This window comes from Patella vulgata, chromosome 8 (assembly GCF_932274485.2).
Source record: "Patella vulgata chromosome 8, xgPatVulg1.2, whole genome shotgun sequence".
Lineage (NCBI taxonomy): Eukaryota > Metazoa > Mollusca > Gastropoda > Patellidae > Patella > Patella vulgata.
This window is the reverse complement of record NC_065886.2, coordinates 47,631,101-47,852,485: the sequence shown is the minus strand read 5'-3', so window position 1 is coordinate 47,852,485 and position 221,385 is coordinate 47,631,101. Positions and strand designations below refer to the sequence as shown.

The 221,385-nt window shown below is 35.2% G+C and overlaps 1 protein-coding gene and 1 long non-coding RNA gene across 8 annotated transcripts; both read left to right on the top strand.

Annotated features, from left to right (window-relative positions):
- Positions 1–12,805: 12,805 nt before the first annotated feature.
- LOC130014153 (uncharacterized) lies at positions 12,806–14,690 on the top strand. The gene is made up of 2 exons (XR_008789171.1): positions 12,806–12,937; positions 13,756–14,690. It is a non-coding gene; the product is annotated as an uncharacterized LOC130014153 (long non-coding RNA).
- A 65,131-nt stretch (positions 14,691–79,821) lies between these two features.
- Positions 79,822–220,107, top strand: LOC126829637 (TBC1 domain family member 19). Of its 7 annotated transcripts, none has more exons than XM_050559628.1 (18): positions 79,822–79,955; positions 97,470–97,574; positions 109,079–109,151; positions 109,840–109,958; positions 116,212–116,286; positions 125,954–126,017; positions 138,090–138,186; positions 145,048–145,105; positions 146,952–147,063; positions 159,508–159,620; positions 165,393–165,467; positions 168,864–168,926; positions 177,144–177,309; positions 185,239–185,348; positions 192,261–192,352; positions 203,678–203,793; positions 209,722–209,792; positions 218,584–220,107. In XM_050559628.1, exons 2-18 carry the CDS (start codon positions 97,473–97,475, stop codon positions 218,650–218,652), a joined length of 1,575 nt encoding a protein of 524 aa, XP_050415585.1. In that variant the 5' UTR covers positions 79,822–79,955; positions 97,470–97,472; the 3' UTR covers positions 218,653–220,107. The 7 variants fall into 7 exon arrangements, with proteins under 7 accessions (XP_050415585.1, XP_050415586.1, XP_050415584.1 ...); XM_050559629.1 differs by having other exon boundaries at positions 97,452–97,574; XM_050559627.2 differs by lacking the exon at positions 79,822–79,955 and adding an exon at positions 82,372–82,900.
- Positions 220,108–221,385: the final 1,278 nt, after the last annotated feature.

Here is a 221,385-nt window from a genome sequence, read left to right as displayed (position 1 = left end):
ATTATTTATATATTTGAAAAGAACAAAGAACGTGATTTCTACTGACATGTAGCAGATATCTGGAATTTCGTATTAGATAAGATAGATAAGATAAGATTTTATTGTATCATTGCATCCACCAAGGACAGCATACACAGTTTAAACAAAAGCTGATCATACAATTGTAACATAACATCTGGGGAGATTCTTTATGGATGTACAATGTGATATAACAAGTCTATAAGTATAAGCATTAAAAGATGGTCGGTATAATGAGAATTAGTATAGAGCTAAAACGAAAATTATCTAAACTAGCCTGAAAAATAAACAAACTATTTCTACCGTAAGTATTAGTATAATAAACATATTATATTGAACTGGGGTGTTGGTTAACAGGTAACTCTGGTGCTCTTTCTTGGAGACACTTATATATATATGAAGCAACCTGACTGGCAATTTCGTTTGGGGGATTTAAAACATTAATCATATTGCACGAGATGTGCGGATTGCTTTTGAAAATTGGCGTAAATTTTGAATTTCTAAGATTGTTATATTTATTACAGTCAAATATGAAATGATATTCGTCTTCTATTTCATTATTATTACATTGATTACATAAACGTGCATGTGGCGGAATATTTTTATACCGACCACGCTCTATCTCGAGATGGTGTGTGCTAAGCCTAATCGAAGTCAACGCAATTTTATGGGCCTTCGATTTGACGAAGTGCAGATAGAACGGTATCGCATAAAAATCTGGCTTAATTTTTCCATACGTCCGAAGTTTATGGATCGATTGCGAATTTTCTTGTTGATCAGTAACTATTAGGAAAAGATCGACAAATTTCTTTTCGGTGGCAGATTTTATGTCACTATTTTTTAGGTCATTTTGTATAAGTTCAAAATATCTGGTTAAAATCCCTATGCTATGACAAAATGATTTTCTTGAACCAGCAGTTTTACAAGAAAGTTCATGATCCGCTACAAATGACGTGTCTAGGAGTTTGTTTTTATTATCCGATAATAATCTTTTGAAGTAAAGAAGCATACGCTGATATATCCAGAGATAGTGGATGGATACCACATTCAGCTAGACATCCCATGTTACTAGCACGCTGAGGCATATTGAGAATGGATTTACAAATGTTGATCGTACTTCTGTTTTCTTCAAATTTATCCCATCTGTCAATCTTAATTATGTTTTTGTTTTTGATAACGTATGAACCCCAAATCTCTGCCCCATAAAGGGCTATCTGCTTAACAATAGAATGATAAAGTTTTATCATTACTGTAGAGGGCAGGGATTCAGTACAGCATAGTTTCTGTCTTATCGCATACCACGCTCGTCGGGCTTTTTTCATTTGGTCACAAAATGCGGTTTTAAAGCTAGAATTATTAGTAATCGTTAATCCAAGATAATTGTACGTTTCGGTATTTTGGAGTTCAAATTCTTCAAAATAAAATTTATATATATAATTTTGCTTTTTACTTATTTTAGAATTAAGAAACGTCATTATTTTTGTTTTATTTGGATTAAGTTTCAGTTGCCAATCGGAACAGAACTCGGATAAATTATTTAATTGATTCTGTAGATCAGCCTCATTAGAGGACAATAAAACTAAATCATCCGCAAACATAAGATGGGATAACGGTTGACCATTAAGCAGCGGGGTGCTAGCTGATTTTTTAAGGTAGTTTTGTAGATCGTTAACATATATATTAAACAGGGTTGGACTCATGTTACAACCCTGCTTGACACCAACCGTCGAAGAAATTACCTCGGATAATTTATCATTAGATTTAATCTTATAAGTTGTTTTATGATACATCGGTTGTATAATATTATATACATTACCGTTGATATTATGTTTAACTAATTTGTAGAGAAGTCCAGCTCGCCATACTGAATCAAATGCTTTTTTGAAATCGACAAAACATAGATACAAATTTTTCTTTTCGTATAATTTTCGGTTAATAATAGTCTTTAATATAAATAAATTATCTATTGTTCTTTTTCCTGGTCTAAATCCTCCTTGTGATTTATCAAGAATGTTATTGTTTTCTAGGTACTCGGAGAGTCGTTGATTAATAATTGCCAAAAACGTTTTGCCTAAACAGCTAGCTAACGCAATTCCTCTGTAATTATTAACATTATTAATGTCTCCCTTCTTATAGACAGGTATTAAATATGACTCTGTCCATTTGTCCGGAAAATGTCCAGACGAGAGAATGAGATTAAAGAACTTGAGGTAGTGGTCAATAAGAATACTAGAGGAATGTTTAATCATTTCATTAATTATCAAGTCTGGTCCGCTGGATTTGTTGTTCTTTAGATTTCTTACGGTTGTTTTAAATCCAAATGCGGAGATGGGCTTATTTATCTTATGGTTTATATTTTTAGTTTCTAAAAGAGTTTCAGTTCTTATTCTGATCTCCCTGTGGAGTGGTAAACTAGGGTCTTCATCCGTCGCTAATATTTAAGAAAAATGCTGTTCCCATTCACTGCAGGAAATATTTGGATCTTCATTAGACTTTTTATTTTCAAGTATTTTATTCACAAGCTTCCAATATTCCCTTGGGTTATTGGTTTCTAATGCATTAATTTTATCTAAAATTTTATTTTTTACTTCTCGAGATTTAAATTTGGTTATCTTTTTATAGGCCCTACGTCTGTCCGAATATATTTTCAATAAACTTTTATCATTTGGATATTTTTGAAGTTGCCATTTGGCTTTAATCATATCGGTCTGATGGCGTTTACAATCCTTATCAAACCATTCGTTCTTCTTTTGATTTCTTTTCTTTTTATGTTTCATTAGTTTAAGACTGGTCTTGGCCGCACTTATAAGGATATCACTAAACATTTCCGTAGCATTATTTATCCCGTTTAATGATCTGTCGAAGTTTGAAAGGAGAAAAGTGTTTGAGCGTTTTACCGAGTCTAATTGTTTTAGACAGAATTTAAACGCCTCGTCAGAGCCCGGTGCCCAAACAAAGTTAGCAGCATGCAAGTTGTTGTCTTTATTAATTGGCGTTACTGATATGTTATCGCGTGTTGACCTTCTGAATTTATCTCTTTGAGTGTAGGGACTGTTTTGGCCTGGACTAAACTCGCAATATATGAGACAGTGATCAGAAAATTCGTTGATCGGAAGTATATGAAATGAAGTTATTTCATTAAATATGGAATGTTGAACTAAAATATAATCGACGGTACTACAACCGTTATAGTGATAGCATGTCGGAGAACCCAAAACATCACCTAAAGTCCGGCCATTTAAAATACACATGTCCGTATTAGTACACATATTAATTAGATCTTTTCCGAAAGTATTAACAATGGTATCATTGTTGTTTCGTTTGATTGGTAAATTATCAATAAATGAATTATGTGAAGTAAAATAGGGTTCTTCGGTATGAAATATATCATCCAGTGATCCAGTTCGAGCATTGAAGTCCCCGCCTATAATTACTTTACCTAGTTTTTGGTGATTCATTATATCGGTTTCAAGGGCTGCGTATGGATCGTAATTCTTTCTATGCCAAATTTTTGAATTTTTAGGTGGTATATAAACAATTCCAATATATACGTCGTCCTTAATACTGAGGATGGATTTGTTTATTTTACACCAAACTATGTCACCGTCAAGGTTGCTTTTAAAAGTTATGGAATTTGAAAGTGCTAATAGATGTGATTTGATGTATATTGCAACTCCACCTCTTGCATACGTATGGTCAGAGGTGCAGCTATTTCTTGCATATAGAAAACCTGTATAATTTGACAAAGAATATTTATAACAATCTAAATCTACTTGCTCTTGGGTAACCCAAGTCTCCTCAAAACAAACAACATCTAAATTATTTACAATTTGTTCTATTCTACCTCTACTAGCTACATCGTTAAACTTCGTTGGGAGCCCATTGATGTTCCAAAAACCTATTTTCAAGCTTTGCGTCATATTTGATATGGCTGACGAAGTAAAAAGTCGCATACAATACCTATGGATAAAAAGCTAAAGTACAATTATTGACTATATTTAAGCAGGCGTATATTTTCGACCTTAAATTGCATATTTACTGTAATTGTATTATAAAATAAAGATGAAACAATTCACGTAATACTGAGTTAAATACATAGGGGAACGGCATGACTAGATTAAATAACACTGTATTAATCAAAGGACATTGACTGTCTATGGTCAACGTCTTGCACAAAACAAACATTACTTTTATCATTATCTATTGACTTCGTTTTCACGTGTCGAATGATGCGGGGTGTCATGTGCACTAATGTCTCTTGGCTCATTTAGATAATTACTTTTCACCCTGGACTGATAATAATGAGATGTTTCATCTAGGTTTGACCACAGAGATATATGGCATTTTATAACACGTACTAAAATAGCTGTACCGTATACGTTTATATGAACTGGATCTTCGTACAATCCCTTTTTAATGTAACATCGGTTATAATCATAGAATTTTTCCCTCACATCTATTAATACGCACGAATACAAATTAGTAACATCCTTCAATATTCTGTTGATGATATTTAATTTACCATTTTCAGCAACACTATCTCTTGGCAGTAGCGTTAAAAACTTGATCTTGGCGTTCGGAAATGTTGCCTTGGTGTCCTGTATCAGTTGAATATAATCATGTCTGCAGTGTTCAACTGTTCTAAGACTAGAATCATTAGATCCAACAAGAAAAACAACATTTAACACATTATCATTATACGCACAGTTATTAATATAGTGTGACACATCACGTATTTTCGCACCTCTTAATGTTTTGGTAAATGTTGATCCCGAGGGATCCAATCTTCTTGGGATGATTTATTTAATTATTGAAGATCCAATTACCACATTTCTTTTATTAATTATATGATGAGGTTCCATGGAAGGGTATTTATATACTATTCAAAAAAAGTAGGGGATATTTGATTTTTAAGTGTTATTTAAGTCACCTAATGAAACTGACGAAGAAACAAATGACAAAATGAAATGAAGTTCACATTCATCGATTTATTCCAAATGATCGTTAGACAAAGTAAGGCACAGACTGACCATTATAAGGGTAAAATGATACAACAGCATCACAACCAAGTCAGTAACGGGTAAATCCTCCTCTGTTTGCCAAACAAGCATTGATCCGACGTGGCATACTCCTAATGAGACGTCTAAGGTCATTTTGGTCCAGATTATCCCATTCCTGTTGCAACGCAGCAGCAAGTTCTTGGACATTGGCAGGACGCGGGACTCAGTGCTGGCCAAGGTAATGTGGTGATGTTCTGTTGTTGGAGGTAACCTGTAACGATCCTGGCCCTGTGACATCTTGCGTTGTCATCCTGGAAGATGAAACGGCGGCCATGACGTCGTGCGAACGGCACAACATGGACTGCCAAGATGTTGTCCCGGTAGTACTGGCCTGTAACACGCCCTGCAACAACATGTAAAGCCGTTCTTCCAGCAACAGTGATGCCTCCCCACACCATAACAGAACCACCCCCAAATCGATCATGTCTGATGACGTTAACGTCTTGGAAGCGCTCGTTTCGACGACGCCACACCCTCCTACGTCTGTCCAAAAAATCAACAGTGAACCTTGACTCATCTGAAAACATCACATTGCTCCAGCGTCGATTATCCCAGTGTTGACGATCCCTACACCAACGACGTCTTGCCTGAATGTGATGATTTCTCAAACAAGGGATCACGCGAGGACGTCGGGCGCGAAGGTGACCCCTATGCAGTCGATTCCGAATCGTCTGGCCACTCACTCTCACACCAGTGTCTGTTTGAAGACGAGCGCTGATCTGATTTGCTGTGATGACACGATTTCTCAAGGCCAAGGTACGGATAAATCGATCCTGGGCTTGAGTTGTCGCCCTTGGTCGACCTGAGCGTGGTCTGTCCTGTACAGATTGTGTATCACGGTATCTGGACCATAGCCTGCTTATGACAGACTGGGAAACATTCATCGTCCGCGCCACAACCGCCTGTGTTGTGCCGATCTGTAGCATGCCAAGGGCACGTAACCTTTCATTTTGGGTAAGCCGACGCATATCAAAATTTGTTTTCTGGTCACTAAAACAATTAAACTGATGTTTCCACCCTGGAATTCAATGCCACAATGACTGTAACATTCAAAGTCAGAGTCGTGCAAATCTTGGGTTGGACCCCCATGATGATCCCAAGCATCACCTGCATTCCATGCGGTAGCTATTGGTGCGTTTGGGCGTCACATGTAACTGGAAATGTTTCTTCTGTTAGGTTCTATAGTGACTTTTTTCGTAGTCATTTGCATATTTTAGTATTATGCCCCCAAAATCAAATATCCCCTATTTTTTTTTCAATAGTATAGTATTCTGTATGTTTACGGTTGTTTTCATCTGATGGGGTTGCAAATCTGTTGATAGTTGAAATGGTTGACTGGTTTGCTTGGTATCTACTTTTTTACCTTTCCTACATTCTGAAGATTTTGATTCATTTCTGGCGGTCGTGGGTTGTGGTTTTACGTTGGGCTTCATATCTTTTAGTTCATTGCCCTGTTCCTTAATTTTTTGTTTCATAAGACCCTTATTTTTACTTTAAATCACCCCCCCCTTCATTTAATAGATTTTTGTACCGTTCGTATTTGATCACCTCTCAAGACAAGTAAATATGAATGTGCCAGAAAATTATTTATATATTTGAAAAGACCAATGTACGTGCTTTCTACTGATATGTAGCATGATATCTGGAATTTCGTATTAAGACCCGTAATTAGACATTGAATACCACCCACCCCCACGTAATTACTTAATAGAGTTCAATATTATCCAACTTTGATAGTTTGTCAAGGTAAGTAAATACTAATGTGCCAGAAAAAATTTTATATATTTGAAAAGAGAAATGAATTTGCTTTTCAGTGATATGTAACATGATATCTGGAATTTCGTATTAAGACCCGTATTTGCAGGACGGACGGCCTGACAAGGACAGCTGTCGTTCGGATGGGACATACATTGGCGTGCACGGAAGGATCCCTCGGCAGTTGGAATTCTATATAGCCTAAGCAAGAGTAGGCCATAGTGCCACTATCCGCGCAAAATTTCCCTCAATGCACACTGTATGGCGTATGCCCGTCTTCATTAGCCCAGTCGGAGAAGAACAGTAGGACGTTAAACCCCAGCAGTACCGGTAGCTACAAGAACGTACTAGAAACGTTGAGTTATACTGACGTACGTTTTTAGCTACGATTGGCTGCTTTAAATAGTTCCAAGTGAAAAACTCAATTTCTTTATTAATGCATGTAACATCTTAAAAATAAGATAGTTTTATACTATTATGACTAAGTTAAATTTACAGAGGCTAATGTAGTGGCAAAACTATCGTCTAACTCCAAATATTCGGGTTTAAATTAATGAAGCGTTGTTTTTATCCGACATACACCGTCACCGAAGTCCATTCATAGTTACTGTGCTTTAGACATGCGCAAACCCTACACGCCCCTATAACCATTTATAAAACATCCTTCTTGCCATTTATTATGCATGTCGGCATGATTCTTTCTAACCTTACATATGAATTACCTGAAAACTGTCAATGCGCTGATAATGTTTTTTGTGAGTATGGTCTTTGACAAGATGTCAGCGGACACCGGGCATCTTAGCTCAGCATCCAGGACATACTCAACAGACTATTACATTGTTGTCGTTGCTTACATCATGTAGGTTAAGTAATGGTGGTGCATATTTTTTAAGATCTCTAAATGCACTGAAACACCAACTATGGTATCTAGTTGGGGGAATGATTCCACTATTACTGTTCAGTGATGAATTAACAATTAATGATAAAGAACTTGTATCTAAAAAGTTGAAGAGCATCAAACCCGATTTTCCTATTGCAAGCGTTGTGAATCGCTTCGGAACTGGCTATGGGAAGCCTGTTTTTCCAAGCGCTGTCACCAAGTCTTCCAAACTTAGGGATTTGGTGACTGTAGACTCCAGGTTCGTATTCAGGGTATTTGAACGACACAACGACTTTCTCTCTCATGGTCCTGATTCGTGGCCTGACAATGACGTGTATCAAATTTCTTCTTGTTCTAATAATAAGTGTAGTAAATGATGCAGCTGAGAGGGCTGTGCAACTTTGTATTGAATGCTTGTCCAGTACTAAAGATGAAGAGCATTATCAAAATGTGGTCCAAGTGGTAGAAAAAACAGGAAGGATAGACCAAACTTGCAAAAGTCTTCGCCATAATTATGTGCATTACTATATTGATGTTGTAACAACTGATAAATGATGTAGTCACATACTAAAGTTTTCCTATGGCATTTTTTTCACTAGTTGTTGTGAAACTAACCGAGTCAATGTCTGATTTATAATGATTTTAAGAAATATCAAGGAAATGTCAATTTGTCTAGAATTGCATTGATAATTCTCAACTTTAAAAACGATCGTACTGCTCAATTGGTTGCCCCTTGTAATATTTTGCACATGTTGAATAAGTTGATTATTTGATGAGAAATACTTATAAAGAGTTTTATTTTCATGTAAATAATTTGACTTAATAATTTTTGTCAAAATTTCAAATTTTGAAGTGGACAGTTGCCCCCCCCCCCCCTAAACATACTTTGATTCTTTTATTTTTTTACATATTAAGTGTACTTTTATAATGAAACACTCTGGACAATCTACAAGAAAATCGGTCGAAAATTTAAAAATCATGAGGCAACGTGTGCACCCAAACATTCGTTATTGTTTGTATTTTAGAGGAGAGCCGAAAAAGCTCCCCTTAATCAACAAATTGAAAAAATCGCTCCCATAAAAAAGCTCTCTGAATTTCGATAAGAAGAGTGGTTTAGAAATTAAGGAGAGTAATTTAAAAATTAAGGAAAGTGATCTGATATTAAGGAGAGTGATTAGTTGTGTGTATGGGAAATGGTTCTGAAGAACAATAACTGCATGTTAGGTGGTCATTCCTGGATTCATAAATGACAATAAGCCCCCCCATGACTTCGTAAAGGACAGCGATTTTTAGTGTTAAGAAGAGGGGGAAAAAACCTCCCCTCGGTCGACATTCATTAAAAAACAATGATTGTAGTTATAAGTAAGCTTATAAGTAAGCTGTTGTTAGAAGCATTGTCTTCATTGTGTGTGGGGGGGGGGGGGGTCATTTTTCAGAATGTATTTATCATTTCTTACTGTATACATATATTTACCATACATATTGAGGCCTAAGTAAATTCTTAATTATTTCTGTCAACTTCTTTTACCGCCGTCTATTTGCAGAGTCTTTTGTACCTTGACACCCCTCAATGTTCCAAAAACCGCTTAACCATTTTATCAAGAAATAACAACCACTCCCTCAATTAAGCTGGCACACAATAAGCTGGCAGATAACAGTCGGGTTGCCAGTTAGTGATACCCTGACAATTTTGCCCAGTGCTTGCTCCATGGGTGTTTTTCGGGTAATCCAGTATTTTTCTAGTAAGATTGGGTGTCTATACTTTCCATATATACCAAATTTGACATACTTTTATTGGAAAGTACCACCCGATAAATACTTTTCTGGGAAAGTATCTTTAAGTTGTTTTTTAAAAGAATATAGAGATGTATACTAAATGGAAGATTATTCCATAAAACAGGCGCTTGAAAACTAAAAGAGTCCCGACCATAAGAGACGAGTTGAACCGGTTTGACCTTTAAAAGCAGTTTATCTGATGTATGAATATTCGGCCCAGCAGAATTTTTCGTCAGAAAATAGCCATCACAGCAGAATTTGTTTTCAGATTGGTTCCCACAACATGATTTTCTATAGATTAGTCCCACCAGCAGGGTTTTTCTTTAGTTCCCTTTACAGCCCCACAAATAGTGCGTAAGGCGTCAAGTTGAAGGTGTTCTAGTTGGTTTGCTAGGTGATCAGTGCAATTGTTCCAAATAATGTCGACGTAGTCGAAATGCAGTAGTATATAAGAATTGTAAATCATGAAAAGAGATTTTCTATTTAGCCTGTACTTTAGGGATCTTAAACAATTGATTAATTTTGATACTTTATTACAAATATTATTTATGTAGCTATCCCATTTAAGTTTGTGTTGCAAGAAAAGACCCATCATTTATTTTAACAGTGTCTATAAAATGTGGTGATATGTTATTGTGTGGTTTGATAGATATTGTTAGTGATTCTGTTTTTGTGGGGTTGAAGGAAATCAGCCATTTTTTGGACCAGACGTTGATTTCTCGATATCCGAATTCATTATTTTCGCCCTTTCCGACGGATCTTTTATTAGTAAGTAGACAGACGTGTCATCAGCAAACAATTTGATATTTGATTGAATATTTTCAATGATGTCATTAATGTAGATTAAAAATAGAAGCGGACCGAGAACGGAGCCCTGTGGAACACCGGAAGTGACGAATGATGACTCCGAGGCGACATTGTCCATAACACACTGTGATCGACCAGCTATATAACTTTTAAACCAACTACACAATGTGCCTCAAACCCCGACAGCATCAAGCTTAAGACGGAGTCCAGCATGCCAAACTCTATGGAATGCTTTGCTGATGTCACAGTACACCGTTCTCGTATAATAACCCTTATCGGTTGCATTACAATAAAAATCATTTAAGTCTAGAAGTTGATAGATAGTCGAGTCTCCTTTCATAAAACCACTTTGGAATTTTGTAAGTGTGTTGTTGTCTAGAAGGAAGCTCAAGTTATGCTTATAAATACAACGTTCAAGATTTTTCTTATTATTGAGAGTAATAATATCGGGCGATAGGTGGAACATATATCCTTATTTCCTTAGCATGTTTCCAAATCAAAGGGAAGGTAGCACGCCTAAGGAAAGATTAAACAGAGTACATAATGGGTTAGAAATTCCTTTGGATATAGATTTTAATAATAATCCGCTAATATGATCAGGGCCAGAGGATTTAGCAGTATCGATAGAGTCAAGCATGTCTTTAACTTCATTCGGCTGTAGAATAATATTGGTTATACTGTTGGTATTTCAGTTAATAAATGGCAGTGGGTGATTAAGATCTTTAATAGAGTGGCCCACAGACTCAATTATCTGTACTATATAAACTGACCTGTTTTAACAGCATGTTGTCACGCGGATCAAAACTTCGTTTATGAGAAAAGTGCTCTCACGGGCTCGCTCGTGCACTGTAGGCAGCAAACAGTCGCCCAAAATAGACATTCACGTGACAATATTCACTCACTTATTTATCAATGAAGCCATGTAAAAAATTTATATTTACTCGTTGGACTTTTAAAAATAAGTAGTTACGAACTAGATTAAAATTTTGGCTAAAACTCGGCGATTTAATTTCTAAGTTAGTTGATTATAACCAATGACGTATATATTGTAACGGTTCTCAGTTCAGAGTCAATTAATGTAGTTTCGCCCTTTTTCTATCTTTTAAATCCACTCTCGTGGCAACATACCGACACTGCAAGACTGTGAAAGTTACTTTTATTTAACCGTAAAACTCTGTTGTTAGTGGGCGCTTTAGTTACTTTAGAAGTTACATTGTCGCTAGCTCTAAATACGCAGAAAAAATTTGAGACTGTGCCAGTATTTGTTGTTATAGGAGGTATGTCATGGTTCGATGAACCCGTAGTTTTTATAAATGAGTTGACTACCTGCCACCAGGACTTTGATCCAAGGTAATTGACATCGTTAATTTTATTATCTAAACTTTTTTGATATTCACTTTTACATTTCCGAATTAAAGATCTATATTGATTTCTTGTCTTACGAAATAGTATCCAGTGGTCTGCCAAATCTGACTACTTAGCTTTTTTGTCGATTTTATTTTTCAATTTTCTTAACTTCCTTATGCTATTATTCATCCACGGCATATCTCTTGGTCTAATGGTTACTAATTTATTTGGAATATATTTACATGACTCATCGACCGTATAGTGAGGAGTGTGTCCCAGTCAGTACTGTGGATTTCTTGTTGAAGTGCATCAGTATTCATTTTCCCATAATCCCGAATTAGTCGTTTAAAGGATCGTTTTTGTGGACTATGAAATGAAAGTTGACAGTACACAGGGCAGTGGTCGCTACAGAAGTTATTGAAGCATTCAGCTTTGGAGACATAATCGGGATTTCTCTTGAGATTATCCATGACAGCAAGAATTTTCATTAGATTATCCATCTTATCGGGAATTATCCATCACAGCAGAATAATTCGGCAGAATCGCCACCACAACAGAATTTTTCGTCAGAATACATGTAGCTATCACAGCAGAATTTTCTATAGATTGGTCCCAACAGCAGGATTATTCATCAGAGCATTATTCATCTTTAGATCATTGTTTAGAGCAGAACTTTTTGTCAAAATAGCCACCGCCGCAGAATTTGTTTATAGATTGAAACCCCAAAATTATGGCAGACGAAATTCTTTTAAGCTATTTGTCAATGATTTTGAATTTGTATCTTCTTTCGATTCGCGAAACTTTTATTTGTATCATAAACGTATAATACGTTTCTGTTTTCATTTGTTGTTTTATAATTATCCCACCGTTATATATATTTTAGTATGTCTGATATTACATATTAAATGTATTATTGGCAGTTAGTGTTGAATAGATGGTTCAAATGTGATTGAATTATATGATCAGATATCCCCTATTTAATTGGCCTAAGCTATTAAATTGTGAGCTTATTACTCAATTTTATTTTAACTTATCATTAGAAATATAAGTCTTTTGCATAAAAATAAATCTTGTCTGCCAAAAAGCTAATTATGATCAGTAATTTAGAGAGGTCACAGCCAACTTGAAAGAAAAATATAACACTAGAAAATGCTTTATTTTACAGGCACATACAGAATCGTTTCACAGTTTCAATTAATGTATACCAGTAAAAGACAAAAGTTACAGGTAATTTCGGATAATACAGACCTCCACCCACTGATCCCCTGCAAGTGTCTGAAAATTATGACCCATAGTAAGTAACATGTTGGCTTTTTAACAAGGAACTATATATCTAGTTGTTGGGATAGGACAAAAAGAAAACAGGGGTCCTGTGTACATGTCAGTGACCAACATGCACAAAAAGAATCCTAGAAAGATCGTATTTCGTTGACTGCTGTTCGCGCATTAACCAGCTTGGGTGGTCGAGTGGTATATGGTCGTCACTGAGTTGAGATGGGTGGTTTCAATCTATATATCTAATTGTTGGGATGGGATAAAAAGAAAACGTCAGTCACCAACATGCACAAAAAGAATCCTAGAAAGATGGGATTCGAAATAAGATGAGTGGGTTGACTGCTGTCCGCGCATTAACCGTCATTGAGTCAAATGACATGGTTTTGATTCCTCGTTTGTACATGACAAGGAGTAGACTCGCCTGTATAACCTGGTGGGCTTTCTCTGGGTACTCCCCCCCCCCCCCCCACACTGCTAAAGACCGAATTAAGGAAATTGAACCACATGTTAGTCTCGAAATGATTTGGTTTGTGTTGAGTGGACATGAAACACATTTTTACTCTATAACAGAAGGGTTACAGAAGAACTTTACTATTTTTCAGCCCAGTTCCACTATTTTTGAGTAACTCATTTTGAACTGACGAAAGTGTACATACAAAGGTCCAATATTATCACATATATCAGTGTTAATTATAAGACTGTATGTATTAGTCCCAAAAGATCCAGTTGATGTATTCATAGTTATATATGTAAAAATTATATCATAGTATATCTTCAACAGTACTATATTAATAGTAAGAATATAGTTTAATTAGTGTATATATTATCTATTTTCAGATGGTCAAGTTTCAGGCTACCGTATCAGTAGAATGTTGACAACAAATTCCACCAAAATTTAAAAAAAAATTAACTATTCTTAACAATGGACATTTTAGGTCTAAGACGGAGTTCTGTGATGTTTCTTTACCAACGTTGCCAATTTTTGCTGAAGTGTTCTTTGAATTCAGATCAAATAAAAGCTGCAGAAGCAGCTTCTCTGAAAGAACATTCACATGAAAAAATGTGAAATTGCTGCTTATAACGGATACTTATTGAGTGCAATTAATGATATAAGATTTGAAATTAAAGATCTACAGTTGTCTTCCTCCACAGAAGAACTTATATGTGTGGAAAAATACATTATTTATCAACACATCTTATCTTTATAGATTAACTAGACAATATATTAAGTCAAAAAAATTATTTAAATGTGCTGGAATATAACATAATTCTACTTCAGATTTGAATGATTTGATACTGTGCTATGTCCGACCTGAAAAAACCTGTGTCATCAGAGGAATTAATAGATACAATAAAAGATATACAAAGATGTGAATTAGAATTTGATGAGAGTGACGTTGGTGAAGCGAGTAGTGATAGTCCCTGGCATGGATGGAATAAGCCCGTAAACTTTTTCCCGATGCCATCGGACCTTGCCACGCCAGTTTTAAAATATATGGGTAAAAAATTGAAACAGAAACTTTGTCAGGTGCAGCATACAAAATCTTTTCTTTTTTTATCTTTGAGATATCTCGATCTTTCCAAAACATGATCTTTTTGGTGGCAAACAGCACATGTCTTAAAAGTAACATGAAAGTACATTATTTATTCATATGTGGATCTTTCAGTGTAAAATTAATAATTATCAGATTCATATATCACCATGTACATGTACAATAGTATAGGTTGTTATTAATTAAGTAAACTGTCCTATAGATCAACGGTCATTCCCACCAATGTTTATTGAATCATTTACCATTGGACAGTTGACAATAAACAGCTGACATTTGAGACATCACCAATTACTGAACCACTCACTAGTAAACCGTTGACAGCAATACTTAGCAACAGACTATTGACCAGGGGCGTACATAACGATTTTGTTTGGGGGGGTGTTTAGCCAAAATGCGACCGACTGATGTCCATACCCCTAGTACGAGTGACGCAGTCAGGAGCCGAGCACCACAGGTGCGAGTTTTGTGGGGGCCATGTGCAGTAGCGGATCTAGATAGGGGTGGGGGGGTCCAAATCTAGGGCGCCACCCCAGCCACAATCCCACCCCACAATGAATGTCAACAAAATACTGCAGGCTATAACATTAAGCGCCCCGGTAGAACATAGATGGTATTTTATAATTATATAATGTCATATATGATTGTGCCTATAACACTGAGCAATCTGAGAAAATTTTGAAAAATTGAGTCAATATCTTGGCATTTGAGGTCATTGCTGGGAGAAATTTTTGTGGACGAGAGGACCAGAAATGTGAGTCAATTAGACAAAATCTCAAGATCCGTCTCTGTCAATTCCGCCTGTTTTGCAAGAGCTGACAGAACTTTTGTATAGTCTGACGCCCCACGACCCACACACCAGTGCTAGTGGTACTACTAACATAACTAGGCAGTTCAGTATAACCGTGAATATGATAGTGCTGAGACAGTATAAGACAACAGGGGAGTGGAAGAATGATGTTATAATGAAATCGAGCGCCGCAGGCGCGAAAAAATTTCAGATGTGTAACCGAGCTTTAAATTTTTGGGACTGGGCCTGACAATTTTAGTCAATGTCATGGCAAATGGATCCAAATTCTCGTTAACGAGGGGATAAGAAATGGGACAGAATCTTGAGGCCTATTTGTCAATGTCGTCTGTTTTGTGAGAGTAGAACTAACAATTCTACTGTCTTTTGACCCACGACTCACTCACTAGTGGTACTACTAACTGGGCGATTCACTGTAACTGTGAATATGATAGTGATGAGATAGTATAAGACAGAGAAGGAGTTGAAGAATGATGGCATAATGGAATTGAGCGCCGATATGTAACTGAGCTTTTAATTTTTGAGGACTGGGCCTGAGGGCACTTTACCTCAATGGGGCGCTTACTTGGTCTCTGAAATGCCCTGGACTGTGGGGAGAGATTTTGCAGAATTCTGATGGTCAGAAAACACCCCATTAATTCATTTAGTCTGGAACCGACTGCGGTGAGCACTTTTTTTTTGAGACCGACTATTTTTTTGCCATTGGGTGAAAAACATTTTTTTCAAACATGATAAGTCGACAAGGTTATTTTATACTAAAGTTTTGCGTGAGTAGAGTGACGTGTGCTGTGAGCACTTATTTTGATACCGACTGCTCATATCTTACGACCGACTGCACTGATCTTGCGACCGACTAGTATTTGGGATCTATTCTGGCATTATTTGTTTACCTCCTTAATTCATTAAGACGGCAATGCATAATTTTGAGACCGACTGCAGTGACTGCTCTTATTTTGAGACCGACTATTTTTCTCCCTGGGGGAAATTTTGTTCTTAGACCTACATACTCACAACAGAATAATAGTGAAACACATCATTTTTTCAAACATGATAAGTTGACAAGGTTATTTTATACTAAAGTTTTGCGTGAGTAGCGTGACGTGTGCAGTGAGTACTTATTTTCATACCGACTGCTCTTATTTTGCGACCGACTGCACTGATTTTGCGACCGACTATTTTTTTTCCTGGGGGGTGTACCCCCCCCCCCACATTTACGCCCCTGGCAAAAGGTACAACTATTGTAGGTTATGTTCATAAAGTTTCATAAAGATACCATAAACGGTTTATGAGATATGCTTTGTAAACGAAATCTGGACGGACAGACCCCATAATACGTTCGAACGGGATAATAAAAGTTTTACCTTATTGTTTACAATGTTAAATCCAAAGCCCGTTTTTTACTTTTCTCTTCCCGAAATATATTGCAAGATTAAATGTTAACGATTGTTATTGTCAATATTATATACATGAAATAAACTTAAATGGGTTTTAATGTCCAATAGGTGCTAAAGAAAACCGATATATGCCATGCATTGAGCTACGAGGGAAATTTTGCCTGGACAGGGGCGCTATTGCCTACTCTTACATCGAATTCCAACTGTCAAGGGTTCTTAATGTGCATCCGAACGACTTTGCCATGCCCTGCGTCCTACACCACTGACAAGGGGGGATCACCCCGGAAGATCCATGTAAACTTTCTCAGCCAATGCAGCAGCCAACAGTTTACTGACTGAGACATTGTGGGCTCCCAATTATAGAAATGAAATGGGTATAACCAAAAACCTTGAAAAGTGACTTGTAGAAAATCGTCTATTTCTCTGCAACCATACAAGTTAGAAACTATTTTGTGGTATCTGCATGATCGTAGGGGTTCATAAATAAAATATCTGTTTTTAAGAATAAAAAGAGAATTTTGCAAAAATGACGTAATTTCCGGCGACAGTGAATATGTCAAATTGGTTTGACCTAGTGAAAATTGGCATTAGGCATCAAATGGTAAGAAAATTTGAAAATCGAATGATAATTGACTCTTTTACAGGCAAAATAACGTAATAAAAATAACGCATGCTCGTATTACAAACTAATTTCCACATACAGTCTCTTCGTATGGATTATTGCTACGAGTTTATGAAGGCTACGAAGAAATATAATGGGTTGTAAATAGGTTAATTTTACACGTTTTTTCATCTTTTAATCCAGTGATTCTCAACCAGTGATCTTCCTAAGCAGTGTGCCGCGAAATGTTGAACGGCACACTAAGAAAATGTGAAAACCACGTGATCCCAATTGACAATTGAGTATTCGCTGGTGTCTACTGATAAGTTCATATCTGTGTTATTTTTTATTTAGTATGAGTCATACTATGTGTATATGACTAGTCTGTGTTTACGGTCGTATGTCGTCTATGATTTGCCATGTTTTTATTTTACAAAATCAAAATATTTTTCATATATAATTAGCCAAGTGTGCCGCTATTTTTTTTATGTGTTCCAAAGTGTGTCGTTGGCAAAAAAGGTTGAGAACCACTGTTTTTTAATTGAAATAGCCCGAAAACGAAATCGAAATTAAAAAAAATATATATCTCGATGTTTAGTGCACACCCTATCAGTTATACCAGATTTGAAAAAAAATAATATTTGTTTTCAAAAAGTGGCACCGAAGTGTCAAAAATGTAGTTTTTGGTAAAATTATGTCACTTTCGGTGCCGACAGGTAACTTTATCGGTAACAAAACAAGAACATCGCTAACGCTGCAATTTACGTCCACATTCCAGCATTGATTGATATGGTACTTTTTAAAATGAAGAGAATGAAATATGAAATGGCTGTAATATGATAACAGGCAAACAAGGCTAGGCGTTGGGTTTGTTTTGCCAAATTTACAGACAAAATACTAACAAAAAAGTGGGTGTGACACTGCCACAGGAGGTCGGGGCAAGCACCAAAACAAATAGTTACTGTCTTTACGGTATAAGGAATAAATATGCCAAGTTCCAAGATGATCCATTCAGAATTGCAGCCTGTAGACGATAAATACAAAAAATGAGTGTGGCTCTGCCCCTGGGTGTTGGATATGGAACAATATAAATAGGTACCACACTGTTATTGAAATGACAACATCAATAGTTGCCGTCCTTAGGGTATAAGGAATAAGTATTCAAAGTTTCAAGATAATCCATTCAGAATTGTGGCCTTCGGGCCCTAAAGGCAAAAATTGGGCGTGGCTCTGCCCCTGGGGGTCGGGGCATTTACCAAAATCAATAGTTGACGCCCTTAGGCTATAAGGAATACATATGCCAAGTACAAAGTTGATCCATTCAGAAGGCCGGTCTGTAAACGATAAACACAAAAATTGGGCGTGGCTCTGCCCCTGGAGGTCGGGACATGCAGTTGTCGTCCTTAGGCTATAAGGAATACATATCCCACGTTCAAAGACAATCCATTAGGAATCGTGGCCTGTAGGCAACTCACAGAGACACAAAGAACAAATGGGTGTGGCTCTGCCCCTGGGGGTTGGGCAATCACCAAAAAAAGGGGGCATCCTTAGGGTATAAGGAATAGGTATGCAAAGTTTCAAAATGATCTGTTAAGAATTGTGGCCTGTAGATGACAAACAAATAAATACAAGAAATGGGCGTGGCTATGTTCCAAGGGGTCGGGCATGCACCAAAAACAATAGGGATCATCCTTAGGGTATAGGAATTCATACAAAATTTTTCAAGACGATCGATTAAGAATTGTGGCCTTTTGTTATTATTATTACTATTCGTTCTTTGTCTGAAATGTTTCATTCTGTTATGTTTATTATTATTGAACTTAAACTTGGCAATTTGATTCACAATAAATTCGTCTACAATATCAGGTGGGCGTAAGACTCCGCGAACGAACGATTCTCAATAAAACTTTTGAACCTACATATTGATATAATATTATATAATTTGTTGTTAATAAATACGTATGAGAATAATTTGGACTTCTCTCATTTAGGCTAACTCCTAGCCTTGTCCGTTGAGAGTTACTTCCCTTTGACAACTTCCTTTTCAATTAATTATTGATGGGATTGGTTGATAAAAATAGCACAACCATCAAGGGCGGATAACTTGAAAACTTGTCTCCTCCATAGATTAACCCAGGGGTTAGTGGAGTAAAACGGAATGAAACCGCTGGGGATACCGAGGATGGAAAGTACCGTTTATTGGCAACTTGCATTGTAGCTCAAATCATAACTACAGCTTGAAATAGTAGCTTGTATGCACTCAATTTCAAAATATGTAAATTACTTCTAGTACTATAAATGTATGCAAGTGCCACATGCATGGATTGTCAGATGGCATATCAATAAAATGCACTGCATCTAGCAAGTGATTTTATGAACTGGCCCATACCCTATGTCACATGTGCATGTATATCATTCAATAAGAATGCAGATGTGTTGACATTATAGTAGATACTTGTGTGTCTGTGATTAAAAAATCCTCCTGTACAAGGCACATGTGTACATGGTACCTACTATAACTCCTTTTCATTTATTAACTGTTAGTGGGGACTATAGAGACATGATAGTTATGACATATATATCTTTAATATTTGTTTATTATTTCTCCACACTCGAAATTTGTAGGTATTTTGCGTTGTATTTAACTTTCTTACATGTCGTTATTTTGCTCCTTGCTTTTTTTAAATATATTTTTGTTCCCTTATTATTAGAATTTTTCTAAGATAGAAACACTCCCTTGTCATCGTTTTGAACTTGATTGGGTATTGTTGTTACCTGCATGTATGTGTATAGAAAACAAATTTAACTAATCAACCAGGTATTTAATCATACTACTGGTAACAATATATACATTATTAATTTGTATGTCCATTATGAATCTGAAACTGGGATTCTGGAACATAAATGGGTTGTCTTCCAAAATAGACACAAGTATTGGGCATCTTCAAAAAGCTACATAACACTTAGATATTATATGCTTTCTTGAGACATGGACGAACAACTGTAGCACTATGGCCCTTGAGACAATTTTGGCTCTTTATAAAATTGTCTCTTCAATTTGGTCTATAAAGTCAAATCATAAGTACTAAATGAACGTGGTTATAGTTGTTCGTAAAAAACAGTGATGTTTTAGTTAAATTATAATCATTGTCAAAATAGTCATCAAATTCTAGCTGTTTATTGACCTATGGTCGGTTGACCAAAAATAGGTAATGTTGCCTGTCTTGTTTGTGGGAAATATAGAGTTTTATTCCTTATATGGCGTGGAAATTCACGTCAAGGTTATTGAAGACCTGGAAAAAGTAGGGGGTATAAATTAGGGTGTAGAGGAGAGCTAGATTAGAGCTCACCCAGAAATTCTTACCAGTCATTATATATTTGAGAACGAGGAACCTGCAAAGTTATTTCCAGTTTACTAATAAAGCTGTGAAATCATTGTTGCTGTAGTATTATTTACGATCACAAGGAACACAACAAATAAAGAAGTCCCGTAGTACTACAGTATTCATTTGGTGCTGTGATTCCAGAGGCAGATAGAATTAGACAAATTATTATTGTGAGTATCTCTTTTTCGATTTTTCACTAATTTCTATCTGTAATAATGGCTGAGGAATTTTATAGAAATTTAGGTGCCCAGTTGATAGGCTTGTCTTCCTCTATTTCCACAAATTCGGTAGCGAATATAATTGAACCATATAAAGGGGATCCCAAACTATTTAAGGAATGGATCAAAAATATCGAAAAATACTGTGTTCTTGCCACAGTGACTGAAGACCGGGTAAAGTTAGTTGCATTTCAATCTAGTAGGGGGGTTGTGAGTCATTTTATTCAAAGAAAAATGATAGCAGACGAGAATGTTACGTGGGCTGCTTTAAAACAAGATTTAATTGGTACTTTTTCGGAAATTACGGATACACAACAAGCATTGGCAATATTAACAAAAATCAAACAGAAATCCGAGGAAAACGTGCAAGTTTTTGTTGAAAAAATTCTATCGCTAGCCGCTGACGCATTCCCGGGATATGCCGGACAGCGGGAATTTGACAGGCAACTAATTAAGTTCTTTGTAGATGGACTTCAGCACGAAAATCTCATAACAAAAATTTTACGGGACGACCCGCAGACGTTCACCGCAGCCGTAGATTTGGCCAGTGCCGAACAAAATATTAGGAAAAGATTTGCGTTAAGATTAGGCGGGCAAGACGCACATGTATATACAAATAGCGCACATAAACCCATGGATGTCGATTATGTAAGAAACCGCACGTGTGGAATATGTTTTCGTCGTGGTCATGTAAGTCGTGAATGTCGACAAAGACGAGGCGTAAACGAGGTTAAGGCGAGTTTTCAGAGAAATTTGACTTGTTGGTTTTGTGGCATAGAAGGACATTTTAAACGTGACTGTAAGGAATTTGCTGACTATCTTAAATCAAATCCAAAATTTAAACGACGAGATACATCAGTTAAGCCTAAAACACTACGAAAACGGGAAAACTAAGATACTCTTTTCGGGCGGCCTACGGAAGGAGTAGATATCAAAGGCCTTTGTCTGGTGTAAATGTTTCTGGCTCTTCTAGTTCGTGTTTGATTAAAATAGAAAAACGAAATTTTCGATCATTAGTTGACACTGGGGCTCAAGTTTCTTTAATTAGTAAGCAGGTGTATGATTCTTTAAAATATAAACCAAAACTGGACAAAAGTAAAATCATATTGCAGTCAGTAAATGGTATTGAACTCAAATTGGTAGGTTCTGCACACTTGGAATTTAAAATTAAAGGTAAAAATTTAAGACATGTGTTTCATGTTGTTTCCAATATGAATAGAAATGTAATTTTAGGTCGAGATTTTCTTGTTTCGCATGGCTGTAGGCTTTTCTTTGATTTAGGATGTATGAAAATAGGTAAATGTATGTTTCCTTGGATAAAGAGAGAGAGAGAGAAATGGGGTTTAACGTCCACTCGACACAAACTAGGTCATTTCGGGACTAACATATGGTTTAATTTTATTTACATAATTCGCTTGCGCGTAGGGGTCTTTAGCAGTGGGAGGAAACCGGAGGACCCGGAGAAAACCCACTAGGTTGGACAGGCGACCCTACTCCTTGCCACGTACAACCGGGGATTCGAAACCACGCCAGTCGACTCAATGACAGACTTTATGATACAGCGCGCGCACGCTAACCATTCAGCCATCCAACCCCCCTTCCTTGGATAATGACGCAGTGATATCTTCTGTTTTGCGAGTAGCAAACGAGGTAATTTTAAAACCTCAGACAAGGTATGTCATTAATGTCAAATTGAAGAAACATAGTTACGATAGTGGGCAAGATTTATTCATGGTTGAACAAGCAAGTAAAGGGTTTGTGAGTAGTGAACCAGGACTTATGGTCAGCAATTCATTGTTCAGCATGAAACGTGCTAAAAGTTTAGGCAGAAGAATCCCAGTTTTTATTGTAAATGGTACGAACAAAACTTTTCGACTAAAAAGCGGGTGTGTTATTGGTCGCGCTGTCGAGGCGATTGACAGTACGATAGCCTCGGTAGATGAGGTTTTACGGGGAACTTCGGGGTGTACTGATGCTAATTTAAATGAAAAATTTGCTAAGATTAATGTGCCAGATACGGAACGCGTTAAGTTATTTAATCTTTTGAGGAAAAATCATGATTTATTTGCTGTAAGTGACTTAGAGTTAGGACATACAGATACTGTAAAAATGACTATTGACACGGGTCACCATTTCCCCATCAAACAACGGGCATATCGTACTCCGTTAACGTCTAGACCTATTGTTGATACTGCAATTGATGAGATGTTACGTAATAATATAATAAAAGAGAGTAATAGTCCTTGGTCGTTTCCTATTGTCTTAGTAGATAAGAAAGATGGAACAAAAAGATTTTGTGTTGATTTTCGGAAGCTTAATAAAATCACTAAAACTGTTAGTTGGCCCCTTCCATTGATTGAGGACATGTTAGGGAGATTAGATAAGTCGGAATACTTCAAAACTCTGGATATGAAATCAGGGTATTGGCAAGTTTTGGTAGATGAAAAAGATAAGGAAAAGACAGCGTTCGTATGCCATAGAGGTTTGTTTGAATTTAATGTAATGCCATTTGGAATTAATAATTGTCCCAGCATTTTCTCAAATTTAATGGCACGCGTTCTTAAAGGACTCGAAGATTTTGCAATAGCATATATTGACGATATACTAATTTATTCTCGTTCGAAGCGAGAACATTATGAACATATTAAACTTGTATTTGATAGGTTGAGACAACATGGATTGAAATTAAAACCCTCTAAATGTAATTTTTTTCAACAAGAAACTAAATATTTAGGCTTTGTAATCACTCCTAAAGGAATTAAAACAGATCAGGATAAAGTTCGTGCTATTAAGGGTATGGATCAACCTCGTACGGTAAAAGAAGTTAGGAGTTTTATGGGAATGTGTAGTTATTATAGACGCTTTATTCCGAATTTTTCTAACATTGCGGAACCTCTAATCAAATTAACGAAAAAATATGCAAAATTTAATTGGTCATCCGAATGTCAAACTGCTTTTGAATTTTTAAAGGAAAGTTTAACGACGGTTCCGTTATTGGCTTACGCAGATCCTAATTTACCGTATATACTTTATACTGATCTAAGTGATACATCTATAGGCGCAGCGTTAGTGCAGGTACATGAAGATGAAAATGGAGAAAAAGTCGAACGACCAATTTACTTTTTGTCACACAAGTTGTCAAAGTCACAGGTGAAATGGAGTGTGGTAGAGCGTGAGGCTTATGCAATCCATTATGCGTTACAAAAATTGGATTATTATTTACATAATGCCAAATTTACGATTCGAACTGATCATAAACCTTTGCAATATCTTTTGGAATCGCCAATACAAAATAAGAAAATACAGCTATGGGCATTGGGAATTTCGGGATTTAATCGTACGATCGAATATGTACCAGGAAAACAAAATTCTGTAGCTGATCTTCTCTCTAGAGTTCCGTCAAAACAAGTGGAAAATGATAATAACGTTTCCGGTGAAACAATCGGACCACGCGCAAGTGATAATATGTTTTAGATTAGTGCATTCAATTCAAATGAATTTGATCCACATAATTATGCGAAATGTACTGTTCCGGATAAAGATTTGCCGGATAAAATAGATTTGAATGTGGATAATTTTGACATAGAAAAAGAACAAAATGACGATCCGGAAATTGTAACTATTGTTAAACATTTAAAGTCAAATACAGGTGGTAATAAGGCAAAAAATAGATTTCTTCTCATAGACAAAGTATTATATTTTATCTCAACTCCTGATGATGATCCGACACTGAGGTTATACATCCCTCAACACCTTCAAAATACGGTTATAAAACAATATCATGATGATAACGGACATTTAGGCGTAGATAAAACACATGATACCATCAAAAGACATTATTATTTCCCAATCATGTATGTCCGTATCCATAATTACGTAAATGAATGTGTGTTATGTCAATCGAGGTCTTTAACTAAACAGAGACCTCCTATGCAGTTCTATGATGTACCACCTTATGCTTTTGCGAAGATAGGATTAGATCTATCGGGGCCGTATCCCACAACTTTGTCCGGGAACAAATATATAATTAGTTTTGTTTGTCATTTTTCTGGTTTTGGAGAGGCATTTCCAGTGAAAAGTAAATCTGCCGAGAATGTCGCCCACTTGGGATTTATACTTAAACCAAACTTTGGCTGCTATTCGATTTAATGTCAATGAATCTACAAAATTATCCCCTTTTTACTTGTTGTATAATCGCGATCCCGTGTTGCCTTTGGACAACATTTTAAAACCTCGACGGAAATATTTGGGGACCGATCCTCACGAAATAGCATTGCAAAATGAGCATCCGGCTTTTCTTTTAGTTCACAAGAGGTTAAGGAAAATGCAGCGTAAAAACGCTGAATATGTTAACAAAAAGGCAACAGATACCCTTTTTAAGGTGGGTGACCCAGTGTATTATAAAAACCATCTTCGAAAACATAAATTACAGGAAAGGTGGACCCCATATTATCGGATAATTGAACAAACGTCGCCCGTTTCTTTTATAATCCATAATCAATTAACAGGCCGAACTACAAAGTCGAATGCACAAGATCTGCGTTTAGCAAAATTTGATAATTGGCAAATTCCGGAGAAACAATCCGATAAGGACAAGTTACTGCGAAAAGCACAATATGTAGAAGATCCATCGAGCTCCGATTCTAGCTCAGAAAACGAAACCAGGGAGCCCGATGAGGATGTACCATTGGCACAACTGGCTACCAGATTTAGGAGGGAAAGATCGGATAGCGCGTCGGACGAGGAAGATGTTCCGTTAATGGAATTATCCAAGCGTCTGAAGTCTCGTGATGATCAAGATACTGAAAATGTAAAGGACACGAATAGTTTACCATCAAGTAGAAGTGATACCTCTGATGATGAACGTGACATGCATGTCGATGTCCTTGAATGCGATATAAAAAGCGATGGTAAATTAAAATCTGAAAAATCGCCCAACAAAAAGACCAAACAGTTGTTAAAACTTATTGCCAGTATGCTATAGTACTTGATTTTCTAATGTTAATGACTAATTAACCGAGGCGATTTTAGTTAAAAATGCCAAAAACAGTTGTGTTACTTCGCGGCTTACCAGACTCACGATTTCCCCTGATTAAAGTGTTTCTTCGATGTGTAGACTGTATTTTCTTTTCATAAAACTATCAAATCATTCAAAAAAGCTTTAGACACTCTTTGGGAAGCTCTACACATGGCTATCAGTAATTATACCCTTACTAAATTACCAACAAAATTAGAACATTTAAGGGAAATTTCTATGGAAAGTTTAATTTATGAGTTACATAATTTGGGGCAGTTAGAGAAAGACAAGGCCTGGCCATTTTTTATATATTTATAATTATTGGTTCAACACTGGTAATTCTTATTGGCTTTATATGTTGCTATAAACGCAACTCAAAATTTAAAAATTTCTTAAGTCATTGTTTTGGAATGAAATATTGTGGAAATCGTCCTGAGATCAGTGCAAAAGATGAAATGGTTCTATCAAGAAGGGGCGAGTTAACAACTAATGGAGTTGAATTAGAAACCACAGAAACACACTCTGGTATTCTCCAATCAACGCCCGTGCCTGGTACACCCGATCCGACATCAAGCACAGCTGTTCCTGCCGCTACTGGTAATAGAATTCCAAAGGAAAGGAAACTAGAACTGCGAAGCAGTAATGACGGGTTTCACCGGTGCCACGTTACCCTTGAACTTATGTCACTTCCGGTACCAATGAAACCGTTAAACAGGTTTCCACATAAGCATTGCACACATGAAATAAAATGGACGCAGAAACAACCAAATCCAGAATCAATTCATTTGCTACATGTCAGTGATCCTGTCAAAATTACATTACTTCCGGTGATAATGAAAATGTTAAATTGGTTTATGAAATCAGAAATAGCATCATCACATGTTGAAAATTTTATGTAAATCCTATAATAATTGCCACCTTTATAGACCAAAAACCTTGAAAAATGACTTGTAGAAAATCGCCTATTTCTCTGCAACCGTACAAGTTAGAAACCATTTTGAGGTATCTGTATGATCGAATGAGTTCATTCTATTTGTTGATTGGAATCAAATATCATAATTTTAAAAACATTACAAATCTGATTCATTTGAATAAAATATCTGTTTTGAAGGCTAAAAATACAGTTTTTGCCAAAATGACGTTACTTCCGGTGATAATGAAAATCTTAAATTACTTGTATGATATCGTAAATGGCATTATGTATCACACAGTGAAAATTTCATGAAAATCGAATAATAATTGACACTTTTATTGACAAAAAAACCTTAAAAAGTGACCTGTTGAAAATTGCCTATTTCTCCGCAACTGAACAAGTTAGAAACCATTTTGTGATATCTATATGATCGTAAGGGTTCATTGTATTAGTTGATTTGAATCAAATATCAAAATTTTAAACAAATAACAAATATGACTCATTTGAATAAATTACTGGTTTCGAAGGCTATAAATACAATTTTTGCCCAAATTACGTCATTTCCGGTGATATTGAAAATGTTAAATTGGTTTGACCTAGTTAAAATTGACATTACACATCAAATGGTGTCACTTTTATGAAAATCGAATAATAATTGACTCTTTTACAGGCAAACTAGCGTAAAAAGTGACTCATGCAAAATTGCCCATTTCTCGGCAACTGCGCATATTACAAATTAATTTTCACATACATTCTCTCCGTATAGATTATTGCTACGAGTTTATGAAAGTTACGAAGTAATATTTTAAAATATGAAAACGCTGAATGGGTTGTAAATAGCTTAATTTTACACCTTTTTTCACCTTTTAATCGAAATAGCCCGAAAACGGAATCGAAATTAAAAAAAATGGTTCCAACATTTTGTGCGCCTTTAAAGGGCGCACAATTTCAGTTATACCAGATTTGAAAAAAATAATATTTGCTTTCGAAAAATGGTACCTAACTGTCAAAATTGTAGTTTTTTGTCAATTTACGCCACTTCCGGTGCCGACAGATAACACTATTGGTAACAAAAAAAATGACAATTGAGACAACGGGGCATATGAACTTTGTTTTATACAAATCGAACAATAAATAATTAATCTAGGACTGAAAAACTGAATTAGCCAATGGGGGCCAAGGAAAATTACCGAGACAAAAAATTTTCACATTTTTGCCCAAGTCAGAGGACTCGTTATATTTGTGTAAAACACGATTAAAAAATATTCATAAATAAAAAAGTTTTTTGTAAAAATTTAAATTTTCTAAATTTAGCGCCTAATATCTGCGAAGATTTGCCGAAAATCAAAAATCAAAAGTAGCGTAGCTATGTGCCCCGTCTCCGGCTATGCCAAAATGCATCGAAAGTTAAAATCCAATGATTATTGTTAAAATTACTGCAATATTTCTAAAAACGATAGCTTCGGTGATTTCGGACATTTCGCATTGTCGCAGAACGTTCAAAATAGCTTTATCCTCTAAGTCACACCCACTTTTCCGATAAAACCGAAGAAATCGTAACGATCCGACAATCAGTTGCTGAGATCTACTCAAAACAAAAGAATAATAATAATAATAAGAACTAGAACTGCGATGCAGTAATGACGGGTTTCACCGGTGCCACTTTACCCTAAACATGTTACTTCCCGTACCAATGAAACCATTAAACAGGTTTCCACATAAGCATTGCACACATCAAATAAAATGGACGCCGAATCAACAAAATCCAGCAATATCAATTCATTTTATACATTTGTTACATGTAAGTGTACTGTACTTCCGGTGATAATGAAAATGTTCAATTACTTTTATGAAATCAGAAATGACATAGGGCATCACATGGTGAAAATTGTATGTAAATCGAATAACAATTGCCACTTTTATAGACCAAAAACCTTGAAAAGTGACTTGTAGAAAATCGCCTATTTCTCTGCAACCGTACAAGTTAGAAACCATTTTCTGGTATCTGTATGATCGTATGGGTTCAATCTATTTGCTGATTGGAATCAAATATCATAATTTTAAAAACAATACAAATAAGACTCATTTGAAAAAAATATCTGTTTTGAAGGCTAAAAATACAGTTTTTGCCAAAATGACGTTACTTCCGGTGATAATGAAAATGTTAAATTAGTTCTATGAAATCATAAATGACACAAGATATCATATGGTGAAAATTTTATGAAAATCGAATAATAACTGACACTTTTATAGACCAAAAACCTTGAAAAGTGACTTAAGGAAAATCGCCCATTTCTCTGCAACCGTACAAGTTAGAAACCATTTTGTGGTATCTGTATGATCGTATGGGTTCAATCTATTTGATCAATAGAATCAAATATCATAATTTGAAAAAAATAACAAATACGAATCATTTGAATAAAATATTGTTTTTTGAAGGCTAAAATTTAAGTTTTGAGCAAATGACGTCATTTCCGGTGGCAGCGCAAGGGGTAAAATGGTTTGACATAGTCCACTATGGCATTAGGCATCCAATGGCGAAAGAAAATTGAAAATCGAATAATAATTGATTCTTTTACAGCCAAAATTACGTGAAAAGTGACTCATGCAAAATTGCCTATTTCTCGGCAACTGCTTATATTACAAACCAATTTTCACATACATTCTCTTCGTATGGATTATAGCTACAAGTTTATAAAAGTTACGTAAAAATATTTTAAAATCTGAAAAGCCTGAATGAGTTGTAAATAGGTCAATTTTACGCCTTTTTTCACCTCTTAATCCAATTTGCTAGAAAATGAAAAAGAAATTAAAAAAACTGCTTCCGACATTTTTTGCGCCTTTAAAGGACACACTCTTTGAGTCATATAATTTTTCAAAAAAATAATATTTGTTTTCAAAAAATGGTACCTAACTGTCAAAATTGTAGTTTTTGGTAAAATTATGCCACTTCCGGTGCCGACAGATAACACTTTTGGTAATAAAAAAAATGACAATTGAGACAACGAAGCATATGAACTTTGTTTTATACAAATCGAACAATAAAAAATTAAGCTAGGACTGAAAAACTGAATTAGCCAATGGAGGCCAAGGAAAATTACTGAGACAAAAAATTTTAACATTTTTGCGCAAGTCAGATGACTCTTTAATTCTGTGCACAACACGAGTAAAAAATATTCATCAATAAAAAAGTTTTTTGTAAAATTTTAAATTTCCGAAATTTGGCGCCTAATATCTTCGAATTTTTGCTGAAAATCAAAAATCGAAAGTAGCGCAGCTATGTGCCCTGTCTCCAGCTATGCCAAAATGTATCGAAAGTTAAAATCCCATGATTATTGTTAAAATTACCGCAATATTTGTAAAAACGATAACTTCGGTGATTTCGGACATTTCGCATTGTCGCAGAACGTTCAAAATAGCTTTATCCTCTAAGTCACACCCACTTTCCCAGTAAAACCGAAGAAATCGTAACGATGCGACAAGTAGTTGCTGAGATCTACTCAAAACAAAAGAAGAATAATAATAATAATAAGAACTAGAACTGCGAAGCAGTAATGACGGGTTTCACCGGTGCCACGTTACCCTTGAACTTATGTCACTTCCGGTACCAATGAAACCGTTAAACAGGTTTCCACATAAGCATTGCACACATGAAATAAAATGGACGCAGAAACAACCAAATCCAGCAATCAATTCATTTGCTACATGTCAGTGATCCTGTCAAAATTACATTACTTCCGGTGATAATGAAAATGTTAAATTGGTTTATGAAATCAGAAATAGCATCATCACATGTTGAAAATTTTATGTAAATCCTATAATAATTGCCACCTTTATAGACCAAAAACCTTGAAAAATGACTTGTAGAAAATCGCCTATTTCTCTGCAACCGTACAAGTTAGAAACCATTTTGAGGTATCTGTATGATCGAATGAGTTCATTCTATTTGTTGATTGGAATCAAATATCATAATTTTAAAAACATTACAAATCTGATTCATTTGAATAAAATATCTGTTTTGAAGGCTAAAAATACAGTTTTTGCCAAAATGACGTTACTTCCGGTGATAATGAAAATCTTAAATTACTTGTATGATATCGTAAATGGCATTATGTATCACACAGTGAAAATTTCATGAAAATCGAATAATAATTGACACTTTTATTGACAAAAAAACCTTAAAAAGTGACCTGTTGAAAATTGCCTATTTCTCCGCAACTGAACAAGTTAGAAACCATTTTGTGATATCTATATGATCGTAAGGGTTCATTGTATTAGTTGATTTGAATCAAATATCAAAATTTTAAACAAATAACAAATATGACTCATTTGAATAAATTACTGGTTTCGAAGGCTATAAATACAATTTTTGCCCAAATTACGTCATTTCCGGTGATATTGAAAATGTTAAATTGGTTTGACCTAGTTAAAATTGACATTACACATCAAATGGTGTCACTTTTATGAAAATCGAATAATAATTGACTCTTTTACAGGCAAACTAGCGTAAAAAGTGACTCATGCAAAATTGCCCATTTCTCGGCAACTGCGCATATTACAAATTAATTTTCACATACATTCTCTCCGTATAGATTATTGCTACGAGTTTATGAAAGTTACGAAGTAATATTTTAAAATATGAAAACGCTGGATGGGTTGTAAATAGCTTAATTTTACACCTTTTTTCACCTTTTAATCGAAATAGCCCGAAAACGGAATCGAAATTAAAAAAAATGGTCCCAACATTTTGTGCGCCTTTAAAGGGCGCACAATTTCAGTTATACCAGATTTGAAAAAAATAATATTTGCTTTCGAAAAATGGTACCTAACTGTCAAAATTGTAGTTTTTTGTCAATTTACGCCACTTCCGGTGCCGACAGATAACACTATTGGTAACAAAAAAAATGACAATTGAGACAACGGGGCATATGAACTTTGTTTTATACAAATCGAACAATAAATAATTAATCTAGGACTGAAAAACTGAATTAGCCAATGGGGGCCAAGGAAAATTACCGAGACAAAAAATTTTCACATTTTTGCCCAAGTCAGAGGACTCGTTATATTTGTGTAAAACACGATTAAAAAATATTCATAAATAAAAAAGTTTTTTGTAAAAATTTAAATTTTCTAAATTTAGCGCCTAATATCTGCGAAGATTTGCCGAAAATCAAAAATCAAAAGTAGCGTAGCTATGTGCCCCGTCTCCGGCTATGCCAAAATGCATCGAAAGTTAAAATCCAATGATTATTGTTAAAATTACTGCAATATTTCTAAAAACGATAGCTTCGGTGATTTCGGACATTTCGCATTGTCGCAGAACGTTCAAAATAGCTTTATCCTCTAAGTCACACCCACTTTTCCGATAAAACCGAAGAAATCCTAACGATCCGACAATCAGTTGCTGAGATCTACTCAAAACAAAAGAAGAACTAGAACTGCGAAGCAGTAATGACGGGTTTCACCGGTGTCACGTTACCCTTGAACTTATGTCACTTCCGGTACCAATGAAACCGTTAAACAGGTTTCCACATAAGCATTGCACACATGAAATAAAATGGACGCAGAAACAACCAAATCCAGCAATCAATTCATTTGCTACATGTCAGTGATCCTGTCAAAATTACATTACTTCCGGTGATAATGAAAATGTTAAATTGGTTTATGAAATCAGAAATAGCATCATCACATGGTGAAAATTTTATGTAAATCCTATAATAGTTGCCACCTTTATAGACCAAAAACCTTGAAAAATGACTTGTAGAAAATCGCCTATTTCTCTGCAACCGTACAAGTTAGAAACCATTTTGAGGTATCTGTATGATCGAATGAGTTTATTCTATTTGTTGATTGGAATCAAATATCATAATTTTAAAAACATTACAAATCTGATTCATTTGAATAAAATATCTGTTTTGAAGGCTAAAAATACAGTTTTTGCCAAAATGACGTTACTTCCGGTGATAATGAAAATCTTAAATTACTTGTATGAAATCGTAAATGGCATTAGGTATCACACAATGAAAATTTCATGAAAATCGAATAATAATTGACACTTTTATTGACAAAAAACCTTAAAAAGTGACCTGTTGAAAATTGCCTATTTCTCCGCAACTGAACAAGTTAGAAACCATTTTGTGATATCTATATGATCGTAAGGGTTCATTGTATTAGTTCATTTGAATCAAATATCAAAATTTTAAACAAATAACAAATATGACTCATTTGAATAAATTACTGGTTTCGAAGGCTATAAATACAATTTTTGCCCAAATTACGTCATTTCCGGTGATATTGAAAATGTTAAATTGGTTTGACCTAGTTAAAATTGACATTACACATCAAATGGTGTCACTTTTATGAAAATCGAATAATAATTGACTCTTTTACAGGCAAACTAGCGTAAAAAGTGACTCATGCAAAATTGCCCATTTCTCGGCAACTGCGCATATTACAAATTAATTTTCACATACATTCTCTCCGTATAGATTATTGCTACGAGTTTATGAAAGTTACGAAGTAATATTTTAAAATATGAAAACGCTGGATGGGTTGTAAATAGCTTAATTTTACACCTTTTTTCACCTTTTAATCGAAATAGCCCGAAAACGGAATCGAAATTAAAAAAACTGGTTCCAACATTTTGTGCGCCTTTGAAGGGCGCACAATTTCAGTTATACCAGATTTGAAAAAAATAATATTTGCTTTCGAAAAATGGTACCTAACTGTCAAAATTGTAGTTTTTTGTCAATTTACGCCACTTCCGGTGCCGACAGATAACACTATTGGTAACAAAAAAAATGACAATTGAGACAACGGAGCATATGAACTTTGTTTTATACAAATCGAACAATAAATAATTAATCTAGGACTGAAAAACTGAATTAGCCAATTGGGGCCAAGGAAAATTACCGAGACAAAAAATTTTCACATTTTTGCCCAAGTCAGAGGACTCGTTATATTTGTGTAAAACACGACTAAAAAATATTCATAAATAAAAAAGTTTTTTGTAAAAATTTAAATTTTCTAAATTTAGCGCCTAATATCTGCGAAGATTTGCCGAAAATCAAAAATCAAAAGTAGCGTAGCTATGTGCCCCGTCTCCGGCTATGCCAAAATGCATCGAAAGTTAAAATCCAATGATTATTGTTAAAATTACTGCAATATTTCTAAAAACGATAGCTTCGGTGATTTCGGACATTTCGCATTGTCGCAGAACGTTCAAAATAGCTTTATCCTCTAAGTCACACCCACTTTTTCAGTAAAACTGAAGAAATCGTAACGATCCGACAATCAGTTGCTGAGATCTACTCAAAACAAAAGAAGAATAATAATAATAATAAGAACTAGAACTGCGATGCAGTAATGACGGGTTTCACCGGTGCCACTTTACCCTAAACATGTTACTTCCCGTACCAATGAAACCATTAAACAGGTTTCCACATAAGCATTGCACACATCAAATAAAATGGACGCCGAATCAACAAAATCCAGCAATATCAATTCATTTTATACATTTGTTACATGTAAGTGTACTGTACTTCCGGTGATAATGAAAATGTTCAATTACTTTTATGAAATCAGAAATGACATAGGGCATCACATGGTGAAAATTGTATGTAAATCGAATAACAATTGCCACTTTTATAGACCAAAAACCTTGAAAAGTGACTTGTAGAAAATCGCCTATTTCTCTGCAACCGTACAAGTTAGAAACCATTTTCTGGTATCTGTATGATCGTATGGGTTCAATCTATTTGCTGATTGGAATCAAATATCATAATTTTAAAAACAATACAAATAAGACTCATTTGAAAAAAATATCTGTTTTGAAGGCTAAAAATACAGTTTTTGCCAAAATGACGTTACTTCCGGTGATAATGAAAATGTTAAATTAGTTCTATGAAATCATAAATGACACAAGATATCATATGGTGAAAATTTTATGAAAATCGAATAATAACTGACACTTTTATAGACCAAAAACCTTGAAAAGTGACTTAAGGAAAATCGCCCATTTCTCTGCAACCGTACAAGTTAGAAACCATTTTGTGGTATCTGTATGATCGTATGGGTTCAATCTATTTGATCAATAGAATCAAATATCATAATTTGAAAAAAATAACAAATACGAATCATTTGAATAAAATATTGTTTTTTGAAGGCTAAAATTTAAGTTTTGAGCAAATGACGTCATTTCCGGTGGCAGCGCAAGGGGTAAAATGGTTTGACATAGTCCACTATGGCATTAGGCATCCAATGGCGAAAGAAAATTGAAAATCGAATAATAATTGATTCTTTTACAGCCAAAATTACGTGAAAAGTGACTCATGCAAAATTGCCTATTTCTCGGCAACTGCTTATATTACAAACTAATTTTCACATACATTCTCTTCGTATGGATTATAGCTACAAGTTTATAAAAGTTACGTAAAAATATTTTAAAATCTGAAAAGCCTGAATGAGTTGTAAATAGGTCAATTTTACGCCTTTTTTCACCTCTTAATCCAATTTGCTAGAAAATGAAAAAGAAATTAAAAAAACTGCTTCCGACATTTTTTGCGCCTTTAAAGGACACACTCTTTGAGTCATATAATTTTTCAAAAAAATAATATTTGTTTTCAAAAAATGGTACCTAACTGTCAAAATTGTAGTTTTTGGTAAAATTATGCCACTTCCGGTGCCGACAGATAACACTTTTGGTAATAAAAAAAATGACAATTGAGACAACGAAGCATATGAACTTTGTTTTATACAAATCGAACAATAAAAAATTAAGCTAGGACTGAAAAACTGAATTAGCCAATGGAGGCCAAGGAAAATTACTGAGACAAAAAATTTTAACATTTTTGCGCAAGTCAGATGACTCTTTAATTCTGTGCACAACACGAGTAAAAAATATTCATCAATAAAAAAGTTTTTTGTAAAATTTTAAATTTCCGAAATTTGGCGCCTAATATCTTCGAATTTTTGCTGAAAATCAAAAATCGAAAGTAGCGCAGCTATGTGCCCTGTCTCCAGCTATGCCAAAATGTATCGAAAGTTAAAATCCCATGATTATTGTTAAAATTACCGCAATATTTGTAAAAACGATAACTTCGGTGATTTCGGACATTTCGCATTGTCGCAGAACGTTCAAAATAGCTTTATCCTCTAAGTCACACCCACTTTCCCAGTAAAACCGAAGAAATCGTAACGATGCGACAAGTAGTTGCTGAGATCTACTCAAAACAAAAGAAGAATAATAATAATAAGAACTAGAACTGCGAAGCAGTAATGACGGGTTTCACTGGTGCCACGTTACCCTTGAACTTATGTCACTTCCGGTACCAATGAAACCGTTAAACAGGTTTCCACATAAGCATTGCACACATGAAATAAAATGGACGCAGAAACAACCAAATCCAGCAATCAATTCATTTGCTACATGTCAGTGATCCTGTCAAAATTACATTACTTCCGGTGATAATGAAAATGTTAAATTGGTTTATGAAATCAGAAATAGCATCATCACATGTTGAAAATTTTATGTAAATCCTATAATAATTGCCACCTTTATAGACCAAAAACCTTGAAAAATGACTTGTAGAAAATCGCCTATTTCTCTGCAACCGTACAAGTTAGAAACCATTTTGAGGTATCTGTATGATCGAATGAGTTCATTCTATTTGTTGATTGCAATCAAATATCATAATTTTAAAAACATTACAAATCTGATTCATTTGAATAAAATATCTGTTTTGAAGGCTAAAAATACAGTTTTTGCCAAAATGTCGTTACTTCCGGTGATAATGAAAATCTTAAATTACTTGTATGATATCGTAAATGGCATTATGTATCACACAGTGAAAATTTCATGAAAATCGAATAATAATTGACACTTTTTTTGACAAAAAAACCTTAAAAAGTGACCTGTTGAAAATTGCCTATTTCTCCGCAACTGAACAAGTTAGAAACCATTTTGTGATATCTATATGATCGTAAGGGTTCATTGTATTAGTTGATTTGAATCAAATATCAAAATTTTAAACAAATAACAAATATGACTCATTTGAATAAATTACTGGTTTCGAAGGCTATAAATACAATTTTTGCCCAAATTACGTCATTTCCGGTGATATTGAAAATGTTAAATTGGTTTGACCTAGTTAAAATTGACATTACACATCAAATGGTGTCACTTTTATGAAAATCGAATAATAATTGACTCTTTTACAGGCAAACTAGCGTAAAAAGTGACTCATGCAAAATTGCCCATTTCTCGGCAACTGCGCATATTACAAATTAATTTTCACATACATTCTCTCCGTATAGATTATTGCTACGAGTTTATGAAAGTTACGAAGTAATATTTTAAAATATGAAAACGCTGAATGGGTTGTAAATAGCTTAATTTTACACCTTTTTTCACCTTTTAATCGAAATAGCCCGAAAACGGAATCGAAATTAAAAAAAATGGTCCCAACATTTTGTGCGCCTTTAAAGGGCGCACAATTTCAGTTATACCAGATTTGAAAAAAATAATATTTGCTTTCGAAAAATGGTACCTAACTGTCAAAATTGTAGTTTTTTGTCAATTTACGCCACTTCCGGTGCCGACAGATAACACTATTGGTAACAAAAAAAATGACAATTGAGACAACGGGGCATATGAACTTTGTTTTATACAAATCGAACAATAAATAATTAATCTAGGACTGAAAAACTGAATTAGCCAATGGGGGCCAAGGAAAATTACCAAGACAAAAAATTTTCACATTTTTGCCCAAGTCAGAGGACTCGTTATATTTGTGTAAAACACGATTAAAAAATATTCATAAATAAAAAAGTTTTTTGTAAAAATTTAAATTTTCTAAATTTAGCGCCTAATATCTGCGAAGATTTGCCGAAAATCAAAAATCAAAAGTAGCGTAGCTATGTGCCCCGTCTCCGGCTATGCCAAAATGCATCGAAAGTTAAAATCCAATGATTATTGTTAAAATTACTGCAATATTTCTAAAAACGATAGCTTCGGTGATTTCGGACATTTCGCATTGTCGCAGAACGTTCAAAATAGCTTTATCCTCTAAGTCACACCCACTTTTTCAGTAAAACTGAAGAAATCGTAACGATCCGACAATCAGTTGCTGAGATCTACTCAAAACAAAAGAAGAATAATAATAATAATAAGAATAACTAGAACTGCGAAGCAGTAATGACGGGTTTCACCGGTGCCACGTTACCCTTGAACTTATGTCGCTTCCGGTACCAATGAAACCGTTAAACAGGTTTCCACATAAGCATTGCACACATGAAATAAAATGGACACAGAAACAACCAAATCCAGCAACCAATTCATTTGCTACATGTCAGTGATCCTGTCAAAATTACATTACTTCCGGTGATAATGAAAATGTTAAATTGGTTTATGAAATCAGAAATAGCATCATCACATGTTGAAAATTTTATGTAAATCCTATAATAATTGCCACCTTTATAGACCAAAAACCTTGAAAAATGACTTGTAGAAAATCGCCTATTTCTCTGCAACCGTACAAGTTAGAAACCATTTTGAGGTATCTGTATGATCGAATGAGTTCATTCTATTTGTTGATTGGAATCAAATATCATAATTTTAAAAACATTACAAATCTGATTCATTTGAATAAAATATCTGTTTTGAAGGCTAAAAATACAGTTTTTGCCAAAATGACGTTACTTCCGGTGATAATGAAAATCTTAAATTACTTGTATGAAATCGTAAATGGCATTATGTATCACACAGTGAAAATTTCATGAAAATCGAATAATAATTGACACTTTTATTGACAAAAAAACCTTAAAAAGTGACCTGTTGAAAATTGCCTATTTCTCCGCAACTGAACAAGTTAGAAACCATTTTGTGATATCTATATGATCGTAAGGGTTCATTGTATTAGTTGATTTGAATCAAATATCAAAATTTTAAACAAATAACAAATATGACTCATTTGAATAAATTACTGGTTTCGAAGGCTATAAATACAATTTTTGCCCAAATTACGTCATTTCCGGTGATATTGAAAATGTTAAATTGGTTTGACCTAGTTAAAATTGACATTACACATCAAATGGTGTCACTTTTATGAAAATCGAATAATAATTGACTCTTTTACAGGCAAACTAGCGTAAAAAGTGACTCATGCAAAATTGCCCATTTCTCGGCAACTGCGCATATTACAAATTAATTTTCACATACATTCTCTCCGTATAGATTATTGCTACGAGTTTATGAAAGTTACGAAGTAATATTTTAAAATATGAAAACGCTGGATGGGTTGTAAATAGCTTAATTTTACACCTTTTTTCACCTTTTAATCGAAATAGCCCGAAAACGGAATCGAAATTAAAAAACATGGTCCCAACATTTTGTGCGCCTTTAAAAGGCGCACAATTTCAGTTATACCAGATTTGAAAAAAATAATATTTGCTTTCGAAAAATGGTACCTAACTGTCAAAATTGTAGTTTTTTGTCAATTTACGCCACTTCCGGTGCCGACAGATAACACTATTGGTAACAAAAAAAATGACAATTGAGACAACGGGGCATATGAACTTTGTTTTATACAAATCGAACAATAAATAATTAATCTAGGACTGAAAAACTGAATTAGCCAATGGGGGCCAAGGAAAATTACCGAGACAAAAATTTTTCACATTTTTGCCCAAGTCAGAGGACTCGTTATATTTGTGTAAAACACGATTAAAAAATATTCATAAATAAAAAAGTTTTTTGTAAAAATTAAAATTTTCTAAATTTAGCGCCTAATATCTGCGAAGATTTGCCGAAAATCAAAAATCAAAAGTAGCGTAGCTATGTGCCCCGTCTCCGGCTATGCCAAAATGCATCGAAAGTTAAAATCCAATGATTATTGTTAAAATTACTGCAATATTTCTAAAAACGATAGCTTCGGTGATTTCGGACATTTCGCATTGTCGCAGAACGTTCAAAATAGCTTTATCCTCTAAGTCACACCCACTTTTCAGATAAAACCGAAGAAATCGTAACGATCCGACAATCAGTTGCTGAGATCTACTCAAAACAAAAGAAGAATAATAATAATAAGAACTAGAACTGCGAAGCAGTAATGACGGGTTTCACCGGTGCCACGTTACCCTTGAACTTATGTCACTTCCGGTACCAATGAAACCGTTAAACAGGTTTCCACATAAGCATTGCACACATGAAATAAAATGGACGCAGAAACAACATTACTTTACTTCCGGTGATAATGAAAATGTTAAATTGGTTTATGAAATCAGAAATAGCATCATCACATGGTGAAAATTTTATGTAAATCCTATAATAATTGCCACCTTTATAGACCAAAAACCTTGAAAAATGACTTGTAGAAAATCGCCTATTTCTCTGCAACCGTACAAGTTAGAAACCATTTTGAGGTATCTGTATGATCGAATGAGTTCATTCTATTTGTTGATTGGAATCAAATATCATAATTTTAAAAACATTACAAATCTGATTCATTTGAATAAAATATCTGTTTTGAAGGCTAAAAATACAGTTTTTGTCAAAATGACGTTACTTCCGGTGATAATGAAAATCTTAAATTACTGGTATGAAATCGTAAATGGCATTATGTATCACACAGTGAAAATTTCATGAAAATCGAATAATAATTGACACTTTTATTGACAAAAAACCTTAAAAAGTGACCTGTTGAAAATTGCCTATTTCTCCGCAACTGAACAAGTTAGAAACCATTTTGTGATATCTATATGATCGTAAGGGTTCATTGTATTAGTTGATTTGAATCAAATATCAAAATTTTAAACAAATAACAAATATGACTCATTTGAATAAATTACTGGTTTCGAAGGCTATAAATACAATTTTTGCCCAAATTACGTCATTTCCGGTGATATTGAAAATGTTAAATTGGTTTGACCTAGTTAAAATTGACATTACACATCAAATGGTGTCACTTTTATGAAAATCGAATAATAATTGACTCTTTTACAGGCAAACTAGCGTAAAAAGTGACTCATGCAAAATTGCCCATTTCTCGGCAACTGCGCATATTACAAATTAATTTTCACATACATTCTCTCCGTATAGATTATTGCTACGAGTTTATGAAAGTTACGAAGTAATATTTTAAAATATGAAAACGCTGGATGGGTTGTAAATAGCTTAATTTTACACCTTTTTTCACCTTTTAATCGAAATAGCCCGAAAACGGAATCGAAATTAAAAAAACTGGTCCCAACATTTTGTGCGCCTTTAAAGGGCGCACAATTTCAGTTATACCAGATTTGAAAAAAATAATATTTGCTTTCGAAAAATGGTACCTAACTGTCAAAATTGTAGTTTTTTGTCAATTTACGCCACTTCCGGTGCCGACAGATAACACTATTGGTAACAAAAAAAATGACAATTGAGACAACGGAGCATATGAACTTTGTTTTATACAAATCGAACAATAAATAATTAATCTAGGACTGAAAAACTGAATTAGCCAATGGGGGCCAAGGAAAATTACCAAGACAAAAATATTTCACATTTTTGCCCAAGTCAGAGGACTCGTTATATTTGTGAAAAACACGACTAAAAAATATTCATAAATAAAAAAGTTTTTTGTAAAAATTTAAATTTTCTAAATTTAGCGCCTAATATCTGCGAAGATTTGCCGAAAATCAAAAATCAAAAGTAGCGTAGCTATGTGCCCCGTCTCCGGCTATGCCAAAATGCATCGAAAGTTAAAATCCAATGATTATTGTTAAAATTACTGCAATATTTCTAAAAACGATAGCTTCGGTGATTTCGGACATTTCGCATTGTCGCAGAACGTTCAAAATAGCTTTATCCTCTAAGTCACACCCACTTTTCCGATAAAACCGAAGAAATCGTAACGATCCGACAATCAGTTGCTGAGATCTACTCAAAACAAAAGAAGAATAATAATAATAAGAACTAGAACTGCGAAGCAGTAATGACGGGTTTCACCGGTGCCACGTTACCCTTGAACTTATGTCACTTCCGGTACCAAAATTACATTACTTCCGGTGATAATGAAAATGTTAAATTGGTTTATGAAATCAGAAATAGCATCATCACATGGTGAAAATTTTATGTAAATCCTATAATAGTTGCCACCTTTATAGACCAAAAACCTTGAAAAATGACTTGTAGAAAATCGCCTATTTCTCTGCAACCGTACAAGTTAGAAACCATTTTGAGGTATCTGTATGATCGAATGAGTTCATTCTATTTGTTGATTGGAATCAAATATCATAATTTTAAAAACATTACAAATCTGATTCATTTGAATAAAATATCTGTTTTGAAGGCTAAAAATACAGTTTTTGCCAAAATGACGTTACTTCCGGTGATAATGAAAATCTTAAATTACTTGTATGAAATCGTAAATGGCATTAGGTATCACACAATGAAAATTTCATGAAAATCGAATAATAATTGACACTTTTATTGACAAAAAACCTTAAAAAGTGACCTGTTGAAAATTGCCTATTTCTCCGCAACTGAACAAGTTAGAAACCATTTTGTGATATCTATATGATCGTAAGGGTTCATTGTATTAGTTCATTTGAATCAAATATCAAAATTTTAAACAAATAACAAATATGACTCATTTGAATAAATTACTGGTTTCGAAGGCTATAAATACAATTTTTGCCCAAATTACGTCATTTCCGGTGATATTGAAAATGTTAAATTGGTTTGACCTAGTTAAAATTGACATTACACATCAAATGGTGTCACTTTTATGAAAATCGAATAATAATTGACTCTTTTACAGGCAAACTAGCGTAAAAAGTGACTCATGCAAAATTGCCCATTTCTCGGCAACTGCGCATATTACAAATTAATTTTCACATACATTCTCTCCGTATAGATTATTGCTACGAGTTTATGAAAGTTACGAAGTAATATTTTAAAATATGAAAACGCTGGATGGGTTGTAAATAGCTTAATTTTACACCTTTTTTCACCTTTTAATCGAAATAGCCCGAAAACGGAATCGAAATTAAAAAAACTGGTCCCAACATTTTGTGCGCCTTTAAAGGGCGCACAATTTCAGTTATACCAGATTTGAAAAAAATAATATTTGCTTTCGAAAAATGGTACCTAACTGTCAAAATTGTAGTTTTTTGTCAATTTACGCCACTTCCGGTGCCGACAGATAACACTATTGGTAACAAAAAAAATGACAATTGAGACAACGGAGCATATGAACTTTGTTTTATACAAATCGAACAATAAATAATTAATCTAGGACTGAAAAACTGAATTAGCCAATTGGGGCCAAGGAAAATTACCGAGACAAAAATTTTTCACATTTTTGCCCAAGTCAGAGGACTCGTTATATTTGTGTAAAACACGACTAAAAAATATTCATAAATAAAAAAGTTTTTTGTAAAAATTTAAATTTTCTAAATTTAGCGCCTAATATCTGCGAAGATTTGCCGAAAATCAAAAATCAAAAGTAGCGTAGCTATGTGCCCCGTCTCCGGCTATGCCAAAATGCATCGAAAGTTAAAATCCAATGATTATTGTTAAAATTACTGCAATATTTCTAAAAACGATAGCTTCGGTGATTTCGGACATTTCGCATTGTCGCAGAACGTTCAAAATAGCTTTATCCTCTAAGTCACACCCACTTTTTCAGTAAAACTGAAGAAATCGTAACGATCCGACAATCAGTTGCTGAGATCTACTCAAAACAAAAGAAGAATAATAATAATAATAAGAACTAGAACTGCGAAGCAGTAATGACGGGTTTCACCGGTGCCACGTTACCCTTGAACTTATGTCACTTCCGGTACCAATGAAACCGTTAAACAGGTTTCCACATAAGCATTGCACACATGAAATAAAATGGACGCAGAAACAACCAAATCCAGCAATCAATTCATTTGCTACATGTCAGTGATCCTGTCAAAATTACATTACTTCCGGTGATAATGAAAATGTTAAATTGGTTTATGAAATCAGAAATAGCATGATCACATGGTGAAAATTTTATGTAAATCCTATAATAATTGCCACCTTTATAGACCAAAAACCTTGAAAAATGACTTGTAGAAAATCGCCTATTTCTCTGCAACCGTACAAGTTAGAAACCATTTTGAGGTATCTGTATGATCGAAGGAGTTCATTCTATTTGTTGATTGGAATCAAATATCATAATTTTAAAAACATTACAAATCTGATTCATTTGAATAAAATATCTGTTTTGAAGGCTAAAAATACAGTTTTTGCCAAAATGACGTTACTTCCGGTGATAATGAAAATCTGAAATTACTTGTATGAAATCGTAAATGGCATTATGTATCACACAGTGAAAATTTCATGAAAATCGAATAATAATTGAGACTTTTATTGACAAAAAACCTTAAAAAGTGACCTGTTGAAAATTGCTTATTTCTCCGCAACTGAACAAGTTAGAAACCATTTTGTGATATCTATATGATCGTAAGGGGTCATTGTATTAGTTGATTTGAATCAAATATCAAAATTTTAAACAAATAACAAATATGACTCATTTGAATAAATTACTGGTTTCGAAGGCTATAAATACAATTTTTGCCCAAATTACGTCATTTCCGGTGATATTGAAAGGGTTAATTTGGTTTGACCTAGTTAAAATTGACATTACACATCAAATGGTGTCACTTTTATGAAAATCGAATAATAATTGACTCTTTTACAGGCAAACTAGCGTAAAAAGTGACTCATGCAAAATTGCCCATTTCTCGGCAACTGCGCATATTACAAATTAATTTTCACATACATTCTCTCCGTATAGATTATTGCTACGAGTTTATGAAAGTTACGAAGTAATATTTTAAAATATGAAAACGCTGGATGGGTTGTAAATAGCTTAATTTTACACCTTTTTTCACCTTTTAATCGAAATAGCCCGAAAACGGAATCGAAATTAAAAAAACTGGTCCCAACATTTTGTGCGCCTTTAAAGGGCGCACAATTTCAGTTATACCAGATTTGAAAACAATAATATTTGCTTTCGAAAAATGGTACCTAACTGTCAAAATTGTAGTTTTTTGTCAATTTACGCCACTTCCGGTGCCGACAGATAACACTATTGGTAACAAAAAAAATGACAATTGAGACAACGGAGCATATGAACTTTGTTTTATACAAATCGAACAATAAATAATTAATTTAGGACTGAAAAACTGAATTAGCCAATGGGGGCCAAGGAAAATTACCGAGACAAAAATTTTTCACATTTTTGCCCAAGTCAGAGGGCTCGTTATATTTGTGTAAAACACGACTAAAAAATATTCATAAATAAAAAAGTTTTTTGTAAAAATTTAAATTTTCTAAATTTAGCGCCTAATATCTGCGAAGATTTGCCGAAAATCAAAAATCAAAAGTAGCGCAGCTATGTGCCCTGTCTCCAGCTATGCCAAAATGTATCGAAAGTTAAAATCCCATGATTATTGTTAAAATTACCGCAATATTTGTAAAAACGATAACTTCGGTGATTTCGGACATTTCGCATTGTCGCAGAACGTTCAAAATAGCTTTATCCTCTAAGTCACACCCACTTTCCCAGTAAAACCGAAAAAATCGTAACGATGCGACAAGTAGTTGCTGAGATCTACTCAAAACAAAAGAAGAATAATAATAATAATAAGAATAATAATTTTAACAAAAACAATAGTGTTTCACACAAGCTTCGCAGTGTGAAACCCTAATAATAATTTTAACAAAAACAATAGTGTTTCACACAAGCTACGCAGTGTGAAACCCTAATAATAATTTTAACAAAAACAATAGTGTTTCACACAAGCTACGCAGTGTGAAACCCTAATAATTTTAACAAAAACAATAGTGTTTCACACAAGCTACGCAGTGTGAAACCCTAATAATAATTTTAACAAAAACAATAGTGTTTCACACAAGCTACGCAGTGTGAAACCCTAATAATAATAATAAGAATAACTAGAACTGCGAAGCAGTAATGACGGGTTTCACCGGTGCCACGTTACCCTTGAACTTATGTCACTTCCGGTACCAAAATTACATTACTTCCGGTGATAATGAAAATGTTAAATTGGTTTATGAAATCAGAAATAGCATCATCACATGGTGAAAATTTTATGTAAATCCTATAATAGTTGCCACCTTTATAGACCAAAAACCTTGAAAAATGACTTGTAGAAAATCGCCTATTTCTCTGCAACCGTACAAGTTAGAAACCATTTTGAGGTATCTGTATGATCGAATGAGTTCATTCTATTTGTTGATTGGAATCAAATATCATAATTTTAAAAACATTACAAATCTGATTCATTTGAATAAAATATCTGTTTTGAAGGCTAAAAATACAGTTTTTTGCCAAAATGACGTTACTTCCGGTGATAATGAAAATCTTAAATTACTTGTATGAAATCGTAAATGGCATTAGGTATCACACAATGAAAATTTCATGAAAATCGAATAATAATTGACACTTTTATTGACAAAAAACCTTAAAAAGTGACCTGTTGAAAATTGCCTATTTCTCCGCAACTGAACAAGTTAGAAACCATTTTGTGATATCTATATGATCGTAAGGGTTCATTGTATTAGTTCATTTGAATCAAATATCAAAATTTTAAACAAATAACAAATATGACTCATTTGAATAAATTACTGGTTTCGAAGGCTATAAATACAATTTTTGCCCAAATTACGTCATTTCCGGTGATATTGAAAATGTTAAATTGGTTTGACCTAGTTAAAATTGACATTACACATCAAATGGTGTCACTTTTATGAAAATCGAATAATAATTGACTCTTTTACAGGCAAACTAGCGTAAAAAGTGACTCATGCAAAATTGCCCATTTCTCGGCAACTGCGCATATTACAAATTAATTTTCACATACATTCTCTCCGTATAGATTATTGCTACGAGTTTATGAAAGTTACGAAGTAATATTTTAAAATATGAAAACGCTGGATGGGTTGTAAATAGCTTAATTTTACACCTTTTTTCACCTTTTAATCGAAATAGCCCGAAAACGGAATCGAAATTAAAAAAACTGGTTCCAACATTTTGTGCGCCTTTAAAGGGCGCACAATTTCAGTTATACCAGATTTGAAAAAAATAATATTTGCTTTCGAAAAATGGTACCTAACTGTCAAAATTGTAGTTTTTTGTCAATTTACGCCACTTCCGGTGCCGACAGATAACACTATTGGTAACAAAAAAAATGACAATTGAGACAACGGAGCATATGAACTTTGTTTTATACAAATCGAACAATAAATAATTAATCTAGGACTGAAAAACTGAATTAGCCAATTGGGGCCAAGGAAAATTACCGAGACAAAAATTTTTCACATTTTTGCCCAAGTCAGAGGACTCGTTATATTTGTGTAAAACACGACTAAAAAATATTCATAAATAAAAAAGTTTTTTGTAAAAATTTAAATTTTCTAAATTTAGCGCCTAATATCTGCGAAGATTTGCCGAAAATCAAAAATCAAAAGTAGCGTAGCTATGTGCCCCGTCTCCGGCTATGCCAAAATGCATCGAAAGTTAAAATCCAATGATTATTGTTAAAATTACTGCAATATTTCTAAAAACGATAGCTTCGGTGATTTCGGACATTTCGCATTGTCGCAGAACGTTCAAAATAGCTTTATCCTCTAAGTCACACCCACTTTTTCAGTAAAACTGAAGAAATCGTAACGATCCGACAATCAGTTGCTGAGATCTACTCAAAACAAAAGAAGAACTAGAACTGCGAAGCAGTAATGACGGGTTTCACCGGTGCCACGTTACCCTTGAACTTATGTCACTTCCGGTACCAATGAAACCGTTAAACAGGTTTCCACATAACATTGCACACATGAAATAAAATGGACGCAGAAACAACCAAATCCAGCAATCAATTCATTTGCTACATGTCAGTGATCCTGTCAAAATTACATTACTTCCGGTGATAATGAAAATGTTAAATTGGTTTATGAAATCAGAAATAGCATCATCACATGTTGAAAATTTTATGTAAATCCTATAATAATTGCCACCTTTATAGACCAAAAACCTTGAAAAATGACTTGTAGAAAATCGCCTATTTCTCTGCAACCGTACAAGTTAGAAACCATTTTGAGGTATCTGTATGATCGAATGAGTTCATTCTATTTGTTGATTGGAATCAAATATCATAATTTTAAAAACATTACAAATCTGATTCATTTGAATAAAATATCTGTTTTGAAGGCTAAAAATACAGTTTTTGCCAAAATGACGTTACTTCCGGTGATAATGAAAATCTTAAATTACTTGTATGATATCGTAAATGGCATTATGTATCACACAGTGAAAATTTCATGAAAATCGAATAATAATTGACACTTTTTTTGACAAAAAAACCTTAAAAAGTGACCTGTTGAAAATTGCCTATTTCTCCGCAACTGAACAAGTTAGAAACTATTTTGTGATATCTATATGATCGTAAGGGTTCATTGTATTAGTTGATTTGAATCAAATATCAAAATTTTAAACAAATAACAAATATGACTCATTTGAATAAATTACTGGTTTCGAAGGCTATAAATACAATTTTTTCCCAAATTACGTCATTTCCGGTGATATTGAAAATGTTAAATTGGTTTGACCTAGTTAAAATTGACATTACACATCAAATGGTGTCACTTTTATGAAAATCGAATAATAATTGACTCTTTTACAGGCAAACTAGCGTAAAAAGTGACTCATGCATAATTGCCCATTTCTCGGCAACTGCGCATATAACAAATTAATTTTCACATACATTCTCTCCGTATAGATTATTGCTAGGAGTTTATGAAAGTTACGAAGTAATATTTTAAAATATGAAAACGCTGGATGGGTTGTAAATAGCTTAATTTTACACCTTTTTTCACCTTTTAATCGAAATAGCCCGAAAACGGAATCGAAATTAAAAAAACTGGTCCCAACATTTTGTACGCCTTTAAAGGGCGCACAATTTCAGTTATACCAGATTTGAAAAAAATAATATTTGCTTTCGAAAAATGGTACCTAACTGTCAAAATTGTAGTTTTTTGTCAATTTACGCCACTTCCGGTGCCGACAGATAACACTATTGGTAACAAAAAAAAAGACAATTGAGACAACGGAGCATATGAACTTTGTTTTATACAAATTGAACAATAAATAATTAATCTAGGACTGAAAAACTGAATTAGCAAATGGGGGCCAAGGAAAATTACAGAGACAAATTTTTTTCACATTTTTGCCCAAGTCAGAGGACTCGTTATATTTGTGTAAAACACGACTAAAAAATATTCATAAATAAAAAAGTTTTTTGTAAAAATTTAAATTTTCTAAATTTAGCGCCTAATATCTGCGAAGATTTGCCGAAAATCAAAAATCAAAAGTAGCGTAGCTATGTGCCCCGTCTCCGGCTATGCCAAAATGCATCGAAAGTTAAAATCCAATGATTATTGTTAAAATTACTGCAATATTTCTAAAAACGATAGCTTCGGTGATTTCGGACATTTCGCATTGTCGCAGAACGTTCAAAATAGCTTTATCCTCTAAGTCACACCCACTTTTCCGATAAAACCGAAGAAATCGTAACGATCCGACAATCAGTTGCTGAGATCTACTCAAAACAAAAGAAGAATAATAATAATAAGAATAACTAGAACTGCGAAGCAGTAATGACGGGTTTCACCGGTGCCACGTTACCCTTGAACTTATGTCACTTCCGGTACCAATGAAACCGTTAAACAGGTTTCCACATAAGCATTGCACACATGAAATAAAATGGAAGCAGAAACAACCAAATCCAGCAATCAATTCATTTGCTACATGTCAGTGATCCTGTCAAAATTACATTACTTCCGGTGATAATGAAAATGTTAAATTGGTTTATGAAATCAGAAATAGCATCATCACATGGTGAAAATTTTATGTAAATCCTATAATAATTGCCACCTTTATAGACCAAAAACCTTGAAAAATGACTTGTAGAAAATCGCCTATTTCTCTGCAACCGTACAAGTTAGAAACCATTTTGAGGTATCTGTATGATCGAATTAGTTCATTCTATTTGTTGATTGGAATCAAATATCATAATTTTAAAAACATTATAAATCTGTTTCATTTGAATAAAATATCTGTTTTGAAGGCTTAAAATACAGTTTTTGCCAAAATGACGTTACTTCCGGTGATAATGAAAATCTTAAATTACTTGTATGATATCGTAAATGGCATTATGTATCACACAGTGAAAATTTCATGAAAATCGAATAATAATTGACACTTTTATTGACAAAAAAACCTTAAAAAGTGACCTGTTGAAAATTGCCTATTTCTCCGCAACTGAACAAGTTAGAAACCATTTTGTGATATCTATATGATCGTAAGGGTTCATTGTATTAGTTGATTTGAATCAAATATCAAAATTTTAAACAAAAAACAAATATGACTCATTTGAATAAATTACTGGTTTCGAAGGCTATAAATACAATTTTTGCCCAAATTACGTCATTTCCGGTGATATTGAAAGGGTTAATTTGGTTTGACCTAGTTAAAATTGACATTACACATCAAATGGTGTCACTTTTATGAAAATCGAATAATAATTGACTCTTTTACAGGCAAACTAGCGTAAAAAGTGACTCATGCAAAATTGCCCATTTCTCGGCAACTGCGCATATTACAAATTAATTTTCACATACATTCTCTCCGTATAGATTATTGCTAGGAGTTTATGAAAGTTACGAAGTAATATTTTAAAATATGAAAACGCTGGATGGGTTGTAAATAGCTTAATTTTACACCTTTTTTCACCTTTTAATCGAAATAGCCCGAAAACGGAATCGAAATTAAAAAAACTGGTCCCAACATTTTGTACGCCTTTAAAGGGCGCACAATTTCAGTTATACCAGATTTGAAAAAAATAATATTTGCTTTCGAAAAATGGTACCTAACTGTCAAAATTGTAGTTTTTTGTCAATTTACGCCACTTCCGGTGCCGACAGATAACACTATTGGTAACAAAAAAAATGACAATTGAGACAACGGAGCATATGAACTTTGTTTTATACAAATCGAACAATAAATAATTAATCTAGGACTGAAAAACTGAATTAGCCAATGGGGGCCAAGGAAAATTACCGAGACAAAAAATTTTCACATTTTTGCCCAAGTCAGAGGGCTCGTTATATTTGTGTAAAACACGACTAAAAAATATTCATAAATAAAAAAGTTTTTTGTAAAAATTTAAATTTTCTAAATTTAGCGCCTAATATCTGCGAAGATTTGCCGAAAATCAAAAATCAAAAGTAGCGCAGCTATGTGCCCTGTCTCCAGCTATGCCAAAATGTATCGAAAGTTAAAATCCCATGATTATTGTTAAAATTACCGCAATATTTGTAAAAACGATAACTTCGGTGATTTCGGACATTTCGCATTGTCGCAGAACGTTCAAAATAGCTTTATCCTCTAAGTCACACCCACTTTCCCAGTAAAACCGAAGAAATCGTAACGATGCGACACGTAGTTGCTGAGATCTACTCAAAACAAAAGAAGAATAATAATAATAACTAGAACTGCGAAGCAGTAATGACGGGTTTCACCGGTGCCACGTTACCCTTGAACTTATGTCACTTCCGGTACCAATGAAACCGTTAAACAGGTTTCCACATAAGCATTGCACACATGAAATAAAATGGACGCAGAAACAACCAAATCCAGCAATCAATTCATTTGCTACATGTCAGTGATCCTGTCAAAATTACATTACTTCCGGTGATAATGAAAATGTTAAATTGGTTTATGAAATCAGAAATAGCATCATCACATGGTGAAAATTTTATGTAAATCCTATAATAATTGCCACCTTTATAGACCAAAAACCTTGAAAATGACTTGTAGAAAATCGCCTATTTCTCTGCAACCGTACAAGTTAGAAACCATTTTGAGGTATCTGTATGATCGAATGAGTTCATTCTATTTGTTGATTGGAATCAAATATCATAATTTTAAAAACATTACAAATCTGATTCATTTGAATAAAATATCTGTTTTGAAGGCTAAAAATACAGTTTTTGCCAAAATGACGTTACTTCCGGTGATAATGAAAATCTTAAATTACTTGTATGAAATCGTAAATGGCATTATGTATCACACAGTGAAAATTTCGTGAAAATCGAATAATAATTGACACTTTTATTGACAAAAAACATTAAAAAGTGACCTGTTGAAAATTGCCTATTTCTCCGCAACTGAACAAGTTAGAAACCATTTTGTGATATCTATATGATCGTAAGGGTTCATTGTATTAGTTGATTTGAATCAAATATCAAAATTTTAAACAAATAACAAATATGACTCATTTGAATAAATTACTGGTTTCGAAGGCTATAAATACAATTTTTGCCCAAATTACGTCATTTCTGGTGATATTGAAAATGTTAAATTGGTTTGACCTAGTTAAAATTGACATTACACATCAAATGGTGTCACTTTTATGAAAATCGAATAATAATTGACTCTTTTACAGGCAAACTAGCGTAAAAAGTGACTCATGCAAAATTGCCCATTTCTCGGCAACTGCGCATATTACAAATTAATTTTCACATACATTCTCTCCGTATAGATTATTGCTACGAGTTTATGAAAGTTACGAAGTAATATTTTAAAATATGAAAACGCTGGATGGGTTGTAAATAGCTTAATTTTACACCTTTTTTCACCTTTTAATCGAAATAGCCCGAAAACGGAATCGTAATTAAAAAAACTGGTCCCAACATTTTGTGCGCCTTTAAAGGGCGCACAATTTCAATTATACCAGATTTGAAAAAAATAATATTTGCTTTCGAAAAATGGTACCTAACTGTCAAAATTGTAGTTTTTTGTCAATTTACGCCACTTCCGGTGCCGACAGATAACACTATTGGTAACAAAAAAAATGACAATTGAGACAACGGAGCATATGAACTTTGTTTTATACAAATCGAACAATAAATAATTAATCTAGGACTGAAAAACTGAATTAGCCAATGGGGGCCAAGGAAAATTACCGAGAGAAAAAATTTTCACATTTTTGCCCAAGTCAGAGGACTCGTTATATTTGTGTAAAACACGACTAAAAAAATATTCATAAATAAAAAAGTTTTTTGTAAAAATTTAAATTTTCTAAATTTAGCGCCTAATATCTGCGAAGATTTGCTGAAAATCAAAAATCAAAAGTAGCGTAGCTATGTGCCCCGTCTCCGGCTATGCCAAAATGCATCGAAAGTTAAAATCCAATGATTATTGTTAAAATTACTGCAATATTTCTAAAAACGATAGCTTCGGTGATTTCGGACATTTCGCATTGTCGCAGAACGTTCAAAATAGCTTTATCCTCTAAGTCACACCCACTTTTCCGATAAAACCGAAGAAATCGTAACGATCCGACAATCAGTTGCTGAGATCTACTCAAAACAAAAGAAGAATAATAATAATAAGAACTAGAACTGCGAAGCAGTAATGACGGGTTTCACCGGTGCCACGTTACCCTTGAACTTATGTCACTTCCGGTACCAAAATTACATTACTTCCGGTGATAATGAAAATGTTAAATTGGTTTATGAAATCAGAAATAGCATCATCACATGGTGAAAATTTTATGTAAATCCTATAATAGTTGCCACCTTTATAGACCAAAAACCTTGAAAAATGACTTGTAGAAAATCGCCTATTTCTCTGCAACCGTACAAGTTAGAAACCATTTTGAGGTATCTGTATGATCGAATGAGTTCATTCTATTTGTTGATTGGAATCAAATATCATAATTTTAAAAACATTACAAATCTGATTCATTTGAATAAAATATCTGTTTTGAAGGCTAAAAATACAGTTTTTGCCAAAATGACGTTACTTCCGGTGATAATGAAAATCTTAAATTACTTGTATGAAATCGTAAATGGCATTAGGTATCACACAATGAAAATTTCATGAAAATCGAATAATAATTGACACTTTTATTGACAAAAAACCTTAAAAAGTGACCTGTTGAAAATTGCCTATTTCTCCGCAACTGAACAAGTTAGAAACCATTTTGTGATATCTATATGATCGTAAGGGTTCATTGTATTAGTTCATTTGAATCAAATATCAAAATTTTAAACAAATAACAAATATGACTCATTTGAATAAATTACTGGTTTCGAAGGCTATAAATACAATTTTTGCCCAAATTACGTCATTTCCGGTGATATTGAAAATGTTAAATTGGTTTGACCTAGTTAAAATTGACATTACACATCAAATGGTGTCACTTTTATGAAAATCGAATAATAATTGACTCTTTTACAGGCAAACTAGCGTAAAAAGTGACTCATGCAAAATTGCCCATTTCTCGGCAACTGCGCATATTACAAATTAATTTTCACATACATTCTCTCCGTATAGATTATTGCTACGAGTTTATGAAAGTTACGAAGTAATATTTTAAAATATGAAAACGCTGGATGGGTTGTAAATAGCTTAATTTTACACCTTTTTTCACCTTTTAATCGAAATAGCCCGAAAACGGAATCGAAATTAAAAAAACTGGTTCCAACATTTTGTGCGCCTTTAAAGGGCGCACAATTTCAGTTATACCAGATTTGAAAAAAATAATATTTGCTTTCGAAAAATGGTACCTAACTGTCAAAATTGTAGTTTTTTGTCAATTTACGCCACTTCCGGTGCCGACAGATAACACTATTGGTAACAAAAAAAATGACAATTGAGACAACGGAGCATATGAACTTTGTTTTATACAAATCGAACAATAAATAATTAATCTAGGACTGAAAAACTGAATTAGCCAATTGGGGCCAAGGAAAATTACCGAGACAAAAATTTTTCACATTTTTGCCCAAGTCAGAGGACTCGTTATATTTGTGTAAAACACGACTAAAAAATATTCATAAATAAAAAAGTTTTTTGTAAAAATTTAAATTTTCTAAATTTAGCGCCTAATATCTGCGAAGATTTGCCGAAAATCAAAAATCAAAAGTAGCGTAGCTATGTGCCCCGTCTCCGGCTATGCCAAAATGCATCGAAAGTTAAAATCCAATGATTATTGTTAAAATTACTGCAATATTTCTAAAAACGATAGCTTCGGTGATTTCGGACATTTCGCATTGTCGCAGAACGTTCAAAATAGCTTTATCCTCTAAGTCACACCCACTTTTTCAGTAAAACTGAAGAAATCGTAACGATCCGACAATCAGTTGCTGAGATCTACTCAAAACAAAAGAAGAATAATAATAATAATAAGAACTAGAACTGCGAAGCAGTAATGACGGGTTTCACCGGTGCCACGTTACCCTTGAACTTATGTCACTTCCGGTACCAATGAAACCGTTAAACAGGTTTCCACATAAGCATTGCACACATGAAATAAAATGGACGCAGAAACAACCAAATCCAGCAATCAATTCATTTGCTACATGTCAGTGATCCTGTCAAAATTACATTACTTCCGGTGATAATGAAAATGTTAAATTGGTTTATGAAATCAGAAATAGCATGATCACATGGTGAAAATTTTATGTAAATCCTATAATAATTGCCACCTTTATAGACCAAAAACCTTGAAAAATGACTTGTAGAAAATCGCCTATTTCTCTGCAACCGTACAAGTTAGAAACCATTTTGAGGTATCTGTATGATCGAAGGAGTTCATTCTATTTGTTGATTGGAATCAAATATCATAATTTTAAAAACATTACAAATCTGATTCATTTGAATAAAATATCTGTTTTGAAGGCTAAAAATACAGTTTTTGCCAAAATGACGTTACTTCCGGTGATAATGAAAATCTTAAATTACTTGTATGAAATCGTAAATGGCATTATGTATCACACAGTGAAAATTTCATGAAAATCGAATAATAATTGAGACTTTTATTGACAAAAAACCTTAAAAAGTGACCTGTTGAAAATTGCTTATTTCTCCGCAACTGAACAAGTTAGAAACCATTTTGTGATATCTATATGATCGTAAGGGGTCATTGTATTAGTTGATTTGAATCAAATATCAAAATTTTAAACAAATAACAAATATGACTCATTTGAATAAATTACTGGTTTCGAAGGCTATAAATACAATTTTTGCCCAAATTACGTCATTTCCGGTGATATTGAAAGGGTTAATTTGGTTTGACCTAGTTAAAATTGACATTACACATCAAATGGTGTCACTTTTATGAAAATCGAATAATAATTGACTCTTTTACAGGCAAACTAGCGTAAAAAGTGACTCATGCAAAATTGCCCATTTCTCGGCAACTGCGCATATTACAAATTAATTTTCACATACATTCTCTCCGTATAGATTATTGCTACGAGTTTATGAAAGTTACGAAGTAATATTTTAAAATATGAAAACGCTGGATGGGTTGTAAATAGCTTAATTTTACACCTTTTTTCACCTTTTAATCGAAATAGCCCGAAAACGGAATCGAAATTAAAAAAACTGGTCCCAACATTTTGTGCGCCTTTAAAGGGCGCACAATTTCAGTTATACCAGATTTGAAAACAATAATATTTGCTTTCGAAAAATGGTACCTAACTGTCAAAATTGTAGTTTTTTGTCAATTTACGCCACTTCCGGTGCCGACAGATAACACTATTGGTAACAAAAAAAATGACAATTGAGACAACGGAGCATATGAACTTTGTTTTATACAAATCGAACAATAAATAATTAATCTAGGACTGAAAAACTGAATTAGCCAATGGGGGCCAAGGAAAATTACCGAGACAAAAAATTTTCACATTTTTGCCCAAGTCAGAGGGCTCGTTATATTTGTGTAAAACACGACTAAAAAATATTCATAAATAAAAAAGTTTTTTGTAAAAATTTAAATTTTCTAAATTTAGCGCCTAATATCTGCGAAGATTTGCCGAAAATCAAAAATCAAAAGTAGCGCAGCTATGTGCCCTGTCTCCAGCTATGCCAAAATGTATCGAAAGTTAAAATCCCATGATTATTGTTAAAATTACCGCAATATTTGTAAAAACGATAACTTCGGTGATTTCGGACATTTCGCATTGTCGCAGAACGTTCAAAATAGCTTTATCCTCTAAGTCACACCCACTTTCCCAGTAAAACCGAAGAAATCGTAACGATGCGACAAGTAGTTGCTGAGATCTACTCAAAACAAAAGAAGAATAATAATAATAATAAGAACTAGAACTGCGATGCAGTAATGACGGGTTTCACCGGTGCCACTTTACCCTAAACATGTTACTTCCCGTACCAATGAAACCATTAAACAGGTTTCCACATAAGCATTGCACACATCAAATAAAATGGACGCCGAATCAACAAAATCCAGCAATATCAATTCATTTTATACATTTGTTACATGTAAGTGTACTGTACTTCCGGTGATAATGAAAATGTTCAATTACTTTTATGAAATCAGAAATGACATAGGGCATCACATGGTGAAAATTGTATGTAAATCGAATAACAATTGCCACTTTTATAGACCAAAAACCTTGAAAAGTGACTTGTAGAAAATCGCCTATTTCTCTGCAACCGTACAAGTTAGAAACCATTTTCTGGTATCTGTATGATCGTATGGGTTCAATCTATTTGCTGATTGGAATCAAATATCATAATTTTAAAAACAATACAAATAAGACTCATTTGAAAAAAATATCTGTTTTGAAGGCTAAAAATACAGTTTTTGCCAAAATGACGTTACTTCCGGTGATAATGAAAATGTTAAATTAGTTCTATGAAATCATAAATGACACAAGATATCATATGGTGAAAATTTTATGAAAATCGAATAATAACTGACACTTTTATAGACCAAAAACCTTGAAAAGTGACTTAAGGAAAATCGCCCATTTCTCTGCAACCGTACAAGTTAGAAACCATTTTGTGGTATCTGTATGATCGTATGGGTTCAATCTATTTGATCAATAGAATCAAATATCATAATTTGAAAAAAATAACAAATACGAATCATTTGAATAAAATATTGTTTTTTGAAGGCTAAAATTTAAGTTTTGAGCAAATGACGTCATTTCCGGTGGCAGCGCAAGGGGTAAAATGGTTTGACATAGTCCACTATGGCATTAGGCATCCAATGGCGAAAGAAAATTGAAAATCGAATAATAATTGATTCTTTTACAGCCAAAATTACGTGAAAAGTGACTCATGCAAAATTGCCTATTTCTCGGCAACTGCTTATATTACAAACTAATTTTCACATACATTCTCTTCGTATGGATTATAGCTACAAGTTTATAAAAGTTACGTAAAAATATTTTAAAATCTGAAAAGCCTGAATGAGTTGTAAATAGGTCAATTTTACGCCTTTTTTCACCTCTTAATCCAATTTGCTAGAAAATGAAAAAGAAATTAAAAAAACTGCTTCCGACATTTTTTGCGCCTTTAAAGGACACACTCTTTGAGTCATATAATTTTTCAAAAAAATAATATTTGTTTTCAAAAAATGGTACCTAACTGTCAAAATTGTAGTTTTTGGTAAAATTATGCCACTTCCGGTGCCGACAGATAACACTTTTGGTAATAAAAAAAATGACAATTGAGACAACGAAGCATATGAACTTTGTTTTATACAAATCGAACAATGAAAAATTAAGCTAGGACTGAAAAACTGAATTAGCCAATGGAGGCCAAGGAAAATTACTGAGACAAAAAAATTTAACATTTTTGCGCAAGTCAGATGACTCTTTAATTCTGTGCACAACACGAGTAAAAAATATTCATCAATAAAAAAGTTTTTTGTAAAATTTTAAATTTCCGAAATTTGGCGCCTAATATCTTCGAATTTTTGCTGAAAATCAAAAATCGAAAGTAGCGCAGCTATGTGCCCTGTCTCCAGCTATGCCAAAATGTATCGAAAGTTAAAATCCCATGATTATTGTTAAAATTACCGCAATATTTGTAAAAACGATAACTTCGGTGATTTCGGACATTTCGCATTGTCGCAGAACGTTCAAAATAGCTTTATCCTCTAAGTCACACCCACTTTCCCAGTAAAACCGAAGAAATCGTAACGATGCGACAAGTAGTTGCTGAGATCTACTCAAAACAAAAGAAGAATAATAATAATAATAAGAACTAGAACTGCGAAGCAGTAATGACGGGTTTCACCGGTGCCACGTTACCCTTGAACTTATGTCACTTCCGGTACCAATGAAACCGTTAAACAGGTTTCCACATAAGCATTGCACACATGAAATAAAATGGACGCAGAAACAACCAAATCCAGCAATCAATTCATTTGCTACATGTCAGTGATCCTGTCAAAATTACATTACTTCCGGTGATAATGAAAATGTTAAATTGGTTTATGAAATCAGAAATAGCATCATCACATGTTGAAAATTTTATGTAAATCCTATAATAATTGCCACCTTTATAGACCAAAAACCTTGAAAAATGACTTGTAGAAAATCGCCTATTTCTCTGCAACCGTACAAGTTAGAAACCATTTTGAGGTATCTGTATGATCGAATGAGTTCATTCTATTTGTTGATTGGAATCAAATATCATAATTTTAAAAACATTACAAATCTGATTCATTTGAATAAAATATCTGTTTTGAAGGCTAAAAATACAGTTTTTGCCAAAATGACGTTACTTCCGGTGATAATGAAAATCTTAAATTACTTGTATGATATCGTAAATGGCATTATGTATCACACAGTGAAAATTTCATGAAAATCGAATAATAATTGACACTTTTTTTGACAAAAAAACCTTAAAAAGTGACCTGTTGAAAATTGCCTATTTCTCCGCAACTGAACAAGTTAGAAACCATTTTGTGATATCTATATGATCGTAAGGGTTCATTGTATTAGTTGATTTGAATCAAATATCAAAATTTTAAACAAATAACAAATATGACTCATTTGAATAAATTACTGGTTTCGAAGGCTATAAATACAATTTTTGCCCAAATTACGTCATTTCCGGTGATATTGAAAATGTTAAATTGGTTTGACCTAGTTAAAATTGACATTACACATCAAATGGTGTCACTTTTATGAAAATCGAATAATAATTGACTCTTTTACAGGCAAACTAGCGTAAAAAGTGACTCATGCAAAATTGCCCATTTCTCGGCAACTGCGCATATTACAAATTAATTTTCACATACATTCTCTCCGTATAGATTATTGCTACGAGTTTATGAAAGTTACGAAGTAATATTTTAAAATATGAAAACGCTGAATGGGTTGTAAATAGCTTAATTTTACACCTTTTTTCACCTTTTAATCGAAATAGCCCGAAAACGGAATCGAAATTAAAAAAAATGGTCCCAACATTTTGTTCGCCTTTAAAGGGCGCACAATTTCAGTTATACCAGATTTGAACAAAATAATATTTGCTTTCGAAAAATGGTACCTAACTGTCAAAATTGTAGTTTTTTGTCAATTTACGCCACTTCCGGTGCCGACAGATAACACTATTGGTAACAAAAAAAATGACAATTGAGACAACGGGGCATATGAACTTTGTTTTATACAAATCGAACAATAAATAATTAATCTAGGACTGAAAAACTGAATTAGCCAATGGGGGCCAAGGAAAATTACCGAGACAAAAAATTTTCACATTTTTGCCCAAGTCAGAGGACTCGTTATATTTGTGTAAAACACGATTAAAAAATATTCATAAATAAAAAAGTTTTTTGTAAAAATTTAAATTTTCTAAATTTAGCGCCTAATATCTGCGAAGATTTGCCGAAAATCAAAAATCAAAAGTAGCGTAGCTATGTGCCCCGTCTCCGGCTATGCCAAAATGCATCGAAAGTTAAAATCCAATGATTATTGTTAAAATTACTGCAATATTTCTAAAAACGATAGCTTCGGTGATTTCGGACATTTCGCATTGTCGCAGAACGTTCAAAATAGCTTTATCCTCTAAGTCACACCCACTTTTCCGATAAAACCGAAGAAATCGTAACGATCCGACAATCAGTTGCTGATATCTACTCAAAACAAAAGAAGAATAATAATAATAAGAACTAGAACTGCGAAGCAGTAATGACGGGTTTCACCGGTGCCACGTTACCCTTGAACTTATGTCACTTCCGGTACCAATGAAACCGTTAAACAGGTTTCCACATAAGCATTGCACACATGAAATAAAATGGACGCAGAAACAACCAAATCCAGCAATCAATTCATTTGCTACATGTCAGTGATCCTGTCAAAATTACATTACTTCCGGTGATAATGAAAATGTTAAATTGGTTTATGAAATCAGAAATAGCATCATCACATGGTGAAAATTTTATGTAAATCCTATAATAATTGCCACCTTTATAGACCAAAAACCTTGAAAAATGACTTGTAGAAAATCGCCTATTTCTCTGCAACCGTACAAGTTAGAAACCATTTTGAGGTATCTGTATGATCGAATGAGTTCATTCTATTTGTTGATTGGAATCAAATATCATAATTTTAAAAACATTACAAATCTGATTCATTTGAATAAAATATCTGTTTTGAAGGCTAAAAATACAGTTTTTGCCAAAATGACGTTACTTCCGGTGATAATGAAAATCTGAAATTACTTGTATGAAATCGTAAATGGCATTATGTATCACACAGTGAAAATTTCATGAAAATCGAATAATAATTGAGACTTTTATTGACAAAAAACCTTAAAAAGTGACCTGTTGAAAATTGCTTATTTCTCCGCAACTGAACAAGTTAGAAACCATTTTGTGATATCTATATGATCGTAAGGGGTCATTGTATTAGTTGATTTGAATCAAATATCAAAATTTTAAACAAATAACAAATATGACTCATTTGAATAAATTACTGGTTTCGAAGGCTATAAATACAATTTTTGCCCAAATTACGTCATTTCCGGTGATATTGAAAGGGTTAATTTGGTTTGACCTAGTTAAAATTGACATTACACATCAAATGGTGTCACTTTTATGAAAATCGAATAATAATTGACTCTTTTACAGGCAAACTAGCGTAAAAAGTGACTCATGCAAAATTGCCCATTTCTCGGCAACTGCGCATATTACAAATTAATTTTCACATACATTCTCTCCGTATAGATTATTGCTACGAGTTTATGAAAGTTACGAAGTAATATTTTAAAATATGAAAACGCTGGATGGGTTGTAAATAGCTTAATTTTACACCTTTTTTCACCTTTTAATCGAAATAGCCCGAAAACGGAATCGAAATTAAAAAAACTGGTCCCAACATTTTGTGCGCCTTTAAAGGGCGCACAATTTCAGTTATACCAGATTTGAAAACAATAATATTTGCTTTCGAAAAATGGTACCTAACTGTCAAAATTGTAGTTTTTTGTCAATTTACGCCACTTCCGGTGCCGACAGATAACACTATTGGTAACAAAAAAAATGACAATTGAGACAACGGAGCATATGAACTTTGTTTTATACAAATCGAACAATAAATAATTAATCTAGGACTGAAAAACTGAATTAGCCAATGGGGGCCAAGGAAAATTACCGAGACAAAAAATTTTCACATTTTTGCCCAAGTCAGAGGGCTCGTTATATTTGTGTAAAACACGACTAAAAAATATTCATAAATAAAAAAGTTTTTTGTAAAAATTTAAATTTTCTAAATTTAGCGCCTAATATCTGCGAAGATTTGCCGAAAATCAAAAATCAAAAGTAGCGCAGCTATGTGCCCTGTCTCCAGCTATGCCAAAATGTATCGAAAGTTAAAATCCCATGATTATTGTTAAAATTACCGCAATATTTGTAAAAACGATAACTTCGGTGATTTCGGACATTTCGCATTGTCGCAGAACGTTCAAAATAGCTTTATCCTCTAAGTCACACCCACTTTCCCAGTAAAACCGAAGAAATCGTAACGATGCGACAAGTAGTTGCTGAGATCTACTCAAAACAAAAGAAGAATAATAATAATAATAAGAATAATAATTTTAACAAAAACAATAGTGTTTCACACAAGCTTCGCAGTGTGAAACCCTAATAATAATTTTAACAAAAACAATAGTGTTTCACACAAGCTACGCAGTGTGAAACCCTAATAATAATTTTAACAAAAACAATAGTGTTTCACACAAGCTACGCAGTGTGAAACCCTAATAATAATTTTAACAAAAACAATAGTGTTTCACACAAGCTTCGCAGTGTGAAACCCTAATAAGAATAATAATTTTAACAAAAACAATAGTGTTTCACACAAGCTTCGCAGTGTGAAACCCTAATAATAATAATAATAAGAACTAGAACTGCGAAGCAGTAATGACGGGTTTCACCGGTGCCACGTTACCCTTGAACTTATGTCACTTCCGGTACCAATGAAACCGTTAAACAGGTTTCCACATAAGCATTGCACACATGAAATAAAATGGACGCAGAAACAACCAAATCCAGCAATCAATTCATTTGCTACATGTCAGTGATCCTGTCAAAATTACATTACTTCCGGTGATAATGAAAATGTTAAATTGGTTTATGAAATCAGAAATAGCATCATCACATGGTGAAAATTTTATGTAAATCCTATAATAATTGCCACCTTTATAGACCAAAAACCTTGAAAAATGACTTGTAGAAAATCGCCTATTTCTCTGCAACCGTACAAGTTAGAAACCATTTTGAGGTATCTGTATGATCGAATTAGTTCATTCTATTTGTTGATTGGAATCAAATATCATAATTTTAAAAACATTATAAATCTGTTTCATTTGAATAAAATATCTGTTTTGAAGGCTTAAAATACAGTTTTTGCCAAAATGACGTTACTTCCGGTGATAATGAAAATCTTAAATTACTTGTATGATATCGTAAATGGCATTATGTATCACACAGTGAAAATTTCATGAAAATCGAATAATAATTGACACTTTTATTGACAAAAAAACCTTAAAAAGTGACCTGTTGAAAATTGCCTATTTCTCCGCAACTGAACAAGTTAGAAACCATTTTGTGATATCTATATGATCGTAAGGGTTCATTGTATTAGTTGATTTGAATCAAATATCAAAATTTTAAACAAAAAACAAATATGACTCATTTGAATAAATTACTGGTTTCGAAGGCTATAAATACAATTTTTGCCCAAATTACGTCATTTCCGGTGATATTGAAAATGTTAAATTGGTTTGATCTAGTTAAAATTGACATTACACATCAAATGGTGTCACTTTTATGAAAATCGAATAATAATTGACTCTTTTACAGGCAAACTAGCGTAAAAAGTGACTCATGCAAAATTGCCCATTTCTCGGCAACTGCGCATATTACAAATTAATTTTCACATACATTCTCTCCGTATAGATTATTGCTACGAGTTTATGAAAGTTACGAAGTAATATTTTAAAATATGAAAACGCTGGATGGGTTGTAAATAGCTTAATTTCACACCTTTTTTCACCTTTTAATCGAAATAGCCCGAAAACGGAATCGAAATTAAAAAAAATGGTCCCAACATTTTGTGCGCCTTTAAAGGGCGCACAATTTCAGTTATACCAGATTTGAAAAAAATAATATTTGCTTTCGAAAAATGGTACCTAACTGTCAAAATTGTAGTTTTTTGTCAATTTACGCCACTTCCGGTGCCGACAGATAACACTATTGGTAACAAAAAAAATGACAATTGAGACAACAGGGCATATGAACTTGGTTTTATACAAATCGAACAATAAATAATTAATCTAGGACTGAAAAACTGAATTAGCCAATGGGGACCAAGGAAAATTACCGAGACAAAAAATTTTCACATTTTTGCCCAAGTCAGAGGACTCGTTATATTTGTGTAAAACACGACTAAAAAATATTCATAAATAAAAAAGTTTTTTGTAAAAATTTAAATTTTCTAAATTTAGCGCCTAATATCTGCGAAGATTTGCCGAAAATCAAAAATCAAAAGTAGCGTAGCTATGTGCCCCGTCTCCGGCTATGCCAAAATGCATCGAAAGTTAAAATCCAATGATTATTGTTAAAATTACTGCAATATTTCTAAAAACGATAGCTTCGGTGATTTCGGACATTTCGCATTGTCGCAGAACGTTCAAAATAGCTTTATCCTCTAAGTCACACCCACTTTTCCGATAAAACCGAAGAAATCGTAACGATCCGACAATCAGTTGCTGAGATCTACTCAAAACAAAAGAAGAATAATAATAATAAGAACTAGAACTGCGATGCAGTAATGACGGGTTTCACCGGTGCCACTTTACCCTAAACATGTTACTTCCCGTACCAATGAAACCATTAAACAGGTTTCCACATAAGCATTGCACACATCAAATAAAATGGACGCCGAATCAACAAAATCCAGCAATATCAATTCATTTTATACATTTGTTACATGTAAGTGTACTGTACTTCCGGTGATAATGAAAATGTTCAATTACTTTTATGAAATCAGAAATGACATAGGGCATCACATGGTGAAAATTGTATGTAAATCGAATAACAATTGCCACTTTTATAAACCAAAAACCTTGAAAAGTGACTTGTAGAAAATCGCCTATTTCTCTGCAACCGTACAAGTTAGAAACCATTTTCTGGTATCTGTATGATCGTATGGGTTCAATCTATTTGCTGATTGGAATCAAATATCATAATTTTAAAAACAATACAAATAAGACTCATTTGAAAAAAATATCTGTTTTGAAGGCTAAAAATACAGTTTTTGCCAAAATGACGTTACTTCCGGTGATAATGAAAATGTTAAATTAGTTCTATGAAATCATAAATGACACAAGATATCATATGGTGAAAATTTTATGAAAATCGAATAATAACTGACACTTTTATAGACCAAAAACCTTGAAAAGTGACTTAAGGAAAATCGCCCATTTCTCTGCAACCGTACAAGTTAGAAACCATTTTGTGGTATCTGTATGATCGTATGGGTTCAATCTATTTGATCAATAGAATCAAATATCATAATTTGAAAAAAATAACAAATACGAATCATTTGAATAAAATATTGTTTTTTGAAGGCTAAAATTTAAGTTTTGAGCAAATGACGTCATTTCCGGTGGCAGCGCAAGGGGTAAAATGGTTTGACATAGTCCACTATGGCATTAGGCATCCAATGGCGAAAGAAAATTGAAAATCGAATAATAATTGATTCTTTTACAGCCAAAATTACGTGAAAAGTGACTCATGCAAAATTGCCTATTTCTCGGCAACTGCTTATATTACAAACTAATTTTCACATACATTCTCTTCGTATGGATTATAGCTACAAGTTTATAAAAGTTACGTAAAAATATTTTAAAATCTGAAAAGCCTGAATGAGTTGTAAATAGGTCAATTTTACGCCTTTTTTCACCTCTTAATCCAATTTGCTAGAAAATGAAAAAGAAATTAAAAAAACTGCTTCCGACATTTTTTGCGCCTTTAAAGGACACACTCTTTGAGTCATATAATTTTTCAAAAAAATAATATTTGTTTTCAAAAAATGGTACCTAACTGTCAAAATTGTAGTTTTTGGTAAAATTATGCCACTTCCGGTGCCGACAGATAACACTTTTGGTAATAAAAAAAATGACAATTGAGACAACGAAGCATATGAACTTTGTTTTATACAAATCGAACAATAAAAAATTAAGCTAGGACTGAAAAACTGAATTAGCCAATGGAGGCCAAGGAAAATTACTGAGACAAAAAATTTTAACATTTTTGCGCAAGTCAGATGACTCTTTAATTCTGTGCACAACACGAGTAAAAAATATTCATCAATAAAAAAGTTTTTTGTAAAATTTTAAATTTCCGAAATTTGGCGCCTAATATCTTCGAATTTTTGCTGAAAATCAAAAATCGAAAGTAGCGCAGCTATGTGCCCTGTCTCCAGCTATGCCAAAATGTATCGAAAGTTAAAATCCCATGATTATTGTTAAAATTACCGCAATATTTGTAAAAACGATAACTTCGGTGATTTCGGACATTTCGCATTGTCGCAGAACGTTCAAAATAGCTTTATCCTCTAAGTCACACCCACTTTCCCAGTAAAACCGAAGAAATCGTAACGATGCGACAAGTAGTTGCTGAGATCTACTCAAAACAAAAGAAGAATAATAATAATAATAAGAACTAGAACTGCGATGCAGTAATGACGGGTTTCACCGGTGCCACTTTACCCTAAACATGTTACTTCCCGTACCAATGAAACCATTAAACAGGTTTCCACATAAGCATTGCACACATCAAATAAAATGGACGCCGAATCAACAAAATCCAGCAATATCAATTCATTTTATACATTTGTTACATGTAAGTGTACTGTACTTCCGGTGATAATGAAAATGTTCAATTACTTTTATGAAATCAGAAATGACATAGGGCATCACATGGTGAAAATTGTATGTAAATCGAATAACAATTGCCACTTTTATAGACCAAAAACCTTGAAAAGTGACTTGTAGAAAATCGCCTATTTCTCTGCAACCGTACAAGTTAGAAACCATTTTCTGGTATCTGTATGATCGTATGGGTTCAATCTATTTGCTGATTGGAATCAAATATCATAATTTTAAAAACAATACAAATAAGACTCATTTGAAAAAAATATCTGTTTTGAAGGCTAAAAATACAGTTTTTGCCAAAATGACGTTACTTCCGGTGATAATGAAAATGTTAAATTAGTTCTATGAAATCATAAATGACACAAGATATCATATGGTGAAAATTTTATGAAAATCGAATAATAACTGACACTTTTATAGACCAAAAACCTTGAAAAGTGACTTAAGGAAAATCGCCCATTTCTCTGCAACCGTACAAGTTAGAAACCATTTTGTGGTATCTGTATGATCGTATGGGTTCAATCTATTTGATCAATAGAATCAAATATCATAATTTGAAAAAAATAACAAATACGAATCATTTGAATAAAATATTGTTTTTTGAAGGCTAAAATTTAAGTTTTGAGCAAATGACGTCATTTCCGGTGGCAGCGCAAGGGGTAAAATGGTTTGACATAGTCCACTATGGCATTAGGCATCCAATGGCGAAAGAAAATTGAAAATCGAATAATAATTGATTCTTTTACAGCCAAATTTACGTGAAAAGTGACTCATGCAAAATTGCCTATTTCTCGGCAACTGCTTATATTACAAACTAATTTTCACATACATTCTCTTCGTATGGATTATAGCTACAAGTTTATAAAAGTTACGTAAAAATATTTTAAAATCTGAAAAGCCTGAATGAGTTGTAAATAGGTCAATTTTACGCCTTTTTTCACCTCTTAATCCAATTTGCTAGAAAATGAAAAAGAAATTAAAAAAACTGCTTCCGACATTTTTTGCGCCTTTAAAGGACACACTCTTTGAGTCATATAATTTTTCAAAAAAATAATATTTGTTTTCAAAAAATGGTACCTAACTGTCAAAATTGTAGTTTTTGGTAAAATTATGCCACTTCCGGTGCCGACAGATAACACTTTTGGTAATAAAAAAAATGACAATTGAGACAACGAAGCATATGAACTTTGTTTTATACAAATCGAACAATAAAAAATTAAGCTAGGACTGAAAAACTGAATTAGCCAATGGAGGCCAAGGAAAATTACTGAGACAAAAAATTTTAACATTTTTGCGCAAGTCAGATGACTCTTTAATTCTGTGCACAACACGAGTAAAAAATATTCATCAATAAAAAAGTTTTTTGTAAAATTTTAAATTTCCGAAATTTGGCGCCTAATATCTTCGAATTTTTGCTGAAAATCAAAAATCGAAAGTAGCGCAGCTATGTGCCCTGTCTCCAGCTATGCCAAAATGTATCGAAAGTTAAAATCCCATGATTATTGTTAAAATTACCGCAATATTTGTAAAAACGATAACTTCGGTGATTTCGGACATTTCGCATTGTCGCAGAACGTTCAAAATAGCTTTATCCTCTAAGTCACACCCACTTTCCCAGTAAAACCGAAGAAATCGTAACGATGCGACAAGTAGTTGCTGAGATCTACTCAAAACAAAAGAAGAATAATAATAATAATAAGAACTAGAACTGCGAAGCAGTAATGACGGGTTTCACCGGTGCCACGTTACCCTTGAACTTATGTCACTTCCGGTACCAATGAAACCGTTAAACAGGTTTCCACATAAGCATTGCACACATGAAATAAAATGGACGCAGAAACAACCAAATCCAGCAATCAATTCATTTGCTACATGTCAGTGATCCTGTCAAAATTACATTACTTCCGGTGATAATGAAAATGTTAAATTGGTTTATGAAATCAGAAATAGCATCATCACATGTTGAAAATTTTATGTAAATCCTATAATAATTGCCACCTTTATAGACCAAAAACCTTGAAAAATGACTTGTAGAAAATCGCCTATTTCTCTGCAACCGTACAAGTTAGAAACCATTTTGAGGTATCTGTATGATCGAATGAGTTCATTCTATTTGTTGATTGGAATCAAATATCATAATTTTAAAAACATTACAAATCTGATTCATTTGAATAAAATATCTGTTTTGAAGGCTAAAAATACAGTTTTTGCCAAAATGTCGTTACTTCCGGTGATAATGAAAATCTTAAATTACTTGTATGATATCGTAAATGGCATTATGTATCACACAGTGAAAATTTCATGAAAATCGAATAATAATTGACACTTTTTTTGACAAAAAAACCTTAAAAAGTGACCTGTTGAAAATTGCCTATTTCTCCGCAACTGAACAAGTTAGAAACCATTTTGTGATATCTATATGATCGTAAGGGTTCATTGTATTAGTTGATTTGAATCAAATATCAAAATTTTAAACAAATAACAAATATGACTCATTTGAATAAATTACTGGTTTCGAAGGCTATAAATACAATTTTTGCCCAAATTACGTCATTTCCGGTGATATTGAAAATGTTAAATTGGTTTGACCTAGTTAAAATTGACATTACACATCAAATGGTGTCACTTTTATGAAAATCGAATAATAATTGACTCTTTTACAGGCAAACTAGCGTAAAAAGTGACTCATGCAAAATTGCCCATTTCTCGGCAACTGCGCATATTACAAATTAATTTTCACATACATTCTCTCCGTATAGATTATTGCTACGAGTTTATGAAAGTTACGAAGTAATATTTTAAAATATGAAAACGCTGAATGGGTTGTAAATAGCTTAATTTTACACCTTTTTTCACCTTTTAATCGAAATAGCCCGAAAACGGAATCGAAATTAAAAAAAATGGTCCCAACATTTTGTGCGCCTTTAAAGGGCGCACAATTTCAGTTATACCAGATTTGAAAAAAATAATATTTGCTTTCGAAAAATGGTACCTAACTGTCAAAATTGTAGTTTTTTGTCAATTTACGCCACTTCCGGTGCCGACAGATAACACTATTGGTAACAAAAAAAATGACAATTGAGACAACGGGGCATATGAACTTTGTTTTATACAAATCGAACAATAAATAATTAATCTAGGACTGAAAAACTGAATTAGCCAATGGGGGCCAAGGAAAATTACCGAGACAAAAAATTTTCACATTTTTGCCCAAGTCAGAGGACTCGTTATATTTGTGTAAAACACGATTAAAAAATATTCATAAATAAAAAAGTTTTTTGTAAAAATTTAAATTTTCTAAATTTAGCGCCTAATATCTGCGAAGATTTGCCGAAAATCAAAAATCAAAAGTAGCGTAGCTATGTGCCCCGTCTCCGGCTATGCCAAAATGCATCGAAAGTTAAAATCCAATGATTATTGTTAAAATTACTGCAATATTTCTAAAAACGATAGCTTCGGTGATTTCGGACATTTCGCATTGTCGCAGAACGTTCAAAATAGCTTTATCCTCTAAGTCACACCCACTTTTCCGATAAAACCGAAGAAATCGTAACGATCCGACAATCAGTTGCTGAGATCTACTCAAAACAAAAGAAGAATAATAATAATAAGAACTAGAACTGCGAAGCAGTAATGACGGGTTTCACCGGTGCCACGTTACCCTTGAACTTATGTCACTTCCGGTACCAATGAAACCGTTAAACAGGTTTCCACATAAGCATTGCACACATGAAATAAAATGGACGCAGAAACAACCAAATCCAGCAATCAATTCATTTGCTACATGTCAGTGATCCTGTCAAAATTACATTACTTCCGGTGATAATGAAAATGTTAAATTGGTTTATGAAATCAGAAATAGCATCATCACATGTTGAAAATTTTATGTAAATCCTATAATAATTGCCACCTTTATAGACCAAAAACCTTGAAAAATGACTTGTAGAAAATCGCCTATTTCTCTGCAACCGTACAAGTTAGAAACCATTTTGAGGTATCTGTATGATCGAATGAGTTCATTCTATTTGTTGATTGGAATCAAATATCATAATTTTAAAAACATTACAAATCTGATTCATTTGAATAAAATATCTGTTTTGAAGGCTAAAAATACAGTTTTTGCCAAAATGACGTTACTTCCGGTGATAATGAAAATCTTAAATTACTTGTATGATATCGTAAATGGCATTATGTATCACACAGTGAAAATTTCATGAAAATCGAATAATAATTGACACTTTTATTGACAAAAAAACCTTAAAAAGTGACCTGTTGAAAATTGCCTATTTCTCCGCAACTGAACAAGTTAGAAACCATTTTGTGATATCTATATGATCGTAAGGGTTCATTGTATTAGTTGATTTGAATCAAATATCAAAATTTTAAACAAATAACAAATATGACTCATTTGAATAAATTACTGGTTTCGAAGGCTATAAATACAATTTTTGCCCAAATTACGTCATTTCCGGTGATATTGAAAATGTTAAATTGGTTTGACCTAGTTAAAATTGACATTACACATCAAATGGTGTCACTTTTATGAAAATCGAATAATAATTGACTCTTTTACAGGCAAACTAGCGTAAAAAGTGACTCATGCAAAATTGCCCATTTCTCGGCAACTGCGCATATTACAAATTAATTTTCACATACATTCTCTCCGTATAGATTATTGCTACGAGTTTATGAAAGTTACGAAGTAATATTTTAAAATATGAAAACGCTGGATGGGTTGTAAATAGCTTAATTTTACACCTTTTTTCACCTTTTAATCGAAATAGCCCGAAAACGGAATCGAAATTAAAAAAAATGGTCCCAACATTTTGTGCGCCTTTAAAGGGCGCACAATTTCAGTTATACCAGATTTGAAAAAAATAATATTTGCTTTCGAAAAATGGTACCTAACTGTCAAAATTGTAGTTTTTTGTCAATTTACGCCACTTCCGGTGCCGACAGATAACACTATTGGTAACAAAAAAAATGACAATTGAGACAACGGGGCATATGAACTTTGTTTTATACAAATCGAACAATAAATAATTAATCTAGGACTGAAAAACTGAATTAGCCAATGGGGGCCAAGGAAAATTACCGAGACAAAAAATTTTCACATTTTTGCCCAAGTCAGAGGACTCGTTATATTTGTGTAAAACACGATTAAAAAATATTCATAAATAAAAAAGTTTTTTGTAAAAATTTAAATTTTCTAAATTTAGCGCCTAATATCTGCGAAGATTTGCCGAAAATCAAAAATCAAAAGTAGCGTAGCTATGTGCCCCGTCTCCGGCTATGCCAAAATGCATCGAAAGTTAAAATCCAATGATTATTGTTAAAATTACTGCAATATTTCTAAAAACAATAGCTTCGGTGATTTCGGACATTTCGCATTGTCGCAGAACGTTCAAAATAGCTTTATCCTCTAAGTCACACCCACTTTTCCGATAAAACCGAAGAAATCGTAACGATCCGACAATCAGTTGCTGAGATCTACTCAAAACAAAAGAAGAATAATAATAATAAGAATAATAATTTTAACAAAAACAATAGTGTTTCACACAAGCTACGCAGTGTGAAACCCTAATAATAATTTTAACAAAAACAATAGTGTTTCACACAAGCTACGCAGTGTGAAACCCTAATAATAATTTTAACAAAAACAATAGTGTTTCACACAAGCTTCGCAGTGTGAAACCCTAATAATAATTTTAACAAAAACAATAGTGTTTCACACAAGCTTCGCAGTGTGAAACCCTAATAATAATTTTAACAAAAACAATAGTGTTTCACACAAGCTACGCAGTGTGAAACCCTAATAATTTTAACAAAAACAATAGTGTTTCACACAAGCTACGCAGTGTGAAACCCTAATAATAATTTTAACAAAAACAATAGTGTTTCACACAAGCTACGCAGTGTGAAACCCTAATTAACGGAAAAGTTATCACACGACTTTGTTGTACCTGAATTAAGGGAGATGTTCCGTGTGACTTCATAAGAAGTGTTGTGTTAACAACAGTCACCCACTGAATGTGTGTATGTGTATTGTATACAACTATTGTGTTATGGGTGAATATTTTAACCCACTAATCAGTGACTGTTAGTGCGCCTATGTCGACAGAGTTTATATACTATTTTGCTTATATATTATATACTCATTATGCTTATATCTATATAGACATATCTATTGAGAATGTTATCGGTGTCCAGTTCCAGTTATTTTTAGTACACACGCGTAAGTCTACTGTAGGGTGACCCACCATAAATAAATATCTCCATATATCTCGACAATTTCGCCACAATATTTATATATATGCCAAGCCTCAAATCAGTTTCACACAATTATAGTCACTAAATAAACGATCATGTTGTACTTAATAAGCTATGACCATTAATCATCTATAAATAATAGTAGGGTGGCCCATGCACCTACAGAAATACAGTCAACCGCTGATAGTTCGAGACTACCACTGAAGCGTGCACATTCGCCGTGTCGAGGTCAACTTTCTGACAGTATGATACTATAAATAGCCATATGGCACGTGCAATTCTCTACAAATCTATCAACTATTACAGCCGTAAAAAAATTATTGTTGACGATTTTGAATAGCAGTAAAATTAAGCTTCTTGGTTATTACAGCAGATTTAGAAATTACGTTCGTTTCATTTTTTAAATCGCTTTATCATTAACTGTACCGTTAAGAGCGGCATCTTTTGGTTTAGTACAAATACTATCTCTGAAACACTCGGGTTAGACAGGAACATGATACCAACAGTAGTTTCATTTTACTTTTACAAGCTTCTTAAAACAATTGTTGAGCTAGCTAACGTGCTCATTTCTTAATTCAATTTCTTGTTCTAGCTTTCTGTTATGTTTCGTAAAAAAGTAGTCTTGATTATCCCGACCTGTCAATCAGCCTTAGAATGGTCGATAGACTGGTTAAGCGACTCTAATTTCAAAACAAGGGCACGTAACCTATCTGTATTTCTGTAGGTGCATGGGCCACCCTACAAGTTGAACGGTAGCTGTGTTGACTGTCAAACTGTCATTAACAATTGAACATGATGTAACCTTTCACCTTTTTTGTGGTAACCAGAAGTCAAATATGTGACCCTACACGCGTGAATTGAGTTTATATTATCAAACAAACTATGGAGAGTAAACTCATTAGGCCACAAGCTGTTGAATGACATGTGCTATAAGAGAGAGAGAGAAATGGGGTTTAACGTCCACTCGACACAAACCAGGTCATTTCGGGACTAACATATGGTTTAATTTTATTTACATAATTCGCTTGCGCGTAGGGGTCTTTAGCAGTGGGAGGAAACCGGAGGACCCGGAGAAAACCCACGAGGTTGGACATGCGACCCTACTCCTTGCCACGTACAACCGGGGATTCGAAACCACGCCAGTCGACTCAATGACAGACTGTATGATACAGCGCGCGCGCGGACATGTGCTATAACAGAACTTTTATTTCATAATCATTATCTATCTCAAAAAGAACGATTGTTAGTTTCTGGATTGTGCATAGGATTGAACGAACGTTTAACAACATGTTTTGTGTTTGTGTTTTACCATAGGAGTGTGAATCGTTATCGAGATTGACAGTAGGACACTTCAAGAATCAAAAACTTTGAATTTGACTTAAAGTTTTTTTTATTATAGTCAAATTAAAGTGAACTTAGGACTTTGTAAGATAGTGCGGAATTTTTATCATGTGGAAATATTTTATGCATGCCATTTTTATTATATGTATGTAATTTTATTTCTTTTGCAAGGTTTCCTCGTTCTCCAGTTTTCATTCACTCCCCCTAACACATATATTTTTTTTGCCATGCTGTTACTATGTACCATCATGTCTTAGCGATGGGAGGTATGTAGCATTATGGCCCTTGAGACAATTTTGGCTCTTTATAAAATTGTCTCTTCAATTTGGTGTATAAAGTCAAATCATAAGTACTAAATGAACATGGTTATAGTTGTTCGTAAAAAACAGTGATGTTTTAGTTAAATTATAATCATTGTCAAAATAGTCATCAAATTCTAGCTGTTTATTGACCTATGGTCGGTTGACCAAAAATAGGTAATGTTGCCTGTCTTGTTTGTGGGAATTATAATTTTATTCCTTATATGGCGTGGAAATTTACGTCAAGGTTATTGAATACCTGGAAAAAGTAGGGGGTATAAATTAGGGTGTAGAGGAGAGCTAGATTAGAGCTCACCCAGAAATTCTTACCAGTCATTATATATTTGAGAACGAGGAACCTGCAAAGTTATTTCCAGTTTACTAATAAAGCTGTGAAATCATTGTTGCTGTAGTATTATTTACGATCACAAGGAACACAACAAATAAAGAAGTCCGGTAGTACTACAGTATGAGCAAACGAATATCAAACAATATGGGTATAGCATGTAGTAGAGCGGGTGAAAAAATGAAATTAAAAATGGCATAAGGTGGTAAAAACGAATGACAGTGATATTATCTGGTTTAAGATACTTCAATCAGTAACTCAATTACCATATAATCTATTTGTTGCAGCAGTCTATATCCCCCCCCACCCCCTAAAAAAACAAAAAATCTCTCTTTTCACACATTCGATGCACTCGAAAATGATATCCTTACGATTAACAAATTGGGAAGGATTAACTTAGGTGGGGACTTTAATCCGCGTACACATAATTTGTCAGATACACTATCATCAAAAATAAGGTGGTAAAAACGAATGACAGTGATATTATCTGGTTTAAGATACTTCAATCAGTAACTCAATTACCATATAATCTATTTGTTGCAGCAGTCTATATCCCCCCCCACCCCCTAAAAAAACAAAAAATCTCTCTTTTCACACATTCGATGCACTCGAAAATGATATCCTTACGATTAACAAATTGGGAAGGATTAACTTAGGTGGGGACTTTAATCCGCGTACACATAATTTGTCAGATACACTATCATCAAAAATAACAAGCCAACAGTGAGGCTGATGTCCTCCGCCGAAATCCCAAAATAAATCGATGACACTTATTAATTAATCGCACATTTATTTTGTTCAAAAGTATCGAGCAATCACCATCTATCAGATAGAATCAAGATTATCTTGTCCCAAAGCATCGACCAATGAAATTGATTAGCTCTGCTTAACTTCAGCTCGAAATGTTAATCATTGAACTCAGTCAAGACATTCACCTAATGAACATCTACATGAATTTTAAACATGCTACCTCAATTAAAAACAGTTTAAACATTCTACCTCTATTAAAAGCAGAGTTGTTATGTTCTTGACCAATCAAATTGCTTATTGCTCCTTAGCCTAAGCAGACAATTCTCACCATCGATATAATGAATCTATATTCGGAGTTTCATGGCTCTCACTTCATTATAACCAAAGTTATGGTGCCCCAAAGCATCAACCAATGCGGTTGCCTATCTCTGCTTACCCTAAGCAGAAAATTCTCATCTTCGAACTCCATCACGGCATTCACCTAATTGACACTTACACCAAGTTTGAACATTCTAGCTCAATTAGAAGGAGAGTTAGTGTGTTCCAAAGACTTGCCCAATCAAACTGATTATCGCCCTGCTTACCCTGAGCAGAAAATGCTCATTATTGAACTTAGTCAAGGTATTGATGTAATGAAACTATAGACCAAGTTTCATCACTCTCACTTAATTAGAACTAAAGTTATCGTGTCCCAAAGTATCAACCAATCAAATTGTTTATCTCTGCTTACTCTAAGCAGAAAATGCTCATCTTCGAACCCCATCAAGGCATTTACCTCAAAGGCGTTTTATAGCCGAGGCGCTGGAGGCGCCAGCCTCCTCGCGAAAAAAATCAAAGAAGTTGAAAAAATAAAACGGGAGAAAAATCCTAAAACCGATGAGAAAAATGAAAATGTACCAAGGGAAAGGGCCCCTGAGTCCGAGTCAATCATTTTCTATACTGTAACTGTCGAATCCACTACTGAATGAGAATGCAGTCATTGCATTGGCATGAAAATCATCAATCAAGAAATCACCTTTTCTGAAAACCTACCAATAAGCTATTCAGGAAAGAGATGGCTAGGCCGCCCAGACAGACGGACGAACCCATTTTAATAGTCCCCTGCTTTCAGGGGCGTACATAAAGATTTTGTTTGGTGGGTGTTTAGCAAAAATGCGACCGATTGATGCACATGTCCCTAATACGACTGACGCAGTCAGGGGCCTAGCACCACATATGATAGTTTTCTAGGGGCCAGTAGCTGATCTGGAAGCTGGGAATAGGGGAATGGGGTGGGGCGGTTCCAAATCTAGGGCGCCATCCACAATCACACCCCACAACGAATGTCAATAAAATGAAATGAAATGAAATGGGGTTTAACGTCCCACTGTTCTGCTCTTAACCTGGGCTAATGAAGACGGACATACGCCATACAGTGTGCTATGAGGGAAATTTTGCCCGGGCAGCGGCGCTACGGCCTACTCTTATATCGAATTCCAACTGCCAAGGGATCTACAAATACTGGCTATAACACGTGCTGGGCGTCCTGGTAGAACATAGATCGTATTGCCTATAGCTTTTATCCGATCGTTTTCTCGTCGGTAAGCAGTTTTATTCAAGTTGACATAAAGTATATGTCATATAATATGATGATTGTTATTGATTTTGTAATTAAATTTATTTGAACCTTAAAGGCAGTGGCTATAACACTGAGCAACCTGAGAAAATTTTGAAAAATTGAATCCTGGCATTTGCAAGTGGTCATTGGTGGGAGCAAATTCTTGTGAACAAGAGAACCAGAAATAGCAGTCAATGGGACAGAATCTCGAAATCTGCCCCTGTCAATTCCGCCTGTTTTGCAAGAGTTGTCAGAACATTTGTACAACCTGACGCCGCACGACCCACGCACCAGCGGTACTACTAGATGGGCAGTTCACTATAACCGGGAATATGACAGTGCCGGGGCAGTATAAGACAACTGAGGAGTGAAAGAATTATGCATAATGGAATCTAGCGGCGCAGGCGCAAGAAAAATTTCAGATATGTTACTGACCTTTTAATTTTTGGAGACTGTGCCTGAAAAATTATAGTCAATGTCATGACAAATGGGATCAAATTTCGCATGTTTTGTGAGAGTAGAAATAACAATTCTACAGTCTGTCGTCCTACTCACTAGTGGTACTACTAACTGGGCGATTCACTGTAACTGAATATGATAGTGATGAGATTGTATAAGACAGAGGAGTTGAAGAATAATGACACAATAGAATTGAGCGCCGTAGGCGCGAAAAGATTTAGATTATGTAACTGAGCTTTAAATTTGTTGGGACTGGGCCTGAGGGTACTTTGTCTCACGGGGGGCGCTTACTTGGTCTCTGAAACGTCATTTACTGGACTTTGGGATCTGGGGAAAGGTTTTACAGAATTCTGATGGTCAGAAAATACTTACAACATGAGTAAAATACGTTTTAATTTCTACTGGGATTAAATATGCAATAAGTAAAAATTCTTAAGTTCAATAATCACCTTAACATTTCATAATTTAAAGATTTTTTTACCTATTTCTGAAATAAACTATGCTTCCGATAACTTCTTACCAACTGTTCGACTAATGTTATTTGTATGACAATCAATAATATAATTTAAGCTATCAAAGTCTTCGTAACAAACTAGGTTATTTTATCCTATACCGTTGCAATTTAGGTGCACACATTCACACAAAATTTGTCCTTTCTATTTTGGCATTGTTTACCTCATTAATTCATTTATTCTGAGACCGACTGCAGTGAGCACTTATTTTGAGACCGACTATGTGACGCAAGAAATTTAGGTGCATATATTAAGTATTTGAGGTTTTCCCCTTCTATTCTGGCATTATTTGTTTACCTGATTAATTCATAGTCGCCGATGCATAATTTTGAGACCGACTGCAGTGACTGCACTTATTATGAGACCCACTATTTTTCTCCCTGGGGGAATTTTTTTTACTTAGACCAATTCACAACAGAATAAGGGTAAAAAACATTTTTTCAATGACAAGTTGACAAGATTATTTTATACTAAAGTTTTGGGTGAGTAGCGTAATGTATGCAATTTAGGTGCACGGGTTCACGCAAATACATCAAATTTTGGATTTTTCCTTCTATTTTGGCATTGTTTGTATTAATTCAGTGAGCACTTATTTTGAGATCGACTGCACTTATTTTGCGACCGACTGCATTTATTTTGCGACCGACTATTTTTCTCCCTGGTGGAATTTTTTTACTTAGACCAACTCACAGAATAAGGGTAAAAAACATTTTTTCAATAAGTTGACAAGGATATTTTATACTAAGGTTTTGGGTGAGTAGCGTGACATGCAATTTAGGTGCACGGATTCACGCAAATAGGGACTACATAAAATTTGGGTTTTTTCCTTCTATTTTGGCATTGTTTGTATTAATTCAGTGAGCACTTATTTTGAGATAGACTGCACTTATTTTGCGACCGACTGCATCTGTTTCGCGACCGACTATTTTTTTCGCTGGGGGGTGTACACCCCCCCCCCCACACACACACACATTTACGCTCCTTCCTGCTTTCTTCGAAAGGCGGGGGACAATAAAAATCTGCACCATGTGGCCTCTGAAGAGCGACATTCTGCAATCATTCATTGAGATCATGTCAAGGCGAAGTAAATGGTATGCTTTTTATGCCCTGAGGGCCAATGATAAGCTCCGCCCCTTTTCCGTACACAGAGGTGGTCAATATAGCGCCCACCGCAACAGAGTAAACTACAAATAATAATAAGTTTAGCCATAGATAATACGTTATTATCTATGGTTTAGCTTTAAATAGGCATAGAACTAAGAATTTGGAAGATCTTCGGCGGTAGGTACCTGTAAACAAACGATTTTTTTAATGTCAGTGATGGGTTATATTAGGACTATTAGTATTACGAGACTCCGACTAGCCTATTCTGTAGACCAATGACTGAGACAGTTGCGAGCGAGTCATTAATTATTAGTTATTATTAGTAGGCCTAGTATTAGTATTATACTAATTATGTCTATTGCCTGTAGTCGTTTTTATGAAGTTCACCTGGCACAAAAAACGGCGCCATTTCTTAGATTTTAGATAATTAGCAAAATCAGGGTTTATTATGAGTGGTGTAGTAAAATTGCCCAGTCTCCCTTGTTGTTCTTGTTTGTGTTTCACTGACACTGTTTGGACTGCAGGGCCAGTTTTAAAGCTACAATTTCATATTTAGGGTTTCACACTGCGAAGCTTGTGTGAAACACTATTGTTTTTGTTAAAATTATTATTCTTATTATTATTATTATTCTTCTTTTGTTTTGAGTAGATCTCAGCAACTACTTGTCGCATCGTTACGATTTCTTCGGTTTTACTGGGAAAGTGGGTGTGACTTAGAGGATAAAGCTATTTTGAACGTTCTGCGACAATGCGAAATGTCCGAAATCACCGAAGTTATCGTTTTTACAAATATTGCGGTAATTTTAACAATAATCATGGGATTTTAACTTTCGATACATTTTGGCATAGCTTGAGACAGGGCACATAGCTGCGCTACTTTCGATTTTTGATTTTCAGCAAAAATTCGAAGATATTAGGCGCCAAATTTCGGAAATTTAAAATTTTACAAAAAACTTTTTTATTGATGAATATTTTTTACTCGTGTTGTGCACAGAATTAAAGAGTCATCTGACTTGCGCAAAAATGTTAAAATTTTTTGTCTCAGTAATTTTCCTTGGCCTCCATTGGCTAATTCAGTTTTTCAGTCCTAGCTTAATTTTTTATTGTTCGATTTGTATAAAACAAAGTTCATATGCTTCGTTGTCTCAATTGTCATTTTTTTTATTACCAAAAGTGTTATCTGTCGGCACCGGAAGTGGCATAATTTTACCAAAAACTACAATTTTGACAGTTAGGTACCATTTTTTGAAAACAAATATTATTTTTTTGAAAAATTATATGACTCAAAGAGTGTGTCCTTTAAAGGCGCAAAAAATGTCGGAAGCAGTTTTTTTAATTTCTTTTTCATTTTCTAGCAAATTGGATTAAGAGGTGAAAAAAGGCGTAAAATTGACCTATTTACAACTCATTCAGGCTTTTCAGATTTTAAAATATTTTTACGTAACTTTTATAAACTTGTAGCTATAATCCATACGAAGAGAATGTATGTGAAAATTAGTTTGTAATATAAGCAGTTGCCGAGAAATAGGCAATTTTGCATGAGTCACTTTTCACGTAATTTTGGCTGTAAAAGAATCAATTATTATTCGATTTTCAATTTTCTTTCGCCATTGGATGCCTAATGCCATAGTGGACTATGTCAAACCATTTTACCCCTTGCGCTGCCACCGGAAATGACGTCATTTGCTCAAAACTTAAATTTTAGCCTTCAAAAAACAATATTTTATTCAAATGATTCGTATTTGTTATTTTTTTCAAATTATGATATTTGATTCTATTGATCAAATAGATTGAACCCATACGATCATACAGATACCACAAAATGGTTTCTAACTTGTACGGTTGCAGAGAAATGGGCGATTTTCCTTAAGTCACTTTTCAAGGTTTTTGGTCTATAAAAGTGTCAGTCATTATTCGATTTTCATAAAATTTTCACCATATGATATCTTGTGTCATTTATGATTTCATAGAACTAATTTAACATTTTCATTATCACCGGAAGTAACGTCATTTTGGCAAAAACTGTATTTTTAGCCTTCAAAACAGATATTTTTTTCAAATGAGTCTTATTTGTATTGTTTTTAAAATTATGATATTTGATTCCAATCAGCAAATAGAGTGAACCCATACGATCATACAGATACCAGAAAATGGTTTCTAACTTGTACGGTTGCAGAGAAATAGGCGATTTTCTACAAGTCACTTTTCAAGGTTTTTGGTCTATAAAAGTGGCAATTGTTATTCGATTTACATACAATTTTCACCATGTGATGCCCTATGTCATTTCTGATTTCATAAAAGTAATTGAACATTTTCATTATCACCGGAAGTACAGTACACTTACATGTAACAAATGTATAAAATGAATTGATATTGCTGGATTTTGTTGATTCGGCGTCCATTTTATTTGATGTGTGCAATGCTTATGTGGAAACCTGTTTAATGGTTTCATTGGTACGGGAAGTAACATGTTTAGGGTAAAGTGGCACCGGTGAAACCCGTCATTACTGCATCGCAGTTCTAGTTTTAAGTTATAATTGATATATTTTTAAAATTTATTAAAATAAAGCCTTAAAATAGATGGTATCCATAAACAGTCCTACCTTGTTAAAGAATAATCCTATTAATCCTATAATTCACTATTGCCAGCTGAGAAATTGGCAAAAATATCATTTTCAACTTCAAATTCAAACATTTGAACATAGCTATTCCATGGAGGTAATAAGAAAACAAGGGAGGTAATTGTGTTATTATTTCCTGTGTCAATGATTTTTAAGGGTGGGAAATAATGCCCATGATCGTATAATAGTGAGTTGATAACCTATAAATTGAGCAAAAGACATAGAAATAATTATGTTTTGACTTTCTTAGAAAATATGAAATTCTCGCTTTAAGAAATGGACTTGGCCAATGAATGTGTTTTGATCGGATATAAAAAGGGTCAAACTCATGTTTGGGATGGCCTAGTGGTCTAGAGCGCCGTGCTTCAACCTCTAGCTGGCCGGTCACTTCTGGCTTGCGGTTGTGGTTTCGATCCCTGGTGTGAGGATATGTGGTTTGGAGATATAGGGGTGCCTTCTCAACCTCGTGGGTTTACTCCGGTTTCCTCCCACAGGACAGAGGTGAGTGTGCTAAGATAATAAAGATGAAAATTAGAACTTGTCTGCGATATCACCTTCGGTGGAAGCGGAAGTGTGTGCTCTCACAAGATCAGATTGTCCTGTGTTGAGTTGGATGATTTGGTGTTGTGGTTTAAAGGAGCTAAATTGCTAATATTTGGGACCTAGAAATTGACAGAAATGGGTAGCAATGCATATAATAATGTAATAGTAATAATAACTAGCTGCGATGCAGTAATGATGGGTTTCACAGGTGCCACATTACCCTTGAACTTATGTCACTTCCGGTGCCATTTACCCAGCAATATTAATTTCATTTATACATCTGTTACCATGTGTTACATATGTCAAAAAAGTGATCCTTAGAAAATTTGTTATTAACTTACCGCTGACTTTTTAATGGGAAATTTCTCGACAAGGGAAGATGCTAGAAGCAATTTTTGAACCTCTATATGATCGTATTGATCCAATCTATATGTCCATTGGAATCAAATATCATAATGTTAAACGAATGATAAATATAACTCACTTCAAAACAATTTGAAGGCTAATAATACAGTTTTTGCCAAAATTACATTACTTCCGGTGATAATAAAAATTTTACATTAATTCTATGAAAATATAAATGGCATAAGGCCTCACATGGTGAAAATTTTATGATAATCGACTAATAATTGACACTTTTATAGACCAAAACCTATATCTCTGCAACCGAACAAATTAGAAACCATTTTGTGATATCTGTATGGTCGTATGGGTTTTTGCCCAAATGTCATCATTTTCAGTGACAGTGAAAATGTTAAATTGGATTGACCTAGTCAAAGGTGGCATGAGGCATCACATGGTAACAAAAATTGAAAATCGAACGATAATTGACTCCTTTACATGCAAAATAACGTGAAATGTGACGCATGCAAAATTGCCTATTTCTTTGCAACTGCGCATATTACAATCTAATTTTGACATACATTGTCCTTGTATGGATTAATGCTACAAAATTATGAAAGTTGCGTAGAAACAATTTAAAATATGAAGACGATGAATGGGTTGTAAATAGCTGATTTTTACTCCTTTTTTCAACCTTAAATCCAAATGGCGCAAATACAAAACTGATATAAAAAAACCCAAAAAAACTAAGCCCGACATATTTTATGCCTGTAGTAGGAGCATTCATCTTCATTGATAAGATTTGTAGAAATTTAGATTTTTCCTTAGGAAAAGACCTCCCGACCCGTCAAAATTTAAATTTTAGGCAAAATTACGTCACTTCCGGTGCCGACAGAAAACTTTATAGGTAGAAACAAATTGAGAATTTGCACCAATGAGTATATGAGCTTTTGTTTTATACAAATCAGGCAATAAATAATTAATTTAGAACCCATAAACTGTAATAAAAATGCGAAAAAGTCTTAAAAATTGATCCTGACGAAATTGGTTATTTCTTTGCAAGAGAAGATGCTAGAAGCTATTTTTTGACATATTTATGATCGTATTGATCCAATCTATATTATCATTGGAATGAAATATCATAATGGTAAACGAATACTAAAATACAGTTTTTGCTAAAATGACATTACTTCCGGTGATAATGAAAATGTTAAATTAGTTTTATGAAATCTGAAATGGCATAAGGCATCACATGGTGAAAATTTTATAAAAATCGAATAATATTTAACACTGTTATAGACCAAAAGCCGTGAAAAGTGACTGGTAGAAAATCGTCTATTTCTCTGAAACCTTACAAGTTAGAACCCATTTTGTGGTATCTATATGGTCGTATGGGTTCAGTCCATTTGTTGATTGAAATTAAATATCATACTTTTAAACAAATAACATATATGACTCATTTGAAAAAAATATCGGTTTTGAAGGCTAAAATTCAGTTTTTGCCCAAATGACGTCACTTCAGGTGACAGTAAAGGTGTTAAAATGGTTTAATCTAGTCAAACGTGGCATTCGGCATCAAATGGTGAAAGAAAATTGAAAATTGAATACAGGTAATAATTGATTCTTGTACCGGCAAAATAGCACGAAATGTGACTCATGCAAAATTGCCTATTTCTCGACAACTGCTGATATTACAAACTAATTTTGACATACATTCTCTTTGTATGGGTTATTGCTACAAGGTTATGAAAGTTACGATGAAATATTTTAAAATATGAAGATGGTGGATGGGTTGTAAGTATCTTAATTTTACACCTTTTTTCACCTTTTAATCGAAATAGCCCGAAATCGAAATTAAAAAAACTGAGTCCGATGATTTGTGCGCCTTTGCATGGCGTATACTTTTGGTAATATCAAATTTTGAGAAATAATATTTGCTTTCAAAAAGTTGTACCGAACTGTCAAAATCTGTCAAAATTGTAGTTTTTGCTGATTTTACTTCACTTCCAGTGCCGACACAAATCTTTAGCGGTAACAAAAAAAATGACATTTTGGACCACGCAGCATATGAACTTTCTTTTGTACAAATCGAATAATAAATAATTAATCTAGGACTGAAAAACTATATTAGCCAATGGCGGCCAAGGAAAATTACGGACACAAAAAATGTTGACATTTTTAGTCAAATCGGATAACTCTTCAACCCTGGTTAAAATGCCATATAAAAATATTTATAAATAAAAAAGTTTTTTGTAAAATTTTAAATTTTCGAAATTTCGCATTGTCACAGAATGCCCAAAATAGCTTTAATCTCTAAGTCACACCCACTTTCCCAATAAAACCGAAGAAATCGTATCGATCCGACATGTAGTTTCTGAGATACAATCAAATTGGAAAAAAAATAATAATAATAATAATAAGAATAATCTTAACAAAAACAATAGTGTTTCACACAAGCTTCGCAGTGTGAAACCCTAATAATAACTAGAACTGCGATGCAGTAATGACGGGTTTCACCGGTGCAAGCTAGGTTACCCTTCAACTTATGTCACCTCCGGTGCCAGGTTACCCTTCAACTTATGTCACTTCCGGTACCAATGAAACCGTTCAACAGATTTCCACATAAGCATTGCACATGTGTTGTAAAATAGTTACAGACTCAACCAAATCCAGCAATATTAATACCATTCATACATTTGTTATGTGTTACATGTAAAAAAAATGATCCTGACAAAATTTGTTACGAACTTACCGCTAAGTTAGCTGACTTTCTAATGAGAAATTAAAATGTGCAAAAAATCGTTAAAAGTGAACCTGACAAAATTGATTATTTCTCGACAAGGGAAGATGCTAGAAGCAATTTTTGGAAATATATATGATCGTATTGATCCAATCTATATGCCCATTGAAATCAAATATCATAATATTAATTGAATAATAAAGATAACTCATTACAACAAAATATTTGTTTTGAAGGCTAAAAATACAGCTTTTGCCAAAATGACATTACTTCTGGTAATAATGAAAATGTTAGATCTGTTGTCATGTTCGTTTTACTTCCGAGACGGGATGTCAGTGACGTAATATTCAAATTTTGATTATTTTCAAGCTGTTAATGGGAATTTTTCAGTCATAAACAGCTTTGTTGGTACGAAAGCCGTCAAAGGCGAATTTTGAAATATTGAAACACCAAAAATTCGACCATGAGCCAGGCAATCCAGAAATGTATTAATTTAAGAAATACTAGACAAATTGAACAAACTACAGCCTATTGTGTTTATTTACAAGCCTGTTAATGTACCCTTTTCGCCGTTTTCCATCTTCAATTCAAAATGGTGACCATCAGTTGACTTAAATCAAAATTCTGCTTGGAACATTTTTTTCACGTTTCAAGATGGTGGCACTTCCGGTTCGATCTACAAACTCCATATTTTGTGTACTCATCCATAATTACTTAAAGATACATTATGGGAGATTTTTATAAGGAGTTAGCCATTCTTTCTATAACAGTTCAAAAATAGATGATGATAGAAGAATATATTGAAAATTTCAGTCAAATTACTTTATTCTGAACATAGTTATCACCAATGTAATTTTTGACTAGAAATCGGATTGAATTCCATCTTCACCGATTCTTAGTATGTCCGATCATTTGATTGACAGGCGTTAACTCCACCTACATAATCTCTGCTGTCTTTTGTCTGCTGTCATATCCGAATTTGTGTTTTACCTTTTTGGATTTTTATAACAATTGGACAAAATGAGTGAGAGGGTAAATTTTCATGCTTACTTGTATTTTGGGCATGCATTAAATCAATTGAATATAGGAAATAATATTATATACTATTCAAAAAAAGTAGGGGATATTTGATTTTGGGGGCATAATACTAAAATATGCAAATGACTACGAAAAAAGTCACTATAGAACCTAACAGAAGAAACATTTCCAGTTACATGTGACGCCCAAACGCACCAATAGCTACCGCATGGAATGCATGTGATGCTTGGGATCATCATGGGGGTCCAACCCAAGATTTGCACGACTCTGACTTTGAATGTTACAGTCATTGTGGCATTGAATTCCAGGGTGGAAACATCAGTTTAATTGTTTTAGTGACCAGAAAACAAATTTTGATATGCGTCGGCTTACCAAAAATGAAAGGTTACGTGCCCTTGGCATGCTACAGATCGGCACAACACAGGCGGTTGTGGCGCGGACGATGAATGTTTCTCAGTCTGTCATAAGCAGGCTATGGTCCAGATACCGTGATACACAATCTGTACAGGACAGACCACGCTCAGGTCGACCAAGGGCGACAACTCAAGCCCAGGATCGATTTATCCGTACCTTGGCCTTGAGAAATCGTGTCATCACAGCAAATCAGATCAGCGCTCGTCTTCAAACAGACACTGGTGTGAGAGTGAGTGGCCAGACGATTCGGAATCGACTGCATAGGGGTCACCTTCGCGCCCGACGTCCTCGCGTGATCCCTTGTTTGAGAGATCATCACATTCAGGCAAGACGTCGTTGGTGTAGGGATCGTCAACACTGGGATAATCGACGCTGGAGCAATGTGATGTTTTCAGATGAGTCAAGGTTCACTGTTGATTTTTTGGACAGACGTAGGCGGGTGTGGCCTCGTCGAAACGAGCGCTTCCGAGACGTTAACGTCATCAGACATGATCGATTTGGGGGTGGTTCTGTTATGGTGTGGGGAGGCATCACTGTTGCTGGAAGAACGGCTTTACATGTTGTTGCAGGGCGTGTTACAGGCCAGTACTACCGGGACAACATCTTGGCAGTCCATGTTGTGCCGTTCGCACGACGTCATGGCTGCCGTTTCATCTTCCAGGATGACAACGCAAGATGTCACAGGGCCAGGATCGTTACAGGTTACCTCCAACAACAGAACATTACCACATTACCTTGGCCAGCACTGAGTCCCGACCTCTCCCCCATCGAGCATGTCTGGGACATGCTTGGACAGAGGTTACGTCAACGTCAACAACGTCCTGCCAATGTCCAAGAACTTGCTGCTGCGTTGCAACAGGAATGGGACAATCTGGACCAAAATGACCTTAGACGTCTCATTAGGAGTATGCCACGTCGGATCAATGCTTGTTTGGCAAACAGAGGAGGATTTACCCGTTACTGACTTGGTTGTGATGCTGTGGTAACTTTGCTGTTTGACCCCGGGTATCATTTTACCCTTATAATGGTCAGTCTGTGCCTTACTTAGTCTAACGATCATTTGGAATAAATCGATGAATGTAAACTTCATTTCATTTTGTCATTTGTTTCTTCGTCAGTTTCATTAGGTGACTTTAATAACACTTAAAAATCAAATATCCCCTACTTTTTTTGAATAGTATAATACAACTATGATAAATCTATAGGTATACACCAGTGGCATCGTGCCTATTGGGGAAATAAAAATATTTTTATTGATATTAAGACAGAAGACCTGTCCGTCTCTATTAGTCATCACACAGTCTCCAGGAATTGTATAATTTGTCATTATCTGTGTTTAGTTTATTGCACTTTAAATAGTTTAGATGTCATTTGTTAAGGCATCGCTCAACAGCGGCTTCGCTTCGTACACTCTATCATTTAGCCTCGATCCGGGAAGTTGTTAAGTTGGTCTTAACTTCCAGTTCGAAATCACAGCAAGGTTGTTCGAAATTCGAAAATCTGAAATTGCAGATGAAAATGATTTTTTCAAGGTACTCAAAGAAAAAATAATTAGTAAAATCGGTAAAAAAAACACAAAGTTACGACTGCATTGTTAGTTTTTTTCGTTCGTAAAATTCAGTGATTTCAAATTCGTAAAACATTTTGAAAATATATTAAATCAACAGCCACCACACATTTTTGTAGGGGGATAGGTCAAAGTTTAGAAAGATCCTATGGTTAGATTCTAAGAAATCTGATTTGTGGACAAAACACACACAAAAAAAATAATAATAATCTTAACAGAAACAATAAGCTTTCATATGTAATACATATTTAACGATTTTTCGACTTTTTTCAAAGATTGAGGGCATTTTTGGACCCTTTATATCATTTGAGAACTCTGAGTAACAGAAGTTTAAGAAAAGAAAAAAAAAAGTAGTTTTCGAGCATCTGAATAGGCTCCAAAAAGGAAAATACTAGATTTTCAGGGTCCCATAATCTATTGCGTAACCACCGAATTTGTATCATTGGGATGTCATAAGATCGTCCATTATTCCGGCTATCTAATGTCACTTTAGTTGTTTTGATTCGGTGAAGTCTGGCGCAGCCGCGCAATAATCACTTTTTTTGCAAGAGCACCATTTTTATACGCCCACATTGAAATGTGGACGTATATTGCCGTCGGCCCCGTCCGTCTGTCGGTCGGTCCGTCCTTCCATCGTCCACAAGTTATGGCCCTTGTTTCACTTTGTTGAACCTTGTGAACGCTCTAATGCCAAAAGTTAACATCCGATCTTTGTGAAATTTATATGCATATTTAAGTTAGTGAAACGAAGAAGCCTATTGAATTTCAACAATTTCTGTTTATTACGTCTAGAGTTATGGCCCTTGTTTCACTTTATTGAACCTTGTGAACGCTCTAACTCCAAAAGTTATGATCCGATCTTTCTAATATTTATTTGCATTATTTAAATTAGTGAAATGAAGAAGTCTATAGAATTTCAGCAATTTCCGTTTATTACGTCTAAAGTTATGGCCCTTGTTTCACTTTATTGAACCTTGTGAAGGCTCCAACGCCAAAGTTATCATCCAATTTTTGTGAAATATATATGCAATATTTAGATTAGTGAAGCGAAGAAGCCTATTGAATTTCAGCCATTTGCGTTTATTACGTCTAGAGTTATGGCCCTTGTTTCACTTTATTGATCCTTGTGAACACTCCAACACCAAAAGTTATCACCCAATCTTTGTGAAATTTATATGCATTATTTAGATTACTGAAACGAAGAAGCCTATTGAATTTCAGCAATTTCCGTTGATCACGTCTAGAGTTATGGCCCTTGTTTCACTTTATTGATCCTTGTGAACACTCTAATGCCAAAAGTTATCACCCGATCTTTGTGAAATTTAATGCACGATTTAAATTACTGAAACGAAAAAGCCTATTGAATTTCAGCAATTTACAATAATTACTTCTAGAGTTATTGCCCTCGTTTCACTTTGTTAAACCTTGTTAATGCTCGATTTATGAAAGTTATCATTCGATATGTATGAAATTTATTGTGACAAAAGTTTAAATGACAAAAGGGATCTGTATGAAATTTATATGCATTATTTAAATTAGTAAAGTGAAAAAGCCTGTCAAATTTCAACAATTTCTGTAGATTACTTCCAGAGTTGAGACCCTTGTTTCAGTTTGTTGAACCTTGTAAACCCTCAAACAACAAAATTTATAATCTGATCTGCATGGAATTGTCTTGTAAAGGCCCCCAATTACCTACAAAGGAATAAAAATGTGAAAACCCGTGTTGACCGCTCAGATGATTTAGCTGCTGTGGGCATATGTTTTGTTGCCTGGCAACCTATCTTTTTACGTTTTTTTTCTCAAAATATCCGATATTTTTTTGACTATTTCCGGTTTTTGGATCATTGTCGGAATAGTTTTAACAAGTTGTTTGGATACTTACCTTTCTGTACCAGAAGTTTTCGAAACATTCATTGAACTGTTTTCAAAAAAAGAGAAACATAGAAGAGCATTTTCACTAATTTAACGATTTGTCAACTTTTTTCAAAGATTGAGGTCCCATTTGGACCACTTATATTACATGTATTTCAATGTTTTTATTTTTGGATTCACACCCTAGAGCACCGATAGGATCATTGTCGGGATAATTATAGTAAAAGACATGGGCAACTGAATGGTCGCAGGACTCTATAATGATATATGCTCTTCCAAAAAAGTAGGAGATATTCAGAAACAATAGAAAACCTCGGAAATGCACTGCTGTTTTTATTAGAGGTAACCAGTGTATGTTAAAGCGGAAATTGCAAATTTTTAAGTTATATTTTTAAAATTTATTAAAATAAAGCCTGAAAATAGATGATATCCATAAACAGTCCTACCTTGTTAAAGAATAATCCTATGAATCCTATAATTCAGTATTGCCAGCTGAGAAATTGGCAAAAATATCATTTTCCTCTTCATTTTCAAACGTTTGAAAAAGCTACTCCATGGTGGAGAATAGAAAACAAGGGAGGTAATTGTGTTATTATTTCCTGTGTAAATGAGTTTTAAGTGTGAGAAGACACCTATGATCGTATAATTGTGAGTTGACACAGGTTGACAACCTATTGAGCAAAAGACATAGAAATAATTACGTTTTGACTTTCTTAGAAAATTTGCAATTTCCGCTTTAATAACAAGCCAATTGTCTACACATGAACATAAACAGTTCATATGGGTGCTTATCTGACGGCCCCATTTCACTCGCAAAGAGATACACTGTCAAAAGTGAAAATGGACGTTTTTGATTTTTGTCTCAATAATGAGTAATTGCACCACTAATTCTCAGACATTCATAGTCCGGCAGAACTATGGCTGAAACTGGAAATTGTATTCAAAATTTTTTTTTCTTTTTTTGATTTTAGTAGCCTAGGGTGTCCTCTTTCAGAATCTGCTGGGTGAACCTCGGTCACCCTTGAGCGTTTTGAGAAATTCAAGATGGCGCACTAGACGGCCGCTACATGAAATAATCCCCTATAGCTCCAATAGTATTTATTCTAGGATGATAATTTTGGTGTCGTAACTGTATGTTTCTGGGATCAAGGAATACACTGAAATCATTTATTATGTTATGGGGTGATTAGGTGATAGTAAAATCAAACATGCCAGACAATATTGCCCTTTAACTTGTTAGCGGCGGTTGGGGGCGATTATTTCACTGAACCAAACTATATCTGGAGACAAACTATATATTTCTGGACATAGGAGCGTATGAGTGATAGGATAACACCACATACAACCCTATCAGGGGATCCGGGGCCACATGGGTCGGCCCTGAAAAGGGAGACACAAGCTGTTTGTTGAACATTTAAAAAAACAAATTCTACCCGCAAAACAGGAACATAACCTCCAAAATAACTAGGTAATATCCAGTTTAATCCTTTAGTCGTGTTTTTGGCTGCAACCTGTGACAGCACAAGCGCAAAATATTGTATATTCTAAGCCATTCCTAGTGCAGCTACAAGCACACGTACTACATGAGCTGTCACTCTTGCATCCACTTCCGATGAGCCACATTGCAGACTCCGGAGCAAGTTTACCGGTTGTAATGTTTTCAATTTAGTGTCCTTCTCCCAGCAATACTGTTCCGGATCAAGTTCCGGCAGATTCCGATTTTCCAGTGAACGGCACTCAATAGCTTTGTGGTGACATATTTTTTTTACGTTCACTAGACTACATGGTTTAGGTGCGAATGATGTCAATACATTTCCAGTTTTGGAGTGTGTTTCAGTCATCATTTTGCAAGAGCTTGGTCCATAACAAACTTACAGAACAACCTTTGACATTGGTCAAACTACGGAGAAACACATGTCAATTATCATTGAAATCCTGCCAGCTCATGATCTTACTGGATGTGGCACGGTCACATGCGGCTATGCCGTGGGGAAAGGAACAGCTTTGAAAGTGGTTAGAGCTTGAAGGTATTCTCTCTCACTCGTCGGAGTAATAGACACTCCAATAGAATCATTGCTTACACAGTTACACAGGGCACTGTATTTATGTCAGCTTGATATGGACCATCCTCGGTTACCCAGTGTACTCATTCCGTTCTACTCCACTATACCCCGGGTTAATCTATTGGGGAGGCACGTTTTCAAGTTATCCGCCCTTGATGATTGTGCTATTTTTATCGACCAATCCCATAAATTGTTATTTGAAAAGGAAGTTGGCACAGGTAAGTAACTCTCATCGAACAATGTTAGGAGTTGGCCTATGCTAAATGCTTAATTTTTAACAACCAATTATATACTATGTTAATGAAGACCAGACGTTCATATAATAATGTAGGGTCATTAGTGTTATTTAGAATCGTTCGTTTGTTCCTGGAATTTTATGTCCACGTGATATCGTAGACAAGTTATTGTGAATCAAATTGCCAAGTATAAGTTCAATAATAATAGACATAACAAAATGACATATTTCAGACAAAGAACGAATAGTAATAATAATAACAAAAGTCAAATATATAGATGTTATACATATTTGAAATCAACAACACATACTACAGATTTTGATAATACAATTAAATATAAATAAATTATAAATATATACATTATTTACATTAATCATTCAGTAAATGGACATGAATATGGTTATCTACACTTATAAAACGAAGGCGAAACGATTGGTTTGTAAACTGTTTTCTGGTTGGTTCGTAGACTGTAGCTACATTCTAGGCCAGGGCAGATAATTTGAAATCGTGGAAACTCTATGGATTAACCCAGGGTATAGTGGAGTAGAACGGAATGAGTACACTGGGTAACCGAGGATGGATATGGACAGAGTTCTAGAAATCTAGGTCTGAAACACGCTGGAGGGTGTGGACATCTAAAGCATGTAAATCTTGTTCAACGAATGATACATTTGCAGAGAACGTAAAAAGAGAGAGAGAGAGAAATGGGGTTTAACGTCCACTCGACACAAACTAGGTCATTTCGGGACTAACATATGGTTTAATTTTATTTCAATAATTCGCTTGCGCATAGGAGTCTTTAGCAGTGGGAGGAAACTGGAGGACCCCGAGAAAACCCACGAGGTTGGACAGGCGACCCTACTCCTTGCCACGTACAACCAGCGATTCGAAACCAAACGTAAAAAGAGTTCATCACCAAGCTATTGTGTGGCATTCACTGGAAGATCAGAATCCACCGGAACTTGATCTGGAACAGTATTGCTGGGAGAAGGATACCAAATTGAGAACATTACAACTGGGCCAATTTGCTCCGGAGACTACCATGTGGCTCATCAAAAGTGGATGCAAGAGTGACAGCCGTGCCGCGCTTCGACCTCTAGCTGGTCGATCACCCCTGGCTTGTGGTTGTGGTTTCGATCCTTGGTGTGCGCATATGTGGCTTAGAGATAGGGGCGCCTTCTCAACCTCGTGGGTTTCTCTGGGTACTCCAGATTCCTCCCCCAGGAAAGACCCATGCACGTATACTAAGCATAATAAAACAAGCCGCAATCCCCAAATAAATAGATGACACATATTAATTAATCGCACATCTATTTTTTTCAAAAGTATCGACCAATCAAACTGATTATCAACTATACACTAAGTTTCATCACTCTCTATCAGATAGAATCAAAGTTATCGTGTCCTAAATCATCGACCAAGGAAATTGCTTATCTCTGCTTAGCTTTAGCACAATATGTTAATCATTGAACTCGGTCAAGACGAACATCTACATCAAGTTTAAACATTCTACCTCAATTAGAGGCAGAGTTGTTATGTTTCAAAGTCTTGACCAATCAAAACGCTTATTGCTCCTTAGCCTAAGCAGACAATCCCCATCATCGAACTTAGTCAAGGTATTGATGTAATGAAACTATACACCAAGTTTCATCACTCTCACTTAATTAGAACTAAAGTTATCGTGTCCCAAAGCATCAACCAATCAAATTGCTTATCTCTGCTTACCCTAAGCAGAAAATGCTCATCTTCACACTCCATCAAGGCATTGACCTAATAAACACCTACACCACGTTTGAACTTTTTAGCTCAATTAGGAGAGTTATTGTGTTCCGAAGTCTCGGCCAATCAAATTGCTTATCGCCCTGCTTACCCAGAGCAGAAAATGCTCCTTATCGAACTTAGTCAAGGTATTGATGTAATGAAACTATACACCAAGTTTCATCACTCTCACTTAATTTGAACTAAAGTTATCGTGTCCCAAAGCATCAACCAATCAAATTGCTTATCTCTGTTTACCCTAAGCAGAAAATGCTCATCTTCGAACTCCATCAAGGCATTGACCTAATAAACACCTACACCATGTTTGAACATTCTAGGTCAATTAGAAGGAGAGTTATTGTGTCCCAAAAAGTGTGACGGACGGAAGGACACATTTTAATAGTCCCCTGCTTTCTTCGAAAAGCGGGGGACAATAAGACAAGTTTGATTGTATCATTGCTTGATAACGGTGCAGTTACCGTAATAAACCTAGTGAATGTTATCCATAGGGCTGTCCGTTATTATAATATGCCTTTTACTAAATCCCCTTTTAGGCTGGTAGGAGACAAATGATTATTGCTTTTTTGTAAGGAGGTATGAAAAAATACACCGCAATCAACCTTGGGCAATTTTTTTTATAAACGAGTTAGTTTTGGAAATGAAATGAAATGGGGTCAACGTCCTACTGTTTTGCTCCAACCGGGCTAATGATGATGGGCATATGCAATTAGGGAAATTTTGCTGCACTATGGCCTACATGTACTCTTATATCGAATTCAAACTGCCAACGGATCTTTTATGTGCACGCCAATGTATACACAGAACCTCAGTTTTTTATCCCATCCAAACAACTGGACAGCTGTCCTTGTCAGGCCCTCGGTCCTGCACCACTGACATGGGGAAAGCACGTCGGAATATCCCGATGAACTTTCTCAACCAATGCAGGGATTGAACATGTGACCTCCAGACTAGCCAGCCGGCGTCTTACCCACTTAGCCACCGTGGCTCCCATGGGTTTTGGTATCTGGCCTCAAAATGAATGATCCTTGTAAAACCGCGTTAAATTTTTTAAAGTTATCCTCAACATTATGTTATCTAAATGTATTATCAAATTGTAAGTAACCATAAACACACTCAACACCATGAGAGTTTAAGGTCTACTCAACACAAATTAGGTCATTTCAGGACTAAAACATGGTTCAATTTTATTTCAGGGGCGTGGGGGTCTTTAGCAGTGGGAGGAAACTGGAGGACCCAGAGAAAACCCACGAGGTTGGACAGGCGACCCTACTCCTTGTCAGGTACAACTCGGGGAATCGAAACCACGTCAGGCGACTCAATGACAAACCTTATGATACAGCGCGCACATGCTAACCATTCAGCCATCCAATCCCCCTTGGTTGGATGAACTGCCATGGAATTGTATGCCGACGCGGATGGCTGATGGCTAAGTTTTTGTTGACTTTGTGGTGTTATATCTAGCTATTAAAAATAATTCCAGTAATTTCAATTTTTTTTTATTTATCAAAACAATCTGAAAACAATATCAAAAAAGCAACAGTCATTTTGGGAAATAATTTACACAAATAATTTCTTTTTTGAAGAAAATATAAATAGGTGTAAGTTATATTACTTTGAGTAACAAGTAATAGTGCGACAGTAAATGCAGAGCATGGGGTCTATTACGTGAGAATAGGTGTAAAAGCAATTTCAAACTTCATGGAATGAACTCTTGGGAACATTTAACATTATTTATTGCTATTTATTCATCATTAAACAATCAAATATGGTAAATAACATGAAAAGAAAACGTTTTTCAATATTTATGCTAAATATCACCCAGAAAAATAAAAACCATGATTTCTCGTTCGGTTTAACGATATTTCTTTGAAGACAGTATTTTGGAGTGTTTATATTTCTGTGATGGTTTTATATCGAAAAACTGAAATATCACTTAACTCTTTACAGAGTTAAGCCCCCTTTTTCTGAAGGACCTTGTTAACGCGATAATAGCTACAGAAGCACTAGGGTCATCGGTGCGTATCGATATTCATAATCAGCAGCCTTCTGTTCCTGTGTTATCTCCACTTTGCGGAGGTGGTAGTGGTGGGGGGGGGGGGGGGTGTCTAGTGATTTAACATGTGTGTAAAATCATAATGTCTGTCAGTGGGTTAAGTGGTGTAGTTTCGATTTACCGCTTAAATGTAACAAGGAGTAGGGTCTGTCTCTCACTATCCCCTCGTTGCCAAAAACCTTGTGAACACGATAGAGGGTATAGGTTTTATCAGATTTTTTTTTCAAGTTTGGTTGGAAGGAATTGGGTCACAAGAGGATGAACCCTAGGGATTAGATTTCTTTAAGTATTTATCAAATTTGTCCAACATCCAAGTTTACCTTTTGGATAAGCTGCAGTTGAAACAAAGCTGCTGTGTTCAGCTTTTACATTATTAAATAATCTCAATGTGACGATTACCTGCAGGGTAACCTTGTTTTGTAGACTATGAATGATGATTGTGTCATGAATGGAAATGACGACCAAGCACAAGTTTTACAGTTCATGAAGACAATGGAATTGTATGCTGACCTTATGGAAGCAGCCCAGGTAAGCCTATACTAAAAATGAAATAATGAATGAATGAATGAAATAGAGTTTTATTGGACATCAGCGCCAACCAGATTATATTGAACTAAACATCACTGAGAAGTAGGAAGAGTTGATCTGTGCATGGACTGTATATAAATCACTGTCTGGGGTGTTTTTTATACGACGATTGAAAGAAAATGAATTTTCCCGATTATTACTCGGCATTACCGCGTTTAAATTGTAAATAAGGTCCGTTAAATAACAAGGGTGAGAAAATGAATGAGAGCTGAGTTAATTAATGCTAGGGGTGAAAAACTGTGCGACGATGTATTTTCTGTAGAGGTGTGTTAATTAACAGACGGGTAAAAAATGAATGTCAAAGGTGTGTATTATTTAATTGGTATGTTTTCTGGATAATGCAATAACTGCACCAAAAGGTGTATAATTAAGGACCAGCAGACTGTGTACTCACTATGATCGATGTTTCTCTTATGCATCTTTCGTATTGCGTACCATATATTATCGGTGGGCGATCAAACCCTCGTATATCTGATTTTAGTAAGTTTAAGGAGGGACAAAAAACTATCTGCAGTCCCGGCTTTTTTATGATATTTCTAATTGTGGAAAATATAATATTGGATGGTTATTTTGGGGATAATTTTAGGGGTTTATGAGCTATGGCTATACACAACATTTTGTCTTGGGGAAATGGCGGCGTATGCAATATACAACTTTCTGTTTACAAACTTTAAGCCTGTTCTGGGTATAAACGACCTTTTGTTCTGACCTATTTACACAGATTATTTTGTATTAAGGTAAGTTACCTAGTATAGTGGCAGACACAGAATATTTGTTTTAGAGGTGACCAGAAGGGCCTCCGAGGAATTTCGGAAAAATCAGGGTTTTTCGGATGAATTGTGAAGTATATTACACCCGAATATAACATTCAATTTCTTCAGCAGTATCACCCCAACAAAATGCTCAAATTTACACGTTTCGCAGAAACAGAAAAATAAATTATTTTTTTATTCTGTCATTTTAGGGTGGAGGGGAGGGGGCAACTGATTCTGCCACTGACCTAGTAAGTGTTTCTTAGAAACACAAAAATAAATTATTTTTTTACTCTGTCATTTTAGAGCTGAGGGGAGGGGGCACCTGGATCAGTCACTGACTCAGTAAGTTACCCGGGGTCATAATATCCACTACACAATTCAAAGTAAGTTACAACACCTGGGGTCATGATATCCACCTAGAGGGCCATAATATTCACGATATAATTCTTCATGGCAACTAACCCTGGGCCATAATATCCAAGACATAATTCAAGGTAAGTAATCCAGGGCCATAATATCCATGACATAATTCAAGGTACATAACCCAGGATCATAGAAATGCGCTTAGAAATACTCATGTGTAATGAAGCGCTATATAAATCGAACAATAATAATAATAATAATAATCATAGCATCTACTACACAATTCCAGGTAAGTTTTCTGGTAGGTAAATACATGTAGCCTTGTGTTACACGCAATACTAATAAAAGAACACTAACAAGAGATTACGGCACAAGCGGTTTAATCGTAGAAGTAAAGTAAGGGTGGCCTCTAACATACACCTTCTTATCAAGGAAGAATAATACACATCTTTTACTTCATAAAATTTATTGACATCAAAAACTCACATACATTTATTATACTCGTAGACAATACCCTCATAGACAATCGATTCAACGGTGATCTGATTATCCAGAAAGTATCGTACCACATGAGAGAATACCTAGTAGTAGTAGTAGTAGTATCCTGGTGTTTTAAGTCTGCTTCCACATAAAGTAAGGGTGACCTCTAACATTCACCTTCTTATAAAGGAGGAAAAATATGCATCTATTACTTCATAAAATTTAATGACATCAAAAACTCACATACATTTATCATACTCGTAGACATTACTCTCGTAGACAATCGATTTAACGGTGATCTGATTATCCAGAAAGCATCGTACCACACAAGAGAGTACCGCATTACTGTTAATACATAGCTACATATGACAACTATTTGTTATAAATATCTTAATGGTAAAGTCCCTAATTAGATATCATCTAATAAAATAAGCGAACCCAAGTCTCACATAAAACTAACTAAACATAGTTCAAACATATAAAATTAAAGATTTTGAAACATAGATAATATCGGTATATATTTATTTAAATAAGTAATAAGTAAAATTCAACTCTAATCATGAAATAGAGTTAACTCCCCTTGATTACCCTACTTAACATTAAAATTGACCACCTCTCCCAAAAACTACTATATTATACCAGGCACATGCAAAATATGACCGAGGCAGTGTAAGGCAAGTAAAATTGAATGTTTCCCCTACAAATAAATATCATTGCCTATAACATACAACATCGTGCCTTACTATGCAACGCTATCAAAGTAAGTACACTGAGACAAGAGTAAAAGGGGTTAATACATATTTAGGAATGTCAAACATGTGGCGAAATGCAAATTTGTCACACTTGGATCAGTTCTGGTAGGTAAATATATCCTTTGATCGGGATGATACTGACCACGCAACCTAAGATAAGATATCATGGGTCGTGAACTCATGATATTTACTCCATAAACATAAGTTCTAAATAAAACCCAAGGTACGTTCAGCCATGAGCATAGAATCAATTACAGAAAAGTTATCAAATTACACTTTTTCACGATTATTTATTTTATATGTAATTAGCAATAATTGTAATAAACATTTCATAAACAAATAAACAATTTTATAATTTTCAAACAAATCTTCTAGTTCTAATCATGACTCAGTTGATCATAAAATGTGTGATAATCTCTTGGAATTACCTTTTTCAATTCCAGAAGATTCTTGAAATAATCATTCAACTTTGGCGTTTTGTGATGGACTACTAAGTTTGGATTTTCTTGGTATTAACCAATACTAGTCTTTATAATTATAGTTATATAATATTTCGCCTCTAGGGAGATACTTAAGAACTCTCAAATTTGTTACTACCGGATCTCACGTCCGAATTCCATGGCAAATGGATGTATACTGAGCGCCATGGAAAACACATCACTTAGTTTTTCGTATAACAAAATGATCCTGTAAACATATCTTATTTATTTTGGTTCTTATTGTGAACAATATTCAAATGGGAACACATCAATAACAACACATTTGTACACTTATGGATGTTTAATCTGTAATCAAGGGTACAAAGTCAGAGGGGTCAAAACCAAAAGTACGACACAGATGTCAGTAGCGCGTGTGTCCTCCACGAGCCATCATCACGGTAGGCTACAGCATTAAAGCGACCCCTGCAAATGTGTAGGGTGGTCCAGTGATGAAATGTGAAGCCTCCCCACACCATTACACTTCCCCCACCCCATCGATTCGTCTCGAAGACACAGCAGTCTGCAAGACGTTCCCACAGACGTCTCCACACCTTTGACGGCCATCAGCGTGATAAAGATGAAAGCAGCTCTCATCACTGAAGAGCACACTTTGCCAGTCTACTCTTCTCCATGTCTGGTGTCCTTGAGCCCATATCAAACGCCGCTGACGGTGATGATCCCTAAGGATAGCTCCAACATAAGGTCGTCGTGCACGGAGTCCTACTTCTCTTAGACGACGTCTTACGGTGTTGGCACTTACTGGTCCTTGTCTTCCGACGACTGCTGCATCTGTTCGAGTCGCTGGGCGGAATCTGTCACGCAGATGAGTGACCCGGATGTAGCGGTCTTGAGCCTGGGTTGTAACGCGTTGTGGACCAGGATGTTGACGGTCACGTGTTGATCCAGTAACTCGAACACGTTCCACCAACCTTACAATAGTGGACAGATGACAATTGAAGTGTCTGGCAATAGCACGTGTAGACATGTCAGCCCGGGACATTCCAATGGCTTCATTCCGTTGATTGTCAGTAAGTCTCGGCATCTCTAGCTCGATTCCTTCACACGTCCAACAACAAATTACGACAGATTGACGTTTCACAGTTCATGTACTGAACATAAATTTGAAGACATGCTTTTAAAGGGCTCACACACAATGCTGCACGTGAATATTGGGTTTTTCATGTGCATCTCGTGCATTATTTTTTTTGTGCACACGGGCCGATATTTTTTGCCTTTGGGAGCATTGTGTGAAACAATAGTTCATAGTATTGCATAATATTATACATACAAAACCACCTAGTAATAAAATATTTGGCGCTCAGTATATAATACCTTACAGATGAATACTCTTTGAAGAAATCATGTGATAGATATCTAACCTCATATGGAATTTCTATTTTAATAAGTACACCTATCTGAATAATGAGGGTTTTGACATTAGATGGTAAATAATTAATAATATAATCGCATAAACAAGATGCAAATTAATTGGCGGACAGATCTCTCTCCTTCGTGCCAAAAATTGCAAATAGTGTTTTTGGGACCCAAATCAAAAATTGTAAAGTTATAGCATGCCAATTTCATTTTATAATATAACAAACTGGCATTTAATGAGGGGCCAAATAAAACAGCCTGCAAATCTATCGTTATCACTGCAGTACTTTTATCTTGCGACTCCTTAGGCTTTATCTTCTCCTCTCTTGCATCATTCTTGCACATCATAATAGTCGGTTGTTGTTTTTAAGCCAAACTGCCGCATCAGAGCACCCCTTTTTAGCTCTTTTTAGTATCTCAGGTGATATTGGTTCTTCGAAGGATTCTATTTGTTTGTCTTTCTCAATTGAAATGGCCACCGACCTGACTGTGGCTGAGGTGTCAGACGATGGTAATCCTGTAACTGCCAACAGATGATTAGACTGTGCTAATGGTGAAGCATGGTAAATATTTGTAGCTTGTGTGGAAGCAAGGACAGCACTTCCAAATGATGACGAAACGAGGCTAGAATTTGTCTTTTTGGTTGATAATGGAGCAAGGTAAATGTTGGTTACTGAAGGTGGTGCTTGAGTGAGGTAAGAACTAGTTACCGGAGGTGATGCTGAAGGGTTATAAATACTGGTTACTAGAGGTGGTGCTTGAGCGAGGTAAGTACTATTTACTTGAGGTGGTGCAGGAGCGAGGCGAGTACTGATTAGTGGTGAGAGAGACAGAGCTCTGTAGAGAGACACACACATACATCCGACACACCCTTCCCCAGTGGGTATGAAATGAAATGGGGTTTAACATCCCACTGTTCTGTTCCGACGGGCATACACCATGCAGTGTTCTATGATCGAAATTTTGGCCGGGCAACTGCACTATGGCCTACTCTTACATGTATATCAAAGTCCAGCTGCGAAGGGATTTTTTTACGTGCACACCAATGTGTACATAGGGCCTTGGGTTTCGTACCATTCAAATGAATAGATTGTCCCTGTCCGGCCCCGGTCCTGCATACCTATTCCTTATACCCAGAGGATGATCCCTATTGTTTTTGTTGAATGCCCGACCCCCAGGGAAGAGTCATGCCCATTTTTTCTTTGTGTGTCTGTGTGTTGCATGCAGGCTACAATTCTTAATGGATCGTCTTGAAACTTGGCATATATATTCCTTATAGGCTAAGGATGGCAACTATTGATGTTGGTGCCACACCCACTTTTTGTTAATATACTAAACAGCAAAAAAAACGTCAGTACGATTTCAAAAACATAGAGGCACTTTAATTAAATCATTCTAGAAAACGACTTACTAAATGGATCAAAGCAGTTTTTTGTGAACAATATGTTGACACATTAGTGATTAATTCCTCACAATTCCAAGACATTACGAGAAGGTTTAGAGTCTGTACACTGTCTATACATCAGTATCGGCATGTCCACTGCGAGTGTCAATAACAGCAGCACAGCGTCTGTACATGGAGTGGACCAGACAATTGATGAATGCCATTGGCATTTGGAACCATACTCTCAGAAAAGCCTGGCGCAATCCATCGGCTGTGTTTGGTCTTAGTATGATGTTATTAAGTCTCCACTGAATTTCATCCCAAAGATGTTCAATTGGGTTTAAGTCTGAACTAAAGGCTGGACACTGCATAACATTGACACCGTAGACATTCACGTCGATGGTGAGGGGTGAGGATAGGTCCACGGTAAGGTCTACGGCAATGGATGTTCTTGTCTTGTCGCCTTGTGGTAACCCTTGGTCTACCAGTTCAGGGGCGATCATCCGTGGTGTTGTTGGCCTGAAAGCGTCGCTGAAGCCTGTAGATGGTCCAAACATTGACCTGGAAGTGATTGGCAACGGCTTGGGCAGTGTGGTCAGCGTCGAGTCTTCCAAGCGCCTGGTTCCTCTGAGCTGACGTGAGTCGTGGCATGCTGCTGACGTAGTGTGAATGATTCAACCAGGTATGGGCAAGCCTGGAAATAAGGCATCTGTCACAAACAATGTCAGGCACAGATTCAGGCTTTGTCAGGCACAAAACCTCTGGTGCCTGTCATATTGGCCGGCACTGATTTGTCTTTTTTATTGATATTATTAATACATGTCCAGCACTAAGTTGAAAATGTCAGGTGCTATTTCATTAGTGCCTGATATTTTGTCAGGTACATCTAAAACCATTATTTCCAGGCCTGTGAATGGGGTTGCATTTTGTAGGGCTGGTCCCGGGGAAAAGCACGTGCAGCATGAGTTACATGAAAATCATTGAGAACACATTACCATCTCAGAAGTCGGGTTGGATTTTTCTAGAACATTTCCTGGATTCAATTCTGTGTTTGGGAAGGAGCCTTATTTCTCAGGTAAAGTTGGAGATGTGGTCACAAATATACAATAAAAACATTTGGCAAGTTTTATGCAATGCATCTATCCAGAGTAACATGCCAACCTGACGTTTCTTTTGCTGCTTAGTATATTTTGTCTGTAAATGATATATAGGCAGCAATTATCAACAGATTTGGATCCAATTCAGAATGATCCATCATAGGGCTGTACCTATTTATATTGGTGCATGTCCTACCCCCAGGGGCAAAACCATGCCCAATTTTGGTTTACAGGCTGGAATTCAGAATGGATCATCTTGGAACTTGGCATATTTATTCCTGTAAGGATAGAAACTATTTATTTTGGTGCATGTCCTGACCCCTAGGTGTAGTACCCACTTTTTTGTCTGTAAATACTCTACAGGTTGCTATAATTAACAGATTTTGTTTGAATTCAGCATATCATTCATTTCAATAACAGGGTGGTACCTATTTATATTGTTCCAAATCCAACCCCCTGGGGCAGAGCCAGGCCCAATTTTTGTATTTATCATGTACAGGCTGCAATTCTGAATGGATCATCTTGGAACTTTGCATATTTTGCATATTTATTCCTTATACTGTAAAGACATCAACTATTTATTTTGATGCATGCCCCGACCCCCTAAAGCGGTGTCACACCCCTTTCTTGTCAATATTTTGTCTTAAAATTTGGCAAAACAAACCCAACGCCTGGCCTTCTTTGCCTCTTGTCATATTACAGTCATTGCAGCTATTTCATATTTCATTCTCTTCATTTTAAAAGTACCATATCAATGGAAACAGGAATGTGGAGGTATATTTTATAAATACCCAGCAGTCAACAGCCCATTTTGAATATAACCTGGTATATAGAGAGTAAATCCAACAAAAACTGCTTGATAGGCCTAACTGAAAAGACTCGCATTGACCATTTCACATTCATTAAACTTATAAAAACGTGCCACGATGCGTAAATTGTGCATCTTACCTTCAATAGCAATATCCATATTGATAAATAATACAACACAACAAACCAAAGAGTAGTAATTCACACACAAATGATATATTTAAACTAAAATTACTTTAGCCCTTCAGTAAATTTACATAGCTTACAATTGAACAATCCTCATTTCAGAATTTTAACTTATAATGTAGCCATTTTCATGCAATAACAGATCAAAGAAACACATACCCCAACCATATAAGAAAGCCTGCAGTTCCATCTTACAATGAGTTCAATTGATTTAAGGTTTATTTTATAATGTAGTTTAGACTGCAATGCGTTGTCCGAGATATCACCTTACGAATCGCTTTTTGAAATTTCAAGTAAATTCTTATACGGAATTCAGGGTGCAATGATAGACATTTGAACTGATTTGAAATTGAGAATTACTTTCTTTATTGCAAATTTTTTTCTTTAATGTGGGTTGCGTGCTCTGTTTTAGATGTGTATTGTTTTCATATTAGAAAGTTTTAACAACATGTATGGTCTCGTATTTTAAAAAAAATCATCCGAAAATGTAACTGATAAAAATACACATCAATGTTTCAAATATTTTAGAGGTTTTTTTAGTTCCATTTCAAGTGTAGCAAAAATAAATTAACGATTAGTTTCTAAATTAATTATGGTGCTGAAATACATCAACTATTTACATATCACTAGTCAAATTAATGGTAATTGTTCTCTGATATTGAGGTCAACCGTTTATCAATAACGATGAGAGAAAACTCTTCGAAACTTGAAATGTAAGTTTATAACCCAAAGATCTCGGTTCCTTTCGATATTTGCGCATATCGGACCGTAACTTCCTGAATTATGGCCCCTGATTGTACGAAAAATCGCGTTTTCAGTTTGTGGACCCTATAGAGGTCATAATTTTTATCAGATTTAAAAAAACGTATTATATCACCGTTACACCCTAAGGACGGCTGAATTCGAATTTCGTGAAAATCGGCCCAAAACTGACAGACAAAATGGCCGCCTTTTGTTCTCAAATAGCGTAAAAATATGGTATATCAAAGCTGTGGACCCTATAGAGGTCACAATTTTAATCTGATTTTGTTGAAACTTGAAATGTAAGTTTATAACCCAAAGATATATAGAGGATATTTGTCGTTTTAGAGTGAATAACATATTTTATTTCATTGAGAAGCAAGAAATATAAATGTTTTCTTGCTTAGAGATGAAATAAAATATGTTATTCACGACAAAACGACAAATGTTCTATTTATTTTATAATTTTACAATCATTTTAGGTAAAAACAACTAGCCAGTGAAATAACACTTTTATTTCACTGATAAAACGCGGTATTCCACTACTGATCATAAAATAAAACAGAATATTATACATTGTAAATTGAGACCAGTAATACCTATAGTCAGACACTTATCTCCAAGCTTGTTTCAATATAATTAAATGTTTTCATTGTTTTAATCTTTTACAAACAGAAGTTTTATTGCATAGTTGTTTTAAGGATTTGGTATTTAATTAAGCTCCTTCTACAGCTTTACGTATTGTCTTATAATTAACATATTTTTGTCCCCCACCTTTCAAAGAAAGCAGGGGACTATTAAAATGGGTTTGTCAGTCTGTCTGTCCATCCATCTGTCCATCCATCTGTACCTGTCCGTCACACTTTTTGGGACACAATAACTCTCTTTCTAACTGAGCTAGAATGTTCAAACTTGGTGTAGGTGTTTATTAGGTCAATGCCTTGATGGAGTTTGAAGATGAGCATTTTATGCTTAGGGTAAGTAGAGATAAGCAATTTGATTGGTTGATGCTTTGGGACACGATAATTTTAGTTCTAATTAAGTCAGAGTGATGAAACTTGGTGTATAGTTTCATTACATCAATACCTTGATTAAGTTTGATAATGAGCATTTTCTGTTCAGGGTAAGCCGAGCAATAAGCAATTTGATTGGCCGAGACTTTGGAACACAATAACTCTCCTTCTAATTGAGCTAGAATGTTCAAACTTGGTGTAGGTGTTTATTAGGTCAGTGTCTTGATGAAGTCCGAACATGAGCATTTTTTGCTTAGGGTAAGTAGAGATAAGCAATTTGATTGGTTGATGCTTTGGGACATGATAACTTTAGTTCTAATTAAGTGAGAGTGATGAAACTTGGTGTATATTTTCTTTACATCAATACCTTGACAAAGTGAGAGTGAGGATGGTGTATATTAGCTTTTTTTTTACATCAATACCTTGACTAAGTTCGATAATGAACATTTTCTGCTGAGGGTAAGCAGAGCGATAAGCAATTTGCTTGGTCGAGACTTTGGAACACAATAACTCTCCTTCTATTTAAGGGAGAATGTTCAAACTTGGTATAGGCGTTCATTAGGTAAATGCCTTGATGGAGTTCGATGATGCTTTGGGGCACGATAACTTTAGTTATAATGATGTGAGCACGATGAAACTCTGAATATAGATTCATTATATTATTACCTTGACTAAGGTCGATGGTGCGAATTTTCTGCTTAGGCTAAGCAGCGATAAGCAATTTGATTGGTCAAGACTTTGGAACATAACAACTCTGCTTTTAATTGAGGTAGAATGTTTAAACTTGATGTAGATGTTCATTAGGTGAACGTCTTGACTGAGTTCAATGATTAACATTTCGAGCTAAAGCTAAGCAGAGCTAATCAGTTTCATTGGTTGATGCTTTGGGGCAAGATAATCTTGATTATATCTGATGAAACCTAGTGTATAGTTTGATTGCTCAATGCTTTTGAAAAAAATAAATGTGCGATTAATTAATATATGCTATCTATTTTTGGGGGGATTTCGGCGGGGGACAACAGCCTCACTGTTGGCTTGTTTTATCTGGATTATCGCCCTTTCTATTGTGCTGTCTTTCGACAGTCTACATTTTCTCATTGGCTTGTTTGTATTCAGTATTGTTTGTTTTTTGCTCTGTTTTTTGATGGTTGGAACATTTACCCTACTGTGTTCAATATTCCTCGATTCTATTGAATACTAAAACATTTCTTAATTGACTTTGAACATTTTGTTTTTAGACTACTTGGTTTTTTATGCATTTCACCTATGTGGTTACTTGTATAGTTAAATTTTACTACAATATGCTTACATTCATATTTCTTGTAACATATAGCAGATCATGACTCGTGCTGACATTACACAATGGTTTCTCTGGGTTTTATTCCTGATTCTTTTCAAATTTAAGTGAAGTCTGTGTCACTACAGGCCCGGGACTGTACAGTACAGTGGACGCTTACGGCTAGCCCCCGGATCCATTCACTTTATTTGAATTGTGTGGTGGTTTGTGATTTCTGCGTAATATGTCTTGTCCGTATATTTGTTTTTGTGTAAATTATGTGTGGTGCAGTCCCCCTGCAAGTCATATAAATTAAACCCAATTTTCATATAGAGGACATATATTATTCTATCATAGAGAACGCACATTGTCTTGTTCATTACGTTTAGTTGTAAATTTATTTTAATGTTGTTGCTGGTCAATTAAATTCATATCCAGATTTTATGGATGTAACCAACTAGGTTACAATACAAGATTAGTGCACTAGTATCCTGTATGTAGAGTCAAAAAATAGGTAAAAATATTGTCATCTTTTTGTCAAGGTTGATTGATAGTTGATAATCAGTTTGATTGCTCGATACTTTTGCAAAAGATAAACGTGCAATTACTTAATATGTGTCATCTATTTATTTCTGGATTTTGGCTTGATTTCTATGAGCTGTATTTTGTAGCGTTGCTTGATACTGGATTGGTTAATTTAGGGTACTGTTTATCAATTAAGCTTTCATGAATTCCAGACAGAAGTTAACAAGTCAAATTTCAAACTGACCGATTTACAAACATCTATTGAACTGACCTTCAATAATAAAGGTAGGTGCTATATTATAACATCTTCATGTACACTAACTACATTTTTTTGCTACAGAGTGGTTAATAACTGAGTAATCCATCATTTTGCAAACTTTCCAAACCTTTTGGGGTGGCCTGGTGGTGGTTGGATGGTCGAATGGTTAGTGCGTGCGCATTGTATCCAAGCCCTTTGGGGTGGGTGGTGGTGGTGGTGGTGGTTGGATGGCCGAATGGTTAGCGTGTGCGCGTTGTATCATAAGGTCTGTCATTGAGTCAACTGGTGTGGGTTCGATACCCCAGTTGTATGTGACAAGTAGTAAGGTCGCCTGTTCCACCTCGTGGGTTTTCTCCAGGTCCTCCAGTTTCTTTCCACTGCTAAAGACCCCTAGTGCAAGCGAATTATTGAAATAAAATTAAATGAAATGAAATGGGGTTTAACGTCCTACTGTTCTGCTTATTGAAATAAAATTGAACCATATGTTAGTTCCAAAATAACCTAGTTTGTGTCGAGTAGACATTAAACCCCATCTCTCTCTCTGGCGGCCATTTTCCCTTTTCTGATTTTTGCCAATTTTGGATATTTTATGTGTAAAGTCATATTGAACACAATTCTATTAAAGTGGACACCACTAAATATAAATACTCCTCAGTGATAAAATTGATAGATAATATTGTGTGATTAGTTAACTGTTCTAACTGTTAATTCTAGGAAGGAATGGAGCATTGAAAAATGCTATTTATAAATATGTATGTCTCCATGCTGCCAAACATTCAGAAGTACCAGTAGATCACTTAAAAGATCCTATTTCATATGTATTTAAAGCACAGGTGAGTTTATTTTTTACACTTACCACACTTTAAAGGGAAACTCTACTGAAACTGAACCAAAAATTATTCTTAAGATCATATTACGTCAGATAACCCCACTTAGCCCACTTTTCAATGTGGATCAAAACAGATTTTTATACACCCACATTTCAGTGTGGGTTTATTATGTCATTACCCATGTCCATTGGTCTGTCCATCAACAGGAGGGTTGGATGGCTGAATGGTTAGCGTGCGCGCGCTGTATCATAAAGTCTGTCATTGAGTCGACTGGCGTGGTTTCGAATCCCTGGTTGTACGTGACAAGGAGTAGGGTCGCCTGTCCAACCTCGTGGGTTTTCTGCGGGTCCTCCGGTTTCCTCCCACTGCTAAAGACCCCTATGCGCAAGCGAATTATTGAAATAAAATTAAACCATATGTTAGTCCCGAAATGACTTAGTTGTGTCGAGTGGACGTTAAACCCCATCTCTCTCTCTCTCTCTCTCTGTCCATCAACAATTGGTGTGTTAACACGATAGTTGTGAAGCATTGGGGTCAGTAGAAATGAAATGAAATGCGTTTTAACGTGTTACTGTTATGCACCGACTGGCTAGGCCAACCCTATAAATTTCCCACTCTCTGTGACTTTCTTTCCAAAGTTAACCCATTTTTTCTGAAAACCTTGGTACGAAGCATTGTGGTCATGGAGAATGAACCATATCAAAATTTAGCTTGCCTCGACCTTTACCAGAATGAACCCTATTGATTTCCAGCTTTTCATGACTTTCCATTACAGAGTTATCCCCCCCCTTTGCCCAAAAAAACCCTTGTGAACATGATAGAGGCTGTAGTTTGCAACGGATTTCTTTCAAATTTTTTGGCGAAGCATTTGGGTCATGAGAGGAGAAACCCTATCAAAATTAAGCAAGCTGCGACTTTCTGTTCCGGAGTCATCCCCACTTTTGAAATTGATAGAGACTATAGCGTTTATACACCTAAATGGAAATGTGACAAATTTCCAATCAATAGAAACAGGTAACACAAACCAATTTAAGACTAATTTTGATGCATTTGATATTCAGATAAGTTGATATGGTGGTCGTATCACTTTAAAATGTATAGTATGGAGAATGGATCCTACATTATGCGCGGGAATCAATAAGGAGATAAAGACAAAATAAGTAAAAATATTGATTTTGAACGAAATTGAGATTTTCACAAAAATGAGTCTATAAATATACTATCCATCGACACAGAAAATCAAAATAGCAATAAAACATTTTAAAACACCTGTATTTGAACGTTTTGTAAGAGTACCGTATTCTTAAATCTGTCCTATTTCTTAAAATTCGCGGCGAAATTAGTTATTTTTCTTCGCTCGCAGTGGGACGACTGGTCATTCCTCTTGCATAACAATTGCTATCGTTGTAAAGCGGGGCATCTCTAGTTTATAAATATGATCAAAATATTGTCGATGAATTGATTTTGAACGGATACAATCGAGTTTTAAAACACTTCAAAAATATAAATAAACTCTGCCTGTTGCCATGCTGTCCACACAACTCCTTTGCTGATTGGCCCAGTCAACGCGTGCAAATATTTGGTTTTGGCAATATTTTTGGGTACCTACATGCGATTCACTCTGACAAGTGGCAGAAAGAAAAAAATTAATTCTGATCGTATAGATTGCCGTTGAGTGTTAATCAAAACTACGCGGCTGATGATGTAAATTAATCGACAAGCGGGCGTGTGTCATTGAGTAATACTATTACTAATCAACTGTCACGGGTCAATGATAAAATCGTCGACAACTCATTATTTACAAGGAATAATTACTCCAAGTGGTGATTGTTTGGTATCTCATATCATCTTTAAAAAAAATAATCTATAGGCCTTAAATGGAAATAAACAAATGGCCAATAATGTTCTTTTCGAAAAGAATTTTATTGATAGCTGAATTCCGTTTACCGTCGCTTCTTCATACGGCATGAAAAGTAAGGAATGCATTTGGGATATGATTGTTTAAAATTCTCTTATCACAATGGGTCGAAAAATGAGAACGACCAACGAGCCGAAATGCGACAATTCTCGAGTCTGCCATTGAGTATCCTCTGAATAATGTTGATATTTACATCAAAGCCAAAAATGCACGAAAGTGAACGTAATCATTGACTATGAAATTGACATTTCTATAGGGACTCATATTTTGATAACGTCACGGTACCTGAAAATAATAATAGACCTATCGTACACGCAAAATCTTACTTTAATTCACGTGTTAAATGAACACGCGTACAGCTGTTGTGGCTTCTTTGATGATTATCCAATCAACAATCTGGCACTAAGGTGCTAATTAATTGATGAGATTAAGAATAAGTTAATCTCACTAAAGTTATATTATAAACAACAGACTACTAATTTATAGTTTGTTCTTCAGTATAACACTATCATGTGAATATTATACCGTATGTGTTGTGGATGTTTCGTTACGAAAGGAGTGCATTTATTACGATTTTCGTCGTCAGCACCCTTGAAATCCTAAATAAAAAACATATTAAACGACAAAATATAGCAAATAAATTGTGGAAATAGTCGGATCAAATTTTTACTAAGATTTTCGTCTTCAGCACCCCTGAAAACCCATGGAAATATATATTCAACGACAAAACAGCAGATAAATGGCCTGGTTGCTATGGGATTTGGGGGGTTGGATGGCTTAGTGGTTAGTACGTGCGCGCTGTATCATTTAGTCTGTCATTGATTCAACTGGCGTGCTTTCGAATCCCCGGTTGTACGTGACAAGGAGTAGGGTCGCCTGTCCAACCTCGTGGGTTTTCTTCGGGTTCTTCGGGTCCTCCGGTTTCCTCCCACTGCTAAAGACTCCTACGCCCAAGCGAATTATTGAGTTAAAATTAAACCACATGTTAGTCCCGAAATGACCTAGTTTGTGTCGAGTGGACGTTAAACCCCATTTCTCTCTCTCTCTCCCGCTATGGGATTTTGTTTTGGAACATACCAAATCTTTGACTTGCTTTTTCTCAAAACTTACTTTTGTGAGTTGGATAGCTTCTAATGGACACAGCTCAGTCAATTTTTGCCCAATTCAAACAAAAAATACATCAAATTGAAGGTAATGAGTTGGAGAATGTGAAAATAATAATAACTCAATTTTCAAAATTTCCTCATTGTGACTCAGTATGCTGTGGGGTGTCACATTTATTAACTGGGTTAGTTTGTGAAAATTCATAATATCCTGTAGAAATTGTATACTTTGTTTACTATCGAGACGAGTGCAGGAGAAATTGGCAAAAATGTGACTAATTAAGAAAACGTCACTATTAAGACTGTACTTGAATTAGGGGAAATGTTTTTAAACTGAACAGAAGAATTTATGCCAGTGCCCCTTAATGAGGGCTTATGTCGACTTTGCAACTCAAAGCAGCTAATTCCAGTCACTAGCAAGAGTGCTTATATCGATCATATCAGCAACTGAGGACAACTGAGGGCAACAGAATTTATTCATCACATGATCAACTAAATGACGAATATCTTAGAAGAACCCCAAAGACATAGGTATCAAATTTATAGAGTTTTGTCGGAGCATTATATCAAGTCATCGAAATTTGTTTTCCCTTCTATTTTATAGTTCGAAACATTTGTGATCACATAACAATCATAATTAAAATTTCTTCATAAAATTTCCCAGGGCCCTATTTTAGAAAGTGAGCATGTTTATAAAATACTAAATTATAACAGTAAACATTAATTAAAACTAAATCTTGCGTCGCTGAATTATTGACCTATTTACAAGTTCAACCGTCCCTCAATGACTTTATAATATTGAAATGTTTTGACCCAGGCATTTCATGTGTCATCTTTATGTATATAAAAGAAATAAATTTTTGTATAGAAAACCATCTAGTATCATTGTTTTTATACGCCCACATTTTTATGTGGACGTATATTGTCGTCGCCCTTGTCCGTCCACAATTGTTTGTGAACAGTCTACAGGTCACAATTTTTATCCGATTCAATGAAACTTGAAATATAGGTTTATCACTGTAGAGGTCACAATTTTTATCCGATTTGGTTTAAACTTGAAATGTATGCTTATAACCTAAAGATCTCGGTTCCTTTCGCTATTCATGCATATGGCCCCTGATTGTACGAAAAATCATGTTTTTAGCTTGTGGACCCTATAGAGGTCATAATTTTTATCCGATTTAAAAAACACTATTATTATATCACTGTTACACCCTAAGGACGACTGAGTTCGAATTTCGTGAAAATCGGCCCAAAACTGACAGACAAAATGGCCGCCGTTCATTCTCAAATAGCGTAAAAATATGGTATAACAAGGTTGTGGACCCTATAGAGGTCACAATTTTTATCCGATTTTGTTGAAACTTGAAATGTTAGTTTATAACCCAAAGATCTCGGTTCTTTTTGATATTCGCTCATATCAGACCGTAACTTCCTGAATTATGGCCCCTGATTGTACGAAAAATCACGTTTTTATCTTGTGGACCCTATAGAGGTCATAATTTTTATCCGATTTAAAAAAACGTATTATTATATCACCCTTAAACCCTAAGGACGGCTGAGTTCGAATTTTGTGAAAATCGGCCCAAAACTGACAGACAAAATGGCCGCCCTTCGTTCTCAAATAGCGTAAAAATATGGTATATCAAGGTTGTGGACCCTATAGAGGTCACAATTTTTATTCGATTTTGTTGAAACTTAAAATGTAAGTTTATAACCCAAAGTTCTTGGTTCCTTTTGATATTCGCGCATATCGGACTGTAACTTCCTGAATTATGGCCCCTGATTGTATGAAAAATCATGCTTTTAGCTTGTGGTCCCTCTAGAGGTCACAATTTTTATCCGATTTAAAAAAACGTTTTAATATATCACTGTTACACCCTAATGATGGTTGAGTATGAATTTCATGAAAATCGGACCAAAACTGCTGTAAAAATGGCTGCCCCTTATACGCAAATAGTGTAAAATATGGTATATCAAGGTTGTGGACCCTCTGGAGGTCACAATTTTCATCCGATTTTGATGAAACTTGAAATGCATGTTTATTTCCCAAAGATCTTGGTTCCTTTTCCAAAGATCTTGGTTCCTTTCTCAAAGATCTTAGTTCCTTTCGATATTCGAACATAACTTCCTGAATTATGGCACCTGATTGTACGAAAAATCGCGTTTTTAGCTTGTGGTCCCTCTAGAGGTCACAATGATTATCTGATTTAAAAAAAAGTTCGAACATATCACCGTTACACAGTATTATTGGTTGAGTTCTAATTTCATGAAAATTGGACCAAAACTGACAGACAATAGGTCGTAAAGCTTTATACACTATTTTAAAAACATGTAGCAAGAATTATTTTAACATTGAAACCAAAATCTCTGTATTTGATAGATACGCCAATCCACACATGTTATTAGAAAAGTTAGAATATTCAAATACTTTATTAAGTTAGCTTCAACTACAATTGTATTGTTAAAATCAAGTTTAAATGAATTAATCTATACTAATATTTGTGACTGGCGTTTTTCTGTCTGTTTGTCTGTCTGTTCGGGGTTGGCGGCTACACTAGGTCTGCCCCGAGTCTGAAATTTGGGGTTTAGGGGTAGCTCGGACCGGGGAGTAACATAGGCCAGGTGGCGTTAGTCTATCACTTCTGGTTTCGGGGTTATGACCCCCGAGCGAAGCCGGGCATTCTTCTAGTAAATAATAATTGTACCTGGATTTGAAATATGAAAAATGAATTATATAATATAATATAATACAATCTTGTATTTTTAACTGTCACACCATAATGATGATTGAGATAGAATTTTGTGAAAATTGGACCAAAACTGCTGGACAAAATGGCCGCCCCTCGTATGCAAATAGTGTAAAAATATGGTATATCAAGTTTGTGAAACTTTAATGAAACTTGAAATACATGTTATAACCCACAGATCTTGGTTCTTTTTGATATATGCACGTATTGTATCGTAACTACCTGAATTATGGCCCCTGATTGTACGAAAAATCACGTTTTTTGTTTGTGGTCTTTCTAGAAGTCACAATTATAATCTGATTATGCCCGTCGTCATTAACCTAGTCGGAGCAGAACAGTAGGACATTAAACCCCATTTCATTTCCTTTATATATGTCTTGTCTGTTTTGTTTTCTCGCACTTACTATATGAGCTGCGAGGTAAACTTAGCTGATGTGGACAAATATGTTTATATGACTTGAAAACTTTTTTTTTGTTTATTGTAGCAATCATGGGAAAAAAAAATAATGAAAAGTTTAAATAGCATGTGTACTGAATTAAATGTACCACTTGCAAGACAGGTTAGTATACTATCAAAATATGTAAATGTGCTTTTTATTATGCAACAGCTTTTATTGTGGACATATATTGTCGTTTCACCCTGTTTTTATTCATAAAATATTTGAACTAGATTCAGTTATTTGCATTGTTAACAAAGTTTTCTAGCGCATTATTTTTATACGCCCACATTTTCATGTGGACGTATTATGCCGTCGCCCCTGTCCGTCCGTCCGTCCGTCCACAATTGTTTGTGGACTCTCTACAGGTCACAATTCTTATCCGATTTTGACGAAACTTGAAATATAGGTTTATCCCCAAAAGATCTCGGCTGCTTTCGATATTGGCACGTATCGGACCGACACTTCATGGATTATGGCCCCTGATTGTACGAAAAATCACGTTTTTAGCTTGTGGACCCTATCGAGGTCACAATTTTTATCCGACTTATTTGAAACTTGAAATGTAAGTTTATAACCTAAAGATATCGGTTCCTTTCGATATTCGCGCATATCGGACCGTAACTTTCTGAATTATGGCCCCTGATTGTACGAAAAATTGCGTTTTTAGCTTGTGGACCCTATAGAGGTCATAATTTTTATCCGATTTAAAAAAACGTATTAGTATATCACCGCTACACCCTAAGGATGGCTGAGTTCGAATTTTGTGAAAATCGGCCCAAAATTGACAGACAAAATGGCCGCCGTTCGTTCTCAAATAGCGTAAAAATATGGTATATCAAGGTTGTGGACCCTATAGAGGTCACAATTTTTATCCGATTTTGTTGAAACTTGAAATGTAAGTTTATGAACTAAAGATCTCGGTTCCTTTCGATATTTGTGCATATCAGACCGTAACTTCCTGAATTATGGCCCCTGATTGTACGAAAAATCGCGTTTTTAGCTTGTGGACCCTATAGAGGTCATAATTTTTATCCGATTTAAAAAACCGTATTAATACATCACCGTTACACCGTAAGGAAGGTTGAGTTCGAATTTCGCGAAAATCGGCCCAAAATTGACAGACAAAATGGCCGCCGTTCGTTCTCAAATAGCGTAAAAATATGGTATATCAAGGTTGTGGAACCCAATAGAGGTCACAATTTTTATCCGATTTTGTTGAAACATGAAATGTTTGTTTATAACCCAAAGATCGCGGTTACTTTCGATATTTGCGTATATAAGACCGTAGCTTCCTGAATTATGGCCCCTGTTTGTACGAAAAATCGCATTTTTAGCTTGTGGACCTTATAGAGGTCATAATAATTTATCCGATTTAAAAAAACATATTATTATATCACTGTTACACCCTAAGGACGGCTGAGTTCGAATTTCGTGAAAATCGGCCCAAAACTGACAGACAAAATGGTCGCCCTTCGTTCTCAAATAGCGTAAAAATATGGTATATCAAGGTTGTGGACCCTATAGAAGTCACAATTTTTATCCGATTTTGTTGAAACTTGAAATGTAAGTTTATAACACAAAGATCTTTGTTCCTTTTGATATTTGCGCATATCGAATTGTAATTTCCTGAATTATGGCCCTTGATTGTAGGAAAAATCACTTTCTTCTTAGCTTGTTCTCTATCCATCTCTCGAAAATGTGGGCGTATCCTGCCTGGCAGCCGCTGGTTTTGCATATGATTTTATGTGTGTGGCCATATATCCTTAAGATCTCGAATTTGAACAAGAATTTATTAAAATCACATACACCTGTAACATGGAAAATCTCTTTAAAAAAATCACATTAAAGTGTGATGTTACAGGCGTCTGTGATTGCATTTTTATACATCCACATTTTAGTCTGAAACAGGTAACACAAACCAATTACAGACGGATTAATGGGATCAATTTGATGCATTTGATGTTCAGATAAGTTGATATGCAATAATTAATAGAATAGTGATGCAGGACGGAGGGCCCGACATGGACAGCTGTCTAGTCGTTCCGATGGGATGAATAACTGAGGTCCCGTGTACACATTCACTTGCACGTAAAAGATCCCTTGACAGTTGGAATTCATTATAAGAGTAGGCCGTAGTGCAACATCTTAGTAATTCACCACTGAGTGTTGTGCAGTGTTTCCAAGTGGCGTTGTAAGGGGTCTTTATGACATTACGTCGACAAATTTTCCTTTCTGATGGCTTGTTAGCCATTTCATTTGAATAGCAAAAGTGCAGACAATTGCTGCAATAGAAATGACGGCCACGATTTATGGTCGGTCTAGAGTATATTATCACCAAAAAAAGTCCCAGTCCGAAATCAATGCCAAAATGTGTCAAATTGGCCAAAATTCAAAATGGCCGCCGGTTTTGACTGGAAAATGTCAATTTGTATTCAATTATCAAAATATGATCGAGCTTGGTATCAAAATATATCCTTTCAGGGTAGCTGAATCTATTTCTATACACATATTGGTGAATAATTATATTGGGAAATTCGAATTTTACAAAATGCCCGCATTTGATATCAAAATATACTTTTTGGAGGCAGCTCATTCCATTTTCGACTCATTTTCTCATTTTGGTAATTAACTGGTTCCCGTGGGTCAAAAAATGTAGAAATCTCATTGGAGATTTTGGGATTAAGAGAGGTTGAGTCTGCCTCAGATCTAATACTATTGCGTTCATCAAGCATCAACTAAATTTCATTTAGACTCTCTGGCCGACCACTGCTCATTGCGGATGCAGCGTAGCACTAATGATGAAAGGGGCTTCTCTCAGCTCACTGTGTCCAATTTTGATCACCAACATCGACAGTGGAACCAAAATGACCAAACCTATTGAAGCACACAGCGATTTCATTTCACAAATTGATTCAAATAATGCGACACATATGGATCCCGATATGCAGTGAACTATTTGATAAGGAACTGACTATCGCCATTCCGAAAACAACGGAAAGATAACGGGTATTGGAGGCCGACAATAATGAGCCGATTAAGATCCCTAACCGAAGTTCAATAATGAGCGGAGATAACAATTTCAATGGCAGAAAATTTAGGACATAATAAAACTTGGTGTAAAGTCATGACTTAGTTCAATAATGAGCCATGGACATGCTAGGACCTCCGAATGAGGGTAGACAGACCAAAGTTAGGGCACTTTAGGAGAGGGGGCAGATCAGGAAAATTTGAGTTCTGTGGCACATGGTCAAATCGATTTGGTGTCTATGTGAGCCATGACATACCATACATTGACACTTGGTAATGGGATTATGATTAAGTCCTAAAGATATGAACGTGAACATAGTTAGCTGCAATCAAGAACTAAACGACCTGTAGGTAAAGAAAAACAAGTATCAACAGGGACTGGCATTCCTTACAAAGGGTACCTGCCAAGTTTCATTCGATTCTATTCCCTAATGAGGGGAGGGGTAGGGCTAGAATTGAAATGACTGACAACCCCAAGAACGAGAAGATGATCAAGTTACTGGTTACAGATTAGCGTTCATGGTCACGGTTAGCGTATTGACCTTGAGTGTGCTAACTGGAAAACATGTTCCTGTCGCCTGTGTTGCAATTTTCCTGTATTCATTCAGACAAATAAATAAAACTAAGACAAATTAATTGATTCTGAATATTATGGAAATATTATTCTGGCTGTGAAATCTATTCTGGAAGTCATCTGTGGAAATCATGAAAAACGGACATATTCTGTAGTTACAATGAGTGTGATTGGTTTTTAGTATCTCTGGATGTGGTTGGAACAAGGGAAAGGCAGCAGAAAAAGAGGCCACAATGTTTTCTTTAGAGTGGGCATTTCCTTGAGTATTTAAGGTAACTTTGTCGAAATTCGAGGGCACATTTCAAAATGGGGGGGATGGGCGGCATATAGCCACCCACGCTCACTACACTATACCCTGGTAGGAAATCTCATCGGATTCGAGCGTTATCAACAATTTCCAGTTTCTTTTGTTTTTGCATTTATGAGAGCCTGCCTCTGCAATGAGATTTTTTGCTTAGGTTACACAGAGTGATGAACAATTTCAATGCTAGATGCTTTATATATATGTTAGGTGTGCAAGTAATTAATGAGTGTCATCTATTTAGGGACACCAGATGACACTAGATTAATGTCCAGTCGTCAAATGTCCGGTCTTGGCATGTCCAAAAAATAGGCTTGTAGCAGCGGTCACTGGTTATATCTGTTGTAATGGGCCGTCTGTTAGTCTTTCTTACAGACCATGTAAAAGACCACGGTGTGCAAAAATTAATTTTGGTACCTCGGACCGTCTAGACCTTGATATAGGCTCTTCCACTTCAATAGCATTACAACATTGTGCAATAGTGAAAGTTGCGACATTCCACATTGTATTTTTCGGGGGGGGTTGGATGGCTGAATGGTTAGCGTGAGCGCGCTGTATCATAAAGTCTGTCATTGAGTCGACTGGCGTGGTTTCAAATCCCCGGTTGTACGTGACAAGGAGTAGGGTCACCTGTCCAACCTCATGGGTTTTCTCCGGGTCCTCCGGTTTCCTCCCACTGCTAAAGACCCCTATGCACAAGCGAATGATTTAAATAAAGTAAACCATATGTTGGTACCGAAATGACCTAGTTTGTGTCTAGTGGACGTTAAAGCCCATTCCTCTCTCTCTCACATTGTATTTTTCACCGAGCTTGAAATCACGACCATAATTTTTCAGCTTAGCCGCCGTATTGACGCTCCCAATACCCATTATTTCCAAAATAATGTTGGGCAGATCATTATCAAATGGTTCACTGCATATGTGACAAACCGGCGATACTGTATCCATCGTGTCTCAACATTTGATTTTTGTGAATTAAATTAGCAACGTGCTTCAAAAGGCATGATTAGCTTCTGCAGTGACCTGGGAGTGTCCCCAGTCGACATACCCATACTCAATGAATGTCATTGTATTAGCTTTAAGGTAGGAATATTATTAACCTCCATTCCCTAATCTGTAATCTAAATCCCTAATTGGAATCACTTAATCACTAAAATATGTACAAAAATGGGTTCAGCTACCTCGAAAAGGTATATTTTGACAGCAAACCCGATCCTTATGTAAAATTCAATCTTGAATAACTCCCAATATTTATCACAAAAGTATGTATGGAAATGGATTCAGTTACCCCGAAAACATATATTTTGATACCAAACTTAATCATATTATGATAATTGGGTGGAAATTGGAATTCACCAGACAAAAACGGTGGCCATTTTGAATTTTGGCCAATTTGACTGATTTTGACACGGATTTCAGACTTTGACTTTTTTGGGTGATGATCGTCGTTTCTATTGCAGCAATCGCCCGCATTTATGCTATCCATCCATCTACAACCTCGAACGAAATGGCTAACAAACCATCAAAAATGTACAATTTTTGTCATGACGTCATAACGACCCCTTATGACGCCATGACATCACATTGAAACACTGCACAACACTCAGAGTGATGAATTACTAAGATATTGGTTTTATAATAGCATTGTTTTACACCTAAGACTTATACAAAAACAGCATTTATAGAATATGAGCAGAAAAAAGGGATTTTGGTCAAATGGCGGCCATTTTGTTTGACGTCATATTTAGACCCTTGGCCGTAGCTCAATTTCAGACAACTTTTGATATGTTGTTGTCTAGACCATATACTACAGGAAACAACCATAAAACGTTTTCTTGCAATTTTTTTGAGGTTGGCTCATTTTTTTCATTACTTTGACCCTACTAAAAGCGAGCATGACATCTCTTGATGCTTATTTTGCTACAGTACTATTGAGATTCAGTTGCATTAAAAGGATACTTTATTGTAAAACCAATTTTCAAATGTGAAATTTTTTTCTTAGTTTAGTTTTTATTTTTATGAACTTTCTTTCCCTTTAAAACGAATAATTAGCGTTAAGAATACATGATTACGTGCACATTATGTATAAATATCGAGATTTCAAATAGATCTAAGCAGAACTTGGTAAAAAAAGTTCAAAAACTGATATGATAGCATCTTTTTATGCTTCCTTTTTCTGTCCCCTTTATTTCAATTGCATAGTAACCCACAATTGTTTGTCTGATTAAAATAAAACATAAAACATATGATGAAGATTAAACAAACTTTCCTTTCCACAAATATCCCCCCCCCCCCCATTGCTAGGATGACCCACCATAAATAAATATCTCCAAATATCTCAACAATTACACCACAATATTTATATATATACCAAAGCTTAAATCAGTTTAGCACATTTATAGTCACTAAATACACGGTCATGTTGTACTTAATAAGCTATGCCCATTTAACCATCCATAAATAATAAACTGAAAGATGGTTATGAGTGTCGGCCATAACATCTGGGCACTTTTGAGCAAAAATAGGTTACGTGCACTTGTTTTGAAATTAATCTCGCTTAACCAGTCTACCGACCATTCTACGTCTGATTGACAGGCTGGGATAATCTAGACTACTTTTTTTACGAAACATAACAGAAAGCTGGAACAAGAAATTGAATTTAGAAACATGCATGTTAGGCAACTCAACAATTGTTTTAAGAACCTTGTAAAACTAAAATGAAACTACTGCTAGTATCATGTTCTTGCCTAACGCAAGTGTTTCAGAGATATTATTTGTACTAAACCAAAAGATGCCGCTCCTAATGGTACAGTTAATGATAAAGCAATTTAAAAAATAAAACGAACGTAATTTCTAAAGCTGCTGTAATAACCAAAAAGCTAAATATTACTGCTATTCAGAATCGTCAACCATAGATTTTTTACGGCTGTAATAGTTGATAGATGTGTAGAAAATTGCTGCACGTGCAACGGCTATTTATAGTCTCATAGACTCTAGCGCTGAATATTATCATACTGTGTAGTTAGTGAGAAATCACTTCGAGACAAGCCACTGAAGCGTGCACATTCGCCGTGTCAAGTCCATCTTTCTGTAGGGAAAATTTTCACTGCACGGGTCATTCTACCATTGCTGAAAACCTTATGCACACGATAAATGCTATGTTTTTTTAACAGATTTTTTTCAAATTTGGTTTGAAGCATTTGTGTTGAGGACAGACCCTATCGACAATCAGCATTTTGTATGGCCCTTTCTCTGGAGTTAAGCCTCTTTAATAGAAGATTTTGTGAATGCGATAGGGTCTGATCGTCGGAATGTCTTGACAGAGTTTGAAGATGAGCATATTCGGCTTAGGCTAAGCAGAGATAAGGAATTTGATTGGATGATGCTTTGGGATACAATAATCTTGGTTCTGATTAAATGAGAGTGGGGAAACTTGGTGTATAGTTTCATAAAATCAATACGCTCTAACGCCAAAAGTTATCATCCAATTGTTTTAAAATTGATATATGTTATTTACATTAGTGAGATGAAGAAGCCTATTTAATTTCAATAATTTCCGTGTATAACATCTAGAGTTATGGCCCCTGTTTCACTTTGTTGAACCTTGTGAACGCTCTAACGCCAAAAGTTATCATCCAATTGTTTTAAAATCGATATGTGTTGTTTACATTAGTGAGATGAAGAAGCCTATTTAATTTCAATAATTTCCGTTTATAACGTCTAGAGTTATGGCCCCTGTTTCGCTTTGTTGAACCTTGTGAACGCTGTAATGCCAAAAGTTAACATCCGATCTTTGTGAAATTTATATGAAATATTTAAATTAGGGAAATGAAGAGGCCTATTGAATTTCAGCAATTTCCGTTTATTACTTCTAGAGTTATGGCCCTTGTTTCACTTTGTTTAACCTTGTGAACGCTTTAACCCCAAAAGTTATCATCCTATCTTTCTGAAATTTATATGCATTATTTAAATTAGTGAAACGAAGAAGCCTATTTAATTTCAATAATTTCCTTTTATAACGTCTAGAGTTATGGCCCTTGTTTCACTTTGTTGAACCTTGTGAATGCTCTAATGCCAAAAGTTAACATCCGATCTTTGTGAAATTTATATGCAATATTTAGATAAGTGAGACGAAGAAGCTTATTTGTTGAACCTTGTGAATGCTCTAATGCCAAAATTTAACATCCGATCTTTGTGAAATTTATATGCAATATTTAAATAAGGGAAACGAAGAAGCCTATTGAATTTCAGCAATTTCCGTTTATTACTTCTAGAGTTATGGCCCTTGTTTCACTTTGTTTAACCTTGTGAACGCTCTAACCCCAAAAGTTATCCTTTCTTTCTGAAATTTATATGCATTATTTAAATTAGTGAATCGAAGAAGCCTATTGAATTTCAGCAATTTCTGTTTATTACTTCTAGAGTTATGGCCCTTATTTCACTTGAATTTCAGCAATTTCCGTGTATTACTTCTAGAGTTATGGCCCTTGTTTCACTTCGTTTTACCTTGTGAACGCTCTAACCCCTAAAGTTATCATCCTATCTTTCTGAAATTTATATGCATTATTTAAATTAGTGAAACGAAGAAGCCTATTTAATTTCAATAATTTCCGTTTATAACGTCTAGAGTTATGGCCCTTGTTTCACTTTGTTGAACCTTGTGAAATTTATATGCATTATTTAGATAAGTGAGACGAAGAAGCTTATTGAATTTCAGCAATTTCTGTTTATAACGTCTAGAGTTATGGCCCTTGTTTCACTTTATTGAACTTTGTGAATGCTCTAACATCAAAAGTTATCTGCCGATCTGTATGAAATTTACATGTGTCATTTAAATTAGTAAAGAGAAGAATCCAATTGAATTTCAGCAATTTCCCTTGATTACTTCTAGAGTTATTGCCCTTGTTTCACTTTGTTGAACCTTGTTAATGCTCAATTGATGAAAGTTATCATCCGATATGTATGAAATTTATATGCATCATTTAAATTTCTGAAACGAAAAAGCCTGTGAAATTTCAACAATTTCTGTAGATTACTTCCAGAGTTGAGACCCTTGTTTCAATTTGTAGAACCTTGTGAACCCTCAAACGGCAAAAATTATAATCTGATCTGTATGGAACTATCTTGTTCAACCTTGTTAATCCTCGATTGATGAAAGTTATCATCCGATATGTATGAAATTTATATGCATCATTTAATATGTGAAACGAAAAAGCCTATCAAATTTCAACAATTTCTGTAGATTACTTCCAGAGTTGAGACCCTTGTTTCAATTTGTAGAACCTTGTGAACCCTCAAACAGCAAAAGTTATAATAAGATCTGTATGGAACTGTCTTGTAAAGGCCCCCAATTACCTACAAAGGAATAAATATGCGACAACCCTTGTCGACCGCTCGGACGATTTAGCCGCTGTGGGCGTATCTTTCGTTGCCTGGCAACCTATCTTATAACATGTGTAAAATGCTGATGTGGAAATCTGTTTATCATTTTCATTGTTACGGGAAGTGACGTCAGTTCAAGAGTAACGTGGCACCGGTGAAACCCATCATCACTGCATTGAAGTTCTAGTTACAATTTTTATTTTATTTATTATTGTTATGTTAACACATTTCTTCATCATTTTACGCATGCTTGATGTTGTTAAAAGGGCAAAATGTAAGAAAGGCCCTGACGTTTTTTCTACCTTTTTGAAATACGATTATTATTATTATTATTATTATTATTATATTCTTCAAAATATAGAGACATTGGTCTGGTTTAAAGAGTCAACTGATGTTGACATTACTATAAGATCACCATGAAATCCTCTTAATTCATGGACTTCTCCATCTTTGGCATGCTATTATTATTGAGCTTCAAATGACTAAGCCTTTTTTACTTCCAGAGAACAGAAAAAGAGCAAAAAGAATTTAATCATATGTGGACTGCATTGGGTGCAGATGGTCCAGGTATTCACACTAAGACTAAACAACAATAAATTTAACTGGCAAAGAAAATATTAGTATTTGAATAATACAACAAGATTTTATAGAAGTATTGTTTTTTATACACACTCCTTGCAAAATATCAACCCTGTCCGATGTCCATGGATCAACAATTCCTAGTCTAAACTTATTATTGGGCCTTTCTAGCCCATTGGACCATACTTTTTCGACTTGAATCCATAATGGATTTTAACAATATTTCTTAGGTAAATATGTTGCCAGGGTGGTATTTATTCACAGGAAGTTAGTACCCTACTATAAAGGATGTACAGGGGTGTCTGTAAGGAGTAAATTTGTTTTGCATTATTCCTTATCGAATGTGTTACAATATCGTTTGTATATGTTATTGTTTGCGTAAATAATGGCTATTTGCTAAAATGAAAATGAAAATAGTTTCAGCAGCCACTCAAAGGAATTTCCATGATTCACCGCTTAGCGGTAGTGACCTCTAAATAAAATCTCAGTATTAGTTGGTGCTGCTAGACAAGATGGCAACTCCTCGTATGCAAGTAGTGTAAAAGTATGTAATACCAAGGTTGTGGACCCTCTAGAGGTCACAGTTTTTATACGCCGACATTGAAATGTGGTCGTATATTGTCGTCGCCCCCGTCCGGCGGTCCGGCGTCCACAATTGCTTGTGGACGCTCTAGAGGCTAAAGTTAATATCCGATTGACTTTAAATATATACTATTCAAAAAAAGTAGGGGATATTTGATTTTGGGGGCATAATACTAAAATATGCAAATGACTACGAAAAAAGTCACTATAGAACCTAACAGAAGAAACATTTCCAGTTACATGTGACGCCCAAACGCACCAATAGCTACCGCATGGAATGCATGTGATGCTTGGGATCATCATGGGGGTCCAACCCAAGATTTGCACGACTCTGACTTTGAATGTTACAGTCATTGTGGCATTGAATTCCAGGGTGGAAACATCAGTTTAATTGTTTTAGTGACCAGAAAACAAATTTTGATATGCGTCGGCTTACCCAAAATGAAAGGTAACGTGCCCTTGGCATGCTACAGATCGGCACAACACAGGCGGTTGTGGCGCGGACGGTGAATGTTTCTCAGTCTGTCATAAGCAGGCTATGGTCCAGATACCGTGATACACAATCTGTACAGGACAGTCCACGCTCAGGTCGACCAAGGGCGACAACTCAAGCCCAGGATCGATTTATCCGTACCTTGGCCTTGAGAAATCGTGTCATCACAGCAAATCAGATCAGCGCTCGTCTTCAAACAGACACTGGTGTGAGAGTGAGTGGCCAGACGATTCGGAATCAACTGCATAGGGGTCACCTTCGCGCCCGACGTCCTCGCGTGATCCCTTGTTTGAGAGATCATCACATTCAGGCAAGACGTCGTTGGTGTAGGGATCGTCAACACTGGGATAATCGACGCTGGAGCAATGTGATGTTTTCAGATGAGTCAAGGTTCACTGTTGATTTTTTGGACAGACGTAGGAGGGTGTGGCGTCGTCGAAACGAGCGCTTCCAAGACGTTAACGTCATCAGACATGATCGATTTGGGGGTGCTTCTGTTATGGTGTGGGGAGGCATCACTGTTGCTGGAAGAACAGCTTTACATGTTGTTGCAGGGCGTGTTACAGGCCAGTACTATCGGGACAACATCTTGGCAGTCCATGTTGTGCCGTTCGCACGACGTCATGGCCGCCGTTTCATCTTCCAGGATGACAACGCAAGATGTCACAGGGCCAGGATCGTTACAGGTTACCTCCAACAACAGAACATCACCACATTACCTTGGCCAGCACTGAGTCCCGACCTCTCCCCCATCGAGCATGTCTGGGACATGCTTGGACAGAGGTTACGTCAACGTCAACAACGTCCTGCCAATGTCCAAGAACTTGCTGCGGCATTGCAACAGGAATGGGACAATCTGGACCAAAATGACCTTAGACGTCTCATTAGGAGTATGCCACGTCGGATCAATGCTTGTTTGGCAAACAGAGGAAGATTTACCCGTTACTGACTTGGTTGTGATGCTGTGGTAACTTTGCTGTTTGACCCCGGGTATCATTTTACCCTTATAATGGTCAGTCTGTGCCTTACTTAGTCTAACGATCATTTGGAATAAATCGATGAATGTGAACTTCATTTCATTTTGTCATTTGTTTCTTCGTCAGTTTCATTAGGTGACTTTAATAACACTTAAAAATCAAATATCCCCTACTTTTTTTGAATAGTATATATACAGTGTTTAAGGCCATGAAACGAAGAAGCCTATTGATTTTCAGCGATTTCCAAAAATTACTGCCAGAGTTATGGCCCTTGATCACTTCAAAAAATCTTGTAGACGCTCTAGAGGCTAAAGTTAATATCCGATTGACTTTAAATTTATACACAGTGTTTAAGGTCATGAGACGAAGAAGCCTATTGATTTTCAGCGATTTCCAATAATTACTGCCAGAGTTATGGCCTTTGATCACTTTAATAAATCTTGTAGAGGCTCTACAGGCCAAAGTTAATATCCGATTGACTTGAAATTTATACACAGTGTTTAAGGTCATGAGACGAAGAAGCTTAATGATTTTCAGCGATTTCCGATAATAACTGCCAGAGTTATGGCCCTTGATCACTTAAATAAACTTGTGGACGCTCTACAGGTCAAAGTTAATATCCGATTGACTTTAAATTTATACACAGTGTTTAAGGTCATGAGACAAAGAAGTCTATTCATTTTCAGCGATTTTCGATAATTACTGCCAGAGTTATGGCCCTTGATCACTTCAAAAAAATCTTGTGGACGCTCTAAAGGCCAAAGTTAATATCTGATTGACTTTAAATTTATACACAGTGTTGAAGGTCATGAGACGAAGAAGCTTATTGATTTTCATCGATTTCAGATAATTACTGCCAGAGTTATGGCCCTTGATCACTTTGAAAAATCTTGTGGTCGCTCTAGAGGCTAAAGTCAATATCCGATTGACTTTAAATTTATACACAGTGTTTAAGGTCATGAGACGAAGAAGTCTATTCATTTTCAGTGATTTTTTATAATTACTGGCAGAGTTATGGCCCTTGATCACTTCAAAAAAATCTTGTGGATGCTCTAGAGGCCAAAGTTTATATCTGATTGACTTCAAATTTATACACAGTGCTTAAGGTCATGAGACGAAGTAGCCTATTGATTTTCAGCAATTTACGATAAGTACTGCCAGAGTTATGGCCCTTGATCACTTTGAAAAATCTTTTGGACACTCTAAAGGCTAAAGTTAATATCCGATTGACTTTAAATTTATACACATTGTTTAGGGTCATGAGATGAAGTCTATTCATTTTCAGTGATTTTCGATATTTACTGCCAGAGTTATGGCCCTTGATCACTTTGAAAAATCTTGTGGACGCTCTAGAGGCCAAAGTCAATATCCGGTTGACTTTAAATTTATACACAGTGTTTAAGGTCATGAGACAAAGAAGTCTATTCATTTTCAGTGATTTTCGATAATTACTGTCACAGTTATGGCCCTTGATCACTTTGAAAAATCTTGTGACGCTCTAGAGGCTAAAGTTATCATCCGATTGACTTCAGATTGATACACAGAGTTTAAGAGCTTGAGACGAACAAGTATATTGATTTTCAATGAATTTTTATGACTTGAACAGCTAAATCCATGATATTAAAAACCAAACAAATTCTAATGGTTTTCTGATAATTACTTCATGAGTGTATTATAAATGTTTCATTACCGAAAGAAGTAAAAATATGCGACAACACTTGTTGACTGCCTGGACGATTTAGCTGCTGTGGGTGTATGTTTCGTTGCCTGGCAACCTATCTTTATCAGATTTTGATGAAACTTAAAGTATATGTTTATGTCAAACAGATCTTGGTTCCTGTCAATATTATGACCCCTGATTGTACAAAAAAATCGCATTTTTTATTAGATTAGAGTTAAACAATTTTTATCTGATTTAAAAAAACTGTTGAATAAATCAATGTTACACCATAAAGAAAGTTCAAATTACGTGAAAATTAGAGTTAAACAATTTTTATCTGATTTAAAAAAACTGTTGAATAAATCAATGTTAGACCATAAAGAAAGTTGAGTTCAAATTGCGTGAAAATTGGACTGAAACTGCCTGACAAAATGGCCGCTCCCTGTACAAAAATAGTGTAAAAGTATGTAACAAAGGTTGAGGTCACAATTTTTATCTGATTATGAAGAAACTTTAAATACATGTTTATATCGCAAAGATCTTGGTTCCTTTCGATATTAGCCGAATGGAATTGTAACTATACTGAGCGCCATGGAAAATGCATCACTTAGTTTTTCGTATAACAAAATGATCCTGTAAACATATCTTCTTTATTTTGCTTCTTATTGTGAACAAATTCAAATGGGAACACATCAATAACAACACATTTGTACACTTATGGATGTTTAATCTGTAATCAACGGTACAAAGTCAGAGGGGTCAAAACCAAAAGTACGACACAGATGTCAGTAGCGCGCGTGTCCTCCACTGGCTCTTACGCACGCTCTGCTGCGACGTCGCTTGGAATTTACCAATGTTTGAAAGAAGGCCTGGGGAAAATTGTTCCATTCATGGACAAGAGCAGCTTCTAAAGCAGCAATGGTGTGCATCTGTGGTCTCCGATACAGACGGCGTCAAATCTCATCCCAGACATGTTCTATCGGTTCCATGTCCGGAGAGCTGGCTGGCCAGTCCAAGACATTGATGTTGTTAGCAGCCAGGTAGTCCATACTAAAACGGGCGGTATGCGGACGTGCATTATCCTGTTGGAAGTGCTGAAGTTGTGGGTGCGCTCGAAACATCGGAACAACAATTGGTTGCAAGACATCATCACGGTAGGCTACAGCATTAACGCGACCCCTGCAAATGTGTAGGGCGGTCCGGTGATGAAATGTGAAGCCTCCCCACACCATTACACTTCCCCCACCCCATCGTTTTGTTTCGAAGACGCAGCAGTCTGCAAGACGTTTCCCAAGACGTCTCCACACACACGTTGACGGCCATCAGCGTGATAAAGATGAAAGCGACTCTCATCACTGAAGAGCACACTTTGCCAGTCTACTCTTCTCCATGTCTGGTTTCCTTGAGCCCATATCAAATGCCGCTGACGGTGATGATCCCGGAGGATAGCTCCAACATAAGGTCGTCGTGCACAGAGTCCTACTTCTCTTAGACGGCGTCTTACGGTGTTGGCACTTACTGGTCCTTGTCTTCTGATGACTGCTGCACCTGTTCGAGTCGCTGGGCGGAATCTGTCACGCAGATGAGTGACCCGGATGTAGCGGTCTTGAGCCTGGTGGACCAGGACGTTGACGGTCACGTGTTGATCCAGTAACTAGAACACATTCCACCAACCTTACAATAGTGGACTGATGACAATTGAAGTGTCTTGTCAATAGCACGTGTAGACATGCCAGCCCTGGACATTCCCATGGCTTCATTCCGTTGATTTTTAGTAAGTCTCGGCATCTCTAGCTCGATTCCTTCACACGTCCAACAACAAATTACGACAGATTGACGTTTCACAGTTCATGTACTGCACATTAAGTTGAAAACATGCTTTTAAAGGGCTCACACACAATGCTGCACGTGAATATTGGGTTTTTCATGTGCATCTCGTGCAATTTTTTTTTGTGCACACAGGCCGATATTTTTTGCGTTTGGGAGCATTGTGTGAAACAATAGTTAATAGTATTGCATAATATTATACATACAAAACCACCTAGTAATAAAATATTTGGGAAAAAAAAGTTATGCGTTTTCCATGGCGCTATGTATATCTGGATTATGGCCCCTGAGTGTTTGATCATGCTCATTTTCCACTAAGGCAAAGCAAAGATAAGGAATTTGATTGGTTGAGACTTTGGAATACAATAAGTGTGGTTCTAATTGCGTGAGAGTGATGAAACTCAGCTCAGAGTATAGATTCATTCAATCAATACCTTGACTAAGTTTGATGATGAGAATTTTCTGCTTAGACTAAGTAGCGATAAGCAGTTTAATTGGTGAAGAATTTGGAACATAACAACGCTGCTTTCAATTGAAGTAGAAAGTTTAAACTTGGTGTAGATGTTCATTAGGTGAATGTCTTGACTGAGTTCAGTGATCAATATTTTCAGCTAAAGCTAAGCAGAACCAAGCTTTGAGACAAGATAACTTTGATTCAATCTGATGGAGAGTAATGAAACTACTAGGTACTTCAAAACCTTGACTGAGTTCGATCGTGAACATTTGATTCTATCTGATGGAGAGGGATGAAACTTAGTGTATAGTTTCACTACCATGTACTTAAAAAACCTTAACCGAGTTTAATCGTGAACATTTTCTGTTCAGACTAAGTATAGATAATCTGTTAAATTACTTGAAACTTTTCAGAAAGTATGACTATGTGTCATCTATTTATTTTGGGATTGCGGCAGGGAACATCAGCCTCACTGTTATTTTCCGATGTGGTTTCCCCTTGTTAGTGGTGCATGACGGAGGGCCTGACAAGAACAGCTGTCTAGTCATTTGGATGGGACGAAGAACCGAGGTCCCGTGTATACATTGGCATGCACATAAAACATCCCTTGGCAGTTGGAATTCGATATAGGAGTAGGCCATAGTGCTGCTGCCCGTGCAGAATTTACCTCCTAGCACACTTTATGGCGTATGCCCATCTTCATTTTATTTGGTTGTTATTCTAAGACTTCTGTTTCTGTTCTGTTAGCCATATTTCAAATGTGGAAAATGTGTTGCTATTTTGAATTTAAGAGGATCCAAGTAGTACTGAATGTCTGCAACTAATAAGTATATTTTCTAGGAAAATTAATTGGCTACTACAGAAATTTGAATTTTAACATTTTGTAACAGTCGTTTTTTCTCCGAAATTTGGTGCTTTTTTAGATTTTGGAAATGAGGCGGATGGGCATATTTACTGGGTACACCGCTTTGGATGGCAGTTACTACTTACACTATTCCAATCGAAATATTTGTCGACATTTCTTACACTGCTGGATGCATAGTGTGTAGAACCGATGTCAGAGCTTTTACTAACAGTCTTCTGTGTTAGAATATCCTCCGATCATGCAGAAATATGTTAATTGTGGTTACTATTTATGGAAACTCATGATGGTCAGTAATAATCATTTAACGGGTGTCTCAACCAGAAAAACGGCGCAGTGTGTATTGTTATGCTATTTACAATTTACATTTATCCCCGTTACATGCGGACTGGCATGTATGGATTCAATTTGGAATGACTACTAATGGTTAAGAAGGAACAAAGTGCAATATTTTCGCTACTTTTATTGAAACAAATACGTAAGCTGAAATTGTGAGCACAGAAGAGTCGTGTAAATATCTTTTTACCTTTGAGAAATAAGCTTTTATAACTACAATTTTTAAACAATATTTATAACAATGAAAATGGTAATATTATAATGTTTTATATGGTATAATATACAATGCCAAACGTTCTATGCACGAATGCGCTAACCAATGAGGTAACGGATCATTTGGCACTTAATTTTTTTTACTTTAAAAGGATAAGTATTAAATATAAAACTACAAAGATTGAAATAAAAAAAAAATCATAAAATTGACTGCCAAACGTTCTATGCACGAATGTGCTACCTGGCGGGATAACGAGTCGCTTGGCAGTTAATTTTATTACCTTTTGAAAACAACATTCATTCAATAAAAACATTTTATAAAATTAAATGAAGACCGCCACAGCATACCCATCCAACTTGTGGCTATCCAGAGAGAGAGAGAGAGACAATATCCACTATTTATCATCTTGGTACGCGTGCAAGAGAGGCGCGGATAAAAACCAAAGGTTGATACATTTTTTTTAAATTCATCTGTTCTTTTCTTACATAATAGCAGTTCGATTTATCACACAGCACAAGATTACCAACCCAATCCACATTACAAAATTTTAGTTTCCTGTCGGCTGTAATCAATTTTGCAACTCTTAACACAAAATAAATCACCGTTTTACTTCTACGTACACTAGTGACACCGGCTTGTTCGTAAATTCGCTCCTGTATGTTGTAGACTTTTCTTGCGTTTCGGAGAGCCACGGTGGTTAAGTGACATGTAAAGGATGTTCAATACTAATATTTTAAGGCATTATGTAAGATTTAGATAAAGAGCTGGTCATTCTGACTATATTGCAAAAATAGATAATGCATCGGGACAAACGGCCAGTCTCCTTACGTAATACTTGGCATGGTTGTGAAGCCGTGAATCTCTAGTTTATAAATGTGGCCAAAGTATTACCGATAATCCCAATTTTAACGAATAGAACGTAACAGAATACACGTATAGCTGTGATGGCTTCTTCGATAATCAAGAAACTAAACTCGATTACCCAATCAACATTCTTAATCTCCTTCGCACTAACACAAAGGTGCTAATTAAGTTTTGATATACAAGACCTACATTACTAATGTATGGACTGTTCTCTTTCGTTCTAAATTATAACACTGAGAGAAATATTAAACAAAAATTAACAAATTTGCTATGTGATTTTGTTTTAGAACATAACAATATCTTTAAAGCGAGAATTTCATATTTTCTAAGAAAGTTAAAACATAATTATTTCTATGGCTTTTGCTCAATAGGTTATCAACTCACTATTATATGATCATGGGCATTATTTCCCACCCTTAAAAATCATTGACACAGGAAATAATAACACAATTACCTCCCTTGTTTGTAGCTTTAACTAGCTTTTTCTCAAAACTACCTTTACTGACTTGGGCAACCTCAAACGGATATAGTTCAGTCAATTTTATAGTTTAATATCCATTATCTTTTCAAATAAAGCAATAGGACGTTGGTCGCTTTGACACCAAAAGTTTTCCAATATGAACCCTGAATAAGCTCGCTCATGCATGTTTTTTTTGCTTTTACATGTACAAATTGTTACTTTGATTAAGAAGGCGTTTCTTGATTGTTGGCGCTGTGCTCTGCACGGACAATTCGTGAAACAGTTTGACGTGAAGTCTGAAATGGCCGGGTTAACATTTGAATTATGTGGGGGGGGGGGGGGGTATCAGGAATCAGGTTAACTTATATGGTACAAATTTGAAGATACCAATAATAATGTAAATAGATATTCACACGATTTTTCACTGCTCAGAATTTCAGCTTGTATGTATGCATTGGTATGCGTATGTGTATGAAAGTCATTATTTCTGTTATCTACTATCATCTGTTTCAGTAGATTTAGTGAAAACAGATTTGTTGATCTTTTTTTAACCATTAATTTTACTTCCACCAGGAACGGGTACAAATAGAGTGACTAATCAAACCTTGCCATTGAGCATTTAAATCCATCCTCATTTTCTTTTGCACATTACGGCGGTAATCCAAATCGCCAACAGATAGCCCTGGTGTTCACTGCCATCCTTTATCGTTTAAAAACATTTCCCGCGATTCGAAAATATTTATAAAATAATTAATCATTTATTCAGGATGTAGTGACGATTCAACGGAAAAATCACAATTTAAACGATACTAATAACTTATTTAAAAAAAACTCACCAGAAATTGATATAGTTAATAATTTCACGCTATACAGAAGTCGGTTCCAGTTACTGACGCAGTTCAAAGATAACTGGCGGTTCTACCCAGATAGTGAATGATAGTCTAAATAGTGACGTTTAAGAGACTACTGACAACACAAATATTTCGCACAAGTTACCATGAATAGTAACTACATTTAACTTATTCTACTTGGTTTAAGGATATCCCAACACAGAAGCCAGTAAGTCAATACTCAGAGATTAATTCTACGCACTATGCATCTTGCCGTGTTAGCTTGTTAATTTCTATATTTAAAAACATAACCCCCATTCAAAATATTATCATAAACCCGAGAATATGCCATCAAAATAGAATCTTTTCTCTGACATTACTCTTGTAAAAATTGGACATTTCCATCTCTCGTAATTTCACGTGTCTCACGAGATTTCTACTTTAGTTTTCAGTTATTATATTATAACAAATGCGATTAGAAACAGAACCTACATTGTCTAGTATTTATGAGATATGTGTATGTGTGAAATAGCTTTATTTAACGTCCCACTTCTACAGAAGTGATATCACAGACAAATTATCGGATATATTGATTTGAGGTGTTATATGATATTAAGATAGGTGACATATATGGCTAGTTTCTACATGTTGTCGGCTGACATCAAGGAGATTGAAATGTCTGACTATTTGATGTTAAATGAAATGAACTGGTTTACTGTTCTGCACCAACCGGGTGACTGCATTTAATGGTAAACTCCAAGCTTCTTGATTCACCCTTGCATATAGATATATCACCAACCGGGTTCGGGGCTATTCTTGGTTTGAATATGCTCCCAAGTGATACATATGAAATATTTCATACATATGGATGAGCTAGGATTGGGGGTATATATAGCTCATTCGTGGAGAAATATTCTGGTGAAGGTGATCACTGTACATTCAAAGTCTGTTTCAATATTCCTTTATATACAGTTAAATATACATTATATATAAGATCATACATATCAAGGGCTAATAAATGACTTAAGCCTATCTCCTATCTCATCTGATCTCTTGTATATTTTTCATGTCTGTCTTGTCTTGTTAGTTAGTTGTATTTTACGTCCGCTTCCACCAAGGTCTGTGTGTAGGGGTCTTTTAAAGAAATAATTTGCATACAGACAAAAGGACAATCATTTCAACAAATCAGATTAAAGATGAAATTAGGGATAAAAATATATTGTAATGAATCAAATGAAAGAAGGTATATTAAGATATAAATTTCATTGCATAAAAGTTTCATAGTGATATATAATTATAGAATCAGTTAATAAGCTTTAAGCCATAGATAAAGTAAAGGTGTTGACACTTGATTGGCACTGATCAGACTATTGTTTATTCTATAAATCTTTGTTCAAAGTTTCTCTTTATAAGCCTATTGGCATCAAAGGTTATAACACAGTCAAGACCAATCATGCTTTTAGTCAATTACTTTATAGACTTTAAATCAAAATATTAACATTAAAAGTAAAGACAGACAGACTAATAACATTAATGTTAGCTATATTGCCTATATACATGAATAAAGAGTTGAGAAATAAATTATGTATTCTTAAAATAAAATTTGAAAAAGAACTAAAAATTAATACCACTATTCGGTGATAGATAGACAATTTCTGATAAACATAAATACTTCACATTCAATTTCATTAAATTTAAAGCATCCTTTTTAATGCGCACACTGAAATTCTGAAAATGTAAAATCTATGTAAAAATATAAATTCTGTGTGGGTACCATTTTGAGTCTCAGGGTCTACTTGCACATTGTCTTGTATAATGTCTCACTGTTCAGGAAACCAAATAGGCTCTCAAAAATATTCCAGGAACGGTAATCGTGTTTATGTATGGAACTAGAGATACAAGTGTTAAGGACGCTATAACATTACTGACCCACAATATATGAATAGATGAGTGTGTGTGTGATGGTGTTTGGGTGGAGGCATTATACTGTGGGTGGATGTACTTATCTGAAAATACATGATTTTATTATCCATTATTATGTATCCATCATATCTATCTATCTTTCAGTTTTGAATTCTTATAGATATGTTCTGTTTTGGTGGGCAGATTTGTAAACAGGCCCTATGCCTAAGTCTCAACCCAAATAACCAAATGTAGATCTGTGTCGAGTGCATTTATCCACAAAATAAATAATTATTGGTGTTTTTGGTGATAACTGCATGCCAAATGAGTGCTGGGCAAGAGCCGGCCACCACCTGCCTCTTTCCTTTACCGACTGAAAATGTTTGTCTATTTGTTGGAAACAACAATGATAAAAAGGTTAAATGTTTAAGAAAAATAACAACTTACTTAAATGGAAGAAAATTTATTTCTGAAGAAACCAAAAAGTAATTCTTTGTCAAAATATACCAGACACGACCTTTGAACACCTTCCAAAACTAGTCAGCAAGGTTTGTGATACCCTTTGATGAAATGTTAAAAGCTTTGTGTTATTTTATTAGATTTTAGTCAAATACGACCAGTGTATGCCCCTAAAGATTTCCTGGAAGTAGTCACCAGTCTTAACAATGTTAATTACAGATCAACCAATCACAGTGGGTGAGTACATGTACACTACTAGAATAGCTCACACCTTCCTGGTATTGGCCATGGTTTACCAAGGTTCTCTTCAGGGCCATTTTGACCTTTGTAACACTACGGTTATTAATACCGTATGCCACAGTACATCCCAGCACCATGGCATTGCAACCATGAAACTTCAAATATATGTTTATATCCCAAAGGATTATGGCCCTTTATTGTACAAAATTCGCTTTTTTAACCTGTTCTCTGTCCATCTCTTGCCAAATGTGGGGATCTTTTTTATACGCCCACATTTTCATGTGGACGTATATTGTCGTCCATCCACAATATGTTTGTGGACACTCTAGAGGTCACAATTTTTATTCAATTTTGACGAAACTTGAAATATAGGTCTATCTCCCAAAGATATTGTTTCCTTTCAATATTGGCATAAATCAGACCATCACTTCATGGATTATGGCCCCTAATTGTACGAAAAATCACGTTTTTAGCTTGTGAACATTCTACAGGTCACAATTTTCATCTGATTTTGATGAAACTTGAAATGTATGTTTATAACGAAAAGATCTTGGTTCCTTTCGGTTATTGCGCATATTGGATTGTAACTTCCTGAATTATGGCCATTGATTGTACAAAAAATCACGTTTTTAGCTTGTGGTCCCTCTGGAGGTAACAATTTTTATCTGATTTAAAAAAAACATTTGAATATATCACCGTTAGTTCTACTGAGTTCTACTTTCGTGAAAATCAGACCAAAACTGACGGACAAAATGGCTGCCCCGCGTACGCAAATTGTGTAAATATATGGTATATCAAGGTTGTGGACCCTCTAGAGGCCACAATTTTGAACCGATTTTAATGAAACTTGAAACTCATGTTTATAACCCAAACATCCTGGTTCCTGTCAATATTTGTTCATATCGGATCATAATTTCCTGAATTATGGCCCTTGATTGTACGAAAAATCACGGTTTTAGCTTGTGGTCCCTCTAGAGGTCACAATTATTATCTGATTTAAATAAACGTTCGAATATATCACCATTACACTGAAATGTTGATTGAGTTCGAATTTTGTGAACATCAGACGAAAAATGCCAGACAAAATGGCCGCCCCTCTACGCAAATAGTGTAAGCATCTGGTATATCTCTGTCCATCTCTTGCAAAATGTGGGCGAATCTTGCATGGCAACCAATTGTTTTTTTGTTTCTTTAAATATAATATAAATATATGTGTATGTGTGTGGGTGTGTGTGTGTGTGTGTGTCTGTCTGCAAGTAATTATGTCAACATATCCTTTCCATAAGTATAACACGAACCCGAATGTCAATATTACCTGCAACAGGTAAATTTCAACATTAGTAATTTCCGCCATTCTCCATGGGTAGTCGTAACTTTCCGTAAATAAACAATCTGTGGCGTCATTTTAGTCGTTCTGCTCATATTCTAGTCTATATTTTTCTATGTGCAGTAGGACTAAAATTGATGCTTTTCCGGTGACCTTTAAGTGATCATCTTGAAACTTTACATACTTATTCCTTATACCACGCCCATTTCTTGTATTGGTTTGTTTGTCGTCTACAGGCCGCATTTCTTAAAGTATCGTCTTGAAACTTTGCATACTTATTCTTTGTACCCAAAGAAACTTCTCTATTGTTTTGGGTGCATGCCCAACCCAGCAATCGGCAGAGCCACGCCCATTTTCGTTTTGTGTGTCTTTGTGTCGCCTACAGGCCGCAATTCGTAATCGATCATCTTGAAAAAATTTCATATGAATTCCTTATGCCCTAAGGATGATCCCATTTCTTGTATTTTTTTATTTGTCAACTACAGACCACATTTCTTAACTTTGCATACTTATTCCTTCTATCCTAAGGAACATCCCTATTGTTTGTGGTGAATGCTCACCCCCCAGGGGAGAGCCACACCCATTTTCTTTTTGTGTGTTTGTGTGTCACTTACAGCCCGCAATTCTTAATCGATCATCTTGAAAAATTTTTTATACTTATTCCTTATACCCTAAGGCTGACCTCTATTATTTTTGGTGCATGCCCGACCCCCTGGGACAGAGCCATGTCCAGTGTTTGTGTGTCATCTACAGGCCGCAATTCTTAACAGATTCTTTTGAAACTTTGCATACCTATTCCTTTTACCCTAAGGACGACCCCTATTGTTTTTTTTGGGATTGCCCAACCCACAGGGGAAGAGCCACACCCATTTTTTCCTTGTGTTTCTGTCTGTTACCTACAGGCCACGATTCTTAATGGGTCGTCTTTGAACTTGGGATATGTATTCCTTGTAGCCTAAGGACGACAAATGCATGTCCCGACCCCCAGGGTCAGAGCCACGCCCAATCTTTGTGTTTATCGTTTACAGGCCGCAATTCTGAATGGATCAACTTGGTACTTGGCATATGTATTCCTTATGGCCTAAGGGTGTCAACTATTGATTTTGGTGAATGCCCCGACCCCCAGGGGCAGAGTCCGAAGGCCACAATTCTGAATGGATTATCTTAGAACCTGGTATACTTATTACTTATACCCTAAGGACAGCAACTATCAATCAAAGCAGGAATGTGGACGTATATTGCAGCCTTAGCGATGCTCTTGATTTTTTATACGCCCACATTTTCATGTGGACCTATATTGTCGTCGCCCCTGTCAATCCGTCCACAATTGTTTGTGAACACTCTGCAGGTCACAATTTTTATCCGATTTCAACGAAACTTGAAATATAGGTTAATCTCCCTAAAATCTTGGTTCCTTTCGATATTGGCATGTAACTTCATGGATTATGGCCCCTGATTGTACGAAAAATTACCTTTTTAACTTGTGAACACTGTATAGGTCACAATTTTTATATTGTCGTCGCCCCTGTTTGTACGTCCGTCCGTCCACAATTTGTTTGTGGACACTCTACAGGTCACAATTTTTATCCGATTTCAACGAAAATTTGAAATATAGCTTTATCTCCCGTAGATCTTGGTTCCTTTCGATATTGGCATGTATCAGACCATAACTTCATGGTTTATGGCCCCTGATTGTACGAAAAATCACGTTTTTAGCTTGTGGACACTCTAGAGGTCACAATTTTAATCCGATTTTCAAGAAACTTGAAATGCATGTTTATAACCCAAAGATCTTGGTTCCTTTCAATATTCGTGCATATCGGATCGTAACTTCCTGAATTATGGCCCCTGATTGTACGAAAAATTGTGTTTTTTGGCTTGTTGTTCCTCCAGAGGTCTAAATTTTTATCCAATTTAAAAAAACGTTTTAATTTATCACTGTTACACCATAATGAAGGTTGAGTTAGAATTTCGTGAAAATCGGACCAAAACTGATGGACAAAATGGCCGCCGCATGTACGCGAATAGTGTAAAAATATGGTATATCAAGGTTGTGGACCCTGTAGAGGTCACAATTTTAATCCGATTTTGATGAAACTTGAAATGCATGTTTATAACCTAAAGATCTTGGTTCCTTTCGATATTTGCGCATATCGAATTGTAACTTCCTGAATTATGGCCCCTGATTGTACAAAAAATCACCTTTTTTTTAGCTTGTGGTCCCTCTGGAGGTTATAATTATTATCAGATTTAAAAAAACGTTTGATTATATCACCGTTACATCGTAATGAAGGTTGAGTTCGAATGTCATGAAAATCGGACCAAAACTGCCGGACAAAATGGCCGCGGCTTGTACGCGAATAGTGTAAAAATATGGTACGTATCAAGGTTGTGAACCCTGTAGAGGTCACAATTTTGTTCCGATTTTGATGAAACTTGAAATGCATGTTTATAACCCAAAGATCGTGGTTCCTTTCAATATTTGCGCATATCGGATCATAACTTCCTGAATTATGGCTCCTGATTGTACGAAAAATTGCATTTTTAGTTTGTGGACACTCTAGAGGTTAAAATTTTGATCCGATTTTGATCAAACTCAAAATGCATGTTTATAACCCAAAGATCTTGGTTTGTTTTGATATTTGCGCATATCTGATCGTAACTTCCTGGATTATGGTCCCTGATTGGTTGAAAATTCACATTTTTAGCTTTTGGATTCTCCAGAGGTCACAATTTTTTTTTCGATTTTAAAAACCATTTAGATCACTATTCCACCATAATGAAGGTTGAATTGGAATTTTGGGAAAATCGAAATGAAACTGTCGACAAAATGGCCGCTCTTTGTATGCAAATTGTATATGTAATTCAAAGGTTATGGACCCTCTAGAGGTCACAATTTTTATCCAACTTTAATGGAACTTAAAACATATCTTTATATTCCAAAAATCTCAGTCCCTTTTGATATTTGCGCATTTCAGACCATAACTTTCTGATTGTACAAAAACTCGTTTTTATACGCCCACATTGAAATGTGGTCGTATATTGTCGTCGCCCCCGTCCGTCCGTCGTCCACAATTGCTTGTAGACGCTCTAGAGGCTAAAGTTAATATCCGATTGACTTTAAATTTATATACAGTATTTAAGGCCATGAGATGAAGAAGCCTATTGATTTTCAGCGATTTCCGATAATTACTGCCAGAGTTATGGCCCTTGATCACTTCAAAAAATCTTGTGGACGCTCTAGAGGCCAAAGTTAATATCCGATTGACTTTAAATTTATACACAGTGTTTAAGGTCATGAGACGAAGAAGCCTATTGATTTTCAGCGATTTCCTATATTTACTGCCAGAGTTATGGCCCTTGATCACTTCAAAAAATCTTGTGGATGCTCTAGAGGCTAAAGTTAATATCTGATTGACTTTAAATTTATACACAGTGTTTGAGGTCACGAGGCGAAGAATCCTATTGATTTTCAAAGATTTCTGATAATTACTGCCAAAGTTATGGCCCTTGATCACTTTGAAAAATCTTGTGGACGCTCGAGCAGGGTTCCCGCGGTCCTTGAAAATCCTTGAATATCCTTAAATTTAAAATTTCATTTTCAAGGTCTTGAATATCCTTGAATTTCGCGGAAATAGGAAAATATCCTTGAATTTCAGTTGAGATCCTTAATTTTGTTTCAAATGTCTTCAATTCCTTTTAAATATGAGATTATAACGATAGTTGGTAATGTTTTGGTTAATTTTTAAGATGAAAAATTGTAACTTTAGGCTAAAAAATGTCCTTGAAAATCCTTGAATTTGACGTATATTTATCTTTGAATATCCTTGAAAAAATGTTTGACGAAGCCGCGGGAACCCTGTCTAGAGGCCAAAGTTAATATCTGATTGACTTCAGATTGATACACAGAGTTTAAGATCTTGAGACGAACAAGTATATTGATTTTCAATGAATTTTTATGACTTGGAACAGCTAAATCCATGATACAGTATTAAAAGTTTTGTATACAAAACGTTAGCATGGTTTTCTGAGTTGTTGCTCTTAATCAGATTTTAGTGTATTATAAATCTTTCATTACCGAAAAAAGTAAAAATATGCGACAACTCTTGTTGACTGCCCGGACGATTTAGCTGCTGTGGGCGTATGTTTCGTTGCCTGGCAACCTATCTTTGTTTTTAGCTTGTTCTCTATCCATCTCTTGCAAAATGTGGGCGTATCCAGCCTGGCAGCTGCTGGTTATCTGATTTGGTTTAAACTTGAAATGTATGTTTATAACCCACAGATCTCGGTTCACGGATATCGGACCATAACTTCCTGAATTATGGCCCCTGATTGTATAAAAAATCGCGTTTTTAGCTTGTGGACCCCATAGAGGTCACAATTTTTATCCGATTTAAAAAACCGTTACCATATATTACCGTTACACCCTAAGGATGGTTGAGTTTGAAATTCGAAAGAATTGGACTGAAACTGACAGACAAAATGGTCGCCCCTCGTTCGCAAATAGTGTCACAATATTGTGTATCAGGGTTGTGGACCGTCTGGAGGTCACAGTTTCATCTGATTTATATGAAACTTGAAATGCATGTTTATAACCCACAGATCTCGGTCCCTGTCAATATTCGCGCATATCAGATACTAACTTCCTGAATTATGGCCTCTGATTGTACGCAAAATCGTGTTTTTAGCTGGTGGTCCCTCCATAGAGGTCAAAATTTTTATTTGATTAAAAAAAAACTTTCGAATATATCACAGTTACACCGAAATGTTTGTTGAGTTTGAACTTCATGAAAATCGGGCCAAAACTGCCAGACAAAATGGCCGCCCCTGGTACGCAAATAGTTTAAACATCTGGTAAATCAATGTTGTGGACCCTCTAAAGGTCACAATTTTGATCCGATTTTGATGAAGCTTGAAATACATGTTTATAACCCAAAGATATTGGTTCCTTTCGATATTCGAACATATCGGATCAGAACTTCCTGATTTATGGCCCTTGATTGAACAAAAGATTACGTTTTGATAATCGCAGATACCCGAACTTAACTTCCTGGATTATGGCCCTTGATTGTTCAAAAAATCACATTTGTAGCTTGCGGATTCTCTACAGGGCACAATTTTTTTCCGATTTTAAAAACCGTTTTAAATACATCACCATTCCACCATAATGAAGGTTAAATTCGTATATCGGGAAAATCGAAATGAAACTGCCCGACAAAATGGCCGCTCTTTGTACGCAAATTGTGTAAAAGTGTGTAATACGATGGTTGTGGACCCTTTGATGAAACTTAAAACATATCTTTATATCCCAAAGATCTCTGTCCCTTTTGATATTTGCACATTTCAGGCCATAACTTTCTGGATTATTGCCCCTGATTATACAAAAAATCACGTTTGTTTTTAGCTTGTTCTCTATCCATCTCTTGCATAATGTTGTCGTATCCTGCCTGGCAGCCGCTGGTTTAACTTGCTATAGAACTGAGCATATAACTTGCATTCTTGTGATACTTTGAATATGCATTATGTTTCAGGTTCAACCTATGGGGTATCATACAAATACCTCTCAAAAACAGAACAATGGACGAATTAGTAAGTATTATCATGTAACTGTACTTCAGTTAAGCTCCAAAAGTTCTTTGCTTACACACTACTTTAAACTCGACTTGAAATTGTGTTATTCAACCACAGTTTTTTGCACATTCTGTTGAGCTTAAAATTTATCATCCGATCGTTGTGAAATTTATGTGCATTATTTAAATTAGTGAAACGAAGAAGCCTATTAAATTTCAGCTATTTCTGTCTATTACGTTTAGAGTTATGGCCCTTGTTTCACTTTGGTGAACCTTCTAAAACACCCTAGAAGTCACAATTTTTATCTGATTTTGATGAAAATTGAAATGTATGTTTATAATCAAACGATCATGGTTCCTTTTAATATTTACACATATCGGACCGTAACTTCCTGGATTATGGCCCCTGTTTGTACGAAAAATAACGTTTTTATCCCATTTTAAAAAATGTTTAAACTTATCACTGCTACGCTCTAATGATGGTTGAGATCCAATTTCGAGAAAATCGGACCAAAACTGCCTGACAAAATGACGGCTCCTTTAATGCAAATAGTGTAAAAGTATGTCATACCAAGGTTGTGGACCATCTAGAAGTCACAGTTGTTATCAGATTTAGATGAAACTTAAAATATATGTTTTTGTCCCAAAGATCTTGGTTCCTTTCACTATTTGCACATATCAGATCGTAACTTCCTGGATTATGGCTCCTGATTGTACAAAAAATGGTGATTTTAAAAACCGTTTAAATATACTCTTAAAAAAAAGTAGGGGACATTGAAATGCAAATACCTATGCAGGTTGTGATATGATAAATAGTCATGGACACTTGACATGCTATGAGAGTATGTAAACAGATGAAGAACGTCTGACAGTTTATCTCTTTGCGAATGAAATGGGGCCGTCGGATAAGCTGTCCATATGAATTGTTTATGTTAATGTGTAGGCAATTGGCCTGTTATTAACATACTCTGGTTGTATTTTTCTGAATATCCCCTACTTTTTTTGAAGAATATATATCACCATTCCACCATAATGAAGGTTGAATTTGAATTTCTAAAAAATCAAAACAAAACTGCCCGACAAAGTGAGCGCTCTCCGTATGCAAATTGGGTAAAAGTATGAAATACGAAGGCTGTGGAGGTCACAATTTTTATCCGATATTGATGAAACATAAAATATATGTTTATGTCCCAAAGATTTCAGTCCCTTTCGATATTTGTTTTTATCTTGTTCTCTATCCATCTCTTGCCTGGGTGTATCTTGCCTGGCAACTGTTGGTTGATGATATAGATAGACACTAACTCCTCCTATGCTGCCCAACTATGTCTCGAAAACCCAGACCCGCGCAAAGAAAGTGCACTTTTCAGGATCCCACAAACAACATATTTCTCTTGCCATTTTTCATCATGTGATTCTAAAAGAGGACAACCCATTTTATCATGTTACCGCCAGCCCACTGTTTGACTGTAGGCCTATATTGCACTGTTAAAAAAGACTAAAATTTGGCTGAAAATTAATCAAAATTGGCTAAAAAATGTCTCATCCCAGTATCTTAAAAAATGGCTAAATATTTTTTGAAACTATTTTGGCTCCAAAGTAGACCCAATGGGTGACCAAACTTTCGACCCCCACTTTTTTATAGAATGACTCTTAATATATAGTGATTGATGTACAAGAAATCAGCTTCACGGTTGGCTTGTTAATTTGTTTATGGTTACAGCCGATGTTGGCAATAATTTCATGTCAAAAAAGTTTTCTTGTTTTAATTACATTCCATATTGTCTTTTAGTAATTGTACATTGTATAAACACTTAATTTCTATCAAAATATTTCTAAAGCAATGTTTATTTTTATGTGTTTTCCAGCGAATTCAGTTCAATGAGATGTCAATCAATCAATGGCAATCTGGCATGGATGATGAACAAGATATATCTGTTGAGATTTTTGATCATGATAGAATAAAATTAGGCCAAAAAGGTACATTATAGATTATACTCCTCCTCATGCTTTCATTTTATCTGACATTTTCTTTCAAAGTTTCTGATAATTAAATTAATAAAAAAATAATTCCATTTTGCACATGGTGACAGTTAAATTGCAAAAATATTTGTCCTTCCTGTAAATTACCCTTCTTATTGGTGCAGAAGGTCATAGAGTGTGTACTATGATTAGGATGTTAAACCCCATTTCATATCCTTTCCTTGAAAATAAAGGTAGTATTCTCAAAAGAGACTTTTGTGAGATCTGAATACATATATTCTGTCGAAAATGTTTGGACCTCTTGGGCCGTCACAGATGTTTGGTGAAACTGGTGCATTATTTGACTTTTTCTGCATATCAAACAACCTTCAAGAAACTGTATATGATTTTATCCTGTGCGTAATTATCGTTGTTTGGTGGAAACTATGTATCGGGCAATTATCCAATCATTGTTGACTTTTAATGAAAGAGTCTATTTAATTTAAGGTTGATTAAAACTATGACGTTGTATATGTTGAATATAAACCTTCTCTCCCTGGTATTGATATGACAGAGAACACTTGGGCTTCACCTGAATGTTCACTGTCATATCAACCTCTGGTAGGTTAATAATCTATACATAAAGTGGAGTTTTCATGGCCACCAAAATCGAATTCATTCATGATTTTTGATCCTTTGTTATATACATGTATAACTGCTTGTGGGCGTATCAAAATTGTACATCCATGCTAACAAATGAATTATAAAATACGAGAAATATCTAATTAAGAAAAGGTACATATAATATAATAGGGTTATCACAGGCACTTGAAGGGATTAAAATAAAACTTCTTACTACTGCTTGGCTATATATTATAGTATATAAGAAGGTATTTCATCCGCCATCTTTGTTTTCACGTCTTCAAGGCATTTCGTCTGCTAACATCTCCCAATACTCACTAGTTCTAACACTACCCGTCGTTTTTATTGCCAACGAGACCTTATTTGATCATTATTCAGCTTCCGATGTAATTCAATTGGCCATTTAACAGCGTTATTAATTACAAATCAAACTTGAAGCGCTGTCACTTGCCGATATTCGTCTTCATGAGCCCGGAAATAAGTTTTGTTTGTAGCAGTCTGTATCACCCAGTCCCTCATAAACCTATCCGTTACTCGAAATTTGGTCAGTAAATGATCGAGCCTACGAAGCGAGGCCGCAGGTGCAGTCTGGATCACCCAGTTCCTAGGAAAATTTAGTTAACGCACAGGATAAAAACATATAGAGTTTCTCGAAGGTTGTTTGAATTTCTTAATTGGCAGAGCCACGCCCATTTTCTTTTTGTGTGTCTTTGTGTCCCCTACAGGCCGCAATTCTTAATCGATCATCTTGAAAACTGTTCATACTTATTCCTTATACCCTAAGGATGACCTCTATTATTTTTGGTGCATGCCCGACCCCATGTTGTAAGTGCTGGCTCTGTACTATGGGGGGGGGGCGTGATGGCCAAATGGTTAGCAGGTGCGCGCTGTATCATAAGATCTGTCATTGAGTCAACTGGCATGGTTTTGATTCCCCTGTTGGTTTTCTCCGGGTCCTCCGGTTTCCTCCCACTGCTAAAGACCCCTACACGCAAGCTAATTGTAGAAAAAAAATTGAACCATGTGTTAGTCTTTTAATGAACTAGTTTATGTCGAGTGGACGTTAAACCCCATTTCTCTCTCTCTCTTTCTCCGTACTATGGAATTGTTTGTAAGCCCACTGAAGAGGATTATCAAGAGCACTCTAATATGCATGGTAAGACGTTGTAGGTTGCATTTTCCAATGAGTTTTGATGTGTAGCTCAGGTTACTTATGGGCCTGTAGTTCTTTAGCAGAACGGCATCTAAGGATGGTTTCTCAATCAAGGGTGTCATTATGTCTTTCTTCAGGGCACTTGAAAAGACGTCATTTAGAAGCAACTTATTCACAACAATTAAAAGGATTGGTAGAAAAGCAACCAAGCTGTCTTTTAGAAGCCATGTTGGAAGTGGGTCTAAAAGGCAAGATTTCGCCTTGGTGTTTTAGTTCTACTAAGCTGTATGGTGTAAATTCTGTTAGCAAATGTAAAGTGGGAACTTTGTAAGATGGACATTGGATTTGATCAATAAGGGAGGTCTTTGTGATGATGTCAGCCTTTCTCCTGACTTTACTGGCATCCCGAGTTGTATCACAGACCCAGGGGTTTTCAAGTTTTACAACTATTGATCGTGTCTTATTAGGATCAAGGGTTCTATTGGATGAGATGGGTAGATCTAGCACCTCCTCCTTAAATTTATCTTTATTGATATTTCTGAATGTTCTGTATCCCACATTGCAAGGTGATGAAGAATTCTGTGGTTTAAATGGCATGATAAAGTGGACAGCAAAATGATCACTGAGCTGTGGGTCAATTACAATAACTTGAGAGATGACAGATTCATCAGCTTTGTACAGATCTAGGGTGTGGCTAAGTTGATATTTTGGGTTATCAACATGTTGGACAAGTCCAAAAGAGTGGAGCAATTCCTTGAATTGAGAGCTGTGTGTATCTGTGGCACTATTGAAATGGATGTTGAAGTCACCAGCAATCAGAAATATAACGCCCTTTGAGATAATAGTTTCATAGTAAGCTGCAAATTCAAATAAAAATTCAGAAAAAGGAATTCTTACATTGTTCTGTTTAGTAACAGGTGGATGGCAGACTTGCACAGCAGAGCCTCAACATTTTCAAATGTCTAGTAATCTGGGCATTGACTTGTGTTGCAATGCCTATCTTTGTAAGAACGTCAATACAACCCCTGCCCTTATGGGGAATGTGATGTAATTTATAACCAAGGGATTTAAGTTCACTAACTGTGGAACCACATGTATATGTTTCAGTAATAAGTCCAATATCACAATTTTGATCAGTTAATGGTTCAGTCAATGTTATACATTTATTGGGTAGTGATCTGATATTAATTAAACACAGGTGCAATCCTAGTGGTGATTTTTATACGTCCACTTTCATAATGTGGACGTATATTGCCGTCGCCCCTGTCTGTGTGTGTGTATGTGTGTGTGTGATGGTGCATTTGTATATGGTGTATATTGAGGACACACATCTGAATACACACCTTCTAATCGCCGACCCGTGTCAACCGAGGACGTCCTCGGTTCAACCTAGAACTTTTTGGACTAAATCCAAGACTGTGAGGATGTTCAGAAGCCTGGATTTAATATCCCATTTGATTTTAAGGTCGATCTGAGGTCCTCCACGTCAGGCGGTATTCTACAGTTAGTGTGTATCTTTCGTGTGTGTGATCTGAAAACGGAAAAATATGATTGTGTGTATCAGGTCCGCGGTTAGTGTTTATTGGACAGCGAGATTATCAAGTCCTCGGTTAAACGATATCTACCATACACATTATATATGGTCACGTTCGATATTAAAAATCAAGCCATCTAGTCAATATATTACCTCTGACTGAAGTTTCAAAATTTTTACCTGGCGTAACATATAAGATTATTGCTGAAATATATAATCAACAATTAAGATTATTAAAAAGTGACGCAATTTCAAGTAGTGACACTCGTTAGGGCGTATTAAGCCAGTTACAACTGTCTTAAATATAATGCGTAGGTACCACTGGGCAATTTTTTGCCTTGCGAATGTACTACAGATATAAATTGGTGAGCCTCGGGAGGCGCTGAGATCAGGTTTCCCGGTGTCTCAGGGTAGCTACTGAGGCATCGTGAGCCACGTGGACCCATCGCGAGGCATTGTCATTAAAACAGGTCTGGGAGGCATTCCCGGAGCTTTTCAGATCTACAAGGAAACTCTGGGGATGCTTCCCTAGAGCTTCTGTGAAATATTTGTTTCCTCGGGGCATTACCGAAGCATCCGCAGTGTCTTGCTGAGGTACTGAGGATATTTAAATCGGGGATGGCTAGGGGAAAAAGTATTTCGCGGGAGCTTCAGGGAAGCATTCCTGGAGATTCTCTGTCGGGAAAACATTGGAAAAATTTTCAATACAAGCTTCAGAATTTTTGGGCAGTTATCCCAAGGCCTGCTGATGGTTCCATAGGGCACACGACAACCCCTAAGCTTCCCGAGGCATCACTGAAGTTTCGGGAAAAAATGTTTCGATGAAGCTTCACTGTTCCAGGGAAGCATCTCCGGAGCTTCCCCATGGACCTCCCCGAAGCTTCCCGAGGCATCACCGAAGTTTCGGGAAAAAATGTTTCGATGAAGCTTCACTGATCCAGGGAAGCATCTCCGGAGCTTCCCTATGGACCTCCCCGACCAGTTTTCCTAACAAAACGTCGGGAACACATTGAAGCTTTCCCTGCACACAGGAGAATCTGTTCCATCGGTAGTATATCATCGACGCAAAAAATACCCAGTTGGACATAGGCATAAGTGCCGCCGATATGTAACCAAGCAAGATACTGAGATCTCGCGACATGAAAATTCGCCCGATATGTTGATTATCGACGAAGGTACCCCGGAGCTTTCCCGATTATTGGGAGCCATCTCCGACGATTCACGGCAATTGCTCGGGGGGATTGCCAGAAGTTTGTGACCATAGCCGAAGCATCAGTGCACAGTCACCAGACCACGCCCAATGCTTAGTAAGTTAAATTTCTCATGGGACTACTCTGTTTCTTTGGGCAAAAACATCAGGACCCGTCTGGAGCAAATTTGTTGATTTCCTTATTGCGGATGATTTTCCCCAGTGGGGAAATATAGTTTGTGAAATATAGTTAGTGATCTGACGTTTTCGAAATTGTATTAAAGAACTCAATATGAAAGACTGGGTTTTGTTATTAACATTTTGATCCACACATCTTAATTATACTAGATCCCACTGTATGCCCTTTGCATACTACTGATGGTTAAGGACGATCCCACGCTTAACTTAAACAGTGTATTGCATACATACTAGTTAAACTCGTCTTGTTATGAAAATCTTTTTTACATTTAGATTGATGAATTATCGTTTAGAGTTTGATATCAATGTGTCATAAATGTAAGTTAGTATTTTGAAAATTCAAGTTAATATCAAGTTAGTATCTAGAAAATTCAAGTCAGTAGTTTAAAAGTTTAAGTTAATATCTTAAAAATTTAAGTTAATATCTTAAAAGTTAATATCTTAAAAGTTTAAGTTAATATCTTAAAAGTTTAAGTTAATATCTTAAATGTTTAAGTTAATATCTTAAAAGTTTAAGTTAATATCTTAAAAGTTTAAGTTAATATCTTAAAAGTTTAAGTTAATATCTTAAAGCTACGTTCCCAGAAAAGTATTTATCGGGTGGTTATTTCCAATAAAAGTATGGCAGTTTTGGTATATATGGAAAGTAGAAATATCCAATCTTACTAGAAAAATACTGGATCCCCTGAAAAACACTCATGGAGCGCATACAGGACAAAAATTTAATTGTTTCCCTAATCGACAGCCCGACGATTAGGAGTGTCTGCACGCGTCACGTTTAAGGTTGCACAAGAGATTAGAGCGCTTGATGTACATTTTGATAAACTTTATGAAGAATTAGACGTACAACACTTTCTGAGATAAAAATCACCGAAAAAGACACGAGCAGTGATTAATCCGAAAATTTAATTAGGCTTTGATATTTGTAATAAATAGTCAGCGATTAAAGACAACATCGTTTTGTGTATGCAATGAATTCTCCTCCGACTTCACTTGCGTTGCTAGGTACTGAGAGAGGTAAGTCACGTGACACAAACATGACCTCTTTTGTTCAATATTTTAGAGCCAGGGTATTCCCCGACAATTGCACTGTTTTGAGAAGGATTTGAAGCAAAATTATGAAAAGTTAATTAGTTTGAATATGTTTTTAGTCCAAATATATCATCAAATCACCCAGTTTGTACCCGGGAATGTATCTTTAAAAATTAAGTTAATATAAGTTAATATCTTAAAAGTTTAAGTTAATATCTTAAAAGTTTAAGTTAATATCTTAAAAGTTTAAGCTCCTTTAAGTTAATATCAGAGTTTATGTTAATATCTTTAAAGTTTATGTTAATATCTTTAAAGTTTAAGTTAATATCTTAAAAAATTTAAGTTCTTAAAAGTATAAGTTAATATCTTAAAAGTTTAAGTTAATATCTTAAAAGTATAAGTTAATATCTTAAAAGTTTAAGTTTATTAAAGAGCCTCGATCATCATTACTAAAGTCAGTACGATAAACAGCATAGTCTTGATTGTCCATTAAATCATTAAATTGTGAAGGAAAGTTATGCAGTAAATTGGCTCATAATCCACTAAAGATCGCAGGCTAGCGATGCCATCTAGAGTTGATTATGGTCTGGATAGGTTAATTAATGTCTAATTAATAATTTAGATAACATTTCAGGCCTAAAGAAAAAACTGCAATAGACAGATTTAGCTCTTACATAATGTATGTTTAATATCTTTAAAGTTTAAGTTAATATCTTTAAAGTTTTAAGCCCTTAAAAGTTTAAGTTAATATCTTAAAAGTTTAAGTTCGTTTAAGTTAATATCAGAGTTTATGTTAATATCTTTAAAGTTTATGTCTTAAAAATTTAAGTTCTTAAAAGTTTAAAGGCTCAATACCACTCTTGTTGTAACTGAATAATATGTCCCAATCTTTATTCTGGTCAGCAAATTGTACTATTTTACAATATTCCAATTAATTGATGATACAAATTTCATCTTAACACACCTTATTTAAAAATTTTGAAAAATTCAACATAATGGTTTGAAACGTCTAACGTAAACCTTTTCATATGAAACTTCAATTTAAAAATATTTTCGAATCCTCTGGTCAAGTAAAAAAGGATGTAATGGATAATTTACACAACAGGTAGGACACTTAAATATCTAGTACTTAGATAGAGATATTATTTATTTTCTGGAGCTTTCAAGCCAGCAAGAGTGTTATTGTCCCTTTAAGTTAATAACTTCAAAATTAAGTTAAAATCTTAAATGTTAAGTTACAGAGGCCTTCCCATGTACAAACTGTATGATGTGATGATATATTTGGGCTAAAACATATTCAAACTAATCAAAAATTTGCTTCAAATCCTTCTCAAGACATTGTATTCGGAAGGAAGAACCCCAAGATGTAAAAATCTATTTTTAGAAGATATGTTTGTCACATTACTTGATTGAGGTAGGGTCAATTTCAGAATGTATTTGTCGTTACTTACTGTTCATTTACTGTATATATTGAAGCCTAAGTAAATTCTTTGATTATCTTCTGCCAAATTATTTTTCCACCATTTGATTGCAGGGTCTATTGTACGTTTAAACCCCTCAATGTTCCTAAAACCAGATAACTGTTTGATTAAGAAATAATAGCAGCTTCCTAAGTCAATCTGGTAGACAATAAGCCGTCGGGCTGACAGTGAGTAATACCCTGACATCCCTGCCCAGTGCCTGCCCCATCCAATATTTTTCTAGTAAGATTGGGCGTCTCTACTTTCCATATGTACTAAATTTGCCATACTTTTATTGGAAATAACTACCCCCTATAAATACTTTTGTGCGAATATCTTTCATATCTCAAAAGATTAAATTCAAGTTGAAATTTGAAAATGTTAGTAGCTTAAAAGCTCAAGTTATAATATCTTAAACGGATATCAACTTGAAATTTCCTGATATCTCCCCCACCTACACTCGCTGCACTTTCCCGTCTTCCCTCCCCCCCCCCCCCCCGGCTGTTTCAGATCACTGTCCCCCTGGTTTCATTCACCAAATAATTCCTTGTAATAATATAGACCTAACTAGAGTTTATAATTTTCTCATGTACCATCATCCACCGCCCCCACCTTTCTTCTACTTCTCCAATCGTTTTCAGACCATTACAAATTGATGATGACGATAATGTTAATGGTGATGCCGAGGATGAATTATGTTGCTGCCACAATGTAAAGTTTGGGATCACATATTGGAGATCCGGATTCCCAGAAATAATTTTTCCCATGTATTCAATTGTGTGCGAGTTATCGATTGTTCACATATAGGCTGTAAGATGTAATTAGATGTTTAAAAAAAAAATTCTTTCTGTAAGCTACTATTGTGGTCAAAGGGGGCCTGTTCTCGGATATAGAATGTTGAACCCACAAATTTATATTATTGATATACACTTGTAACGTCCTCGGATGTGAGTGTGTGTGTACTCGGTTGTTGGTGTTTACCATGCACAAAGTCCCCATTTGTCGGTATTAAAACATAATATGCGTCCTCGGTTGATCACATCGCGATATTGTGCCATACATCAATTTTAAACAGATATATTGTATTTTTTCCCATGTGTGGTCAAAGGGGGAACAAAAACGTAGTTATTTACAGGCTAAAGACCACAATAAGTGTCAAGTCCACAGTATTGAGCAAATGATCTAGTTTTGAGGCATCCCCAACTTACACCATGCGTGTCCTCGATTAGGTGTAACTAGCATAGGGACTCGGTCGGTCGTATTTCCCCATTTATTTGCAAACTCCTGTGTGTCCGCATTTCTTCCGTAAAAAGTCAAATTTATAAAATATATAAATTGAGGTATAATTTATATCTTTTCATAATCGTTTGATGGAATAGAGTTCAGAAATTATGGTGGTTTTCAGCTACATGTAATATTTATCAAGACCTCGATTAGGAGGTTCCTAGATTTACACCACATACATGTATGTGTGTGTGTGTCTGTGTGTCGCCTACAGGCCACAATTCTTAAGTGATAATCTTGAAACTTTACATACTTATTCCTTATACCCTAAGGATGATCCCTATTGTTTTTGGTGCATGCCTGACCCCCAGGGGCAGAGCCACGCCCATTTTTTGTATTTCTTTGTTTGTCGTCTACAGGCCACATTTCTTAACGTATCATAATGAAACTTTACATACTTATTCTTTGTACCCTAAGGAACATCCCTATCGTTTAGGGTGCATGTCCAACCCCCAGGGGCAGAGCCATGCCCATTTTCTTTTTGTGTATCTGTGTGCCGGCTACAGGCCACAATTCTTAATTGATCGTCTTGAAAAATTTTCATATGAATTCCTTATACCCTATGGATGATCCCTATTGTTTTTGGTGCATGCCTGATCCCCAGGGGCAGAGCAAAGCCCATTTCTTGTATTTGTTTGTTTGTCGTCTACAGGCCGCATTTCTTAACGTATCATCTTGAAACTTTGCATACTTATTCCTTATCACCTAAGGATGCTCCTTTGTTTTTTGGTGATTACCCAACCCCCAGGTGCAGAGCCACACCCATTTGTTCTTTGTGTCTCTGTGAGTTGCCTACAGGCCACGATTCCTAATGGATTGTCTTTGAACTTGGGATATGTATTCCTTGTAGCCTAAGGACGACAACTGCATGTCCCGAACCCAAGGGGCAGAGCCCCAATTTTTGTGTTTATCGTTTACTGGCCGGACTTCTGAATGGATCAACTTTGTACTTGGCATATTCTGAATGGATTATCTTGGAACTTGGAATACTTATTCCTTATACCCTAAGGACGGCAACTATTGATGTTGTCATATCAATACCTATTTATATTGTTCCATATCCAACCCCCAGGGGCAGAGCCACACCCATTTTTTGTAATTATCGTCTACAGGCTGCAATTCTGAATGGATCATGTTGGAACTTTGCATATTTATTCAATATACCGTAAAGACAACAGCTATTTATTTTGGTGCTTGCCCCGACTTCCTGGGGCAGTGTCACACCTACTTTTTTGTTAGTATTTTGTCTGTAAATTTGTCAAAACAAACCCAACGCCTAGCCTTCTTTGCCTCTTATCATATTACAGTCATTTCATATTTCATTCTTTTCATTTTAAAAAAGTACCATATCAATCAATGCTGGAATGTGGACAGATATTGTAGCGTTAGAGATGCTCTCATTAACTTTAAAATTGTGATTAAATGGTTAAGTTGTCCTGCCTCTCTAGCAGGGCTGGGATTTCGCCCGTATATTCCTGACCTTTCCGACGCTATTTTCTACACGCCCAAAATTGTCCAACCTGGAATTTTCCTTGTCAGACATTTTACCGAAAATAAAGGGGCATAACTCTTATCGTTATTTAAGGAGAAGAATTCATGCCACAATTAAAAATCATGTCAACAAAATATTCAAATCCCGAATGTAATAAAAATAGGTGAACCTCACTATTTTTCATATTTAATTCCCGTACGGTATTCAATTCATACCACAATTAAAAATCAGATGTCAACAAAATATTAAAATCCTGTACATAATAAAAAATGGTGAACCTCGCTATTTTTCACGTTCTATTCCCGACCCCGTACGGCATTCAAATTTATGTCAGTAACTTCCCTACAAAATTAAGCATTTTCGTAATACATTGAATGAAAGCTTGTCGACCCTGCTTCGGCATCAAATTCACAACCATAATATTACTTCAAAATTACGTGTCTTCGTTTATATGGCAGCAAATGAATGCAGAACTTCCGAAATAAGAATAGTTTGTGATGTCAGAACATCGTTTTTTTCTTTATAAAATGTCAACAAGATATTAAAATCCGTGCATAATAGAAATAGGAACACCTCACTATTTTTCATATTTAATTCCCGTATGGTTATGGTATTCAAATGTATGTCAGTAATATTCCTACAAAATTACGTGTTTTCGTAATACGATAGAATGAAAGTTTGCCAATCTGTACCTGGAATATTCCCAATCAAGACATGTGAATAATATTCAAAATTCCAAAATTAATATAGTGGACTGAGTGTATAACTACCACTCAACCCGATTATCGTTGATAATAGGCTGGATTGATTAGCTAAATAAGTGATCAACGTATTTATCATGTTATACCGTGTATACACCTACCTTGATTAACTACTTAATCTGCCATGATTGACTGACTTAATCCTTTGTCGGACAATTCATCAATCTAATCTTAAAGGAAGTCATTGCTTCCCCTTTGTCGGACTATTCATCAATCCAATTAAAGTGATTATAATTTTAATCCACGTGTTTACCTCATGGTTTCTCCATTGTCGGACACATTAATTGCATTGATGTGAGCCAACAGCATCTATAAACTAGTCATAGATGTCACATATCGTAAGAGTATATAACACCCTAAATCAATAGACAGTCATTTTGTCTGCGATATCTTTTACGTCTTTTAAGACTCCATATAGAAATTCTCATCCACAGTGGCACTTTCCCGTAATATCAAGCGCGGCACGATAATTGCTTAACATATAAGGCAGTGCTTACTATGAAGCTATGTGCTATGAGTCATGTAAGCCATACACTGAAATTAGCTGTGCCTTTTTACGAGTGATTTAACTATCATTGTAATTTTAAAATACTGACTTCTGAAGAAGGGAATGGTGTTTTGTCATCCCCACAAGTATTATTATTTCGAACGCCATTCTTTCATTTGCTGCCGTATAAACCAAGACATGTAATTTTGGAGGAATATTACTGGCTAACAGGTACAGATCGGCAAACTTTCATTCTATCGTATTACGAAAACACGTAATTTTGTAGGAATATTACTGACATACATTTGAATACCATAACCATACGGGAATTAAATATGAAAAATAGCGAGGTTCACCTATTTTTATTACGTTCGGGATTTGAATATTTTGTTGACATGATTTTTAATTGTGGCATGAATTCTTCTCCTTAAATAACGATAAGAGTTATGCCCCTTTATTTTTGGTAAAATGTCTGACAAGAAAAATTTTGAAATCCCATCACTGCTCTCTAGGTTTTGTTTCCAATGTTCAGTCCCTTGAGTGTATTGATTAGTAAATAGTTAACAGTTTTGCACTGAGTAAAGTTTGAGACTTGAATACCCAATCCTAATTATTATCCAACATAGTGAATTTAAAGTCACTGAATAAATTCACTCCAAATCACAAAAAACAAAGGAGAAAGTACCCATTATATTATCACAACTTTTGCAAATTCCTGATCTTGAAACCCTACAAAAATTTCTCAAATTTTTTGAGAAACACATTGAATTGATGAAGAAATCCACAAAACTTTGCAGAGCTCTCAACTGCTGCTACCAAGTGCAAGAGAGATCACTGAAACGAATTGTAAGTGCTAAAACGTCAGAACCAACATAAGCATCGCATCACCTGATAAGATGGGCAATAGGTTTTTCATGTCATGATTACAAATTAAAGTGTACATATCATGTTTTCTGAATGTCAGTGAAATGATGAACATTACAATATTGAGAACAAGATCTTGCGACAGTTTTCCTGAAACAAGTAAGCGAATTGCATCATGTGTTGTCACAAGTATTACAATTTCCGAAAACTGGATGGCCAGTCCAAGTGCACAATGAGGAATACAGGTGGTTTTACCTTCGAAATTTATCTCGGAAATTTTAGCCAAATTACATTCATTACATCCAGGATTTGTTTTAGGTTAAACATGTCTGAATTTAGAATTGTAATTATTTACATATATTTTAGTCATTGCATCCAAACATGCTCCACTGGCTTGTGAATTTACAAAAAAAGGAAGTTCCATCAGTTTAAGAGGTGATCTTTGGTGCCAGATGATGGGAATAAAAATTGATGATGTGGTAAGTTATTAATTAATGGATTTAAAATTTTTTGTCTTTATTAACTGTCTAATGAGGTTTTCGCTGACACATTATACGATGCATGATTAAATGAAAGTCATAGTAAGTAACAGTAGTGATAACTTATAATTTCACAATGCCTTCTCCAGCCAAGGTGGGAGATATAGCTGGAAAGATAGACTGGAAAGGGCGGACAGTTAAAAAATAAGATTGAAAATGTTAGAATTGTTAGAAAGAAAGAAATTGTGTGAATGTGTGAAGTCATGTTTTGTGGACAAATACAGATCAAAACTTATATTATCTGACGCTACAACTACGGTGGAAGCAGGCACTGGTGCTACGGTTCAGTTATGACCTACAGGGATTATATTAAGATTATAGGAAACCATAGGTTTAGAGCCAACGAAACAGACATTTCAAACTTATACTCATACTGATCACTAACTAAGGGTGTTTGTCAATAGCGTCCAAAGTATTGCAAAAATTGACAGACAAGGAAAGTTACGTTATATATATGCATATTCTACAAATCATATCCAAAATTTAAATGATTTCATAAAAAATTTACAAAATTATAGATGATCGAAATTTTGACTAAGCGGTGTAAAACCAACCCAGGATTAACTATTTTTTTAACTCCACAGGCAATGAGACATTCAGTTCCATAGCATTAGAATTAAGGAACATATGCAGAATGTAAATAAGAGTCCATGCATGTCTCAACAAATCAATGCCGCTGTGGCTTAGTGAGTAGGATTTTGGCTTGTAAACCTGGAGCTTGCTTGTTTGATCTCAATGTTGGCTTGCAAACCTGGAGCTTGCTTGTTTGATCTCAATGATGGCTGGGAAAGATCATCTTGATTTTCTGACATGGTTCCCCATTGTCAGTGGTGCAGGACACACAGGGACCCGGTAAGGGATAACGTATATAGTTCCTGTGTTCACATTGGCATGCATGTAAAAGAACCCTTGGTAGTTGGAATTCGATATAAGAGTAGGCCCATAGCGCTGCTGTCTGGGCAAAATTTCCCTGGTATCACACTGTATTGTGTAAGCCTGCCTTCATTAGCTCACTCGGAGCAGAACAATAGGACTTTGCATCCCATTTCATTTGTCTCAACAAATAATCTTTTTTCTATGGTGGCTGATTGGTATCCAATCTGGCCCCGAGTTCACAAAGCATTCTCAGACTTATTGTTAAGAATGTACTCAAAATTGTTCGCCTTATTTTAACCAAAATATAGCCCTTTATAAAAATTTTGTTGTTTTAATGTATCAAATACATCAATAAGAAACTATGTGCAAAGTTCTGTGTTTCTGGATCAAAGGTATTTCTCATAAACAATGATTGAAAATTGAGTAAATTCTTAACATATTTCTGAGAATGCTTTGTAAACTCAGGGCCAGTATCACAGAGGATTACAAAAGTCTTCTAATATCTCTGTAAAAGATGACTATCTTCAACACGTGACGTCTCATCATGCAGCTTCAATCATTGGCTCAATGGCGCGTGCACTGTTTACATAAGACTTTACTGGTTCGGGTGGAATGGAGTCTTTTACTCATTTTAATACCCATTTACACCAAATAGAAAATAAGTTTTACCTACAAATACGTCAAATGTCTTTATTTATTTTTCTAATACATAAAAAAAAAAATGTTTTAGAATTTAATTTGTCGGAAAAAAGTGAATATTTGTGGCTCATTAAGCCACATCAATGTCATCCTTATCAGTGATTGTCGCGGCCTAGTGAATATTTACTGCAAATCAGTGTGATTGGTATCATGTTGTGATATCGTGGTGTCGCCCTTCATAAGGCGACAACCCAACATTACAACATTTTAATACGACATCAAGACATTTTTAATTCGACAATATGACATTCTCACCTGAAACCACGATATTAAAAATGTCATAATGTCGCGTAAAAATGTTGCATTGTTGGGTTAACATGTTGTGATGTCGGGTTGTTGTGATGTCGGGTTATCGGCCATATTCTCCTCAATACTATGATTTTATACACTGATCCTGGTGTTGGTCAAAAAAGTTCCCCGGGATTTTGCAGCGTGGTTTGTCCCTGTTGGTAGTGCAGGACAAAGGATTTGGCAAAGTGAGAGAGAGAGAAATGGGGTTTAGCGTCCACTCGACACAAACTAGGTCACTTCAGGACTAACATATGTTTTTTTTTAAATTTTATTTCAATAATTCGCTTGCGCGTAGGGGTCTTTAGCAGTGGGAGGAAACCGGAGGACCAGGAGAAAACCCACGAGATTGGACAGGCATCTGGCAAAGTACAGTGTCTAGTTGTGTAGATGGGACAAAAAAACAAGCTCCTGTGAACACATTGGCGTGCACATAAAAGAATCCTTCACAGTTGAATTGCGATGAAGAAATGCCACGATCCATTGAACATTTCTGTCATAGCACTCTGCATAGCGTATACCTATCTTCAATACTGTTTTAGATACCTATCAAGCAATAAGTAACGGACGTTTAGTCCGACCCAGTTCTCAATTGATAACGATGAAAGGAACCGAGATCTGTGGGTTATAAACATACATTTCAAGTTTAAACCAAATCGGATAAAAGTTGTGACATGCCAATACCGAAAGAAACCGAGATCTGAGGGTGATAAACCTATATTTTAAGTTTCATTGAAATCAGATAAAAATTGTGACCTGTAGAGTGTTCACAAACAATTGTGGACGGACGGACGGACGGGGGCGACAACAATATGCGTCCACATAAAAATATGGGCATATAAATCCCAAACTTGAGCCTTATCACTTCCTGCATGGTGTTGAATTGTTTCAATTGAACTGAGATTACACACCTTGAGATGTTATTTCCTTTGATCTCCATGCATGTTATGAAACATATCAACTTGTTTTGAAGTCATCAGAGGGTGATATCTGATATCGTCCCTAGGGATATCAGATATCACCCTCTGGTGACATCACAACAGGTTTATATCACTCTGCAATAAGAAGGATACAAATTCTTTTCTTTTATTATTTTATTGTCCCCCGGCTTTCAAAGAAAGCAGGGGACTATTAAAATGGGTTCGTCCGTCTGTCTGTCTGTCTGTCTGTTTGTCGGTCCGTCTGTCGGTCCGTCTGTCTGTCTGTCACACATTTTGGGACATAATAACTCTCCTTCTAATTGACCTAGAATGTTCAAACTTGGTGTAGGTGTTTATTAGGTCAATGCCTTGATGGAGTTTGTTTGTCCAGTACAGTTGCTACGGTAATAAACAATCTACGCTACATCTTTCAACACTAATAACTTACCTCAGAACAAAGTAATTGTCACTCATCTCTTAAAGAAAACTGGTAACTAATATAAAATGGGTCTGTTCGTCCATCTGTCTGTCACACTTTTTGGGACACAATAATTTTCCTCTGTTCAAACTTGGTGTACACGGGTTTATTGAGTGAATGCCTTGATGGAGTTCGAAGAGTGTTTTCTGCTTAGGATTAGCAGAGATAAGCAATTTGATTGGTTGATGCTTTGGGACACGATAACTTTAGTTCTAATTAAGCAAGAGTGATGAAACTTGGTGTATAGTTTCATTACATCAATACCTTGACTAAGTTCGATAATGAGCATTTTCTGCTCGGGTAAGCAGAGTGATAAGCAATTTGATTGGCCTAGATTTTGGAACACAATAACTCTTCTTCTAATTAAGCTAAAATGTTCAAACTTGGTGTAGGTGTTTATTAGGTCAATGCCTTGATGGGGTGTGAAGATGAGCATTTTCTGCTTAGGGTAAGTAGAGACAAGCAATTTGATTGGTTGATGCTTTGGAACACGATAACTTTAGTTCCAATTAAGTGAGAGTGATGAAACTTGGTGTATAGTTTCATTACATCAATACCTAGACTAAGTTTGAGGATGAGAATTGTCTGCTCAGGGTAAGGAGCGATAAGCAATTCAATTGGCCACGGCTTTGGAACACAATAAATCTCCTTCCAATTGAGCTAGAATGATTAAACTTGATGTAGATGTTCGTCTTGACTTAGTTCAGTGATTAACATATCGAGCTTAAGCTAAGCAGAGATAAGCAATTTCCTTGGTCGATGCTTTGGGACAAGATAACTTTGATTCTATCTGATAGAGAGTGATAAAACTTAGTGTATAGTTGATAATCAGTTTGATTGGTCGATACTTTTGAAAAAAATAGATGTGCGATTAATTAATATGTGTCATCTATTTATTTGGGGATTTCGGCTAAGCAGAGATAAGCAATTTCCTTGGTCGATGCTTTGGGACAAGATAAGTTTGATTCTATTTGATAGAGAGTGATAAAACTTAGTGTATAGTTGATAATCAGTTTGATTGCTCGATACTTTTGAAAAAAATAGATGTGCGATTAATTAATATGTGTCATCTTTTTATTTGGGGATTTCGGCGGGGGACATCAGCCTCACTGTTGGCTTGTTCACTTTCTTGTACAATGTAGTCAAACGATTCCGACGACAAACTTTGCCAGGCCCATGTAACTTAGTTTATTCATCTGACCATCAATATCTTGTTTAAAGCTCTCAAATTCTGGATTGTGTAGTATATCCACATCAGTTTATTCGTAATCCCTAAATGTTTAACTATTTCTATAACCAAAATACAGAATTCATCATTTTATTTTGCTTACTTCCAAGATGAATCTAGATATCCAAAAAATAAGATCTTATATACTCATATTTACAGGATTTTTCGTTGACTATCGTGTTTGTTATTCTGCCACACTGACCAACTGTTAAAAGAGTTCACAGCCCACTGATTTCTGCATAAGGTATTTATGGGCACGGCATTGTTGGGACATTCACTGACATCTTGTTACTCGAAATTGAAAAGCATTTATCATTTTTATCTCACAATCCGAAATATCCAAGTACATTAAATCCTTGTTAAATATATTCTGCATAAATACTGCACATTGACTAGCTTTAAAGTAGCTAAGTCTCTAACTCAATATCATCCAAAATCTTCAACATTGAAAACACGATTTATTTGTCAAATTAAATCAACATTCATGTTGTGATCTTACCAGAAAAAGATAGGCTTTTGATATCCAATATTTAAGACAAAATAAACATTTTACCATTGGTACACGAATCGTGTACCATAATGCGCTTCAGCCCCAGTTGTATCAAGAGACTCGAGGGACGAGGCTAGACACATTGCACTAAATCAAACGGCGTATGTAGACTGGAATAACCAGACACTAGAAATTTGCACTCGCTTGAGACTGCTGGCTTATTTCGCCGAACATAACTGATTTGAAATTGGAGTAAAAATGGAAACCATTGAATGTAAATCAGTTTATATACATTCATACTACAGTATTATATGCGTTGCGATCCACTTTTGTCAATTTCTAGGTCCCTAAATGTTATCGTTTTATCTCCTTTAAATAATTCTTTGTCAGAATCTACATTTTCTTTTTCAACCATATTTTCTATGAACTGAGTAGCTCAGATTTTTTCATTTTTGTCATCCGAATTGTTTGACACCATTGTACAAAATGAATGAAAGTTTGTGAACCCATGGTTACTAAAATGTAATGCACGTGCAACTTACAATTTGTTTTCTTAATTTTGTCATACCAGTCGCAGGGCCAATTAGGCTATTTCTCATATCAACCCTCAATGAGGGTAATATTTATCTCATACAAGATGGTAGAATCAGATTACCCAATATTCAATATAACTGTATCCTGTCTATTTGCATCTTGTTTTATTTTCTAAATACTTTTCCTGTTTTTTTTCCAGGATATTTTATATTATGAGAAACTAAAGTCAAACGTTCTTCAACATGAACTGTTAATTGATAATTTACTATATAAAGTAAGTCTTTATTACATTTAACAATCTGTTGCCTGATGTATTTTATTACTTCCTTTTAATTGCGGTAGAGCTCGAAGATGAGCATTTTCTGCTTAGGGTAAGCAGAGATAGCAGAGATAAGCAATTTGATTGTTTGATGCTTTGGGACACAATAACTTTAGTTCTAATTAAGTGAGAGTGATGAAACTTGGTGTATAATTTCATTACATCAATCCCTTGACAAAGTTCAAATAATAAGCGTTTTCTGCTTAGGGTAAGCAGAGTGATAAGCAATTTGATTGTTCGAGACTTTGGAGCTGGACAACTTTGATTCTAATTGAGTGATAGTGGTAAAACTTTGTGTATAGTTTCATTACATCAATACCTTAACAAAGTTTGATGCTGAGCATTTTCTGCTTATGCAAAGTAGAGACTTCAATCTGAATGGTTGAGACTTTGGAACACAATAACTCTCCTAAATGAGGTAGAATGTTCAAAATTGGTGTAGGTGTCTATATTAGGTGAATGCCTTGACAGACTTTGATCGATCGTGCACATTTTTCACTTAAGCTACACAGAGATAAGCAATTTGATTGGTTGAGACTTTGGAACTCGATAACTTTGGTTCTAATTGAGTGAGAGCAATGAAACTCTGAGTATAGATTCATGATATCAATGCATTGACTAAGTTCGATGATGAGAATTTTCTGCTTAGGCTAAGTAGCGATAGGCTAATATTTCCCGTTAAAGCTAAGCAGAGCTAAGCAATTTCATTGGTTGATGCTTTGGGATAAGATAACTTTGATTCTAATTCATGGGGAGTGATGAAACTTAGAGTATAGTTTCACTACCAGGTACTTCCAAGTTTGACTGTGAACATTTTATGCTTAGATTAAGCATAAAAATAATTGTGGAATTAATTAATATTTGTCATCTGTTTATTTTGGGATTTCGGCGGGGGACATCAGCCTCACTGTTGGCTTGTTCACACAGTCAAATTAAAATGTTATCATATATTGTTGTTACACCCTTCAGTCATCCACGATTGCTTGTGGAGACTTTAGCTATCTAAAGTTATCATTTGATTGACTTTAAATTTGTACATAGTGCTTATGGTCATGAGGCGAAGAAATCTGATAATTACAGCCAGAGTTATGGTCCTTAATAAATTTGAAAAATATGTTGGACACTCTAGAGGCTTAAGTGATCATTTGATTGACATAGTGTTTATAGTGTTGTGACAAAGAAGCCTATTTTCATCGATTTTGGATAATGACTGCCAAAGTTATTGCCATTGATGGCTTTGAACAACCTTTCAGATACACAAGATTATAAAATGATTTCTTCATATTACTTTATTTTTACACATCATGTTTATGTTCATAAATAAACAGTTAAAGTTATATTCCGATTGCTAGCCTGGAGGTCGTGTGTTGGATCCCTGCATTGACCGGGAAAGTTCATTGAGATATTCCAACGTGCTTTCCCCTTGTCAGTGGTACAGTGCGGAGGGCCTGACACGGACAGCTGTCTAGTCATTTGGATGGAATGAAAAACTGAGGTTCTGTGTATACATTGGCATGCATGTAAAAGATCCCTTGGCAGTTTGAATTCGATATAAAAGCAGGCCATAGTGTCGCTGCCGAGCAAAATTTCCCTCATAGCTTGTAGGCCTATGGTGTATGCCCGTTTTCATTAGCCCAGTCAGTGCAGAACAGTAAGCATTAAACCCCATTTCATTTCATTTCTATCTTGAAGATATTACTATATCCCAAAGATTTTCTATCTGACAGTAACTTCCTGGGTCATTGCCCATGATTGTACAATAAATCACGTACATAGCTTGTGAACCATGTATAGGTCACAATTTTTATTCAATTTTAACTACCATTCAAATGTATGTTCATTACACAATAATGGTGAATGAATTTGATTTAATTCTCTAGACCAGCAGATGTCTGAGATTTAAATGGATTAAAACACCCACAAGATTTATAAGTTTGACGATAAAATAGATAAACGAGACTTAGTCTTGTTTGTCCAGTACAGTTGCTACGGTAATAAACAATCTACGCTACATCTTTCAACACTGATAACTTACCTCAGAACAAAGTAATTGTCACTCGTCTCTTAAAGAAAACTGGTTACTAATATAAAATGGGTCTGTTCGTCCATCTGTCTGTCACACTTTTTGGGACACAATAATTTTCCTCTGTTCAAACTTGGTGTACACAGGTTTATTGAGTGAATGCCTTGATGGAGTTCGAAGAGTGTTTTCTGCTTAGGATTAGCAGAGATAAGCAATTTGATAAGTTGATGCTTTGGGACACAATAACTTCAGTTCAAATTAAATGAAAGTCACGAAACTTAGTGTATGTAAAGTTTCATTACAATAATACCTTGAATATGATCGATAATGAACATTTTCTGCTTAGGGTAAGCAGAGCGATAAGCAATTTGATTGGTTGAGAATCTGGAGCACAATAACTTGAGGTAGAATGTTCAAACTTGGTGTACGTGTTTATTAGGTGAATGTCTTGGTGGAGCTCGAATATGAGCACGATAACTTTGGTTTTAATTATGTGAGAGTGATAAAACTTGGTGTATAGTTTCATCACATCAATACGTACCTTGACTAACTTTAATAATGAGCATTTTCACATTTTTGACGGATTTCTTTCAAATTCGGTGTGATGATTGCAAATCTTAAGAGGATGATCAAGAGTTATTTCCCTTGTTATCCCGATAGAGGCTATAGTTTGTGACAGATTTTTTCTAATTTGATGTGAAGCATTGGTTTTGCGAGATATCCGCCCTTGTTAACACAATAGAGGTTACGTTTTATAACAGACATTTGACCAAATTTGTTTTAGAGAGTTGGGGTCATGAGAAGACGAACCCTATCGATTCTCAGGACTCTGCAACCTTCCGTTCTAAGTTATCCTCCGTTGTTCTAAAACCTTGTTAACAGATTTTTTTTCAGATTTGGTGTGAAGCATTGAGGTTTTGAGAGACGAACCTTAATATTGATATTCAGCCTTCCACAACCTTTTTTTCCAGACTGATCCCAGCTACCCCTCTTCACGAAACACCAAAATATTGTGTGATAGAGGCTACAGTTTATAATAGATTTTTTTCAAGTTTGCTCTGAAGAGTTGGTCATGAAAAGATAAACCCTATTTATATTTTAATCTCCTTTCAGATAATCTGCACTTGAGATATAACTGCTGTGTGGGCATATTTCCATGCTTTACTTGGCTGTCTTCCAATTTGGTATGAAGCATTGGAGTAATGAGCGGACACAACAAATCGATATTTAGTATTGTACGAACTCCAAATCCCGACCTACATTCATTTAATCTTTGTAAAAGTTAATTCAGTGTAATCCTATTCCTTACTAAAGGCTTTTCTTTTCAGGATGTGAAATTAACAGCAACAAATGATGATCATTATTTTGTTTTTGAAGATTTTCTTTATCAAGTAAGTATTGAGATTTATCTTTTGGCTTTTCAGTTCAAATAGCTAAGATAATAGTAAACGATGTCGATCGTAATCATTTGTCTCTAACCATTTACCTTTGTTAGAATTTTGCCATCACACAAAATTTTAATCATTTTCCGTTCACATCCATTCTGTACATACGAAAAATGTATCTACCTATATTGTGCTCTCTATTATTACAGGTAGTTAACTTATTTTCCATAATGAACTATTTCTGTTAAGACTCCATTATGAAATGGCACCTTCCTGCGATCTTGCATGTAAACAATTGCCCAATCAATCAACATTCTTTTATATTTATGAAGAAGTCTAGACTTTTTGATTCTTTTATGTCTAAGGATAGATAATTCCAGAGAAAGGGTGCTGCAAAGTAAAAAGAACGTTTCGTCTTTTAGAGTTTGACAGGAGGAATAACTAATAATAACTTGTTCATCTTAACATTCTGTATAGTTGCCATTTCTGATGAATGATCAAAGCTGATGAATAACTGTATATCATCTGCAATCAAGTGGACAGTAAGTCCATATCTCTGGGCTATTGCATTAAGTTGTCTGGTGAATATTATAAAAAGTACTTTCACTAATATACACGTTAAGATGTTGTAGCACACCCTTCTTGATGAGTTTTCATGTGTAGCTCAGGCTACTCAAAGGCCTGTAGTTCTTTAGCGAATTGGCATAAAGGATAGTTTTTCAATAATAGGTGTGATTATGGCTTACTTGAGGGCACTTAAAAATACACCGTGCAGACGCGACTTGTTCACAACAGTTAATAGAAAATGAATTGGGGTTCTACTTTTCTGTACCGAATGGTCTGATGAAGACGGGTATACTCCATACAATATGCTATGAAGGAAAATTTGCCCGTACAGTGGCGCTATGGTCTACTCTTAATTTGAATTCCAACTGTCAAGGGTTCTTTTATATGTACATCAGTGTGTACACGGGACCATCAGAATGACTATATGCTGTCCCTTGTTTCTCGGCCACAGGACCTCCAGGTTAGCGAGCCAACATTTCACACACTGAGCCACCTTGGTTCCTACAATTGGTACGAAAGCAACCAAGCTGTCTTTTATAAGTAGCCATGTGGGAAGTGGGTCTAAATGGCAAGACTTTGTCTTGGTCTTGAGCATGAAAGTTTAAGTTCTGTCTGGTGTCCACAAGCATCCGATTCACTTTAAATTTTTACACAGTGTTTAAGATCATGAGACCAAAACAGCTATTGATTTTCAACAATTTGCCATACTTACTATCAGAGTTATGGCCCTTGATCATTTTGAAATATTTGGTGAATGCTCTAGAGGCTAAAGTTGATACCCGATTGACTTCGCTGTTTTGAAGGTCATGAGACGAAGACATCGATTTTCAAGGATTTCTGATACAGTTATGGCCATTGAAAACTTCAAAAAGTCTTGTGGATGCTATACAGGCCGAAGTTATCACAGAGTTTAATGTCTTGAGCCACTCTAAGGGTCACAATTTTCATCTGCTTTGATGATATTTGAAATGCATATTTATAACCCAAAGACCTTGGTAATTGTCGATATTCGCACATATCAGATCGTAACTTCCTGAATTATCGCCCCTGATTGTATGAAAAATCAAGTTTTTAGCTTGTGGTCCCTCTAAAAGTCACAATAACTATCCGATTTAAACAATCATTCGAATATAGTGAAAATCAGACCAAAACTGCCACAATTTTGATTCGATTTTACTGAATATTATAAATTTATGTTTATAACATAAAGATCTTGGTTCCTTTCATTAATCGCACTTATCCGGACATAACTTTCTGGATTTTGGCTCCTGATTGTTCTCAAAATCGCATTGTTTAGTTTGTGGACCCACTAGAAATCACAATTTGAATTCAATTTTAAAAAAATGTTTAAATATATCATTGTTACACATCAATGAAGGTTGAGGTTGAATTTCGTAAAAATTGATGTACAAAATGGCCACTCCTTGTACGCAAATAGTGTAAAAGTATGTAATACAAAGGTTTGGACACTTTATCTGATTTTCATGAAACTTGAAATGTATGATTATAATCAAAAGATCTTGGTTCCTTTGCGCATATCGTACCGTTACTTCCTGGATTATAGCCCCTGATTGTATAAAAGTCACTTTTTTAGCTTGTGGATTCTCTTCAGGTCACAATTTTTATCCGACTTTAAAAACCTTTTAAAGATATCACTGTTACAGCCTAGTGATGGTTGAATTCGAATTTGTACGCAAATAGTGTAAAGTATGTAATACTGTACCATGGTTGTGGACCCTCTAGAGGTCGCAATTCTTATCCGAATTTGACGAAACTTAAAAAATAGGTTATCGCCAAAAGATTTCGTTCCTTTCGATATTGGCATGATCGGATCAAAACTTCATAGATTATGGCCCCTGAATGTACGAAAAATCACGTTTTTGGCTTGTGGACACTCTAGAGGTCTCAATTTTTATCCAATTTAGTTGAAACTTGAAATGTTTGTTTATTACCCAAGGATCTTGGTTCCTGTCGATATATTCGCATAGAGACCGCAACTTCCTGGATTATGGTTCTTGATTTTCTGATTTTAGCTTGTGGTCCCTTGTTTAAAAATACATTTAAATATATCACTGTTACACCATAATGATGATTAAGTTCGAATTTCGTGAAAATCGTACCAAAACTGCCGGACAAAATGGCTGCTCTATGTATGCAAATATTGTTAAAGTATGTAATATCAAGGTTGTGGACCGGGGCCGGGGGGGGGGGGGGGTGTGTTGGATGGCCGGATGGTTAGCAGGTCCGCGCTGTACCATAAGGCCTGTCATTGAGTCAACTGTGACAAGGAGTAGGGTTGCCTGTCCAACCTCGTGGGTTTTCTCTGGGTCTTCCGGTTTCCTCCCACTGCTAAAGACCCCTATGCGCAAGCGAATTATTGAAATAAAATTAAACCATATTTTAGTCCCGAAATGACCTAGTTTGTGTTGAGTGCACGTTAAACCCCATTTCTCTCTCTCTCCCTCTCAGGTTGTGGACCCTTTAGATGTCGCACTTTTGATCCGATTTTGATGAAACTTAAAACATGTGTTTATGTCCCAAAGATCTCTGTTCCTTTCAATATTCGCACATATTGGACCTACAGTTTCTTGATTATGGCCCTTGATTGTATGCAAAAATCGTGATTGTGGACCCTCTATAGGTCACAATGTTTATCTGATTTTTAAAAATGTATGTTTATAACCCCAAAATCTTGGTTTCTTTCCAAAATTGTGAATATCAGACAGTAAGTTCCTGGATTATGGCCCCTGATTTTTTCGAAAAATCATGTTTTTTAGCTTGTGGATTTTCTAGATGTCACAAATTTTATCCGATTTTGAAAACCGTTTAAATATATCACCATTCCAACTCAATGAAAGTTGAATTCAAATTTCGGGAAAATCAAAATTAAACTGCCCAACAAAATGGCCGCTATTAATGTAAAGTAAATTATTCCAAGGTTATCCGATATTGATGAAATTTCAAATATATATTTATATCCCAAAGATCTCATGTCTGTTCGATATTTGTGCATTTCAGACCATAACTTTCTGTATTATGGCCCCTGATTGTACGAAAAATGCTTTTGTTTTTAGCTTGTTCTCTATCCATCACTTGCAAAATGTGGGCATATCTTGCCTGGCAACCACTGGTTCATACAATCAGGGGCCATAATCTAAGAAGTTACCATCCGATATGGGTTAATATCAAAAGGAACCAAGATCTTGGGGATATAAACATAAATTTACAGTTTCGCAACCACTGGTTCATACAATCAGGGGCCATAATCTAAGAAGTTACCATCCGATATGGGTTAATATCAAAAGGAACCAAGATCTTGGGGATATAAACATAAATTTACAGTTTCATTGAAATCGGATAAAAATTGTGACCTCTAGAGGGTCCACACCCTTGGTATTACATACTTTCACACTATTTGCGTTAAGGGAGCAACTATATTATCTGGCAGTTTCAGTCTGATTTTTATGGAAATTCAAACCCTACCGTCATTACAATGTAACAGTTACATTTTTTAACAATTTTTAAAATCAAATGAAAACATGATTTTTCGAACAATCAGGGGCTATAGTCCAGGAACTGAGATCATTGGGTTAAAAACATACATCAAGTTTCATCAAAATCAGAAAAAAAATTGTGGAATGAAACGAACCGTAACTTCATGGATTATGTTTGTACAAAAAATCACGTTTTTAGCTTGTGGACCCTATATGATATTTTGGTAATTGTTCATTGTCCCCCGCCTTTCGAAGAAAGCAGGAGACTATTAAAATGGGTTCGTCTGTCTGTCTGTCCACAATTGTTTGTGGACACTCTACAGGTCACAATTTTTATCCGATTTCAACGAAACTTGAAATATAGATTTATCTCCCTAAGATCTTGGTTCCTTTCGAACTTGGCATGTATCAGACCGTAACTTCATGGATTATGGCCCCCGATTTTAGCTTGTGGACCCTATAAAGGTCACAATATTTATCCGATTTTGTTGAAAGTTTAAAACCCAAAAATCCTGGTTCCTTTTGATATTTGTGCATATCGGATTGTAACTTCCTGAATTATGGACCCTGATTGTACGAAAAATCACGTTTTTAGCTTATGGACCCTATAGAAGCCATAATTATTTTCCGATTTAAAAAAACGTTTGAATATATCACCTTTACACCCTAAGGATGGTTGAGTTTGAATTTCGTAAAAATCAGACCAAAACTGACAGACAAAATGGCCGCCCCTCGTATTCAAATAGCGTAAAAATATAGTATATCAATGTTGTGGCCCTCTAGAGGTCACAATTTTCTTCTGATTTTGATGAAACTTGAAATGTAAGTTTATTACCCAAAGATCTTGGTTCCTTTCGATATTTGTGTATATCGGACCGTAATTTCCTGATTTATGGCCCCTGAATGTACGAAAAATGTTGTTTATACGCCCACATTGAAATGTGGTCGTATATTGTCGTCACCCCCGTCCGTCCGGCGTCCACAATTGCTTGTGGACGCTCTAGAGGCTAAAGTTAATATCCGATTGACTTTAAATTTATACACAGTGTTTAAGGTCATGAGACAAAGAAGCCTATTGATTTTCAGCAATTTCCGATAATTACTGCCAGAGTTATGGCCCTTGATCACTTCAAAAAATCTTGTGGACGCTCTAGAGGCTAAAGTTAATATCCGATTGACTTTAAATTTATATACAGTGTTTAAGACCATGAGACGAAGAAGCCTATTGATTTTCAGCGATTTCCAATAATTACTGTCAGAGTTATGGCCCTTGATCACTTCAAAAAATCTTGTGGACGCTTTAGAGGCTAAAGTTAATATCCGATTGACTTTAAATTTATACACAGTGTTTAAGGTCATGAGACGAAGAATCCTATTGATTTTCAGCGATCTCTGATAATTACTGCCAGAGTTATGGCCCTTGATCACTTCAAAAAATCTTGTGGACGATCTAGAGGCTAAAGTTAATATCCGATTTACTTTAAATTTATACACAGTGTTTAAGGTCATGAGACGAAGAAGCCTATTGATTTTCAGCAATTTCAGATAATTACTGCCAGAGTTATGGTCCTTGATCACTTTGAAAAATCTTGTGGACGCTCTAGAAGCCAAAGTTAATATCTGATTGACTTTAAATTTATACACAGTGTTTAATGTCATGAGACGAAGAAGCCTATTGATTTTTAGCGATTTCCGATAATTACTGCCAGAGTTATGGCCCTTGATCCCTTTGAAAAATCTTGTGGACGCTCTAGAAGCTAAAGTTAATATCCGATTGACTTTAAATTTATACACAGTGTTTAATGTCATGAGACGAAGAAGCCTATTGATTTTCGGCGATTTCTGATAAGTTCTGCCAGAGTTATGGCCCTTGATCACTTTGAAAAATCTTGTGGACGCTCTAGAGGCTAAAGTTAATATCCGATTGACTTTAAATTTATACACAGTGTTTAATGTCATGAGACGAAGAAGCCTATTGAATTTCGGTGATTTCTGATAAGTACTGCCAGAGTTATGGCCCTTGATCACTTTGAAAAACCTTCTGACGCTCTAGAGGCTAAAGTTATCATCTGATTGACTTCAGATTGATACACAGAGTTTAAGGTCTTGAGATGAACAAGTATATTGATTTTCAATGAATTTTTATGACTTGAACAACTAAATCCATGATGTTAAAAGTTTTCTATACTAAACATTAGCATGGGGCAGAACTTTATAAAAACCAAACAAATTCTAATGGTTTTCTGATAATTACTTAATTAGTTGTTACTCTTTATCAGATTTTAATGTATTATAAATGTTTAATTACCGAAAAAAGTAAAAATATGCGACAACTCTTGTTGACTCCCCGGACGATTTAGCTGCTGTGGGCGTATGTTTCGTTGCCTGGCAACCTATCTTTTTAGCTTGTTGACCCTATAGAGATCATAATCTTTATCCGATTTAAAAAAAACATTTGAATATATCACTGTTACACCCTTAGGATGGTTGAGTTCGAATTTCGTAAAAATATGGTATATCAATGTTGTGGACCCCCTAGAGGTCACAATTTTCTTCTGATTTTGATGAAACTTGAAATGTAAGTTTATTCCCCAATGATCTTGGTTCCTTTTGATATTCACACATATTGGATCGTAACTTCCTGAATTATGGCCCCTGATTGTACGAAAAATCACGTTTTTAGCTTCAGGACCCTCTAGAGGTCACAATTATTATCCGATTTAAAAAAAAAAACGTTCAAATATATCACCATTGCACTGTAATTTTGATTGAGTTCAGATTTTAAAAAACGTTTAAATATATCACCATTCCACCGTAATGAAGGTTGAATTTCAGGAAAATCGAAATGAAACTGCCCTACAAAATGGCCTCTCTTTGTACTCAAATTGTGTAAAAGTATGCAATACGAAGGTTGTGGACCCTCTAGAGGTTACAATTTTTATCCGATTTTGATGAAACTTAAATCATATCTTTATATCTCAAACATCTCAGTCCCTTTTGATATTTGCGTTTTTCAGACCATAACTTTCTGGATTATTGCCCCTGATTGTACAAAAAATCCTGTTTGTTTTTAGCTTGTTCTCTATCCATCTCTTGCAAAATGTGGGCTTATCCTGCCTGTTTTTTTTTTTCATTTCATGTGAAGCATTGGGGCAATGAGAGGAAGAGGTTTTAAAAATCTGACCCCTCATTATTATCTGTCATCAAAAGATATATATTAGGGGTAGTTTTTAGTTTGATTCAAAATTATATGAAGATAGAAAAAAAACTTACATGTACCACAAGTCCTTTGTGTCCACTAGTCACATGTTCAATGAAAGAAGCATTGATAATGAACACTTTTTTTCCCGTATCAGAGACACAACACACTCAAATCTATACTTCTGTGAATTTTGTTTCCATGCCCAATTTTGATGGTGTTTAGGTCTAAAATATCCAGATTTAGCAAAATGGTGAGTTCAGTCACAAAATAAGATCAAATGTTGTTTTTTATTTTTTTTTAAAAAAACACATCACATAGCTTGAGGTAGTGGCCTAGGTCTTAGTTACAGGTTTTAAAGGGCTTTTCACACAAATAACTGAGACTGTCCCTATTTTTTTCAAATTTGCTGTGAAGCATTGAGAGGATGAAAACCCAGATGATTCTAGGACTTTCTGTTCAAAAGATATATCATTTGTCCATAAAAGCCTGACAATTAGACAGAACTGCTGTGTGGACTGTCTAAATTATTTCTGATAATTTATTCATAGGTGATTAATATTGATCATGGTTGGTTAATCTTGATCATGATTGATTACTCTTGATCATGGGTGGTTACTCTTGTTTATTGGTGGTTACTCTTGATCATGGTTGATTATTCTTGATCATTGGTCATTTCTCTTGATCATTGGTGGTTACTCTTGATCATGGTTGATTATTCTTGATCATTGGTGGTTTCTCTTGATCATAGGTGGTTACTCTTGATCATGAGTGGTTACTCTTGATTATTAGCGGTTACTCTTGATCATGGTTAATTACTCTTGATTAATGTCTTGTAAATGCCTCCATTACTATATCTACAAAAAAATTAATATGCGATAACTTTATTGAACTTTTTGGACGAATCAGCTGTTTGTTTCATTGCCTGCAAACTATCTTTGTTTTTGTTATTTAAATCTTTAGATTCTCTTGCCTTTTTCACGAGACACTGTTGTACTGAGAAATTTATTAGAGAATTCAACTGCAACCCCTGCAAGATCTTATATTCGAGGAAAAGTTGGTTTGGAACAGTTTGAAGTATATTATCCACCAAGTGGGGTAATTCCATTCCATGGATTTGCAATGTATGGTAAGTTTATATAGCCCTGAAGTAGCATATATAGATGATGATTCTCACATTGGAAATAGATCAGAATCAAATTATAATACCTTTAAGTATCACAAGACCAAATCAGTCTTTTTGACGTCCTAAAACCAAAAATGTTACACATCTTATCCTACTTTATCATACTCAAAAACATTAAAATAAATGCAACAAAAACATTAAGGTATATGCAAGAAAAACATTAAAGTATATGCAAGAAAAACATTAAAATATATGTAACAAAATTTTTTTAAGCACCCACATTGCTGTCCTTCTTGCCTTTCATCCACAATTTCTTGTAAACACTCGAATATAGGTATAGGTTTGATTTTGCCAAATATCGGACTGTATTGTCCCAGATTGTACTAAAGTCACCTACATAGACCATTTTATGTTTGTTTATTACACATCTTTGTTGAGTGGAAATTGGTTCATAGCTTCCTATCAAAAATTGTTCCTTCCCTTTACGCAAATAGTGGCAAAGCATGTATTACATATACCAATGTTGTGGGCCATCTAAGAGATTACAATTTTTGTCCGATTTTGGAAACTTTGGATTATTTTAAAGATCACAAAATATGTAACCAAGTTTATGGGCTCTCTGTGTGATGAATAGGAAGCATGACTCCTGTTGATTTTCATATCTTTGATGATCCGTCTGTCAGGGATGAACCATATAGAAGATGATCTGCTTTCCACTCCAGAGTTATCTAAAGTTTCAACAAATTTTTTTCAAAATTTGTCTGTTGCATTGGGATGACAAGCACTATCGATCTACTCAGTGTTTTGCAACTTTCTATTCTGAAGTTTGAAAACCTTGTGAGCAAAATAAAGAATACAGTTTTTAATGGTTTCATTTCATCCTTCTCTGTCGGGAAAGGACCCTATGGACAATCTGCATTCTCTGACCTTAGATCATGCAGTTTTTCCCCCACACCCCCACCGCGCTTTGCGAAAATCTTATGAAAATGAAAACCTTGTGAAAACAACAGAGGCTAGAGATTTAACAGATTTTATTTTTAATGGAAAATTGAGAGAAAGTTAGCAAACCTGTATCATTTCTGACAATGGTGCAAATGTTGTTAAAGCATGAGTGCAGTGTTTTGGGCATTGACTTTACTTTTTTTTAATAGCATGTTTTATATAGACACTCGATTTAAAAAGAAATGCCTGAGCCGTGAGGTGGCAATAAAAGTACTGGAGTATTTAAAAGAGGAAGCAAAAGTGTTTACAGAAATAGCAACTGTGGAGAGACATGAGGAAGATTAAAAAAAAAAGTAATGGAACTGGAGTCAGTGATGCAAATGTAAGATTCAATGGAGGAAAACCTTTGAAAAGGAAGAAGATCATTATCTCTTCTTATCATAACAAGATTCTGAGAGTGATCCATGGATTGGTGAAAGATCACTCCATCTTCTTACAAAGATGATCCAGACTATCCAATAAGTATTTATGTGTGCAAACCTCTTTTTATACGCCCACATTTTCATGTGGACGTATATTGTCATCGCCCCAGTTCGTCTGTCCACAATTTGTTTGTGGACACTCTACAGGTCACAATTCTTATCCGATTTTGACGAAACTCAAAATATAGTTTTATCTCCAAAAGATCTTGGTTGCTTACGATATTGGCATGTATCAGATCGAAACTTCATGGATAATGGCCCCTGTTTGTACGAAAAATCACGTTTTTAGCTTGTGGACCCTATAGAGGTCACAATTTGAATCCTATTTTGATGAAACTTGAAATGTGAATTTATAACCCTAAGATCTCGGTTCCTTTAGATATTCGCGCATATCGGACCGTAACTTCCTGAATTATGGCCCCTGATTGTACGAAAAATCACGTTTTTAGCTTGTGAACCCTATAGAGGTCATAATTTTTATCCGATTTAAAAAAACGTATTATTATATCACCGCTACACCCTAAGGACGTCTGAGTTCGAATGTCATAAAAATCAGCTGAAAACTGACAAACAAAATGGCCGTCCTTCGTTCTCAAATAGCGTAAAAATATGGTCATAATTTTTATCCGATTTAAAAAAACGTATTATTATATCACCGCTACACCCTAAGGACGTCTGAGTTCGAATGTCATAAAAATCAGCTGAAAACTGACAAACAAAATGGCCGTCCTTCGTTCTCAAATAGCGTAAAAATATGGTATATCAAGGTTGTGGACACTAAAGAGGTCACAATTTTAATCCTATTTTGATGAAACTTGAAATGTAAGTTTATAACCCAAAGATCTAGGTTCCGTTCGATATTCGCGCATATCGGACCGTAACTTCCTGAATTATGGCCCCTGATTGTACGAAAAATTGCGTTTTTAGCTTGTGGACCCTATAAAGGTCATAATTTTTATCCGGTTTAAAAAATCGTTTTAATATATCACCGTTACATTACAAAATGGCTGCCCCTCGTTCTCAAATAGCGTAAAAATGTGGTGTATCAAGGTTGTGGACCCTATAGAGGTGACAATTTTTATCCGATTTTGTTGAAACTTGAAATGTAAGTTTATAACCTAAAGATCTTGTTTCCTGTCGATATGTCGATATTTGCGCATATCTGACCGTAACTTCCTGCATTATGGCCCCTGATTGTACGAAAAATCACGTTTTTGGCTTCAAATATATCACCATTACACCCTAAGGATAGTTCAGTTTGAATTTCGTAAATATTGGATTAAAACCGACAGACAAAATGGCCGCCCCTCGTACTCAAATAGTGTAAAAATATGGTATATCAATGTTGTGGACCCTCTAGAGGTCACAATTTTCTCTTGACTTTGATGAAACTTGAAATGTAAGTTAATAACCATTACACACCAAGATCATGAATCCTTTTGATAATCGCGGATACCCGAACTTAACTTCCTGGATTATGGCCCCTGATTGTTCGAAAATGGCAACAAAATGGCCGCTCTTTGTACGCAAATTGTGTAAAAGTATGCAATACGAAGGTTGTCGACCCTCTAGAGGTTACAATTTTTGTCGGATTCTGATGAAACTTAAAATCATATCTTTTTATCCCAAAGATCTTAGTCCCTTTGATTTTTGCGCATTTCAGACCATAATTTTCTGGATTATTGCCCCTGATTGTACAAAAAATCCTGTTTGTTTTTAGCTTGTTCTCTATCCATCTCTTGCAAATTTGTGGCCGTATCCTGTCTGGCAGTCTCTGGTTGGTACATGTATGTAACAATCAGATCTTGAAAAAAGTAGACTGCATCCATCAATTGTGTCAAATCTAAAACCAAAACTGTCAGTTGTTTTGTTGATTTTGTGCCAAGCCTAAGATGTTATTCAAATTTTTGTGATTAATTTCAGACTTTTAAGTCTGGAGGCTGAAGATACATGTTTCAGACCTACCCCTTCAATAATCTGCAATGGTGTGGTAAATTAGTGAGAAAAATCTGCGTAGTACAGGACAATAGTCTTGAAAACAAGAGAAAGGGTTTTAAATAAGTTTATATAATCCACAAAAACATGATACAGATACAGTATAGTATATATATTTAATGATTTAGTAAAACTTGTAAACACATAATCAGATATCATAATCTTCTATGTCATATACCATAAAAACCATAAAACACAAATTATGATGATATTACATATAGCCACATAATCAGATATCATAATCTTCTATGTCATATACCATAAAAACCATAAAACACAAATTATGATGATATTACATATAGCTACAGACACACAATCATATTTTATGCTTGCCCCATTTGTGGAAAAGAGCAGCGCTGAGACCTACTGAAATCTGTAACATGTGGTACAGATGCATGCATGTAATTAAGTTTTTTCCCTGCTAAAGTTACGAATAACCAACCAAGATGAAGAATCACAGATCACCTGATAAACAACCTTTTCAGAAAGAGACAACCTTTAGAACTGAAAGATTTCAACGAGTTATCCTTTCAACTATACCAGCAAAGAACTAAACCCAGTGATGGGATTTCAAAATTTTTCTTATTGGACATTTTTACAGGAAATAAAGGGGTATAACTCTTATTGTTATTTAAGCAGACAGTTTTAGACCACACACAAAAATCACTTGTCAACAAAATATTAAAATTCTTACGTAATAAAAAAATAGATGCACCTCGTTGTTTTTCATATTTAATTCCCGTACGGGAATTTATTTCAGTAATATTCCTACAAAATTATGTGAAGTCGCAATACGATAAAATGAAAGCGTGACGACTACTGCCGACCCGTACCTGTTTCAAATTCCTCCAAAAATACCGTATTTTTCGGGTCATAAGTTGATACATTTTTCAGCAGAAGTCCGGCATTCATCTTATACTCTGTTTCGACTTATATACGGAAGTTTAAAAAATGTCATTCCGAAATATATTCATCTTATACTCCGTTTGGACTTATATACGGAAGTTAAAAAAATGTCATCCCGAAATTTATTTGGCAGTAAACGATGCTCTACCACAACGAGCAAGTGACACCATCTGCTAAATAATTAACTACTTACTCTATTTCAATAGACGTATTCGTCAACATTTCCTAGAGTACTTATTTCTTTATTTAAAAACATAAACCCTATTCAAAATGTGATCATAAATTCGAGAATATGCCATCAAAACAGAATCTTTTTTCCGACATTAGACGTGTGAAATTTGTCACATATTCATTTGATAATTTCATGCGTCGGCGAGATTTCTACTTCAGTTTCAGTTAATGTACTATAACCATGTGCGATCAGAAACAGAGCTTGCATTGCCTAGTATTTTTCGGATGTTTGTGTGTGTGTGTAAAATAGGTGTTGTTTAATGGTCGAGAGCGAGACATTAAGTGATATATTGAAACAACACAAGTGACATTAGTCACGAGTTGTTGTTTCAATATATCACTTAATGTCTTGAGATCGAGACCATTAAACAAATTAAAATACAGACACTTGCATGTGCTTTGCAATGAAATACATCATACGGGTCCAAATTTTAACTAGTATAAATAATGATATGCCAACATCAAAGGAAGATGTGATATCGCAGACAAGTTATCGGATGCAATGTATATTGATTTTGGGTGTTATATACTATATGAGTAATTTCTACGTGGTGTTGGCCGACATCAAGGAGATTAAAACGTCCGACAATGGAGAAATCAGGGGTCAATCGCGTAGATTGAGTTTATAATCACTCTTATAAGATTGATACCTGGTCCAACAAAGGAGAAGCAATGACTTCTGTTCAGGATTTGATTGATGAGTTGTCCGATAAAGGATAAAGGCAGTTTAACTAATTAATCAAGATAGGTGTATAGGCGGTATAATACGATAAGTACATTGATCACTTAATTACCTAATCAATCCAGCCTATTGGAATTTTGAATATTATTAACTGACTAAACCCATATAAAAACTAAAGCATTACCATCACTAAAATAACACACCAGAATCCAGACATAACAATTCCAGATCCACACAAAAAAAAAATCCCCACCTAAAACATTTATACGAATTTTAATTTATATTAGCTTAAATTAAACCCAACCTATAAACCCATAATTTAAAACTCCAACAAATAAGTACACTGAAAGAAAATTGGGTTATAAGCTTACTTTAATCTTCTTTTTTTTCTTTATCCATCTCTATAAGAAACTCTCCTAAAATATGTATCCATCTCTATAAGAAACTCTCCTAAAATATGCTAACAGTTGTAGCTAGTTATGAAAACTCTGATACCTGCCCAAATAACAAGATATTTATTTGCTATAATGTACAAGAAAAGTCCATACTTTATTTAAGTGAAAAAACATGCCATAATTAAAATATTAACTTAAAAGAAAAGAGTTGCCACGATAATATCGCTATCATGATATTTTGTAAATTATTATCACGATAATTTTGTTTTTCATTATCACTCAACACTAAGGCAGGTTTTAATTAAACAGAAGATTTACGGAGTTGAACCATGCTAAGAAGAATGTGTTAGTTATGTCTAAATAAATGTTAAATTTGAATCTAATTGTGTCTAATTATTGTTGGAAGACTCATTTTCAGTACTTTGGCAAATTCATGTCAATTCATAATAATGTTATGTGCTTTGCAGACAAAACAAATGTGATCTCAACATACTGAACATGCAATTACCAAGTTTTGTGGTAAGAGAGAAATGTACACAACATCACAACATTATAGTTAAAGAACTGTATTGGTGTGAGTCATTATAACATATGTGATAGAACTGGTTAAACACGTTCCAAATATAATTTTAACATAGAGATCATTGCTACAATAGATGCGTTATGAAGATTTCAAGAAAGGGAAATGACGAACACAAAAGGAAAACACAAGTTATCCTTCTATATAACTGAGTGAAGTGACGCGTGATAACAGATAGACGGGTGTATTTCTGCTGACTAATAATTGCTTTGAAGACCAAAAGTTGTTATTTGAGGCTGTGAGAGGACATATCTGATAATTCAAAAAAGTAATTGAATGTCACTAGATAATTTGTTTGTCCCAATTTTTATCCGATTTTGACGAAACTTGAAATATAGGTCTATCTCCCAAAGATCTCGGTTCCTTTCGATTTTGGCATGTATCAGACCATAACTTCATGGATTATATCCCCTGATTGCACAAAAAATCACGTTTGTTAACCCTCTGATTTTGATGAAACTTGAAATGCATGTTTTTAACCCAAAGATCTTGGTTCGTTTAGATATTCACGTATAATGGATTGTAATTTCCTGAATTATGGCCCCTGGTTGTACGAAAAATCACGTTTTTAGCTTGTGGTTCCTCTAGAGGTCACAATTATTATCTGATTTAAAAAATCATTAGCATATATCACCGTTACACCATAATGTCAGTTGAGATTGAATTTCGTGAAAATCGGATCAAAACTGCCAGACAAAATGGCCGCCCTTCGTATGCAAATAGAAAGATCTGGTATATCGAGGTTGTGGACCCTCTAGAGGTCACAATTTTGATCCGTTTTTTGATAAAACTTAAAATGCATGTTTATAACCCAAAGATCTTGGTTCCTTTAGATATTCGCGCATATCAGATCGTAACTTCCCGATTCATGGGCCCTGATTGTACAAAAAATCGTGTTTTTAGCTTGTGGATTCTTTAGAGGTCACAATATTTTATCCGATTTTAAAAATATCACCATTCCACCTTAATGAAGGTTGAGTTCGAATTTCAGGAAAATGGAAATGAAACAGCTTGTCCAAATGGCCGCTCTTTGTACACAAATGGTGTAAAAGTATGTAATCACAATTTTTATCCAATTTTGATGAAATTTAAAATACATCTTTATATCCCAAAGATGTCAGTCCATTTTGATAATTGCACATTTCAGAACATAACTTTCAGGATTAAGGCCCCTGATTGTACGAAAAATCGCTTTTGTTTTTAGCTTGTTCTCTATCCATCTCTTGCAAAATGTGGGCGTACCTTGCCTGGTACTCGCTGTTTCATTCTATACTTAATTTAAACATGGTAATCCACAGACTGTTTCTATTTTTCTCGTTTTCTCTTATCTAGTGACAGTCAATTATTTTTTTTGATATGTCAGATATCCTCCCACCCATATAACAACTTTTGGTGATGGATGGAATTATTAGTCAGCAGAAATTTGCCTGTGTATCTGTTAACACTTGTCACTTCAGTCAGCTATATAGAAGGATAACTCCTATTTTTCTTTTGCGTTCGTCGCTTCCCTTTCTTGAAATCTTCATAACACATCTATCGTAGCAATGATCTCTGTGTTAAATATTTGAAACATGTCTAACCAGTTCTATCACATATGTGATAATGACTGACACCAATATTATCCTTTTAGAACTGATTGTATATTCTTAACTTATAGTTAAAGTCTTTTCATTAATTATGTAATGTACTCTGTAAAGTTTTGTTTTAATTCTCTTACAGTATCACCATTGTGTTATCTATATAAAGAACCAATAAAGTTATATTATGTTTTTCGAGAGCTGTATACATGTTATTTTTTCCGTCTCCATGTCCTTTCAACAGACCCTCAGGTAGGTTAAAAACTTGTATTTTGAGACCTTATTCTGATGTTTCCCAGTCTGTACCTTATTAAATTTTCAAAATTTTTTACCATGGATTGGGAATATTGTAGCTTAAACTGTACTACCAGTTTAACAAATATTTGATAAGGATACCATGTTATTATACACCCATATTTTCATGTGAGAAACTTTCAATAAATAGTAACAGGTAACACAAACATTATTTTATCCAACGTTTCGTCAGTACAAATACTAACTTCTTCAGGTATGAAGAATTAAAGACAAAATATCTGGAAGTCAGTTATAACATCATAGCAATTTCTGACATCATAGGAATGATGACATCATCCAACCAACTCATCACACAAATGGTCGAAGGGTCAGCATGTTGTATGGATAGGACCAGTTCTATAGTGATGCAATAGTGAATCAAATTGCATTATATTAGACAAAATCACCGTATGACGTCATATTTGACTTGGGAACCAGAATTCCTACTAATAGTAATATTTATTAAAGAAGTCATCTTCTGTCGCTTTGAGTACTTCGATGTTGTCTAAAATGGATCTAAACCTATCCATGACTGAATTAGAATATCGTCGGTGTCATTCTAAAACCTCGTAAGTCCGCCCAACAAAATTTTACAGGAGGAACAAATAACTTATCAGATACTTGGTGGATTTGCGTGACATTTTCTTTTTGTACATTTGGAAATAACCCCTATTAGATGTTCTGTAAAATATAAGCTGACGTTTGTTCATTTCGGACTTACGAGGTTTTCACCCCCAAATCTGTTTTTTTCTTACGACATACAAGGTTTCTGAATGTTTTTGTATTAGAACTGTATGATTTACGAGCTTATGTATTCGCGTTGCTAGAGATAAATTGGGCATAAAAATGAAGGGAAATCATAAGTATTGTACTATGCCATTCCCCTTTCGGATATCGAGAGTAGGTAGCTAGGAACGGCAAGTTACGTGCGAATTTCGACAACAGGTAGGTGTAGATGCAATGTAGATCTAGAAGCTTAATACCTTGAGGGATATTGAAGGTAGGTCTAGGTGTTCAGGAGGGTAAGTTAATTGGGGGATATTGCTTACAGCTAGTTATATACATTGTATGTTCAGCGGGGTAAGTTACTTGAGGGATATGACCTATAGGTAGGTCTAGACGCTCAGTAGGGTAAGCTGCCTGGGGCATATTGCCCACGGGTAGGTCTAGATGCTCAGTAGAGTAAGTTACTTGAGGCGTATTGCCCACAGGTAGGTCTAGATGCTCAGTAGGGTACACTATTGGTGGGTATTGCCCACAGGTAGGTCTAGATGCTCAGTATGGTAAGTTACTTGATGGGTATTGCCCACATGTAAGCCCAGATGCTCAGTGGGGTAATTTACTGGAAAGGTATTCAGTGGCGGCGCCAGCCGCCGGTGGTTGGAGGGGCAAAGCTAGGGCAAAGTCCAAGGTTAAGGGGGCAAAGGCATGAGCTTCGACTAGTGGTAGTGGGGCCTCCACCAGAAATTTTTGAAAAACAGGCTGCCGGAAATGCAGCCTGGCAGTATTTCAGGCACTGATCGTGGAGATAAAGTTTCAAACAAACGGACTTGCAAACATCCACGAAGCTCACTCATGAGCGCAAAGTAGGGAGTCCTTACAGAGAGTATGGCTGATCTCCCCCAGAAAATGTTGAAATATAGACTGCCGGAAATGCCGTCTGTGTATTCAGTCAAGCACCGATCGTCGAGATAAATAGATCTGTCCGTCACCTCATCACTAGTTTATGTGAGCAAAGAACAAAGTGTCAAACGAACGGACTTGCGAACCATAACAAAGTCCCCTTGGGAGCGTCAAAGTAGCAAGTCCTTGTGGGGGGTATTGGGGACCTCCCCAAGAAAATTTTGAAAAAATAAACTGTTGGAAATGCTGTCTGACAGTATTCTGGCACCGATCATCGAGATAAATAGAGCTGATCTGATACCGCCTGTTGTCCAATCACTAGTCTATCCCCAGAGAGGAAAGTGTCAAATGAATGGACTTGCGGACCTCAAATAACCCCCCGAAAATTTCGAAAGTAGACTGCCGAAATGCAGTTTTTCAGGCACTGATCGTCGAGATAAATAGAGATTACCAGATACTGCCTGTCGCCAAATCACTAGTTTATTCGACCAGAGAGGAAAATGTCAAACAGGCGGAGTGAGTGAATCAAGGTGAATGAATATTTTCTCCACAATATTTTGTGTATTAGACTGCCTGAAATGCAGCCTGGCAGTATTTCAGATACTGATCGTTGAGATAAATAGAGTTGACCAGATACTGTTCGTCGCCAAATCACCAGCTTATCCGAACAGAGAGGGAGGTGTCAAACAAACGGAGTGAGTATCAAGTGAATGCATATTCTTGCCGCGTACGTTGAACCTATACCCAAAAACTTTGGGGATTGTAAAAAGCATTTCTCAAGTGATTCACATTGTTTATAGTATGTTTACAGCAGGATGGACTTGGTAAGAAATCACTCAGCGGGCTCTACAACATGCAAGTCTATGACTGAGTGGGTATATGGGATTTAATCACTGTAGATGGTATTGATTACCGAAACGTATCACAAATACTTTTTTTTTTATTTTCTAAAATTATTCGGGGGGCAAACAGAGGGCAGACCAGATTTATGGAGGGGGGGGGGCGACACTGAAGGTATTGCCTACCTGTAGGTAAGTATGTTCAGACGGGTAAGTTACCTGAGAGATATTACCTATATGCCCACTTGGGTAAGTTACTTGATGAGTATTAGCCGCAGTTATGTCTAGATGCCCAGTCAGGTACGTTTCTTGAGGGTTATTGCCCACAAGTAGGTCTAAACGCTCAGTTGGGTAAGTTACTAGAGTGGGGTTATTACCCACAGGTAGGTCAAGATAATCAACATGGTAACTTACGCGTAGGGTATTGCCTACAGGTAGGTCTAGATGTTCAGTAGGTTAACTTACTTGTGAGATATTGCCCACAGATAGGTCAAGATACTCAGTGGGGTAACGTACATTAGGGGTATTGACAACAATATGAGAATTTTAGACTGGTTCCGCGAGATTGTTTTGCTTGAAAACTGCAAAAATGATTCATGCCAGAATGTGTAGATTTTGACCAAGAGATTATTGTGGGCCGTTATTATTGCAGTAGCTTTTGTATTTTTTATATAGAAGCTTAAAACTGACAAACATGGAATTATTTGACGTAGCCCGGCAGTAATGACTTGGTATCGCCTTTACCTTATTTTGTTACTTAAAATAGATAATCTCCACATAAAAAACAATGCAGGTAATGATATTATTTACTCCTAATAATTATGCCTACCATGACACATCTTATTACAACATTTTTCCTTCAAATTTTATCATATATACTGCTTTAAGGAATTTGACAATGTCATCGATAACACGTTGCCGAGATACGAGCATTTAGAAAAGAACAAAATCAGGTCAATCGTGATACGAGGTTTGGTCACACGCTAATAAAATGAAAACTATTTATCGCAGAACTCGGATTTTTTTATATTTCATGTATTTTATGTTAATAGATTAAGTTATGCAAAAAAGTGATTTTCGAAAAAATGCCAACTTACGAGGTTTTGGAATGACACTGACGATATCTAATGTGTAGGAAGCATGGACCTAGTGGAACCCGTGGCATCAAAACTACACGAAGACAGGGGATGAGAAGTGTTGCTGCAATTTTATTCAGTTTCTAAAAAGGAACAAATGTTGCTAAACAACGAATAAGAACCATTGTATCGTCTAAAAGTCTATGTATGGCATTTATACGACTGTAGTTATTATGAATGTTTGGTGTTTCTTCTATGTATGTTTCGTTTGTCAATGAATACGCCACATTAGAAGTGTTTATAATGAAATATGAATATGGAACTTTACCTGTAATATGTAAAAAGTTTATATCAATATTCGTTTTACTTTACTGTTGTTGGAAGTCCTACCAATAGCCGAAGACAAGATTTCTGATAAAAGTCTATTACATATGGTCCATGATCAAAAGGAACAATTATAAATACATATTAAAGAATGCACAAGCCATTCACATAAGTTCATATTTGAAAATTGTTGGTGCCAAGGTGACTATAGTTTGGTTGTTTGATTTGAAAATGTCCTGATATTAAACAGTACAATTTGCCATTTTTTTTCTTTGTTAATTCTCATAAACTGTGTACTCTTCGAGAAGTTTTGATCACATCGCTTACCCTATTTGTGTATATTACGTTTTTATACTCCCACATTTTCATGTGGATGTATATTATCGTGGCATTTGTCCGTCAGAACATCCGTCCACAATTTTTTCTACAGGTACCAATTTTCATCCAATTTTGACAAAACTTGAAATATATGTTTATCTCCCCAAAGATCTTGGTTCCTTTCGATATTGGCATGTGTCAGACCATAACTTCATGGATTATGGCCCCTGATTATACAAAAAATCACAATTTTAGCTTTAGACACTCTAGAGGTCACAATTTTTAATCGCTTCTGATGAAACTTGAAATGTATGTTTATAACCCAAAGATCTTGGTTAATGTAGATATTCATACATATCGGATTGTAACTTCCTGGATTGTTGACCCTTATTGTATGAAAAAATCACGATTTTAGCTTCTGGACCTTTTAGAGGTCACAATTTTTATCCGATTTTAAAAATCGAGTAAACATATCACTGTTAAACCCTGATATGGTTGAGTTCGAATTTCTCAAAATCAGACCGAAACTCTCTGACAAAATGGCTGCTCCTTCAACACAAATAGAGTAAACGTATGTAATATGAAGATTGTGAACCCTCTAGTTTTTGTCAGATTTTGATGATTTTTTTTTTTATCTTATTTTAAAAACTGTTCAAATATATCACTGTTACACCCTAATGACGGTAGAGTTCAAATTTCATGAAAATCGGAAAAAAACTGTCTGACAAAATGGCTGCTCCCGTAAATAGTGTAAAATTATGTAATACGAAGGTTGTGGACCCTCAAGAGGTAACAATTTTTGTCAGATTTTAATAAATTTTTATATGCCCACATTTTCATGTGGACGTATATTGTCGTCGCCCCCGTCCGTCTGTCCGTCTGTCTGTCCACAATTGTTTGTGAACAGTCTACAGGTCACAATTTTTATCCGATTTCAATGAAACTTGAAATATAGGTTTATCACCCTAAGATCTCGGTTCCTTTCGATATTGGCATGTATCGGACCGTAACTTCATGGATTATGGCCCCTGATTGTACGAAAAATCACGTTTTTGGCTTGTGAACACTGTAGAGGTCACAATTTTTATTCGATTTTGTTGAAACTTAAAATGTAAGTTTATAACCCAAGGATCTCGGTTCCTGCCGATATTTGCGCATATCGGACTGTAACTTCCTGAATTAGGCCCCTGATAGTACTCAAAAATGCGTTTTTTGGCTTGTGGACCCTATAGAGGTCATAATTTTTATCCGATTTAAAAAACCGTGTTAATATATCACCGTTACACCCTAAGGACGACTGAGTTCGAATTTCGTGAAAATCGGCATAGAACTGACAGATAAAATGGCAGCCCTTCGTTCTCAAGTAGCGTAAAAATATGGTATATCAAGGTTGTGGACCCTATAGAGGTCACAATTTTTATCTGATTTTGTTGAAACTTGAAATATAAGTTTATAACCCAAAGATCTTGGTTCCTTTCGATATTCGTGCATATCGGACCGTAACTTACTGAATTATGGCCCCTGATTGTACGAAAAATTGCGTTTTTAGCTTGTGGACCCTTATTTAGAGGTCATAATTTTTATTATGACTGTTACACCCTAAGGATGACTGAGTTCGAATTTCGTGAAAATCGGCCCAAAACTGACAGACAAAATGGCCGCCCCTCGTTCTCAAATTGCGTAAAAAATGGTATATCAAGGTTGTGGACCCTATAGAGGTCACAATTTTTATCAGATTTTGTTGAAACTTGAAATGTAAGTTTATAACTCAAAGATCTTGGTTCCTTTCGATATTTGCGCATATCGAATTGTCATTTCCTGAATTATGGCCCTTGATTGTAGGAAAAATCACTTTCGTTTTAGCTTGTTTTCTATCCATCTCTCAAAAATGTGGGCGTATCCTGCCTGGCAGCTGCTGGTTATCTGATTTTATTAACCATGCAAATCACTGTTACACCCTAATGCCAGTTGAGTTCAAATTTTCGATTTTTATGAAACTTAAAAGATATGTTTCTTTTCATATCGACGCATGACGGTAACATCCTGGATTATTGAATTTTTTTTATTTAATTTTAAAAACTGTTCAAATATGTCACCATTACACCCTAGTGCTGGTTGAATTCAAATTTCATGAATATCGGAAAGAAAAAGTCTGACAAAATGACTGCTTGCTCCTTGAACGCAAATAAGGAAAGAAAAGTAATGCGAAGTTTGTGGACCCTTTAGAGGTCACAATTTTTGTCAGATTTTGATGAATTTTTCATCGGATTTTAAAAAACGTTCAAATATATCACCGTTATACCCTAATGCCAGTTGAGTTTAAATTCAGATTTGATGAAAAGTAAAGGATATGTTTATATCCTAAAGATCTTTTTTTGATTTTGATGCATGACCGTAACATCCTGGATTATTGACCCTTATTGCAAGAAAATCGCTTTTTTGGCTTGTTCTCTGTCATCTCTTGCAAAATGTGTGCATATTTTGCATGGCAACTGCTTGTTTACCGTTTATTAAAATACACAAATCCGTAGGGTAAATTCAAGTAGATTGGTTGACACGCGTCAAGTGCAGATATTTAGTCTGCTTTAATGTTTTGGAATTGATTAGGCCTACTGTAATGCTTGAAACGATAGGGCATCAGGGAATCAATCATCACTTCATTGCAATTCTGAATTAATGTATTTTTACAGGGAATTCTATCATTAAGTCAGTTATTTGAGACTTTACTGCAAACACATGAAGCTGAACTGTTTTATCATCTTAAATCTGTAAATTGCCAACCGTGAGTATAAATTTTTTCTCCATCAAGTTCTTATATATGATAGGAATCATCCATAGTTTTTAAGACCTTTATATGGGCCTATATTTCAGTATGGAATTTACAATAAATAAAAACAGGCAACACAAACCAATTAGTACAGACGGCTTGATGGGATTACTCTGCTTTTAACTGAGGTAAATTGTAGATGTTCATTACGTGAATGTCTGGACGGGGTTTGATGATTAACATTATCCAGCAATGAGCTATTTGCAGGGGTCAAAATTTGTGAAATTGGAACGTAGGCATTTTTTTCAAAAAATATGCCACAGTAATTCCTTCTTCACTAAGGCAATTTTGTCACTAAGACATTTTTTTTTAAACTGGGAAACTTTGATTGATAAAGATTATGAATAATAAATAAACTATAAGTACAATGTTTTAATGTTTTCATTTATAATGTCTATTCAGACATATCATCATTAGAGAAAATCAATGGGCTGTTAGGCGGAACTGGTTCAATAGATAATGTGTTTACACCAGGGATGCAATTTCAAAATTTTGCATGTCGGACATTTTTTGGGGGGTAAACTGAGTCTAGAATTAGGTCACCACAAACACCCTTAAAGAAACATTCCCACGTACAAACTGGGTGATTTAATGGTATATATGGACTAAAAACATATTCAAACTAATTAATTTGTCATAATTTTGCTTCAAATCCTTCTCAAACATTGTAATTGCGAAGGAATGCCCTGCTATAAAAATTCGATCAAACCAGGTTATGTTTCTGTCATGTGACTTACTTCTCTTGGAAGTCAGAGGAGAATTCATTGCATACATAAGACGATGTTGTCTTTAATCGCTTACTATTTATCATAAATATTGAATCCTAATAAAATTCTCGGATTATCCACTACCCGCGTCTTTTTCCGTCATTTTTATCTCAGAAAGTGTTGTACGTCTAACTTGTACATCAAGCGCTCAATGTTCGCGTGTGACCTTTGACATCATGCATGCAGAAATTCCTAATCGTCGGGCTGTCGATTAGGGGAACCCTTACATTTTTGTCCTGTATACGCTCCATGAGTGTTTTTCGGGGAATCCAGTATTTTTCTAGTAAGATTGGATATCTCTACTTTCCATATATACCAAAATTGCTATACTTTTATTGGAAATAACAACCCAATAAATACTTTTCTGGGAACACATCTTTAAATTGTTTAGGGCTTTAAAACTACATTGGTCCATATCAATATCGTAATATGATTCTGTATTATTTCTTCAAAATCAGAAGGCCTAAAACTTCTTGCATGTCCACAAATCTGCTTTGGCTCAGCAATTCTATAATCCATATTAAAATTCTAAAATATCCGTAATAAATTGATTATCAAAACACGACTTCACACCTGTGTATGACACTATATTACATTACCTCGTGCGGCTAACATGTAATGCCTCCCTGGAATCCCTTTCTTACATTTATGTTAAAAATAACATTATATATGAAATATTATCCCGACCTAATTATTTGATTTGGTCAAATTTTATAGTATATTATTCATAGCCTTTATTTCTGAAAATTGTTTTGGACTTTTTAAATGATTAAATACACAAGACAACAAGCTGTGTGCATTTCCATTCCAGCTGCCAGCATGTGATGTTACGGTAGAATTACGTCAGATGACTTGGGGGATACATGTTTTATTTATTTAGATATAGATACTTCATAATGCTATAAACTAGTGTCAAACAGATGAAAACAGATATAGATGGTGTGAAATCATTGTTATAAAATTGGCTGCTATTTGACTTCCAACTATCAAAGTAACCATAGAATGAACGAAATGTAAACAGTTAGCCCGGGAGCCCAGTGAGATTTAATCAAAATATTGAGTCCAAAAAGTTTGAGGTCTACAACCACTAGATCATTTTGGAAAGCCAAGTCTTCAGTTTTGTAACCTGTGCATATACCAGGCAGTGCTCCCCCTAACCCTCCCATATTTAATAGGATTTAAAATTCAATGTCCATCGAAAATTTTCTTGCAAAGGTTTCATACTTAACACTAAGAAACAGAATGCATGACTTAAGAGGATACAACGTTGGATTTGATTAAATTGTCTTGTCTGTGATTATTTTTCTTTCTAACACCATTTCACTGCACAAAATGACTGCTTAAGAACATGAAATGCTGTACTAATGCTACTTAAGAGCTAATTAATTAGCACTCATTTGTGACCATAATTAAAATTTAGTGTCCATAGTAGTCTGGAGGCTGTGTGTGTGTGTGGTGGGGGGGGGGGGTCCATCAAATGGGCACTAAACCAGACCAAACTTTTCTAGAGTAAAATTTTGCGTAGAATGCGATACCAAGTGGTAATCAGTCCGCCGTTGGGGCTTTTTCGAGGTATTCGGGGTCAAAGGTCAAATGAGTTCATTTGCACTGAAAGTGAATGCCCAGTCATTCTTGTATTATGAAAAGAAGCTGAAAATGATCGAAAGTAATCACACTTTCAATAAAAATGTAAACTTGCCAAATTCACCTTTGTTCTTTGTGACCCCAGAGGTCAAAAGGTCACCTTTTCCGTTTTAGCACTAGGAAGATTTAAAGTAATAAATGTCAGCGTAAAATATAAAAACTAAAGCGAAACCTGTTCTAATTAATAATTGGAACATTTAAAATTTATCTTTAGGTAGTCTTTTATTAGCACCGAACTTTTACTTTGGAACGTCGAAAATGATCTTGCATAACAGAACCAAAATGCTTCGGAACCTGTTTCTAAAATACGTAAAAACTGTTAAATCAAAATCTCTCCGAATTAGTTTTACAACGAATGCTATACATAATGATACTAGTTTTCTGAACAAACAATTGAATAGGTATAGATAATCAAAATCTCTCCGAATTAGTTTTACAACGAATGCTATACATAATGGTACTAGTTTTCTGAACAAACAATTGAATAGGTATAGATAAGCAGTTTGCTTGCTTGATGCAGTACAAAAAAATGAATGTGCAATAATTTACACTGAGAAATAGTTATGGTGTGATCTGTTTTTATACGCCCACATTTTCATGTGGACGTATTATGCCGTCGCCCCTGTCTGTCCAGACTTCCGTCAGTCCACAATTTGTTTACGGACACTCTACAGGTCACAATTTTTATCGAATTTCAACGAAACTTGAAATATAGGTTTATCTCCCTAAAATCTTGGTTCCTTTCGATATTGGCATGTATCGGACCGTAACTTCATGGCCCCTGATTGTACGAAAAGTCACGTTTTTATCTGATTTAAAAAAACATATTAGTATATCACCGTTACACCCTAAGGATGATGGAGTTCGAATTTCGTGAAAATCGGACCAAAACTGACAGACAAAATGGCCACCACTCGTTCTCAAATGGCGTAAAAATATGGTTGAGGACTCTCTAGAGGGCTCAATTTAATTTTCTTCTGATTTTGATGAAACTTAAAATGTAAGTTTATAACCCAAAGATCTTGGTTCCTTTCAATATTCGCGCATATCGGACTTTAACTTCCTGAATTATGGCCCTTGATTGTACGAAAAATCGTGTTTTTAACTTGTGGACCCTATAGCATTCATAATTTTTATCCGATTTAAAAAACGTTTGAATATATCATCGTTACACCCAAAGGATGGTTGAGTTCGAATTGCGTAAAAATCGGACCAAGACTGACAGACAAAATGACCGCCCCTCGCACTCAAATAGCGTAAAAACATGGGATATCAATGTTGTGGACCCTCTAGAGGTCACAATTTTCTTCTGATTTTGATGAAACTTGAAATGTAGGTTTATAATCCAAAGATCTTGGTTCCTTTCGATATTCGCACATATCTGATAGTACCTACCTGAATTATGGCCCCTGATTGTACGAAAAATTGCATTTTTAGCTTGAGGTCCCTCTAGATGTGACATTTATTATCCGATTTAAAAAAACCGTTCAAATATATCACTGTTACACCGTAATTTTGGTTGAGTTCCAATTTCATGAAAATTGGACCAAAATTGCCGGAGAAGATGGCCATCCCTCGTACGCAATTAGTGTAAACATCTGATATCAAAGTTGTGGACCCTCTAGAGGTCACAATTTTGATCTGATCTTGATGAAACTTAAAATGCATGTTTATAACCCAAAGATCTTGGTTCCTTTCGATGTTCAGGCATATCGGGTAGTGACTTCATGAATTATGGCCCCTGATTGTATGAAAAATCATGTTTTTAGTTTGTTGTAGAGGTCACAATTTTTATCCGATTTAAAAAAAAAACATGTGAATATATCACCATTAGACACTAAGATCTTGGTTTCTTTTGATAATCGCGGATATCCGAACGTGACTTCCTGGATTATGGGTCCAGATTGTTCAAAAAATCGCATTTTTAGCTTGCAGAGTCTCTAGAGGTCACAATTTTTTTTTCCAATTTTCAAAACCGCTTAAATATTTCACCATTCTACCATAATGAAGGTTGAATTCGAAAATGAAACTGCCCAACAAAATGGCCGCTCATTGTACACCAATCCGATTCTGATGAAACTTAAAATATATCTTTATATCCCAAAGATCTCAGTCCCTTTTGATATTTGCGCATTTCAGACCATAACTTTCTGGATTATTATCCCTGACTGTACAAAAAATCCTGTTTCTTTTTAGCTTGTTCTCTATCCATCTCTTGCAAAATGTGGGCGTATCCTGCTTGGCAGCCCCTGGTTGCCATATATAAATCTAGCTAAGAAATGAAGTATAAATATGGATCTTTACCTGTAATCTGGAACATTTCGTCAGATCTCAAATTTGGATATGTCCCAGAATAACAATTTACGGCATGTGTATACTATCTATTTTTTTGTTATGAACATTTTAATTTTCACGTCTTGAAATTAGTACGCAAAACCTAACCCATTCCCCATTCTTAGCGGGAGACTGCTTGTCACCTCTTAAATAAAACCACATAAAAACAAACCAATATTAATATTCATTTAACTGTTGTTGGTAGTCTTGACAATAAACAAAGATCAGAATACAACCTGTATTTTTCTTTTAATTTTGAAAGGTTCTTAAAATCTTTGTTGAATTGCTTAAAGGAGCTAAATCACTAATATTTGAGACCTAGAAATTGACACAAATGGGTCACAACGCTCTTTTAGTTATCAAGCACCTGTTTTATGGAATAATCTACTAATTAGTTTAAGATGTTGTACATCTCTATATATTTTTTTAAAAAAACAACTTAAAACACATTTATTTAATCAGGCTTTTAACTGACTCTGTATACAATCGTTAACATGCCCATAATCTTGTTGTTTATGTGTGATTTACATTGTCACTTTGTAAAGTGCCTCTGAACATGTTATATGAAAGGGTGCACTATAAATATGCTGTAATAATAATAATAATAATAATAATAATATGAATGGATATAAACTGATTTTCATTCAATCGTTTCAGTTTTTACTCTAATTTCATATCAGTTATGTTCGGCGAAATATGCCAGAAGTCTCAATCGAATGACAATCTCTAGCATCTGGTTATTCCAGTCTACTCCGATTGTATTTATTTATTTATTTTATTCGTACATTAGTGTACACTTCTTTACAATATTTACAATATATATATAAATACATTTAGTCAAGGCATAAGTAAGTAATTATTTCATTAAGATCTTTTTTATGTGAGTAAATTTCGTGCGACTCACGCATATTTATCATATCTACAATTTGACCAGCTCTTTTGAGATCCGACTGATTTACATTGGTATTATCCCATTTATTTATTATGTTTAAAAGTTTATTTGCTTTTATACTATATAAATCGTATCTAGTGACACCATATCTGTTACAGACATAACTAATGTTATTACAAGTATTGGAAGAACTTCCATGTAAGGCATGACGGGCACATATCTTAATACATTCATTATTATTTTGAATTGAACTAATAAACTGTTTTTCAAATCGTTTATGAAGCTGAGCTTCTATTAATTGCGCATGCTCTCCAGAGAAGAATATGACGTCACCGTTTTACATGACTTGTGGAATATGTCCAGCCTTGTTCTTTGAGTCCCTTGTTACAATTGGGGCTGAAACGCATTATGGTACACGATTCGTGCACCAATGGTAAAATGTTTATTTTGTCTTAAATATTGGATATCAGAAGCCCATCTTTTCCTGGTAAGATCACAATATCAATGTTGATTTAAATTGACAAATAATTTGTGTTTTCAATGTCGACGACTTTGGATGATATCGAGTTAGAGACTTAGCTACTTTAAGACGAGAGTTGCTAAGTTATAAAATTAACTAATTCTGATTTTAATCTTAATTCAACCCTTATCCATGTTTTGGAAGTTCCCTATTTCCAGTATAGAAAGTAGATTTGAAAAATTTACTTAAGTGTCGAGATGACTTTAATCCTTCATGTTCGAGTTCTGCCATGCCTCACAACAAATTGCTGGAAATAAATTAATGAAGATCATGCCCTCGTCTAATATTTTTGGCAACGAGGCATCCATTTTCTATAAAATGAATAAATCTGACGAATGTCTTAAAAAATCTTTCTCCTGATAACTTGCATATTCCTGAAGCAATGGCCCGAGAAATCCCACTCTGGTCATTGCTGGATAGGCTTCTGATACTTGAGCTTTTGAGAGAGTGTGTCTATTCTTCCCATTCAAACAAATCTAACTCAAACACGTACAGCAACATGACAGCCCTTCGTTTAAAACTTTGGACAGTGATTTAAGGTATTAAAAACGGTGAAAGTATTGTTCGTCTCCAAACATTATTGTTTACATTGTATCCATTTTTATAACCTTGTTTGTCACGCAATTAGTTTTGCTGCAATATTCTGCAATGCACTGGTTAATTGGTTGGAATAAAATTGTGAGTCATGACGTAACGTCATGTAAACATATTTAGTCTAATTTGGAGCTCTGTTTAAAGCGTAATGATATTGTTATGCAGTTAGCTATTGGTTGTTAATCGGACTATTTACCAGTCATAATTTGGAACAGAAATTTGCTTCCATTAGAGCAGTGTTAAGTAGAATTAGATCTAATCAAACGAAACACTGCAAGGAGTATGGATAACCTGATAAATTATATGATGTACAAATAATGAGATTTTTTAAAACAGAAGATTATTAGAAATAACAGAATAAAACAATTTGAGTAATCAGGGTTTATGATTTTAGATTAGACTTTAAGTAATTATATATCTTATTCATGTCTACTGTCTCCACTGGCATCATCCAATAAAGTGAACACATCTGCACTGGTTACCTTAATTTGTCATCCAATCGTATGAAATTGATAGGCATTATTTCAATGCAATTTCCGTTATTTACATCTAAAGTGAGAGAGAGGGAGGATTTAACTCCTCTCGCACAAACTAGGTAATTTCGGGACTAACACATGGTTCAATTTTATTTCAATAATTCACTTGTGCGTAGGAATCTTTAGCAGAGGGAGGGAACCGAAGGACCCGGAGAAAAGGTGACCCAAATACCAATAAAAATTCGAAAATAAATGCTCGGAGACATGAGTCTGAGATTCAATCAATTCTCGAAGCAGAATGGTTAGCATGTGCGCATGGTATCATAGGTTGTCATTGAGTCAACTGGCATAGTTTAGATTCCCTGGTTGTACATGACAAGGAGTAGGGTTGCATGTCCAACCTTGTGGACAGTTAGTGTCGACTGGACGTTAAACCCCATTTCTCTCTATTTCTCAGTCGGTCGGTCTGTGGAACTCTACGGGTCACAATTTTTATCTGATTTGATGAAACTTGAAATGTAAGTTTATCTCCCAGTGTTGTCGGTTCCTTTCGATATTTGCGCATATCTTACTGAAACTTCCTGGATTATGGCCCCCTGATTGTACAAAAATCAAGTTTTTAGGTTGTGGCCACACTAGAGGTCCCAATTTTGATCCGATTTTGATGCAACTTGAAATATATGTTTACCCAAAGATCTTGATTCCTTTCAATATTCACGCATATCGGACCGTAACTTCCTGGATTATGGCCCCTGATAGTACAAAAAATCACGTTTTTAGCTTGTGGTCCCTCTAGAGGTCACAATTTTTATCCAATTTAAAAAAAACGTTCGAATATCACCGTTACACCATAATGACAGTTGAGATTGAATTTCGTGAAAATCGGACAGTTTCTGACAGACAAAATGGCCAATCCCTGTAGGCAGATATTGTAAAAATATGTAATAACAATGTTGCAGACCCTCTAGGTCACAATTTTTGTTGGATTTCTATGAAACTAAAAATATATTTTTATATCCCAAAGATCTCAGTCCCTTTCGATATTCACACATTTCAGACCTTAAATTCCTGTGGGATTTTAATGAAACTTATAATATATGTTAATATCCCAAAGATCTTGGTTCATTTCGATACGAAAAATCACATTTTTAGCATGGGGATCCTCTAGAGGTCACAATTTTTATCCGATTTTAAAAAATGTTCCATTATATTGTGAGTTCAAATTTTGTTTTGTTTTTTGATTATGTTAAATATCCAGTTTAGTTAAATCCATAATGCATTTATAATTGTCATTTTTGGTGTTGGGCCAAAGTCCAACTTCAGTAAGAATATTCCTAAGATAGTATTTTTTACAGGTAAAAGCAATATTATTGTTAACCTTATCAACAGGCGTTAAAACAAGGCTGTCTTAAGTAGCAAGGCATTCAGCTGCAGATGTATTGTTGTTTAGAACCTTGGGTCTTGGGATTTGTTTTATATACTTGATTCTCTTTGACAAGAGATCAAAAACCGTGTTTTTCTATTCTCCAAAAGATTCTAGAGGTGCACGAAATTTATCAGACCAAATACATTCCCTGATTTGAGATTTTAGATTTTTATGTAACTTTTTGAATTTAGTTTTACTTGGTTGTTCTCGAAATTGTGGTCCAAAGTGGAAAAGGTTTTTAAGATTTTTATCTTTAACAATATCAAAGTTTCCTGTCAGTATATGGTCATGAAACTTATCTTTAAAAGAAGAGTTGGCGCATTGTCATGTTGTATTATCGTAATTCTCAATAAAATCATGCAAGTTAAGGTTTTCAATAGTTTCATGGTAGTTAAATATTTTATTACAAATTGCGGGTAAAATTTGTATACTACTGTGGGTGAAATTTTATGAATAGTATCTGGTATAGATTTAATTACTATCAGTCTCTAAAGATTCTGTTCAATCCAATGTCTTGTATATGTTGATCTGTAAAAAGGATTTTACATAACATATCAGGTTTTTTCTTTCATACTTTATGAGGTTGCATTGAATGCATAGGTAAAAATTTACTATTTATCAAATCGTTTATAACATCGTAATATTGAGGATTGAGGACACAAATTTTTTTAGCTGTTGATTTTTTCAAAGAGTGTACAATTTGAGGACACAAAGTTTTTTAGCTGTTGATATTTATACACCCACAATTTCATGTGGATGTATATGGTCGTCGCCCCTGTCCTTCTGTATGTCCAGACGTCGGTCTGGCCGTCCACAATTGTTTGTGGACTCTCTACAGGTCACAATTCTTATCCGATTTTGACGAAACTTGAAATATAGGTTTATCCCCAGAAGATCTCATCTGCTTTCGATATTGGCATGTATCAGATCGAAACTTCATGGATTATGGCCCCTGATTGTACGAAAAGTCACGTTTTTAGCTTGTGGACCCTATAGAGGTCACAATTTTGAACCGATTTTGATGAAACTTGACATGCATGTTTATAACCCAAAGATCTTGGTTCCTTTCGATATTTGCGCTCATCGGAACCTAACTTCCTGAATTATGGCCCCTGATTGCACGAAAAATCGCCTTTATTAGCTTGTGGTCCCTCTGGAGGTCACAATTATTACCCGATTTAAAAAAACGTTTGATTATATCACAGTTGCACCGTAATGAAGGTTCAGTTCGAATTTCGTGAAAATTGGATCAAAATTGCTGGATAAAATGGCCACCGTTTGTACGCGAATAGTGTAAAAATATGGTATATCAAGGTTGTGGACTCTGTAGAGGTCACAATATTAATTTAATTTTGATGAAACTTGAAATGCATGTTTATAACCGAAAGATCTCGGTTCCTTTTGATATTTGCGCATATCGGATCGTAACTTTCTGAATTATGGCCCCTGATTGTCCGAAAAATAGCCTTTTTTAGCTTGTGGTCCCTATGGAGGTCACAATTATTATCCCATTTAATAAATCGTTCGAATATATCACTGTTACACCGTAATTTTGGTTGAGTTCGAATTTCGTGAAAATCGGACCATAACTGCAGGACAAAATGGCCGCCCCTCGTACACAATTAGCTTAAAAATATGGTATATCAATGTTGTGGACCCTCTAGAGGTCACAATTTTCTTCTGATTTTGATGAAACTTGAAATATAAGTATATAACCCAAAGATCTTGGTACCTTTCTATATCCGCGCGTATCGGATCGTAACTTCCTGAATTATGGCCCTTGATTGAACAAAAAATCACGTTTTTAGCTTGTTGTCTTGATTTTTATCTGATTTAAAAAAAATGTGTGAATATAACACCATTACATACTAAGATCTTGGATCCTTTTGATAATCGTGAATACCCAGACTTAACTTCCTGATTATGGCTCCTGATTGTTCGTAAAATGGCATTTGTAGCTTGCAGATTCTCTAGAGGTAAAAAAAAAATTTTCCGATTTTAAAAACCGTTTAAATATTTCACCATTCCACCATAATGAAGGTTGAATTTGAATTTCAGGAAAATCGAAATGAAACTGCCCAACAAAATGGCCGCTCTTTATACGCAAATTGTGTAAAAGTATGCAATACAAAGGTTGTCGACCCCCTAGAGGTCACAATTTTTATCCGATTCTGATAAAACATATCTTTATATCCCAAAGACCTCAGTCTCTTTTTATATTTGCGCATTTCAGACCATAACTTTCTGGATTATTGTTCTCTATCTATCTCTTGCAAAATGTGGGCGTATCCTGCCTGGCAACCGCTAGGTTGTGTACACAAGCTACACAGGATACTTCATCAAAAGTATGGCATTGGCATATAGAATACAATTCATTCAAAATAATTTCTGGGTATTTTTTAAATTTTGATTTTTTTATAAGACTTTTTTTATTTTGAAAATTATGATCGAGTTTCTTATAACAGTTTCTTGTAATCAAAGTATTTTCATCACAAATATTATAATCTAAGTTTTTAAATCTATCCTTGAGACGGGAAAATGGTCGGTAATTTAGTTATCCAATTAAGTTTCCTTTGCGGGAGGAAATATATCATATGCCTTAATGTTCTTCTATTGGTTCATTTAAGGTTAAAGATAGCATTTAAATGGTTAATGAGAGCATTTTCTGGCTTTCTAGCAAGTGATCAGGTTTTGATTCTATGGGACAGGATTTTAGCATTCAACTCTCTAGAAATTCTATCAGGTATGTAATGCTTTAACAATCAAATTATTACAAGTGAAATAAATGGATGATTATTAGCAAAGTTATCAATGGAATTACAGATCATGTTTAATGAAATATGCTTAGATTTGCATAAATAATATTGGCACATAGGCAGGACTAGTTAATCACAAATTTGACCAAAACAATAAAAAAAAATTATTTTGCACGTAGTGCCGATCAATTTTTCAAAATGGCTGCCAAATTTGGTAATAAAATGGCGTTGTCACTGTATATAACCAGTCACTTCTACCACTGATAAGTAGTAAGAGTTTTATTTGTACGTTTAGTGTATACATATCTACCGATTTTGGTAAATTTGTATAAATATCAGTAAAATTCCGATTATTGCAACAAATCTAATACGAAGAGGCTAAAATCTGTTGATACGGTGTGTTAATTAACAGGGGTGGCTGGGGGTGAAAATCTCTGTGACAGTGTGTTTTCTGTACTAGGTGCGTTAATTAACAAACAGGTTAAAAACAAATGACACGGTGTGTATTCTTTTTTTGGTGAGTTTTCTCGATAGCATGTTATAACTGCACCAAAAGTGTCTTATCAAGGACTAGCAGGCTTAATCTGACGCATAGGTGTCAAATCTAGATTTACCGTGCGATTTCTTATCGACCATGTGTTTTACGCAGATCGGTCTTTGTTAAGGGTAGGTCTTTATACATGGATTTATATGTGCTGTAGTTACATATGCGTGCCTTCTTTAATCTATGTGTATTTCATTTGTTGATAAATACTACGTGTTTTATACAGCGTACCATTGTCTGGCTGCAGATATTTATATTTCTTGTCTTTTTGTGGGTTCCATTTGATTACCCGATATATTTTAATCTCTATTGATATCAGATGCTCTAATCTGTTTTGAAAGCACAATTATAAACATAAAACCTGTAAGTTTCGTTGCCGTTATATTTTATAAATGTATTTCTTACCTGTGTCGTAAATAGGCCTATCCAAGGAAACAGAATTTCATCACTATATAACAATAGATAAATCACATACCAAATAACTCTAATCATGTCTAATAATAGGGACTCACATCCGCCTCCAGGACGACCTATGGATATATGGGTTTTACAAGAAGAGCTAAATTTAAACATACGATTGTATGAAATAGCTTTATTACTATACTCCACGGCACTGATAAATCACAGGTACAGTGGATTCAGTCACATCCTTATTATAGAACTTATACTATCCGGAGAGCACGCTTTTCAAACGAAATTGCTCTTTGATCTCAGACCGAAAAGCTACACTGTTCTCAGACAAAAAGGCGACACTGTTAATGGATTAGCTGAAATAGTTGGATGGAGTGTGACTATTTTTGCCTGTGACAGTTTATTCCAGGATGACAAAGTACACCAAAAAAGACAATTTTTTTATGTGTGTGAATACTGTGGTCTATTCAGTGTTGGTCTTATTGCAATGACATAAATGTATGTTTTACTTCTCTATCATCTCATTTGAATAAAGCTTGATATTTTATCAACTTGTATACAATTTATTTTGTTTCTCATAGGAAATTTCGTTTGGCATCTCAAATGAAAAAAACCCAGCCCAAGCCATTATATTATAATGAGAGTAATGTTCAAACACACAAGTAAAATAGACACGACAAAAATAAAAGCAATACCATTATTTTTTTATTACATTATTGATATGCATATGCCTTCATAATTAGGAGCGTTGGATGGCTGAATGGTTAGCATGTGCGCACTGTATCATAAAGTCTGTCATTGAGTCAATTGGCATGGTTTCGATTCCCTGGTTGTACGTGACAAGAAGTATGGGGCGCCTGTTCAACCTCGTGGGTTTTCTTCGGGTTGTCCAATTTCCTCCCACTGCTAAAGACCCCCAAGCACAAGCGAATTATTTTGATGAATCTTGATGGTATTTAACACTTTCTGCATGGCAATCTATAACTGAATATGTGTATTAGATTATAGATGGTAAGCTCAGTTTCTTTCCTTTTTTCATCAAATCTGAATGATACCCGGTCCCTAGTGATATTACCACACAAACTGCCAATCAGAGCGGGAAGAACGCTTTGCTGAACACTAACTTGGATCACCGTTTACCTAGATGTTATATAACAACTCCTATTTGCCATACTATATTAGGGGTAATAAATTAATCATCACCGCAGCTCAACAATTTTAGGGAATGTGTATTATAAATATGGGGCTTGTTTACGATTTTATCTTAAGTTAAGATTTCGAGAAACAGGGCCCAGGTACACTTAATTTATCAGAACACAACAATAATTTTTTTGAATGACCCTTGGTTTATTAAAATTCAAAATATGACTCTGTAAATTAATATAGATGTGTTGTGGATACTATTTAAAAAACGAACAATTAATTACATCAAAGATGTATTAGAAATTATTTTTGTTCTGAAATAGTTTTCTTTATCAAATTTATTAACCCATTTAACCCTGAGCCAATTAAAAGATTAGCTACCCTACCCCTAAGCTCATTAAATCAGCAGGGCCCATATTCCTAAGCCAATTAGTGGATTATTGTTAATCCTAATACCCTCTACAAAATTGCAAATAACAAAAAAAATATTTTCTATAATACTCTGTTACAAAAATGCACAGATTGTCGTGTTCTTTCCAATGATATAAAATTCAATTGTACAAAGTAGCAATTATATTACTATAAATAATGTTGAAAAGTCAGTTCCACGGTAAAATAACGTGAATAAGCATCCCCTAAGAATTTTTTTTTTAAATAGAACACAAATATAGTCCCTCGCGTTGGTAGCAGTGTTCAAAGTAAATATAATTATAACTTTTAAAAAGAAATATCACCCCAAATGACGGTCACTTCATTGCTATCGGCATTTAACATTTCTGCCATTCTTTGGATATGTGACAGAATTGTCGTATTCTTTGCTTCATTGTGTCGAAAATAAAAATATATAGTTGAAATCTTCGACAATGTAATATTCCTCTATGTAGCTTGTATTAAATCCAAAAAGTTTTGATTCAATTTAGCTTCCCAAAGTCTAGAATTATTAGCCGTAAGTTATCGTCTGTTTGAAAGCGTATTCAAGATGGCGGCGACATGCTTGATTTCAACTCGAGTACATGTATTCTTCGTGAATTTTCAGCCTCTGACCTATTACGTAAATACAGGAAGATCCTTTGTTGAAACGTACGTTTTTTATTCGATAATTAGCGAATATAACATTCCTTTTCATTAGATATTTTATTTTTTTACTCAATCACCATTAATTTAAGAAATAAAAACAATAGAAATGTGTTGATTGATCTCGCGCTTTATTTCACTAATGCCGTTGCCAAGTATGATGGGTCCGCGAGTTGATTTGCTACCGTCAAGCGCTGGCTGCGAGTTGATTCGCAATCGTCAAAAATGGTTAAAACGTCCAATTCTGGACATAATATGTGCTATGCACAGTTCTAAAAGTTAAAGACTTTTATGATGTGGGACTCAATTTAGCATGATATATGACCAGAAATATTGCAAATGAAGCTATTTAAGTTTAAAACTATGACCTTAAAATACATGTATAGTGAAATACTACAGCAATAAGTTGTTGTTGCAGAAATCTATCTTTATAAAGACAGTGGTCTAATTAACGGATCTTTAACAAATAAATCATGCTATATCACTATTCTTAACCTGTATCCATGATTAAAGATCTGCTTTTTGTCAAATATTTAGATTTTGAAATGTTCACAATTAAACAGAATTAACAATAAAAACAAAATCACAAATTACTATGGCATATTATGAAAATCTTTTCAATTAAAATGACCGATATAATAAAAGAAATTTTAAAGTCATTTTAGACTGGAAACTAACTGATTTCCCAAAGGTGATTGCATGCTTTTATAAATAGAACAAATTGGCGACACATGGAGCCAGTGCTCTTGATCTGTCATCACGTATATAAATTACATAATAAAAATTGGATCCACTCAACCCTAATTTTTTAGTACTGGGAGAAAAATAATAGAGCTATTTCATACAATCGAAACAATAGAGATATTAACACATGTTTAAATTTAGCTGTTGTTATAAAGCCCCTACTTCCATATTAAGTCAAAGGTCTGTATTTTGCATGCAAAGACAACTTTGTGACACAACGTTTGATCTAATCACAAGCAGTTATATGGACACGTTTCAAGGATATTAGGTCATACATAGCTCTGTATTTTGCATGCAAAGACAAGCTGGTTATCCTGAGTTCGACAATGGACAATATCACCGCGGGTGGATGCAGGCGCATATCCCTATTTGCATATGTGTTATTTGATATGTGAATTATCATTTGTTGTATATGTGGAAATTATTCTTTTATTGGACAGTCCTATTTACAACCCAGGTAAGAAACAATACATTTATAAATAAAAATGCCCACATGTAGTAAATATAGATATGACAAAACCAAGAGGTTTTCATTAATTGCGCCATTTTATATTTATAAACTTGCTTTTGAAACAGATTCGTTAGTCTGATATCAATGGAGGCTGGTCCGGATATTGGTAAATAATGTGCATTTATAGTTCAGTGGTACGCACGATAATATATAAACAAATTAAACCCACCAAAAAAAAGACAAATATATAAATGACTGCAGCCCGACTATGGTACGAAGTATAAAACACGTAGTATTCATCAAGAAATGAAATACGTATAAGAACGCACATATGTAACTACAGCACGTATAAATCCATGTATAAAGACATACACTTAAAAAAGACCGATCTGTGTAAAACACACGGTTGAACAAGAAAATCGCACGGTAAATTAGATTTAATACCTACATGTCAGAATAAGCCTGCCAGTCCTTGATGAAACACCTTTGGTTCAGTTATAACACGCTTTCGAGAAAACTCACCAAACCAAGAATATACACACTGTGTCAATCGTTTTCAACCCGTCCATTAATTAACACACCCAATACAGAAAACGCACCATCGCAGAGATTTTCACCCCTGGCGGTAATTAAATCACCTTTCAGTTAATTTCTTCGTATTAGATTTGTTGCGATAATTAGAACTTTACCGATATTCATACAAATTTACTAAAATCGGTAGATATCTATACCCTAAACGTACAAATAACACTATTACTACTTCTCAGTGTACTGTGTCTTTTATGTGGTGTCTCTGAATTTAAAAAATCAATTTTGAAAATCCAACATGGCAGAAATTCAAAGTGGAATCCAACATGTCTAAATTTAAATTAATCATTATTTTGGCCTGTTGTCTTTCACATAGTTTTTGATGTCATTTGGTTGAATTCTGATCTAAAAAATAATTTCAAAATCCCCATAATGGCCGCCAAAATGAAATAAAAAAATATAAGATTGTGTCAAAAAGAATCCATGTTGGGGATACTTTCCATGTGGATATTGCTTTTAAAATATATCTAAAACGTTTTCAGGGTTACTAAATTCTATTTTGGGTTCAAAAATAAATTTAAGAAATCCAAACATCTGTTGTTTTTAGTGCAATTTTCTTCATTTGGTAAAACTGGTTTCGATATATCCAGTTATTAAGAATTTGCATGGCCGAATGTGGATGGCCGAATGGTTAGCACGCACGCGCTGTATCATAAGGCCTGTCATTAAGTCAAGTGGCGTGGTTTCGAATCCCGGTTGTACGTGACAAGGAGTGGGGTCGCCTGTCCAACCTCATGGGTTTTCTCCGGGTCCTCCGGTTTCCTCCCACTGCTAAAGACCCCTACTCGCAAGCAAATTATTAAAATAAAATTAAAACCATATGTTAGTCCCGAAATGACATAGTTTGTGTCGAGTGGACGTTAAACCCCATTTCTCTCTCTCTCTCTAAATAAGTGGGCACATTTGCTTAAGCACACAGGGACTACGTTAATTAAATTTGATTTATCTTTGATTTTATAGTGCTAGCTGTAGCGATATTTACTTTCCGGAAGACAAATTTAATGAAGGTTCAGACCTACAGTGCGGCTGAGGTAAGAGTTGGAACCCTTTTATCACAACCCTATTGTCGTCAATACTTCAACAATTGGCTTGTGAAACGATAGAGGCTATAGATTTTAAAAGCCTGCATTTTCATTTGATGGATCATGTCCGTTCATGTGTCCATTCACATTTGTATTGGTTATACACAAATTATTTACACATTAGGTGGTTAAATCGTGGCTGAGAGAATAAAGATTTTTTAGCCAAGAGAATATCTTCCGTCAGAGTGGTGGTTGATTCTGAGACAAAAGGGGGAATCTCGACCGACCGATTTCATCAACAAAATTAGTCATAGCAAAATTACTTTAGCTTTTCACTAAATTTACATCGCATACAATCAAACGATCCTCATTCCAGAGCATTTAACTTATAATGTAGTCGTTTTTATGCAATTACAGAATTGCCCCTTGATATAACAGATCAAAGAAACACGACCAAATTCACACGAAATCATTTTTCGAGGCTTGTTGTCTTCTATTCTTATCGACCTCCTGGCATTTATACTGCGTACCATATAGTCACGCTACTTATAGATAAAGTTGCATTTAATAAAATAAAAATATTGACCTTAATCTATCTTACAAAATGTAATGTCGTCATTTATAAATATCGAACGAGTTATTATTGGTGTGTTCAAATTTGTACCATATAACCGGATTCCTAAATAATATACTTCAACTGTCAACCCAACAATTGCAGATTTCATGTCTCACCATTTCAAGAATAGTGTGTGCAGAGCATGGGATCAGTAACGGCTCCTTGATCAAAGTAACAATTCTATTTATACATGTAAAAGTGTGCAGGAACTTGTTCGCACATATTGGAAAACTGTTTGGTTGCTTTATTTGAAAAGATACTGATATTAAACTATTAAATTTGTAAATTTTTTCTTTTAAAATTCTGATAAAGTGTTCTGTCTTTGGAAAGAATTGATAATATCACTTACCCTGTTTTTGTATTGTACATAATAGCTAGCAGATAATTTAGGCTATCTGAATATTTTCTCAAAGAACATATAACTCATTATATGTTAGTTTTTAATTGGCCATTTTTTTTATGATAGTCGGATATTAATCACAGACATGAAATATAAATCACAACTGCCAGTTGGACAATTGCTGGCGAGGACAACTGCCAGCCACCTCATTTTTTTTTTATTACAGTTTATAACTGTTGATTTTACTGAGAGTGATTTTGTTTGTTCTTTTTGGTATAGTTTATTAAATGATAAATGAGGCAAGAGTTATAAACTATATTTAAAAAGTTGTATATGTAATTATAAAAACGTAACTGTTAATCTTATTGCCAATGATTTAATTCATTTTTATACGTCCACATTGCTGTTGCCTCCGTCCATCTGTCTTTCCATTGGTACATGGTCCATAATTTCTTGTGTACACTCTACAGACTATATTTATCATCAGATCTGTATCAAATTTATATGCATTGTTTAAATTTGGTAAAATGAAGAATCCTGTTGAATTCAGCAATTTCGGTATATTTCTTCTGGAGTTATGACCCTTGTTGCACTTTATTGAACCTTGTGAATGCTCTAATGACAAAAATTATCATACGATCTGTATGAAATTGATATGCACCATTTAAATTAGTGAACGATAAAGCCTGTTGAATTTCAGCAATTTCTGTTAATTACGTCTAGAGTTATGCCGCTTTTTTCATTTTGTTGAATCTTGTGAATGCTGTAATGGCAAAAGTTGTCAACCGATCTGTATGATATCTATATGCATCATTTAAGTTAGTGACATGATGTAGCCTATTGAATTTCAGCAATTATCGTTTATTATATTTAATTTTTTTCCGCCAAATTTATTTTAATATTTTAGCCATATATTTTCTCTGCCAAAATAAAGAACAAATGTGACCCCCCCCCCCCCCATGGCATATTGAGTCGTAGTGAGGAAATTTTAAAAATTGAGTAATTGTTATTTTTACATTCTCCAACTTATTACCTTCAATTTGATGTATAGTTTGTTTGAAACGGGCAAAAATTGACTGAGCTCTGTCCATTCGAAGCTACCCAACTCACAAAAGTAAGTTTTGAGAAAAAGCAAATCAAGGATTTGGTATGTTCCAAAACAAAATCCCACAGCAACCAGGCCATGTATTTGCTGTTTTGTCGTTGAATATATCTTCCCATGGGTTTTCAGGGGTGCTGAAGACGAAAATCGTAGTTAAAATTTGATCCGCCATTTATTTGCTATTTTGTCGTTTAATATTTTTTTTATTTAGGATTTCAAGGGTGCTGACGACGAAAATTGTAGTAAATGCACTCCTTTCGTGACGGGGGGTTGGATGGCTGAATGGTTAGCGTGCGCGCGCTGTATCATAAAGTCTGTCATTGAGTCGACTGGCGTGGTTTCGAATCCCCGCTTGTACGTGGCAAGGAGTAGGGTCGCCTGTCCAACCTCGTGGGTTTTCGCCGGGGCCTCCGGTTTCCTCCCACTGCTAAAGACCCCTACGCGCAAGCGAATTATGTAAATAAAGTTAAACCATATGTTAGTCCCGAAATGACCTAGTTTGTGACGAGTGGACGTTAAACCCCATTTCTCTCTCTCTCTCTCCTTTCGTGACGAAACATCCATAACACATGCAGCATATTCACATGATAGTGTTAATTATACTGAAGAATAATCTATATATTAGTAGTCTGTTTTGTATATTATAACGTTGGTGAGATTAACAGTTAATCTCATCAATTAATAAGCACCCCAGTGTACGCGTGCTCATGTAACACATGAATTAAAATAAGATTTTGCGTGTATGATAGGTCTATTATTATTTTCAGGTACCGTAACGGTATAAAAATATGAGTCCCTATAGAAATGTCAATTTCATAGTCAAGAAATACTTAGGTTCACTTTCGTGCATTCTGGCTTTGATGTAATTAAACAATGGCAGACTCGAGAATCGTCGCAATTCGGCTCTTTGGTAATTCTCATTTTTTCGACCCATGGTGATAAGAGAATTTTAAACAATAATATCCAAGATGCATTCCTTACTTTGCATGCTGTATGAAGAAGCGACAGTAAAGAGAATTCATCTATCAATAAAATTCTCTTCGAAAAGAAAATTATTGGCCATTTTTTATACGCCCACATTTTCATGTGGACGTATTATGCCGTCGCCCTGTCCGTCCGTCCACAATTTGTTTGTGGACACTCTACAGGTCACAATTCTTATCCGATTTTGACGAAACTTGAAATATAGGTTTATCTCCAAAAGATCTCGGTTCCTTTCGATATTGGCATGTATCGGATCGAAACTTCATGGATTATGGCCCCTGTTTGTACAAAAAATCACGTTTTTAGCTTGTGGACACTATAGAGGTGACAATTTTTATCCGATTTTGTTGAAACTTGAAATCTAAGTTGATAATCCAAAGATCTCGGTTCCTTTCGATATTTGCGCATATCAGACCGTAACTTCCTGAATTATGGCCCCTGATTGTACCAAAAATCATGTTTTTAGCTTGTGGACCCTATAGAGGTCATAATTTTTATCCGATTTAAAAAAACATTCAATTATATCACCGTTACACCCTAAGGATGGCTGAGTTCGAATTTCGTGAAAATCGGCCCGAAATTGACAGACAAAATGGCCGCCGTTCGTTCTCAAATAGCGTAAAAATATGGTATATCAATGTTGTGGACACTATAGAGATCGCAATTTTTATCCAATTTTGTTGAAACTTGAAATCTAAGTTGATAATCCAAAGATCTTGGTTCCTTTCGATATTCGTGCACATCGGACCGTAACTTCTTGAATTATGGCCCCTGATTGTACCAAAAATCGTGTTTTTAGCTTGTGGACCCTATAGAGGTCATAATTTTTATCCTATTTAAAAAAACGTTCAATTATATCACCGTTACACCCTAAGGACGGCTGAGTTCGAATTTCGTGAAAATCGGCCCAAAATTGACAGACAAAATGCCCGCTGTTCGTTCTCAAATAGCGTAAAAATATGGTATATCAAGGTTCTGGACACTATAGAGGTCACAATTTTTATCCGATTTTGTTGAAACTTGAAATGTAAGTTTATAACCCAAAGATCTCAGTTCCTGTCGATATTCGCGCATATCGGACCGTAACTTCCTGAATTATGGCCCTTGATTGTAGGAAAAATCACTTTCTTGTTAGCTTGTTCTCTATCCATCTCTCGAAAATGTGGGCGTATCCTGCCTGGCAGCCGCTGGTTTTATTTCCATTTAAGGCCTCTAAATTATTTTTTTTGAAAGATGATAGGAGTTATCAGATAATCACTGCTTGGATTAATTATTCAGAGTAAATATGGAGTTGTCGACGGCTTTATCATTGACCCATGACAGTTGATTAGTATTACTCAATGACACCCACCCGCATGTCGATTAATTTACATAATCAGCCACGTGGTTTGGATTAACACTCAACGGTAATCTATATACGATCAGAATTAATTTTTTTCTGCCATTTATGAGAGTGAATCGCATGTAGGTACCCAAAAACATTATTGCCAAAACCAAATATTTATCGCCCACTCGAGTCAGCCACATAAATATAATGCTTTTCACTCAGTGTCTGGACCAATCAGCAAACGAGTTGTATCCGTTTAAAATCAATTCATCGACACAAATTTGATCATATTTGTAAACTAGAGATTCTCCGCTTTACAATGATGCCAATTATTATGCAAGAGGAATGACCGGTCATCCCGCAGCGAGCGAAGAAAAATAACTAATGTCGCCGAGAATTTTAACAAATAGGACAGATTTAAGAATATGGTACTCTTACAAAACATTCAAACAAAGGTGTTCTCAAATCTTTTATTGCTATTTTGATCTTTTGTGTCGATAGATAGTATATTTATAGACTCATTTTTGTAAAAATCTCAATTTCGATCAAAATCAATATTTTCACTTATTTTGTCTCTAGTCCAAAATTAGATTTTGCGTATTTCGACTCACTTTGATATACGCGGTCACAAATATCTATTAGATTTTTTCAGTATTTTCTTTTTACATAAATACATACAATATACATATGATATTACAATTTACAATATTCTACTCTGCTTTGCAGAAGCCCAATTTGGAAAGCTTTTTCAACATCTTGGTTAACCACTTTTCCATTACTTAGTAATATTAAATTACACAGTGTATTTGTTTTTAATGAATATCTTTATTTCTGAAAATTTCCATTCATCCTTAAAAGATCTACCTTATCAGTATGCGCTGAAACAAAAATGGATAATCGAGACTATGTTTTTTTATTGTACCGACTTTAGTAATGATGATCGAGGCTAGGCCTAAAATTCAAAAGCTAATATCACGGTTCAGAGTCGAGCAATTTGACTGAAATTTCCAGCATATTCTATTGACATTATCTATAGAATGTTCAAACTTGGTGTAGGTGTTTATTAGGTCAATGCTTTGATGGAGTTTGAAGATGAGCATTTTCTGCTCGGGGTAAGCAGATTGGTTGATGCTTTGGGACACAATAACTTTAGTTCTAATTAAGTGAGAGTGATGAAATTTGGTGTATAGTTTTATTACATCAATACCATGACTAAGGGTAAGCAGAGCGATAAGCAATTTGATTGGGCGAGACATTGGAACACAATAACACTTGGCATAGGTGTTTATTAGGTGAATGCCTTGATGGAGTTCAAAGATGAGAATCTTCTGCTTAGGGTAAGCAGAGATAAGCAATTTGATTGGTTGATGCTTTGGGACACGATAACTTTAGTTCTAATTAAGTGAGAATGAGGACACTTGGTGTATAGTTTTGTGATATCAATACCATGACTAATTTCGATAATGAGCATCTTCTGCTCAGGGAAAGCAGAGCGATAAGCAATTTGATTGGTCGAGACATTGGAACATAATAACTCTCCTTCTAACTGAGGTAGTTGGTGTAGGCGTAAATGCCTTGATGGTGTTCGATGATAAGCAGAGATAAGCAATCTGATTGGTTGATGCTTGGGGGCACGATAATTTTAGTTTTAATTAAGTGAGAGTGATAAAACTCTGAGTATAGATCCGTTGTCCCCCGCCTTTCGAAGAAAGCAGGGGTCTATTAAAATGGGTTCGTCTGATTGTCTGTCTGTCTATCCGTCCACAATTTGTTTGTGGACACTCTACAGGTCACAATTTTTATTTGATTTAGACTAAGCTTGAAATATAAGACTATCTCCCAAAGATATCGGTTCCTTTCAATACTGGCATGTATCGGATTATGGCCTCTGTAGCTTGTGGACACTCTACATCACAACTTTTATCTGATTTTGCTGAAACTTAAAATGCATGTTTATAACCCAAAGAACCTGGTTCCTTATGATATTCGTGCATATCAAATCCTAAATTCCTGAATTATGGCCCTTGATTGTACGAAAAATCATGTTTATAGCTTGTGGTCGCTCTAGATGTCTCAATTTTTATTTTTATCTGATTTAAAAAAACATGTGAATATATCACTGTTACACCCAGATGATGGTTGAGTTTGAGTTGAGTTATGAAAATCGGACCAAAACTGCCGGACAAAATGGCCGCCCCTCGTACTCAAATAGTGTAAAAATATGGTATATCAAGTTTCTGGACCCTCCTGAGGCCACAATTTTTACCGATTTTGATGAAACTTTAAATTTATGCTTTTATCTCAAAGATCTTGGGTCCTTTCGATAATCGCGCATATCTGAACATAACTTCCTGAATTATGGCCCCTGATTGTTCGAGAAATCGCATTTTTAGCTTGTAGTCTAGCTAGAAGTCACAATTTGTATTCAATTTGCGGTCGAATTTCGTAATAATCCAACCGAAATTGCTAGACAAGATGGCTACTCCTTGTACGCAAATAGTGTGAAAGTATGTAATACCAAGGTTGTGGACACAATTTTTATCCAATTTTGATGAAACTTGAAATGTCGTTCCTTTTGATATTTGCGCATATCGAAATGTATCTTCCTGGATTATGGCCCCTGATTGTACGAAAAAACACGTTTTTAGCTTGTGGACCCTCTAAAGGTCACAATTTTTTTCCAATTACGTGAAAATCAAACCAAAACTGCCTAACAAAATGGCGGTTCCTTGTACGCAAATAATGTAAAAGTAGTCACACCAAGATTGTGGACCCTCTAGAAGTCACAGTTGTTATCCGATTTTGATGGAACTTAAATAATATGTTTATGTCCCTAAGATCTTAGTTCCTTTCGCTATTTGCGCATATCAGACCGTAACTTCCTGGATTATGGCCATGATAGTACGAAAAATCATGCTTTTTAAGTTTCTAGATTCTCTAGAGGTCACAATTTTTAATCCGATTTTAAAAAACGTTTAAATATGTGACCGGTGAGAGCCAAATGAGTCATTTGGGGTAATGAAATGAAATGAAATGGGGTTTAACGTCCTACTGTTCTGCTCCGAACTGGACGTACGCCATAAAGTGTGCTATGGGGGAAATTTTTGCCTGGACAGCGGCACTACGGCCTACTCTTATATCGAATTCCAACTGTCAAGGGATCTTTTACGTGCATTCCAATGTATACACGGGACCTCGGTTTTTCGTCCCATCCGAACGACTAGACAGCTGTCCTTGTCAGGCCCTCCGTCCTGCATCACTGACAAGGGGGAACCACCATTTGGGGTAAAAAATAATATTTGAGTTATGCATATATTCAGAAAGTACATGTTATAAGCTTTTCAATGAAATATAAAATGTAAAGATTGGATGAAAATTAAAAAAGTTATGCACAAAGTTGAAATAAAGTTTTGTTTTTAGCATTGATTTTAATGACACTACTTACAAAACACCCAATTTATACACTAAATTAATTAAATATTTAAATTTGTCTGGATTACTCCAATAATAGACAAGTAAAGCATCGGATTTCGCAAAAAAATAATTTTTTTTTAAACTTAAGATCAAGTAGCTATTTGACATCGTAGTGTTAAATGAGCATGACCGACTTCCGACTCATTTGGCTTTCACCAGTCACATATATCACTATTCCACCATAATGAAGGGGAAAATCGAAACGAGACAAAATGGCGTTCTTTGTACGCAAAGTGTGTAAAAGTATGTAATACGAAGGTTGTGGACCCTCTAGAGATTACAATTTCTATCCAATTTTGATGAAACTTAAAATATATCTTTATATCCCAAAGATCACAGTCCCTTTCTATATTTGTGCAGACCATAACTTTCTGGATTATGGCCCCTGATTGCACAAAAAATCGATTTTGTTTTTAGCTTGTTCTCTATCCATCTCTTGCAAAATATGGGTTTATCTTGCCTGGCAATTGCTGGTTCAACCTTGTGAACATGATAGAGATCAGATTTCTTGAAGGCATCCTTAAGAACTTTGGTCAACATCCAAGTTTCAAGTTTTCCTTGGATAGGTTGCAGCCTATGGCTATCATTTCTTAGGCATCGCTGCTATGTGGGTAACTGGTTGCCTGACTATCTTCATTCAATTCCATCTCCACATTTTTAAATTGCAATTTGTAGCTATTTGAACCTTTGTAAATTTGTTAATCATTGAAATATTTCCATCTGATATATGGGTGTACAACAAAGTGTTAGTGTTCAGCATGTAAGCATAGTATTGATAACATTATTGCTCATACTTCAAAAACTGTCTTCATTTGTCCAGTTGGTGCAGCAAAATATGAGGTTAATCCCCATTTAATTTCATTTAATTCAAATGATGGCTCCAAAGACATAGCTGCTGATGATGAATGTTCCCTTGCATGTGTGCATTAAATAAATATGTTTCTGTACTTCTTTCAGGGTGTATTGGCCGATTTGACAACACTGCAAGTTCTTCCCCTCATCCAGCTGAGCCTTTTTTGCAAGTAATTCACTGCCTACAGTTATGAAGTTTCTTTTACTTTCAGCCATCGAAAATGAATGATTGATTATATTGTATTTATTTTGTAAATTATAATGCTTATAGTTAGCAAAACATATCTGTTATTTATACAACATCAATCCAAATGCCTTGTGTTGTTACGCCTCGCTGTCCTTTCCTAAACTGCGTAAAGATGCAAAATGCCTATTGCAGGTCTTTTTTTTTTGGCTTCAAATGTTATATAAACTATTATTGTCCCCCGCCTTTCGAAGAAAGCAGGGGACTATTAAAATGGGTTCGTCCGTCTGTCTGTCTGTCTGTCTGTCTGTCTGTCTGTCTGTCTGTCTGTCCGTCTGTCTGTCCGTCTGTCTGTCCGTCACACTTTTTGGGACACAATAACTCTCTTCCTAATTGAGCTAGAATGTTCAAACTTGGTGTATGTGTTTATTAGGTCAATGCCTTGATGGAGTTCGAAGATGAGCATTTTCCGCTTAGGGTAAGCAGAGATAAGCAATTTGATTGGTTGATGCTTTGGGACACGATAACTCTCTTCCTAATTGGGCTAGAATGTTCAAACTTGGTGTATGTGTTGATTAGGTCAATGCCTTGATGGAGTTCGAAGATGAGCATTTTCCGCTTAGGGTAAGCAGAGATAAGCAATTTGATTGGTTGATGCTTTGGGACACGATAACTTTTAATTGAGCTAGAATGTTCAAACTTGGTGTATGTGTTTATTAGGTCAATGCCTTGATGGAGTTCGAAGATGAGCATTTTCCGCTTAGGGTAAGCAGAGATAAGCAATTTGATTGGTTGATACTTTGGGGCACGATAACTCTCTTCCTAATTGAGCTAGAATGTTCAAACTTGGTGTATGTGTTGATTAGGTCAATGCCTTGATGGAGTTCGAAGATGAGCATTTTCCGCTTAGGGTAAGCAGAGATAAGCAATTTGATTGGTTGATGCTTTGGGACACGATAACTTTAGTTCTAATTAAGTGAGATTGATGAAACTTGGTGTATAGCTTTATTACATCAATACCTTGACTTAGTTCGATAATGAATATTCTCTGCTGTCATGTCATGGCTGAGTTCAATGATTTACATTAGTCGATGCTTTGGGACAAGATAACTTTGATTCTATCTGATGGAGAGTGCTGAAACTTAGTGTATAGTTTGATTGCTCGATACTTTTGAAAAAAATAAATGTGCGATTAATAAATATGTGTCATCTATTTATTTTTGGACATCAGCCTCACTGTTGGCTTGTTTAGACATTTATTAACATAACAAGGTTAACAACTCTCTAGACTATCAGATGGCAGAGATTTAAATGGATTTAAACGCCTGCTTGATTAAAAAGTCTCATTTGTCCAGTACCATTGCTACAATAATAAACAATTTAGGATACATCTTCCAACACTCATAACTTTGATTTGAATAAAGTAATTTGAATGAAATTTTCAATACAGTGAACTCTGTCACTTCTGACATCGTACAGAATCGCTACAATATGCCAGATTATAGATAAGCAATTTGATTGGTTTATGCTTTGTAACACAATAACTCTCTTCTAATTGAGGTATAATGTTTAAACCTTGTGTAGGTGTTCATTAGATGAATGCCTTGATCAGTTCAAAGATGAACATTTTCTACTTATGGTAAGTAGAGCAATATGCAATTTGATTGGCGTGACTTTGGAGTTTGACAGCTTTGATTATATACTGAGTGCCATGAAAAACGCATCACTTAGTTTTTCGTATAACAAAATGATCCTGTAAACATATGTTATTTATTTTGCTTCTTATTGTGAACAATATTCAAATGGTAACACATCAATAACAACACATTTGTACACTTATGGATGTTTAATCTGTAATCAACGGTACAAAGTGTAAGGGGTCAAAACCAAAAGTATGACACAGATGTCAGTAGCGCGTGTGTCCTCCACGGGCTCTTACGCACGCTGTGCAGCGACGTCGCGTAACATTTAACAATGTTTGAAAGAAGGCCTGGGGAAAATTGTTCCATTCATGGACAAGAGCAGCTTCTAAAGCAGCAATGGTGTGCATCTGTGGTCTCCGTTACAGATGGCGTCCAATCTCATCCCAGACATGTTCAATCGGTGCCATGTCTGTAGACATGGCTGGCCAGTCCAAGACATTGAATTTGTTAGCAGCCAGGTAGTCCATACTAAAACGGGCGGTATGCGGACGTGCATTATCCTCTTGGAAGTGCTGAAGTTGTGGGTGCGCTCGAAACATCGGAACAACAATTGGTTGCAAGACATCATCACGGTAGGCTACAGCATTAACGCGACCCCTGCAAATGTGTAGGGCGGTCAAGTGATGAAATGTGAAGACTTCCACACCATTACACTTCCCCACCCCATTGATTCGTTTTGAAGACGCAGCAGTCTGCAAGACGTTCTACAAGACGTCTCCACACACGTCGACGGCCATCAGCGTGATAAAGATGAAAGCGACTCTTCTTCATGTCTGGTGTCCTTGAGCCCATATCAAACGCCGCTGACGGTGATGATCCCTGAGGATAGCTCCAACATAAGATCGTCGTGCACAGAGTCCTACTTCTCTTAGACGGCGTCTTACGGTGTTGGCACTTAATGGTCCTTGTCTTCCGACGACTGCTGCTCCTGTTCGAGTCGCTGGGCGGAATCTGTCACGCAGATGAGTGACCCGGATGAAGCGGTCTTGAGCCTGGGTTGTAACGCGCTCTGGACCAGGA

Excerpts from the sequence above, each read along its gene's own strand:
- LOC126829637 (XM_050559626.2), top strand. The coding sequence starts at position 91,183 with ATGCTCTTCCAAAAAAGTAGGAGATATTCAGAAACAATAGAAAACCTC. Across the intron at positions 116,287-125,953 it reads ATGTACCACTTGCAAGACAG|AGAACAGAAAAAGAGCAAAA; the intron begins GTTAGTATACTA and ends TTTTACTTCCAG. Across the intron at positions 165,468-168,863 it reads TTGATAATTTACTATATAAA|GATGTGAAATTAACAGCAAC; the intron begins GTAAGTCTTTAT and ends TTTTCTTTTCAG.